General features: G+C 35.7%; 3 protein-coding genes and 1 long non-coding RNA gene across 16 annotated transcripts; 2 read left to right on the forward strand and 2 right to left on the reverse strand.

Annotated features, from left to right (window-relative positions):
* Positions 1–16,467: 16,467 nt before the first annotated feature.
* Positions 16,468–113,186, reverse strand: LOC132679222 (uncharacterized). 4 transcript variants are annotated; one of them, XR_013553581.2, is made up of 6 exons: positions 113,096–113,177; positions 92,396–92,521; positions 69,768–69,935; positions 21,860–21,950; positions 18,092–18,213; positions 16,468–16,876 (listed from the first exon to the last, which is right to left on the reverse strand). It is a non-coding gene; the product is annotated as an uncharacterized LOC132679222 (long non-coding RNA). The 4 variants fall into 4 exon arrangements; XR_009610018.2 differs by having other exon boundaries at positions 16,469–16,876; positions 18,092–18,216; positions 92,396–92,541; positions 113,096–113,179; XR_009610017.3 differs by having other exon boundaries at positions 16,470–16,876; positions 18,092–18,216.
* Positions 38,999–65,104, forward strand: LOC144613761 (uncharacterized). The gene is made up of 5 exons (XM_078435083.2): positions 38,999–39,091; positions 59,405–59,459; positions 60,031–60,213; positions 60,318–60,758; positions 64,693–65,104. Exons 1-5 carry the CDS (start codon positions 38,999–39,001, stop codon positions 65,034–65,036), a joined length of 1,116 nt encoding a protein of 371 aa, XP_078291209.1. The 3' UTR covers positions 65,037–65,104.
* Positions 113,187–113,326: 140 nt separating the features above from the next.
* TMEM106B (transmembrane protein 106B) lies at positions 113,327–140,377 on the forward strand. Of its 6 annotated transcripts, XM_078441869.2 has the most exons (10): positions 113,327–113,440; positions 114,875–114,976; positions 115,924–116,017; positions 116,460–116,681; positions 120,183–120,246; positions 126,793–126,952; positions 130,284–130,424; positions 130,675–130,724; positions 136,812–136,865; positions 137,639–140,377. In XM_078441869.2, exons 4-10 carry the CDS (start codon positions 116,462–116,464, stop codon positions 137,775–137,777), a joined length of 828 nt encoding a protein of 275 aa, XP_078297995.1. In that variant the 5' UTR covers positions 113,327–113,440; positions 114,875–114,976; positions 115,924–116,017; positions 116,460–116,461; the 3' UTR covers positions 137,778–140,377. The 6 variants fall into 6 exon arrangements, with proteins under 6 accessions (XP_078297995.1, XP_078297996.1, XP_078298000.1 ...); XM_078441870.2 differs by lacking the exon at positions 115,924–116,017; XM_078441874.2 differs by lacking the exon at positions 114,875–114,976.
* A 45,868-nt stretch (positions 140,378–186,245) lies between these two features.
* On the reverse strand, positions 186,246–264,406 carry VWDE (von Willebrand factor D and EGF domains). 5 transcript variants are annotated; one of them, XM_078441858.2, is made up of 31 exons: positions 263,781–264,406; positions 254,464–254,648; positions 251,660–251,891; positions 242,364–242,429; positions 238,358–238,605; positions 237,712–237,801; positions 234,672–234,816; positions 231,864–232,081; positions 231,542–231,615; positions 229,853–230,123; positions 229,120–229,328; positions 227,738–228,699; positions 225,355–225,491; positions 221,509–221,664; positions 221,280–221,384; positions 219,347–219,461; positions 212,778–213,028; positions 211,482–211,701; positions 209,825–209,962; positions 205,837–205,974; positions 203,005–203,574; positions 201,527–201,622; positions 201,350–201,445; positions 200,257–200,352; positions 199,372–199,467; positions 198,031–198,126; positions 194,557–194,652; positions 194,357–194,452; positions 192,809–192,904; positions 190,423–190,526; positions 186,246–186,550 (listed from the first exon to the last, which is right to left on the reverse strand). In XM_078441858.2, exons 1-31 carry the CDS (start codon positions 263,845–263,847, stop codon positions 186,536–186,538), a joined length of 5,484 nt encoding a protein of 1,827 aa, XP_078297984.2. In that variant the 5' UTR covers positions 263,848–264,406; the 3' UTR covers positions 186,246–186,535. The 5 variants fall into 5 exon arrangements, 4 of the variants coding, with proteins under 4 accessions (XP_078297984.2, XP_078297968.2, XP_078297966.2 ...); XM_078441842.2 differs by lacking the exons at positions 205,837–205,974; positions 263,781–264,406 and adding an exon at positions 193,553–193,597 and having other exon boundaries at positions 254,464–254,584; XM_078441840.2 differs by lacking the exons at positions 194,557–194,652; positions 263,781–264,406 and adding an exon at positions 193,553–193,597 and having other exon boundaries at positions 254,464–254,584.
* Positions 264,407–288,358: the final 23,952 nt, after the last annotated feature.

The following is a 288,358-nucleotide window of genomic DNA, read 5'->3' on the forward strand; positions in this document are numbered from 1 at the left end:
TATCTCTAGAGATACAGTGATATTGAGTATAAAGGGGCATGTAAAGATTCTAGAGGTGGTGGAAATGTTCTCCATTTTGATCTAGATGGTAGTGGCATGGTTTTATGCATATTTGTATTAATTGAGCTACATACTATATGTAAATTATACCTTCATAAATAAAGATTACTGTTTTAAAATAAGTTTGTGGAAAAGATGAAGATTACATAAAGCCAAGGCAATTTTGAGAAAGGTGACCCAAAAACCAGGTATATGTCCTATTGGTTATTAAAATATGTTGTAGGGGTGCCTGGGTGGTTCATTCAGTTAGGCCTGGGGACTCTTGATTTTGGCTCAGGCCATGATCTCATGGTTCATGAGATTGAACCCCACAAGGGGCAGAATCGAGCCTGCATGGAATTCTCTTTCCCTCTCTGCCCCTTCTCAGCTTGTGTATGCATATCCATGGTCTCTCACTCTCTCTCAAAATAAATAAACTTAAATATCATAACGGTAGTAACAAAAGCATACAGAATAAGCACAACAGAGAAATAACCCAATGGAAAGAATACAGAGCTTAGAAAGACATAAACAGAATTTTGATATATGATAAATAAGGTTATCTTATTTATAACTCACAAAGCAATGAGTTATAAAGAGATTATTTAATAGATTATGGATGGAAAACTCTATATGATTACAGAGAGGAAAACAAGACTGAATCATTTAACTGATACTATAAGGAAAAAAAAATGTGGGAGAATATCTTTGTGACCTTAGCAAGGGAAAATATGTATTAAATAAAACGCTAAAGCTAAAAACCATAAGTCAAAAATTTAATGTGTTTGAATAGATCAAAAGTGAAGGTTTCTGTTGAATGACGAAGACCACAGAGAAAGGTAGGAGACAGATAGGAGCCAGAAAGAAGCTAACTGAAGTCTGCAACATTGCCAAGGGAGCAATGTCAGGAGCTGCATTCTTTCGCACAGTAGACACTAGCCATCAGTGACTAATTAAATGTAAATTAAGGGGAATTACATAAAATTCAAAATTTACTTCCTCATTGCCACCAGCCATATTCTAAGTGCACAAGAGTCATATGTGGCTAGTACTATTACATGGCACAGATATAGAACGTTTCCATCACTGCAGAAAGTTCTATAGAACATTATTCTAGAATATAGCAGCTTCTGCAAGTAAACTGCAAATGAACAGCAAATGTGATAGAAAAATTGACTAAAAAAATTAAAAGACAAGTCACAGAAAGAGAAACCCATGTAGTTTACATGTAAATGAGTTGCTCACATTTACTAGCAATCTGAGAAATGCAAATTAAAAAGATATTATACTTGTACATCTATTGAAGTGAAAAAAATTGGATGTGGTATAACACCGTGTGTTGTCAAGGATGTAAAGAACTAAGAAACCTCTTGCACAACTGGTTGGAATATAAATTTTTCTGGTTTTACAGGGAAATGGTTGCTCAGTATATAGTCAAATGGAGTATGTATATAAATTCTGTCCCAGTGGCCCCACACGTAGAGAAATCCTCTCAGAGTTTCACAAAGGTGCTTCTAAAAGGATATTCATTGTAGTGTGTTATGTAGTTCCAGAAAGTTGAAGACATATGCATCCTAGATATCCATTCTTCTGGGAATAGATAAGCAGAATGTAATGAATGTTCACTGTCAGATATTCTGAGCAATTAGACACAATTCATTAGATAAATTTACTAAGAGAAATATGAGTGAGAATAGAAATATTTTTGAATATATTACAAAAATTATAAAAAGTATCAAATAGAATAAAGGTATATACAAAATATTTATGTAAATTAAAACATGTTATACAAAATAACTATATATTTTAAGATATGGTACAAATATGTGTGTACATATACATGTATGTATATGTTATACACACTCATACACACAATAAGAAGTCTATATCAGATTGAAGAAAATAGGAGTGGAGATATGACAAAAGGGGAAACAAATAAAAGAACAATCTAAAAAAAAATTTTAAAGAAATGGTGGATCAATGGAGTAGAATAGAATGTACAAAGTCCAGAAATTCACCTACACATATATGGGTAATTGATATTCAACAAAGATGGAAAGTCAGCTCAATGGAAAATTATAGTCTTTCAACAAATGGGCATTGCTATTCAAAAAAAAAAAGAAAGAAAGAAAGAAGAAAGAAAAGAAATAAAAAGAACCTCAACTCACACATTGTATCACATATAAAAATTAATTCAAAATAGATTATAACCCTAAATGTAAAACCTAAAAGTATAAAACATCTAGAATAAAATAATAGGAAACCTCTATGACCTTGAGTTAAGCAAAGATTTCTGAAACATAACACCAAAAGTACTATCCACACACACACACAAAAGATAAACTGGACTTAATTAAAATAAGGAGATTTTGCTTTCCTAAGACACTGTGTCATAAATAGAAAGACCTACTCCAGAGTGAGAGAAAATATTTTCAAAACATGTATCTGGTAAAAAAAAAACATGCATCTAGAATATACAAAGAACTTTTAAAACTCAATAATAAGAAAATCCAGTAGAAAATGGGGAAATGGCTTAAACAGACACCTCGCCAAAGAAGGTATTCATTTGGCAAAAAAAAACATGAAAAAACACTCAATATCATTAGTCATTAGGAAATGCAAATTAAAGCCACAATGGGGAACCACTAAACATGTATTACAATAATGACAACTAAAAAATTGGCTGGGCTAAGTATCAGTGAGAATATGGGACTCTTGCACAAAGCTAGTGATGCTGTAAAAGGGCATATCCACTTTGCAAAACCAGTTTGATGCTCTCTTTAAAAAGTTCCCATATGACCCAGCCTTTCCACACCTATTTATACAAGAAAAATGAAACCTATGTCCACACAAAGATATATGTTATTGCTTATAACAACTTTATTTGTAACAGACAAAAACTGGAAATGACTCAAATGTCTATTAACAGATGAACTGATAAACAAATTCTGTACAGTGGCATACTACTCAGTAATAAAAGGAAGGAACTGAGGTACCTGGGTGGCTCAGTCCTTTAAGCCACCAACTCTTGATTGCGGCTCAGGTAATGATCTTATGATTTGTGAGGTCCAGCCCCGCATAGGGCTCCACGCTGTTAGCGCAGAGCCTGTTGGGATTCTCTCTCCCCCCTCTCTCTCTCTGCCCCTCCCCTGCTCACTCATGCTCTCTCTCACTCTCAAAGTAAGTAAATAAAATTTTTTTAAGAAAGGAACTACTGATACACACTATATCATGGATAGATTTCAAAATAATTTCTTTGCATGAAAGAAGCCAGACAAAAATGAATGCACACTATATCATTCCATTTATAGAAAACTCTAGAAACTGCAAGCTAATCTATAGCCATAGAAAATAGATCTGTGGTTGGGAGAGTAGAGACAAGGAGAGATCACAGAAAAGGCAAAAGGAAACTTTTGGGGCTGATAGAGATGTTTATTATCTTCATTGTAATGTTGGGTTTATAGATGTATTCATATGTGAGAATTCATCAAATTGTACACTTTACATAGGTGCAGTTTGTCTTACATAAATTATGCCACAATAAAGTTGTGAAAAACAAGAAGGAGAAATAGTGGAAATAAGAGAGGAGTTTGGCATGGAGCAGTATTAATGAACAATATGCCATAAATTGCAAAAGATGAGTTTAACTTATCCATCTGCATTTCAGGTGCTCTAAATATATTTTAAATGAAAAATCATGCTTGACTGGAAGATTTGCTCAATGCTTTCAGTTATGGCTGCTCAGAGCCAGAGATAATCTATTCCACAGCCATTCAGTGCTAGCTAACCTTACTATGGTCATAGGAGAAACAACCAGCCTTTGATATATTAGCATTAAAAAACTACTAATCCAAAAAAAAAGAAATTGGAAGCAATCACTGGTGTCATGAACAACTAAGGTTTGGGAAAGATGTTAATAGTGTTTTAAAAACAAGATGTAGATTAGGCAAATTTGAATTTTGTTTGTTTATTTCCTATGAACACAGTGAATGACGCTGTTACAGTTAGTCTGGGCACCATAATGAGAATGTCTTCTCATTAGCTACTTCAAAGGATTTTTACAACAATAAGATGTCAACATAGTTGGTAAAGTCCCCTTGGACTTTAAAAAAAAAAAAAAAGCATCTCTTATCCAGGCCTCTGTTATTTATTGAATGGTCTGTTACAAACTCATGTCTAAAAGAACCATATTGCTTTAAGGATATTCACCAAAGAATGATATTTAGACACAGGGATCCTTAATGAATGAACCACCGTATTAGAAAATTCTCCTAATACTCTTAGGATGGGGAAGACTTTGGAAAATAGAAAATTCATGAACAAAGATGATCTATTTCCACTCTTTTCATCAAATCTGAAACTAAAATACCATGCTAAGGATAATCAAGCTTAGGAGCTAACACTGTGAAAGAAAGTAGCACCTGAATTACCCTGCACATATTGAAGCATGTTCAGACGATGCCCCTAAAGAATGAAAGGGGAAATATAGCTCAATTTATGGCAGCACTCAAAATTACTCAGTAAAGCTCTTCCGAGACCCTTTCTTTGAAAGAGAAGGTTATTAATTTCAAGGTAACAATGAGTCTGGGCCAAACAGAAAAATGTCACTATTGCATGGCAGAATATCCTCCTAGAATGTTCTGAGTGATCATAGAATACCTATATTCTTTATAGAGAAGCACAAAATATCTTGCAGACCGTGGAGTATGTGCAATGATACTTTTCTTCCTGGAGCAAAAACAATAATCCATCACTCCCACTCTGATACCTAATAAATACTGGCGTTTCAAAGAGAATTGCTTTTCATTTCAGCTTTGCAATTACCTTTATATACAACTTAGCTCAAACATCAGGTCTTCTATATCTCTTGCTTTTTATAAAACTGCCAAAGTCTATGTTTGAAGATTAATGCAAGTGTAAGCCATTTTCTACAAAAATATGTTTAAAAGAATTTTAAGCATATAAAAAAGCAAATATGTCACTAACTTTTAAATGATATTGCTAAAAAGATGTGACTCTTCCGATATATTAAATGATGTATTTTTAGTATTTGTTTGATTGAGGCTGTTTGAAATGTATAACTTGGTGTAATAAAAGAATCATGAGTCACTGCAGTCTTACCCTGATTGACATGTCCAAAGCTCCGCTGAGGAGAGCCTTGTATAGTTGTCATCAAGAGATTGGAAAGTGACATGCTTTTCAAAGATGAGATCAAGCAGTCACACTGAGTATTATATTATGTATATAATACACTGTATGTTCTATTATGTGGCATTACAGCATCAGTTTATGAAGTGCCATGTGAAAAATATCATGCCTTGAGGTAAGAGCAGCCCAAGATTTCCTAACAACTGTACTAAATATAAGTGGATTTTATTGAACAGTAATCCTAATTATCTGTTATTCATTCAAGAAAAAAAAAAGATTGATTCTACAACAGGCCTTTTAAATTTACAGTTAGCTGACTGAAGTGCATGCAAATGGAAATAAAACTGCAGCCCTGGGACATTCTAAAACATGACACATGAGGTTGCCAAGGTAACCCACCAGGAGACTGCCTTGGCATCTTCTGGAATAAAATGGGAAGAAAACATTACAGTGAAAAGATGGGGGATGGGGATCTTCTGGGCCTGGTTATATAATAAAAGTGTTGCAAAAGACTACAACTCCATGAAATTGGTTCCAAACAAAAAAGGAAAGCATATTTCTCACAATTCGATGTTTAAATTGGGCAAGGCTTACGAGCCACGAGAGTGTAATTTTAAAAGTTATTTTAAATATTATTTTAACAGTATAATTATCTTAAAGCCACTGCGCAACAACATTTATTAAATTTTGCACTTACAAATAATTCACCTGTGGTCTACAGCTGACATTCAAGGTGCAAAAGTGATGTTAACTTTGTAATATTTTACTGTTTGGGCAGGTCTTGGGGAAGCAACAAAACTTGCCTAATATTCTCAAAATATAACATCCCAAGAGAACAATAAAACACATGACACTAAAAATCCTTTCACTTTAGCTCACTGTTAAAATTTTACACTTGTCCCCTATATTCTTCTTTTAGAATTGCAAAGTATTCCTTTGATTTAGGAGTTGTCTCCTTATTTTTCACAATGCTGCTGTTTCTGTTAAACACACACACACAAAGCTTTAGCTCCCTCTCTTTGAAGAGCTGATTCTCTCCAACAGAAGGTTATTCTATAAATAGTCAGTGAATCTCCTTGGCCTGTCCTTAGGCTTTTTTCATTTCTCCTCTGTCCCTGAAGATTGAACAAGAACTCCGAGATGATGAAGGACAAACACGGGACTAGGCCACTTTGGTGTCTTGTGTGACATCACTTGTGGCTGTCACAGCTCCGCTGCATTTAAGAATCCCATGTACACGCAGAAAATTCAAATCGAAAAAAGGAGAATTTAAAAATAATGCCATTTCTTCAAATGTTTATGTACCGAATACCTGCATTTTTTTAAGTCTATATAAAAACAGAATTTGTGTCAGTTGGAACGTTACCAATAGCAAGATCACTGGAATATTTGATTGGGTATCCCGGAGAGCATTTATCCAATCAATTCCATTTAAAAAATCAAAGCCAATTATTTTACATTGTATAATTCATTCGCAAAAACCGATGTTATTTTGTTGTTTTGGTGCAGTGGAGATATTAAGGCAGACTTCCTTTCAAAAGATTACTTTCCTTTTCACACATAAGCAGCTACAGACCTCCATCTGGTCATATCACTACTTTCCTCAAAATCTTTCAGTATTGGGGCACCTGAGCAACTCAGTCGGTTAAGTGTCCGACTTCGGCTCAGGTCATGACCTCACCATTCGGTTTGTGAGTTCGAGCCCCCATGTCGGGCCCTGGGCTGACAGCTCAGAGCCTGGAGCCTGCTTGGGATTCCGTGTCTCCCTCTGTCTGCCCCTCCACTGCTAGCACTCTGTCTCTCACATTGTCTCAAAAATAAATAAACATTAAAAAAAAATTTTTTTTAATCTTTCAGTATTAAAAAAAAAAATCTTGGGGCGCCTGGGTGGCTCAGTCGGTTGAGCGTCCGACTTCAGCTCGGGTCACGATCTCACGGACCGTGAGTTCGAGCCCCGCGTCGGGCTCTGGGCTGATGGCTCAGAGCCTGGAGCCTGCTTCCAGTTCTGTGTCTCCCTCTCTCTCTGCCCCTCCCCCGTTCATGCTCTGCCTCTCTCTGTCTCAAAAATAAATAAACGTTAAAAAAAAAAATTAAAAAAAAAAATCTTTCAGTATTTCTCATCACCTATAGGTATGAAAGTATCCTTACCATAATTCACAAAGCCCTTTTCAATTAAGACCCAGGATTTCCGCTTATACATGGTAGGCTCCAGCCACCAGAACTTCTCATTCTTTGTGAGTGCACAGGGATATTTATTTTTCTTTAAGACAATTGTCTACTTCTCTGAGAACTTGCTTCAACACAGCTCACATGCCACATCTTCTGTGACTAACATACCCTCCTCTTCTCTCCTGAGGGAAGTGACTATTTTTTTCCCTTTGTTCCTGTTGCATTTTGTATTTATCTGGTGGACTATATATCACATTGTTATGTGCTTTAGAGCTCTATCTCCCATGTATTGTACACATTTTTTTAAGTTTATTTTATTTTTGAGAGACAGAAAGAGCAGGGAAGGGTCAGACAGACATAGGGAGAGAGAGGATCCCAAACAGGCTCTGCACTGTCAGCACAGAGCCCCACATGGGGCTCAAACCCACAAATTATGAGATCACGACCTGAGCTGAAATCAACAGTTGGAGGCTTAACTAACTGAACCACCCCGGTGCCCCTGTATGATATACTTCTTAAAGACAAAATATGTCTTATTCATTTTGGATCACTGGTACCTAATAGACTCTCTAGCACACAGTAGACAATAAATGCTTGCTGAATATTGACTGCACATATCTATATTCAACTGTAAAGTAAAGAACTGCTGGGGTGAGGAATGGATCCACAACTAGCTGATTCCTAAACTTTACATTAGAGCAGAGTCACCTAGTGAAATAGGTCTAGGGTTCAACAAAGGCATCAGTTTTTTAAAGAAACATTGCAGGTGATTCTGACACCAGAGTTTGGGAATTGAGACATAGACTACTGAAGAGTATGTTACATGTACCACAGAAGTTTTCTAACATTGAAAAAGTGGGAAAGTGGAGGGATAGCCTAAAACTGGAGATAATTTCCATTAAATAATTGATCTAATTCATTTTAACAAAGTACAGTGTAATGCGGTATAAATGTTTACTGTAGAGTCTAAAATGTCATCTGTCTGCAAATTTAAGCGGAAGCAAGTTACAAACAAGGTGATAAACCTATAATCTCAATTAAACCGCACACATCATCTTCTCAAGCTCAGAAGCTCACCCACATTATCATCTGAATAGTCTCTAAACATGTCAGATCAAGGAAGCCTAGAGTTTCTGCAGTGAGAATCTTAGTCTTCTTTGTATTTGAAGGAAGAGAGAAGATTTTACAAAATGAGTGTCAAGTATAGAAAACCACTGAAGCAGCTCATATCATGAACTGCTCTGCTGCTTACAAAACAAATTGGGCACCAATAGGTTAGGACACTTTTTGGCTGTATTTTTTTAAGTTATTTATTTATTTTGAGAGAGAGAGCAAGGGGGCAGACAGAGAGGGAGGAGAGATCCCAAGCAGGCTCTGCAATGTCAGCACAGAGCCCAAGGTGGGGCTTGAGCTCATGAAATGTGAGATCATGACCTGAGCCCAAACCAAGAGTTGGACACTTAAACCGACTGAGCCACCCAGGTGCCCGTGTTGGCTGGATTTCTAATGTAAAATAACTTGATTAAATCAAGCTTATTTGAAGAGCTATAAAATTGATGCTTACATATTCTAGCTATCTTTTCCTAAAATTACTCATCTTGCTACTGTGTTCCAAGGGTCCGTAAGGATCTCATGGAAGCATGGCCATGAGTGGTGTGAAAAAGACTTGTCTCCAGTCTCCTCTGCCTACAATTCTATGAGAATCATAACTGATTTCTCAGAGTACACACAGTATATGACGTCAGTCCAGTACAGCCACAGACTACACCAACTTCTCAGCAGGAATGAGCTAATATACACAAACCCGTGATCCTACCTCCAATTCTGCTTTCAATACCACCTCTCAAATAGCGAAGGAATATTCACCTGAACACCTTCTTTGCTTGGTACTGATATCTTGTTTTCCTTAACCTTTGCTGTCACCTTAAGATGCTGAATGGCACCACTGTACAGCCTCACCCCAAACCCAAACAATGGCCAGAATTCTTCCACAGTGGGCAGATCACCTGGACCAGGACACCGCTGGTGGCAGCTAGACTTATCATGTTGCTGAACCTGGGTGAAGCATAAGGCTCTATCATTTAGCCACAATTTCCATATCCATAACTTTACCGGGCCATTCAGATAATATGCAGATAATTACTGCAAGACTTAGCTCTGTAACTGTATTCATATTTCTGCCCCCATCAAGGCTGGATATTTACTTCCTCCTTTTTTCACCCAGCCTGAGATGCTAAGGCCTCAGTATATATTACTATTAAGCCTGCATTCACTAGCACGTGATTAAGTCCTGATTAAGTCCTGAACTCACTGGGAAGGTAATGCATTATCTGTTACTAAACATCTAAATGCCCTAACTCTTGCTGGGAAATAAACTGTCATATCATGTAAGCACAGATTCATTGAAAAGAGTTGCCCCTGTTGATCTCCTGGCACATTTCCTTTTAAAAGCAATTTTTAAAAACATTTATTCTCCCCTATTGAAATTCATAGATTATTTAAAAAAAAAAAAAGTATCGTAGAGAAGAGTTTTTACTCCCAGGGAAAGAAGCATCCTTTATAAAACACATTTAGGTACTGATAGAATATAACAGGAGAATTGGGTTCATTTGGGTTGATGATTATTGTCATACTTTTCTAAAACTTTGTTTATGCCATCCCCATGGGTTTTTCTAAATTGAACTGGTTGGTTGAAGTAAGTTCTAATACTATCAGACTAAATTAGAAATAAGAAGAGCTCATGGGCAAAAGAAACGGCAGAAATGGAAGAGAAACAAGAAACAATGTCATAACGAAAAATAAAATTCTTCTAACAACTTTCTCCTAAACTCTCTAAAATCTTAAAAATAAGATTGCCTAGGGTCAGAGGACCTGCAGATACTCAAAAGTGTGATATTTCTTTATTTTATGGATTCAGGAAGTCATAGGAGAAAAGCAGCCCTGAAAAAAAAACAGAGCAACTTTATTTGCTTCCCTTCCTTGCTCTACTTCTATAGTCCTCTGAAGACTAATAATGCAAAATGCTTTCACCTCCCCGTCTGCTTTGCTTCAAGAACTATGACACTAAAGGGTAAGTGTGTATATAAATTAATGCTATAGAACATCAATTTCTATTTACAAATTTCACTAAACTTTGACAATTATTTCAGTAATGTGCTGAAGACAGAAAAAAGATCTTAAGCAACTTCACCTGAGTGGAGACACAGAATTAAGTCCAGTGCTATAAAATAAACATAGTTTTGATATTATAACCTAATTATTTCTCCATAATAGCTACTTACATATATACCTAAGTGTCCATTTAGTAATAAAAATAGAAATAAAGGAAAAATCAAGTATTTTTTTATATTTATTTATTTTGGGGAGACAGAGAGCATGCAGGGGAAAGGCAGAGAGAGAGGGAGAAAGGGAGGCAAAGAATCCAAAGCAGGCTCCAGGCTCCGAGCTGTCAGCACAGAGCCCGACGCAGGGCTTGAACCCACGAAGTGTGGAATCATGACCTGAGCCGAAGTCGGACGCAATTGACTGAGCCACCCAGGCACTCTGAAAATCAAGTGTCTTGATTAGAAAGTGCTGAAAAATTTTCTTCCAAATGTAATTACTAAAGGAAAAATTAAAAAGTGTGTGTGTTCAGTAGTAATGGTGGTGGTAGCAGTACTGATAACCCAGTGATGTAGATTTCATATCCGGAACAGAACCTGGTGAGATAAAACCTTAGAACTAAGTACCAATCTTATATGTCGAGCCTTACTAATAAGGATAATCGTTAACTGATATTTATTCCCACTCTGTGTCATACACTGTGCTACGCATTAAAATTATAGAACTTCATTAAACCCTCATGCAATCCATATGGTAACACTGGAAGGGAAAAGTTAAGAGCCATATCTGTGGCTTTATCTTTAGGGGTGCCTGAGAATGTGACCCTTGGGCAAGTCTCCTAGTAATAGAGTTCACAAAATTAATACAAAAATAGGACACCAGATAGAAGGTGAGAATCCAGCCAAGAACTATGTATCAAACGAAGTACTTGTTTTATTGTCCAGAGCAAATAATGAATAATCTATATTGATAAAAAGCAACTTTTTTGAAGATTGGGGTCAATTATGAGCACCTGAGGCAACTGCTTGCCTAATTAGGAAAAAAGCGAAAGGGATTGCAGTGCTGATTACTCCCCTAAACCTAGGTTGTCTAGCATCTTATCTCATGATTACATTGTCCCAAGTATGGAATGACTGGCATATCATGCAGAATGCAGAATGCAGAATACATGGTCTATGCTATGGTGTTGCTTTGTGTGCTGTGCTATTTCCTTCCTCTCCCTTCCTTAAATCCAAAGGAAAAAAATATTGGTGCTGGTTAAAAGATATTTGTCTCGTGAACTTGATGGTCAATCCAAAACCATAAGCCATTACTGCTGGCATAACAGAAAGGGTTTACTATCTGTATTTTACAGAAAAGAAAATGTAAGCTTAGAGATTAAGTTACAATAAGTAGGCAAACCAGTACTAGAATTGTCTGACATAAAAGAAATATCTTTTAAATAATACCAGATACTTTGTCCATATTGCTTCCTGCCATCTTACCAGTCCTGTTATGAAGCTATTATTGCTTACTAATGACTTCATCATATAACTGTATTTTCATAGTTGATATGTAATCTAATTATATTCCTGATGGATAAAACTCATCACTGTACTGCCAGAAATCTCTCTGATATCAAGCGTATCTACCCCTTGGCTCTCTCTGATTTATTTCCTTTCACTATTCAAGTTATCACTATGGTCTTATATTTTCCTTTAATTTCTCCCCAGGAACATAAGTAACAATTTTTTAAACCTATTTAAATATACACCTGTAATTATTTTGCTGATTTTTTCCAAAATGCACCAAAATATCAGTTTATTATTTTTAAGTTTCTTATTAGATGTTGGCATTATTTTCCCCAATACTCTTTATGTGGCTCTTCTCATCCATGTTATCATAAACTACAACTACCTTAAGGGTAGGGACTGTGTCTGTCAACATGTTCCTCTGTGTATCCAGATATCATAATTGTTGGACAGTAATAAATATTATAATAAAAGATAATTAATGCACATGTCTGGTATGTACAGCTTTTTATGTAAATAAATAGACATTTACTAAACTCAACTTGAATGATCATTTTTATAGAATGCCAAAACAAAAAGCTGAAATTTATGAACCTGGATTTATATTAGAGGGTACATGAAAGAGAAATTTCATCTGAGTTGCAATTTTGTATTAGCCCTAGGTATAGAAACCTTTATTTCCTTTTTGCCATTACTTTTAAGAAAGGAATAAATTTTACTACAAAACCTACACAAGCGTATTCATGAGAAGAAAAAGAGTTGGTTTATCTTCCAACCTAATCTTAAAAACTGAATGATCTGGCTCTGCTTTTATAAGGTCATATAAGAAAACCACTTTTCATTTTTTTGTGGTCCCAATTTAGAAGTGCTGTCTACATTGTACTGCATTAACCTTTTAGAGTTCTTCTATTCTACGAATTCCGGAAGCACAACTATCCCTTGAACATCTCAATGGATCACATCTGGTTTCTATAGGATACATAAGCATGTTGTCAATGATGACAGGATATCTTCTGGAAATACTTAACACAGAAAATTTTCAAAGGATATATATTCTGGATAACAAAGATTTGCTCTTAACAAAAATTACTATTTTTATTCTAAAAATATAAGGCAATACAGACTCACTAATGTTATATATTATACCCACTAGCTTAACCAATAATTCTATTCACTAAAAATTCTATTGCCTTTCCCTAGTTTATTGCATTGTTGTTCTGTTTATATACTGAACTGAATATATATCTCTTATAAGTATAATTAAAAATATATTTATATATGATAATATATATAAAATAAAAATAAATATTATATACCAAAGTCCAAGTGACTTACAAACAAAAAAAAAAAATATTTCCCATAGTTCTGGAGGCTGTGAAGTCCAAGATCAAGATGCCAGAAGATCTGGTGTCTAGTGAGATCCTACTTCCTACACAGAAACTCATATTCTTGCTGGGTCCTCATATAGTACAATGGGCCAGGAATTTTCTGAAGGCACTTATCTAATTCATGAGGGTTCTACCCTCGTGACTTAATTACCTTCCCAAAACCCCACACTCAAATACCATCACACTGGGGATTAGGTTTCAGCATATGAATTTGAGAGAGACACAAACATTCAGTCTGTAGCAATAAATTATTGAAAGTATAATTATGTTTTAAAGTGTTAAAGTTTTCATACATTGTCAACATGATCTTCTTACACACCTTATAAGGAATCTATTATAATTCCAGTTGGAGAGAAGTTAGTGAATAGCAGGACATAGATTTGAACCCAAGTCTATGTAATTTTAGAGCTTATTATACTTTATTTACAATGTGTGATTTTTAAATTGTTATTAGAAAAGTAATTTATTGTAAAAATATTAATGTAAATGAAACTATCACACAGAGATAACACCTGTTTATATTTATGTAACTCCTGTTTATATTCAATGAATATAAACTCTTGCAGTTATATTTATATATATAAACATGTATTGACATAATATATTATTATTACAACCAATATTGACACATCTATTTATATATATTCATAGGGAGATGTGTTATCATCACATATATTTTTTATATATCCAATTTTTTGTATATCCAATATTATCTCCTACTTTTCAATTTATAAGTTAGTGAGCTTTTTCATATATCATTAAATATTATTCTCACATCACTTTTATTTATTTTCCTTTCAATATATGAAATTTATTGTCAAATTGGTTTCCATACAACACCCAGTGCTCATCCCAAAACTCATCACTTTTAATGGTTGTGTAATACTCCCTTATAATAATTTACAATGTAATATTGTTATTAACTTACAATTGGGGTTGTCAAGTATTTCAATCATCCAACAACATGAAATTGGCTAAATAAATTGTTTTTGGTATTTGCTGTGTTCATGGCTTTCCTTTCCCTACTATCAACCTTCATTCATTACTCAATTCTGAGAAATCTGAATTTTGTTCTCTTCTACTCATTGGAAACTGCTTTTGCCAAAACAACTTGGTAACTTTTTGTTATCAAACCTAATAACTATGTGTCATGGTTCTTAACTGACTGATCTGCAAGGGTGGCACTGTAGACAATGTCATTCCTCTTCCTTATACGGATTCATTTAAGCCATATGCAGTTGTTTTCACCTAGTGATTTCTCCATCAGATCTTCCAGATCTCAGCTTAAGTCACCTTCCCAAGAAGGCCCTCCAATAACATCCTCTCTAAATAAGTCTCCTGCTGTTCTACATCCTGAACACTGTTCATTCACAGACACAGCACTATTTGTTAAAAAAAAAAAAAAAAAAGATTAATTTTTTGGGTGGGGTCTTTGGGGTTTTCTGTATACAGTATCATGTAATCTGCAAATAAAGTTTGACGTCTTTCTTGCCAGTTTGTATACCTTTTATTTCTTTATGTTGTCTGATTGCTGTGGCTAGGACTTCCAACACTGTGTTGAATAACAGTGGCGAGAATGGACATCCCTGTCTTATTCCTGACCATTGTTTATTCAATAGATGGAAAACACCAAACTGCAAGAAAACTTTCTATTTTATTTAGCAATGTAAATCTATCGCACATCATAGTTCCTTGCCCTGGGTACTGTGCTGAATAGTGAATGAAACCTTCCTTCCCCCCATTCCTCCTGGGAGAGAAGGACTTTCGTTGTAAATTTATCACTGAAGGGCATACGAGCCCTGTGACTCAAAGTAATGCTGTAAACTTTGTATAATTCATCAAAAAAAAAAATATTTTAAGGTGGCAACATCAAAAGGAAATGAATGTGAAAAGAATATACTCATGAAGTCGCTGTTGATAAAAACCATTAAAACTCCTTGTCACTAACTGTGGGATCATAAGCTATTTAGTCAGCTTGCCTCAAGACAGATTTTGATCAGTTATTATAGATTTCTCACCTAGATTAATAGTTTGAGACTCTTCTTTAAAAAAATAAAATTATGCTAAGGAAATGTCATAAATTCACACGTTCTTTGTTTTCACCTTTAAAAGTAGATGATTCTATGATTCTATGATTCTCAAAATTCAGTTATATGTCTCAAAAAGGACAATTGCTATTATAACACTTTCCCTCTTGAAGATTAATTACCTTCCTCTAGCTTTGCTTCTTCAGTGAAGAATTTCTGGTACCAGACATTAACCAGAGATTCCATTGTCAGCGTTTTTAAAGTTTGAACTTAATTATATAGAATTTTTTTACATATTTCTTTTAAGCTATCACGTTTCAAGGTATTGAATGTTTCTATGAATCCTTGCATATTTAAGTGTACTTCTGTAAGTTCAAGTTTCAGTCTTCTGATGAAAAGAGAGATAGATATAGATATATAGATATAGATATAGATATAGATATAGATATAGATATAGATAGATATGCTTGATTTTTCAATCAAATCTTAAAGAATTTATTGAAGCTCATTTCTTGGCTTAAAAATATTTTAAACTACAACTTTTCAATGTTGAATAGCTCCCACATTAAATTCAAAAAAAAAAAAAAAAATGCTGCTCTGTGCAACCCAACATGCATCCAGTTCCTCTCCAGATCTCTAGCTTCTCCAATCCATACTGCCAGTGGTATAGATTGTACTCCCAACACAAACCAGCTTCTTTATCAAGCTCATCACCCAGCAGTACCGCACAACCTAGAAGCTGTCCCAGAACATGTTTACTAAATCAAGGTGCTTTTTTTGTCTTTTCATAGAGTCATCATGTTCTTTTCAAAGATAATAATAGACTCCTAAAATCACTAAAATTCCTGAGATATTTGTATTAAATCACACATTGATAGTCTTAATCTTAAACTAACGTTGTCATGCATGGGTTTCTTTAGGAAGATAAGTAGATTGCAGCTGCAATAGGTTTTTTCATTATTTTTTCTGGGAATACACAACCATTTACATCGTCGGAAATCTATTTAGTTAGTAACAGTATCACTTGTAAAAAAAAAAATCTTGTTAATCAATAAATAAGGGGAAATAGTTAGTCCATGATTACAGCTCTGTGAAGAGTCATTATATCCTGACAAGGGACCAATACATATTCAGCATCAGAAATCACATCCTCAAAGAATGAGGTTTCGTGGTGGTTACTGAAGAATTACAAGTCACGGTACTCGTTAAGATTTTGACAATCTTTATTTGTCAATCTGTATTGACAAATTGTATTTGTCAGATTGTACAATTGTCAATCTGTATTTGTATAAATATATCAAACCAAACAGATTAAATCCAGCTTGCCCACCTAGTTTCCAGTGAAGTATTGTCTTCCTTTTGCTGCTTCCTCACCCAGTCAATCATATATCTTGAACATCATTTTACTTGTTGTACACACATTTGCTTGTCTATTCTTCTAAATGGTAAGCTTCTTGAGGGTAGGAGCCATTTATTTATTTTATAAGCAAAGCTGAAGGTCAAAAAGCATAGTAATTACTAAGAATCCTATATTTCTATAGGCTTTAATTTCACTCACTCCATCTAAGTTTGAGCACATTTTGCTTTGCCACAAATTTCAATCTTTTTATATCCACCAAAACTCATGTATAAATTTGATGTACTTTTCAACAATAGACATAAAATGGTAAAGCAAATCTCTCTTCACATCTATTGGTTTAATATTTGCCCCTCCCTCTCCTTTATTAAAATGAGAGCAACCTCATGATGAGTAGGTAAGGGGAAATAAAGACACCAAAAGTAAGCTGAAGTCATTTTTAACAAACTCCCTATAGATTTGGACAAAGGTTTCACTGCATCCTATCAGGCAATATAATTCATCACAAATTAATGTTTGCATTTAAATGTTTTTATCTTGTCATGTAAAAGCAGTTATAATTATAGATTAGACTCTTATTATTACTTTTATAATGAAAGCTTCCAAAAGAGAATTTGTCAAACAGTAAGAGTTGGCATCATAGTTGATTTACTGTAACACATGTTTTTATTCACTTGTATATTATGTAGATTTTTATACTATCTTTAAGCAAGTTTTCCATAAAAAGGTAACAAAGGTAATTTGAATATCTATAATTTAACACCTTAGGTTATTTAATATACATGGAATTTGAAAATGGCTAATAGCGTGATATAATTTCTTTTAGAGTAGTTTAGTACTTCATATGTTCTAATTCCAACTGTGACTAATCAGTACCTTGCAAAAGATATGAACACTATAATTGTTACAGTAAAGGAGACTTTAAAATGAATAGTAAAGTAAAAATAATATTTCTTAGTCATTTAAAAGTAGCTTCCTTTTTTTTATACTCATTTCCTAACATCCAATAGTCATTGCATCTCTATTTTTGTTTAACATCGGGAATCATTTCAAAGAATAAAATTTTCTATTTTTATAAATCAAAGAAGTTAGATAATATCACACATCAAATTCTCTTTATCCTTAGAATGAGGAGGAAATAAAAGGCAACAGAAGGAATATTTATTGAGCATCTCCTCTTTAAAAGACATTCCACTCTAAGTATAAATAACAGATTTTCATTCTCTTGCTTGAATCATTCCCACTCAGTGTTCTATAACATATCTGAGATGGCTATGCCCTCTAAATTTTTCCTGCTTGGTGGCCTCATCCTACTTGATTACCCCCTCCGTCTAGCTCAGATTCCATTACCTATTATTTCAAATAATCTCATCAGTATCTTTCCTTGCAGTCCTTGGCTTTTCCTCCCATACCTCTGCCAAAATCCCAACAGGTATCTATCATCCTTGAGTTTGCTTCTAGGTTACTGAGATCTGCTAGAAAAAAAATAACCAACAATAGGAGACAGATTAGAATTTACCAACTCCATTGATTTTAATAATGCCTAACCAATTTCTGAAGGTATAACAAGTAAAAAAAAAAGGGGGGGGGGGTGGAGTAGAGAAAAAAAGAAAACTAAGCTGCTACTTAATATATTTAGCTCTATGGAGGTTATCAGATTGCTAAATGTTGAGGGCAAAATTTAATTTTATCATGAAAAGCTGATGCGCTTACTGGAGCTGTAGAAATCAATCTATCAAGTGGCAAGATAATGATAGCACAGATAGACTCTATGATGACTCACTCTGTTTGAAATGATAACCATTTGCAGAGACTACTCTTAAGCAACCCTCAATTTATTTTATTGGTATAAATTGAATGTGCTTTTCCCCTATGAACCTAATCTGCCAAAAACTAAACCTACAATTTCTCTCACTGTTTTCTTATTTAACCCAATGGCACTTAATGTCATCAGTCTGACCCTACACATATGTTATATGGTTGAATGTAGGACTCCGCCAATTTTTTTCTCATTAACCACTTAGTGTTTCATTCACCCTAGCCTTATCTGTGAAGCAGTGATAAGATTTAGCTCATCTGTCAGATCCTTGTGCAATAATTCTTTCCTACTTTTACGTTAGAAAACTGGAGTTTTAAAAATTTATCCCTTCATGATTATAATGAATTCTTAAGTTCTTTCAACAGTTGTGTCTAAATCGCAACTTCTAAGTACATGTTTTTATCATTTAGAATGATTATTTGTTTGAAATATACGGTTAAAGAATATTATTCTGTTTTCAATACATATTTTTTTATTTTTAAACAATTTTTAATGTTTATTTGTGTGTGTGTGTGTGTGTGTGTGTGTGTGTGTGTGTGTAACAGAGAGAGAGAGAGAGAGAGAGACAGACAGACAGACAGACAGAGGGCATGAGCAGGGGAGGGGCAGAGAGAGAAGGAGACACAGAATTTGAAGCAGGTTCCAGGCTCTGAGCTGTCAGCACAGAGCCCGATGTGGGACTCAAACTCACCAACTGTGAGATCATGACCTGAGCCAAAGACGGACACTTAACTGACTGAGCCACCCAGGCACCCCTCAATACATATTTTAAAATTTATTTAGTATGTAGACAACCAAGTAGAAAATAAAAGGATGTATTTTTATTAGAAAAGAACAAATGACTAGGATGAAAATTGGTCTTCTCCCTGTCATACCCATACCCATTGAATGCTTATGGGAAAAACATAAAGAGCCTGGATTGATGATTGACTTTTCTTTCTCATAACTTAAAAAAAAAATAGACATTTATTTCTATGTATCTAATTTAGAAATTTATTTCTATATATCTAATTGTCAAAGTCGAGGTTTAAATGCTTAAATTAATACCTTTTCCATACCTCATTCATCTTGATCATTTTCCTCTTAACCACATGTCCATTCTTTTCATTCTCTCCCCTTTTAGTTCAAGTTATATTTTTATATCCTTTCCCCACTCCTCTCTCTCCCTTTTTCTCTTGTCAGCCACCACCTCTCCCTCTCTCTGTCTCTCTTTCATTCTCTCTCTACACGCCCCCCCCCCCACACACACACCTCTACCCGCCCTCTAACAACACCTTAGTCCACCCACAAATATTTTTACCATCAGTCATCTCTTTTCCACGTCAACTACCACAAACAGGGTTTGGATGTTCAGTAACTCTTGAGTAGCAAAGTGTAATAACCATTAACTAATTTCCTTCTCTAATCTAGTTATCTTTAGCTTCTGGAGAGTTTCAGATTCCTCTCAAAATATGATAGCTTTATATCCTCTTGCCTGTAAAATCCCATACACATAAAATTCACCATGTAGTTTCTGATGAATAGCAGTTACAGAAGCCAGACCACAGGTATTGGTTTAAAATTATGCTCTTGCTTCCCCCACTTCCAATCTAGCCCTACCCCACTGCCACTTTAATTCTCCTGATGTGTTGACAAATCACATTAATTTCCTCAAAAAACTTGTTATACCTCACTATTTGTTGATTCTTAATCTAAATCTTTATTCTGGACTCAAAATTCTATAAGGTACAGCTTTACTTCCAGTAAGACTCACCATTCTTGTATTCTGTGAAGCCTACAGTCTAGCTCAAATTAATATGCACCAAATGTGTTCCCTATTGTCCTTCCTTTACTGATTTTCTCTGCCTAAATGCTCTCTACACCAATTAAAATATACCACTTACTAGGTTCCAAAGAAATTCTGAATTCATTTGGGTATAGCATGGACATTAGGGGTTTTAAAGCTTTCCATGGGTCTCTAATGTGTAATTAATTTTGAAAAACACTGATGCAGATAATCTAATACCCTCAGTTCTTTCTCCATTCTAATAATTTTAGAAGACACAAAACTAGATGAAGATATTTATAATATATTGATCTGGCAAAGTACTCAAATTCATAATATATGAAAAATCCCCCAAATTAATGGGGAAGTGGCAGGAAAATTTTAAAATATGCAAAAGATTTGAACAAGCATTTCATTTATGAGAATACATTTATTTAAGTGATCATTGATAAAATCAAGGTGTAGTCAAAATCATGAGTCATAGGGGCACAAATACAAAGTACAATAAGATACTACTACACATTTAATATTGGATAAATAGTTTGACCACACAAAGTGGTGGTGGGCTGATATAGAACCGGAATTCTCTTTTACTACTCATACACGTGTAAAACCATTTTAGAAAACTATCTGGCAGTGTCTATTAAAGCTGGACAGAGCTGAATATATATACATCCTTATGATGTTAGCAATTCTACCCTTATGCATCACCCCCAAAATGATATTCATGCACACAAGACAGGTAAATACAGAATTATTCAAAACAGCCAAAAAGCGGTAAACATATCAAATTTCATTGTACATATGTGCAACAACATGGACAAGTCGCAGACATAATGCTGAGTGACAGAAGCCAGAGAAAAGAATGCACTCTGGGTGGTCTTATTTATATAAATTTAAACTGGCCAAATTAAACCATGGAAGTGGAAGCCAGCAGAGTAGTGACTTTGGGACAGAGAGAGAGAGGTAATGCCTGAGAGGAACATAAGAAAATTTTCTGGAATATGAGGTAGTTCTATAACTTGATTTGAATAATGGCTACATAAGGTTCACTTTCTAAACAGTTCATTGAGCTATACATTTAACTAGATGTATGTTATACAATATACTTCAATTTGACATTTTTAAAAGGGAAAGATCTATATGTATTTACATGTCATGAAGGTAGAACTTTAAGATGTATTACTAATGAAGAAAGAGCACATTTTTGCATAAAAAAGGGACTATCATTTGGAAAATCATGGGTCATACTAAAGTAGTGAACAATTAAAAATATTCAACAGTGATACATATAGAGCTCACATTTCATTTGCTACTAATGACACCCATGCCACATTGATTCTGGCATAATGAATAATGGAAACCACAGACATGAGTTGCTCAGGCAGGACCTGAAATAAGACAATGTAAACCCTTTCTACAGAGTAAAGATACATAAGTATTGCCCATCCTCCCAAAGTTAAAGGTAGTAGTAGCCTGTAATAAATGACTTCCTCTCATACATGAGATTTCACTTTGAGGGCAACATACTTACCTAATGAACTACCTAATATCCAGGAAGTAATTTTTTTTTCTCAAAACAGCATCTGAATCTTCCAAATAATTTTACATTTCTTTTTCACTTTCTAGAAAGTATGAATGCACCACTATTAAGAGGAAAAATCTGACTCTACTAGTTACACAAGTTATTCAGTATTTTTCAAATAGAGACAAAGCTAGATTAGATCACCAAACATCATTTATGTTAAAATAAAGTTTAAATATTGATTAGATAGCAAATGCTATAGTTACTATGAATTAAAATGACCAATTCTATGTAAGTTACTAAGAGAAATTAATATTGCCTATTAACAATTTATTGTGACATATTTAAAAACTATACTTTCACTCACCAGCAAGCTATTCTCTTTTGTAGACAATCTATATTAAGGCACATTGGATATCAGATATCCTATTATTTATATACTTTCATAAAATACTTGTTAGCTCTTTATATTTTAGCAACAAAGAGAAATACAAAATCTACTTTTACTCCCCACCTCCCTCTTTCTTTCTAATAACATGCTTTTAACTGCCAGAAGAAACCTGGCCAAAATATCATCATATAATTCATACATTAAGGTGCAAAAAATTCCAAAATCCTCAGGCTTATGTACAACATTCATATTTTTAGCACCTAAAACTATATTGTTTAATTGTGAACTATAATAATTTTTGTAGCTGAAAGTAGATATTTTCAAAATTAATAAAAATTAAAATATGTAAGTATCTTTCTACTAACTATATTAGAATGCATTTAAAATAGCCATAAAGTACATCCAATTGGCTAATATTATATTTAATGGCAAAAAGGCATTCATGTTTAGAATTTTACATTTCCACTAAAAAAATTTTTTAATGAAAAGATTGGATATATCTTAAAATCAATTTAAGTGGCCGATGACCTTAAGGACATCTCACCAAAAATGGTAAACAGATGCTAAATAAGCATCTGTGAAAAAATGCTCCATATGTCATCAGGGAAATGCAAATTAAAACAACAATGAAATACAACTACAAATCTCTTAGAATGGTTAAAATTCAAAACACTGATAACACCAAATGCTGGAGAGCATGTGGCGTAACAACAACACTCATACATTGCTGGTGGGAATGCAAAGCAGTACCCTTTGAAAGACAGCTTGGCAGTTTCTTACAAAACAAAACATATTCATAGCATATGATCCAACCATCATGCTTCTTGGTATTTACCCCAAAGAGCTGGAAACTTCTTTCCACACAAAAATCCACATACGGATGCTTATAACAGCTTTGTTCATAATTGCCAAAAGTTGGCTGCAACCAAAATGTCCTTCAGGAGCTGAATGGATAAATAAACTGTGGTACAGACAATGGAATATAATTCAGTGCTAAAAAGAAATGACCTATCAAGCCGTGAAAAGACATAGAGGAAACTTAAATGTTTATTACTAAGTAAAATATGCCAATCTGAAAAGGCTGCCTACTGTATAATTCCAACTGTGCCACATTCTGAAAAGGCAAAACTACAGAGACAAGAAGATCAATGGTTGCTAGGGGTTGGGGTCAGAGTGATGAATATGATTTTTAGGGAGTGAAAATACTCTTATGCACACATGTTACTATACGTTTGTATTATGTAAATAAACACATTTGTATATTTGTAGCAAGTACAATACCAAGATTGAACCTCAATGTAAAGTATGAACTGTAGGTGATGATGTGTCAGTGTAGGTTCCTTAATTGTAACAAATGTACTGCTCTGGGTGGGGGTGATGTTGATAATGGGGGAGGCTGTACATTTGTGGGAACAAGCGGTATATGGGAAATTTCTGTACCTTCCTCTCAATTTTGGTGTGTATCTAAAAATCCTCTTAAGGTCTTAAAGCAATCAATTTATGCTGGAAAAATGCCTCTACATTTCACTTTTCCAAAGCATTTCAACAAATACTTGCTATGAAAGACATGTGTTTCATTGACTTTTGTGTGTGTGTGTGTGTGTGTGTGTGCTGACATGCTTTGATTCCTGTCACATATTCTTTTATGTGTGTTGTCATGCTTTGATTCCTGTCACATTTTCTTTCATGTATCTTCTGTAGATATTTTCTTTATGGTTACCATGGGGCTTATATAAAATATCTTATAGCTATAACAATCTATTTTAACCTGATAACAACTTCAAACATATATAAAAATTACTCATTATACATACCCCACTGCCACTTTGTAATATTGATGTCACAAATCACATATTTATATATGGTGTATCTATTAACATAATTTTGCACCTATAGTTATTTTTATGCTTTTGCCTTTTATTATTTTTTTACTTTTTGATATTTATTTTTGAGAGAGAGAGAGAGAGAGAGAGAGAGAGAGAGAGAGTATGAGTGAGGGAGGAGCAGAGAGAGAAGGAGACAGAGGATTTGAAGCAGGCTCTGAGCTGACAGCAGACAGCCCCATGCAGGACTCATTCTCACAAACCATGAGATCATGACCTGACCCAAAGTCGGACACTTAACCGAATGAGCCACCCAGGCACCCTATATGCTTTTGTCTTTTAAATTTTATCCAAAAACAAAAGTGCTTTAATTACCACCAATACAGTATTGCAGTAATCTGTACTTGCTTATATATTTACCCTTACCAGCAAGCTGTATATTTTCATATGCTCTCTGCATGTTTTCTGTATAGCATCCTTTCATTTCAACTTGTAGGATTCCCTTTATCATTTCTCAAAGGGCATATCTAAAGGTGATGAACTCCCTCAGCTTTTGTTTACCTGGGAAAGTTTTTATTTCTCCTTCATCTTTGAAGGACACTTTTACCAGGTTAGTATTCTTGGTTAGCAGGTTTTCTCCCCCTTTGGGCACTTCGAATATGTCATCCCATTCCCTTCCAGTCTGAAAGGTTTCTACTAAGAAATACACTAATAATCTTATGGGAGCTCCCTTGTACATGACAAGTTGCTTTTCTCTTGCTGATTTCAAGATTTTCTCTTTGTCTTTGACTTTTGACAGCTTAATTACAATGTGTCTTTTGGTGTGGGCCTCTTTGGATCCATAGTGGTTGAATTTCTTTGAGCTTCCTGAACTTAAGTGCTCATTTCCTTCCTTATATTTGAAAAACATTCAGCCATTATTTCCTCACATATTCTCCCCCTCCCCTTCTCTTCTTTCTCAAACTTCCATATGCATGTAGTAGCTGGTTTTGAGTTCCTTAAGTTTTCTTCACTTTTCTGTATTATTATTATTTTTTGCTCCTATGACTTAATAATATCAAATGATCTGTCATTGAGTTCACTGATTTTTTTTTCTTCTGTTTAATCAAATTCAACATTAAATTCCTCTAGTGAATTTTTTAATTCAGTCATTGAATTTGTTTGGTTTTTCTTTATACTTTGTTTCTTTGTTGATATTTTCATTTTGTTCATGTATTTTCTTGACTTTGTTGTTATTCTGTGTTCTTTTGTAGATCATTTACCTCCTTGAAGGCAATTATTTTGAATTGGTTTTTAGGTAATACATCAATCTCAATTTCTTTAGGTTTATTTTGTTCCTTTTATTGGACAATGTTTCTGTTTCATTGTGTCCTTGTGATTTTTTTTCCTCCCAATTTTTGGATTTGAGAAAACGGCACTTCTGTCAGTCCTTATGGCTGGCTTTGGACAGCCCAAGACCTTCGTCAGCTAACCCAGCTACGATTCTGGGGGCCTTTGAAAACGTTTGAAGGGTAGGGATGTGACTTCTCTGGGCTTGAAAATTTCCCAATTAGAGACTTACCGGTTTCTTTTTCAGGAGCTCATAATCTTTTGTTCCCTCTGGTGACTGCACAATACTGCAAGTTCTATAGTGCTGCAACAGCAAGTTCAGCTCCCTTTTGTTCTCAGCAATGCCTAGGCATCCAAAGTATCCTGATTCCCTGTCAGCGATCCAAGTCAGGCCATACAGAAACCAGTTTCTCAGGCAGCCCTCTGTAAATCCAGATGAATGCTTCTCTCTTCTCCCTCCCTCCCAAGAAACCACGAGCTGGGTGCATTTTCCCAATAGCACCCAGTCACATTAGCCTCTGTGCCACTGTAGGTCCTCCAGTGCAAGATTAAGCTATCCCCTTTTTCTCTTACTTTCAGTGACCCCCAAGCAAATTAGGCTGGCTCCAACTATGCCAGCCTGAGCTAGAGTTCTCTCCAATGACGCTGAACTGTGCTGGCTTGAGGGTGAGGCAATTGAGAGTAAAGTTAAATTATTCTTCCCATTCATTTCTATGTAGCTGTTCTCAACTTTTCACCTGCCTGTGTAACTGCAACTTCTGAAGATGTTCCTGGAGTTCCCATAAAGATATTTTGGTCCATATATTGCTAGGTTACTGTCTTTGTAGGAAGACAAGGCCTGGGTCTTCCTGTTCTGCCATCTTGCTCTTATTCTCATTGATCTCTGCTCTGGTCATGATTATTTATTTTCCCACTTATTTTGGTTTTATTTTGCTCTTTTTTTATTATTATTACAGTAGACACTGAACCCATTGATTTGAGATCTTTCTTCTTTCCTTATATGGGCTTTATAGTGCTATAAATTTCCCCCTCACACTGCTTTAGTAGCATTACACAATTCTGATACATCACATTTTCTTTTTCATTCAATTCAAAATACCTTCTAATTTCTCCTTTGATTTTTTTTTTCCTTTGACTCATGTTATTTAAAAGTATATTATTTAATTTCTAAATTTTGGAGGATTTTTCAAGAGAGCAACCTATTAGTGATTTCTAATTTAATTCCACTGTGGTCACTAACATACACTGAATGACTTAGATCCCTTTCAATCTTTTGAGACTCGTTTTATGGCCCAATGCACTCTGTCTTGGTAATGTTTGTTTGTGAGTACATGAAAAGAATGTTTGGTTTTGGGTAGAATGTTTAGTTTTGGGTAGAGAATTTTATAAATGCCAATGACATGAAGTCATTGTGGTTCAAATCTTCTACTACCTTACTAATTTTTCTTTCTCCTGTTCTATCCATTGTTGGGAAGATCTGTTACTATACTTGTGAGTTAGTCTGTTTCTTCTCATGGTTTAAGCAATGCTTACCTTATGTATTTTCAGTCATGGTTATAGGTGCATAAGTTTGTTTTTTTTTTCTTTTGAGAGACAGAAAACTCATGAATGTGAGCAGGGGAGGGGCAGAAGAAGAGAAAGAGAGAAAATCTAAAGCAGGCTCCACACCCAGTGCAAAGTCCCACAGAGGGCTCAATCTCACAAATGTGAGATCATGACCTGAACTGAAATCAAGAGTCGATGCCCACTGAGTCACCCAGGTGCCCCTATACATTCATAAGTATTGATAATTCACCTCTTTATTGGTACAAAATAAATTTATTTATCTCTGGATGAAATTCTTTGCTCTGAAAGTTACTTTGTCTGATATTAATATGATCATTCAGATTTTGTTTTATAAAGTGTTATGATCATATAAATTCTTCCATTCTGTTACTTTTAGGTTACTTATATCTATATACTTGAAATTTGTTTCACACAGGTAACTGTTGTTTCTTACCCAATCTGACAATCTCTACATTTTATTTGAAATTTCTACACCATTTAAATTTATCTGTTATTAATATGTTTAGCTTGAAATCTATTATCTTGTCATTTGTTTCTTATCTGTCCCATCTTTTCTTTGCTTCTATTTTCCTAATACTGCAGTTTTTTAGATCAGCGAATATTTCTATCATTTTATCTCCGTTGTGGACTTTTTAGCTATAACTCTTTGTCATTTTATATGGTTGCCTCAGGATTTAGAGGATAATGTTTAACTTTTCACAATTTTTTAACTAATACCACTACACATAAAGCATAAAAACCTTAAAACAGTATAGTACAGTAAAAAACCTTGGATTGTGTGTAACTTACTGTGTGAGTGTTCTGCAAGATGAGCAGACATTTCTAATATGTAAATCTTAAGTTGATAAACAAGGATGTCTTGCAATATGATGCCAAATTTCACATGATCACAACTGAGCCAATAGTTCTTGAAATTCACTTTGACATACAAGTGCTTTGGAGTGCAAGCATGTTTCTGGATGAATTATGCTTGCAAACCAAGGTTTTACTCTACTTCTATTTTCCAATCTCAATATGTATGCTAATGCCCATTTTAATTTTATATATATCATAAATCTCACTTGACATTATTTTTGTTTAAAGTCTCTTATCTTTAAGAGAGTTACATAATATGAAAAAAAATCTTAAATATTTACTTATCTAGTTACCATTTCCTGTGCCCTTCATGTCTTTTGTGGATTCATATTTCCCCCTGGTATCATTGTCTTTCTGCCTAAAAAAACTCCTTTAACATATCTTGTAGTGTGAGCATACAGTTCACAGATTCTTTCCACTTTGTAACAAAGTTTTTAAATTTTTTTTTTTTTAATTTTTGTTTTTTTTTTTTGAGAGACAGAGTGTGAGCAGGGGAGGAGCTGAGGGGAGGGACACACAGAATCAGAAGCAGGCTCCAGGCCCTGAGCTGTCAGCACAGAGCCTGAGGCGGGGACCGAACTCATGAACTGTGAGATCATGACAGAAGACAGACACTTAACCGACTGAGCCACCCAGGCACCCTTGTAACAAAATTTTTATTTAGCCTTTGTTTGGAAGGAATGTTTGATAGGTACAGAATTCTAGGCTAACCTTTTTCTTTTAGTTCTTTAAAATTTTTTTCCACTGAATTGTTTAGGATATGAAATATACTATTATCCTTGTTTTTGTACTCTGTAATATGTCTCTTAATTCTTTTTATTTTTAACATTTTTTTATTTAACGCTACCACTGAGCAATTTGATTATGATGTGCCTTTGTGTAGTTTTCTTCATCATTCTTACTTAGAGGGCTTATTAAGTTTATTGAATTTGTGTCATCAAACTGGTAAAAAAAATTTTTTTAAGTTCATTTATTTTGAGAGAAACAGAAACAGCATGAGTCGGGGAGGAGCAGAGAGGGACGGAGAGAGAGAGAATCGCAAGCAGGCATGGCACTGCCAGGGCAGAGCCTGAAGCAGGGCATGAACCCACAAAGCCACAAGATCATGACCTGAGCTGAAACCAAGAGGCAGACTCTTAACTAGCTGAGCCACCCAGGAGCCACAAAGTTGTAAAATTTATGACCATTATTTGGTTAAATATTTTCCCCCATTCTGTCTTCTGTCCTCTGGGCTAATTTCATTAAATTAAGTATATTAGGTTGTTTAAAGTTGTCCCACAACTCACTGATACACTGTTTGCTTTTCTTTTCCTCTTTTATAATTTTCTTTTTCATGAATACAAAAAGAGAAAAAATTCATTTTTATTTCCAATTTTTATTAAATATATTTTTCTTTAATTTTTATTACTATATTTTTTACTTTTGTGTAATTTTTTTCAAATTCTACTTTACTTCCATCATTTTATTTTAATCTTTTTCAGTGTATTCACCTTTTCAAATTTTCAAACAATTTCCTTTCTTTTCTTTTTTTCTCTTTTTTGTTTCTTTTTTGTTTTCTTGAATGCAGAAAGAGAAAAACTTCATTTTTACTTTCAATTTCTATTAAAAATATTTTTATTTAATTTTTGTTACTATATTTTTGCTTTTATGCAAATTTTTTCAAATACTATTTTAATTCCATCATTTTATTTTAGTCTACTACAGTGTATTCAATTTTTCAAATTTTCAAATTATTTCTTTTTTCTTTTTTTTATCTTTTTTCAGTTTTTAATTTCTTCTTTTTTCTTAAATACAGAAAAAAGAAAAAAATTCATATTTATTTTTAATTTTCATTAAAAATGTTTTTCTTAATTTTTATACTATATTCTTACTTTTGTGTATATTTTTTCAAATTCTATTTTATACCCATCATCTCATTTTAGTCTACTTCAGTGTATTCATTTTTTTCAAATTCTTAATTTCCTTTTTTTTTCTCCCCCCCTTTTTTTTCTCTAATCTGTCAAACCACTTTCAACACCCAGACCAAAACACACCTAGGATCTAGCGTTATCTATTTGATTTTCGTGTGTGTGTGTGTGTGTGTGTGTATTTTTAATTTTTTAATTTTAGTATTTTTTTATTTTAATTTTTTTTAATTTCAATTTTTCTACCTCATTAATTCCTTTTCTCCCTTCAAAATGACAAAATGAAGGAATTCACCCCAAAAGAAACAGCATGAAGAAACGACAGTCAGGGATTTAACCAACACAGATACAAGCAAGATGTCTGAACCAGAATTTAGAATCATGATAATAAGAATACTGGTTAGAGTCAAAAATAGATTAGAATCTCTTTCTGCAGATATAAAAGAAGTAAAAAATAGCCAGAATGAAATTAAAAATGCTGTAACTAAGCTGCAATCACGGATGGATGCAGCAGCGGCAAGGATGGACGAGGCAGAACAGAGAATCAGCAATACAGAGGACAAACTTATAGAGAATAACGAAGCAGAAAAAAAGAGGGAGATTAAGGCAAAAGAACATGATTTAAGAATTAGAGAAATCAGTGACTCATTAAAAAGGAACAACATCAGAATCATAGGGGTCCCAGAAGAGGAAGAGAGAGAAATAGGAGTAGAAGCGTTATGTGAGCAAATCATAGTGGAAAACTTTTCTAACCTGGGGAAAGACACAGACAACAAAAACCAGGCAGCACAGAGGACCCCCGCTAGATTCAACAAAAACTGACCATCAATAAGGCATATCATAATCAAATTCACAGAATACTCAGGCAAGGAGAGAATCATGAAAGCAGCAAGGGAAAAAAGAGTCCCTAACCTATAAGGGAAGACAGACCAGGTGTGCAGCAGACCTATCCACAGAAACTTGACAGGCCAGAAAGGGGTGGCAGGATATATTCAGTGTGCTGAATCAGAAAAATATGCAGCCAAGAATTCTTTATCCAGCAAGGCTGTCATTCAAAACAGAAGGAGATTAAAAAGTTTCCTAGATGAACAAAAATTAAAGGAGTTTGTGACCACTAAACCAGCCCTGCAAGAAATTTTAAGGGGGACCCTTTGAGGGGAGAAAAGATGAAAAAAATATATATATATATCCATATATATATCCATATATATATCAAAAGCAACAAATATTAGACAAATATATATATCAAAATATATATATATATCAAAAGCAACAAATATAAGGACCAGAGATCACCACCAGAAGCTCCAACTCTACAAGCATCATAATGGTAAAAAATTCATATCTTTCAGTACTCACTCTAAACATCAATGGACTCAATGCTCCAATCAAAAGACATAGGGTAACAGAATGGATAAGAAAACAAGATCCATCTATATGCTGTTTACAAGGGACCCACTTTAGACTTAAAGACACCTTCAGATTGAAAATAAGGGGATGGAGAACCATCTATCATGCTAATGACCAACAAAAGAAAGCCAGAGTAGCCACACTTATATCAGACAATCTAGACTTTAAAATAAAAACTGTATCAAGAGATGTAGAAGGGCATTATATCATTATCAAGGGGTCTATCCACCAAGAAGACCTAACAATTGTAAGCATTTATGCGCCAAATGTGGGAGAACCCAAACATATAAATCAATTAATCACAAACATAAGGAAATTCATCGATAGTAATACCATCATAGTAGGAGACTTCAACACCCCAGCTACAACAATTGACAGTTCATCTAATCAAAAAATCAACAAGGAAACAATGGCTTTGAATGACACTCTGGACCCGATGGACTTAACAGATATATTCAGAACATTTCATCCTAAAGCAGCAGAATATACATTCTTCTCTAGTGCACACGGAATGTTCTCCAGAATAGACCATATACTGAGACACAAATCAGCCCTAAGTAAGTACAAAAAGATCGAGATCACATCATGCACATTTTCAGACCACAATGCTATGAAACTTGAAATCAACCACCAGAAAAAATTTGGAAAGGTAACAAATACTTGGAGACTGAAGAAAATCCTACTAAAGAATGAATGGGCTAACCAAGCAGTTAAAGGGGAAATTAAAAAGTATATGGGGAGCACCTGGGTGGCTCAGTCGGTTATGTGGCCGACTTCGGCTCAGGTCATGATCTCGCGGTCCGTGGGTTCGAGCTCCGCATTGGGCTCTGTGCTGACAGCACAGAGCCTGGAGCCTATTTCAGATTCTGAGTCTCCCTCTCTCTGACCCTCCCCTGTTCATGCTCTGTCTCTCCCTGTCTCAAAAATAAATAAAACGTTAAAATAAAATTAAAAAAAAAAAAAGTATATGGAAGTCAAGGAAAATGATAACACCACAACCAAAAACCTCTGGGACGCAGCAAAGGCGGTCATAAGAGTTAAGTATACAGCAATCCAGGCCTTCCTAAAGAAGGAAGAAAGATCTCGGATACACAACCTAACCTTACGCCTTAAGGAGCTGGAAAAAGAACAGCAAATAAAACCCCAAACCAGCAGAAGACAGGAAATAATAAAGGTTAGAACAGAAATTAATGCTATTGAAACCAAAAAAACAGTGGAACAGATCAATGAAACCAGAAGCCGGTTCTTTGAAAGAATTAACAAAATTGATAAACCACTAGCCAGTTTGATCAAAAAGAAAAAGGAAAGGACCCAAATAAATAAAATAAAATAAATAAAATAAATAAAATAATGAAAGAGGAGAGATCACAACCAACACAACAGAAATAAAAACAGTAAGAAGAGAATATTATGAGCAATTATATGCCAATAAAATGGGTAATCTGGAAGTATGGACAAATTCCTAGAAACATATACAGTACCAAAACTGAAACAGGAAGAAATAGAAAATTTGAACAGACCCATAACCAGTAAGGAAATCGAATTAGTAATCAAAAATCTGCCAAAAAACAAGAGTCCAGGGCCAGATGGCTTTCTGGGGGAATTCTACCAAACATTTAAGGAAGAGTTAACAACTATTCTCTTGAAACTGTTCCAAAAAATAGAAATGGAAGGAAAACTTCCAAATTCTTTCTATGAAGCCAGCATTACCTTGATTCCAAAACCAGACAGAGACCACACTAAAAAAGGACAACTATAGACCAATTTCCCTGATGAATATGGAAGCAAAAATTCTCAACAAGATATTAGCCAACCAGATCCAACAATACATTAAAAAAATTATTCACCACGACCAAGTGGGATTTATACCTGGGATGCAGGGCTGTTTCAATATACACAAAACAATTAATGTGATTCATCACATCAATAAAAGAAAGGACAAGAACCATATGATCTGCTCAATAGATGCAGAGAAAGCATTTGACAAAATACTGCATCCTTTCTTGAAAAAAACCCTCAAGAAAGTAGGGATAGAAGGATCACACCTTGAGATGATAAAAGTCATATATGAGCAACCCAACACTAATATCATCTTCAATGGGGAAAACCTGAGAGCTTTTCCCCTAAGGTCAGGAACAAGACAGGGATGTCCACTCTAGCCACTGTTATTCAACATAGTATGGGAAGTCTTAGCCTCTGCAATCAGACAACACAAAGAAGTAAAAGGCATCCAAATTGGCCAGGAGGAAGTCAAACTTTCACTCTTCGCAGATGACATGATACTCTATATGGAAAACCCAAAAGATTTCACAAAAAAACTGCTAGAACTGATTCATGAATTCAGCGAAGTTGCAGGATATAAAATCAATGCAAAAAAAAATCGGTGGCATTCCTACACACCAACAATGAAGCAACAGAAAGATATCAAGGAATTGATCCCATTTACAATTGCACAAAAAACCGTAAAATACCTAGGAATAAATCTAACCAAAGAGGTGAAAAATCTATACACTGAAAACTATAGAAAGCTTATGAAAAAACTGAAGAAGACACAAAAAAATGGAAAAAAGATTCCATGCTTCTGGATAGGAAGAACAAATATTGTTAAAATGTCAATACTATCGAAAGCAATCTACATATTCAATGCAATCCCTATCAAAGTAACACCAGCATTCTTCACAGAGCTAGAACAAACAATCCTAAAATTTGTATGGAACCAGAAAAGACCCCGAATAGCCAAAGCAATCTGGAAAAAGAAATCCAAAGCAGGAGGCATCACAATCGCAGACTTCAAGCTATACTACAAAGCTGTAATCATCAAGACAGTATGGTACTAGCACAAGAACAGACACTCAGATCAATGAAACAGAATAGAGAACCCAGAAATGGACCCAGAAACGTATGACCAACTAACCTTTGACAAAGCAGGAAAGAATATCCAATGGAATAAAGACAGTCTCTTTGGCAAGTGGTGCTGGGAAAACTGGACAGCAACATGCAGAAGAATGAACCTGGGCCACTTTCTTACACCATACACAAAAATAAACTCAAAATGGATGAAAGACCTAAATGTAAGACAGGAAGCCATCAAAATCCTTGAGAAAGCAGGCAAAAACCTTTGATTTTGGCTGCAGCAACTTCTTACTCAACACATCTCTGGAGGCAAGGGAAACAAAAGCAAAAATGAACTACTGGGACCTCATCAAAAGAAAAACCTTCTGCACAGTGAAGGAAACAATCAGCAAAACTAAAAGGCAACTGACAGAATGGGAGAAGATATCTGCAAATGACATATCAGATAAAGGATTAGTATCCAAAAATCTATACAGAACTTATCCAACTCAACACCCAAAAAACAAATAATCCAGTGAAGAAATGGGCAAAAGACATGAATAGACACTTCTCCACAGAAGACATCCAGATGGCCAACTGACACATGAAAAAATGCTCCACATCACTCATCATCAGAGAAATACAAATCAAAACCACAATGAGATACCACCTTACATCTGTCAGAATGGCTAACATGAACAACTCAGGCAACAAAAGATGCTAGCAAGGATACAGAGAAAGAGGATCTCTTTTGCATTGTTGGTGGCAATGCAAGCTGGTGCAGCCACTCTGGAAAACAGTATGGAGGTTCCTCAAAAAACTAAAAATAGAACTACCCTACGACCCAGCAATTGCTCTACTAGGCATTTATCCACAGGATACAGGTGTGCTGTTTCAAAGGGACACATGCACCCCCATGTTTATAGCAGCACTATCAACAACAGCCAAAGTATGGAAAGAGCCCAAATGTCCATCGATGGATGAATGGATAAAGAAGATGTGGTATATATATACAATGGAGTATTACTCAGCAATCAAAAAGAATGAAATCTTGCCATTTGCAACTACATGGATGGAACTAGAGGGTATTATGCTAAGTGAAATTAGTCAGAGAAAGACAAAAATCATATGACTTCACTCATGAGGACTTTAAGAGACAAAACAGCTGAACATAAGGGAAGGGAAACAAAAATAATATAAAAACAAGGAGGGGGACAAAACAGAAGAGACTCATAAATATGGAGAACAAACTGAGGGTTACGGGAGGGCTTGTGGAAGGGGCGATGGGTTAAATGGGTAAGGGGCATTAAGGAATCTACTCCTGAAATCATTGTTTCACTATATGCTCACTAATTTGGATGTAAATTTTAAAAAAATAAAATTAAAAAAAAAAGAATTATTTCTCAGCATCTTCCTTATGCTTACAAAGATCTTATCCAGGTAAAAAGTATGTATTCACAATTACATTATGATTAAATGAAATAATGGGAGGGTTTACAAATAAAAGATAACATCTTTAAGACCTCAGATACAAGTTGAAAACAATAAGAGTACATTTGCTAAAATATAAAAAAAAAACTAATTTAAATCTGTTTATTATGATGATCAGCCAATACTGGTCTCTCTAAGCAGTGTTACAGAGCTTTAATGGTTAAATGGCCTATAGAACTTTCTCTTTTATTGTATGATTTGACATTGAAATTCTACTAAAAATATTCCTATTGACTTTAAGCTATAATGTTTTTTTCTCTATATTTCATGCTTTTCCAAATAATGTGTTGAAAATAAATATAGAGTAAATATATTTCTGATGTCTAATGGAGAATCTTTCTGAAATGTTATGTTTTGCCTCACACATGATTTTTAAAAATATTTTATAAAAAAATTATATTCTTTGACATTTCCCTTGCTCAGCTTACAAATATATTTTCTTACTTGCAAGATATCAATGCCCAAATTTAAAAGCTATTAGTAGACTTCCTTTTTAAATTTAATATCTTAATTCAAAAAACAGTTATGAAATATACAACTAAATGACTTCAGGCAATATTTGTGCCCTAAGATTTTCTTTAATGTTTATTTATTTATTTTGAGAGATAGCACAGTGGGGTAGGGGCAGAAAGAGAGAGAGAGACAGAGAATCTGAAGCAGTCTCCAGGCTCCACACTATCAGCACAGAGCCCCACACAGGACTCAAATCTACAAAATGTGAGATCATGACTTGAGCCGAAGTTGGCTGCCCAAAAAACTGAGCAACCCAGATCCCTCTTGTGTCCTAAGATTTTAATGTGCACAATATTTTTCAGACCTTTCAGCTTGTGTGTGTGTGTGTGTGTGTGTGTTGCATGTGCATTACATAATTTGGATGAAAGTACATATGAAAATTTTGTAGATGCACATTGGGGAAACTGCCTGGATTAACAGTAATATCTCCATTCTGTACTACACTCTCTTTTTTCAAATACCTGGGAATGGGCAGGAAATGAAAGCAGGGCCAGTCATAATGAAACCACTCTTTGTCATGAAGACCATGGATATTAATCCAGGTCATATTAACAAGAATCTCTTCCCAATATTTGGAAAAGAGAGGTTCTTGCTTTTCTTTCTTGCAAATCTATAAGAACAGGAGATGAGTGTTATCATTTGCCATGGCTTTGGTTTTGTGAAGAAAGCAATGTGTGAAAAATGAAATGATACCAGCAAGCAAACTGAGAGAATCCTGGGCTCATCACAGCTTCCAACTGGCAGGCACCTTCATATACATCCATTTCCTTAGCAATTCAGTTTTATCAGCCAAATGAATCCTCTCTCATGCTTACAGGAGTTTGAGTAGGGTATCTATCACTTGCAGTCAAAAATTGTCCTTAAATGTTGATATAAAAATTTGAGATATATTTTTAGAAGAAAATCTAACAAGAATTTTATGAATTCTTTTGATTTTATTTTAATGATGGATAAGAAAATAGAATATATGACTGCTGGTATCAGCTTATCTACCTATGAGACTCTAAGTTGATTTGTCAGTTAATGATAATAACAATTATTATTAATAATTCTAATGTAAAATTTTATCATCATAAGTTTTATTTCTGTTGGTAATATTTAGGTAAGGAGAATGATTCACATTTTCTTCCATTATTTTCCATGTTTATGTACTGAAAAGAAAAATGTTTACATGGGTTCAATATTCAGCTAAAATTTCTAGACTCAAAATGAGTGTTAATTAGGTAATAAAATTTTGGAAAGTAACAGAAATCTTCATGGTCCACAAACAAAAGGACTTTTCTTGGATAAAACAGACAGGAATGATGCAAAAGGAAATAGAAAATTGGGACACAATAGCATAACTGAGAGCTGAGATCAAACATAAAATGTAAAGAGATCCTGGGAAATATGGTTAATCCTGGATTTAATACTATATCAGGAGCTCAAAACATCTTCACCAAGTAAAAATATTTTCTTTCTGTTTTCATTTTTTCTAAGGTAACCAGTAATTAATACAATTCGTAGTGCCTGTCTCTTCTATATTTTATCATTCTCTTTCATAATATAGTCACCTGCTTTCTGTGAATAAATGTAAAACAAATCAATCTATATATATATTAATTGATTTCAAGGCATTGTGCAGGTTCTGCAAGCAATATTGTACACTAGTGATTTTAACAGTCTAAAATTTGCTTTAAAGTATTTATACTATGAATTGTATGGCTTAAACATTTTATACCCTCCAATTGGCAGAATTTTTGTTAAAGCATATTTTTAGGAAATATGGGGGGCTGAAGGAAAAAAAGAAGGCTCACACTCTCAATGTAGCCCACAATTTCCACCTCGAAATAGTTCCCATATATAAAACCCTTTAAATTATATTGTAACCCTTCCCCCTGGAGTCTTGACCCGCAGTTTGAGAAATACTGGCATTGATATATGAAATACACAGATAATGCAAAAAAACTCATTTTACCACATAGTTTCACCTTCTGCCCCCATCAATCATATTACAAAATCTGTCAACAGGAAGCAAATTGCCTCCATTCCCATGGTCACTTTAGAGGAAGTGTTAATGACCAAAATAAATGCCAAAAGTGAACAGGAATAAAGATATAGAGATAATATTCTACTTAATTAGCTTCTAAATAGTAATATTAACCTACATGGCAATGCTTGTATTGAAAGGAAAAACTAGAAAAGCCTTCTGGATCTTGTTTTGTTATGTTTGGAGAAGACAATAGTATTCTCTGATATCAGTGTTTCTCTCTTACCTTCTCTTTGCTTTCCCACTTTGCAATTCTTTATCCAATCTCTTCCTCCAACCTTCTCCCTTCTTTACCTCACCTATTACTCTGACATAGCTCAACATGGTAAGGGATGCAAATAAACTTGGAAGAAAATATTGTAGGTATATAAAACTATACATTAAATTCCAAATTACTTTATCTGTCACTTGGCTAATGAATATTTATTGTATGCCTACTACCTACCTGACAACATCATGTATTCAGATGATGGACATGGTTAACAAAATAGCTCCTGTCCTTATGGACTTTACTCTCAATATTTAACAGAGAAGAAAACCTGCACCAGTATTTACTAGCTACTGAGAAACTGTTATGTACAAAATGCTGAGAGTAGATTTTCATAGCTCTAGAGAAATGTATAATTTGGGGACTCAACTTATTTAAGTGCATTAGGAAAGGTTTACTGGCATAGTAATAGTCATACTGGGATTTGGAGGGGGGCGATCATTTAGATAAGGTAAAGAGAAGGGGTAGAACATTCCAGGAAGAGGGAACAGTATGCACAGAAGCAGTGAAATAGGAGAAAGCATTGCCTGCCAAACAGAAAACCAGAGTGGCTGGCATGAATTAAGCAAATAGTAGATTTGTGCATGTGAGATTGGAAAGGCAACTAAAGGTCAGGTTTGGGGGTTTTAGCAGGATTATTCGAAGGCCCACTGGAAGCTGTTGAAAGATTTCAAGAGACAAATGACGTATTCAAATCTGTATTTTAAAAGAGGTATATCCTGGCTGCTGTGTGGAGAATGGAGAAGAGGAGGCAGGGTAACTACGGCCATGACATCTTCCGCCTGGTTCAGGATACAGACAATGAACACAGAAGTGAATGCATTCAAGAGGTACTTCGGTGGTGGAATGAATTGAATTGGGGAGAAGGATAAGAAGAGAGTCTAGAAATATGCTTATACTGTTGGATTAAATATATAACAGATAGTAGGGAGTTTTACTGAGAGACAACTAGAAGGCAAAATTTTTAGATGAAAAAAACTACATATATTAGGATCACAAAGGTGACCTAAAACTGAACAGCTAACTGAATACTAAGTATTTAATTATCAATAATTTTACTTGCCCTTCATAGGATTATAAGAGTTCTGGGTAGATGATTCAGATGGCCCATTTCTTACAAAAACTTTCCCAATTTTTCATGAATATCTAAGGCATCTGAAATAAAAGAGAATTATTTTTAAATCTGGATGTGCTCAGGAATTTATTTCTCATGAAGAAAAAAAGAAAAGCCATGTTTAAGGGAAAGGCTGAACTAGTCTATCTTATATCTTGTTGAATTCATAATTATAACCAGAATTTCTAGTGGTGGAAATAATACCATCAGGAAACAGTAAGAGCTTTAGGCCTTTTCTTCTCATCTATCCCTTTTGCCACTAACTCTGCCACTGTAATTTTCAGTTTTGGCTTAAAATTCTGTGTTCTCTGCACAATAGGCTACGGCATTATGTCTTTCCCAGACTCATAAACCCCTAAGCTGCCATCTGCTCACCCAAAACTGCTTTGAATATCCATTCTCTAAACTAAAGCCCACATTTATTACCTCCAAAGATTTTTTCCATACTACGACCACATATTTGGGTTCAATAATCCAAAAATCAATCATTCATTCAAGTTTAGTATAATACTTACTTGAGGAAAGCAGTCCGCCTAAGTGCTGAGCTGAAACAGACAAACATTAACTTACTATATCTCACAATGGTTGAAATCTTACTGGATTGATAGCAGAGTGCTTTGCACAATTTTGGGAAAACTAAACAAGTGTAAAATTTTTAGGACCAAGTTTTAAAGTAACTTACCAATATGTTACCATTTAACATTTCTAATATAGGCCTATAAGAGTCTTACTGGCTTGCACAATTGTCTTTTCTATTAATAAAGGGGCAAACAATAAGATAAAATCTAACAGATCTTAGCCTCTTAATTTAGTAGTAACATTGAAAGCTTACATTAACAAATTAAAATATAGAGCCTGATCTCAAGACTTTTATAAATTCAAATGCTTAAAAGTTAATCAATTAATCTTTCCGTTACACTTGGAGTATCTCTTCACCCCATCACTTTCACCCCCTCCTAGCCCTGAAGGATCATTAGAGACAAGATGCATGTTAAGATTAGTAACTGTAAAAATGAGATATGTTATTAACATTTCTCCTAAATGGCAACGCCATTCTGTCTTGCCTAACCTTTGAAAGTTGTTTTCAAGTGATTATGCAATTCTATTCAGATTTGGGGAGAATTACACAAAATCTTATATATTATATGTGACAAATATACAAATATTATAAATATTTGTCACCTTTTCAGAGGTGAATAAAAACTGGATAAAATCTGGGGCGCCTGGGTGGCTCAGTCAGTTAAGCATCGGACCCTTGATTTCAGCTCAGGTCATGATCTCACAGTTCATAAGTTGGAACCCTGCATTGGGCGTCATGCTAGCAGTTTTGAGACTGCTTGGGATTCTCTCTCTCTCTCTCTATCTCCCTCTCTCTCTCTCTCTCTCTCTCTCTCTCCCTCTCTCTGCCCTTCCCTGACTTGCCCTTTCTTTCTCTCTCTCAAAATAAGTAAAGTTATAAAAAAAATAAGATAAAATCTTAGGAGGCATCCATGGATCATATTTATTTATCATATTTATTGCTTCTGTGATATATTTCCTGGCCTGGTGCCAATTAATTTGCAATTAATTTGAATTGTGTAAAATTTATAATGCTAACAGGTGCTTCTGGTTTAGGATGGCAAATTTGGCACAAATATTCACCTCTTCTTACTCATAAGTTCAGAAAATCTTGCAGATTTTACAAAAGCATACACTGTCAGAACAAATAAAACCAGAATTGTGAGGAAAAATTTGTAAAAGCTATCCAGGAAAGTCATGGTCCAAGTATGATGTGAAGTGTTCAAATCAGAATAAAAAGTCAGCAGGTGTAAGAAAGACGAATGCAATGGATACCAAGAAACAGAATAAGTGAATGAGATGCTGAAATAATAGATACAGTGAAAAGAAAAAAAATAAAAGATAATAAGAAATTACAGGGGGAAAAAGCTATATAAAAAAAGCACAAAAAGAAATGTAGAAAATTAAAACATGCTATGATTTTGAGAAGTCAACAAATGGTGTGTATTGCTTTTTCCTCCATTTCATTGGCCACAACTCAACGGTGGCAAGCTGTAGTAGTAACTAGAAACTTTGATTAGTTTACTAGAAATAAAAGCTTGATGAGCACTTAGGCCTATTTTACAGTTTCTGTGAAATGGTTAACAGTTTAAACTCTTATTTTTTTATTCCATCATTCTCAGATATGATCTTTTGACTCCTTTGCAAGATGATAGTATTATCATTTTCCTACCTCTCATCACCCTATCATCCAGTTTCTGCCATAAGTACGTTATATTTTTCATTGCATGGTTGGTAATATTTACCTTACATTCAATAACAATCAAGTTTGCTGTCTTCTGAATATTGGTTAATTATAAAAGTTTATAGTCCATAAGAGCATTTATGTCATTATAACTATAAAATATTGTTCATTACAGAGCCACATTTTGTTCTATTATTGTATTCTTTTTCAGACCTATTTGCATGCTCATAGGAGAGTATATTTAATGGATTTTTCCTTTCTAATACCCTTTAAGCAATCTGAACAACAAAGAGGATAGATAGATAGATAGATAGATAGACAGACAGAATGTTTGGAACTATAACAAAAGATTTGATATCCTTGCCATCAGAGACCCAAGAGCAGAGAAAGTGATGAGGCTGGAAAAGCACTAAAAGAACTCATGGCTAAACACTTCCCAAATGTGGCAAGGAACATAAATTTTCATATTCATGTTCTTAAGTGAACCCTAAACAGGATAAACCCAAAGAAATCAGTGCCAAGGCATATCATAATGAAAGCTTAAAAACTAAAGACAAAAAAAAATCTGGAAATGGCTAGAGAAAAAGAATGTCTTACCATAGAGGGCAAAAGGGAGTGGCACAGTATTTTTCAAGTGCAAAAACAACAGTAAGAAATCCTGTCTACCTAGAGTCCTATACACAATTAAAATATTCTTTTTTTTTTTTTTAAGAAAAATTCAAGATATAATCAGATGAAGGAAAACTAAGAAAATGTGTTGCTAAAGAACACAGTATGCAAAATTACGGGTAAATAAAATAGACTTCCCTTCTCTTTAGTTTTTAAAATTATGTTTGGTTGAATCAAAAATTCTAACATTGTCACATTGATATGGTTTTAATTATACGTAGAGGAAATACTTTCAAAAATTATAAATGGGGGGAGAATAAAAGGAGATAAAAGGAGCTAAGTCTTCTGTATTTCACTTAAACTACTGAAGAAATGACATCAGTGGACTGTGAGACATATACAGTACAGCCATAGATTTAACACAAACACACGTACACATATACACATACTTAAGGTAATAGAACAACCACTAAAGAACCATACAGAAAGACAGGATTATCAAAAACAATATAGGGGCACCTGGGTGGCTCTGTAGGTTAAGTGTCAGACTTCATCTCAGGTCACGATCTTGCGGTTTGTGAGTTCAAGACCTGCGTGGGGCTCTATGCTGACAGCTCAGAGTCTGGAGCCTGCTTTGGATTTGGTGTCTCCTTCTATTTCTGCCCCTCCGTCACTCGCATTCTCTATCTCTCAAAAATTAATAAACATTAAAAAAATTAAAAAACAAAAACAATATAGATAAATTCAAATGGTCATCTAAAAATGTAAATAAAACATATCAAAATTTGAAGGACACAGCTAAATCAGTACTGAAAGAAAAATTCCTAGCATTAAATAAGTATGCGTATGTAAGTACATATATATTTGCTTTAAAAATAGTGGATTGGGGTGCCTGGGTGTCTCAGACGGTTAAGTATCCGACTTCAGCTCAGGTCATGATCTCACAGTTCGTGAGTTGGAGCCCCACATCGGACTCTCTCCTGTCAGCACAGAGCCTGCTTGAGATCCTCTGTTCCCCTCTCTCCCTGCCCTTCCTCCATCAAGAATAATAAATAAACATTTAACAAATAAATAAAAATTTAAAAAATAAAAAAGTTAATGGATTAAAACTCTTAAGGGTTGGGGCACCTGGGTGGCTCAGTCAGTTAAATGTCCAACTCTTGATTTTGGCTCAGGTCATGGTCTCATGCACAGTTCGTGGGATGGAGCCCTACATGGATGGAGCATGGGGCTCCATGATGACAACATGGAGCTTGCTTGAGATTCTCTTCTCTCTTTCTATGTCCCACCTCCAACCCCCCTCTCAAAATAAATAAGCTTAAAAAATCTTCAGGGTTATACATAAAGTTATCATGTAAGTATACATGATACATTGTATATGTGTTATGTATATATGTATATGTATTATGTATATACTTACATATACATACATATAACCTAAATACATTAAAAAATATGTTAAAGTATAACCTTTAAGATTTTTATTCCACTAACTTTATAAACAACATATTTTATATAAAAGTCACCTTAGTGTTTGACTGGTGAGGGAAACTAAACCTGATACTTTTGGTTCCAAAGCCTGAGTGTGTTGCATTAATTGATGTCCTGGCTCTTGTCCCCTTGGGAATGTTTCAAATATCCTAGGTCTTTTCACTGCACTGCAATAATGGACACACATTGTAAACTGAGATTTCATACATGAAAAGGATTTGTCTACCTAAAACAACTTAACTAAACCTCTTTTTCTATACCCTTTTTTGCTATCATCATCTCCCTTCCATGATCATTATAGTCACTGATGGCTATGAATTCCATAAAAGAATATCAATTTAACAATTTGGACACAGAAGGTACTAAGACCAAAAATTTCAAATGAGGGTGTGACTGATGAGAGAAGGAGGAACACAAAGATCTTCTCAGGATCATCAGGTAAACCCAGTGAGAGCTTAATGGAGGAAGGTAATGGATTAAAACCCCAGTGCTTTTAAATTAACATTGACTACATTCACTGGGTATGCTGGAATAGAAATTTCATCCTGGAACAGAAAAGAGATATTCATGGAAAATACTGAAGAATCTCAACAAAACCTAGTTTGTTGGTTTTTTTTAATCCTAAAGTACCAATGCTAATTGCTTATTTTAACCAAGTGTGCCTTGGTTATGTAGGATGTCAACATAAAGGAAAAATGGATGAAGGGTGTTCAGGAACTCTCTGCACATTCTCTGTAACTCTTTTACAAATCTAAAAATATTTCACAATGTAAAGTTTTATTAATATATTGAAATAATTTATTGAAATAATTTATTGAATTTATTGAATAATTTATTTATTCAAATAATTGAATAATTTATTGAAATTTTGTATACAAAGACAGACTTCACAGTAAGGGCTTTGAAGCATGAAATGTCATTCTAGCAAAACCCCAATACATTGGTGAAGAGCAAAACAGACTTAAAAAAGATAGGCCAGAACATACTGGAATCACACTTTCAGTCATATTACTTAAAGATCATCATTACTTTCTTCCTAACTGGTAAATCTAGAATTAAATAAGAACATACCACATATTTTAAATAATTTCACATAGATAATAATGTGCATTAATTTAGTGTCAGAATAGTTACACTTGGGAGTTGCCTGTGCTTGCTGTATGCATTAGAAATGGCATAAAGAAGGGGCACCTGGGTGGCTCAGTCAGTTACGTGTCCAACTTCAGGTCAGGTCATGATCTCACGGTCCATGAGTTCAAGACTGGTGTCGGGTTCTGTACTGACAGTTCAGAGGCTGGAGCCTGCTTTGGATTCTGTGTCTCCCTCTCTCTCTGCCCCTGCCCCACTCATGCTCAGTCTCTCAAAAATGATAAATTTTAAAAAACAAAAAAAGAAATGGCATAAAGAACCTCCAAAGTTCCCAGAAAAAGGACATTTATATGCAAATATGAAGGTTAAGGAAAACACTGTAAAATACTTAGACTAAATGAAGGTGTCTAATCTCTGAAGTAAAGCATAAAAAGTGAGAAGCCATTGTGGCAGGCTAAGCAGCTTGGCTTCTTAAGTTTCACCTGCAATATAAATTCAATTTTTCCTCCACACTAAAGAATTAAAGTCCCATAAGGGTGAAATCTCTTCAAGCCACTTACCACAGTTTTTTCCTTTGAACAGATTATAATTCTTTTTAAGAAAGAAAGAAAGAAAAAAATAAAGAAAGAAGAAAGAAAGAAAGAAAGGAAAGAAGAAAAAAGAGAAAGGAAGAAAGAAAGAAGGAGAAAAAGAAACAAACTCGGGAAAAAATTAAAAAAAAAAAAATCCAGAAATGTAGGCCTGGATTCTTTCCCCTGATATTTTTCTACAAAGTACAGAAAGGGGAGATGGCGGTCACTGTCCAGTCACTGTTAATAAACCCGTTATTGCTTCTATGCTTTCAGTACATCATTAGAAAGTATATACAATTTGATTCAAAAGTTAGAAAACATGAGTGTGGCCAGTGGTATTTAGTGTCATTCTGCTCCTTCAAAGGATTGGAAGAAAAATTGTGAGAAAATTAGTATCGGCCTGCAACATCCTTGCCCAAATACAGTGTGAATCTGGGGAAGATTGTTCCCTGTGTTTTTTGAGGGGCTAGCTCTCAAATGCATAATTCTGAAAAATGAGTTAACTTTCTTTTTCTTTTTTAAGATTCTGGAACAGTATTGGAAGCAAAAATAATGAGAAAAATATGACTATAATTTAAAAAACAGAAGCATTCAATCCCATTTTCTTCATAGAGCACATACGAAAATATAAAAGAAATTCCAGGGTAAATGCCCTAAGTAATAGAACTAGTTAATACCATACAAACTGAGATAACTTAGGGGTGCCTGGGTGGCTCAGTCGGTTAAGCATCTGACTTCAGCTGAGATCACGATCTTACAGTTTGTGAGTTGGAGCCCCCATCAGGCTCTGAGCTGTCTGCTGTCAGCTGACAGCTCAGAGCCTGGAGCCTGCTTCAGATTTAGTGTCTCCCTCTCTCTCTGTCCCTCCCCCACTTGCTCTCTGTCTCTCTCTCTCTCTCAAAACTGAATAAACATTAAAAAAAAAAAAAAACCGAGATGGGTATTGAAGAGGGCATCTTTTGGGATGAGCACTGGGTGTCATATGGAAACCAATTTGACAATAAATTTCATATTTTCATTAAAAAAATAATAAAATAAAATCCAAAAAAAACTGAGATAACTTATATTTAGAGATGATAATTTCTCTCCCCTTCATTATAGCAGATTCTACTGCATAAAGGTTGAATAACATATCTCAACTACATTGAGATATCACCTCATACCTGTCAGAATGGCTAGAATCAACAACACAAGGAACAACAGGTGTTGGTGAGGATGTGGACAAAAACAGACACTTGTGTACTGTTGGTAGGAAAGCAAACTGGTGCAGCCACTGTGGAAAACAGTATGGAGTTTCCTCAAAAAGTTAAAAATAGAACTTCCTTATAATCCAGCAATTACACTCCTAGGTATTGACCCAAAGAATATATGAATACTAATTCAAAGAGATACATGCACCTCTATGTTTCTAATAGCATTATTTACAATAGCTGAGCTACAGAAGCAGCCCATCAATAAATGAATGGATAAAGAAGATGTGGTATCTATATGATGGAATATTATTCAGCCATAAATAAGATAGAAATCTTGCCATTTGCAATGGCATGGATGGAGCTAGAGTATACCACTGAGCGCAACAAGTAAGAGAAAGACAAATACCATATGATTTTACTCACGTGTGGCATTTAAGAAACAAAACAAACACACAGAGGGAAAAAAATAGCAGAGAAAGAGACAAATCAAGAAATAGACTCTTAACTATAGAGAACAAACTAATGGTTACCAGAGGGGAGGTGGGTGGGAGGATAGAGGAAACAGGTGATGGGGATTAAAGAGGGCACTTGTGATGAGCACTAGGTGTCATAGAGAAGTATTGAATCACTATATCGTATACCTGAAACTAATATAGCACTGTATGTTAACTAACTGAAATTAAAATAAAAACTTAAAAAACGACAAAAATGAGTGACATAAACAACTGGTCTTGTTGGGCAGAAACGCATCCCCTCAATAACACTTTGTTGGTAGTAAGCTTGCTACTTCGAAGTCTTCTGAGGACCACTCATTTCTCCCGGTTATATCTATGCCTTTAAATCAGGCTACTATGATAAACAAGCTCAAGAGAGCTTAATAATTAATGTATATATGACTTATTCCATTAAAAAATTAAATTTTAGTCATAAAATTTTATATAGGCATGTACTCTATAATTGATATTAAAATGATGTACATATATCTAGAATCATTCAAAGATATATTCTTCAAAACATTAGAAGATTGAGACCAATGAATTTGAACTTTCAGTATAAAACACTGTTGGTATCTATAAACTTCACTATTCTTCGGATAATTCATAATTAAAAAAACATTAAAATTAAAATATTTTAGAGTAATTCATTATCTCATGCTACTGAATTAAGGCAATTTGTAAATTAATAGTCTAAATAACTAGTCAATTTCTAGTCTGACACAAGAAAAGTGAACTTTCTTATTACAAACTCATAATTTTGCATCAAAATGCAAAAATAGCCAAGTGATTCAAAACTGTAGAAGCAATGTAATGCAATGAATGGATACCACACACATACAAAAAAAGAGTTTTTACAGATTTAAGAGGTTGGCACAACTCTTCTCTCACTAGGATATAATTAATTACATGGTCAGGAATCTTTATATGTTTTAGTCACTACCTTACACAAAGATCCAAGGCAGAGCTCAAAATACATGCTTTAATCTCCATTTTATGACTAAAATCTAAAAATCAACTAAGGTAAACATTGGCCAAGAAGAATTAGCTAATTTTTTTTAAAATAAGGCCTCAATTTCTACTTCTTTCGTCAAAAGACAAACCATATTAGATTTAAAATAATAATTATCAAGGAAAATGGCAACCAAAAAGCATGATGAGTCATAATTTCACATGGATTATTTGTAATACTCTGTCATAACTGTAATTATTAGATGGCCTCCGAATTCAGACCATCTAGTTTCTAATCCCAGATTTAACAAATTGCTGTGTGACCTTGGGCAAGTCACTTAATCTTTCTGTGCCTCCTTTTCCTTACCTGTATTTTTCAGACAGTAATAAAACCTACCTCATGGTGTTGTCAGGACAATTAAGTGAAAGATAAAACTGCTATCTAAGCGTTAGTAGTAGTAGTAAATAGTGATAGTAGCAGGTGCAGTGGCAGCATGTCCCTAACAAGTGTTCAAAGTCATTCTGCAGGGACACCTCTAATCGAGGCAGAATGTACTAAGACAGAATTTTGCTTCACAGATGAAATGCATACTTAATAACAACTCATCCAATTTCTACGAGTTTTTATAGTTATAAACATTAATAATTTGTTTCTAAACTACTGTATAAATATAAAAACATAAAATAGACTTGGAGTCTGGGAATTACCTTTTTAACTTTATAATTAGCTTTTTAAACTTATGCCTATAGCTAAACTCACATGTAAACTAATCCTAACCAGAGGTGATTTACTTTAATATGTATTTTAATATAAATTAATGTCTAGTATTGCTCATAATTCTGGATCTTCATTTCATTGTTACAGTTCTGTGACAAATATTTGTTGCTTACTGCTTATGGCATCTTTTCTCTAGATTATTGTTGAGATAATACCATTAATTTCTCTTTGAGTCTATGTTCTGTCATGTTGAATTATATGAAAGAAATGAAAAAGAAATGTATTTCAATAATATATAGGAATCTGGAACAGTTCAATTAAAAGTAAGTTAAATAATGTGGTGAGTCTGCATGAAGTAGTAAACATGAGGGCATGAATTTCAATGGCAGTCTGCATTCAATATTTCAGCACAAATGTTTTAAACTATGATTTTAAATGTGCAACTTTATACATACGTTAGGTGTTGAGTTGCATACCCACAAAAAGATAGGTTGAAATTCTAACGCTCAATACCTCCAAATGTAAGCTTACTTAGAAATAAAAGTCTTTACAAGGTCAACAAGATTAAATACGGTCATCATACTCAGCCTTGTGAGCATGACTGGTGCCCTTGTGAAAAGGGGAAATTTGGACACAAAGACAGACACAAATAGAAGGAAGAGGATGCAAAGATACACAGGGATCATGTCACGTGAAGACCAAAGATCAGAGCGATGTATCTACTACAAGCCTGCGAACAGCGCAGGCTACAAGAAGAGAGCTTCCTAAGAACGGCAGGGGAAGTTACTTTCCGCGCACCCTCAGAGAGAGCATGGCCTTGCCAACACCTTGCTTGACTGCAGATTTCTGCACATCCCCCCCCCCCCACCCCCCACCCGCGCAACACTCTCGCCCCTCCCAGGCCCCCGCTTCGAGGCAAGAAACTGCTTGTTGTTTTGAGCCATCCAGTTTGTGGTCCTTAGTGACAGCAGTCCTAGGTGTACAAGACATTTTACTCAAGGTGCTGTTGCATTTCTGGTGTTTAGCTGCCAATCTTCCATAATCGTAATTATATACTTCTTTGAAACTGAAACTGTTCTACAAAGATGTCACACCCCTGTGGAAATAATCCTGAATCTGAAGGTATGACACCACAGGCATAAGGCAGATTTTTTTCATCAGATTTTATTGTGTTCTCGTATATTCTATAAAATGTGTATTTTATTTATGCAGAAAAACTGGATTAGGGTTTTCCACAGGAAAATCGGTGTAAATTTCTTTTAAAACTAGAATAATTTTGTTTTACCTTATACTGCTTTTTAGTGAGAAAAAAAAATTGTGTTCTTGTACACCTTGATTTGAATATTCAATAGAAACATTTTTATGCTAATATTGAGTCAAGGTAAAAGAGATATACTAAACCACATCCTACATATGATTTGAACCACAGAAACGAAGGCATTATATAATATGTATTAGTTATAACCATTCACCAGGAGCAAGTGCAAAATAAAAAATAAAGGAATCAACTAAAATTTCCACCATAAAACATTCCACTATAATTGAGAAACACATTTTGTATCACTTTTTTTTTGTACTAAGAAAGTAAATTCATTCTTCAAGACACAATTCCTTGGTTATTCTTTCATATAAAGAATATAACCTACTTCCATAATAATTATAAGAACAATGAGTATGTTTACTTCTTTCTTTGCTTCTCAAAAATACTTCTTTCTCCTGGGATTTCCTTTTCTTCTTCAGATTCAAAATAATAGATTTTTCTCTGAGTCCTTCTTGTGTACTAACTTCATTCAGTTTCGAATTCCTCAGATATTTTAGTATTTAATGAAAAGGCTAATGTTTACAAAAGATCATGTCTATTATGCAATTTTAGAGCAGTTGTGGCCTACTAAGACATCAGGTGACAGCTCCCAAAGGGAAGGAGGGAGTCAGTTGAGATGATCTGGATGGAGGACAAGAGAAAACAAATCAAGGAGAATAGCAAACCTACGTAGACATAAAGAATACCAATCGGTGATCAGAAGAGGATCTTATCCAGGCAAGTTGGACACAAAGCAAAACATTACAAAGGATGTGGTTAAGTGTATAGATTATGGAGTCACACCACATTCATTGACTGTATCTTTAATGGCTGCGTGATCTAGAGCATTAGTTTTCTCATCGTCTAAAAAGATGTAATATTAATTATCTCATTAGTTTATTGTAGGGATAAAGGGAGATGACCTTTTTTAGAGTTCAGTGTTTGTGTGGTACCTTCTAAACATCTGGTAATAGCCAAGGGCAGGAACCCTAATAAGGCAGGCAAGAACTAATCCATTAAGTAATAAAACTGTCCAAGAATTTTTTCTGAATCCCCCCCTTTTTTTTAATCTAGCTGATTGGAATGCTCTATATGTCTATTAAAATAAAATATCTATCATGTCATTATAGATTGTATTTTCATCCAGACCCAAAGCTTTACATCAATACCTTGATAACTCAAATTTATATCTCCAGGTCTGCTGCTCCTTCCCCTTGAGTATGGGCAGGATCTGTGACTTGAATATGGCAAAGATATTGGGATATCACTGTTGTAATTATGTTACATAATATAAGTCTCCATCCTGCTAGTTGACTTGTTCTAGAATCTTGCTTCCCTTGCTGATTTTATGGAGTTTTTTCAAGTTTTAATTTAAATTCTAGTAATTTAACATATGTGGTAAAATTGGTTTCAGGTGCAGAATATAGTGATTCATCATGTACATATAACATCCAGTGCTTATCACAAGTGCCCTCATTAATACCCATAAACAACTTAGCCTACCCCCCCACCCACCTCCCTCCATCACCCTCAATTTGTTCTCTATCTTTATCTCTTATGGTTTGCTTCCCTCTTTTTTTTCCTTCCCATATGTTCATCTATTTAATTTCTTAAATTCCACATGAGTGAAATCATATGATATTTGTTTTTCTGACTTATTTTGCTTAGCATAATACACTCTAGCTCCATCCACATTGTTGCATATGGCATGATTTCATTCTTTTTGATGGCTAAACAATATTCCATTGTATATAACTTTGCTATTTTTTTAAAAGTTTATTTATTTGCTTTGAGAGAGAGAGGGAGCAGGGAAGGAGCAGAGGGAGGGAGGGAGAGAATCCCAAGCAGGCTTTCCTCCCTGAGAGTCATACACAGCGCTCAATTTCATGAACTGCAAGATCATGACCTGAGCCAAAATCAAGAGTTGGACATGTTAACCAACTGAGCTACCCAGGTGCCCCTAACCTTGCTAATTTTAAAAAAGCAGGATCCCATAAGTCATTAGGCTGCAAGAAAATGAAGTCTGCCAAAAACCTGAGTGAGCTTGGAGGCAGAGAGAGTTCTCCCCAGATCATGTCAAGATGAGAACCCAGCTGGCTGATACCTGTTTGCAGGCCTGTGGAGGACCCAGCTAAGCCATGTCCAGATTCCAACCTCACAAAAATTGTGAAATAGTAATTTGTGTGGTTTTTAAAATTGTTTTATTTATTTATTTATTTATTTATTTATTTATTTATTTATGAGAGAGAAAGAGAGAACGTGTGAGCAGAGAAGGGGTGAGAGAGAGGGACAGAGGATGCAAAGTGGGCTTTGGGCTGACAGGAGAGCCCAGGCACTCTAATTTATGTTGTTTTAAGTCACTAAATTTGTGGCGATTTTTTATGTACCATAGAAAATAAATATAGGGATTTAATAAGCATCTTCTCACAAATTTAGACTGTCCAAGAGAGTAGTGATCCCCCTAACATTCAAATATGCGTCTTCTAGTATTCCTTATCTAAGTTGATGACCCCACCATTCACCCCAGCTGATCAGCTGAAATATTGTAGAACCAAAACAGATTAAAAACAAAAAAAATCGGAGAACCATTCTTGATGGCTTTGTGCCTCTCAGACTGAAAAATCCTATCAGCCTTATACTTATGTCCAGAAAAGTAATACTGGTTATAATCATTTGGTTCTAATCATTTGCCTGTGCTCCTGTAATAACTTCTTTTCTTCAATTCTTGACCCTCTAGAGGCCAGAGAGATCCTTTAGCAGGTAAATCACTGATCAATATCCTGCTCTCAAGTCTTTCAAACATTACCATGAGACTTGAAACAAAATCCAAATCATTTAGATGATTTGGAGTCCCAAGTGATCTGGCCCATTATACCATATCCTACTTCTTCTTCCCTTATTCATTTTGCTCCAGCCATACTGATCTTCTTGCCAGTTCTTGAACACTCCAAGCAAATTCTCTACTATTGTCCTCCATTTTGGTATCCTTTCTGTCTTAAATAGTCTCCCCTTATTCTCACAACTTGCATTCTTTTTTTTTTCCCCTAAACTTCTACTCACATGTTATCTCTTCATAAAACCCCTTTTATGAATGACCCATCTAAGTTAGAAAACTGTATGACTCCTATTTCACCTGCCTTAGGTTTTATTTTTTTTATAGTACTTATTAAAACTATCATTATCTGGATGCCAGTTGAGCATTCAACTCTTGATTTCAGCTCAGGTCATGAGATTAGAGCCCAGTTTTGGGCTCTATGCTGACAGTGCAGAGCCTGCTTGGGATTCTCTCCTCTCTCTGCCCCTCCCTCCCTCACTCTCGCTTGTGCTCTCTCTTTCTAAAAACAAATAAACATTTAAAAACACAAAAACAGGGGAGCCTGGGTGGTTCAGTTGGCTAAGTGTCTGACTTTTGGTTTTGGCTCAGGTCATTATCTCACAGTTCATGAGTCTGAGCCCCACATTGGACTCTACTAACAGCACAGAGCCTGCTTGGGATTCTTTCTCTCTTCCCCTTCCCTGCTCACTCTCTATCTCAAAATAAATAAGTAAACTTAAGAACCAACCCCCCCCCCCCAAAAAAAATATCATTATTATTGAAATAGGGAATCTGAATGAACCTTATGAAGTTCTGTTGTTTTCCTGCCTCTATTCATTCCAGGACCTGTACCCTTGCCTTCCACATGTCTCATAGTACCAATAATGTATGCCCTCTTTGTAAGGATCAGGAGTTAATGATTTCTTTGGAGACTTCCAGCACATTGATAACATCTAAGGAATGACCAGTTGAGAATAACTAGGTTAGGCCATCCTGTGTGTATTCCAGACCACTGGGACTAGATATCTAGACACCCAAGACACCCTGGCTGCAAGGAATAAGCGACTTATGGAGGACACCTGGACTCTAGTTTTTGTTCTGACCAGTTCCTTGATGCCTGAGAAGACATGTACACCAAATCACAATCCTGAATAAAAACCCCAGACCCCAAACAAAAATTAGACTCTCTCTCCTTTCCTTTCCACGTCTCCCAGATGCTCTGTCTATATCTACACTATCTAAATATCTTCAATAAACTTTGATCTCACTTCCTTTTGGCTTGCATTTGATTTCTATCATGCGTGAAATCAAGGGTACTCTTCGCTGGTCCTGCAGGCGCCCCTCTGGGTCCTAGAACCCAGTCTGTCTAAATCATTATCACCTATTACCCATGTATATTGTCTTTTAGGTAGAATACAAGTCACATAAATACTGGTAATTTGGTTTTGTTCATTTCCATAATCTAGAATACTACATGGTAAAAAGTAAGCAGTTGACCAATTTGGCATAAAACTGTAGTTGAAATCATTTTGGAATCCTTTCAGGAAAAAAATATTCTGCCATAGTACTTTGAGAACTTCCAAGTATCTCACAGAAAAACACGAGTACATTTCAAACTTTTATTGAAAATTTAATGCTAACTAATCACAAAACCATATTCTGTCTTCATCTTTTTGTATTCTGTTTTAAGAAATTTTTAAAGTGAATTATCCCATGAATTAACAAGTATTCCAAACTATAGCTTGTGACTTCTCTGTCAGCTACATCTCAACCATCATTTTTTACTCTCCAATGTATATTTAATACAAAGAAATAGAAAATAGTGTGGCAGAAAAGTAAAATAACTTGTTCCCCAAGTATGTTAACAGTGAGTATAAAAGTCAGGCTTGTAATGTTATCCGACAGAGACCAGAGACTATGTGCATGGGAGATCTGCTTATGGTGACACAATCCATCATACTGTCATTGTTTGACAGTCACAGACAAGAGGAGATACCTAGGAATTACAAATGAATTTTCTCACTAACAATTTATAGCAATTCGCAGAACATTGTAACTGGCACATTTTCTCCACATAAGTTCCTTATGTTACAATAAAAAAAGGATGTTGTTTTTTATACTATTCTTATTTTATTCAGGAAGATATTTGCCAACAGAGTAGTATCATGTGTTAATGAATTGAGTCAAATAATTCTCCCTCTCTTGTCTGAGCCAGTGCTTTTCTGCTTGAGGAATGAGTAGCTTAGATGATTGATAACAGAATCCATAACCTTTCTCCTCCAAGTCACCAGCTTGAACCCAACCTAGTTGAGCAATGAGAGACATTTGTTTCCACAGGCAGCTTATGAGAGGTTTGCATGAAATGAATGGGTAGTCTCTATTTGCTTACTGGACCTGAAATGATAGTTACTTGAATTAGAAATATATTCTGCTGTGAGTAAAGACCTAGATTATCATTACACCAATATCCTTTTTTTCAAGGTCCTAAAGTTAATGTATGATATTGGTTGGCATTCAGTTTCTGACTAGAATTTTACTCTGTGAGGCAAGTTTATATTCAGTATTTTCAATGTTTTCAATATTACATAAGTTTTATTTTAGATTTTTAATAATTAAAACCTAAACATGGTATAGTAATAAAGGGTAGCAGAATTCACTACCCCAAAATATGTCTCTTTGACATAAGGATTATTTTAAGCTTATTTTTTTTTAAACTGCAGACAAAGGAAAAGCTCTGTAAACCAAGTAAACCCTTTTGTAAGAGACATTTACATTTATAAGGGAAATCTCCATTTGCCAGGGTGTCTGTCTCTCTGTACCAGGAAGAGAAGGATGACTGTAAATCTGCAGAAACTGTTATCAGTGGAGAAGGCAAAAGCCTAAATCTGCATAACAACATTACCTTGGCTTACAGTGCTTTACTTGGTAACCTGTCATGACTGACTCTCCCTTCTTCCCAACATCCTGGTTTTTTGTTTGTTTTTGTTTTATTTTGTTTTGTTTTTAGTTGAAGATATTATTTAAGGTGGTGACTTGGGCCATTTCACAAAGTTACTTAGTTTTACTGGGTTTTTTCCATGTATACAGGAGGTATATGTGTTATTAAAATTGTTTTTATCCTGTTAATCTATCACTTATTTGAGGGGGTAGGGTTGGGGGGTGTCTCAGCCAAGAGTCTAAAAGGGTAAGGGAAAATTATTTTTCTTCCCCCACAAAAAACCAACTATATGTATAATAATTAATGTTTTTGTCTTAAATTTATATTCAGGTCTCAAAAGTTAGAATATCACCTTTTGTAAGATTTAAATCGTTTTTTTAGTATTTTTAAATCATTTATTAATTAAAGAATTTAAAGTAAACTGATAAAAGGATATATGTTTTTTAAGTTTATTTATTTATTCTGAGAGACACAGAGAGCACTTGGGGGAAGGGCAGAGAGAGAAGGAGGGAGGGGATCCCGAGCAGGGTCTGCACTGTCAGTGTGGAGCCTAACATGGGGCTTGATCCCACCAACCATGAGATCATAACTTGAGCAGAGATCAAGAGAAGGACGCTTAACTGACTGAGCCACCCAGGCATTCCATAAAAGGATATTTTCTGAAGACATTTCAAAATGAAGGAAATAATATCTTCCAATTGGTGAGTTAGTCAGAAGTGACTCAGGTTATGTGGGCCCTCCTCTTTCCTAGAAGCTTCCCAAATGTATGTAATGGAAGAAAAAAGTTGTTTTCACAGATAATTTTTTTAAAAACATATGTTATTTATAAGAGCTCCTTGGTTCTCAATGTAGCATCTCTATATTCACTATAGTGGTTAAGGCTGTCATCTGTCCTTCCTGGCACAGGGTAGGGTAAGTACTACACTTCCTTGCCGCTATGGAAGCTATGTGTGGATATGTGATTTGTCTTTTCTAAGAAAATGGGAGCAGAAATGATGTGTCACCTTTCTTGCGGTTGCAGTGATCATGGAAATATGGATCCACCTGATGCAGCTACCCCCTCCCAACTTCGACTCAGGTCACGATCTCATGTTCCGTGAGTTCAAGCCCCGCGTCAGGCTCTGGGCTGATGGCTGGGAGCCTGGAGCCTGCTTCCGATTCTGTGTCTCCCTCTCTCTCTGACCCTCCCCCGTTCATGCTCTGTCTCAAAAATAAATAAACGTTAAAAAAAAAAAAAACACATGTACCATACACAAGAAATTTGTTTTTAAATATTAAGTACCTGATATTTAGGGGTTATTCATCACCAGAGAATAACATAGCCTACCCTAACTGACACAAAGCTACTTCACAGACATGACATTGATGTTATATTTTGTTTCTAAGGATGCAAAGGCAGAGAAGTCTGAAGAGGACTAAAATATATAGCATAAGAAAGGATTAAGGTAAAAGCAAAAAATGGGAGAATTAGAGGGAGTTCTATGCACAGAGAACTACATAAATTATTAGGAGGGAGGCAAAACAGAGAGATCTTTACTGTTTGGCAACTGAGAAAAAAGACATGAGAACTGATTTTTAGAGAGGTAAAAATATTGTGTGGTATATAGTACATGACCTATGCCCTTTTAAAGCCTTCTCTCCTATAGGGGCCAGGGGTAGGACACCCTAAGATGGAGACTGTGGCGTGAGCATTATTTTGAGTTAAAACCAATCCAAACCCATCAAATTCAGAAAAGTCTCTTTACCTCTCCCTCAACTGTCTGCTTTACCAGGAAAAGAGCTATTAACAGAGATTCCTCTTTACCTAAGAAACCTATCTGCATAATAGGGCATCTTTGTTTTTCAAACCTCCCCTTTTTACCTTCCTGCTAATGGTCTTTTGCCCCTTTGTATCCTGAGATCCTTCTGCTTCTCCTTAGATCTTATAAACATCACATTGCTTGGGAATTTCCATTTATATGTGGATTCCCCACACATACACTATTAAATTTGATTTTCTCCTGTTAATCTGTCTCATGTCAATTTGATTCTAAGTCGAGCCAGGACCTTGAAAGCCAGAGGAAATTCTTCCTCCCCAACACCACTAATGGGTTTTTAGTAAAATCTGTTTTTCTCACTACTTCTCTCTGAATATATTCTTTGAGGAAATGGAAAAACATCTTTTAAGGTTACCACAGGAAGAAACCAAAGTGACCAACGGAAGGCAATCAACACAATCTCTTTCCCAGAAGATAAACCAAACTAATATTTTATGTGGCAAGAAAATCTATAGCCTTTTGTTGTGATTGATATTTAGGTATTCCTAAATACTGCCAATGCTAATGTTGATTCAACCAATGATTGTGAATATGTGTATTGGAACCATGGGAATAGGAAAAATTTGTGTGACGGGAAGGGAGGAGCCAAAGAGAAAAAATAAAACCTCGTCTAAGGAGGGATTCAATAGATATCTGCACTAAAAATCGGGAAATATCACCATGTACTTGTTACTTAGAAATGTAGACTAAAGAACTAGGAAAAGCAGTGAGGTGAGTTAAAGTGCTTGTCTCTGGGTAATAAGACTTGGGGGTAAGGAGAGTTGAGAAGTGTATAGAAGAGTCAATCAAAAAGCTGTATTATTGGACAAAAATTAAGTTGTATAAATAAAATTAAAGAAACAAAACTTACACTTTCTCATTTTTAATCATCTAAATTTGTTTTGATGCCTTTAATTTTTTTAGCGTTTACTATTACAGTAATTATCAAAGAAAATATGTGTTCGTTTTATAAAACTTAGATATGACAGAAAATTATCATTCTAAGTTGGCTACATTTCCCTAGCCAATGTCTGGAGCAGTTCTACCTGGTATAGGAAATGATGATCACAAATGAATTAAGGAACCACTCACCAAAACATCACTGTTTTGCTTGTGAGAGACTAAGAGAAAAATTACCAGGTGTACTCACAACTGCAAACAAAAGACCCCCCCCCCCCCCCCCCAGCCGTTCCCAGAACCAGCCAGGGCGTGCCCGGTTGTGGTCTGACCTAAAGGCGGGAACCAATCAAGTTCTGCTGAGTGGTTTGAAAAAAAGGCAAGAACCAATCAAGTTCTGCTGAGTGTTCAAATTTATTATTATTTTTTTTTTAATTTTTTTTTCAACGTTTTTAATTTATTTTTGGGACAGAGAGAGACAGAGCACGAACGGGGGAGGGGCAGAGAGAGAGGGAGACACAGAATCTGAAACAGGCTCCAGGCTCCGAGCCATCAGACCAGAGCCTGACGCGGGGCTCGAACTCACGGACCGCGAGATCGTGACCTGGCTGAAGTCAGATGCTTAACCGACTGCGCCACCCAGGCGCCCCGAGTGTTCAAATTTAAATGTCAACCAATAACAGCTCTGTAACTGCAAAAAATCCCTAACTTGTTTGTGCCTGTCTATAAAAGAAGCTGTAAGATCCTCGCTCGGGGCCTCAGCGTCACCGGCAACCAGTGCTCGGAGGACTGGGTTCGAACCTGCAGGACCGGGTTCGAGCCTGCAATAAATGACTCTTGCCGCTTGGCTTTGACTCTGGACTCTGGTGGATTGTTTTCGGGGGGTCTCTCGAATCGGGGCATATCATTTGGGGGCTCGTCCAGGATCCCCCCAAACCCACCAGACCCCAAGTCAACGGGTCGTCCCTGAGACCGATCGGTAAGTGAGCCGGCTCTGTCCATTTCTGTTTGTTCGTTTCTGGCTCTCCCATGCGGGATCTGTATCGGTGACTGACACAGCCCTGGCGGACGCGCTATAGGGCAGCCGATCGGGTCCAGTAGGAGACGTCCACTGGCACCCGTCTGGGGCACCTTTTTGGGCCCATCAGAATTTTTCTGTTCGGGTGGCAGACACCCGAAACGTGCTAGCGATCTAAGTGTTGTGTTCTCTATTCTATAACCTTTAAGTGTTAAACTCCTTCTCTTTCACAGGTAACCTGGCCTGGCCCAGCCAGAAATCCTCATAACTTTACTATTTCTCCTTTTAATCCTTTCCTCCACCTCCAGGATACAGATGGGCCAATCTCAAAGCACTCCTCTTTCTCTCCTCGTTGCTAACTTCAGGGATGTTAGAACCAGAGGACAGAATTTAAGTTTAGACATCCGGCAGGGAAAATTAATAGCCCTCTGCCGCTCCAAATGGCCAACCTTCGGCGTTGGATGGCCAACCGAAGGAACTTTCTGCCTCCCTATAATTGCTAAGGTGAAATCAAAGATTTTTCTACTATCAGGTCACAAGGGACACCCGGATCAGATTCCCTACATTCTTGTATGGCGGAATTTAGTGGAAAATCCACCCCCTTGGTTGGCCCCCTTCCTATCCTCGGGAACGTGTAAGGTCCTTGCCACGCGGCCTGCAGATCCCCCAAAATCAAGGACGCCAGCCACGCCCTTGTATACCACATTGCCCGATAGTCAGGACCTGCTATCCCTGGACCCTCCACCCTATCATCCCCCTCCCCTCGTACCCCAGGCCCTGCCTGCAGCAGCCGTCCCACTAGTTGCCCCCCCCCCCCAGGGGAACTGGGAGGATGGGAAGCGGCAGCTGCTCCAGAACCAGGAGGACGGGAGGCAGCAGCCGCACGGGGCCCCATTGAAAACGAAACCAACCGCGAGGGGCCAGCCAGCCGAACCCGCGGGCGCACCCAGCGTGAGCCAAACCCTCGCCTCCCTGACTCCACTGTGGCCCTACCCCTGCGGGAAATAGGACCCCCCGATGAAACAGGCAACCCCCGACTCCAGTATTGGCCCTTTTCCACCAGTGACCTTTACAACTGGAAAACACAGAACGCTCGATTCTCTGATAACCCTAAAGACCTAATAGCTCTTTTAGACAGTGTCATGTTCACCCACCAGCCCACCTGGGACGACTGTCAGCAGCTCCTCCGCATCCTGTTCACTACAGAGGAGCGAGAGAGGATCCAATTAGAAGCAAGAAAGCTGGTTCCCGGAGACGACGGTTGGCCGACATCTAACCCTGACCTCATTAATGCGGCTTTCCCCCTAACCAGACCTCCACAGGACGAATGGGACTACAACACGGCAGAAAGTAGGGGAAGGCTACTCATTTATCGCCAGACTCTGATGGCAGGTCTCCGGGCTGCAGCTCGCAAGCCCACCAATTTGGCTAAGGTATATTCGGTCGTACAGGGAAAGGCAGAGTCCAGCTGCTTACTTAGATTAATGGAAGCCTTTAGGCAGTTTACCCCCATGGATCCAGAAGTCCCTGAGAACCAGGCTGCTGTCGTTATGTCCTTTGTAAATCAAACAGCTCCTGACATTAAGAAAAAAACTCCAAAGGCTAGAGGATTTAGAAGGTAAACAGATCCAGGATCTGCTCCGTATAGCACAATGGGTCTACAACAACAGGGACGCCCCAGAAGAGAGACAGATCAAGGCCACAGAGAAAATGACTAAAGTCCTGGCCGCTATAGTCCAGAAAGAACAGCCACCCCCAGAAGGCACTCAAACAACACGCCTGGGGCGGCACTTAGATAAAGATCAATGCGCCTATTGTAAAGAAAAAGGCCATTGGATACGAGAATGCCCCAAGAAGAAACAACCCCGCCCCAGCCAAGGGCAATGGCAGCCTAAAATAGCCCCCATACTGTTTACCCAAGATACATAATAGGGAGGACGGAGTTCGGATCCCCTCCCCGAACCTAGGGTAACGTTGCAAGTGGAGGGGACCCCGGTCCAGTTCCTAGTTGATACCGGGGCACAGCACTCAGTTCTGGTCAAGCCCCATGGAAAAGTATCTGAAAAATCATCCTGGGTACAAGGGGCCACCAGAATAAAGAAGTACCCCTGGACAACTCAGAGGACTGTGGACTTAGGAACTGGGAAGGTAATCTACTCCTTTCTGGTCATTCCCGACAGCCCCTGCCCCCTGTTGGGGAGGGATTTGCTTACCAAAATAGGGGCCCAAATTCATTTCCAACCGGGGGACCCACAGTGACTGACTTCCACAACCAACCCATATCTGTACTCACTGTGAAACTAGAAGATGAATATAGGCTCCATCAGGAACCCACTCCTCTGGATCAGGGCATCGAGCCCTGGCTTCAACTCTTCCCAGACGCGTGGGCAGAAACCGGTGGTATGGGGTTAGCAAAACATCGCCCAGCCCTATTTATAGAGGTCAAGCCCGGGACGGACCCCGTCCGCATGCGCCAATACCCTATGCCCGCGGAAGCCAAAAATGGCATCACACCGCACATCCGCCGCCTCCTTGACTTCGGGGTCCTACGCACCTGCCACTCAGCATGGAATACCCCCCTGCTGCCCGTGCACAAACCCAACAGCGGGGAATACAGACCAGTGCAGGACCTGAGAGAAGTCAATAAGCGGGTGATGGACATACATCCAACCGTTCCTAACCCTTATACTCTCCTGAGCGCCCTCAGCCCAGAAAAACAATGGTATACTGTTCTGGATCTAAAAGATGCTTTTTTCAGCCTACCACTAGTGCCTAAAAGTCAAGAGCTATTTGCATTCGAGTGGACAGATCCAGACAGGGGCATAAATGGCCAGCTCACTTGGACCAGACTGCCACAAAGATTCAAGAACTCTCCGACCCTGTTTGACGAGGCTCTACACGAAGATTTAAGTGAGTACAGACAACAACACCCTAATATAACTCTCCTACAGTATGTTGATGATCTCTTAATAGCTGCCGAGACACCCGAAGCCTGCATCCAGGGAACCGAAGGTCTCCTGCGAACTCTGGGAACCTTAGGCTACCGCGCCTCAGCAAAGAAGGCTCGGATCTGCAAGTCAGAGGTAACTTACCTGGGTTACTTACTGAGAGGGGAGCAACGCTGGCTAACGGATGCCTGGAAGGAGACTGTCCTTCGTATTCCCAGACCGCAGACACCACGACAGGTGAGGGAATTCCTAGGGTCGGCTGGGTTCTGCAGACTATGGATACCAGGGTTTGCTGAATTAGCAAAACCTTTATACCAGGCAACAAAAGATCAACAGCCCTTTAGTTGGACGGAAGAAGATGAACAGGCCTTCCAACAAATTAAAACTGCTCTGCTATCAGCACCTGCCCTGGGACTCCCCGATGTTTCCAAACCCTTCCACCTATATGTAGATGAGAACCGGGGCATAGCCAAGGCGGTGCTAACCCAGCATTTGGGCCCTTGGCGCAGGCCAGTAGCCTATCTGTCTAAAAAGCTAGGTCCAGTGGCCGCCGGATGGCCACCCTGTCTCCGGATGATTGCAGCCACTGCCCTAATGGTAAAGGACGCTGATAAGCTGACCATGGGCCAAGAGCTACAAGTCACCACCCCGCATGCCATGGAGGGCATCCTCAAGCAGCCGCCTGACCGATGGCTGAGCAATGCCCGACTCACTCATTACCAGGGACTGCTGTTGAACCCCCTCAGGGTCATCTTCACCCCCCACAATGGCCCTGAACCCAGCATCACTGCTGCCAGACCCAGACATGGGAACCCCACTTCATGACTGCACCGACATACTGGCTCAAGTTTATGGGGTCCGGGAGGACTTGCAGGACCAACCATTATCGGATGCGGACGCCATCTGGTTTACCGACGGAAGCAGCTTCGTTCACCAAGGACAAAGGTATGCGGGGGCGGCCGTAACTTCAGAAACCGAGGTGATTTGGGCAGAAGCCCTACCCCCCGGAACCTCGGCCCAGAAGGCTGAACTAATAGCCTTAACCCAGGCCCTAAAATTAGGGAGAGACCGCAAGATAACCGTGTACACTCACAACTGATATGCCTTTGCCACTGCTCATGTACATGGGGCGATATACAGAGAACGGGGGCTCCTCACAGCTGAAGGGAAAGACATCAAAAATAAAGAAGAGATTCTAGCCCTGCTAGCAGCCTTATGGGAACCCAAAAAGCTAGCTATTGTGCATTGCCCAGGACACCAGAAGACAACCGACCCAGTTTCCCGGGGCAACAATTTGGCCGATCAGACTGCAAAAAAACATAGCTCGGCCCCCAGTGCAATTGCTGACCCTACAGCTGCCAGACCCCGGACCCCGGGAATTTCCCCCCAGCCCTGAGTATTCAGAAAGCGACATTCAATGGATGAGTAAACTTCCTATGACCCGAATCAAAGATGGCTGGTGGAGAGACTCCAAAAGCAGCATTATACTCCCAGATAAACTAGGATGGGAAGTTCTAGAGCGGATCCATCGCAGCACCCACTTAGGTTCCCGGCGAATGTTGGACTTACTGAGACAGACTGGACTAAAAATCAGAAATGTCTCTGATAAGGTCGATCAAGTAGTCACTAAATGTACAGTGTGCCAACTCAACAATGCGAGTAGCAATCCTCAGACAACAAGGGTAAGACAAAGAGGGAGCAGACCGGGGACCTATTGGGAAGTAGATTTCACTGAGGTAAAACCAGGAAAATATGGATATAAGTATTTGCTAGTTTTTGTAGATACCTTTTCAGGATGGACTGAAGCCTTTCCAATCAAGAATGAAACGGCGCAGATTGTAGCCAAAAAGATCCTAGAAGAAATCCTGCCCAGGTATGGTTTTCCAGTAATGATAGGGTCAGACAATGGACCTGCATTCATCTCTAAGGTAAGTCAGGACTGGCTTCCATACTTGGGGCTGATTGGAAATTACATTGTGCATACCGACCCCAAAGCTCAGGACAGGTAGAGAGAATGAACAGAACATTAAAGGAGACCCTAACGAAATTGACCATGGAGACTGGCGCTAATTGGGTGGTCCTTCTCCCCTACGCTCTGTTCAGGGTGCGTAATTCCCCATACAAACTGGGACTCACACCCTATGAAATAATACATGGTAGACCACCCCCCATCATCCCTAACCTAAAAGATAACCTTGTCAAAGCTGAGAACGATAATAGTCTTGAATTCTTGTTCTCCCTACAAGCCTTGCAGAGGGTCCATGAAGATGTATGGCCCAAATTAAAGGAACTCTATGAGACTGGACCCCCGCCTATTCCACATCAATTCCGGCCAGGGGATTGGGTCCTCATCAAACGTCATCGGCAGGGAACTCTGGAGCCCAGGTGGAAAGGACCCTTCCAGGTCATCGTGACAACTCCTACTGCCATCAAAGTAGACAGAATCGCCACCTGGATCCATTTCGCCCACGCCAAACCAGTGGACCCATTCTCAGACCTCATCGGACCTTCAAAGACAACCTGGACTGTTGATCGGACTAAGGACAATCCTTTAAAATTGACCCTACGCCGCCAACGGACTGAGCCGTAACTATGGTACTTGCCCTCCTCTTGATTGTTCTGCAAATTCTGTCTGTAAATCCAAACCCCCACAACCCCTATAATTTTACATGGGAAATTACTAATTTAGAGACTCATGAAGTCTACAACAAAACCCTAGGAACTGCCCCATTAAATACCTGGTGGCCAGATTTATATTTTAATTTAGAAAAAATTAGTCCATTAGATGAAATGGAAGGAGGTAAATGGATGCAACTGCAAAGGAGGGTATCAGTAAATAGAAATGGATTTTATGCATGTCCGGGATTTAGGACGGGGGCGATGAGGTGCACATATGGAGGGTTTGAAACCCTCTATTGCGCAGCCTGGAGTTGTGTCACCTCCAATGATGGGGAATGGAAGTGGGAAGTAAAACCCCAATTTATTGAAATGTCCTATGTCCGACCATGTACCCGCACCAGGTATGATGAAAACTGTAACCTTATTCGTGTAAGATTTACAGAGGAGGGGAAAAAGGACAGGCAGTGAGTCTCAGGACTCACTTGGCAACTCTACTTATATCAATATCCCCTCTATGGGATTGCCATTCAAATAAAATTAAAAGTCTCCCCTCTTGTACAACCGGTGGGGCCAAATCAGGTATTAGAAAAAAGAAAAAAAAAAAAAGAGACGAGCCTATCCCCAGGCAGATCCCCTCTATTCCCTCCAGCAGGACCCCCATCCTTACCCCAGGAGTAAAAGCACAAGCTGTCCAAGAAAATCAGAACCCAGAAGGCATAGACTCCCTATGGAAATTGCTAACAACAGCGTATGAGGCCTTAAGCCGATCGGACCCTGAGGCAACAAGGGCCTGCTGGCTATGTTATGACATAAAACCCCCCTTCTACGAAGCCATAGGTCTAGCTGCCCCTTTTTCACAGTCAGGAGAAGAGTCGCCAGCAGCTTGCAAGTGGAATCGAAAGGGCCCCGGCCTCACACTGCAAGCAGTCACTGGCAATGGGACTTGTATAGGGAAGGTCCCCTCTAGCCATATCCAGCTCTGTGCCCCGACTAATTACTCTATGGATGAATCTAAATGGATAATTCCAGCTCCTGACAGTTGGTGGATTTGTTCTAAGACAGGGCTCACCCCATGTGTTACCAGAGATGTTTTTAATTTGTCACCTGAATATTGTATCATGGTATTAATAGTTCCAAAGGTTATTTACCACCGAGAAAATGTTGTATATGATCTGTGGACAGAAGGGACAAAAGCAAGAGAGTCAATAAGAACAAAACGTGAACCCTTTACGGCCATTACCTTGGCCACCTTATTTGGCCTCAGTACCATAGGGGCAGGAACAGGGATCTCATCACTAGCCATCCAGCACCGAGGGTTCAATAGCCTAAGGGCAGCCATTGATGAGGATATAGCCAGACTTGAGGACTCAATCTCGCACCTCGAAAAATCTCTGACCTCCCTTTCTGAAGTAGTCCTACAGAACCGAAGGGGGCTAGATCTAGTCTTCCTCCAACAGGGAGGTTTATGTGCAGCCTTAAGAGAAGAATGTTGTTTTTATGCTGACCACACTGGAGTAGTCCGAGAGTCCATGGCTAAAGTTAGAGAAGGCCTGGCCAAACGGAGGCGTGAACAAGAACAACAACAAGGCTGGTTTGAGTCTTGGTTCAATCAGTCCCCATGGCTAGCTACCCTGCTTTTTGCTCTAGCAGGGCCCCTTATACTCCTCCTTCTCCTCCTCACCTTCGGGCCTTATATTATTAATAAACTAGTTGCCTTTATCAAAGACCGAGTTAACATGATCCAACTGATGGTCCTTAGGACCCAATACAAACCTATCATTACTGAAACATTTGAGTCAGACACATAAGATCCAAGATTGGCTCTTAAGGCACCAAAGAAAGGGGGGAATGAGAGACTAAGAGAAAAATTACCAGGTGTACTCACAACTGCAAAGAAAACTCCCCCCCCCCCCCCCCCCCCCCCCCCCGCTGTTCCCAGAACCAGCCAGGGCGTGCCTGGTTGTGGTCTGACCTAAAGGCGGGAACCAATCAAGTTCTGCTGAGTGTTCAAATTTAAATGTCGACCAATAACAGCTCTGTAACCGCAAAAAATCCCTAACTTGTTTGTGCCTGTCTATAAAAGAAGCTGTAAGATCCTTGCTCGGGGCCTCTTAGCATCACCGGCAACGAGTGCGTGGAGGACCCGGTTCGAACCTACAATAAACGACCCTTGCTGCTTGGCTTTGACTCTGGACTCTGGTGGATTGTTTTCGGGGGTCTCTCGAATCGGGGCATATCACTTGAACACTGAGACTGTCTTCCATCTCAGTCTCCAGTGCCAGCAGAACAGGCTGAATAGGCACAGTGAAGCGTCAGCTAAATAACCAATTATAAATTGAAATTTTATTTATTTTAACTTGTTTTTTTATTTTATTTTTTTAAATTTACATCCAAATTAGTTAGCATATAGTGCAACAGTGATTTCAGGAATAGATTCCTTAATGCCCCTTACCCATTTAGCCCATCCCCCCTCCCACAACCCCTCCAGCAACCCTCAGTTTGTTCTCCATATTTATGAGTCTCTTCTGTTTTGTCCCCCTTCCTGTTTTTATATTATTTTTGTTTCCCTTCCCTTATGTTCATCTGTTTTGTCTCTTAAAGTCCTCATATGAGTGAAGTCATATGATTTGTGTCTTTCTCTGACTGACTAATTTCACTTAGCATAATACCCTCCAGTTCCAGTTCCAGCCACGTAGTTGCAAATTGGCAGTTGAATGCAAGAAGAGTTGATGCAGATTATCAGAACACAGAGCAATGCATACTATTCAGAAAAGACTTGAAATGATCAAGAAAATCATTACCTGTGATGATTTACACAATCATATTCTTGTGAAAAGCAAGAATACACAATTAATCTATTCCATTGAAGGGTTTTTGATCAACCAATCTAGCAAAGAAAGTAAGCAAAGAAGGAAATGGACAGTGGTAGACTTATTTTTCTTTTCTTTTTTCCCCTTTGCTGCATTTCTTCTTTCTTCTTTCCCTCCCACTCTTTCTTCATCTTTCCCTCCTTCCCTTCCTCCCTCCTCTCTTCCCTCCTTTTCTGCAAGAAGCAAGTAAAGAAAAAGTAAATCATAGTAAATAAAAAGGTTTCTCCTTAGGAAACAGTTGTTTCAGGCTCAGGATTGAGCATAGAATCAATCTTGGCTGAGGAGCAGGGGGAGGGAAACAGGATTTACCAGGCACTTTCTCGATGGCTGTGACCTCCAGGGCTTACCGTTCTTGTTGATGTTGTTTTTTGACTTGTAGTTTTCTAGTGTTTCCCACTAAATCGATTATTGCCTTTAGAAGTAATTTCATGGCTTTTAGAGTACTATAGCTTTATCTTTCTAACCTTGATGGCGCTGTGAAAGATTGGTCTCATTTCTTGTTAATTCTGATTCTTCTTTGAGGTTATTCTTTCCTTCTCCAAGGGAATCATCAGGTATCGTTTTATTAGTCTTACACATCATGCCACCTCTGGGGAATCTGTGCTGGCTAATTCATCTTTCCTGACAATTGCCAAAATAAATGGTAGCCAGAGCACTTGTTTTATTTCTGTGAACTTATTTTATTTATTGCTCGCCACCTATAACAGCAGTGAGCAGTCATAAAGACCAAATAGACAAGGATTTTCTCTTTTCAATATTATACATAATGGTCAGTTTTAAATCATTTTAGTTGCAAAACATTTTAAAGAATAGTTTAACCCTACATTTTTTATACGACATATTCATTTCTTCTTGTATTTGGCAACAAAAGGTAATGGAAGAAACAACTCACAAGTATCAGAGTCTGGTCCCAGCCCTACATATGACCTCACACAATTTACTTAAGCCCTTCAAGCCTTGGTTTTATAATCTGTAAAATATAAGAAACAACGTCTGAAGTTAGCTGAAGTTTTAAGAGATTGTGTTTCCAGTAAGAAAAAATATCACATGGGGCGCCTGGGTAGCTCAGTCGGTTGAGTGTCCGACTTTGGCTCAGGTCATGATCTCACAGCTTGTGAGTTCGAGCCCAGCGTCGGGCTCTGTGCTGACAGCTCAGAGCCTGGAGCCTGCTTCGGATTCTGTGTCTCTCTCTCTCTCTGCCCCTAACCCACTTGCATCCTGTCTCTGTCTCTCAAAAATACATAAACATTAAAAAAAAAATTTAAAAAAAAAGAAACAATATCACAGAATTATCAAATCTTTAAATACCAACAAGTTAACCTAAGAGTATATTTTACCTTCCATTCATTAAAAGATACCAGGAAGATAATATCTAAATGCCTCAGTTTTTTCAAAGATATGCCTTATTACTAAATACTCCTTTAAATATACATAATTAAGAGTAGACTAACAGATACCAGAATGACAATAGGTTATAAAGTTTGGAACATGGTCCTAGAATAAGTTAGTAATTGGATACTTTTTCATTTTTCCTACAAAATCCAGCTTTTAGAGCCTAAAATATCTACTTTCTGGCCCTTATCAGAAAAAGTTTTCTACCTCTACAATTAAATAAACAAATGAGAGAGAAATGGGGGAGAATACATTATCCCAAAAGGTGTGTAGATTGCTTGGAGCCAAAGGTAACTAGCACCCAGTGGACTCAGGAAAGGGTTCTTATGTTTTTTGTTTTGTTTTAAAACCTCTCCCTTAACTACCTAAAAGAATTTACACAGAAGGCCTACGAGAAAGAGGTATTGCCATAGATAACTTTTTGTATCAGAAAGACTTACCTGCAGGACACGTGGGTGGCTCAGTCCATTGAACTTCTGACCTTGGCTCAGAGGTCATGACCTCAGGGTTCGTGACTTCCACCCCCACATAATGCTCACTGCTGTTAGCACAGAGCCTACTTCAGAGTCTCTGTCCCCCTTTCTCTCTGTCCCTCCCTTGCTTGCGGTCTGCCAAAAATAAATAAATAAATATTAAAAAAAAAAAAGAAGACTTCTTTGCATGACAATCATTTGTTTACCATACATTTGCATTTCTATTTTCCTGTGAATTTTCTTCCTCCCCTTTGAAGCCCCAGATTCCGACCACCCCCTTCTCCTTAGCTAATTGAGGATAATATATAAGCCTCAATTGTCCTGACTATCTATCAGGGAGCCTCTCATGTCTTTGACACTTTTATACTACATATACAAAATTAAATTTTTTCTTCTGTTAATTTGTTTTCTGTCAATCTAATTATCAGACTAGCCAAAGAACCTAAAGGGAAGATGATAAAAGTTTTCTATCAGTACAGGATAAATCTTCCTTACAGAAGAATTCCAAAGAATACATATAAAAGTGTGAGAAAGAGAAAATCACCGTTAGAAAACAACAGTAATAATTTCTGCAAACACGATTCTCTATTGAAGGCAAAATTTTAAGATAAAACAGGATGGTTGCATAGTGTCAAAGTACCCCCCCCCCATGCATATTAATTATTATGGTCTTTTTAACACATACACAAAATTTTTGATACTCCTCCCTCCAGAGAATTGAGTTCAATTCTCCTACTCTTAGTGTGGGCAGGATTTAATGACTCAGTTTAAAGATAGGAAAAGAATATATAAAGGGATAAACAGTGACTTCAGAGTGGAGAAACCTGGTAGATACAATGTCCAACAAGTAATAAGATTAAGTCTACTAGTCATAGTGCATATTGTTATCAGGTGCCTTTGGTAGGATGCATCAATGTCATATTCTCCAAGACCCACAATCTCCAAAATAAATAAATATTTGTGTAATATCAGCTGTGCCCAAACTGAGGAACATTCTACAAAATATCTAACCAGTAATCTTCAAAACTCTCAAGGTCTTAAAAAAAAATAATACTGAGAAAATGCCATAAACTGGTGGAAACTAAGAAATATGCTTCCTTTGAATGATTCTAAGTTATTAGGGCCATTTAAACATGTTTTCTGCAAGGCACCCAGAGTGTATATCAGACATTCGTGGATATCTTAATGCTTATGACCATGGAAGAATTTATTTAATAGCTGACATGAGACTATGTCTTTATAATATTACAGGATTATAAAGGTGTCAGGTTATAATGTGATTCTGAAGAATAGAATGCTGAAGCTAATATATATTAATATATAAGACAATGTAGATATGACCATTCCTTTCTAATGTGACATAAATTATGAGAATTAAGAGAGTGAAAAGAAACACTGAATTGAATTCCACTAAGAAAAAGAGATAGCTATAAAGACTGGAGCATTGTTGTTTTGTTTGTTTTTTATTATTTTCTTTTTTAAGTAATCTCTCCACCCAACATGGGGCTTGTACTTACAACCTCAAGATCAAGAGTCACATGCTCTAACGACTGAGTCAGCCAGGTGCCCCTGGAACTTTGATCCTAATTTTGCTGATTTTTGTTGTTGTTGTTGTTGTTGTTGTTGTTGTTGTTGTTAATATCAATTATAGGGGCACCTGGGTGGGTCAGTCAGTTGAGCATCTGACTTGGGCTCAGGGCATGATTTCGCAGTTCATGAGTTTGAGCCCCGCATTGAGCTCTGCTATCAGTATAGAGCCCTCTTTGGATCCTCTCACCCTCCCTCTCTCTCTCTGCCCCTCCCCTGTTCTCTCTCAAAAATTAACATTTGAAAAAAATAGGTTTAAAAATATCTATTATAAGGAAATGAAAGACAAAATGTGGATAAAATGTTTTACAATAACCTACTGTTACAGGATAATAATTCTTGATAAAGCGAAGACGTGCCTCAATGCTAAAAATCTTGTGAAGTTAAAAAATAAGCCCTTGAAATATACATTTATTTCATTATAATTGCATCTAAGAGTAAAATAATTTTTCCTAACAGCAGAATATGAGGAGCTGCCTCTCTTCTTTCTGTTCCCTCTTAAAGAGAAAGGAGCCCAAACACTACTAAAACATATTCAAATTTTTATTAATCATTTCTTATTGAATTTGAATCATACAAGAACAAAGGATGCCTTATGCTCTGGACAAAGATATTTAAGTATGAATTGTGCACTTACACTTCAACGGAGAAAAGAAGTCTCTGGTTACTAGGGCAAAATATGTTTCTTTTAGGAAATTTACCCCAAAGCCCCCACTCAAAAAGCTATAATGACTATCTGAAGACCACCCCAGAATGCTTGCTTTGTTTACAGAATTTCATGTTCACTAAGAAGTTAACATCGACATTCAACAAGAACTTGGCACCAGGCTAACTTGATCTCCATGAGCACTCCTGACCAGTCAAGCTAATTGCTGCTCCCTCCATACTGTGATCGCCTTAAGAACAGGACACTTGAATACAGGATCCCTCTATTCCAAGAGCCTAGCTCATTTTCTTCCTTTCTTTCTTCCTTCCTTTATTGTTTTGTTTTGTTTTGTTTGTTTGTTTGTTTGTTTTGATAAAAATATTTAAGTTCTATTCTCAACGAATTTCAATCATATAATACATTGTTATCAAATACAGTTGCCATGTTTTACATTAGGTCCTCAGACTTTACTCATCTTAAAGTTGAAAGTTTGTACCCTTTTACCAGCTTCTCCCCATTTTCCTCACTCTTCAACCCCTGGCAACCACTTTTCTACAAACAACCTGATGGAAAAAATGGGCAGAGGATCTGATTAGACATTTTTCCAAAGAAGACATACAAATGTCCAACAGGTACATGAGAAGGTGTTCAACATCACTAATAATCAGAGGAATGCAAATTAAACCCCCAATGAGATTTCACCTCACACATGTTAGAAGAGCTATCATCAAAAATACAAGAGATAACAAGTGTTGGCAAAGATAAGGAAAAAAGGGAACCATTGTGCACTGTTGTTGGGAATGTACATTGGTGCAGCCACCATGGAAAACAGTATGGGGGTTCCTCAAAATATTAAAAAATAGAACTACCATATGATCCAGCAATGAAATTGCTGGACATTTGTCCAGACAAAATGGAAGCATTAGCTTTAAAACATACATGCACCTCCATGTTCACTGCAGCATTATTTACACAAGCCAAAATATGGAAACAACCTAAGTATTCACCAATAAATGAATGGATAAAGAAAATGTGATGTATTTATACAATGTAATATTACTCATCCATAAAAAGAATGAAATCTTGCCATGAACAACAACATAAATGGACCTTGAGGGTATTATGCTAAATGAAATAAGTCAGAGAAAGACAAATAACATATATATCATTTATATGTGGAATTAAAAAAGAAAAGGTCACAAAAACAGAAACAGATTGGTGGTTTGGTTGTCAAGGTGGGGCTGAGGGATGGATGAAATAGGTAAAAGGAGTCAAAAGGTACAAACTTCCAGTTATAAAATAAATAAGTCAGGGGATATAAGGTATGGCATGACAACTACAGTTAATAATACTTGTTGCATATTTGAAAGTTGCTAAGCATGAATCTTAAAAGTCATCATCCCAAGAAAAATAAATTCTGTAGCTATGTATGATGACAGACATTAACTAAACTTAATTACGGTTATCGTTTTGCAATATGTGCAAATATTAAATCATTATGTTGTAGACCTAAAACTAACATGATATTGTATGTCAGTTATGCCTCAATTTAAAAAAGCTTTAAAAAGAACGAAATATGATAATATTGTATAAATTTGCCATTTTTAAATATTTAAGAAAAGGTTCAGAAACATTTATACTTCAAACATAAAAACCTACTTTGATTGCATCAAAATATAAACTAATATATTTATCATCAAGTATTTTAAAATTCTAGTTCAGAATAAGGAAGCAAATTTTGACGCCAGAGTGACCTCGTGTTTTGGTTTTTTGTTGTTGTTGCCTGTTAAAAATCTTTAATTAAAAAAAAAAATCACAACCCTCCTCAAAAAAGGCTAAAAACAGGACAGAGATTGAATTTCATTGTTGACAAAAAAACTGAACAGATTAAGGGACCGCCCAGGTCAAACAGAATGCAGGAAAATGTGGAGAAAGGATGCCCCCAGCTGTATATCCCTGACACTGCTGACAGAATACACTTCTCCAAATAAAAGGTCTCATTTTGAGATAGAAAACCAAAAGTTATTTCTTTACCCTAAGGGAGAAAGGATAAGTAAGTGGGCAAGCCTTCCTATACTTCACTTGGTAGAAGGCAAGGATAAAGTGGGGGGATGGGGAGGACACTGATAAATTATTTTTGAATATTGCTTCTTTTCCTGAATGTTGGTTACTTAGCTGTTCATTTGTGATAATTCACTGATCTGTATATTTATGTTTGGTGCATTTTTCTAATGGTAAGCCTCCATAAAAAATAATTGAAAAGGAGAATCCAAATTGTATTTACTGATTTCTACAGCCCAAAGAGAGAGAATGCACTTTCTATTCCAATTATTATAGTTATGTAACAAATTATTCAAAACAGCTATTTATTTATTGTCTTCAGAGATTCTGTGGATCAGGAATTCAGGCAGAGCATAGCCGGGATGGCTGTTTTCTGCTCCCCATCAGTGAGAAGGCTCCAAATCTAGGGGTGGGAATAATGTTGACATGTTCACTCACATGTCTGGCAGCTGATGCTGGTTCACAACCAGTTAGAAGATACTATAATGGATGTACGAGCTCCACTTAAACGAGGAACAAAACACAAAAAAATAACAAGGAGCATGAAGATATCCATGAAGAAAAATTTAAAGTCCTACTGTGAACATCAATCAATAGAAAATATTACATTTCTGAGTTTAAAAAAATTTTGAAGAATACAAACGTGTTCATTCTCCTTATGTTAACTTGTAATCTTACTGTGATGTCAACTAAAACCAGGACTTTTGTTTTCTGGCAAAGCAAGCTGATTCTAAGGCAAATTGCCTTAGCTGTTCCACAAGTTTTGACTGGATTCAAATCACATCTGCCACCTCATACAACTGGCCCAAGCCACCACCATGTTTCATTGGGGCTACTGAAATAGCCTACCAGGACTGCCTGCTTTCACCCTTGCCCTCCTCTCCCTCATTCCTCAGCTACACATTAATCAAGTTCTCTAAAACAGTGTTTCTTTGATAGTATCAATCATATCCCAACCTTTTATTTCTTACCCACTTAGAATGTAATCCAAAATTCTTAACATGGTCTACAAAGCATCCCAGGACCTGGGTCTTTTTCTGACCACATTTCCTATCAGTATCCTATTTCTTTATACTTCTATTCTTTCTACTGTTTCACTTTTCTCATGTTTCACAAAGCTTTTCAAGCTCCTGCCTATCAGCCTTTGTACTCTGTTCCATCCGCCAGCCATGATCTACCGAATCGTATTCATTCCACTCTCATCTTGAATGTCACCTCTTGGAGAAACTGTCATTGAAACTCCTATAAAAACATAAGTATTTATACTGCTTTATTTTCTTCATATCACAGATTGATTTGTTTTGAGGTTGTTCGTTTTCTCCACTAGGAGGTGCATTTCCACATAAATAGAAACTCTTTCTTAACTATTTAAAATCTGAAGAGCAAGTGCTTAACAAATATTGAAATGAATCAGAGTCAGAATCATGCTGAAAATTAGGATACCATAAGAACAACAATGTAACCCTAAGCTACCATAACACAGATAAAAAGCTCAATCAATGGAACATACAATAAGGACTAGAAATTGATCAAATGTAATGTAATTCAGTATAAAAGAGGAAAAAATTTCATATTAGGAGAAAGGTCATTACATTAGGAGAAAGTCTTACCTTGCAACCTAAACTCCAGATGAATTACGTATTTAAATATAAAAAAAGGAAACCCAGAAATACTAAAACATCCATGGTAGAGTTACAAAAGTCATCTTAGAAATGGGATGAGTTTTATAACTATGGCTTGAAGCCCAGAAACCATTTTTAAATGTTGAAGACTTTGACTACCAAAAACAAAATTGTAATGTTTTTATTTTAAAAATCACTTTATAAAAAACAAAGGAGGGAAAAACATTTGTAACGGGTATCACATGCAAATTGCACTTTTTCAATGTGTGATCAGCTCCTATAAATAAATAAGAAAACAACAAACAACTCAGTAGAAAAATGAGCAAAATATGTGAATAGATATCATATTGAATTAATTCTTAAATGTATGAAAATATGCTCAACAGCACTCAGAGAATATAATTCAGGCGACAATGACATGTTATTTACCTATTTCATTGGCAAGCATTTAAAAAAAAAAAACGATACCACGCCCTGACAGAGAGGATAGGTAAAAGACATCAGGCACTCTCCACCACTGCTATTGGAAGTATAAGTTGGAATACTGTCCATGAAGAATATATTAGTTATCTATTGCCACATAACAAGTGGCTCTAAAACCTAGAGGTTTAAGACATCAATTACCATTTCTTTTCTTTTTTTTTTTTAATTTTTTAATGTTAATTTATTTTTGAGACAGAGAGAGGAAGAGCAGGAGAACATGAGTGGGCAAGGGGAAGAGAGAGACGGAGACACAGAATCTGAAGCAGGCTCCAGGTTTTGAGCTGTCAGTGATGCAGGGCTCGAATCCACAAACTGTGAGATCGTGATCTGAGCCGAAGTCGGATGCTTAACCGACTGAGCCACCCAGGCACCCTGAACATTTATTTTCTTGACAATTTCTCTGGGTCAGAAATTTGAGAGCAGCTCTGGCTGGTTGGGCTAGAGGTTGGGCAGTTCTGGCTCAGAGTCCCTTGTGAGGTTAGTCAGGGCTGAATTATTTTAAGGCTGGATTAGGGCTAGAATGATCCGCTCTTAAAAGTTGTTCACATAGCTACCTAGCAAGTTGGTGCTGGTTGTTAGTGAGAACCCTCAGTTCCTCTATATGTAATACCTGAATGCTCTCATGACATGACAACTGGTTTCTCCTAGAGCCAGAGATCCAAAAAGAAAAAAAAAAAAAAAAAAAAAAGGCAGGGTGGTAACTGCTATGTCTTTTATGTCCTGGACTCTGTAGTCACATATCCTATTGGTCACATAGGTCAGTATTGTTCAATGTGGGAGGGGGCTACGCAGGAGTATATATTTCAAGAGAAAAAGATAACTGGGGATCATTTTGGAAGCTCGCTACCAAAGGGAACAATTTGAAAAATATTTTTAAAATGAAAATTTCACAAAAATTCTGAAACCGAAGTCCCACGTCTAGTTAACCTTCAGATATGCACTCAGATGCATAAAAGAATATATTCATCTCAGCACTGTTAGAAATCATAGAAAATTGAAATAACTTAAATGCTTATCAATAGGGATCTGATTAAATAAGTTGTAATGCATCCATATGACATGATATACATGTACTTTAAAGGAATGGGATGCCTTGGAAAGGATCCACAAGAAGGAAGAGGAAAAGAGAGTGATGACTAGGGGGACAAGAGAGAGAAATTTATTTTTCAATGAGTACTCTTCTTCACCTTTAATATTTTGTAACCAGGTACAAGAATTATTTACTTTGAGAAAGTGGGAAAAAAACATATAACTGTCACAGTTTTTGTAAAACTACTTATTCCCCAAACAAATGTGAATTGGGCTCCACTGAGCCTTCATGGCTTTTTATTTTGTCTTTGTGTGATATATTAATCAATTTGTTATCACCATCATCTTTATTTGGACTTTCAACTCAATTCTTCCCCGAGATTTCAAGCTTGAGTGTACTGATTACCTGGCTTATTTTTTACTCCCCAGGGTTCTTAAGCACAATATTAAACACAGAGAAAGCACTCAATGCATATTTGTTTAAATCAAAGTTTCTGAAACCTCAGCATTACTAATATTTTAGGCTACATGATTCTTTGCTATAAAGGGCTGTCCTGTACACTGTAGGAAATTTAGCAGCATCCCTGGCCTCTTTTTACTAGGTGCCACTAGCATACTCTAAATCATGACAAACAAAAATGTCTCCAAACATTATGAAATGACCCCTGAAAGGGAAGAATCATTCCTAGTTGAAGACCATTGGTTGCAAGTAATGACGTATTCAACCTTGAAGTATAGCTACAGAATTTTAAAACGGTTTTTCAAGCAAGATTTAGTATATATTTTCTACTACAACATAAAACTTTGGTATACACTATTGGTGTTAAGTGAATGAAGAGAAGGAATATAATACATTATATCCTAGAAACTAAACAAAGACTAATATTTAATACTTTTGTTATTATTCATTTATTATTCTTAATTATTCCTTATTTTATATCCAGAATTGACCTTGCATAGGAAGGTAAGAATTCACAACTCCTCATTTAGTGAGGCAGTATAATTTGCAACATGATAAATGATGGCCTATATGTGAAATATATCATTTTCTTCACCCTTTCTTCTAGATGACCATAATGATAGAAAAAATTGATTATCAGTATACCAAGGGTATGATTTGAAGTAAATACTCCACTCTTTGATGCAGATCACTTCATCAAATAGGGATTAAACTATATAAAGATTAATTATTCTGGCCAAAGACTTAGTTCTGGATGATTTCTTTTCATTGATAACCAATGGTTTACAAACTAGAAATTATCATCTGTGAAATTGGATAAAGAGCCTCACAGTGAGAATGATAGACAGAGTAACACTGAGAATATCTAAGACAGATCACTGTCATCTCACAAACAGCATTATTGGAGATAAAAGACCTCCATAACACATGAGTGAAGAAGTTAACAAATCTTTCCCTATCTTTAAGATTGCCATTTTGTCATTAAAAGTCTTTGTGGCATTTTAGGATATTTCCCATTTTACTACTCAACTCATTTTTTCCCTCTTTTGTGTTAATTCTACCAAAAGTAGAAGAAGAAGAAGAAGAAGAAGAAGAAGAAGAAGAAGAAAAGGAAGAAGGGAAAAGGGAAGAAAGGGGGAGCAAAAGAAGAATGGAAAGAAATTTTTCTGTGATAAAATGAAATTGCCCAGATCTCTAGGCCACAAACTAAAAATTAAACTGGGGGCTTAGTTTTGTATGTTCTTTTCCTTTAATTCCACCAAAACACAATTTAGCCAACATTTGTAAAGCCCATTTTTGGAAAATACTTAAGAAATTTAGTTTTCTGATGCTACTATTTCCATATTGTAATTTTTAAAAAATGTGTTTAACAAGATCACTATGGACAGGATCCCTGGTGTTCTTCAGCATCACTTCAAACAGTATTGGCTTCAAAACTAAAACTTCCTGCTACCTTTAATTCTAAAACTTTTGCATTGCTTCATCTCATCTATCTTGATACCTGAATATCTGCCACCAGATCCCAAATGGTATACCTACCAACAGTTCCGGCATTTAAAAAAAAGAGTTAAAGATATTTCAAACTTTTAAATATTTAAAAAAATATTTCAAACATTAGGTACAGTTTTTAATTTTGACTATATCTTATGTATACCATTATTGAATAATAGTCTAATCTAGTTAAAACAAAACATAAGTAAAGAGCAAGAAATCTGGTTATTTGTTATTTTATATGAACATAGAAATTACAGCATATTATTATATATTATTTATATAAAAGGCTATCAATTTTGCACCTTGACTATTTATAGAGCAAGACAAAGGCATTATAGAACTACCCTATCAATGTAGGCCATTTGTATAATAACTAGAAATTTACACGGAATCCACAGTTCAGTAATATGAATGGTCATTTATCAAGCTTTTAAAGACAAAATAATTAATCAAGAAGGAATATGCTTTGTGTGCTTTCAGGTGGAAATATTACATCTTTTTTGTAAGATAAATGTTATTGCACAGTAAACAATACTGTCTACAATATGATTAACCTCAGATGAATCGATCTTAGAATCTTGATGGACTTAAGTATGTTTACATTGATGAAGCTAAATCTAAGGTTTGTCTAGTAATTTCAATTTATGTTTTTAAGTTTATTTATTCTGAGACAGAGAGAGAGAGAGCACAAGTGGGACAGGGGCAGAAAGACCAGGAGAGAGAAAATCCCAAGCAGCCTCCACACCATCAGTGCAAAGCCCAATACGGGGCCTCAAACCAACAAACCATGATATTATGACCTGAGCCAAAGGCAGATACTAAACCAACCAAACCACCAGGCACCATTCAATTTATTTTTTTAATAAAAAAGTTGACATATAGTATTATTCATTGGATCTTCAAAGACGAATATTCTTGGTATGATAAACATTTATCCGTTTTCCATTATAACTTCTCTTCTATTAATTTGAGCCAAATGAAAGAAATTGCAGAAATTGCAGTTTCATATGGTTCAACTTAATTGTATGAGCAAGAAAACTAAGGATTGAAATAAGAGACAGAAAGAAAGAAAATGTAAAGGAGAAAGCTGGTTTAATAAAGAAAGAATCCTTTTTAATTGTGTCACATTCAAATTATTCTAAAAACAGCTAAGGAAAATCACAAAAAATATTAGCATCCAAATGGTGCTTGCACTTTGAAAAACTTACATAAAACATTATGAGGTTTAAACAACCAATTCACATGTGACATATAAATTTTATATTTTAATGTAGTGTCATATAATGGATGAGAGATTAATAAATTAAAACATGATACTCAACACTGAATAGTTAGGCATAATGAATATATAATTCTGATTACGTTTATAGAAATTAATGCATTTGCAAGAAAATATTTTTCTTTAAAAGTTGACAATGGCAAGACTTTTTCACCTTTTCTTGGCTTAAATTTTAAAATCATATTGTAGCGGGGCGCCTGGGTGGCTCAGTCAGTTAAGCGTCCGACTTCGGCTCAGGTCATGCTTTCACAGTTCGTGAGTTCGAGCCCCGCGTCGGGCTCTAGTGCTGACAGCTCAGAGCCTGGAGCCTGCTTCACATTCTGTGTCTCCCTCTCTCTCTGCCCCTTCCCTGCTCATGCTGTGTCTCTCTCTGTCTCAAAAATAAATAAACATTAAAAAAAAAAATCATATTGTAGGGACTAATGGATGGTCTGTGATCCTTCACACCTGAAAATGCTTTAAGTAAAAACCCAAGGAGCAATTCAGCATAAGTTATCAACAATGTGAATATTTATAATGAATTCAAAGTTATGAATCAACCACATAATTGACATAATTTGAGGGTCAACTATTTATAGTAATTTAGGATATTAATACTAATCTGAAAATAAAAATGATGAAAACACTATTGACCTAAGCTTCAGTTTGATAACTTATAAAATTGGCATAATATCCAAACCAAGTGAAATATAATCAGGAATTTGGCAAACACTGTCTAGGTTAAAACACTCAAAATACAAAAGTTTAAAGTATTCAAGGCCCTCGGTGTAGGGTATAAGACGTTATTGCTAGTAAGCCTCACAGTAATCCTCAAAGAGATGGACCTGTGATATCAGCCAGTCCTACTGCTAAATAGATTATCCTTTCTTTGACCCCATAATTGGTTCAGAGTGCTATTGTATTTTATTAATTCTCATCATTTTGGAAGATTAAATGTATTTTATTAAGGGAACCTGATAATTTTCTACAAGTCAAGGAGGAAGAAACATGGACAGCTCCCCTCCTGGTATGTACACTTAAGCAATATAAAAAATACTACACGTCAGAGAACATCAGGTTCTGATACAGATTTTAAGACATGAATGCAAAGCATCTCTAGTATCTGGTATTATGGCAAATATGGTTTGCTCATTTTATGAATCTGAGTTATTAAAAAAATATGTCATGTAGCAGAAAAACTGCTATCTAGTATTCTGGTTGGTGCAGACCCTAAGAAAATTAGCCAAAAAAAAAAATTTAATCTTAAAAAAAAGAGAGAGAAAAAACACATCTTTCTACATTCTTTCAGGTGGACAGATCCCCCTGAAAAATGTGAGGGTGTTTGCCAAGCCAATGACTTTCTTCTCTGATCACTACATTCCCCTTCCTCTCGCCCACACAGATGTAGCCCTTGTTAATATGATTCTTCTAGGCATCCTGAATTCTTCCAGGCTACATTTATTTAGTTTAGAGGTAGACATTTCATCTAAGCTTGTCAAACAAGAATTTCTTTCCTGAAAACTTGGATTTAGCCTTAGAGGCTGCAGTTTTAGATATATAATATTTTTTTCACTAAAAAAGTGATCTATAACTAGTGTTGGATTGTTAGTTGTTGGACATTACAGTCTAAGTGATTTCACCCAGTTCCATGTACTAAATACCATCTACAGTTGATGACCACTGTGTTAGTTATCTGTTGATGCCTAACAAATTGCCACAAACTTAGCCTCTTGGCAGTTTCTGTTTCAGCACTTTACCTGTGTCTCACAAGGCTGCAATCAACTTGTCTGCCAGGCTGGCTGTGTTCTCAACTGTGTTCTTGAGCTACAATTCAAATAGGCAAGTGTCTGTTTCTAAAACTTCTCCAGGTTTTTGGTAGAATCTCCATGCAACTGTGTGACTTACGGCCCAGCTTCTTAACTGGCTGTTGGGTCAAGACTGCCCTCAGGTCCTAGAGGCTACCTTCAGTTGCCTATCTTGTGGCTCCTATTTGCAGGCAGTTCACCACATGACTTTGCTTATTCAAGGCCAGCAAGAGAATCCTTTCAGTCTGCTAAGACATTTATATAACATAATCATGGGAGTGACATTCCATCATTCTTGTCATAGTGTTTGTCAGAAGTCATAGGTTGACAGGTTCTGCTTACAGTCCAGAGGAAGGAATTTTACAAGAGCATAACTCATCGGGAGCCTCCCTAGGGTAGGTTTGGCAGAACAACTCAATGAGTATAGCTAGCTTTGATCTCTCCCATGGGCCCTAGACTACCCTACATCTCCACTTGATGTTGAGCAGGTAATGCCAAAAATAAAATGTTAAAAAAAAAAAAATTTGCCTTGTCCCTATACATAACCCCCAGCCAAACTTGCTTCTCCATTTCAGTTGATGATACTACAATTTATACTTTCCTCGGGGCAAAATCATCACAGTCATCTATGATTTACCTTCTCACCCCACCTACCATATTTAATTCATCAGTAAGTGTTGTTCAACCTTCAAGTCCCAAATCTAACCACATATCAAATGGGTTGCTCATCATCCTAATCATGAAAAGTCTTCCTACAGGTCTCCCAACTTTAGCTCCCTACAATGAATTTATGGCACAGAAAACATGATTATATTTAAGGTAAGAATGAGAGAGCACAAAAAGAGGGAAAAAAGGACAGAAAAGGAAAGACAAGGTGGGAGACAGAGAAGAGCAGAAGAGAAGGTAAGTGAAGGAGAGAAGAGAAAGTTAAGGATAATGAGGTGTATATGAGAAAAAGACAAAAGAGGAGAAGAAAGGAGAGACGGGGAGCTGAGAAGAGGATAGACAAGGAAAGGGGAGAGTTGACAGAGAACAAGACAAAGACACAATGGAGTTATCCTCCTTTCTCCCTTTCCTACCATTCATACATGATCTATCACCAAATCCTATGGATTCATCTTCATAATATACCTGAAATCTGTCCATTTATCACTACCTCCACCACCACTACTCTAATACAAGCTATCACCTCTTGCCCAGACTAGTTTCAAAGCCTCTTAACTGGACAACCTACTTCTGTTCTAGCTGCATCTCACAATCTATTTGTCACATAGCCAAAATGATTCTTTTAAAATGTAAATCACATGATATCATTTCCCTACTAAATCCTCCCATGGCTTCCCATCATATGGACCAGTAATAACAATTCTTGATGAGCTGAACCTAGGCTAGATCTCTGACCTTGGCTCTGATTACTATCCTCTTGCTCACTCTTCTCTAGGCACACTGGATAACCTCCAGGCTGAAGTATGCCTCACAGTTTCCTACTTCAGAGTCATTGCTATTCCTCTGTGAGATGTTCTTCCTACAGATAATCACACAGCTGGCTCCCTCCCTTTGATCAGATTCCTGCTGGAACACCAAACTTTCAGAAAGGACTACATTAAACATCAGCCCTTTCATCATTCTTTTATCCTAATTTATATTTCTCCATTGCACTTACCAGTATTTGACATTTTATAATTTTTTAATTTAATGTTTGTTTGTTTGTTTGAGAAATACAGAGCATGAGCAGGGGAGGGGCAGAGCGAGACAGAGATACAGAATCTGAGGCAGGCTCCAGACTCTGAGCTGTCAGCACAGAGCCCAACATGGGGCTCGAACTCACCAGCCATGAGATCACAACCTGAGCTGAAGTCAGACGCTCAACCAATTGAGCCACCCAGGTGGCCCAAGTATTTGGCAGTTTTGATCCATATTGGGTTTTTTATCAGTGTTCCACTACTTCCCCACGGGTAAGTTCCCTGAAGACAAACAAGGACTTATTTTGTTTACTTTTGTATGCCTATAATTTAGAACAGTGTCTAGCACACAGAAGGCATTCAGTGACTGTTGAATGAATACAAGGAAACTATAAATCTAGACTTATTCTAAAATCTCCACCTGTTAGCATGAGAAAATATGAGCTAAATGTCCCTACTATGCAATTTAATTTAAATTGAGTCTGATTCAATACTTTTTTTTTTTTTTTTTTTTTTAATTTATTTTTGGGACAGAGAGAGACATAGCATGAACGGGGGAGGGGCAGAGAGAGAGGCAGACACGGAATCGGAAACAGGCTCCAGGCTCCGAGCCATCAGCCCAGAGCCCGACGCGGGGCTCGAACTCACGGACCGTGAGATCGTGACCTAGCTGAAGTCGGACGCTTAACCGACTGCGCCACCCAGGTGCCCCTGATTCAATACTTTTGAAAGTCCCTTCAAGTTATAGTTGATCATTTGACAAAACACTAGATCCTTCAAATCCTTCAATGACTGTCCCCATCACCACTTCTCTCCCTAAAATAGCGATTACGGACATGGGTGACTAAGGAATGAGGCTCCTTGCAGCAACAAGAGATAGGTGACCCTTAGCTAATAAATTTATCATGTATTTTGTCTGGGATATTTTCTGCAATTACTACCTCTTGTTTGATGTTTGCTTTTTTATGATACCTGTATTTGGCTTGTTTTCATTACAGAAAATATCAGAATTATAAATGTTTTTATTTGTATAGATAATAAGCAATTTTTAATACTTTTGAATTTCTGCTCAGAGTTGGCTGAGTGTTGTATACCATTTGTTATAAAATATTCAATAGAAATCTGATACTAATTCCTGATCTAAAAAAAAGCATATACTTGAATTGAATATGATCAAAGACACTGATTCCACAGAAACCATTCCTTACACTTTTACTTGTGAATGTCTAAACTTGTTTAAGAAAAAGAACAAGAGTCAGCCTGTATTTTGAAGATTATCAACTGATGAATATTACTGTTTGAATTTTCTTCTCTAAAAATGCATAGAATATGATAGCATTGATATTTAGATCATGAACTTGTTTTATGATCAAAATTATACAGAAAATTTTGTTCTGACCAGTACTGTCTGCCTAAGTAAATGTTTTTATTTTTAATATATGAAATGTTTCCTTCTTGAGAAAAACTAATGTATTCTTTGAAGATGGACTCTCTCCGTTATATATTAAAAAAAATCCAGCTTTGCTTTAATGATTAGAGCTGGGTTATTATGTGTTCTGACTCAGAAACAAGGCATGAGTTTGCTGCAATCCATCCCATATTTGCTTATATGGTGTTTTGAGAACAAACTCAAACCATATCTTTTCCTTCATAACAGCCAGCAAAGCTATAGAAATGGGGGCTCAACACCAACTAAATCTTGATCCAACAAAGGTAATTGATGGCCTTGTCCATTCCAAATTTCAAGATTCTTCTACCCTGCCCCAAAGGTGATAGGTACGATTTCCATTTTTTTTTTTTTTTTTTTTTGGCCTTGTTTCTACTATACCTAATAAATGGATTTTTGTACTTTCCTTCTACATAGTGTTGAGTTCTTAATTCACATGAAAGATGTTGTTGACCTAAGAAGAACTGGAATAGACTTTCTGTAATTAACTGCTACAAGTTTCCCACAACAGATGGATATATAAAATTAATCCAAGAACCATGAGAAGTTTTATAGAGTAGAGGAGAAAAGAAGAGGAGGGAGCAAACTGTGATTAAAGAAATGGAATTCAAGGGGGTATACTTCGGTTTCCAAACCTACAAAAGAAGTTGTAATATCTTTTAGCAAAACAAAAGAACCTAGCAAAATAGCAGAAACTACAAAGATAATTTAAGACAGGTGACACCAAAGAACAGCGGCTACCTAAAAATATTAGGGACACCTGGGTGTCTCAGTCTGTTGAACAACCAACTCTTGATTTCAGCTCAGGTCATGATCCTGCGGTTGTGGGCTCCAGCCCTGCGTTAGGCTCCCGCTGAGCATGGAGACTGCTTGGGATATTCTCTCTCTCCCTCTGCTCCTCCTCCCTGCTTGTTGTCTCTCTCTCTCTCTCAAATTAAAAAAAAAGTAAATTAAAAATATTAATATTTCTATTTTTTTGTCAATGTCTAAGATAACGTATTAAAAGTATGTGTGAGTTTTTCACCTTTGTTCTCAACACTAATTCCTGAAATTGTTAGCCACAATGTTTCAATAGTTTATGAAATTGTATTTATTACTTGACAGTTATTGAATTCCAGAAAATGTTTCATACATAATTCTGTTGTCTAAGTAAAGCTGAATTTTTTTTTAAGTTAAGGCTGAATTTAAAACAAGTCATATTACATATAGTTTCCCTTTACATGAATGCTCTAAACTTTCTTATGCATATAAAAATTAAAAATAGCCAATAATTCTTAAAATAAACATTTTGATTAATGACCCAAGTATATGATTTTCTACCAAATCTATTCATCATTATCTTATTAGTAAGTCAGTTCTCTAATAATTTGGAATTTAAATTTTTTTTAAATTCTGGTTGTTTAGCAGATTTACAACCTTCAACTATTCAAGTTAGCACAGAATTTATTAGGTCAGTTCCCATAAATACCAGTTCCATGTGTGTTTTCACATGTCAGACACAAACATATCTCAGATTCTCAGTTTTACACTAGATGTCTTTTACATATACCACATACACCCAGAATTCAGCTTTTACTTGCAGAGTTTTTCCACATTGACCTGAACAGATAATTCCAGATAAACAAGCACTTTAAAAGCAGAGGAAACACTAAAAAAATATAGGAAAATAAATTTCTTTAACATGTATTTCACTTTAAATACATGAGTTTAAGAACTTCTAGTAGTTCTCCAAATAACAATAATATGCTTCCTAATATCAGAGAAAAAAATTTGTGTAATACATATAAATTCATGCACTGCATTTCCAGAAATTTAAAGAAATATTCTTAAATACAATTTTATATATCTTTAGTTTAACAATTTCCTTTTTTCCAATTACAAAGAATTCTTTGAAGTGTACTTTATCTTCAGATAAAAAATTTGGCATATCAGTTGCATATTTAATTATTCTTCAATCTCATCCTTATGTTTTTAATACTGAATGCTAACTACTAATCTTAAGGGAGAATGATTTAACTAAAAGTTTCAATTGATGGGTCTTTACTGTCAAACATAACTAACATTTTTAGGTTGAGAAACCATATTCCATTCCACAGTCAAATAATTATAATGAAAAATGCAAGTTATATAATAATACATGACTAAAAATTATCATGTGAAAACTATCAGTATGCTGACTTGACAAATTTTATGTGGTCTCCTTCAGCTTAAATGTGCATATAAATCATTTAAAAGAATGGGTCAAAATGCACATTCTGACTCTGCAGGTCTAGATGTAGTCTGAGATTCTAACAAGTTCCAGTGTTGCTGACGCTTACAGACCATGAAACATACCGAGTAGCAAGAGAAGATTTTAGAAAATTCCTTACACACTATATTTTAACTATTATGAATATTATCCTGTCACAGATCATGCTAACCTCCTAAATATGAATATAAATTAGTATTTGTGCTGGACACAACTGAAGTGACTATCCAACTCACAGATTCTTGTAGTGGCTTTAGTACTAATAACCATTTCCCATCCACCTCCACCCTGATGAAATGATATTGATCCAATTAGAAACATTTGACATGAAGACAATAATATTCTCTCTGGATGATTGTTAAAGCTTACTCACTTTAATGGAAGCCCCTCAAAAAAATCTCAGTTTTCTGATAATGAAGTCCTTGGAGCTGCCTTTCTGAAATTTAGTTGATGAATTCATTTTTAATCTGAGTTAACTTTAATACCTATCCAATAAATCCTCCTCTTAATTTAAGTTAGTTAAAGGCGACAAGTGTCTCTTGCAACCCAATAAACCTCAATAACACAATTACTTACTTTATCAAAGTAAGAATCAAAATATAATTATTATAAACATCCCCTGTACTGAACGCCATACAAAATAAATGCCGGTGTGCTGTTCTATAGAGGAGCTACCGGCCATATGTGACTATGTAAATCAATTAAAATTTAACAAAAAACCTAAAATTCAATTCCACTGTCATATTAGTCACATTTTAAGTGTTTTATACCAATATGTGTCTAATGGCTAGCATATTAGTGCAGATAAAGGACCACTTCTCTCATTGCAGAAAGTTTCATAAGAAAGCACTGTCCAGAATAAATTAATTGGGGTTTGTGAGTATAGCTAGGTCTGGAAAAAGATTACTTAAACATGCTAAGAAATTCCTCCACTGGCCATTGTGCTAAGAACAAATTTTATAAACTATATCTCTAAGTCCTAATTTCTTTTACAGAAGGAAACTTCATAAACTGCCCATTCCTCTAAGAATGCTATGATATTCTTGACCCTATTTCTATGACTCTAGTCAGTATGCTTATAGTCATTAGTACAGTACATAGAGTTATTATTTGATAAAATGAATTTTCATTAACATAATAAAATTAAGTCTAAAATGAGAATTATAAATGTAGAAAAAGGCATTAAAGTATTGGATCACTAATTAAGTCATGATATCTATTATATTAAATAAAATATGCTAAAATATTCATATAAGTTAAATATGCTAAAATGAGGTCATTCTCAAAGAATTTACAATAAATCAGACTCATAGATTCATTGCAGACTGATGAGGAGGGGTTCAAAGGCCATTCACTTTCCATTGGTTGGGCAATGATGCCTTTCCTTGACAGTACAAGATATCACCTTGGTATTTTATTTAATCTAAATCTAAAGTCGTATGTCATACTTTATTTCCACATTACTTACACAGAAAAAGTAAAATATTACTTTTAAGATGTTAATGTCAGGGACTAAATATTTACCATACAGCCCCCCTAATAGGCACATATTCATTAAAGTGTAACATCAATCTTTAAAAAAAAAATCTTAATGCTTATTTATTTTTGAGAGAGACAGAGCTTGAGTCGGGGAGGGGCAGAGAGTGAGACAGAATCAGAAGCAGGCACCTAACGTGGGGCTTGAACTCGTGAACTGCAAGATCATGACATGAGCTAAAGTCAGACGTTTAGCCAATTGAGCCACCCAGGCATTCCAAATCTTTTAAAGGGAAGAGGAGCTATATGCAAACATACATACATATACCCACAAATCTGAATTCAACACTTACTTGTCTGAATTTTGAGCCCTGTGCCTTCCAGTCATTGTTTTCTCCCTGTATGAAAAGATGTAAGCAGGAAAGCAGCCCCCCACCCTTTTTTTTTTTTGTTTTTTGTTTTCAAACAACACTGAATCTAAGGGGCAATAATCAATTCTAAAAAATCCCCTTATTAATGAAAGTAATAACCAAGGTATAATCTGTATCCATGTATAAAAGTGTCTTTGTAGGAAAACAGCATATTCTGAAGGAAATTTACTTTGAAGCCAACACTTAAAAACTGATGTGTTCTCTAAAGTAACTCTTTTTCTGAATGATGTGTTTTTTTTACATTTATTTATTTTTGAGAGAAAGAGAGTGACAGAGCACAATGGGGGAGGGGCGGGAAGACAGAGAGAGAGGGAGACACAAAATCCAAAGCAGGTTCCAGGCTCTGAGCTGTCAGCACAGAGCCCGACACGGGGCTTGAACTCAGGAGCCATGAGATCATGACCTGAGCCAAAGCCAGATGCTTAACTGACTGAGCCACCCAGGCGCCCCTCCTGCATGACATTTTAAATTCAACATGGTACCTTTAATCTGAGTGTTATGATGAAAATATATTGACCATTTAATAGGTTTTTAAATAGACCATTTAATATCCATACCAAAGTATGGATAATACTTAGAACATAAAAAATTCTGACATTGCAATTTAATTATTTAGGCTTTTGAACAATGCAGAAAGTTTTGAGTATAGATGATGAATTAACTACTTGATAAAAGCAGTATGCTAATAAGACTTTGGTTCTGTATACATCAATTAATTTCAGTCTTTTTCATACCTCTTAAATCTCAAAATGGTGTCTGTGGGTGTAAATAATACATGTGTGTATGTGTGTATAAAAGAGAGAGGAAAAGAGAGACTGAATTAATGCAAGTGATCCTACATCAGGAAGAACTGCTGTGAGTACATGTGCTACTTACATTGGATCAATATTATTATTTGAAAATGACTCTTAATCATATTGCTTGTTAATTAAGTTACAATATCCTCTAAATCTGGAGACTATTATGGTCTCCATTATATCAAAAGCTATTCTATAATTGACAAAATAATTTTGGTGGGGTTTCCCAGCAGATTTACCAGTACTGATTCCAGGAATTAAATCAACCTATTCAATTGAATGAATGTGGTTCAATTCCATATAACTGGCCTGTGTTCTCCTAACTCAAAAAACAACAGTCATTAAATTGTAATACATCTGATTACTCTGTACAAAAGCAACATACATCTAAGTGAGAGCAGCTGTGGTGAAACAAAATACTCTCTTCCCTTTTGGAGACCATTAGAAAACTAAAGCTGATAGATGAATCAAATCCACAGCAAGGGGAGGGGGGGGAGGGGGGGGGAAGCTCTAATAGAACAGTAAAACATATGGATAGTGCTCCACTGCAGAATTATGATCCTGTTAAAGGAAATTTCTCTCTAGAAACGTCCTCAATGACTCCTATGCTTGTTCACATTAGAATACCTATATTGTATGACAAATGGAAAATAAATCTGATTCAAGTATGCATTGTCATATTAAAAGACTCTGATGCTTTGCCATTACTCAAGTGTCCCATTTCTCTCTTCAATGTTAAAACAGATGTCATGATGTTACTATTAGCATTTCATGTTTATACTTTTCTGCATTTTCCTAATAAAATTATTTTTCACTGACTCTGTATGCTTTCTACTTACCACTGATACAAATTTTATTTCATATTTACATTAACATGACTAAGGAAATATTATCTTGCTTTACTATCATTACTGCTGATTACAGTGTTTGCAAATATCCAAGGTAAGTCAGTGAAAGAAAGACACGTTCAAGGCATTTCTACTGCAACAAAATGTGAGTTTTGTTCATGTAGTTTTTAAATTTTTGATGTACATTAACATGTGAATATAAATGTGAATGATTTACAAGAACATTCCAGTTGATTTAAAGTTGGTGAGCTACATAAGAAGAAGAGGGTTTAGGGGCACCTGGGTGGGTGAGTCGGTTAAGCATCCGACTTCGGCTCAGGTCACGATCTCGCGGTTCGTGAGTTCAAGCCCCGCATCAGGCTCTGTGCTGATGGCTCAGAGCCTGGAGCCTGTTTCAGATTCTGTGTCTCCCTCACTCTCTGACCCTCCCCCATTCATGCTCTGTCTCACTCTGTCTCAAAAATAAATAAACGTTAAAAAAATTAAAAAATAAATTTAAAAAAAGAAGAGGGTTTAGAATGGAGAGGCTTGTAGGATTCAAGTACATGGAGAGAACAGTAGAAAACTAAGAAATTTAAACTACAATGTCATGAATCTTTAATTGTAAGATCAATGTTTTGTAACAAATACTTTTCCACTGGGAGGTGGAGGAAGCAAAGGAGAAAAAATGTTTACCAGATGTTGGGCATTCCAAATAAGAAAAAGAAGACATTACTCCTATCACTGCTTCTGTAGCACAGATGCTATCTATCACTACAGTACTATAGTCAGACCATGTGGTCCACTTTAATGAGTGTCCTCCTAAGTGGCTATTAATTAGCATGTTCTTATATACTAAGTCTCAATATCATTCCAAAGTTTATAGTTGGTTCCTTACTTTCTTCTTTCTTTAGAGTATGCTTTATGAGTTTTATGAAGAAGTTCCAGTGATTACAAGAGCTCAGAGCATTTACATGGTTTTGGAGGCGGGGTGGGGGAACAAAGTATTGACAACTGGCAGAGAGGGAGTAGACAATAAATGAGCCAACCCCAATGAGGATAATAAGTAATAATGAAAGACTAAATAATAATGATGAGTGGAGCCAGTTCATTAGTTTTCCATAGCTCAGGCTTTTGCCTCACTTAACTGAATAAAATATATATGGTTCAAGTTGTAGTGAAAAAATATTCCTCTTTCTGATATGCATTTATTCATACAACAACTATTTATTGTTTACCTACCATATTTCTGGCAATGTGGTCTGGGATAAAATTACTTTTCAAACTTCCTGATAAACATGAATTTAGCGTCCTTGCCTTCTGCTCTTATATAAGATAGTACCTTCTGACTTCATCCTGTGAAAAACTCTTAAGAGGTGAATGAAATACTGTAATAAAAGAAAAACATTGACATAACTTAAAAACACATGAATAAATCTTGAATTCAAACACTGTAATTTGAAAAACAGCCTGTATACCTGACAAGGCTTATATTTTCACTTTGAAACAACACATGGTCTACCCATTTGTCACACCTAAGAGATGTCTAGGCTACTTCTATATCTTGTGAACAGTTTCATGGATCTACAACCACCATGGCGATCAAAAATTCTTTCCTGAGGTGTTTTGTCAAAATGAAATTAATTTTTACTATTATGTGAGAAAATATTAATTTGGGGTATACCTGAAAGCATTATTTTTTCACATCTAGGTTGTATGTGAGGTTCCAACATGGAAAACAGGTCAGTGGAACTTTGGAATGATTTGTTCCAAGAAGGGAAAAATATAATCTTATATAATATCAATCATATAATTAAGTATACAGGCAATTATTCTAAGCCATATGATTTATTGGCGCCTGGGTCTTAATATTTAAAAATAAATCCTTCAGTTTCTTAAAAGACTATGTTTAACCCACCCACTTTCAGATAACTGTGAACAAAAATTTTGAGGTTTAATAATCTATATGTTTAGAATTATTTGTAGGTATTCTAACTGATATCAGCATAAAATAGTTAAGATAAATACTTCAGGGGTTATTTTTTATTACACAAAGTTATCATGGTTAACATATTTCTGCAATTTTCAGCTCCATTCTTTCATTCAAAATCAGTAGAATTCTGTACTCCACTTATGAGTAAACCACTTAGGCAGTTACCTGGAGAACACAGAATATCCATAAAAGAAAGAGATAGGTACAGTGAATATTCTCCAAAAAGAAAACTAAGCTATATCTGGAAATATAAAATTGGCACTAAGCATTTTATTTAAAACATATGAAAAATGTCAAACTTCATAAAAATGATAACTAATACACACAACGCTTAAAACAGATTTTGAAGAGTTGGAGTAAGAATTTAAAGAAATATATAAACCAATAGGGACCATAAGCATCAAGGGACACAGCAGAATATCTAACATACTAGGAAATCACACACACACACACAATGTATCCAGACTTGATTGAAAAGAAGGCAACATTCTGACAAACACCAGGGTAAATTTTATTGCCATTTCTTAGTGAAAAAGGAACACGGAAATCCACTGCCTGTTGCATATTATTATGTTTCCAGTTGATTGCATACTAAATTTTACATAGTTCTCATTCTATATAGTGAGTTTGGTGATTCTAAATATAAAGTGTTCATAGAGTCCTAATAAAGGAATCCTCCCAGGCATATTTGCAACAATGACCTCTATGTAATTAGCCAAGTTCTGGTGCCAGGAGTACAAAGAAACTAGTAAGAACATTCTCACAGATGATTGTTTTTAACAAGCTTATTTTTGTTTGGGTGTTCTACTTATTACATATGCATGTCTGATCTCTTGCAAAACTAAAGCCATATAAGAATGTCAAGGTTACAAGTGAGGTTCTTTAATTTTCCATTAGTCATCAGGTACTAGATTTAAACAGCAGACTGTTTCAATTGGTTTAGTTGGCTAGTGCCAAAGCCTATTCAAATGTTCTCTGTCTGTTGTTTACTTTTGTATTTGTAACTCAAAGTCTTGCTGCCAAGTATTCTATGAGCTCTCCAAAATATTTTAATGCAAATAGGTTGGAAATGTCATCAGGACAATTACATTAAGGAACAAGCTCAAGTAAATCCACAAGCAAATGGGGTTGGGGGGGGGGGGGCACTTCCACATAGATCATTAATTCTTAATGATGAGGATAATAAAAGTAAGGCACTGATGATATACTATGTATATTAACATTAGCTGGGAAATAATGATTAAGCAGTAAAAACATAAAACTGATTGGAAGGTGATGAGCACATTCCAAGCAGAAAGCAGAAAAGAAACCAGTGGCAGGAAGAATAAGACAGGAAAGGCAAGAGAACAAGGACTGCAGAGTCCTGGCAGTGTTTGTACTTGGATTCTTTTGCGGAAGCCATCAGTATCCTGTTAAATAGCCACCCAGTCAACAGTCAAGCCCATACGCCCAAGGTCAGATACTGAGGGGCTAAATTTTGCAACAAATGTGACCAGACGAAAAAAAAGGGCACAATTGTGTGGAATTAATCAGCCAGCTCAGCAGGACCCAATTCTCATTTCTTTTTCTGGTATCTAACAATATTCTCTAACTCCTTCTCTAGATTAAAGTGCAAATGGCATGTTGCTATTATCACCTGATATTAACTACTTTAAGCCACCATCAACATTGCCTTTTGGTTTACAGGATTCAATCCATATCTACTATCTGTTTCAAAATTCTGAGTATCACATGCCTATTTTATAACTCATCGTAGTCTTTTCATCCAACCAAATCTTTTTTTTTTTTTTTTAAGTTTATTTATTCTGAGATAGAGAGGGAGAGAGCACATGCCCAGTGAGCAGGGGAGGGACAGAGAGAGGGAGAAAGAGAATCCTAAGCAGGCTCTGCACTCTCAGTGCGGGGCTCAAATTCACGAACCATGAGACCATGACCTGAGCCGAAATCAAGTCAGATGCTTAACTGGCTGAGCCACCCACGTGCCCCTTTGTCGAACCATACCTTAAAAATAAATCAGAACACAACTAACAGTAAACATGTAAAAGAATTTAAGATGTGTAATATACAATTGTTTTCATGACATTTACTATACATACTGAATTTAAAAGTTTTATCCAAATTATTTATGATCAAATCAGGCCAGGTGTATAGGAGACAATGCACCTATTCAAATACAGTCAAAGCATCAATTCCCATTTATTATCTACCCTCATTATTTTATTTTTACAAAATTAATTTCTTTCAAAATTATAGTATGCCATGTTAACATGTATTTCAAAAACAACATATGGTTCCTCTATTCCATGGTGTTGCATCATGGAGATGGTACAGTGAATGATAAAGATACATAGACACAAGAAGGAACTTTAAAGTTCACGCAGGTACAGAAGGTCAAATGGGTTCAACATCCTAGAAAACAATTTGGGCAACAGAGACACAAAATGAAACAAAAGACTGGGCAACACAGACCAGACAAAGGCAAACCTTCACAGAATAGGAATTTAGAGTCCAACCCTGAACATTAATGGGAATCATAGGATACCCACATCAAATAGGGCACCAAACTTATCAAGTAGATTTATGACCTTACTTGTGTGAGGGTAAAAATAACATGTATGGAGTCTCAGTAATGAAAAGACAAGACAAATAGGAACCTCCAGGCTGGAAGATGAAGCGAGGTGAAGAGAAGGAAAAGTGTACCTAATACTTTGACTTTTTATTAAGCATGAATTTTAAATTTTTATTGAAGTATAATTTACATACTTTAAGATGAAGATCCTAAGTATTCAGTTCAATGAGCTTGGGTAATTGCATGCAACCCTTCAACTATCCCTCAAAACAAGAACATTTATATAATCAACAGAAAGTTTCTTTATATCCCATTTCCTGTCCATTTCTACCTCCACCTCAGGCAATTACTTTGAGATTTCTGTAACAATTTCTAAAACAATAAGTTTTACCTTTTCTTGGAATTTATGTAAATGAATTACAATGTATGCATTTCTTTTTTTTGCATGTAGATTTTTTATATCACAAAATATTCTAGAAATTCATCCATGCTGCTTGTATCAGTAGTCTGTGCCTTTTCTCTGAGTAGTATTCCATTATATGAATGTACAAATGTGTATCATTTGGTTTACCTGTTGATGGATATTTGTTGGGGGTTTTTTCTTTGTTTTAATTTTTTCTACTATTATCTATTATTATATTATTATTTTAAGAGAGAGAGAGAGCACGAGGAAGAGGTGTGTGTGTATGTGGGAGGGAGGGAGAGAGGGAGAGAGAGAGAGAATCTTAAGCAGGCTCCACACTCAGCACAGAGCCTGATGCAGAGTTTGATTCCACGACTCTGGAATCATGACCTGAGCCAAAATCAAGAGGAGTGCTCAACCGACTGAGCCTTCCAGGCACCCCTGTTAGGAGGGTTTTAATTCAAATATTGGCTTAATAAGAGTAGGCTGCTATGAATATTTATGTGCAAGTCTTTGGGTGTATGTTTTATGTTTCCGTACATAGCTGGGTCACAAGAGAGATGTATGTTTAACTTTATTAAGAAAGTGCCAGATAGTCCAAATAATTTATTTTTACATTCCCATTAACAACTTATGAGCATTTTAGTTTCTCTACATACTCACCAATAGAGTTCCTATGTACCCTACAATATTGATACTTTATATTAGTATGGTAACTTTGTAATAAATAATAAAACAATATTGATACATTTGGTATTGTCAAATTTTTTGTTTTTGTTTTTAGCCCTTTAAATGGATAGCAGGCAGTGTATCATTATGCTTTTTATTTGCATTTCCTGATGATTAATGATATTCATTACTTTTTCATTTTCCAATTGTCCATTACTATGTATTCTTTTGCGAGGTTTCTGCTATGTCTTTTGCCCATTTTAATTGGATGCTTTATATTTTTAGTGTTGATTTGTAAAAATAAAGGTCTTTTGTCACATAATTGTATTTCCCCATCCTTAACTTGCTTATTTGATGGTGTACTTGATAAGAAGAAATCCTTAGTTTTGACAAAGACCAACAAATACATCAATATTTCCTTTTGTAGTCCTAATAAATCTTTTTAATAAATAATCTATTTAATAAATAATTTAATAAACAAATCATCTAATAAATATTTTCCTGCCCTAAGTTAGTAAGAAAATAGTACTGAGAATTCCTGTGTACCTTACACCCAATATCCCATGGTATATTTCTTATAATTAATGAATCAATATTGATAAATTTACCAAACTTTATTCTCATTTCCAGAGTCTTTACCTAAGGTTCTTTTTCTGTTTCAGTGTCTCATCCAGGACACAACATTGCATTTAGTTGTCATGTTTCCTTAGGTTCCTCTTGGTTTGTTACAGTTTCTCAGACTTCCATTGTTAATAATGAAAGTTTTGAGGAGTGTTAGTTAGGTATTTTATAAAATGTCTCTCAGTTAAGATCTTTTGTTTTTCTCACGATTCGATTGAGTGTGATGGTTAATTTTATAAGCCAACCTGGCCAGGCCATAGTATCAACATTTGGTCAAACATACTCTGGATATCTCTGTCAGGGCATTTGTGAATGAAATTTACACTTAAATCAGTGGACTTTGAGGAAAGCAGATTGTTTTCCATAATGGAGGTACGCCTCATTCAATCAGATGAAGGCCTGAATAGAATAAAAGATTGATCTTCCCAGGGCTAGAGAAAATTTGGCCAGCAGATAGCCCTCAGACTTGAACTGTAACATTGGCTCTTCCTGGGTTTCCAACTTTCTCTCTCTCTCTCTCTCTCTCTCTCTCTCTCTCTCTCTCTCTGTCTATATATATCTCGATATCAGTATACATATAGACAGAGAGATACATCCAGTTGGTTTTGTTTCTCTGGAGGATCCTGACCAATACAGTGGAGTTACAGGTTTGGGGGACAAAGACTTTATAAAGAAGTAAAGTGCCATTCTCATTGCATTATACCAAAGGTACATAGTATCAGCGTGACTTATCACCTTGATTGCCCATCTGAGGTATGTGGATCAGATTTCTCAACTGCAAAGTTACTATTTTTCCCCCTTCTATACTGTGCTCTTTGGAAGGAAATCACCATATGCAGTCCACAGTTAAGGAGTAGGGAGTTATGCTCCACTCCCTTGAGAGAAGAATATCTACATAAATTATTTCAAATTTCTCTACATACATCATTTGTCTATTTATCCCCATTTATTTATTCAGTCTTTTATATATATATATATATATATATATATATATATATATATATATGTATGAACTCATGGATGTATATTTTATAATTTGGATTACCATCTACCACCACCTTATTTATATTGTTGCTTAAAGTGTAAAAGCTTTGGCCATTGGAAACTCTTTCCTTTGGCTGTTGTGTCCCTTTGATATATCCCCCTCATTGTGAGTTCCTATGACTTGTGTGTGTTTGTTTCCTTAAGCAATTTCTTATTTTCTGACACTACAAGTTTCTCCAGGCTCATCTTGTATAATTCCTGATTCAGTTCTAGAATAATCCATTTCTCCCAGGAGCTCTAGCTCCTATTATTAAAGAATGATATTAGAAATTAAGTTCTGGCTACTAGGTGTGGTCATTGGTACTGAGGTGTTATTGCTTCCACACCCTCTCAACTGATAGAGAAAGGAAATCTGTGTGTATACTAATGTGTATATACAAGAATCTGTAAACATTCCTGTATGTAATTATCCATATCCCTATTAAGCTAAATATGAGTTTATACTGGCATATACAAATGTAACCCATACTACATTTATTATTGTAGCCTCTTCCCCGTGCTTATCTGTAACTTCCCAGTCCAATAACAAAAACCTGTCTACCATCCAATTACTTACTGGTTCAATTCCCATATATACGTATGGTGGTATCAGAATTCGTATTCTGTAGCTCAACATGGGACAATTTTATGAACTATAGTACAGTGTCTATATACATTTTCTTTTGCCTTTAGACTTAAAGACTCTATTCATTTCTGAAGTTACTTAGGTCAGTATCTTTTTCTCCTAATACCTTCAGCAAAGTCATTTCATATATTTATAATAGATTTTGTCTACATCACTGCTGGGATCTCACACCTGGTAAATCTTTTTTTTTTTTTTTTTTTTTTTTTTTTAAATTTACTTACACTTAGGCTCATTCTTTGTATTGTAAAGTTCTATGGGTTTTGACAATCCATAGTGTCATGTGCCCACCATTACAGTATTATACAAAATAGTTTCACCATCCTAAAAAAATACCTTGTGCTTTTCCTCTTCAACCCTCTTTCGCTTCTGCTGAAAGCCTGGCAACCACTGATCTTTTTTACCTCATGTAACACCTATTTCACTACTACCTCATGTAGTTTTGCCTTTTCCAGAAGGTCATGTAATTGGAATCACAGTAAGCCTTTTCAGATTGGCATATATATATAATATATATATATATATATATATATTATATATATATATATGTTATAATGTTTACTTATTTTTGAGAGACAGAGCATGAGCAGGGGAGGGGCAGAGAGAGAGGGAGACACAGAATCTAAAACGGGCTCCAGGCTCTTAGCTGTCGGCCTTGACGCTCCGACCCAGGACTCAAACTCACGGACCACGAGATCATGACCTGAGCCAAAGTCAGATGCTTAACTGACTCGAGCCACCCAGGTGCCCCACACATTGGCTTATATTTTTCTATAGAAGCATCTAGTGATTCCAAATTAAAAGACTGGTCCTTTCACTATTGAGCTGACTTTGTAGGAAGTTAATTGATCATGGGTCAATTAATGCATGAGTCTACTTCTGAACTCTGTTATGTTCTATTGATTCTATTCGGCTATTCTAATAACAATGATACATTATCTTAATTACATTAACTTTATAGCTTGAAATCTGGAATTGCAAGTCATTCAATTTTGTTGTTCTTTGGCAAGATTATTTTGGTTCTTCTAAGTTCTTCCATTTGCATATAAATTATAGAATCTAATTGTTGATTTTATCAAAAAAGACTTCGAGGATTTTGATTTATATTGAATTGAATCTATAGACCAATTTGAAGAGAAAGGAACACCTTAATACTGAACCTTCTAATTTGTGAAAATAGTATCTCTGTTTATTTCAGTCTTCATTAATTTCTCTCAAATAGATTATAGTTTTTAATATAGGTATCTTGCATGAGTTTTATTAGGTTTATTCCTAGGTATTTAATTTTTTTAATGCAATTATAAATGGTATTTTTAGATTTTTATTTGAAAATTATCATTACAATTGATTTTTGTATATTTACTTTGTGTCCTATGAACTAAAATAATATATTACTTCTGGAATATTTTTCTGGGACCCATAAAATATTTTACATACAAAATCCTGTTTCTTTACAATTTTGTTTATAAACTTCATGCATTTCAATCTTTTTCATGCTTTATTGCACTGGCTAAGAATTACGATGAAATTATGACACAAAGTCATTTACCAATTTATCATCATATATGATTCTATCCTCTATGATGAAATTTTTATAATCAATGAGAATTGAAAAACTAGTCAATTTACTTTTTTCTGCATTTATTTAGATGATCACATGATTTCTTCTTCTATATTGTTATTTTGTGAATTACATAGATTGAGTTTCAATGTTAGCCACTAGTATTATTCATTAATGTATTCCTGTATTGAATCTGCTAATATATATTTTTAAACATTTATTTTTGAGAGACAGATAGAGACAGAACATGAGCAGGGGAGGAATGGAAAGAGAGGGAGACACAGACTCCAAAGCAGGCTCCAGGCTCTGTGCTGTCAGCATAGAGCCCCATGCAGGGCTCGAGCTCACATACTGGGAGATCATGACTTGAGCCGAAATTGAGTTGGACGCTTAACAGACTGAGCCACCCAGGAGCCCCTGAATCTGCTAATATTAACAAATTTTGAATCTTTGATCATGAGAAGGTGTATGGGTCTATAACTTTCCTTTCAGGTATTGTATTTACCAAGTTTTTATATCAAGGTTATGCTGCTTCATAAAAATGAGTTGGGAAGTGTTCCTTCCTGTGTTTTTTTAAAATTTATTTAATATTAGTTTTCCTTTTTATTTAACATTTGATGTAATTTAATGGTAAAGTCACCTGAAATTTGAGTTTTCTTTGTGAGGTTTTGATAACAATTTAATTTCCTTAATACATGTGAGTCTACATAGATTTTTCTATTCCTTTATGTGTCAATTTGGTAAGCTGTATTTTTTAAGAAATTCACTCAATTATTTAAGTTACTGAATTTACTAACACAATGGAGAGATTCTCAACTTCAATATTATGGGTATTTGAGGCTTTGCTATGGGAGGATGCTCTATGTTTTGTAGGATATTTAGCAGCATCCGTGGCCTATATCCATAAGATTCCAGTAGCACCTCTTCCCTTCGGTTGTGACAACCAAATTATTTCCAGATACTGTGAAATATCCCCTCTGGGCAAAACTGTCCCCACCTGAGAAACATGGGCATGAAGTTATTCATAATATCCCTTTATTGTGTCTTTAATGTTTGTAAGATATGTAATGATGTCCCCTATTTTTTTAATGATACTGGTAATTTATAATTTCTTCATTTTTTTTTTTTTAATTTTTTTTTTTTTTTAATGTTTATTTATTTTTGAGACAGAGGGAGACAGAGCATGAACAGGGGAGGGTCAGAGAGAGAGGGAGACACAGAATCTGAAACAGGCTCCGGGCTCCGAGCTGTCAGCACAGAGCCCCACGCGGGGCTCGAACTCACGGAACGCGAGATCATGACCTGGGCTGAAGTCGGACGCTCAACCGACTGAGCCACCCAGGCGCCCCATTTCTTCATTTTTTTTTTTAGGGTTTTATCAAATTTATTAATCACTTCAAAGAATAAACTTTGACTTTATTTTCTCAGTTTATCTTTTAGTTCACTAATTTCTACTTTTACATGTAATATTTCATTTCTTCTTCTTAAGTTGGGTTTAATTTTATCTTCTCTTTTGTTTTCTAATGTAGAAGCTGTGCCTTCCTTCAACTTTTTTTTTAAGTTTATATTTTAAAAAGGGAGAGACAGAGGGAGGGGCAGAGAGAGAAAGAGACAGAAAATCCCAAGCAGGCTCCACACTGTCAGTACAGAGTCTGGCACAGGGCTTGAACCCATGAACTGTGAGATCATGACCTGAGCTGAAATCAAGAGTCTGACACTTAACTAACTGAGCCACCCAGGCACCTCTCTTCTTTCCTAATATAGGCAATTAATGTGATAAATTTCCATTTTACACCAGTTTTGGATGCATTCTATAAATTTTGATATATTATGTTCTCATTATAGAGTTTAAAATATTTCTCACTTTTCCCCATGTGATTTCTTCTTTGATTCATGGATTATTCAGAAAAGAATTACTTAATTTCTAAGTATTTTGCCATTTTCCAGATATTTTTATGTTACTGATTTCTAATCTGTGGTCACAAAACATGTATTATATGTTTCTGATTTTTTTGAAATTTATTGAGACTTTTTTTATATGCTAGCAAATAATTGGTTTATCTTAACTTCAGTGGATCAAGTTTGTACACAGTGTTATTCAAATTTTCTATACTTTTGTTGATTTTTCTGTCTATTTGATCAATTATTTATTATAGTTTTGTCTATTTCTCCATTTAATTGTGCCAATTATTGTTTTGTGGCTTTAAGACTCTGTTAGTAGCTGCATACATGTTGAGAACTGTTATATCTTCTTAAACAATGACTTTTACCACATGAATTTTCCCCTGTATCTCTGGTAATACTCTTTTTCTTGAAGTTTTATTTTTCTTATATTACTATGGTGGTACATTCTTTCTTATGCTTACTGTTTTCATAGTATATTCTCCCCTACATTTTTTACTTTATCTATCTTCAAATCTTAGTTTACCTTCAAATAATAAAGAAAAATATAAGAACACTGCAATACTATAATTCTGTTTACATTTCTTTCTACATTTTGAGCCCTTTTTGGCATATATTTTACTTCTATGTATGTTATAAACCCAAACTATATCATAACTATATTTACTCAAGATATACAGCTATAGATAGATATAATGGATGAAATACATAAAATAAAGATAATAAAAATTACTGCTATATGTTTATTCATATAGCAGGACTTCTACCTGGTATTATTTCACATTAGCCTAAAGAACTTCTAAAATTTCTGCTAGAAATGTTCTGGTGATCAGAACATCTCCTTGTATTCCAAGTATTCCACATATAGTGTGGTAGGTCATTTGATACTGTCCTGGAGATATCAGATATTTTCTTCCATTTGTCCTTTTTTCTGCTCTTTATATTTGGTTTGTATAATCTCTATTAATCTGTCTTAAATTTATTGAGTTTTTTCTCTGCTACTTCCAGTTAGCTGGTAATACTATGAAGATTTTTTTATGACTGATATTTTATTAATTTTTCTAGTATTTCAATTTTTTAACAGTTCCCATGTTATCCACTTTCTCCACAGACCCTGCAACGTATTTATAATAGTGATTTTAAAGTCCCTTTCAGATAATTTCAACAAATGAGCCATTTTTGTGTTTACCTCTATTAACAGTTCACTCTTGACCAAGCTCACATTTTCTTTTGCCTTCACACATCTCATAAGTTTTATTAAATGCTAGATATAAAAAAGAGAGAGACAGAGAGACAGAGAGACAGAGAGACAGAGAGAGAGAAGGCTAAATAATATTTGCCCTAAAAAATATCTTGCCAGTTTTTCTATTGGACTTCTTTGTTTGGAAGTTTGAGTGTATTAATACTTTAGATTTGCTAAGTCTGGATTCTTTTGAAGCTTTAATTACAGTGTTTAGTTGCTTAAAACATGCTTAGGTTCTCAGCACTGGAAAAACTCTAGAGATTACTTGTACCTGATAGCTCATCCACTAAAGTGCTACTCTTTTAGCTCAAAAGCCCAGCTTCCAGCATGTCTGAGGGTTGTCTTTATTCCTCAGTCTTGCCTGTCTTACTGTGCCTGAGTGTAACCCTCTCCATCCCATTGCCTTGCCCCAGCCTTCCAAGGGCTGCTGCAGTACAACTTAATGAAGCTTGGAATCCTCAAAGGGACTGCTCCCAGCAATCCTGCTTCACTCCTGCCTTTCACATACTACTTCTGAGCACTCAGTTAAGACCTTTGGAATAGAGTTAAAGGGTGGATGCACACTTACTCTGACTGGAGCTCCATGAGATTGTCATCTATCATTCCAACCCACACACAACCATTAAACATTGGCTGGTCTCTCTTTATGTCTGTTTATGGTGCATTTATGTAGTATAAAGGCAATGTATGCACCATAAACTGTTCTGTAAAAAATGAAAGCAGCTGTGATTCTCTCCTCTGTTAGGAAATTCTCATTACCTTTTGGATTTAAATTCATTAAAGTTTGTGTCCTCAGGTCTGATAAGTTCACCACCCCCCACCCACCCCCCACCCCCCGCCAATTTTTAAAATCCTTTCTTGCTTGTGCTTGTGAACTGGAGCAAAAGTCTCTTATCACTTCAAAATTTCTGATTGGGCTCTGTATTTTTCCTATATTATAATCCTTTCAGAACATCTCCTCAAGGGTTTCTGGACCCAGTTCTCCACTTTGCCAAAGTGGTGATAACTCCTACTAAAAAACTGAAAATACTTCTTTTCTCCCCTAACCACTTAATTTTGCTGATTGTTCTCCCTTGCATTCATGTCATAAAAAGCTACTTGATCCCTTGTGACTCATATCTGGCCTTGTTTCTTATTCCCTGAGTTTCTCATACCAGTCATGTCTTCCTTCTTTTCTTCCTGTGCATACTTGGGTTTCCCTGTACTTTGAAAACAAGTCTGACCTTTGTGCAGACATATATATATACATATAAGTAGAACTTACCTTAAGGCTTTTGGTTATCATTAACCTCAATTATTGGATTAGTACCTGCCAAAAATGTATTACTCATTTTTGTTGGCTGAACTTGTATTATGTTGGCTTTTTTGTTCAGGGTTTCTTATTCTATTTTAAGGATTGCTTCTTCCTGAAACTTTTTGTTTCTTTAATACTAACCATCTTATCTAACCCTAAAATCTGAAAACACTGCTTCTCAGCTGGACTCACCTTTTGAACTTGACTAGTTATCTAACTGAGCACATAAAACTTGTTATCATGCTCTGACTTCATCTATATCTATGGCCACTGAAGAAGAAAAATTATTTTTGTCATTACTCCTTCCCTTTAAGTACAAGAACTCCAACTTGCATAGTCCCAGTGTCTTTCAAATAACATACTGGATTTGTTGTCTCACCTGGATTGCTGTTCTGATTATTTAACACATAACCTCAAAATATAAACATAGGCGATAGTAATTAACATACTATAATGCTATAAGAATATATTATTCTCTATAGTATCTCTATATGATCTTTATAGAGTCTCTAATAATCTTCAGTTTTGAAAACATATGTATATATATTTTTACTATGGTGGGCTTCAACTAATTCTTGACTCCCAGTAGCTATTACAAATCTAATGGCCATCTTGGTCTATCAGCCATCTCATTGATCTCATTACAACAGTTTGTCAGGAAATAAAATATATTAAACAAGTTCATGAAATTTCAAATTATGTAGCTCTATTCCTCAGCTACATCATTGATTTTGTTTAGGTTTAAAAATTTCTTTCTCCAAATTCTATATTTAACTCCTCCCACAGTCTTTCAGGAAATACTCAGTACTAACCACATCCTGTTGATTCTATTTCCCAATTATCCCTACCTATTCATCTTCTCTGTTCCCCAGGCATCATTAACTTTGTTCTGGATCCTTCTCATATTTCTTATCTGGTCAGCCTCCACATCCCATCTACCCACTCCTCATTCATTTTCGGTAACAATTCCAGAATAATCTTTCCAAAATGCATATATGGCCATAACGATTAGCATTAAGTCATAACTCCTTAACGCACAGGATCCTTCATGACTAATTTGTTTTCTCAGTTTTAGCCTAATTTCATTTTGCATTTTTGTCCTCATATGTAGACCATGTTCTAGTCATACAGATGTTTATAGTTAAATATATCATATTCTTTTATAGCTCCAGGCTTGTGCACACCTTCTTTTCTTGCCGGTAACTCCATTTCCAGCCTTATTCAGCTAACTCCTTCACAAATATCTCCTCCTTTAGGAAGTCTTTATTAATCCCTAAGTCAGAACCAAATGCCATTCTCTATACCTGCTGTGCAAATTCTTATCATAGTACTTATCACATTATGTTGTAATTGTTGATTTACTTAACTCTCTTCCCCACTAGGCTCTAAGTCATATTAATGAATGTGATGCAATCAAAATTAAGAACTTCTGCTCTTTCAGAGATAGTTAAGAGAATGAAAGCACCACCACAAACTGGGGTAAAATTTTTGCACATCATGTCTGATAGAGTCCAGCCTTATTCAGAATTAAAAACTCTCACAACCATAAAAAGAAAAGAAAATAATAACAATAAAAAATGGACAAAATTTTGAACACTTCACCAAAAATGTTAAAAAGATGGCAAATAAGCACGTGAAAACATGTTCATCAATAACCCTTAAAACCCTTAATATATATATTATATATATAAAATATATATACATATATATTTTATATATATAATATATATACATATATATATATACATATACATACATATATATTTTATATATATTATATGTATATATGTATATATGTATATATATATAATGGACTATTACTCAAGAATCAAAAAGAATGAAATCTTGCCTTTTGCAACAATGTAGATAGAAGTAGAGTGTATTATGCTAAGCAAAATTAATCAGAGAAAGACAAATATCATATGACTTCAACTCATATGTGGAATTTAAGACACAAAACAGATGAACATAAGGGAAGGGAAGCAAAAATAACATAAAAACAGGGAGGGGGACATAAGAGACTGTTAAATACAGAGAACAAACTGAGGGTTGCTGGTGCGGGGCGGGGGGTTATGGGTGGGGGGATGGGCTAAATGTGTGAGGGGCATTAAGGGGACACTTGTTGGGATGAGCACTGGGTAGTATATGTAGGGGATGAATCACTGGATTCTACTCCTGAAATCATTATTGCACTATATGCTAAGTAACTTGGATGTAAATTAAAAAAAAAAAAAACAATAATAATAAAATAAAACAAAATAAAGAAAAAAAGGGGGGGCACTAGCATTCCCCCCTACCCCCTGCAAAGAAAAGAACACAAGGAAATTTTTGTGGGTGTGAATAGATTCATTATTTTGATGAAGGTTATGGTTTCACAAGTATATACGTATGTTTACACAGCATTCTTCTATCATTCACATGCCTTACCATATTTCATTGTTTTGTTGAGTTACCTAGTTAGCTTACTAGATTTTTATCAATATAGATGGACAGATATTATTTTTGAGATTGATTTCTTAGAGATTAAAAAAGGTCCTTTCAGAAACACACATTGTTTCTGTTGAAAGTAGAACACTGACTTGAATGGACATTGTCCTGTACTGATACCCAATGCCTACTTCTGTATACTAATATTTACTAATATTACTAGTATTTCTTACTAATTTACTAATATTACTAATATAATGTTACTAATATTTTTACTAATATTTTTTAAGGTCATCATTATTAATTACTAGTGTTTGAAATCTGAAGAGTAATTTGGATATCAGCAGACCTGAACATGCGATATGTCACAGTGATATTTAAGAACTTTGAAAAGTTGAAATTAGCATGTCAAAGACACACATGCTGACATATCTCTTACAGATGTGCTAGCTTCTATTTGCCTCCTCTGTCTTAAATCTAAACCTAACTGACTCATCCTATGCATTTCTGTGACTCATGAAAATTCCCAGAAATCTTTTCTAGGGATCCCATGTTAGAAAATATAACAAATAATAAGATTAACAGACCAAGCTGTACCAAACTGTCATAATTTAGAAGTCAAGGCATGGAGGAGCTTTAGAAGCAGTGTTTAGGAAGAGACAACAAGCACAATGAAAATTAAAGGACAGTTTGAGGTTAGCACAAAAATCTTAGCACACATTAAGATGAAAATGTAAATAAGGGGAACCTGGGTGGTTCAGTCAGTTAAGCCACCGACTTCGGCTCAGGTCATGATCTCACGGCTCCTGAGTTCAAGCCCCGCATCGGGCTCTGTGCTGACAGCCTAGAGCCTGGAGCCTGCTTCGGATTCTGTGTCTCCCTCTCTCTCTGCCCCTCCCCTGCTCGTGCTCCTTCTCTATCTCTCTCAAAAATAAATAAACATTAAAAAAATTTTTTTAAGTAAATGTAAATGATATTTTCTCTCTTAAATTAAAACTTTTTAGCTCTATGTAATCAGAAAATCCTAGGAACTCTATGGGTGTTTTGTATTATTGTATGGAGCTGTGTTGTCTAAAAGAATATGTCCCAGCCACATGTGGCTATTGAGAACTTGACATGTGGCTACTCAGAACTGAATCACAAAATTTTTTACTTCATATGAAACAAAATGTAAAATATCTCATTACTTTTTATGAAACAATAATGTCTTACGCATATTGGGTTATTATAATTAAACCTACAAATTTCCTTTTATTTTTTCTAACATGGCTACTAGAAAAGCTAAAATTACATGTATGTCTTAAATTTATTGCTCAATTACATTTTTGTGGGACAGCACTGGTATAAACACTTTCCTCCAGTGCTTGAACTGATAATTGGCATCTCAGAGGAAGAATTTCCATATTTATAGTTAGCTCTTTTAAGTTCTAGTCATTCTATTTTGAATAGAGGAACAAAAGAAGAAAGAATTCTAAAATTTTGATAACAGTGTCATTGTATTCTTTTTTTTTTTTTTTTTTTAATGTTTATTTATTTTGAGAGAAAGACAGTGAACAGGCGACAGGTAGAGCGAGAGGGAGAGAATCCCAAGCAGGCTCTGAGATGTCAGTGCAGAGCCTGGATGTAGGGCTCAAACTCACAGACTGTGAGATCATGACCTGAGCTGAAATCAAGTGTCAGACTTTTAACCTATTGAGCCACCTAGGCGCCCCAATGTCACTGCATTCTGAAAGCACTGGAAGGATATCGCTGTGTTGGTGAACAAATGTTAATTGGTCGTTTTGTTATAAAAAGAAGTCTCTAGTCTAGTCTCATAAGAGAGAGGTTGAGATAAAGGTAGCCCCAAACTGGTCTGTGCAAGAGAAACTCCCCATTTTCATCTCTAGCAGCTTGAGAAAAAGGGGTTCTGGGCTTCAGAACTTATAGAAAAGCATTTGGGAAAAAGCTCAATGGAGAGTGAGGGTGGGCTGCTGGGGAAGGAGAGATGGAAGAGACTGGGCTTAGGAAGAAGGGGAATCATTACAACATGACTCTTGGCAGAAAATGAACTTCGAACTTTAGTGAAAAATCAGTGTCTGATATTGTTTTAAGTTGTTTCGTTGGTTTTTGGGTTTTTTTTGTTTTTTATACTTAAACCACTTTTTAATTTCTACAAGTCTTTGGTAAACTGTTGCACATACAGCTTTTTGTTCATGGTGACTTGTGATATGATGGAAAAGAACTGTGTTTAAACGTGTGGCAAAGGGATATAGAGAGAACAAAGAAGCATCCAGAAGCAGTGACGAGACAGCACACAGTGACCAAGACTTGAGCCAGGAGCTAAGCACATCGAATAATGACAGTAAATTATCAGCAGAACTGTAAGCCCTTCTTCTCAGAAATATTTAGAAAAACTGGGGAATGCACTCCATTGAGGAAGTGTAATGTAAGTAACTAGAGTCCTTTCTTCGGTGCCTCACAGGTGGAGACAACACCAGGTGAAGTTGTCACACAAAGGAAACTTTGTTTACAGCAAGGACAGTAGATCACTGTGACTAACTTCCAAAGCCATGATTCCCTGAGTGGCATTAAGTGGGTTTCTTTTATTTAGGGTTAGGATGACTATTCAGAAACGGGAGCTTTGACATCACAAGGAAAGGTGCGTATAACACTGCACAGGCACACTTAGAAAACATGCTGATACACGCATCTTAGGCTAAATAAAGCTTGTACTCCTCCATGGGTGGAGACTTTAACATAATGAAGCAGAGGTAACTGTCGGACAAGGAGAAGGAGCTAATGGGCATGCTCACAGAGCAGTTATAAACTAGATGATGTCTGGAGCTCCTGGTCTCAGGTAAGGCATGCTGGGCCTGGCTCACTTTTGAAATGGCACTGGGAGTTTTATCACTAATTTATTGTCTCTGTTATAGTTAGGCTCTGTCCTGGCCTCTTAGAGATGTTAGTTTTTGCATTTCCTTAAAATTTCCTTAAATCATTAAGATTTCCTTAAAATCATTAACTACTGAGGTTTCTGCTTTTATTTGTAATTCTGACACCTTCTAGGGAGTTCCGCAAGTATGTTAGGGCAAGGAGAGCCAGTAAGATCATGGAAAATAGCTGGGGGCCTAAAAATGACTTCCTTTTCTGAGGACCCCTACCTCTTTCTACTTACAGAAGGTTCAGGTTATTTCATTTGCATATTGCTAGAAAGGGTGATTCAGGAAGACTGGAGAACTAGAGAGTTACACTGGGTAATTATGTATGCAGAATTGCTACTCAATTTTCAGTTTCTCACCTACTTCCAGTTCCTATTTCAGATTTCATATGTAATGAAAAAATATAAATTTATTTATGGGCTCTAACTCGGTTTTTAATTATTATTTTTATTTGAGAGAGAGAGAGAGAACACACATGCAAAGTGGTAAGGGAGCAAGAGGAGAGAGAGAGACAATCCTAGTTGAGCCCAGTACTAGTCAAGCTCCAGGCTCAGTGCAGAGCCCCACCTGGGGCTCGATCCTACGAACTTGGGATCTTGACCTGAGGCAAAATCAAGAGTCAGATGCTCAACCAAGTGAACCACCCAGGCACCCCTCTAACTAGATCTTTTAAAACATTTTGAGTCAAAGGATACTAGATGTGGAAATAATAAGCTCTCTTACTATAGAAGCTCCCTTAAGACTTACACTTTAAATTTTTAATTAATTTGATTTTTTTATTCATTCTTACCTCAAATTTATTGCATTATATTAAAGGATTACTTATATGGTTAAGGCATTTGTATTTTTTAAAATGATGACCCATAAAACACTGAATCTATTTGGACATCTTTCCACAATTCATCACCTTAGGTGCCACTGAAGAACTCTGAAGAACCCCTGTAGCCAGAATCATGGGTGTCCCATTTCATAAATAAAAATTAAAACTCATTCCTTTAAATGTTAAACCCAATTTAAATAATGATGATACTTTTTTAATTGAGGAAATTTTTAAAAAGTTGTGAAAAGAGGATGAATCTATTCAGAGTTTTCTGAAATGTGGGTCACCTAGTATTAATATACCATGATTGAATCCTCTATCTCTAATTCATAATTATAATTTCCTAAAACAACTTTTGCGAACGAGAAAATGTAACACCATTATTGTACTGATTTAGGTCTACATACAACCATTTTTATCTAAATGGGTTTTATAACCCATTTTCTTGCCACATTAATACTTTGTCATTTTACAACCAGGGTTTTTCCAGTGGTCTTAATGGACGGACTTCATGAAAATCTGTGAACCCTTTGAAAATGTATACAAAATACTGTTGTGTATCTCTGTTTGCCACTAGAAGAGGGGGTCTCCAAGATTCTGATTTGTGTAGTCAAGCTACTTACTTTGAAAAGTCAAACAATGTTAGTGGAAGATGCCAGCCCCTCCCCCTTCCTCCACCTTTGAGAAAGATTTGGCTAAACAAGAGAGGCTGAATGATTTAATCAATGCCCCATTATTGGGCATTTAAGTTAAATGAACACAGTTTGTACAGAAATCTTTTGAGAGTTCTCATTAGCTTTAGGATAAATTCCAAAGGGTGGGCTTGCTGGGCGAAAGAATGTGAAAATTAAAAGTTTTAATACTCTTTTTTAAAAAGTCTTTTTTTGTTTTTTGTTTTTTTAGTAATCCCTACACCCAGCAAGGTGCTGGAACTCACCACCTCACCACCTGGAGCTAAAGAGTCAACAGGCTCCTCCGACTGAGCCACCCAGGTGTCCCCAAATTAATTCTCTTGATATGTATTGCTAAAATGCCTGTCAGAAAGTTATGAAACTACATTTTCCCCAATATTGGGTGAGAAGGCTTATTGGCTCACATGTGTATGTAATAACTTTAAATCTTAAGTTGCATATTATTTTGACTTATATTTCTTATTTTTACATCTTAGTATTCCACCAGTTAAACACACTGATCCCGTCAGAAGAGAAATAAAACACTGTCACTTCCTTTCTTGGTTACTATGTATGCTGTGACCGTGATTGTAACAATAGGTAACATTCATTAAACGTTAAATTCTCTGAAGGCAGCGAGTCTAGTCTGCAATTGTATTGTTATTCTCATCTTCCAAAGGAGATAACCTAGCCTTTGAGACGTTGGGGACAGTAGCCCCAAAACCACAGCGATAAGTTGAAGCACAGGGACTTGGGCTGGCATCTTACCCTGCTGTAACTACGGACTTAAGGAGGAGGGGGCAGGAGGGGGAGTGGAGGGCGGTGAACCATGTGCAAAACACAAGCAAAACCAAAACAAACAAAACTAGGGCTCCTGCCAAGCTTGGTTTCCTTCTACTGGGTTAGTTTCTAAATTTTAAATGATGTGATTTTTCGGCTGTCAGACGCGTGTCTACCAACCAGTTTATCCTACTCCCAGCGTCGCCGAGTGTCAATCAGGGACGACTCGCAAGGCGTGGATAGAAAGCTTCTTAGCTGAGGGTTTGAAGTAGATAGTGTATGTTTTTTTCCCCCCTTTGCAAAAGGAAAAGGCCTGACAGGAAAAAAAAAGAAAAAAAAGGAAAGAAAGAAAAAGGAAGTACTATTATTTTTAAATTTTCCAGGGCGAGAGCGGCCAATTTTTACCTTCAAGACTTGAGAGAGACCAAGGTAACATAACCTGGAGGGTGCACAATCATAGTTGCCCTTCCGGACGTTAGCAGGGCGGAGGAAAAACGCATGCGTCGTGCGCACTGCTGGGTCACACACCTCCTAGGAGAGAGCTCTGCGCAGGCGCGGACGCAGGTTGCAGCAGCGCCAGGCCTCAGCCAAAGCCGTCGTTCTGCTGCCCCTCCCCCGCTCCGAATCCGCGGCTGCCGCTTGTAGGCCAGTAGTCCCAGCCCCAGCGATCGGGACTGCAGACCCCGTGACCCTATCCCCTGGCCAGTGCGCGCCGGAGCAGCTCGGGACTGCGCAGCGCTCTGCGTGCCGGTGAGTAATCTGAACGCGCAGGCCCTCGGTCCCTTTTTCGGAGTAGAGCCCAGCGGAGGCGTCCTGGGAAGAGTCAAGCGGGAGGAAAGAGGTAGAACAGGGGAGGCCGCAGGGGAGCCAGCCCAGCCCAGCGACCCAGGGGGCGCTCAGGGTTGGATAATGGCGGTGTTGTGTCACCACCTATCCGGACCCAGTCTCCTGCCTAGGGTTGATTCCAGGTTCCCACACCTTGTGCGGCCAGGTGCCCCCTGCTTTTGCTCTTCTTTAGTTTTTTTTTTGCACGGTTGCTTTGATCTTATCTTTAACCTTTCCAGAGTAGGCTGTGTGCTGTGTTTTGTTCATGCAGCTTACAAAAGGTGCCGGCTTTCGTTATCATAGAAGAAAACGACCCATTTAGATTGGATGGAATGCTGTACTTTTTCCCCCCTCTCTCTGCTAAGTCTTAGATTCATGTTGGGTTTTCAGTAAGAGATTGCGATGAAAACATTGCATATAGGGAAAAGAAAGGGGGGTGTAGCACCTCTTTATAAACCAATGGGTTTTTAGGAATAAAAGTGGCTAAATACTGTTTGATGTGAGGAATATCCAGTAGGGAGGGCGGGGATACCTAGTGCCTAAGTCTGGTGCTTGTCAGTTAGCGTTGCTGAAATAAACACCTGTCAGAGGCAGACTCATCAAGACAACTGTTAGATACAGAAAGAAAACAGGTCCAGACTGAGAGCCACTTGATCTTGCCCTCTGTGTCTCCCTGCCCGCCCACCCCCCTTCCCCCAAAGGATTCTTTGGGATACATCTTAACACTCCTGTTGTGCTAAGATCCCAGAAAGGATGGCTCGGTGGCCACACTGCTGAGGCCCCTGATCCCTGCCTAACTGATATTCCAGACAGGTCCCAAGGTCAGTGTGTGGAGATAGTGATGTTAATTCACCCCTGAACCACCTGTGACTGGCAAATTGGTTTGGCCTGGTTTTAATGTCACTGAGACAAGCCAAGAGAAGATGATCCATTTGTGGACGTTATAGATCATTTATGTTTTTCAGCTTACATGGTTAATGTGTACATAGATTTTTTAAAATAGTAAAATAGTGAAAATAAGCACCTTCATCTTTCTACAATTTTAAATTGATCTGGTTGTGAATATTTTTTATCCTGCTGTATATACTATGTTTGAATGATCCCAGGATGTGGGTGGCATGCCAGTATTAAAAAGTAAACTTTTCTCCATATTATACTATAACTTGAATTACTGAGTGTCAGTTTTCCTTACTCAAATCAATGAGAATTTCTAAAAGACATGCTTATCTCTTTGTATGAATGTCTATAATAATACATTTTTAGGAACTGATAAAAGATAAATGGTCAAATTTGGAAAGAGCAGAAACGTTATTTGTAATTCTGCTTTCCCTTTTTGTTAATTTCCCCTGAGAATATCAGCAGATTGGATTATATGACTTTTAAGTTCATTTCATCCTGAAAATTGTATGACTCAACTGCAGTCCTCTTGCATTACGTACCTGCGGAGGTGATTTTGTATAGGTATGGTATATATGTAGGTACTACCACTTATTCTTACTTGGTTTTAAGTTTATGTTAAATGTAAATTTAAATTTTACCCATGTTATTTTTGATACTGTCACCCTAAAGTTTTGAAATTAATTGTTCTAAATGTTGCTTTGTATTGGTGAATTCTGTTAAATATCTTGGGATATTAGTTTCAACGTAATTTTGAAATTTCAACTCTGTCAACTGTTGAATGAAAGACAAATCTGCGGGATTTGGTTTTGAGTTGTTTTTGTTGAAAGTTTAAAAGTTTCAAGCTAGAAATGTGAGAATGAGAAGGATTGTGGATTTTATTTATCACAAAGCGCATGAATTTTAAAAGGCTGAAAAGTACTACTTCTACTTTTTAAAAAATTAAAAAAAAATTTTTTTAAACATTTATTCATTATTTGAGAGACAGAGCGTGAGTGAGGGAGGGGCAGAGAGCGAGGGAGACACAGAATCCCATGCAGGCTCCAGGCTCTGAACTGACAGCACAAAGCCCGACTTGGGGCTCGAACTCAAGGACCATGAGATCTTGACCTGAGCCGAAGTCAGATGCTTAACCGACTGAGCCACCCAGGAGCCCCAGAAAAGTACTACTTTTGACTTGGAACCACGGTTTAGGGGTACAAGAGCACCTGGTTCCGAGGGTCCCAAATTGATGAGGTTCAACCACTCACCACTAACAATATCCAAAGGCAGAGAGACAAATGGTAGCAAAACAAGAGAAGAATTTATTTCAGTGAGGCCAGCATGGGAAGACCGTGACTAATGTCACAAAGGTTGTCTCCAAAGTGCTAAAAATACTTCTGAGTTTATATAAGGAAAATGGGCAAAGGTGGATGGGTACGTGCAGGTAGCCAGTAAGTTCAGATCGATAATTGTCTTGGGGTCTGGAAAGCCCTTATTGCTTGAAGGGCGTGTTTTGCTTACCATCACAGGATGCTTGGCCCTCAGGGTCTTTTGCCTGAGAAGAGATAAGCTGGAAAGAAGAATTTAAGCACCTAGAAAGTACAGACTGAGGAGGAACAAGAGGTAGTTAAAGTCTTCTTTCAAACTTACCTGGTGATCCAATATAATAACAGTCATAATCTGCCTAAAGCAACTTTAGCCTTTAGTGCTAATTGGTTTAAAGGTACAATATGTTTTTGTTGTATTCCAGTGAAGACCGCTTTCTTTTCAGAGAACCCTAGAAAGTACAAACTTATGTGCAATTTTAATGTTTGAGAGCCCATTCTCATCATGAGTCTGATATGATACCATTTTATAATAATTTGTTAGAAAAAAACACTTTGGATTCTTGGCTCCCTTGTTTCAACTGTTACCCTGATTAAATATAATTCTAATCCAAAAAGTAATTTGAATATTCCCTTGAAGTTTGCTCTATGTTAATTATATTGGTATAAAAATCCCATAATGTTCTTGAGTGTACGTACTTTTACCCTGATTTTATCGTAAGATATTTCTTTTTCTTTAGACATGGGAAAGTCTTTTTCTCAGTTGCCTTTGCATTCAAATAAAGAAGATGCTTATGATGGAGTCACATCAACTGAAAATATGAGGAATGGACTGGTTAATAATGAAGTCCATAATGAAGATGGAAGAGGTGGCGATGTCTCTCAGTTTCCGTATGTGGAATTTACAGGAAGAGATAGTGTCACTTGTCCCACTTGTCAAGGAACAGGAAGAATTCCTAGGGGTATGTGTTACTGTGTTATTTTTCCTTTAAAGAGTTATTCCAGGCATTTGCACTGGATTTGTAGTGAATTTGTAATGATAGCAAACCCATAGATCAAAGCACAGCCCTTTGTGTTTTAAAAACTTGTAGGATTAAAGTTAAAACCGTGTATCAGTTATCTTCAGTTAAACGGACACAAAGAGACAAACATAAACATTTAAAAAAAACCATAAACACATTCAGGTTTACAAAGCAATAATGAAAACCACCCCTCTACGGCTAGTATTGTTTTCTTTCCCCCTTGTGATACTAGATATGCAGTGTCTTTTGACTGAAAATTTTTAGTCCTATTTGGTCATAATCACGTTGGGCACTAGGAACAATTTAAGTAATTTGGTGACCTAATATTTTTAGTTCACGATGTAAAGAATAATAGCAAGCCAGTCATGCCCTAATTAGTTATTTTTAAGAGGAACTACATGAAAAGGGTTGGTAAATGAAGATGGGTCATACGGGGGGGGGGGGGGGGGGGGGGAGGGGGGTGTCAGTTTGTGGCATATCATAGGGAAATTCAGAAGGGAGTAATCTTCATGTGTTGTTTGTAGCCTACACAAACTTTAGTAGAAGTGGCGACAGTAGAAATCATGAAAATACTTTGTGCCATCCTCATTTTCTGCCTGGTTGAAGTTGATAGGTAACCCTGGAGAAACCATGAGGGAAGGGCAGTGTCCACATAAGATATACCAGAGTTTCTAAGCAATGCATTAGGTTGGGGAAGTTTATATATGAGTTGGCCTTTCAATGTGATGGCTTTATCATTGCAGGGATAAGTACCTGATACAGAATAAAAGGATTTTTGTAGGTGAAGGGATTAGTGCCTTAGGCTAAGACAGGAAAAAAAAAAAAAAAAAAAAGGACCATTCTGGCAATCGGGTTATGATTTTGAGGTATAACCACTTGGCATTTTTGGCAGCCTGGAAGTGGATTGTGGATAGTAGAAAGTCAAGGATGACTCTGAAGGTATTTTTGTCTGAATAGCTGGAAGAATGGAGTAGCCGTTAATTAAAATGGTGAAAAGAAGGTTTGAATGTGTATATTCAGGGAGAGATCAGGAGTTCTGTTTTAGAGATGTAAGTGTGGAGATGCATATTTGACATCTAAGTGGACCTATTTAGTAGGGACTTGGTTATAATTGTCTGGAATTCAAATGCAAGGCCTTGGCTGGAGTCATCATAATACAGGTGGTACTTAAAGCTGAGTTGGATGAGAGCACCAAGCTTATCAGCGTGAATGGAAAAAAAAGAGACCCTAATGCTGAACCTTGGGACAGTTCAACATTTCAAACTCAGTGACAGGAGGAAGATTTAGCAAAGACAATGAAAAAGCAGCTAGAGTAGAAGGAGGAAATTCCGTTGTATCTGTGGTGTCCTGGAAATAAATGTGGAAAGTGTACCAAGGAAGAGAGAGTGTACAACTGTTAGATGTTACTGATAGATCGGGTAATGTAAGGAGTGAGAACTGACCATTGGATTTGGTGATGTGGATAGAGACCACTGGATACCTTTAAAAGGGCAGCTGTGGCAGGTTGCATATAGCATGTATAGCGTGGGATCAATAGTGCATAGGAGGAGTGAAGTTATGTAGTAAGAAAGTAGTATTTTTGAGGAGTTTTACTATATATAAGCAAAGAATAGAGACGGTAGCTGGAGGGGGGCTCTGAGTCAGGAAAGGGAGTTTTTAAAAGATGGAGTGAATAATTTGTATGCTGATGAGAATGATACATAGAGGAAAAAAGGTGATAGTGCAGGAGATGGGAGAATTATTAGATGTAGCACACAAGAGCAGGGGGCTGCTCTTACAGAGGAGCGCCTGTAGTTTACTCTTTGTAATAGGAGAGATTGTAGAGTGTATGGACACAGAGACAGGTAGGTGCATAGACGTGGTGGTGGGAGCTTGTGGAAGTTCTGTTTTGTCACATGATGAGCTAAGAGTGAGGATAGGGAAGGAGCTATTGGAGATTTGAAGACAAAGTTGAAGTCTGAAATTGTGGTTTTGGAGAGTCAGATTAAGAGTGTGACCTGGGTAATGTATGATGACTGACATTAAAGGCCACTTGAGATTAGTGATCTAAATGAAGCCAGTGAGCATAGTTGTATGTTTTTCTCTGTTAATATTTAGCTGTATGGATATCACCGTAGGAGCTAAAAGGTTACTTTTAAGCAGGATTGTAGTTTAGCCAAATGAACACCACCAAACAAGACGGGATATGTGTACACACAGAAAAAGACATGTGTATAATATATATTTAAATGTGGTGTGAGGAGGTAGTGTAAATGAGGAGAGAGTTGTGGAAGGGGCAGGGAGGAATAATGGAAGCATTGCAGGAAGCTTTAAAAGAGAATTTGAGGGGCGCCTGGGTGGCTCAGTCGGTTAAGCGACCGACTTCGGCTCATGATCTCGCGGTCCGTGAGTTCGAGCCCCGCGTCGGGCTCTGTGCTGACAGCTCAGGGCCTGGAGCCTGTTTCGGATTCTGTGTCTCCCTCTCTCTGACCCTCCCCCGTTTGTGCTCTGTCTCTCTCTGTCTCAAAAATAAAATAAACGTTAAAAAAAAATAATAAAAAAATAAAAGAGAATTTGACTATGGGGCTCCTGGGTGGCTCAGCTAGTTAAGCGTCCGACTTCGGCTCAGGTCGTGATCTCATGGCTCCTGAGTTCAAGCCCTGCGTCGGGCTCTGTGCTGACAGCTCAGAGCCTGGAGCCTGCTTTGGATTCTGTGTCTCCGTCTCTCTCTGCCCCTCCCCTGCTCACACTCTGTCTTTTTCTGTCTCTCAAAAATAAATAGTCATTAAAAAAAAAAAAGAGAATGTGACTCTAGTGCTTTAAGAGTTATTACAAAGAGCCTAGTTCTGATGAGATTGGAAAAATTGGCGTATTAAAGATCTACTTATCTGTTAAATCTGGATATAGCCCAACCCAGGAAACAAAGGATGGATTTTGGAGTCACATAATGCAGACAATGTGTGGCCTAAATGAGTTGTGGAAGGCTCATTTTGTATAAGCTCTTGAAGCATGAGACTTTCTGTGTGTCACTTTTGATTTTCAAGAATATAGTGTAGGAACCTCTGTAGTTATAGTGATTTCAGGACAGCAAGGTAGCGCTATTTCTTCTGCCCTTATCCAGATACCCAAATCAGAATCTAAGTGGAAAATACACAGTTGGAGGAAGTCTTGGTGAATTCAGATCTTCTGAAAGCTGGGACTTTTTAGATTTTTTTCAGTAAAAAGATTACTCTTTCTCATTCTTTGTATTATTTTGTCTGGACATCAAGCTCTGAAAGATAAATTACCTCTTTTAGAACTCAATGTCTACTTGATAATTTTTGAAGATTTGAGAGCAGTTTACTGAAGTAATGAGATGAGAGCTGGGTTGTAGTCTGATCTTTCTAAACCACCCTTAGATAGAAATCTACTATATTTTCATTAATAGTGTTAATAAATTTCTAATTGTACTTTTACTTTTAGGGCAAGAAAACCAGCTTGTGGCATTAATTCCATATAGTGATCAGAGATTAAGGCCAAGAAGGACGTAAGTGATAAGAAAATAGCAAATTTTTTTGTATTCTTTGCTTTTTGAATTATGTGTAATTACTCTAGTTTAACACTATTAAAATGAAAAATGTCATCAGGTTGTTAAATTATGCCATCAGATGCTTTGTATTATTTAAAAAAAAAAAAAAAAAAAAGGATTCCTGGTTGGGGTAAGGTCTTCAAAGCAGCATAGCATCTGAATTTTCTCAAAAATCTATTTACTAAAACAGACAAACCTAGAATAGCAGTAGGAAACACAAACATTTTCATCAAAAATGAGTGTTAAGGTTCTCCTATGCACCCTAGAATGAAGACAGAGCAAGGATCAGAAAGTGTTAGCAGCTGTGGGGAATTTGTGAAGAGAAACAAAAAGAATTGCAGAAGGTCCTAAGAGCCCTGATATACCAAGCAAATGCTCTGATACATAGTACCCAAAAAGAAGAGGATCCCACTTCCAGCAAATACTTATGGGAGTAACCTGTCAAAAAATAACCTGGGAGGCCTCCACTTCCTGTACCTTGGAGAGAGGGCAGAAAAGGTACACAGAGGCCACAGAGATTCACTAAGGGGATTTGAGAAGATCAGAAGGAACTAGACCACCTTGAGCCCTCAAAGACCTTAGGAAAACTCACCAAAAACTCTTGCAAAAGGACAGACATATCCTAAGGAAAAGCCTATTGGGGATTAGATCCATTTTTTACAAGGAAAGAATAGGGGAAAAGGAGGAAAGTTTCAAAAACTAGAGAGAGAATCTCAGAACCATAGAAGTGGACATATATACAGGCCATCTTAAAAAAAAAAAAAAAACAAAACAAAAAAACAACTTTACTACAACAGAGGATGGAGTTTAGGAAAGCCACCCTGGCCCATCCTCACGGAAATGGAAAGCTTCTGTGAAATGTACAAAAACATCTCATTTAAACACGAGCAACAAAAAATATTGCAGTGAAGTGTCACACAAAGTCAGTTAAAAAGAAAGAAGAAGAAAGTGAACTGAAATAAAATGTTAACAGATCATGGAAACATATCAGAAAAACAGATGAAAACTGTAACTTAAGAAACCTATAGAAGCTCTGACAGAACAGCATGAGTCAGAAATTGAAAAGCTCAGAAATGAGATGACTAAACAATATGAGGATGTGAAATAAGACTATGAACCCCTGAAAGAATTAGAAAAAAATAATTTCAGATATAAAGAGAAGACTGAAAGAACATAGTGCAAACAGATACCATGGAAAGTATGGCAAAGGATATAGAACGTACAAAGGAGTAAATGAAAACACAGACACATTAATGAAAAGTATTTAAGGTAAAATGGTATAGAACACAAGGAAAGAAGATTGAACAAACATGTAATTGAAGCCCCTGTAGAAAAACCAAAGGAATCAAACTGAACAAATACTAAATACTCAATTCGAGAACACTTCCCTGAGGTAAAACAAGACATGAACCTGCATACTGAAAAGACACGCCATGATTTTAAATTGTGTGCTACCCATCCTAGTGAAAGTACTGGACTTTGATGGTAAAAAAACAAAACAAAACAGAAAAACCCTTTGAAAAATCCCAGGCAAAAGGATCAATTTATAAGGGACAGAAAATCAGATTGGCATGCTTCTTGACCACTGTGCTCCAAACAAGTAATCAGTAGAGCAGCATATTTAAATATGTATCATTGGAAAGAAAATGAACCAAAAATTTAAAAAAGTCAATGTGACCCTTTATTATAAATTATGTAGGTGGTTATGCATATTCAAGAAATTAGGCTTAATTCCTTTATAATCTTAGGATGAAAAAAAACTCTCTATGATTCAAAATCCAGTGAGGAAAGAAAAGATTAATTAATTTGACAAAGTATAGGTTAACTTTTACAGGTTGAAAACAAAACCTTAGTTGAAGCCAGAATATAAATGGCAAACTGGGAAGCGATGTCTGCACGTTACTACAAACATATGGCCAATATCCTTACACTATAAGGAGTTTCACAATTTGAGAGGAAAAGGCCACCACCAGACAAAAAGTAAGATATGAACAGCTCATCCACAAGAAAGAAATGCAGATGTCCTTTAAACATGTGAAAAGATGTTCAGTCTTGATCATAAGAGAAATACAGATTAAAACATTGAAAGACCATTTTTTATCAGATCAGCCAGGCTCCAAATTTTGACAGTGTATTTTGTTGGCAACACTGTGTGAAATGAGCACATCCATACCTCGGTGAAAGGGAATTTGATGTTATCTAGCAAAATTACATAACACATTTACCCTTTCCCTCAGGAATTCTACTTTGAAAATGTTTTCCTGAGGATAATTGTCAAATAAAGTATGGTTTTTATCCACCGTGCCAGTGTTTTATAATAGCAAAGGACTAGAAGTAATATAAATGTCCAGTAATAGGATTCGGGTAGAATAAGTCATGCTACATCTATACAATGATAACATGGAAAAGGAAGAACTCTGTATTTCACTACAGTTCATATCTAGAGTACGTGTGTGTGTGAAACACACACATGCATACAGAGAAGGAGAGAGAAACAATGGAATGATAAACCTAAGACTAATACAATTGATTACTCTCAGAATTTGGGAGGGAACTTGGAAGAGGGAACAGGTAAGCATGTGAGATCTCTGTGTGTATGTGTATATATTTATATTGTTTGAACTTTACAACCATGTACATTTTTTTTTAAATAGAATTTAAAAGTTTGGAAATTGGAAGTCAAATTTAAAAAATGCTAAAAATTGAAACAAACTGAAACAAATGATTCTAACTGTATATCCGGTTGTTGGCATGACTGCAGATGAAAGAATCACTTTAAGTGACTTGAAAACATTGCACTTTGACTGTCAGTGTCTAGGAAGATGTGTTCTAAATGACAAAGATAACTACCAACAAAAGCTTAAACTGTACTCAGTAGCTGCATTGTTAGGAGTAATGTTAGTGTAATTTTGAAACTTCTTTATGTAAAGCAGATAAGTAATTATGTACTAATGTCATTAGGGAATAAGATTCTTAGCCTAAAAACAAAGTGATACAAGTACAAAATCAAATAAATTTGTTTTTTTCACTTCCAACCAAAGATGGAATCATAGGGACTAGGTTTATTCTTATGTCTGAAACAACTAAAAAACTGGACAGATAAATGAAACAATATTTTTAGACAGTGGACATCAGCCAGTACAGGCCAGTGATATCTGAGAAAGGGAAAGCTAATGACGTAAACCCTATGATTGTACCACTTTACTGTCTAGGAAAATATATCAGATCACAGTACAATGCAGGCAGAGCTTAGCAGTACCCCTAAACTGAGGAGATAGATGGTCCTGGGAATCTCGGAGGCCAAGACCACAGTTAGTAGGGCAAAGTATGAGAGGATAGAGAGTTACCACTGGGTACTCTGTGAGTGTCTAGCTGAGTACTGATCAGTGTATATGTGTGAAGAAAGCCCCTGAGGCTGAAGGAAGAACCATACAAAACAAAACAGAGGGAGCAGTCCCTAACGCTTATATAGGACCGGGGATAGTTTCCACCAATCAGTGTGGAAAATCTCATAATTCAGAGGGAATCGGGTGGAGTACTCAGAAGGTTATTCCACAGAAAGAATTACCCCTAGATTAAAAGCTGCAGTACTCATGCTTAACAAGACCTAAAAGCAAACGTCAAAAGGTTTAAATTCTTTTCAAGAAACTCAACTATATCCCAATACAGAGCTCAAGAATATATGTAGGAATTCCAAACTATCCTGCATTCAACATGGTAAAGTATATGAGTCTGTCATCCAATTAAAAATTACCAAGCGTGAAAAGAAGATGAAAAATATAGCCCATAATGGGAAAGACCATTTATAGAAACAGACCAATAAATGGCATAGAAGAAAGCATTTGACAAGGACAGTGAAATACTTACTTTAACTATATTCTGTAGTTTCAAGAGATGGGGCTTAAGAATAGACATGGAAGATATTTTAAAAATATCCAAATAGAATGTTTAGAAATGAAAACTACAATATCTGAATAAGATGAAAACTACATGGGAAGAGTTAACAGCAAATTAGACACTTCAGGAAAAAGGAGTGAATTTAAATACATAGCAATAGTAAGTATTCAGAATGAAATATGAAGAGAAGAATGCTGTTGGACGGCAACCTAGACACCTATTGAGTACCTGTGAAATCAGTCACTGTTCTAAGGCCTGGGATACAAATTTTTCAAAAGTATCTTTGGTATAAGGGAATTATGAATTTATCGAGGAGATAGACATGTAAGCTAGTGATTATAGTACCTTTGTCTTACCTGTTAGAGGTATTTCCAGAGTACTATGAGAGCAGAATATGGTAGAATCTAAATTATTTTGTGGAATTAGGGAAGGCTCCAAAGAAGATGAAGCATTAGCTGAATCTTAGCAAAGTAGAAAAAGTTGAGGTAGACCGTTTCGACAGAAGGAACAGTATGTGCATAGATGAGAGTAACAGGCTGGCATTCAGATGTTTGCCTAAAGTAAATGCTGCTGTTGGAAAGTGGTAGAGATGAAGCTTGAGAAAATAGCAAGGTCCACACCATTAGTAAGCTAAGAAATCTGAAAACCGTAGGAAGCCCCTTAAGAATTTTTAGGAGTTTCAGATGTGCAATGAAAAAACAATGACTCATTTTTTAGTGAAACTATAATATTTTACAAACAGCTGTGGTTCTTTAAGTTGGGGGAGTTGTGATGAGGTAGTTAGGAAATTATATTTATGTATTGCTTTTGTCTGCATATTTTAGCTGTATCATTTAATCCTGAAAACAAATCTACACATTTTAGAGTGGAGAAAAAAAGTAAATTGCCGAAAGTGTTGCAAGTAGGAAATGGCAAAAGTAGAAATGTAACTTGAGTCCAAATAAGCCACATGATCTTTATAGCTTTATCAGTTCTATACCTCCTAGGATTCATTACTGTCCCTAGAGCCATAAGAAAAATGATGACTGGTGAATTTTATAATAGACATCTATAGTCTTCATCAGTGTACTAGCCAGTTTTTCAATTTGGTAGAAAATACTATGTGGAATGTTTATCCCATCAGATTCATGGCTGTAAACTTGGGGTGCAGAGTAATTTAGGACATTGATCATATATTAACACCTGGAGCTGATTTATAGGCCCTAAACCCTAAATAGATTACGGCGGGCTCACCTAGCACTGATTAAAAATAACAACACTAAAATAGAAGAAAATTCAACAAAGTTCAGATTTTTTTAGTCATGATTTTTGAACTCTTTTTTTATACCTTTTTTAGGGGTTTGGTGTAGAGTAGGTACTATAAATGTGTGCTAAACTATTCAGTAGGTGATCTAGTAGTGATCATCACCCTACTCAGGTTTCGAGGAAATCTAGAGTGAGTGAGTGGGAACGTCTTTGTTTGCTCAAAACAGTAGTGTGGGCCTAGTAGTAGTGAGTTAGCGAATCTTTGTTTTATTTTTTTTTTTAAACCATTTTGTTCTCTTTTCTTAGACAAAATACTCAGAAACATAAAACATGTGCAAGACTCATTTGAAATAGCAGTTGTGGGGCAGGCAAAGATTACGTCTGTTAAGGCATTTGGGAATTGGTGGGGAAGAGAAAGTAGGAGAAAGGATAAAATGAGAATTTATTTAATGACTAGAACATAAAGAAATGATTAAGTAATATAAAAGACCTAGTTTTAAAAAAAAAATAAAAGGTGCTGTGGGCTTTGAGCTGAGAGGTGTTTATTGGAGAAACCAGGAAGATTTTACTTTGAAACCCTATTTTGAGGATAAAATTGAAGATAGAGGCAATTTTTATCTCTGGAGATTGGAAATAAAGAGCGGGAGATGGAAGAGATACCTGTCAAGGAGAGTTAGAAGACTAGGAAAGGCATGGAAGGTTTTTTGTTTTGTTTTGTTTTTTTCTTGTCTTATATCTGCATATTATTATCCCCTTTCTTGATTTTCAAGAAACAGCTTAATAGCATCATCAAAACAGAGTTGATTAATGTAAACAATATTTTAAAAACTGAGTACATAAATACTTTGGGATGAGGAGACTCAAAAAGTCTTAGTGAGACTTAGTGAGATTGATGAGGCATGTGGTTATGTCATTATGCTTTTAAGGGCTTCACAGGTGGTTCTGATGAGCAATCACTTTGGGAATCATATAATGGCAAAACTCACGTGAAAATTCTGCTCTGCTAAATTCAGAAGGGAGAGAAGGGACTTTTGAAATCCCTGTTTTTATAAAGTTCTCCAGCTTAATTAATTCTAGTGTGCAGCCTGGTTTAGGAATCACTGTAGTTAATATTGTGCCTTCAGTAATCCTGAAATCCCAGTCTCCAAAAAGGTACATACATCTTTTAAGGAGAACATTTTAACACTTTATAGACCAGACCCAACACTACTAATTACTTTTATAATATAAAAAAATGGTAAAATTATACTTTTCCTGCTGGTATAATAGGGGAAAAATTCAAGTTGAAAATATCTTCTCTAAATGTTTCATTATGTAATTTTTGATGCACATGTATTTTCATACTCTCATTTTTGTTTTCAGAAAGCTGTATGTGATGGCTTCTGTGTTTGTCTGTCTGCTCCTTTCTGGATTGGCTGTGTTTTTCCTTTTCCCTCGCTCTATTGACGTGAAATACATTGGCGTAAAATCAGCATACGTCAGTTATGATGTTCAAAAGCGTACAGTATATTTAAATATCACGGTAAGTACAAAATTACATTAAAATATTTGACTACATTCCTTTATTATATTAAGTACACTTTTGTCCCTCTGAGAGAATATTAAATGTGACACTGGTCAGTTTGCTTTCTGTATATCTGCTGTTGATCTTTTCTATCATTTCTGGTTGTGCCGAAAATGGCAAATAGTAAGTACTGGTGATTGTGTATACAGAATCATTTAGCATTTGAAGTTGCCTCTAAAATGGTAAATAAACTAAACTGTTATTGACAAAAGAATATTTATAGTCCGTTTACTTTTCAGCCTTTGAATAGCTTCTTGCAAAGTGTTAAAAGTAGGTTGATTCTATAAATGTTATAAAGGTAACATTTTCTTTTCCTTATATATGGTGAAATACAATTTTTACCGTTTTAACAGATTATTCCTGTATTGTGTCTAAAGATAAGGTACAGGGGCGCCTGGGTGGCTCAGTCGGTTAAGCGGCCGACTTCGGCTCAGGTCATGATCTCGCAGTCCGTTGAGTTCGAGCCCCACGTTGGGCTCTGTGCTGACAGCTCAGAGCCTGGAGCCTGTTTCAGATTCTGTGTCTCCCTCTCTCTCTGCCCCTCCGCTGTTCATGCTCTGTCTCTCTCTGTCTCAAAAATAAATAAATGTTAAAAAAAAAATTTTTTTTTTTAAATAAAGATAAGGTACAAGTAAGTGCCTGTTTGATTTCTCTTATAAATTAGTATATGGGGAAATATCCATAGTGTTTTACTGTCCAGGAAAACACTGCTGTCTGTGCTGACAGCTCAGAGCTGGGAGCCTGCTTCCAATTCTGTGTGTATCTCTCTCTCTCTCTGCCTCTCCACTGCTCACACTCTGTCTCTCTCAAAAAATAAACAAACATTAAAAAAAATTTTTTTTTAAAAATCATTATTTGAAAGCTTATGCTTGTGCTCTCTTGACTTACAAATTAAGTGGATTCTCACTGCTCTCAGTAACAATATGTCTGATAGTACTAAATTGTCCTTTTTTTTTGTCTTTCTTAATGTTTATCTTTGTTATCTTTCTAGCTTTCAATATATGATTGATCCTTTTAATATTGGATCAATATTAATTTAATATGCGGCACTTCAGAAAAAGACCTATACCAACATTATTTTGCATGTATAAAGGATTCCAAGATTCTTCTGAATCCCATTCTTTGGCCTGTATCAGAAGGTCCATTGACCTCAAATTAACAATCTCTTTCCTGCAGTGTCTAGAAATTAAATTGACATGGGTATTAAGAGCCAAGTAGATAAAAACGTTTGTATATTTAGGTAAAGATTATTTCTACTGTATTAGGAAATTAAAAAAAAAAAACTCTACATTTATAACTATGATTTAAATTAATACATAAATGTGATCATGTAATTGCTGGTCACTAGTACATTCTTTTTTTAATCCTTTTTTACTAAGATTCTTCTTTCCACTTATCCCTTATTGCATCTTTTCATCTTTCTCCATATTTATATTAATTTATAAGCTCACATTGTCAGCTTTTCTTAAAGTAATATTTATTTTAAAAAGAATATTTTGTACATATTTTATGCATGTTGGTTTTCTCACTTGTTAATACCTTGTAGAAATCTATCCTCAATTTCTGGCTTAGAGTTCTACATTCTTTTTAATGGGCTGTGTAATATTCCATGCAATAATTTAATACTAATCATTTTTGTGGATGGTCATTCACTTTCTTTTCTTTTTGTTTTTGCCACTATTCTCATTCACATCCTGATGTTTTTATTTCTTTGGAATAAATGCTCAAAAGTAGGATTGCTAGGTCAAAGGATATATGTATTTTTATTTTAATGGATATTGCTAGATTACTTACCAGAATGGCTGCAATGCTTCACGTTTCCCAGTAATGTAAAAATTGACCCTTCTGCTCAAATCCCTACCAAGAATAGAATTTGTTGCTTTCTACAAGCTCTACTAGTTTAATGAATATTAAGTTTACTAGCTTATCCCTAACTCTAAATGAATTTGAGGGTTTTTAAGTGTTTCTTGGCCAATTGTATTTGTACTCTTTTGATTTGTTTATTCATATGCTTTACTTTTTTTGTTTGTTTTTACCTCTAAAGATTTTGTCGTTTTCTTTTCAGTTTGTGAGGGCTCTTTGTATATAAATGGTAACCATTACAATCTGCCTTATGAATATTTAAGATTCATCATTTAGTTACTGTTGATTTTCATTTGTGATGACTGTTTTAGATGTTTTGTTATCTGTTATTTCTTGATTTAACATTTTTTTCCCACTGCTCATTTTCTAAAATAATTTGACATAACTGTGAATTAGAATTATGGAAATTGCCCCTGCTGTTAAGTACAGAAATGATATAGCTCCATTTCTTTCCAACAAATAGACTTGAATCTATCCCATTTCTTCTCCAAAGTGACCCAGTAGAAATCTCTACTCATGTATAAGTTAAAATACCAATTTCTTTTAGACAAAAAAGTTTATATGAAGTAGTTTAAAATTTTAAATGGTCATTTTTGTACCTGATAGAATAGGAAATACATTACTAATATAGTCTGTGAAGATATTTATATATTAACATTTAGTAGAAATTCAGATGAAATTTAAAAATTATTTTTATAGAATTTTTCTAAGGCCATAAATACATTTTCTAACATTCATTTTTTATATTCCTGTAATGTACATTTTCTGGGCCTGTTGTTTATTTTTTAATTTTTTTTCACATTTATTTATTTTTGAGAGAGAGAGCACAAGCAGGGGAGAAGGAGAGAGAGAGGGAGACACAGAATCTGAAGCAGGCTCCAGGCTTCAAGCTGTCAGTACAGAGCTTGATGTGGGGCTTGAACTCAGGAACCGTGAGATCATGACCTAAGCCTAAGTCGGATGCTTAACTGACTGAGCCACCCAGGCACCCCGTAAACCTGTTAATTTTTAATTGTGTGCTTATTGTCGGCATATTATGTACATAGTATTCATCATAAAACCAAATAATTAGCTTATTTAATATCCTTTGATATTTTTGGCAATATTTTTCTTCCTCCTAATAACTGAAGTGTGGCCACAGCTGAAGTCATTTTTTTAATGTTTATTTTTGAGAGAGAGACACAGAGCATGAGTGGGGGAGGGGCAGAGAGAGAGGGAGACACAGAATCCGAAGCAAGCCCCAGGCTTTGAGCTGTCCTCACAGAGCCTGATGTGGGGCCCAAACCCACAAACTGAGATGGTGACCTGAGCTGAAGTTGGATGCTTAATGGACCAAGCCACCCAGGCACCTCTGAAGTCATTTTTTTAAATTGATTTTGGATACATATTTGTTATGCTTATACACTTTTTGCCTTTTCTTTTACAGAACACACTAAATATAACAAACAATAACTATTATTCTGTTGAAGTTGAAAATATCACTGCACAAGTTCAGTTTTCAAAAACTGTTATTGGAAAGGCTCGCTTAAACAACATAACCAATATTGGCCCACTGGATATGAAACAAGTAAGTTTCCATCATAAGATACTTTGGAGGAGTTCAATGACTTTTGACTTTCTATATCATATTAATCTGAGGGAGGGGGAGGATTTCCTCACAAACTTGACATGTGTTCTTTGCACGTATAAGAGAAAGTCTTAGACTCAGCCATGCAAAAGGAGAGATTTCTAACTCTTTGAAATTGTGAAACATGTCTGAAATCTTTGATGCTTTGCTCCTCTTTCTAGTTGGCTTATTTTCACTTTTTGTCTTTCAGATTGATTATACAGTACCTACTATCATAGCAGAAGAAATGAGTTATATGTAGTAAGTTTTAATATTTGAATAATGTTCTCTCCTTAAATTATAAAATATCAAGAATAGAGTTTACAGATATCTTTTTAATTTCCCACAATCTTAGCAGTCAGGAAATCACATTTGGAATACTTCTGGCCTCTGATCATCTCTATTGTCTTCTCTCTTGTCAACATGCATAATATTTATGTGTAGTATGTGTCTATACCCTTAATATTCATTTTTTCTTATTTTTCATAATTAAGGTCAAATACACCTTGTCACCTTTTTAAAAAGTATTTATTTTTATTTAAACTCAAGTTAGTTAACATATAGTGTAATATTGGTTTCAGGGGTAGAATCCAGCGATTGACCACTTACTTATAACACCCACTGCTTATTCCAACAGGTGCCTTCCTTAATGCCTATCACCTGTTTAGCCCATCCCTCCCACTGACCTCCCCTCCAGCAACCCTCAGTTTGTTTTCTTTAAGAGTCTGTTATGGTTTGCTTCCTTCTCTGTTACCTTATTTTTCCTTCCCTTCCCCTATCTTCATCTGTTTCTTGTAATCCACATATGAGTGAAATCATGTTTGTCTTTCTCTGACTTATTTCATTTAGCATAATACATGGCAAGATTTCATTCTTTCTTGATCACTGAGTAATATTCCATTGTATGTATGTGTACATTATATATATGTGTGTGTGTGTATGTGTGTGTACAGATGTATACACACACACCACACACCCCTCCCCCCCCCCCCCCCCCCCCCCCACACACACACATCTTCTTCATCCATTTATCAATTGATGGACATTTGGGCTCTTTCCATAATTTGGCTATTGTTGATAGCACTGCTCTAAACATTGTGGTGCATGTGTCTCTTTGAATCAGCATTTTTGTATCCTTTGGATAAATACTGAGTAGTGCCAATTACTGAGTCGTAGGGTAGTTCTATTTTTAATTTTTGGAGGAACCTCTGTACTATTTTCCAGATAGGCTGCACCAGTTTGCATTCCCACCAATGGTGCAGAAGTATTCCCCTTTCTCCACATCTCACCAACATCTGTTGTTTCTGGAGTTGTTCATTTAGCTAATCTGACAGGTGTGACGTGATATGGTGGTTTTGATTTGTATTTCCCTGATGATGAGTGATGTTGAGCATTTTTTCATGTGTCTCTTAGCCATCTGTATGTCTTCTTTGGAAAAGTGTCTATTCATGTCTTTTGCCCATTTCCTCAGTGGATTATTTATTATTTGGATGTTGAGTTTGATAAATTCTTTATAGATTTTGGATACTAATCCTTTATCTGATACGTCATTTGCATATATCTTCTCCCATTCTGTAGGCTGCCTTTTAGTTTTGTGGATTGTTTCTTTTGCCACGCAGAAGCCTTTTATCTTGATGAGGTCCCAATAGTTCATTTTTGCTTTTGTTTCCCTTGCTTCCAAAGACATGTCTAGTAGGAAGTTGCTCTGGCCAAGATCAGAGAGGTTGCTGTCTGTTTTCTCCTGAACGATTCTAATGGTTTCCTGTCTTACATTTAGGTCTTTCATCCATTTTGAGTTTATTTTTGTATACAGGGTAAGAACGTGCTCCAATTTCATCCTTTTGCATGTCCCTGTCCAGTTTTCTCAACACCATTTGCTGAAGAGACTGTCTTTTTTCCATTGGATATTCTTTCCTGCTTTGTTGAAGATTATGGCCATACATTTTGGGGTCCATTTCTGGGTTCTCTATTCTGTTCCATTGACCTATGTGTTTCTTTGCCAGTGCCATACTGTCATGATGATTACAGCTTTGTGATACAGCTTAAAGTCCAGAATTGTGATGCCTCCAGCTTTGGTTTTCTTTTTCAGGATTGCTTTGACTATTCAGGGCCTTTTCTGGTTTCATAAAAATTTTAGAATTGTTGGCTCTAGCTCTGTGAAGAATGCTGGTGTTATTTTGATAGGGATTGCATTGAATGTGTAGATCGCTTTGGGTAGTATTGACATTTTAACAATGTTTGTTCTTCTAGTTCATGAACATGGAATGTTTTTCCTTTTCCCTGTGATGTCTACAATTGCTTCCATAATTTTCAGCATACAGATCTTTTACCTCTTTGGTTATGTTTATTCTTGTGTATCTTACTGATTTTGGTGCAGTTGTTAATGGGATCAATTCCTTGATTTCTCCTTCTGCAAAGGATTATTGGTGTATAGAAATGCAACCAATTTCTCTATGTTGGTTTTATATCCCGTGACTTTGCTGAAATCATGTATGAAATCTAGCAGTGTTTGTTTTTTTTTTAGTTTAGTTTTTTTTTTTTTGTTTGTTTATTAATGTTTATTCATTTTTGAGAGACAGAGAGAGACAGAGCATGAGCGGGGAAGGGGCAGAGAGAAGGAGACCCAGAGCCTGAAACAGGCTCCAGGCTCTGAGCTGTCAGCACAGAGCCCTATGCGGGGCTCGAACTCACAAACTGTGAGATCCTGACCTGAGCCAAAGTCAGATGCTCAACCGACTGAGCCACCCAGGCACCCTGAAATCTAGTAGTGTTTTGATGGACTCTTTCAAATTTTCCACGTAGAGTGTCATGTCATCTGCCAAGAGTGAAAATTTGACTTCTTTCTTGCCATTTGTATGGCTTCTATTTATTTTTGTTTTCTGATTGCTGAGGCTAGGACTTTCAGTACTATGTTGAACAACAGTGGTGAGAGTGGACATCCCTGTCGTCTTCCTGACCTTAGGGGTAAAGATCTCAGTTTTTTCCCATTGAGGATGATATTAGCTGTAGCTCTTTCATATATGGCCTTTATTATGATGGAGTATGTTCCTACTATCCCTATTTTCTTGAGGGTTTTTATCAAGAAAGGATGCTGTATTTTGTCAAATATTTTTTCTGCATCTATTGAGAGGATATATGGTTCTTATTCTTTTATTAATGTGTATCATATTGATTGATTTGCGAATATTGAACCAGCCCTGAAGCCCAGGAATAAATTCCACGTGATCATGGTGAATAATTCTTCTAATGTATATTCTGTTGGATTCTATTTGCTAGGATCTTGTTGAGAAGTTTTACATCCAGTTTCATCAAGGATATTGGCCTGTAATTCTCCTTTTTAGTGGGGTCTTTGTCTGGTTTTAGAATCAAGGTAATATTGTCTTCATAGAATGAGTTTGGAAGCTTTCCTTCCATCCTATTTTTTGGAACAATTTGGAAAGAAGAGGTGTCAACTCTTCTTTAAATGTCTGATAGAATTCCCCTGAGAAGCCATCTGGCCCATGACTCTTATTTGTTGGGAGATTAAAAAAAAAAATTTTTTTTTATTGTTTTTTTATTTTTGAGAGAGAAGGAGAGACAGTGTCAATGGGGGAGGGGCAGAGAGAGGGAGACACAGAATCTGAAGCAAGCTCCAGGTTCTGAGCTGTCAGCACAGAGAGCTATGAGATCATGACCTGTGCCAAAGACTGATGCTTAACCGACTGAGCTACCAAAGCGCCCCTATTGGGAAATTTTTGATAGCTGATTCATTTTCTTTGCTGATTACGCATCTCTTCAAATTTCCTATTTCTTCCTGTTTCAGTTTTGGTAGTTTGTGAATTTTTAGGAATTTGTCCATTTCTTCTAGATTGCCCAGTTTGTTGGCATATAATTTTACATAGTATTCTCTTATAATTGTTTGTATTTCTCTGGTATTGGTTGTAATTTCTCCTCTTGCATTTGTGAGTTTTTTCTATTTGGGTCCTCTCTTTTCTTTTTGATAAGTGCAGCTAGGAGGTTATCAATTTTGTTTATTCTTTCAAAGAACCATTATTTAGTTTCATTGATCTGTTACACGTTTTTTGTTGCTGTTTCTATATTGTTTTTTGTCTGTATTATGTCCTTTCTTGTGCTAGGCCTTATTTGCTGGTTCTTCTCTAGCTCCTTTAGGTGTAAGGTTAGGTTGTGTATTTGGAGACTTTTCTTCTTGAAGTAGACCCTTTTTTGTTTTAATTTTTTTTAACGTTTATTTATTATTGAGAGACAGAGACAGAGCATGAGCATGGGAGGGACAGAGAGAGGGGGAGACACAGAATCTGAAGCAGGCTCCAGGCTCTGAGCTATGAGCACGGAGCCCAACACGGGGCTCAAACTCACAAACCGTGAGATCGTGACCTGAGCCGAAGTCAGATGCTTAACCGACTGAGCCACCCAGGCACCCCGTTGAAATAGTTCTTTATTGCAATATACTTCCCTCTTAGGACTGCCTTTGCTGCATCCCAAAGGTTCTGGTCTGTCATGTTTTCATTTTCATTTGCTTCCATGTATTTTTTTATTTCTTCTTTAATTTCATGGTTAATGCATTCATTCTTTGGTAGGATGTTCTTTAACCACCACATATTTGAGGACTTTCTAAATTTTTTCTTGTGGTTGACTTCAAGTTTCAAAGTGTTGTGATCTGAAAATATGCGTGGCATGGTCTTGATCTTTTTGGACCTGACTGATTTGTGACATGGTATATGATCTATTCTGGAGAATGTTCCATGAGCACTCGAGAAGAATGTCTGTTCTGTTGCTTTAAGATGAAATATTCTGAATATATCTGTTAAGTTCGTCCTGTCCATTGTATCATTCTAAGACATTGTTTCCTTGTTGATTTGCTGTATGCGGAGTATTAAACTCTTTTATTATTATGGTTTTATTATCAGTAGGTTTCTTCATGTTTATCATTATTGGTTTATATATTTGGGTGTTTCAGGTTGGGGGCATAAATATTTACAGTCGTTAGATCTTCTTGATGGATAGACCTCTGAATTATGATAAAATGCCTTCTTCATCTTTTGTTATAGTCTTTGTTTTAAAATCTTGTCTGTCTGATATAAGTATGGCTACTCTGGCTTTCTTTTGATGTCCATTAGCATGACAGATAGTTCTCCATCCCCTCACTTTCTTTTTTTTTTTTTTTAATTTTTTTTTTTTTTAACGTTTATTTATTTTTGAGACAGAGAGAGACAGAATATGAATGGGGGAGGGACAGAGAGAGGGAAACACAGAATGGGAAGCAGGCTCCAGGCTCTGAGCCATCAGCCCAGAGCCCGACACGGGGCTCGAACTCATGGACTGCGAGATCGTGACCTGAGCCGAAGTCGGACGCTTAACCAACTGAGCCACCCAGGCGCCCCTCCATCCCCTCACTTTCAATCTACAGGTGTCTTAGGTCTAAAATGAGTCTTGTGTAGGCAGCATGTAGATGGGTCTTGTTTTTGTGTGTGGGTTGTTTGTTTGTTTTTTTAAACCCGTTCTGATACCCTATGTCTTTTGATTGGAGCATTTAGACCATTTACATTCAGAGTGATTATTGAAACATAAATTTAGTGCCATTGTGTTACCTGTAGAGTTGGTGTTTCTGGTGATGTTCTCTGGTCCTTTTTATTCTTCATTGCCTTGGTCTTTTCTGCTACCCCCCCCCCCCCCCCCCCCCCCCCCCCCCCGTCCCTCTTCCTTGCAGGGCTGGTTTAGTAGTCACAAACTTCTTTACTTTTGTTTGTCTGGGAAACTCTTTTTTTCTCCTTGTATTCTGAATGACAGCCTTGCTGGATAAAGAATTCTTGGCTGCATAATTTTCCCATTCAGCACACCATGTCACTTTATTTACTATAAGAACCATAGTCTCACACATTTTAGTATTTGTTGACTTTAGTATAGCAGAACTAAAAATGCTAGTATTGTGTAATGTTCTCTTATTGAATTTCTAAAGCTTTTACATTGGGTCTAAGTGATTATTAACTCTTAAGTAAAAAAAAAAAAAGATATTTTTTTTATCATCTTTTATGGTATCAGGCTGATACAGAATTTCTAACAAACTGTTTACTACAATTTCAAAAGATGAATAAAAAGTAGCAGTAATTTGTAGCCAGTGTGCAACAACTCTACAATTGCTGTAGTAAAACATGTCTGTTTTTAGAATAAAAAGTCATGAAAATCTTTATCATTATTAGGTGTAGAAAACGTTCCATCAATAAATGCTTACTTATGTCTTCTGTATCATATCTCTTTTAGTTTTAACATAGGGAAAGGAATCATAATTAAGTGATTTTAAATTATAATATCATAGCCATGTTTACTCACATTGTTTTTTCTTTTTAACAGTGATTTTTGTACACTGATATCAATCAAAGTACATAATATCGTACTCATGATGCAGTAAGTATGAATTTTTTTTGAAAGAAATATTTCTTTTTTGAACTTTAGATTTATAACTTTGGTTTATAGCATACACAACACCTTTATAAGTATCAGTTCAGTCGGGTTTGAAGCCTTAAAAGAGTGCGATGAGATGAGTAAATATTATCCCACTTTAAGAATGAGGAAATCAGAGCTCGGAGAAGTAGTGAAGGATCACATGGCTGCTGAAGAGTGAATCTAGACCTTGCAAGAACACAGGAAAATGGCAGGTGTTGGGATGAAAAAGAGGACAGAGCTCAGCATCCATTGTTCTGTTATCTATGGTAAATAGTCCTTCACAGTAATAAGAAGTACTGTTACTAATGTGCAAATTGGGTGTTACTCTAGGCCATTAAAACATTGTAGGTTATAGGTTTGGTGTTTGGACCTTCAGCTAATGGTCCAAAATGTGATGAAAGAATGAAAGAATTTTCCTGTGATGAGAGAATTTTGTTTTTAAAAGTGAAATGAACTTACATATTTTTAAGTAATGATAAATGTTCTGAAAACATGGTATTTCTTGTGTATAATTATTGGAGTAGGGCTTGCTAAATCAGCATTTATGCTATCTGTTGGGCAAATATTCCCTGAGTGGCCCATGTCCACAATATTATCATTAATCAGTCTCTCCCTGGAGAAAATTTTGCTATATGAAAGTATTCTCAGTTCACAAAACTTCTATGTAAATAATAATGTGTCTCCCTATTTGAGTTTTTTTGTTGTTGTTGTGTCTCCCAATTTTTCTTTTTTAGAGTTACTGTGACAACAACATACTTTGGACACTCTGAACAGATATCCCAGGAAAGATACCAGTATGTTGATTGTGGAAGGAACACAACTTATCAGTTGGGGCAGTCTGAATATCTAAATGTACTTCAGCCACAACAGTAAAAATTAAATGATATGCCCGTGGAGAAGAAGAAATCCCTATCGATATTTTCTAGAACTCTGAAGAATGAGGTACTTACTTCCTGATAGGAGATCTTAAATTGAAGAAACCTAAAGTTTACACCTTCCATTTTAGGGGTACAAGTAAAAGTATGTGGACTCGAACATTACTGCAGCGATCCACTCTGTGTTCATGTTGTCTGTACCAGGATCTTTTACTTGAATCTAAATTTGCCAGTTGATTTTCTTCTCCCCCTCTCCCTAGCGGGGGAAATTGAGACTTCCCATGTAGGACAGTAAATAATTTACAATTCACAGCTTCGGCCACTACTGAAAACCTAACTTTGATGATGGACATAATTTGAGAAACTTTATTTCTGAATGTTTTTATAGAATATTACTGAGAGCCTGTTATTCATGAAAGACTTTTTAAAAATAACCTTTTTTTTTTCTGTTTTATAAATTCCCATTGCTACATAGTAGGATTTCAAGATATTTTACCTTTTAGCTAAACATTTGTAGTTTTTCATTTGTTGAAATTCTACTCATTTGCACGTTTTTGTCAGTCTTATTTCAAGCCAGTGCTTGCAGAACAGTAGAAAGCAAAATAATCTTTGCAAAATTCTGAATCTAAAATTTTTGAAAGCTCCCTGTTTCACATGTCTTTCCATCTAAGTAAGTTTTGTGAAATTTTTGTGTAGTCTTCAAACATCGTTAATGTATAATATTGTAAATAAACTGTGCATGGCTTTTATACAGCTTAAATAAATGTCAAATAAAGTACAGATTCAAAATAAAGTAAGTTGCTCATAAAAATAAATAAAACGGGAAATTGAAATTCAGAAACTTATAGAATGTGAATATGGTTCCAGTTACATACAGGATCAGGCATCAAGTGATTTTGAAATAAAGTGTTTTGATGCTCCACTTTTTTTTAATGTTGCTTTTCAGACTAACAAGTTGTGGAGACACTTTTCACAGCTCTTTGGTACCCGAGTCACCCAATGTTTCCCATTTTATGCCTGTTTTCAAGGAGGAAATTGTGTCTTTGGTAGAAATTCTCCAAGAAATCTTATTAAATGATGGTGGCTATATAAAAATTAAACCTATATTATGCCTTTTAAAAATTTAATCACTTTGCACATCACATGGATATCAAGCCTCTAGCAGTTAACGTTTTTAAATTTTCAACTTTTTGTTTGGATTTTATTTAAAATTGTTTTCAAGTGGAAATTATTGACTTTTGCATTTTGTCATCTTATATTTTTAATACCATTTTCTGTTTGGGCTTTGTGCCTTTTCACTTACCAAGTTCAAATTACCTTGTAAATATATACCACTGAGGGTAGGGACCAACTGTGATACCAAAAAAATAAATAAATAAATAAGTGGCTTGAGATTAATTTCTTTCTGTTCCCTAGAGACAGAAGTCAGGTTCCCTTTCCCTCAAAGTGCCTAACTTAGGTCTGAAACATACCTGTTTATCAGTCGGACTCTCTCAGCTGTTACACACAAGCTTTGTTTAATTATTTAGAGCTAATGAAGTCTCCTTTCTGCCTTTAAAGACACTCAGGTCTCCCCTTAGTGTTGTTATAATTTTCCCCAAGTTTTCCTGAGTGAACATTTTAAATGGGTAGAATACACTTTTTTTTTTTTTGACTGTTGTTTTACCTTAATCGTTGCTAACTCACCCATCGTTGCTATTAAAGTCACCCCATTACATTTGTTATAGACTCACTAGTCAAACCCAGCCTTCATGTTTTTTTTCTTCTATGATTTTTGACTACTCCTATTCTCCTTGAAACTGAACACTCCTCTAATGTTTCGATTCTATTTGTATTTTTCAAATCATTCTCATTTCATTTTCCCTCATTCTGTCTTTTGATCTTTCAGTGACTATTATCTAGACCCTCTTTTGCTTCAAAATTTCTACTCCTGTAACTTTAACCAACAATCATCTATATTAGGGCTTCCAAATCTTTCTGTATACCTGACCAGTCACCTGTCAGGCTTCTTCTCATTTAGTGAGTTACCTAGAGATGATAGTATTTCACTGACTGTGTAAATCAAAGTGTTTCAAAAATGTTTATCATATTCTGTTCTCTCCTTGTCCTTACTTCAAAATCACCCTTCATTTTTTCATAATCATCCTTCAGATATGCCTCCTTCAGAAATCAATCCGGGTTTATTTTTTGCTCTGTATCTTTTAACTTCACAAGAGTATGTAGTGTAAGTTGAATGGATTTTTCTATTGATTTGTGGTCTGATATCCTTTTGGAGTGCATGCATAGTATTTGCTGAAGATACAGGAAAGTGAAGGAACATTTGCTTTTAGTGACTTGGTTTTGAATATTTTTTCTTCATTTTTAAAAATTAAAACTTTATTGTACCTACTTTCCATGAAGCATAAGGTAGAAAAACCTAGAATTTAAGATAAGTGCAAGCCTGTAGTAGAAAAAAAGATCACCTGTGACTACTTTCAGAGAAGTTTTAAATAACTTGCCAGAATAAGCTTGGAACAGAGCAGGTATAAGTTAATAAAATTACAAAAATACATTCAGGTGAAACAGAATTACAGCCATTAAAAAAAGAAAAAAACACAGGGAAGGCGAATGAGCATTGCCCAGTGTATTTTTTCTTACATAGTAATAGGATAGATAGCAATATATTTTTTAAAACTGCTTTCAGATCTTATTCAAAGGATATGGTAAAGATGTTATAATTTTTTCCCCCTGATACTCTCAAGAATAACTTTTTCTTAAATTACACTTTTAATAGACTGGTCATCCTAACCAAATCCAATACTATAACAAGTCTCTGTATGTTGATATTATATGTATCTAACATATGCCCTTGTAAAAGCTTTCATGTTTCTCTTATATAATTTACCTGGCCCTGTGAGTCAGACAAAGGAGAGGGGCAGGATCCTTATCTTTTAGAAGAGGAGACGTGGCATGGAGAAAAGTTAAGGGACTTTGCTGAAGATCACATATTCAGTAAATAATCTTAGGGGGCCATACCTAATTTTTCTGTCTCCTATGTATGTGCTCTGTCATTTAAAATAGAGTCCATTGAGAAGCCCTGTTGACTCAGGTTAGTATGATTAAAAATCAGAGAAAACATTCACATAGTTCCTAGTGACAATCAAAATAATACTGATGGACTAAGATTTGCGTATCTTTAAGTTGGTACCTGAAATATTTTAAATGGAAAATGAGCATTTGTGAAATACTTTGGAGCATAATCTATAGCTGAATTTTTCTGTTAAAATTTAGTATTTCTTGATCATTCCAATAAAGATATGACTGATAGGTTGTCACACAAGGCTATATATAAATAATAGAGGTTAATGTATTTGAGATTTGAAATAAGAACAGTGTGAAAATATTAGATACCAGATAAATTGCTTGAAATTGCCAAATAACCGTCTTTACTATGGTACATAATATGTAAATAACTGGTTTTATTTGTGAACAGTTTTTCTGTGCCTTTTTCATTTATTTAGGCCAATGAGGTAATTATTTTCTCTAAGATTTGTGACAAAAAAATTCAGTTTAGATCTTCTGAATTGTATTTTGGAAGTGATATAGTAAGTGTTACAATAGAGAGAAAGTGATTGCCAAAATACAATAAAGGTATCATTATTGCAATATAGGGGTGTTTTGTTGTACAGAATGTCTCCAACCCCCTTCCACACCATTTTTTTTTTAATTCTTAGATAAATAATTCTTTATATAATGATTACATTTTATTTAAGAAAATAGTTTGTTGGGTACTTGACCCCAAAGGAAGTCACTGCTCAGTCTAGCTAATATCTATTAGTTACTTTGTCAGATACTGCAGCAATGTCTTATGTGCATTATCTGATTATTCCTCAGAAAGCCCTCTAAGGTAGCTACTGACGTTGCTCCCCATTTTAAATCTGAGGAAATAGAGTTTTAGAGAAGTTAAGAAATATGCATAAGCTTGGAAGTGGCAGATTTCAGATTGAAAACATGTCTGATTGACTCAAACATCATTGCTCTTAAAAATAGCATATTTCCTTTTCAGCCTTTGAAGATGTTTTCTTTCTAAAAATATATTGGTTGTTGTACTTAATATATATAAGATTTTGAAGTTTTTGATAGTATTTTCAAAAATACTATTAGGAGACTTTATTATAATTTTATAGATCTTTGGTGTGTTAAAAAATGGCTTATCACTGATTTTTAAAATAATTCATACTTATCTGTTTGGGTTTTTTTCTTTTTAAAAGATGTAAAATTTTAAATTTACAAATATACATCAGACTTCTTTGGTAGGCAGTGTGAATTGAATTTCGAGTTATTACGTTGGAAGCCAAAGGTTACTTACCATAGTGTCATAAATCGATTTGTAGCTCATAACATCTGGAAGCAGCAACTACCTGGCTCAAATACATCTAAGAATAATTAATTTTATTTCTTTTTTGTAAAATCAGATTTTAAATGAAATGTTTATCTGAAACTATTTTATTTTAAAAGAAAAATATGTGTTTGAAAAGATGGGATTAAAAGACTGTTAAACATTATTTCTTTAAAAAAATTATTTTTACATGAAAACAGAATATATTTGTGATCTGCTTCGATCAAAACTTTTACTTCTTTATCCCAGGTCTACTTATTTCAGAGTAAAAATTTTCACTTAGCTTAAATTTCTGATTAGAACTAATATTTGTGTATTTTTGTGCTTAGTGAGAATGTAAATTTCACAGTGGATTTTTGAAATTTATCCTTAATTTGGATAAAAGCAAGTGATATATTTATAAAATTACTATAGGGATAAAAATGGTAATTTCCAGTTTAAAAAAAAAAAAACGAATGTGATTATGTTTGTAGTTCTTTTTACACATGTTTAGCATAGGCTCTAAATTAAATATCTGTATTGACCCTAAAAATATTCCGTAAATTAATTTAACAAATATATGGCAAGTTTTTCATAGCTAAATAACTCTTATAGAAGGAAATTGTTGCCTTCTGTTTAATTACATTAATTGAAATGTGTTTAAGGAAATGTTTTCAGCATATTTTGTATACTAAAAAACAAAAAGGACTAGTATTGGGCCAATGGCCAAGAGGTAATATTACTACCGTGTAGACTATTACTGTTCAAATTGTCCCACTTCCCCCAGAATTTTAGAAACTAGAAGTCTGGGAGATACTGTATCAGCTGTGGTGGAGTGACTCTCAGTGCTGTAGGTACTATTCATCTTTTAGTTCTTGTGTGAGATGGAACACATGCCAAGTTGCAAAAGATTCATAACTTCATAATGTAACAGTTTGTTTTAGGCATCAGATATCAGCAAGCTATGCCTTGTGTGTTTTGTCTTAGATTCACTTGTAGAACTAAATTAAGTAAGAGTTTGGAAAATGCTGAGTTGACCTAACTGGTCAGATATTTGAATGATGGCATTACTGGGTAGATTCTAATTATGGAATAAAGAAGAATATAGAATGAAAGACTATGTTTGGGCACTTACTCTTTGCTTGTTTCATGGATTAGCCTCCATCCTAACACTAAATTCCCAAGTTAAACAATTCTGTAATTGTAATTATTGTTGCTGTTCATGTAACAAAACATGCTTATGTTAGCAAAAGGAATAGAAGTGCCCCCAAATGCTATTTTTTTAGTTACTTGTAACTGTTGCTCTTGTAATTGTGTATGAAAAAATAAAATTTGTAAACATTTTGGCATGAAAAATAAAGTTTGTATCAGTCAAGTATATTGGTTGTACTTTTGAAATTCTCTTCATATAAACAATCCTGGTAGATACTGAAAGTCCATTACTTCAAAGCTCTCAGGTCCTGTTAGTTCTTACCCAAATTCCACTTCTGCATCATCTTTGATTTTCCTTTCCTCCACATAGCTTCCATTCTGTTGTCAATTCTGTCTGTTCTACCTCTGTAGTATCTCAACTCTGTAACTCAAAAAAAAAAAAAAAAGCCCAGGCAGGCCCTTACTGTTGGTGTTGAGAACTTTTCATTGTCTGGCCCCACCTAAATTCATATTCCTTTTTCCTGTCATTGCCTTTCACCTGTGTTCAGGCCAAATTGAGATGTTTGCCATTCTTTGGAAATAGTTATTTCCATTTTCTATACTTTGCTCATTCTCTTCCCTTTTTCTGTGAAATTTATTTGGACATTTCTTTTAAATCCCTCAATCTTGTCTGTTTTTCAGTTTTCATCCCAAGTGGCCCACCCACCTATCCTCTCTTCCTGAGTATTCACCCAAGTATTTGGTGACTTCTTTTCCCTGAATGTGTACTTTTAAAATAATTGCCCAATCACAAAGAAGATTTTGGTTTTGTTTTTGAATCTAAAACTTTTTGTTTGAACTGAACGTAAAACTTGCTTTAAACTTTTGTTTTAATTGATATTTACTCAAGCATTTTTTGCCAGCTTACAGTTAAATGTTCTAATTACAGTTAAAAAAAACTTGTATCAAGTAGCATGATCTGAAGTTAGATGCGATGTAACCAAAACTAACTTGATAGAATAATGGGGGTGGGGGGTGGGGGGGAAAGATTAGCTGGATGTGTTCTCCCTAGCCAGTTTCTCAAGGGAGAAAGAAGAATCACCAGCAAATTCATGAGGGTTTTTTTTTTTTTTTTTGCTTGTTTGTTTTTGTTTTTTTTGTTGTTTTTTATGGTAGATTCTGTTCCTTTAATCAGTGGTTTTCAGAATTTTTTTTTTACTATTTTAGTTGTGAGCCTATTTCTTTAAGCAACATCGTCCATAGAACTCCAGTATTTTCCAGGATGTTTTTAAATTTTGTTAACCTTAATGCCTAGGGCTCATTGTCTCCCTGCTTCAAAGAATGAAGAGGTGGACACATCAGATCAGAAAGTAAGAATAGTACGAAAGCCCTCTTTACAGAGAGGAGACCCTTGAAGGTGAATGCCGGTAACAGTAGGCAAAGGTCCTTATTTTATAAGGTTGTGGTCAGGCTACCTTCCCTTCCCCCTCATTCCTTCTCAGGTTCTGCCCTTATTGGCTGGATAACTCTAGGTTCTGGGTTGTCCATTCCTGATTGGCTTGTTTTCCATTGTATAAGGGGTGGTCTATGGCCATACTGCTCTTTGTGGGTCGTAAGTTTTATAGTCTACTGATTTTTAGTCAGGTCTTTTGTCAGGTTCCTGAGGGGAGTAGGTGGATCTGTTAGATTCTTAAGAGGAACCTTAAGCTCAAAGGGGTTTGCTGTGGTCAGATCCTCCCAGCATTGTTACAAAATTTGTTTTTCCCCACCCAGAGACCTCAGCTCCTATCCTTCCCCTCTCTGCCTACTGAAGCCTATCTTTTTCCTATCTTTTTTCCTATCTTTTTCCTATAATAACAAAACATAACCACTTGGACTTAGTTGAGAACAGAATCCCTGGAGTCCATGCCTGCTTTTTCCCCAGTGGCCCCTGAAGCCAGCATACAACCACTTGTTTAGTGATGATAACAATTTTGTTATGTTGCTTTGGTGTATGACTAGAACGTATTTCCTACGTGAGCAAATATAAGCTTAAATTTATGTTTTAAGTTTATATTTTATGGATAGCTTTAAAAATGACAATAAAGGGAAAATGGAATTGCTAACTTTCTAGTTAGTGATTTCCATTTTTACATATATTTCAAATGATTAGTCTTCAAAGGGAACTAAAAAAAAAAAGATTTAAGACTACTAGCACTTTTTTTAAGAAAATTACCAGAAGAGACTAGAACAAGAAAGAATTCTAAACCCATATCTGTTTCAGATATTTATTTATTTGCTTTTTAAATTTTATTTAAATCCAAGTTATTTAACATGCTGCAAATATTTAATTCTTAAATTTTAAAGGGTACACTTCTCAAAACTGAGTTTTCTGCCCTGTTGATAATTTGTGAACAATTATTTCTACTGTTGAGAACAAATACAAAAGGAGATACTGGGTATATGTGACAACCTATGTAAAGTTAAGAATAAGGTTAAAGTTAAACTTTTTTATAGAAAGTGTTTACTCAGATGTAAACTTTCATGTATCTGAAATTGTCTAATTTGAGTGAAAAGCCTTTTAGCCCAAAAGTTACTTGTTCACATTATAAATTGTAACTTTTCAAAATTACATCCCCACTTGTTTATGTGTTAATTTGTGTACTTACTAGATAACATTGCTTATATAAGCAATATGGAATTTTCTAAAAGTACATTACTTGAATATTCATATTATCACACTTACTTTAAAACCAGCACCTTCTTGGGACGCCTGGGTGGCTCAGTTGGTTAAGCATCTGACTTCGGCTCAGGTCATGATCTCACCGTTAGTGAGTTTGAGTTCCATGTCGGTCTCTGTGTTGACAGCTCAGAGCCTGGAGCCTGCTTCGGATTCTGTGTCTCCCTCTCTCTCTGCCCCTCCCCTGCTTGTACTCTGTCTCTGTCTCTGAAAAATGAACAAATGTTAAAAAAAGTTTTTTAAACATGTTTTAATATTTTCAAGGTCTTTTATTTGTAATAGCCAATACAAAACACATGGTTTAGTTTTTTATATATATATAGCTATATATGTAGTTATATAGTCATATATATACATATATAGTTATATATAATGTTTCATCATTACTTTGCCATTATTGATTTTAGTGGTGGCTTCTGTAATATGATGCAGAAAGGAGGCCAAAACATTGCTGTTGTGTTAAAAATCAGCTCATTCTTTGTGTGTACTTCTGTAAGTCCAACTGACATTTTACTGTATGAAGAAGATTGTATGTAAGACCACACTGATTCATTTAAATACTCTGTATTTTGATACTATTTAAGTTACCAGTAATTTACATGACACCTACTGTGATGTTGTGATTTATAATAAGAAATCAGTGTTTGGTCTTCATTGCATTCCTTGCACTGAAGTCCTAAAACCCTTGGAGTTTCTAAGTGATAAGAGTGATAAAATTGCCTTTTGTTATTCATAACAAATCCTTTTTGAACCACACCTGAATTTATGCTAATGAGGTGGTATTTGGAAAGTCCCTAAGAATGGGGGGTGGTTGCCCTTGAACCAACTTTGTGATTAGAGGTTGGAACTTTCAACACCGCCTTTGAGATTTTTGTGGAGGAGAGACTAGAGATAGGAGTTCAATTACCAATGGCCAATGATGTAATCAGCCATGTTTTGTGTAATGAAACCTCCATAAAAACCCAAAATGATGTGGTTTGGAGAGCTTTCAGGTGGAAGGTATCCAGATGCTGGGGGCAGGGGTGGGGGTTAGGGGGTGGTGACAAATCTCAGTTCCAGGGACACAGAAGCACCCGTACTGAGGACCTTCTGCTCCAGGCTCCAGGCTCGCCCAATGTACCCGTTCATCTATATCCTGTATAAAAAACAGGTAAACATAAGTAAATGTTTGCCTGAGCTCTGTGAGGATCCTAAGAAATTATTCAATTCAAGGAAGGGGTCATGGAATCCCCGGGTTTTAGCCAGTGGGTCCGAAGTCTGATCATCTAGACTTGAAATTGGTGTCTGAACTAGGGGCAGTGTTATGAGGCTGAGGCCTTAACCCACAGGATCTGATGCTGTGTTCAGGTAGATTGTGTCAGAATTGAGTTAAAATTGTGGAATATCCAGTTGGTGTTCACTGAAAATTGGAGAATTGCTTGGTTGTGTGGGAAGCAAACCACCCACCAGTGATTACTTTTTATCCCTCAAGTGTTTTTCCTTTTCTCCATATCTCTGATAGGAAACAAAATGCCCTTTTAACTCGAAGGCTTTCTAAAAGCTTGGTGAGCACCTGAAGTGGATGATGGCTGCTGGTAACTCACAAGAGAAAGAAAAATGAGCTAATTTTATAAGCCTGAAATGTGATTCTCAGATGCAGAATATTAAAAAGCCAACACTTTCTGCAAGAGCCATTCAGCACTCCAGGGGAAACTTGATCTGTAGGAATAATAATAAGCTATAATGATAATAACCAAGTGCACCTCACAGGGGTACTAAGCTTTAATGACTCAATATTTGTGGAACTCTTTGAGCACCTCTGAAGTTATATAAGCATAAATGAATAAGTAGGGATATCATATACCATAATTATTTCTACATTAAATCTCTCCTGATTTCTTATCTTATAATATCTTATAAGGTAGGCACTGTATGAGTCTAATATATGAACAAAGTTATGGAAGAAATAAAGTATAAAATAATACATAGTAGTGATTTCCAATGAAATAATTATATTCATATTAGTGAAAGAGAATGGAGTCATTAATTGTGCCTCTAAAAATTCATTCCTAGGTTATAAAGTAGGAAAATAAAAATCTGGAATAGACAGTGTATAAATGACTATAAAGAATTTGAAAAAAAGAAACACTACTAGTTTTTAATGGAGAAGACAGCAAAGATTTTGAATTTTTTTTACACTGAAGAGATTGAAATGATGTTTTGTCTGTTTAATTGATTACTTAATAGAAACTGTATACATTATGTTTATACATCTTCTATTCTGCCTTTCCACGCTCCCCTCATCACTATTTATACAATACAATAGTATTTTTGATGTTACTAAGTTTGAAAAAAATCCTCACAACCCTATATATCTTTATCATATTTTCCAAAATACCACTGATTGTGGTATTTCCCTCATTTCAACTTAGGTAGCTAAAGATAGAAAACATCGGCCCAAACAATCTCTTCAACAAGTTTTGCTGTACTATTGCGATCTTCACCAATGAAAGATTCCTGCCAGTGAGTATCATCTTTTAAAATGAAAAATCCTCTGAGACTTTTCTGTTGAGGAGACTGCTCTTCTCATCCTTGGTTTCTGCCATTCTCTTAAGGTGACATCACTTTCCTTAAGGTAAAGGGAATTTCTAGAAGAAAAGAGAAAATAATAGGGTCACATCCTAATGTGGAGGTAATTCTGGGTGGGATAAGTCTGTACCAAGTTTTGAGCAGGTTCCTTATTCCTTCTTTAATTTTTTAACATTTTTATTCACTTTGAGAGACAGAGAGAGACAAAGCACTAGCGGGGGAAGGACAAAGAAAGGCAGACACAGAATCTGAATCAGGCTCTAGGCTCTGAGCTGTCCGCACACCTGAGCCGAAGTTGGATGCTTAACTGACTGAACCACCCAGGAGCCCCAAGCAGGTTCCTTATCTAGAGAGGGCAGAGAGGACATAGGTGGGAGGACAGCAATACAAAACCTACATGCTTTATGTTTTGCCTGGCAGCAGATATGATTGCCAATGAGTATCAGAGTCCTATGCCTCTGGTCATATTTTCTATTCACTGGATATTCTTGATAGCATTCTATTTATTTACAGCATTGATATTTGAACACAGCTGTTGTACATGGTGAACATCGCTATGGTCACCATTGTGATCACTACATCCCTTAGACTTGGACAACAGGGGCCTCTACCCCAGCAGGTGCTGGAGTTGTCCTTCACCACGTCACTCTCTTTAGGGCTAAGGGCATGTGACCATCCAAAAGATCATGTTCCCCCATCTAGACCATGGGTGCCTAGGACTCTGGATGTCTGTTCCACAAACTCTGAGCTCACTTTTCAGCCCAGTGTATTCATGCCTATATCCCAGCAGTGGTCAAGAGACAGCTGTTAGCAGGGATGTCCATGGATCTTGGATGTGAGGGTGTCCTTTGGGAATAGGAAGCTGGTGAGTGATGCTGGGGATGGAAGGGTTGGGGAGAAAGAGTGGGTGGTAGAGTGGAGAGAGTTGGAGATGGGACTGGACCAATTCCTGCCATCACTACATTTAGTTGTAGAACAAAGAAGACTCTGAAAAGTCTCAAATAGAGCATGGCCTTTTAGCCTCAGGCTTCTTGCAGGATTTTTAAGGAAGAGCCCAGGAAGCGGGGCCTGAGATCACCAAGTGGTCAGAGGATCCTAGGCCTGGACTGGGTCAGATAAAAAGAAACTTTAAATCCGTCCAGAAAATTCCCCTTTGCTGCCTAGGCTGCCTTGTCCCACAATGTTTTTGTCAAAAAATGAAATTAATTTTGAAATTATGCTATCCATTTTACTGTCCTTTTACCCACATTAAAAAAAAAATTGTAAGGCTGTATTTGTTTTTACCAAAGTAGAATATATTTTACTTAACAGTTTGTTGGCTTGCTTATTGTATGTCTTTTTGGACACCTGGACCTGATTGTGTAACAGGGCATAGTGGCTTTACTGGGTACAACTTTTGGTGTAGGACTCAGAGGAAATGACTGATTTCGATGAGTATTTTTATGATACTTTCATGCTGCAGTGCAAGAGGGGAAAGAGAATGGAGGAGTCCTGTGCATACTATGAAGTTTTCTTAAAATTGTATTGCCACACATAACAAAATGACTCTCTTTTTCGAGGAGGTCGAAAGTTAGCAAAGCACTGATTTAAATATAAAAGTTACCAAAGCACTGATTTAAATATAAAATGGAGAAATGATTAAATTCCTAATAAGCCTTCATATATAAATGACTATTGATGTAGAAAATCATGATACAGTATATTAAAAATTATTATAGAACTTTCTCTTAGCCAATAGGAGAACTTTAGAAATAACCCTTCATTTTATATGTATGTATAAGGAAGTTGAGACCCAGAGCCTTAGCCAAGGCTCCGTAATTAAATAGGGTTGGTGCAAGATTTCTAATCTCAGGATCTTTGTGTTAAAATCCTCCCAAATGGCTGATCTACCATTAATACAAAATGCCCCCAAAGCTATTTAATACTACACATGGACTGTATTTCTGTTTACACTAATTTAACTTATACATGGACCCTGTTTCTGTAAACATTCCCTTGTCTGACATGTAGATTCTTGGTTTGTTACATTTTTGCTTACTGGTTTAAGTGGAACTGACTGACTGTTACTAAGCAAATATTGTGCAAACCTAAGGAAAACTATATATAAAAAGTTAACTGGATAGTTATGGTTCTTAGTTCTTAATTTAATGACTCCTCAGTAGACAATGAAGGGACCACTGAAGGAAGCATTTCTTATAGGGGCAATATCCAACAGAAACTTTTGTTGAACCCTAAAAATATGTTTGCTTTAGATCTGATTAGTATCACACTCCCACTTCTCAGTATTTGAACAAAACATTAGGATAGATGGTTCTGTAAATACTTGTCAATGGGCTGCTTCAGTATTTTATAGCATGAACAATTAAAAGGAAGCTTAACATTATTATAAAAATACATTACCAGTTAAATTGTAAAGGAAAATTTGTACTATAATTTTGGAAGATAATGTCTCCATTTTTTCTGTGCAGCAGAACTAAAAAATTGATTGTGTGGGGAGGAAAGATTTCTACCTTATATTGATTTCATTTGCCTGGGAAAGGAGAATGTGTTACATAAGATAAAGCGCTCAAGTTTTAAATACACAGGTTAAGTTTTGCCATGCTGATTCAGTCACAGAACTACTATCCTATTCAAGATATAGAATGTTCTAGACCTCCCTGAAGATTCCCTCCTGCCTGACCCACCAGTACTCCTCCCTGCTCCCCATCACCACACACAGCAGTACTCTGACCTTAATCACTACATTACTTTTTGTTACTGCATTTTGTTACTTTTTCAACCTCCTATAAACAGGGGCAAGTTCTCTTTTGCATCCCCATCCTTCACTCAACATTAAGGCTGTCAGATGTATACATGCCATGCGTATCAGCAGTAAATGCGTATCAGCAGTAAATTCCTTTTCATTACTGTCCAATAGTTGGTAGATCAGGGAGTATGGTTAGCATTTGCAGGAAAAGAAAGATAGTTTTCCAAATTGGTGAAAACAGTAAAAGTTCCAGTTGTTCCACATCGTCAGCCATCGTCTTTTGGTTTTGTTTTGTTTTTTTTTTTCATTTAAGCTACTCTGGTGGATGTGGAGTAGTTCTAACTTGCATTTCTCTGATAACTAGTATTTTGGGATCTTTTTATACATTTATTGGTTATTTTGATACTCTCTCTTAAGATACTACTCTCATTAATAATTGAATGTTCTTTTTCTCATTTAATAGTAGGAGTCTTTAGGAGGTCTGGATGTGAGCCTGTTCATATAAATATGTTGAGAATATTTTCCTTCAGTTTTGGCTCACTTTTCATTTTCTTAATAATTTATTTTAATAAACAGAAGTTCTTAATTTTAACAAATGACAATAGTTTTATGGTTTGATGCATGCAAATATTTTACTTTGTATCTTGTAAAGGTTTGATCACTTTAGCTTTTACATTTAAATCTGTGAGCAATCTTGAAATCATTTGTATGTGGTATAAAATAAGGGTCTAGGTTCTTTTATAAAAAAATATACAACACTATTTTTTTTTTTTTTAATTTTTTTTTTTTCAACGTTTTTTATTTATTTTTGGGACAGAGAGAGAGACAGAGCATGAACGGGGGAGGGGCAGAGAGAGAGGGAGACACAGAATCGGAAATAGGCTCCAGGCTCCGAGCCATCAGCCCAGAGCCTGACGCGGGGCTCGAACTCACAGACCGCGAGATCGTGACCTGGCTGAAGTCGGACGCTTAACCGACTGCGCCACCCAGGCGCCCCAACACTATTAATGAAGACGGTCATCTCTCTCCCAAATTGCATTTGAGATACTTGCAAACATGCAAGAAACAAGTATAGATACAGTGTTTCATTTGGAGGAAACAGACTAATTCTGTAGAAACAAAAACAAAAACAAAGGAAGAAAGAAAGAAAGAAAGAAAGAAAGAGAGAAAAGAGGGAGGGGGGAGAAGAGAAAACCAAAAAGAGACCTTCAGAAAAATGTCTCTTTGATATTGGGGCATGGTTTAGTTTTGAATTAACAGATAAACTTTGAAAACTCTATGTAAGTATTGTAAAATAAAAAGTGTATTTTATTAAAAAAAATTTTTTTAATGTTTATTTATTTTTGAGACAGAGAGAGACAGAGCATGAACAGGGGAGGGGCAGAGAGAGAGGGAGACACAGAATCCGAAGCAGCTCCAGGCTCTGAGCTGTCAGCACAGAGCCTGACACGGGGCTCAAACCCACAGACCGCAAGATCGTGACCTGAGCCGAAGTCAGAAGCTCAACCGACTGAGCTACCTAGGCGCCCCTAAAAAGTGTATTTTAAAATGTATGCAAACTTCCAGTTTCAACTCTGATATGTAAAGAACTTAGAAGTCATCACCCAGATTCTTGCAACAAGAAAAATGCTGAAAAACATTGCAAATCAGTGATTTATCTTGGGCTTATTGGAGAATTGAGGTTGCAAGGCAAACCACCATGCAAATCTGAAGAGATCAGCAATCACAAAGAATCACAGATGAAATCAGCTTCCCTGGAGCAGAAGCTGCTGGAGCTGCAAACTGGTAGGAACACTTTTTTTTCTTTTTTTTTGGAAATTTATTACCAACCCATGAAAAAGGACATAATGACATAATTATTTCATTTTTATAGTTGATTATTAAATTTTTAAACTCATTAAAGACAAATGAGCAACTAAGAACCACTTATGAATGTTTTGAAGATGTAAGTAGAATTAAACCAAATTACTTGAGGAAAAAAATCATGTTGCCTCTGTGAATTTGAATAGTTTCATATAAATTATTAGACCTAGTGCACTTATTTGGAGTTTTTTACTTATTTATATTAAATGCATTTACAGAAAAACATGCCAGTAATTATATTCCAAAATAACTTATGTTCAATACAACCATGGTGAAGAACATTTATTCTTCATATAAAACAATCCAAAATAGGCAAAATTCAGGATAATACAAGTTAAATTGTTAGTTTGGATAGTATTTTTTCCCCTTTACTTTTTATTTTTTTATTTTTTAAAATGTTTTTTAAAATTTAAATCCAAGTTAGTTAACGTATAGTGTAATGATGAGTTCAGATATAGAATTTAGTGATTTATCACTTACATGTAACACCTAGTGCTCATCCCAACAAGTGCTCTCCTAATGCCCCTTTCCCATTTAGCCCATGACCCAACACCCTGCCAGCAACCCTCAGTTTGTTCTCTGTATTTAAGAGTCTCTTATGGTTTGTCTCCCTCTCTGTTTTTATATTATTTTTGCTTCCCTTCCCTAATGTTCATCTGTTTTGTTTCTTTAATTCCACGTATGAGTGAAGTCATGTGATATTTGTCTTTCTCTGACTTATTTCGCTTAGCATAATACACTCTAGTTCCATCCACATTCTTGCAAATGGCAAGATTTCATTCTTTTGATCGCCGAGTAATATGCCGTTAAACATACCACATCTTCTTTATCCATTCATCAGTCGATGGACATTTGGGCTCTTTTCATATTTTAACTATTGTCAGTAGTGCTGCTATAAACATTAGGGTGCATGTGTCCCTTTGAATCAGTACTCCGGTATCCTTTCGGTAAATACCTAGTAGTGCAATTGCTGGGTCACAGACTAGTTCTATTTTGAATTTTTTGAGGAATCTCCATACTATTTTCCAGAGTGGCTGCACAAGTTGGCATTCCCACCAGCAGTGCAAAAGCGTTCCTCTTTCTCTGCATTCTTGCCAACATCTGTTGTTCCCTGAGTTGTAAATTTTAGTCATTCTGACTTCTGTGAGGTGGTATCTCATTGCTATTTTGATTTGTATTTCCCTGATGATAAGTGATATTGAGCATTTTCTCATGTATCTGTTGGCCATCTGGATGTCTTCTTTGGAGAAGTGTCTATTCATGTCTTCTTCCCATTTCTTCACTGGATTATTTGTTTTTTGGGTGTTGAGTTGGATAGTTCTTGATAGAGTTTGGATACTAACCCTTTATCTGATATGTCATTTGTAAATATCTTCTCCCATTCCGTTGGTTACCTTTAAGCTTGTTGATTGTTTTCTTCACTGTGCAGAAGCTTTTTATCTTGATGAGCTCCCAATAGTTCATTCTTCCTTTTGTTTCCCCTGCCTGCGGAGACAGTCAAGTAAGAATTTGCTGTGGCTGCGATTAAAGAGGTTGTTGCCTGTTTTCTCCTCGAGGATTTTGATGGCTTCCTGTCTTACATTTAGGTTTTTCATCCATTTTATTTTTTGTGTATGGTGTAAGAAAGTGGTCCAGGTTCATTTTTCTGCATGTTGCTGTCCAATTTTCCCAACACCATTTGCTGAAGAGACTGTCTTGTTTCCATTGGATATTCTTTCCTGCTTTGTCAAAGATTAGTTGGCCATATGTTTGTGGGTCCATTTCTGGGTTCTCTATTCTGTTCCATTGATCTGAGTGTCTGTTTCTGTGCCAGTACCATACTGTCTTGATGATTACAGCTTTGTATCACATCTTCAAGCCTGGAATTGTGATGCCTCCAGCTTTGGTTTTCTTTTTCAGGATTGCTTTGGTTATTTGGGGTCTTTTCTGGTTCCATACAAATTTTAGGACTGTTTCTTCTAACTCTGTGAAGAATTCTGGTATTATTTTGATAGGGATTGCAAATTGGTAGGAACACTTAAATGTCACTTTGAAGAAATGTGGGATGCAGGCACGAACTAGTGTGAAAATCAGAAACTTTGGGGTGCCACAGTCTTGGAGAAGGTGCCCATACTTTTCTTGGATTTTATGTCAAGTTTTATCCCCATGTTTGCTAATTTTGTCTTCTCTGCTTAGTATGCTGCTAAGACCATTGAATGTTATTAATTTCAAATACTATATTTTGCTGTTCTGTTGTCCTAAAATGTCCATTAAATTGTTTATAGATTCTAAAGTTCTATAGAAATCATTTTCCATTCATTTCCTCATTTTCCTCTGTTATCTTTAGTATATTAATCACAGTAATTTTAAGTATTTTTCTTCAAATTCATTTCCTTAGTTATCTCTAGGTCTGAATCTATTGACTATTACATTTTAAATATCATTGGCTACCTGCTGTTGTTGTTTTGCTTGTTTGGTAATTTTTAATTTTATGTCAAACATTGTGAATTCTTTTATGTGGTAATTCTTAATTATAATCTTCTAGCTTCTGTCATGTTTTCCTCTAGCAAGCAATAAATTAACAGCGCCCACTTCAAAAGGGCTAATATATGGATTTGTAGACCTGGTCTATGTTTCTATATTCTTCTTCCTTGTTTTTTGTCCTTGTAAGGCACAGTTGTGTACAGCTTCCAACATCTCTGCTCAGCCCTTCAGTATCCCAACAGCTAGTCCCTGCTAGACCTCCCAGTGGTTCTTACTAAACCTACAAAGCTTAGGAGTTGGCCAAAGACCAGGGAAATTTTTATGCAGATTTTGGGGGTTTATGTTATTGGCCTTCTTCTCTTCAGTGCTTTCATACTCAAATCCCAACTGACTATGTAACTCTGAGCTCTGATCTTTATTTTCTTTTCAACCAGTGAGAATACACTCTCTGATTAGGCTCTGTTTTCCTGGATTGTTGTTTGGACAATGCCTCAGTGAGAAACCAGTGAATGTGGGCTCACCTTATCTTCTTCCCTTTGCTCAAGGATCATAGGTAACCATGGGTGATAGCTTTTCATTGCCTACAAATTATTGTTTTTAAAATTTAGAAGTTTTTTGGGAACCTTCTTGCACTGTTGGTGGGAATGCAAACTGGTACAGCCACTCTGGAAAACAGTGTGGAGGTTCCTCAAAAAATTAAAAATAGAACTATCCTATGACCCAACAATAGCACTACTAGGAATTTACCCAAGGGATACAGGGTGCTGATGCATAGGGGCACACGTACTCCAATGTTTATAGCAGCACTTTCAACAATAGCCAAATTATGGAAAGAGCCTAAATGTCCATCAACTGACGAGTGGATAAAGAAGATATGGTTTATGTATATATAATGGAATACTATTTGGCAATGAAAAAGAATGGAATATGGCCATTTGTAGTAACATGGATGGAACTGGAAGGTATTAAGCTAAGTGAAATAAGTCAGGTAAGAAAGACAAATACCCTATGTTTTCACTCAGTTGTGGATCTTGAGAAATTTAACAGAAGACCATGGGGGAGGGGAAGGGGGAAAAAGAAACAAGTTACAGAGAGGGAGGGAGGCAAACCATAAGAGACTCTTGAATATTGAGAACAAACTGAGGGTTGATGGGGGGTGGGGGGGAGGGGAAAGTGGGTGATGGGCATTGAGAAGGGCACTTGTTGGGATGAACACTGGGCATTGTATGGAAACCAATTTGCCAATAAATTATATTTAAAAAATAATAAATAAATGAAATAAAATTTAGAATTTTTTTCCAGTTTTTTTTATATTCACAAGGGAGTTTAAGCTTGTTCCTAGCTACTCTATGGTAGCCAGAACCAGTCATTAAATTTTGAAAACTAATTTATAACAAGAAAAACAATTATTTTGATATGTGTTTACAATAGGAGATTTTAGCTATTTTTGAAATTTTGTGTTTTATTTCTGAAACTTTTTGCCCTCTTTAAATAAAGATATAACAGAATAGAGAACAAGGACCCAGATTTTTAATGATAGTGTGGAGTGTTTTCTCTGAAATATAAAACAATTATGGTAAAATGCCATTTAAAATTAGGTCTCCTTATGAAAGATTAATTGTATGTGCTGAATACTTGGTCCCAAACCACTGAAGTTTTTCAGAAGATAAATGACTGAGCTAGTCAGGGGCCTAGCAGGGGAAAAAAAATTTATACATTCAAATTGGATAATTTGAGGAATGTTTAATAAAATGATTGTTCTTTTTTTTAAGTGTGTGGACAAAGTATAGGGAAACAACAAGAAATAGTGCTGTACTATGGGACGAGTGAATCATGGCACTAATATCACCCTTAGGAGAGAAGAGGAAGGGATAAAAAGGATGGTTTTGACAGGAATTCTTGACAGGTGCTGAGATCTAGTTGAGGGACTCCATCAACCCATGTCACTCTACAGGAAGGAAGCCAGGGGAAAAAACATACTCAGACTTCATTTTCCTCCCTTCGTCTACCCAATTGAATAGGATGTCATATGACAAGGGTGCTTGGTGATGTAATCCATACAAGTCCAGTCCTCCAGAATACAGAGTAGGGGGAAAACAAATAGTGTTCTAGTTGAGCAAATAAAAACTATCCAGCACACCAATGACAGGATTTGTTTTTCCCTTAATAATAACTTCAGCTTAAAGTTATTTTTTTCGCAAATGAGATTAATAAATTCACAACACACACAGAAAACATACACGTGGCAAGCATTATCCAAGTGACAATGAATAAAGTTTCCAAAAAATGGACATAATTTGTTTTTGTTATCTGTTGAATTCTCAAGTCTTTGAACAAAATGTGATACATAGTAGATAATCAATAAATATTTGTTGTGTGACTGAACCTTTAATTGGAATTTATGACAGAACAGCAAGCTGGAGTGTCTTTGGAGACATACCCTCAAATTCTATCAGATAGGCCAACCCTTGTTTTGTCTGCTCAAGAGGCTGAGCCTACTGTTACAGATTGTGTTACTTAACTCTCAAATTCTGCCTCATTGTATAACAAAATTTTGTTGAAATATAGCAATTTTGAAATCTGACCTAAGTTCTGACTGCTAAGAACTTTTTGAATACTTTCTAAAGTTTAAGAAGTAACGTCTTAACTATTTGTTTTTTCAAAGTAACAAAAATGAATTACTTTATCCTAAAAAACTATGTCTTAATTATTTTAATGGACTTGATTTTGATTAATTTACAGCTAAATCACTACATATTTTCATTACATCTAAGCTTTTATTACTAAACCACAAAAATTAGCAGGCTGTTGACTACAAAATTCAATTTTATTTCATATAGTCATAAAATGATATGAAAATTCACCACATGAGAGATGCTTATTTTATTTTTAATTAGGCATAAAACATGTTTAAACTAGGAAGACAAATGCCTTTATAGGTCATTAAAGGGTAATAATTTTCAGGGCTTCATTCAAATTTAATAAGTTAGGTAAGGGATTTTTTTTAAGGAAAAAAATGGCAAAATAGAGCCTACATTGTAAAAATCTATTTTACTAAGGATGCTATCAATGGAAGGGTGGTCAAAGCAAATCTGTTTTTCCCTTTATTCTCTGTATGATACAGTTAACATTTCACCGGTGGCTTGTCAAGTTGATTTTTTTCTAGTAAATGATAGTAAATATATTTCTCACGACACTCATAAGAAATTAACTTTTGACTGTGTTAGGCTGCTGAGATTTTACTATGGCTTATTCCAATGGCATTACCAAGTCTATCTTGACTAACATAGTATATGTAATATAACCTACTATAACAGTTGTAGTAAAAGGCTTGGACTAAAAAAATCCCATTCGCATTAGCAGTCACTTCCCATTTTCTCCTTCCTGTGACCCGTAGCAAACACTAATCTATTTTCTGATTCTATGGATTTGCTGATGCCAGACACTTTAGATAAACAGAATCATGCAATATGTGTCCTCTTGTGAATGGCTTATTTTATTTACAATGATGTTTTTAAGGTTCATCCATATTGTACCTCATTCCTTCTATGGCTGAAATATTCCTTTGCATGAATATATCACATTGTGTTTACCCATTCATTAATTGATGGCCATTTGGGTTGTTTCTATTTTTGACTATCATGAATAATGCTGCTATGAACATTATGTACAGTTTTTGTGCAAACATATTTTCAGTTCTCTTGGGTGTATACTGAGAAGTATAATTGCTGGGTATTATGTAACTCTAGGGTTAATTTTTTGAGAATATGACAGACTATCTCCAGAGCAACTGTACCATTTTATATTCCCACCAGTAATGTATGAAGAGTCCAGTATTTCCACATTATTGCTAACACTTGTTTTTGTCCATCCTTTAGAATATAGTCATCTTAGTGGTTGTGAAGTGATATCTCATTGTGGTTTTGATTTGCGTATCCCCAATAAATTAGTGATATTGATTTGTTTTTAAGTGCTTATTGGACATTTTTATGTCATGTTCAGAGAAAAGTCTCTTCAGATTTTATTTCCAGGATGTAATTGGATCATTTGTCTTTTAATTAGTTGCAAGGGTTCTTTCATATTTTGGATAGTAGCCCCTTATTAGATGTATGTTTTACAAATATTCCTTCCCTGTAATTGGATTTTGACTATAGAAAAACCCTTCAGAAAATAGTGTAAGTGGTGAGTTGGGAGAAATGAAGAAGAAAAAAGGAAGAACAATTACTAACTTATTGGGTAACTCAAGAAAAGGAATGGTGAGACAGCAGTCATAGAAATAGGAAATAGGAACAATTTAAAGAGTTATTTCCTATATTTAATAACAGAATAGATGAAGGAGCTGGGCTATGCTGTGAGACTGTGGTAGTCATAATCGTTGTTCCTCTTTTTGCTAGCTGGATAACAAAGTATTGGTATTTTTAGAACATAAATTGTATGCACAATTTTTATTTAAAAATAGTCCATAAATATTTTTTTATACTGATTTTCTCAAATACTGAGGTTTGGGGGATATTTTAGAAGAAATATTTTCTGAGGACACCTGGGTGGCTCAGTCATTTAAGTGCCTGGCTTCAGCTTAGGTCATGATCTCACGGTTCGTGGGTTCAAGCCCTGCATTGGGCTCTGTGCAGACAGCTCAGAACCTGCAGCCTGCTTCAGATTCTTTGTCTCCCTCTCTCTCTCTGCCCCTGCCCTGCTCATGCTCTGTCTCTCTCTGTCTCTCAAAAATAAATAAATGTTAAAAAAGAAAAAAGAAATATTTTCTGGAGAACTTATGAGCAAATTCTAATGAGAATTATGTTTCTGGAAATTTTGAAAGAAAAATCCTGTGTTGTACCTATGTTCACATCTGACTGGCTATATAATCTTGGACAAGTTTATTAAGCACTTTGAAAATCAGCTCTCTCATCTGTGAAATTGGGATAATAATTCTCCCATATCTACAGATTGGGGTGGGGGGAAGTAGTGGGTAATAGCATGCTTTTTTAACTCAAGCTACCTGCATTCGATCATGCTAGTTATGATCTGTGTAACACTGAGAAATTATATAACTAACTGTGCTTTAGTATGATCTGGGAAAATGAAGATAATATTTAACTTCAAAGTAATGTTATGAAGATTGAGCGAATACAAATTAAACTCAGCATGATATCTGAAAAATGTAATTTCCTAATAAATATTAGCTTTTATTGTAAATGTTACATAAAATTATTTATGTGAAGTACTCATTTTAGAGCTTGGACACATAGGGTAATTAATTCATGCTTGGTGCTATCATTACAATAACCATTATTACTTGATGTCAGAGAAAGAAAGAAAAAATGAAAAGTTGAGGATGAACAACACAGTTTATAGCTTGGTAAGGATGATGCTACCATTTATTATACAAGAAAAATAGCAAACCAGGTGGAAAATCAAGACAATATTTGAGCATATTAAGTCAGAGATACTAGATAACTTGGTAGAAATGTCCAGTAGATAACTGATTGTATTCATTTGGACATTGGTTAAAGGTAGAACTTGAAAACTGCTTAAGATGTTTCCAAAGTGAGAGAGTTATTCTAGGCTTTGGTTGGAGAGGAGGCTGATGTAATGGAAAAACATAGTATAGATCTTTGGTTCACTAGGAGGAAGCTGAGAATAGGAGGAGAGAAGCACAAGAAAGGAGCTGAAGGTAAACTGATCATAAAACTGATTTGAGAAAATAGGAAGAAAGGTGTTCTGTCTGTAAAGGAAGAACTTAAGGCATCCAGATTGGGTTTACAAGCTCAGGAGTGTGTGTCTAAGGAAATGAAGTATTGCAGGTACAAGTCATGAATTCTAAAGAAATTATTGCCTGTTATAACTTTTCTGGCTTTTTATTGTAGTGAAGAAAAATATAGAGTAATTATATCAGTCACAAGTAAGAAACACATGTGCACTCAGGTTTGGTCATGAAGAAGGTTTCCAGTAAAAGGACTTTACAATGGTGAAAGCATAGTTTAGAAAAAGCATTGAGGAGATGCATTGAGCCTATGTAACTAACAACACGGGACCTTTACCAACCTTAGGCCGAAAGAGGCTGATGCCTGCTGAATTCAGCATCCCGAGGCACAAAACAGGGTGGGAAAAGATGGAGAAGGTATCGGGGATGCTGGCAGGTAGTCAGCACAGCAGTGGAAACAAAACAAAAAATGAGAAGCTCAAAAAAATTACTCCCTCACAAGAAGCAAATTGGTTAAACATGTTAAAATATCAGATAGTGATTTAAACAAGGTTTCAACTTGGGCTCCATTTACTGTATCATACATCTCTGATGTGTCCCACAACTTTTTAAATAAATCCATGTAAAGGTTTAATCAGAAATATGAAAATTACTTTAGAAAAAGAAATTAATGTTCTTAATGACTACATGATAAGCTTTAAAATGTTGCTGCACAATAGTTGGTTTGCTGTGACTGTGCCAGCCCCGTGGGGTCAATACGAGTGCTATGAAGTGGAATAAGAAGATGGAGGCAAAACAGAGTTTCTCCATTGATTTTAATAATCTTTGAAATTAGAAATAGATGTTCTCTGTCAAACGGCTTAACCTCCTCAGTTCTCAGTTGAAGTCTTATTACACTGTAGCGTTTCAAACAAGCTCTGGTATTAAATTAGATTTTGTATATACCACATCATCTCTTTTTATTGTACATTATCCATAACTCATTTTCTAATTAAAAAAATTATTCTATAAGGATAAGGGATACTGAAAAATAATAACAATTAAGTTTTTTTCAATTTCAATTGAATTTAGAGATTTTTTTTTCTCAGTATCTTGACATTCTTTATATCAATCTGGCATCAAAATGTTGTTTTCTCCTCACCAGTGTGATAACTGGTTGTGTACGGATAATTGTCTGTTCATGGTTATCGCTGGGGATGACAAAGCAGCAAGAGACATTCAAGAGAACCATTTCAACTTCAGACTTACTCTTTCCTGCCTTGATTACTAGCCACAACTTTATCCCTTCATTATAATCAGTTCCCATGACCCCTCCCACTATAGTAACTATTTGCTCACTTGTCTTTTGGTATCAGGAATCCAAAATATCCAGGTGGCACCCACAGCTATAGGTTTAGTAGGAAAACCTTGCCTTGTCCCCTGATAGAAGCATTCCATTCTATACTCCTCCCTAAACCACTATCTCTAATGCCACAGGGCCTACTAAAGTTGTGGCAGAGTTAAGCACACATTCCTTAAATGGGCCAGTAGGAGTAATGATAAGAGAGCCTACCTGTGCTCCCATGCCTGAGACTCAGCCTCTTGTATTCTGAATTTTTTTTTTTACATTTTTTTTAATGTTTATTTACGTTTGAAAGAGAGAGAGAGAGAGAGAGAGAGAGAGAGAGAGAGAGACAGAAGGAGACACAGAATCTGAAGCAGGCTCCAGGCTTGGAGCTGTTAGCACAGAGTGTGACATGGGGCTCGAACTCATGGACCATGAGATCATGACCTGAGCCAAAGTCGGATGCCCAACTGACTAAGCCACCCAGGTGCCCCTCATGTGTTCTGATTTTTGAGAAACTATCACCAAATAATGGCTTTTGGTTTAAAATATATATTGCATCTTGGGTGCCTGGGTGGCTCAGTCAGTTAAGTGTCTGACTCTTGATTTCAGCTTAGGCCATGATCTCACCTTAGTGAGATTCAGCCCCGCCTTGGACTCCATCCTGGGTGTGGAGCCTGCTTACGATTTCCCAGCCCCCCCACCCCTGCCCCTCCCCTCCTCTCTCTCTCAAATAAACTTAAAATACGCACGCACGTGCACACACACACTGCATCTTAAAGAACAGTATCCCAACCCCCCAACCACAAGGTGTCATCCTCAGAATGAAGCCTCAGCTGGGCATTTAAGAGGCCATTCCAAAATTTTATCAGCCTGGCATCTTTTGGGTGGTAAGTTATATAGTAGAATCAGTGGGGTCCATGGTCATATGCTGTCTATCGTACCTCCTATGCCATAAAATGAGCCATCAGTATCAGTCACAACTCAACTCTGTATCCAACAGTCTTGAAGACTTTCAGTATTCTTCTTCCTTGCATATATGGATATGGACACATATCACGGATCCCTCTGGGGACAGATTAGGAATACCTACTAAGCCTGTTGTGGTGTTATAGGGTCCTTCCTTAACAGCACCCAACCTCCCTTTGAACTGGGAATGAGAAATGGCTTACATCTAGAAACGGGGTAACAGATCAATGATTTTTCCATTGTAGTAGCCTCCTCCTCATCTGCTCTTGATATTTTGGGGTTATATAAAGTGAGAAGTGATTTTGTTGGTTGCTCCTCAGTCTTGCTCCTAGAATAACCAGGATATGTAACACTTACTTCTAATAGTCAACATGTGTATTTCTTAGCCAGAGGAATTTTTCTAGCTGCTCCACTTTGCCCATGCCAACTGCAATAGCGCATAATTTATATCTGCCTTCTAGTCTCCCTTAACATCTTTCAAACAATGGCTGGCGTTAGGATGTCCCTGGAAGGGGACGGCCCTCTCGCCAGCGCTCCGGAAGAAACTGAAGGGCAACCAATCACCGAGCGCCAGCACAACCCAGCGGAAAGCCCCGAGGGGCTCTCCAGAACGAACTGAAGGTCAACCAATTACTGAGCAACAGCACAACGTGGCACGAGAGAAAGACCCACCCGAGCCTAAACCCAGAACTACTACAGCTTAAAAACCCAACCCCACCATACCCGGGAGCGACTTCCCGGACTCCCTCCTTGAGTCACGGAACCTCGCCCAGAACCTTAGTTCCCAATAAAGCCTTAAACTGCAAAAATTCTTTTTGACTCTAACTCCTATCTTTGCCCCGCACAACGCCTGACACTAACAGCTGGTATCTACAAATTTATAGGTAAATACTACTGCCACCTCAGAGTTTCGTTGAACGAGTGTGAAACGTGAGGCTATCACTCTGTGTGAAACCAGGTTCAGCTGACCACAATAATCTTAGTCAACTTTCTTTCCTTCTTAGTCTCATTTTTCCACGACCCTACAAATGCTACCTAGAATCCACCTTCCAATAAACTACTTGAACTCAAATCCTTGTTTTAGACTATACTTGGGGGTGGGGAGAAGTGAAATTAATACAGTACCAAAAGTAAATCCTTGGGACACAATAGTGGGATTGGATCACTCACCATGTAAATGCCAACAGGGTTCCATTGCTGGTGGCAAATAGGATGTGACTGTCCCTGGGATGTTGTAGTATCAGTGAGATCTTCACCTATATGAACTGGGGTGACATAAGGTGGAAAGTGATGTGTGGGCTTATATAATATCACTGGCACTTGAGAGATATGGGATATGATACAAGGATTGTGTCATTGGTTGGCTGGTGATAATTGCCATTAAGGTATGGAAAGAAGAAAATCATGGCCTTACAACATCCAATTCTTAAATCAGTCCATACTGAAGAAGCCCAAAAGTATTTAAAGAAGCCTTCAACCCCTATAAATCCAGAATGTTGCCATCTCTTTCCCTCTTGGCACTGGAAAAGCTTTAAAAACTGCCAATGGAAAACCACAATAAAACGTAAAAGTTATGGTGGTTACATGCACAAACCAGAGTAATTTGAAGGAAAAAAATCATGTGTCAATAAATACGGCTGGAATAACACTCTTAATTCTTTATCCTCTATTATGAAGATAGAAAATAATCAGTTTCTCTTCAAATACAGACTAAACTTTGCACACACAAAAATCTTTGTAGTTTCTCATTGCACTTGTCCACTCCTGGGTCACTCAGAGCCTAAAAACAACATTCAGTTTCCTTTAATTGAAAAGTAACACTTTGTAGCTAAAAAATTGTTCAAATTTAAGCTACGTTTCTTCTAAGAAATATTTTCTTTTTTTTCTTTAAAAAAAATTTTTTTTTTTTAATGTTTATTTATTTTTGAGACGGAGACAGAGTGTGAACAGGGGAGGGGCAGAGAGAGAGGGAGACACAGAATCTGAAACAGGCTCCAGGCTCTGAGCTGTCAGCACAGAGCCTGATGCGGGGCTTGAACCCACAATCCAGGAAATCATGACCTGAGCCGAAGTCGGATGCTTAACCGACTGAGCCACCCAAGTGCCCCTCTAACAAATATTTTCAATCACAGTGAGAATACAGTTCTTGTAAAATGACTTGTAATTTGACTTTAGAGCCTCTTCAGAACAACAATTCTACACTGTTATTAAATTTCAGTATGGTGAAAACTGATGGCCTGACCATTTGCACTGGGTAACTGAGGATTAGGCCTCTTTTTAAATTGTATAACAGCATTTCAATCAAATAAAAGCTAATATTGGAATCACTTATAAAAATCACAGCTCATTTTTATAAGTTTTAAAATGTTTTCTAATAAAGAACATGATCTCCTTAAGAGAGTATCAATTTATCATAGTAACCAAGTGTTTATTAACCACATGCTAATTGAATTTTTAAAATCTTGTGTCAATGTATGTTTAACTAGAACTAACATGCTCTGTTGACTCCTTCATGAATCCACCAGGCATTTCTGATCATCTCCTATACGCAAGGAATGATGATTGGTGTTCAGAGTTTATAATAAAGTATGAAAGCAGAGACAGCTAAAATGTGCACAAGGTTCTAGGAATGGAGATACACAAGCCAGGAAATAACTATAAAGGGAATAAAACGCGAGCTGGGACTAAAAGGGTTAACAAAAATTGGTCTGTGATTTTAAAGCAGTTCAACTGCCAAGTAGTTCCGCCTCTTGTCATGGGGGAAGGAGGAAAGAGCCTGGAGGGTAAAGAGGGCACTGACTACTAGGACAAGATCCTGGAGGATGGCACACTGTGGCAGGGTGGTTGTGCAATGGGAGAGTCTTCATTATTCTCTTGTACTTGCTGATGTACCCTGGACAGTCCTTCCTGCCAGTGCAAGAGTCCAGACATTAGCCTCCCATCAACTTCTAGGGAATACCTGAAGACGTTTTCCTTTCCTCCATATTTGGATATTAAGACGTGGGAGGTATGGCTTCTGTAAAGTCCTGACTTTGATCCCAGTGATCCTATAACTGGTCTGAGAAATTCTTTTCTACCATCCTATTTTGTAGGCTACTTGTGGACAAGACCTGGTTTCTTTTCTACCATAGTTGGCCAATATTTTTGTTTTCCTCAAATGAAACAATGGATTTGTGAGTAACTCTGGGTCATGTAATTACAAATGTATGCACATTAGGGAGAACATTGGATCCCAACAGTTGCCAATTGAATCCTTAGTAGGAAGGAACTGCCACCATCAAGGAAAAGACCTTTTTGAGCTATTTAGGATAGAAAGGGATACTCAGCAGGGGCCAAGTCAACACAAAGAGAAGGCTCACTACTCTGCGTAAGAGAAAGAGAGGACATTTTTTTCCCTATGCTTGCAAGTAAAACAAAAACAAAAACAAAAACAGAAGGAAAGGCCAAAGACTAGAACAAAAGGTGGCAATGAGAGCGTGGAAGACTGAATTCTGTGTAGTGTATACATTGATGAATAAGCAAACCTTAGTGGTATGGGTGGCTCTAGAAATGTCCAAGAACAAGTATGTCCAATTAAAGGTTCTTATTTACTATATGCACTGTCATTGTTGAGCAAAATTTCTGTTCCTTGCAAATCTTGCATTATTGGTTTAGTTGGAGAGGGAGAGAGAAATAGTGCAATTATTGGGTAAATGCCATGTGTACAGGAAGGAATGACCTGTACAAGAGCAACAACAATTCCACTCTTCCTCTAGGATTTTGCCCAGATTATATGACATTGGTTTGAATTGATATGTGCATCTCAAGGAACTGAGACACACTAACTGACCTAGAGCTTATACAGAGTTATGATGACATTTGCTTTGAAACTGAATTTTCTGTGTTCCCTAAGTTAAAGAATATTTCATGCTAATTCTTACAGAATACTAACATTTAATATCTTTTTTAATATAATGTATTAAATTCATGTTTAATAAATGTTTAAAAATAAAAGGTAAATAAGTATTAATTTTGTACTGTGCCCCTTAGATTGTTGTGAGTAATAAATTTTGGTTGTTACCTTAATTTAGTGCACATTTAGGTGTTTGAACAATGATTAGTTCTAGTGTTAGATTTAACAACATTTATTATTTAGCTTTGGGCACTAATTAACTTTTTTTCTTACATAATTTCATGTAACTCTGAAGATCTTTCTATGGTTTGTATAGAAAAATCATATTGTAATAAAAATAATACTATAATTAAAGAGTAGTAAATATTTCATAATCTTTGCTGTGCCAGTATTTATTTCACCCCATAAATTTGATATGTAAAATACCTCATTCTTTGTTTGGGATACCTCATTCTTTATCTGTGACTAGAAGTGCTCCTGGGTCTACTATTAAATATCCAAATTGAGACAAGTTTTAAATAATTTTGAATCTGGGTGCATTCATAGAAAATGAGATCCTGTCATATTAGATATGTATCATGTATAAAAAATTATTCTGAATTTGTTATCTTTATTTGCCTTTTTCCTATTTATCTTTTACATTTATTTTATATATAGTGTACATATATATGATAACATTAAATATTTACTATGCACTACATAAGGTACATATAATATTGACTATATTTACCTTTATTAATCTGTGTTTAGTTCAATCAAGAAATCCCTTATTTCTGTTCCTCAGTATAACTGTAATTCCAATGATCAAAGTAGTATATCTCTTTATTTAATTTTTTACTGAGATATAATTGACATATTAGTTTCAGAGGTACAACATAATGACTCCATATTTATATATGTTGCAAAATAATCACCACAATAAAGCAGTTTATTGATACATCAATTTAAGACTTGTGTTTATTTAAATTCTAAAAGCCCATTTTGAGATAACATAAAAGGATCTTGGAAAAGTTTTTTCTAAATTTAGTTCATTAATGTTTCTTAATCTGTGAACTTAGCTTTATACCAAATTTTTGAGATTTTTGGTATAAGCCTAAGAGTATTTTTTGACAAATTGCTTTGCCTGTTTGAGAAGTTCTTACATATTGCCTTTCAAGGAACAAGGAACATCCAGACATTAGGAGACTAAATGATACTGGAAAAGTTGCTTTTTTCTTACGATCAACATAAAAATAGGTCAAAAATATATCATGCGTGGGAGATAGAATGTTCCTTTTAGTTTTATTTTATTTTGAGGTCCTTATTAAATATATACTTTAACTACACTGATTTTGATTTAGCTTGGAATTATTTAGTGAAATTTTGATGAAAATTGCCTTTTTAAAAAATGTTAATTTATTTATTTTTGAGAGAGAGAGAGCACACACGAGCAACCAAGGGAGGGGCAGAGAGAAAGGGAGACAGAAAATACCAAGCAGGCTATGCACTGTCAGCACAGAGCCCGAACATCAGGCTTGAACTCAGAACAGTGAAATCATGACCTGAGCCTAAATCAAGAGACAGCCGCTTGCCAACTGAGCCACCCAGGTGCTCCTGATTAAAATTGTTTTTAATAATGATGCTGAAAGATTAGGTTTTATTTTTTCCGCCTGACTTACACGCATAATTATACATGTATATTCATCATTTACTCAGCTCACTGTGATATTTAATTCATATTTATATATGGTTTTTTGCATTTATTAATTGAATATAATCAGAAAGAAACTACTAAAACTTCCAACCATAGTAATAATCGATGGAAACAAAAAGTAAAAATAAAACTATTAACACATTTAAATTTTTTTCTTTTAATCGAGAGAGAGAGAGAGAGAGAGTAAGTGTGAGCAGGGGAGATGGGCAGAGGAGAGAGAGAGAATTTAAAAAAATTTTTTTTTAATGTTTTTATTTATCTTTGAGACAGAGAGAAAGAGCATGAGCAGGGGAGGGGCAGAGAGAAGGGGAGACACAATCTGAAGCAGGCTCCAGGCTCCGAGCTGTCAGCACATAGCCCAACGTGGGGCTCTAACTCACAGAGTGTGAGATCATGACCTGAAGCCGGACGCTTAACTGACTGAGCCACCCAGGCGCCTCGGAGAGAGAATCTTAAGCAGGCTCCGTACTCAGCACAGAGCCCAATGTGGGGCTTGATCCTGATCCCATGACCCTAGGATCATGACCTGAACTGAAATCAAGAGTTGGACACTCAGCCCTGAACCACCCAGGCGCCCTCCTATTAACACATCTTAAAGCTGAATATTCAGGTTACAGTTTTTAACATAAAGATGCTGTTTTGAAATGTAAAACTATACTGATTGATAAAATGTGATAAAACTTTCAAAGCTCAATACAACAACAAAAAAACCGACAAAATTTCTTTTTAAATTAGAAAACAAAATGTAGAGTCAAAGAAAAAAAAGTTTCTGAAACTTATTAGGACTTTGAAACCTAACTCATCAGATAGGGCTTATAAATACAGAATTTTGATTGTGAAGTAGAAATTTTTCCTGTAAATGGAAGGAACATCTGGGCAGACTCAGATGAAAACAGAATGCCACAATCAGCTTATAATACAAGCCAATTCAAATGGAAAGAGATGATTCTCAAAAAAGAAAAACCATTTTGAGAATAAAGGAAACATATTCAAAACCTACAATTTATTCTTAATGATGCTTCATTTTTCATTTGCTTTATGGCAGCCTTCTAACCAAAGGGCAAAGATTGGCAGACTATTCCTTAGTCCCTTAATTTTAGCTGTCCCCTTAACTATGACTTTGGGGCTGGAATGCACAAAGAGGACAATAAATCAGAAGGAACAAAGAACCTTTAAAACTATATGGCAGAGGGGAGAAGAAACGTATGCTGAATAATTCCTTTTATATGTATCCTTAATAATTGATAAACAGTACTGAGTTTGCAGAGTTCAGTTATATATTTTTCAAGACAGGTACATTTTTTCATATTTTTCCCCATCTAACTTGAAGCAACACAGAGTGCTGTTTCACATTTCTTCCTTCATGTCATTCTCTAGTCAATTTGTTTAAAATTAGAATAAATTCTAGGTTTGGCTTTAGAAATATTCATACTTGCCCTGTCCTCAGCTCTTTCAAAACACCCATTGTATGCCTTCCTTGATTTGAAGCAAATCTCCATTTAAGTGTCATATTATCAAAGGTAGTACACTGTTGCATTAGTCAATAATACTCTGCATTTAAGGTTTCTGTTTAGATAAATCTAGCGTTTCTGAAACAAGCTTAATTTGCCAACTCTAAAACAAGAATACTAGTACTTTCTAAACTTTGTCATGGAGCAGATCTCAATAGATTTTTTTCTTTCCTGATTTAAATGTTTTATAATTTAATAATTGAACTGTTATTATATGTTGAACATCGTACATGTGCTGAAATATTACAGGTAATTTTCTTTATGTAAGTAATAAGACATCTTTGACCTAACAACTAAAAACATGCATATCAAGGTCAACAGCTGTCACACTAGATTTCATTACTATGTTACTTCTGTCATTGTATGGTGGTTAAAAGCACAGGTAGGTCAAAAGGAAAGTTCAAGGATGGAGGGCTGGTTAGAGGGGCTTTGGACAAACTGAATTGGTTATTTCTGGTCTCAAGGACTTTGGCGACATTATTACAGGTAAGGATTTGTAAGATGATCATTGGGCAGGACAGGGGAGTTGGTTAAGCTTTCCAGCTACTAACTCAAACTAGGAGTGTGGAGAGAGTAAAGAAGTTCTGGAGATGATGTACACATGCTTCAGTTTTACTGAGTTTGGTAGGGAAACTAAAAATGAGCCTGGACTATGGCCATGCCTGTTCTCACACTTATTAAATTTAGATGGTCAGGGAAAGTTTGTAAAATAGATATGGGGGGATGAAGTTTTGTGCTGATGCAGCAGTTTCCTTTACAGTATATAATTAGTTTCTTCAGTTTTTAAAATTCTGTTGTTTCATGGGGCACCTGGGTGGCTCAGTCGGTTGGGCATCCGACTTCGGCTCAGGTTATGATCTCATGGTCTGTGAGTTCAAGCCCCGCGTCGGGCTCTGTGCTGACAGCTCAGAGCCTGGAGCCTGTTTCAGAATCTGTGTCTCCCTCTCTCTCTGCCCCTCCCCTGTTCATGCTCTGTCTCTCTCTGTCTCAAAAATAAATAAATGTTAAAAAAAATAAATAAATAAAATAAAATTCTGTTGTTTCTTAAATCTAAAAGTTAACTTACAGTCTTTCTACCTTACATGTGTCCTTAATATTGTAGTAACTGCCTGCAGATAAGTCATAGAAGTATATAGAAAAGTAGCAAAGTATTTTTATCATTAGCATCTGCTTTTTATGTCAGCAAGGAAAAAAAAAAAACATTTCAGCTTAGAAATTCACTTTTCAGCAGTCTTTATTTGTTCCTTTCCTAAACCTTTTGGATGCATTATGCCAAATCTCTAAGCATTTAAAATTTTTTTTTTTTTTTTTTAATCATATTCCCTGTCTTCATTCAACAATGCCTATTCTGTTACCAGATGTGCTACATCTAAAGAGAATTGCTCTGCTTCTCTAATTTGGAGTGGAAAAGGATCTGCTTATTTATCTTTAACATTGTTGAAGTAATCTCACATAAAACACCCAGTGATGACGGGCATGGCAATATTCAGGTGAAGCAAAAATGTTTTGTTTTTCCTGGTTTATTTGGGAGTCGGTCATGATTCTGAAGAATTCAATTCACTCTTGTTTGAGGAAAAACAGCCTTTGCGTTTTTGTGTCTTTCGTATATCAAAGAATAAATCCCAGCTTCAGAAAGAAGTAAAATATAAACCCCATTAAAATGTGAGTGTTATGATAACACGGGGGGCGGGGGGGGGGCAGGTTGCGGAGACTGAGTACCCTGAGGTCTCTTTCCTCCTAATGTTAGACGTACTGCTTCCAACTTCCACTGTCCTGGCCCCATCAGAAGCTACAGGGCAGGGAGCCAAGGTGAGGCAATCTAAAGATCAATAACAGGGCACACAGTCAGGCAGATAATGACTAAGCACCAGAACAGATGGGTTAAAAGTCGGATTAGATAAAATTTAAAAGATAAGTAGTGATTTAGTGATAGGTTGGTAGAATTATCTGCTAGCACAGAGAGATAAGGATTTGGAAAATAAGAAATATTAGGTAATTGACATGAGGAATGTAATAGACAAATGTCTTATATTTCTAATGGGTATTCTAGAGGAAAGAATACAAATAATGGGGGGAGACAATATTAAAGGAGATGATAATAAAAGTAGTCATTTTCCAGTACTAATAGAAAACACACATATAGCATTTTCTCTGTGCTGGGCATTTGGCATTCATTTGTTAACTAATTTAATCATTGTAACAATCTTCTGAGTAGGTACAGCATGAATCCATAGACAGGGGAAACAATATTATCAATCAGTATAAATAAAAAATAAGCTGACATTCTGACACCTTGTAGTCAGACTACTGAATACCAACTAAAAAGAGAAAAAAAGGGAAAAGAGCCACAATAAAATAAAGTAACAACAATTAGATCAATAACAAATTTTAAGAACACTGGAATCCTAGTTCAATGTATAGAAAGAAAATAACTATGAACGTAGAATAAAGTATCCAGAAAAATTATTTTCAAGTATGAGGGAATCACAATAGTACTTTGAGATAAAAACAATGTTTACCATCAAGACTGTCACTAAAAGAGCTTCAAAATGAATGTACTTCAGGAGGAAGAAAATTGATTGCAAAAAGAAGGTCACGAGGCAAGACAGAATAGCGAGTAAATTGATAAACATTTAACTAAATTTAAGCAAATAACTGTCTTTATAAAGTAACAGTAATAACTTCTAATTTAGGATATAAAAGAGGATAACATTAAAATACAACAATAACATGTAACTTGGAATAAGAAAAGGTCTCTTATGTTTTTTGAAATGAGAGTGAAGAGTGATTTTTATTTTGTTCATCAATTGAGAATTTCAAAGGCAATAATCAAAAGGATCAAAATATAACATATATTACTCCCAAGCCAGTTGAAGGGAAAAGATGAACCAAGAATCAAATAAATATAATATCTCAGTCAATTTAAAATAAAAAAAGAAAGGGGGGGAATAGTAAAAATGGGACAACTAGCAAAAAACAAAATGATAGAAATGTCAGAGTACTTCTTTCCAGTTGAAAGACTAACTGTATTTTAAAAAAGAAATCCAGCTACACATTGAATTCAATTAGGCATAAAACCTAAGGAGAAAGAAAGGTTGAAAATATAGTAGAAAAAGATTAATCAGGAGGATTCCCCCCCCCCCCCCCAGGAACATCCTTCTTTTAAAAAAAGATAGAGTAGCTATCAAAATAACATATAAGTAACCTTTAATAACCATTAAGCAAAAAGCATTATTAGGAATAAAGAAGTCAGAACATTTACTGTGTGTCAACTTCTGTTATGGGCTTGTAAGTATTCACTTATTTAAACCTCATTTCAATCCTGCCATGTAGGCATTATTTCTATTTCCATTTTTCAAGTGAGGAAATTAAGGGATACAGGTTAAGTCATTTGTTCAAGGTCACTCAGCTAATAAGAAGTAAGGTTAGGATTCAAATCCAGAGGGCAGTATGTCTCCAGAGTCCATGCACTTACCACCATAACATGCTGCCTGATCAAAGGCTTACTATACTAGAACCTTAAGCATCTAATTTAATGGCTTCGAGAATATAAAGTCGAATTGATAAAGTTACAGGGAGAAAGAGACAACTACAAAAATGATAAAAAGAAATTTCAGTACTTTTCTAAATTAGAAAATTAAGCAGCTAAAAAACTTGTAAGGTGAAGACCTGAACAACACAAATTAAGAGTTTGCTTGAGCAGAAATTAATATACTTTGTGCTCTTTATTAAAACTTTATACAAGGCAAGAATAATATACGGGTTCTTTACTGCTGACTAACAAATCACTCTAAAGCATAGTATCTCAAAATAGCACACATTTATTATATTTTATTTCCTGTGGGTCACGAATTTGAGTTTGGTTTACCTGAGTGCCTGTGTCTCCGGGTCTCTCTGAGGTTGCAATCAGGGTGATGCCTGGGGCTGTGGTCTCATCTCAAGGCTTGACTTGGGGATGATCCACTTCAAAATCACAGGTGATTGTCTGGGTTGTTGGACTGAAGGACTCCGTGCTGCCTGGCCTTTCTCATTCTTTACTACCTTTTCATAGGTAAACTGACCGCATGGCAATTGGCTTTCCTCAGAGCAAGCCACAGAACAAGGGGGGTGGGGTGGGTGAGAGGAGAGGGGGAAAGGGGAGAGAAAAGGAGGTAGGGAGAGAAGAGAAGCTATAGTTATTCTATAACCTAAGAAGTGACAGCCATTACTTCTCTCATATTGTGTTTGTAAAAAAGTGAATCATTAAGTGTAGCCCACCCTCAAAAGAAGGGGATTACATGAGGGTATGAATACGAGAAAGTGGTAGCTACTGGCAGGCATCTTACAGGCTGCCTGGTACAGATAACAAATGAAATTCAGGGCAGTAGTTTGGGGCGGGGAGGAAGCAGGGTCACAAGAGGAGCATAGAAGTAGTTGCAATCATATTGACGTTGCATATTTCTGGACTGGATGATTGAGTTGCAGGTGTCCATTTTGGAACGTTTTATAACTTCAGACATATAATACTGTTTTCTTTTGCATGCATGAAATATAACATTTTTTTCAAAAAGAAAGGTACTGGTCATCTTTTGAAACAAAACAAATCTCTGCCTAGCTTATAGACTGACCTCTGACAACTTTAGTTTCTACTGAAAAGTAACTATTGTGTTTCATTTGATTTATCAGTCTTTGGGAAGGTTGCTCCATCTCTGCCTGCCTCATACTATATATATAAAATAAAAGAGCATTTTAATTCTACCTGTAAAGCAAAATGTTCATGAATTCATTTTAAAGTATCATTAAGTCATTCCTTTGAAGGTTCTAAAATTTTTACATGATAGGCACTCTACAACTTATAGGTATAAAACATTATTTTGTGGTGTATTTGCTCCCATAAACTTAGGCAAATGGGAGCTCTTTGGTTGCATTATTCAGGTAATAAGCTCAACTCTTAGCTGTAAATGTGACCTCTAAATATTAGAACTAATGCAAACAAAAGAACTTGGTTTCATCATTTTGATATGTAGCATATTTCTCTCCTGCCTACCCCTTGCTTGATAGTATTAGAAATACAGTTTGATACATGAATCAAGCTAATAACATTAGCCTGTGACTGATTACCTGTCCAGTTTGGCCTCATATGAAAATTCTGAGCAATTAATTTTAATCTTATGATAAGACTCCTGGGACTGTAAACCATTCTCCCTAATTTAAATACAATGGTTTCCAAGTTAAATACATACGCAATAATGAATTAGCAAAATCTTTTCTCTGAAAAGAGTATAAGTACTATGGCTAAAATTTTATACAAAAAAACATTACATTTTTAATTAATTTTTATTTACCCTTTTCAGTTGAAGAAAACTATATATTGGTTCTTTGATTTTCAATTCCTATTTCAAGAAAGCTGCATTGTTTGGGGCTAACTGGAGATTCTACAAAAATATAAATTACAAAAATAAGATCACTTATTTAATACGATCACAAATAAGATAAAAATTTGGAGCAGTATAAATATATATGAAATAGTAAGTAAAATCTCACCCTCAAGCTTCTAATCCTATCTAAGAGGCAGCCAATTTTAAACATTTAATATTTGTCTTTTTAGAAATTTTCTGTTATTAAAAATATACATGTGTGTTTACACAGATGCAAACATATATGCATCTTAAATAAGAATGTACTATAATCACTGCCTGGAAATTTGCCTCCTCACCTTTTTCACTTGATATAACATAGCCACAAAATACAAGACACAGTTCTTCATGAATCAGTTTCATTGGGTGTATAGAAATTGTATAGATGAGTGTGTAATAATTTAACTTTTCATATTGATAGTCACTTAAAATAGTATTTATTAATTTTTATTTTTTCATATTGGGAACTGTCCCACAATAAACATTTGGCAGTAGAATTATACTAATAATTAAAATAAATTATCAGAAGAGTAAAGTATGAGAGGGTATTATTTTAAACCTCCATGCAGTTTCTTAAATGGCCGTATTTCTCAAAATTTTCACTGACTGTTCCCCATTTCATAGGACTACTCTTAAAATAGATGTGATAATCCTTAAATTTGATCCTCAACGAAAAGTTCACATCTTGATTTTAATTTTCATTTGTTAATTGTTATGATACATTAGCTAAGGTATCCATGATAGCATGCCAATTTCAACTACATGCACAGCTTAACAATAATAAAGCTAGTCTTAAATATTTTATCTGCTTTCGCATAAGAACTATAATATGGTAGTATAAGACTGTTTGCTCTTTTCTGACAGTTTTATGCCTATAATAAAGAATTTACTTTGCTTTTTAAAAAAATAATGAGTAGCAATCAAATTAATTAATTGCAATGCGGCTTTTACAAAAAGCTTGGAGCCTCATTAGTTAAAATCTCTCATGTATTATTTCCGGCATGAGTATTCTATCAGAAGTTACAAGCTGATTATTCATTTTGGTTTCAACCACTCTTGTCTTCTTAATATTCCCCAAGGGGTGGGGAGCCTACCAATTTGCTCTTTCTAGCAAGTTGTATCACTGGCGCTTAGTAATGGGGACTGACCAAGCCTGTAATCTGCCTGCCTGCATGTGTTGGTAAAGGATTTGTCAGTTTTAGTGGAAACTCAATATTTATTCACTTGGAAGAATATAATGGTGTTCAAAACAATTAGAAATAGGAATTTTCTCCTAATTGCTTGGCTTAACAGTGATAGGAAGGTTAGGTCATCTAAACAAAGCTCACAGGTAATGTTCTGTTTGGGATCTTTGTTTTCTCAATTCAGGTGGAAAAAAACACCAACGTATTCCTTGGCAGGCTCCCCCTTTTTAATGTGAATCTGACGTTGGAAGCTTTTTAGAATACATTATGCATCAGGACTTTATCATTAACTGTAAACTGCCTTCTGTCCGCTCTAGCCCGCTGCCCTTCTTGATTCAACCATATGGCTCTAGAAAAATCCCACTCTTGCTCGGCAGAGCCAGGCACACAGCCATATGCCAACACTCAAAATGAGCAATTCAGGCTTTATGTTCTGGTAATGCAAATTTCCATTTCCTATAGCTATTTCTTCTTTTATGGGGAGACAGATGAAACTAAAATATTCTTTCAAAATACTTGTCTGTGACTCATGTGACACATGATGGATTTTCTCTATAAAGGTGCCCACATTTTCCACCAAGCTCTGCTGCTGTCTTGTGACTTTTTTTTTTCCCTGGATTGAACCATTCTTTTCTTCTATGTAGGCCACTGTGTAGGAAATGAAGTGGTCAGACTAAATATATCATCATTAATGCTTTATTCATTTCACTTGTAACGCTGCAGCAGGATACGTTTGTGACATGGCTTCACTCTGATATGGAGAGATAAGTCAACTCCAAAGAAAGAGTTGACAATTACCACAAGAAGGGATTTGAAATAAAATCCTGTCCCCTTTTACAGTGCTCAGAAATTGTCAATCAACAGTAAGAATGTATCAGCACTGAACACTGACATGACAAAAAGCAGTCAGCGTAGAGGGATGAGGCATCCTTCAGCTGCCAACTCTATTAACCAACATCAAGGCAGCCTCAAGGCCTTCGCTAGAAATGAGTGACAGGTCTTGATAGCTAAAAATACAACTTGGGGCCATAGAATATGCAAACCCTACGAATCTCCTTTGGTTTGTAATCAGAGCCCTCAACCAAAAAAGGAACATCTCAGTTTAGGTAGCACTGAGCCAAAGCAGTCAAGGAACACAGATGACGATCGCGGGAACCTAGAATGAGAATTGAAATTAGATAATAACAGTATTTCTTGGCCACATTAACAAGGATTACCACCAATTCCATGCTGAGGAAGATTGAAGTCTGATATCCGAAGCCACTCTATATATTTTGAGTATATATCTGAGGGAACTGAAAAATAAATTGGGATTATTCTCACTACAATATTTGCATCCAGTAAGGCTTATTACTTTTCTCAGATTCATAGTATGTCAGCTCAAAGATTCTTCAGGTGTTGTCATGTACAAGACACATAGCTGTGGGGACCCTACTGAATTCAGGCAAAATGATGATGCCAAGTAGGAGCCTTTTCAGCAAAGCACGCTTTAGAAAGATTATTTTTTTTCTCTCAGGGTGTGCTATATATTGACTTATGATTCTTTGTTAATGACAAGGGGAAAAGGGGATAATTTTTAAATACTTGAAATCTGAATTGCTAGAATTTTCCAACTTCAATGTATATATGAAAATAAAAGGTTCTCTTCTTACACTAATACTACTCACAACCATTTTAATTCTAGTATAGATTGGGTAAACCACCAAGTCTTTGGATGAATTGTTAACTGCACTCAGGCAAGGGGCTATTATTATTGATTACCCACCAGGTGTAATGAAGACTTCAAGGCTCACATGAAAGGCTGATGTTGTGTTACTAAAAAATTTCCATTTTGGAGAATGCCATGTTTACATTAAATATTTAATATGCTCTCTTACTGAAGTGGTCCTTCTGCATGTCTGGTGTGTTTCCTGGGAACTGAGGATCTGGCACCACCTGCAGGCAAAAATCTATGAAAGTTTTACAAAAGCCTTCTAACTGAGGTTCAAAGTGTTTCTCCAATGAAGAAGGAAGGTGGTCCTTACAGTAAAAATGTAAAGTGAAAATTCCATCTAGTTTGTCTTCCTTTTCTTTTATTCGCCCAGAGCATCCGCAGTGGTTATTTTAGAAGTACTCTGGTCTCAGACTTGGTATGCCACAGGCGACCACACCGTGGCAGGCAGGGCCACATTTCTGATCGGGCACAAGAGGCACAGTGATAGCGTTCACAGTACTTTTAAAGGCTCAAGAAAATGTTTTAATTTCTTTTAAAATCAGAAGAAAAAATAAACTTCTAGGTCAAAGAAAATGTTTTAAAAAATAACATTAATATATTGGCCTTTTTAGCAACCCACCTGTAGAATATCATTTTAAATATATTTAAGTGGAGGAAGGGGCCGGGAAGACACAAGGGCTTAGGGCCCACAGAGGTTTCCCTGGAAGACTGTTGCTCAGGGCTGGAGAACTGTTGAGTGAGGAGTAACTGCTCACAGACGAGCCAGCAGGAGCAATCAACTGAACCCTTGTCCACCACTTAGAACAGAGCCTGGCTCACACATGGCTCACAAATTTTAGTCATTATGTGCCTGATTTTAAAAACTTGTTAGTCTGGTTCTTACTAATTGTATGCCAGACTTGATTTAAAAATTCACAGGCTCTTATTGTATCTTGTGTGCAACACACATACTGTTCCATCAATGCTTTTTTTTTTTTAAAGTAAATTCTTTAATGAGGGAACAAGAAACACTAATATACAGTAATCCCTAGAAAACCGAAAACCTAAATAACGGAGTCTACTTATCGTCCTTTTCTCAGCTGGTTCCGCTGATTTATTTTTAGCAACAAAAATAATAAATAAGAAATATGAATAGAAGAAATATAAATAAAAATAATAAAACCCATATATTTGCCATTTAGTAGATGAGAGTCATTGTGAAAAATCATTTCTAAAAATTTTACTTTTGATTTAAAATCCCATGAAATAAATATTATTTACCTCTTATAAATGAAAGAATTAAATATAGAAGGAGGTGAGGCTCTCTGTGCAAGTCCATATCACTGGGGAGAGGTGGAGTGAGGATTTGGGGCTGAAGTTAAAGTCAGTCTCCCCCAATTCGAAAGTCTCAGCTCAATGTCCTGTGGCTTCTCTGCCTTTAGTCTTATCTCTGCAAAGAGCTCTTTCTTTTCAGACACCTTTCTAGATAAGGATGCATATTCCACAGCTAAAATAAAACAGGCTGCTAATTTAGAAAGTCTTCTTGAAATATGTTCCTTTCAAAAATATTTTTGCTAGATGGGGCACCTGGGTGGCTCAGTTGGTTGAGTGTACAACTTTGGCTCAGGTCATGATCTCACAGTTTGTGGGTTTGAGCCCCACATCAGGCTCCCTACTGTCAGTACAAAGCCACAGAGCCCATTTCAGATCCTCTGTCCCCTTCTCTCTCTGCCCCTCCCCCTCTCGTGCACTCTCTCTCTCAAAAATAAATAACCATTAAAAAAAATATACCTATTTTTGGTGGATAAGTGAATAAATTAAAACGTCTTATTTTAACATGCACAGTTTTCTGTTATCAGACCATACTGTGAATTGAAAAGATACAGGGAAAGAGACACCCAAATAGACTACTTTATTGAAATTATCAGGTGGTCTTGGGCCATTAGAAGCCATTGAAAAATCTTGTTGTTGTTGTTGTTGTTGTTTTTTAAATAAGTGGTACTATGAAGTTAAATAATAGGCCTTGGTTTCGGATAGATATGCATTCGAATAAAATCACTGCAATATGTGAGCAGCAAGATCATGGACTATTCTGGTCTTTAGGATCTTCATCTGTAAAATGGGAAGAATCTTCCTATCTCAAAAGCTTTGTGAGGTCTAAATAATTAATATGGGTTAAAATCCCGTTAAAAACACGTTAAAATTGATGTGTTCAATACATTTTAGGTTTTTTTTCTCTCCATTTGCCTGATAATTTGATAATCACATAATTGATCTACTTCAAATCAAGAAAACACTTCTAATTCTCATAGTGTGCTACTGAATAATTTACGAAAATAAAGTGGATGTTGACTGGAGATAATATCATACATAGCACTGTCCTTTAGCAGATATATTTGTTCACACGGGCTTTAGTTTACCTGCCTTAAATACATGAATTAAAAAAAAACAGAAACAAATATAAGAAATCTTCCTTGACAACAATTTTTTGCCTAGAATTACCATAACTTCTCAAGAATAGGGGCCTATTCTGTCCTATTTACCTCAATTAATTTCAGCATCACAAAGATCAAATTCTGAAAACTCTGGCATACTGGGATCTTCCTGTACTCAGAAGTTATATGTCCACCTCAGAACATGAACTTCCTCATAGCCTAAACACAGGCAGCTCCACCCACAATATGACTTTTCTGGCTGTAATCATGCCTGTTTGCCCAGGGATGGACACTGGCTCAAGCCCACCCAATCCTCTGACTGTTCATTACTTTCTGAGGTCTTTCTCACTCAAGATTTTTGAACTAAACAACACGGTTTCTAACCAATGGGTGGCTGCTATGGGAACTGAAAGATTGTCATGTAGATTTGGTGGCCATGTTGGATCCTGAGGTGGATCAATAAAGGACAGACAGCAATGGGTAGAGAGAAGTAGAGGTTGACAAAAAAGCCAAGAGGAGATAATCTATACAGCTTCAGTAAAAGAGTGGATCTCTTTTCTTAATTGCTTTCTGGTTCCCATTAAATCCAACTTCATGTCTTGCCTCACAGAAAGCTCTGTGAGATTTCTCTATATCCTTTTACTAAGTCACCATTTTCATTGAGTTCAATCAAACTTAAACCTCAACTTGATGATTCATACCTTAGAGAGGAGAGGCAGTTTTCACCAAAGTGAGACAAGATAGAAAATGAAGGAAACTGAAAGCCGTTGTCCAATTTTCAACACCAGGGGTGGGTGGCAGTCCAGCATACTTGTCCACAGCAAACTCCAGAGCATTCCAGGCCATTGTGAACAGATGATTAGAAGACACAGTGTCAATGATGCAGTCCATTGTTTTCAAGATCAAGAAAGAGTTATATGAGGAGGTCCTTGGGAGGCAAATTGAAAGCTAGGGGAAAAAACTGACAAAGTAATCAACAGGGTCAGTTCTTGCAGCCCATTTTCAGGATTAAAGGGCTGAGTTTTATGAAAAATGGAAGGTATTTAGGAAAAGGCTTTATGTTTCTTTTCTTTTTACATTTTTTGGTAATGTTTATTTATTTTTGAGAGAGAGAGAGTGAGAGTGGGGCAGGACAGGGAGAGAGGAAGATACAGAATCTGAATCAAGCTCCAGGCTCTGAGCTGTCAGGACAGAGCCAATGAGGGGCTTGAATCCATCAACCGTGAGATCATGACCTGAGCTGAAGTCAGATGCTTAACCGATTGAGCCACCCAGGCGTCCCATGTTTCTTATTCAGTATTAAATATTAGTGGCTTTGGCACAACTCTATTTTGCTGCTGTTTACAAATATACCATTTCATCTACTTCATCAGATGAATAAAAGTGTTGAGGATTTATGCAATGTTAAGACTGTCAGGCTTTTCTTTTTCTAAAAACAAGAATTGACTTGATGTTTTCTGTATCATTGGCAAACAGCGACTGAGAAAATATCAGCTACAGGGCTATTCAAAGTCAATTACAGAAGAATTAATTAACACATTCCACGGAGATCATCTACTAAGCTTTATATGAACAAATGGCTATTCCTCTTTTTTTAAAAAATACAATCTTATAACTGCCTAGTATTTACTTCTTATAGTTTATAACATTGTAGATACAATACAGTGTTTCTTTTTTAAGTTTTTTGTATTTATTTATTTTTCCCTATTTAACATGTTTATTAATTTAGGTCACTCGATCTCATTTTAGAAATAACTGGCATACATACCCTAAGGAATGAATTATTAAAGTTGCACAAAGAAAAGCAAAATATTACATTCACTTAACTAATATAAATATACCTGGTTTAAACTCTAACACATAAATATTTTAAAAACAATTACATAGTTTCAATGATATTTGTAAAATGTGTGTAATATATATATGTTCCATTATAGGCTCCAAATATTTCCAAATAGTTTGTCCTTGAAATCTAAAATTTTATTATCTATGCTGCAATTTGGATAAATGTTATAATTTGTGAATGTGAAAAATAAGATGTATTTAAAATTCTACCAAAAAGATTATGATACTTTAATATTTTAGAATAAAGGGCTGGTAGACATATTTTAAAATTTAGACAGAGAAGTTCATATTTTAAATACTGGACCAAAGAAAGGATAAGAATACTGGACAACTCAAAAATTTCATTTAAATGTTAACATGAATAAACACAAAAAAGCCGAGCATACTAAATAAGGTCTACAATCTGAATTCTTTTTGGAGAATGATTTATAAGGCAAAAATTGAAAGGTACACATTTTAAAGTACTTTTGCTTAAATTGTCTAACAGTCATTATCTTCAAAGTATTATCCAAATGGATTTTGAATGAAACACTTTAAAGTTAATAAATGTAAAAATATCAACAAAAAGTAAGGAAAAATTAAATGTCTTCTCCATAAATTTATCAAATTACTTGCTTTTCTAAACTCAGATTATATTTCTAAAACATTATTTTCATTTGCATGAGTCATTAGCTTTCATAAGAAGTGCTCTTATATAAAATCTGTAAACCATAACATTTCTTCATTATTAGCATGTACAGGCCCATTAAATCTATTATAAATGGATAGTCTACTGATTAATATTGTAATTGTAGCATGGGGTTCTTGGTGTGGATCTAGAAAATATTTATGAAAGATTTAAAAGTGTTAGTTTAGACATTTCAGAATAGATCCTTGAGTGATTATAACTTCTAGCCTTAAAAAGTATACACTGAAATTTAATTTAATAAGGCTATTGATAAAGTTGCTATGCTGTTACAGAGCAAAGGTGACAAAGAGACAAATATTAAAATTATATCTATTTTTATTACATCTATTTTTGTAGGAATTTCAATTCTAATTATTAAATTTTAAAAAGTATTTTTATCTAGAGTGCATTTTTCTTTATATATATATATATGTATATATATATATGTATATATATATACATATGTATATATATATTTAATGTTTCTTTTGAGAGAGAGAGAGACAGACAGACAGCATGGGCAGGGGAGGGGCAGAGAGAAACAGAATCTGAAGCAGGCTCTAGGCTCTGAGCTGTCAGCACAAAGCCCGATGCCGGGCTCGAACTCACAAACTCTGAGATCATGACCTGAGTGGAAGTTAGATGCTTAACCGACTGACTGAGCCACCCAGGACCCCTTCTAGTACTTACATTTTCATAAGAGTGTAAACATATAAGTACACACTAAGTGTCAAAGGTTTATTTTGCATTTATAATCATCTGTATTTTTAGTAATGAAATAAAATATAGTGAAACATTGTTTTCTTCAATAATTCTTTAAACTACCTTTCAGCAAATATGAAATAAATTAAAATCTCTTTAATTCTGACATTGGATGCTATTACTTAAAAGGTTCTTCTCAACATTAGCATAATTTTATTCTAATAATGTCTTACTTGGTCTTATAGTTTAAACATGGCTTAGGAACACTCAGTATTTCCACTTAAAATAACAAAATGAGTTCTGTAAACTTGTATGATTTAAAATAAATATGTTCAAAGTAAAATAAAAGTATTTTTGGAAAAGATAGTATGAGGTCAAATCTGAGATAGGAAAGATTTATAACTGTAGATAACCTATAATTATTTTTATCTCAAAGACAAATGTTTCAATTATATGTATATACCTTGTTGACTTTACCCACTTCCCCAACAGTTAATGCCATTAAATTTTGCTTTCATCAAGGATTCACTTCTTTTTTTTAAATTTTTTTTTTAACATTTATTTATTATTGAGAGACAGAGAGAGAGACAGAGCATGAGCATGGGAGGGGCAGAGAGAGGGGGAGACAGAATCTGAACCAGGCTCCAGGCTCTGAGCTGTCAGCACAGAGCCTGGCGTAGGGCTTGAACCCATGAACCGTGAGATCATGATCTGAGCTGAAGTTGGAGGCTTAATTGACTGAGCCACCCAGGGACCCCTCTTTCATTATTTATAGAAAGACTTGATTTTGTGATCTTTTGTCTCTTGCTTCTACACCCAAATAGATCATGGTACCAAAAGAATGGAAAGTCAAACAGACATCTTCATGTCCTTTTTACATCTAAACACAATGAGCAAGTAAATCTTCTAAAACCAGGATTTCATTATTCCTTTCAACTTGTCCAGAAATGGTACAGGTCAGAGAAGTAGAAAGACTGGAGGGGGAAAATAGGCAAAACTAAATACGGTGTTTTTATCACAGAAAAATGATGGCTTGATCTCTGGAATATGGTCCAAAGCCACAAGATGCAGGGTATATCTTTTGTTAGCTCACTGTGGTCTCCCTGGTACTACTGTCAGTTACTTCTAAGGCTAGGACTACATTTTCCAGAACCCCCCTCTCTGTGTGTTTCTGGGTTAGGGTTTGCCAGTGAGAAAAGCTTTCCAGAGAGAGAGAAGATGGAAGTGGGAAGTCATTTTTTTCAGAGGTGTTTGCAGCTAGATATTTGGATAGATAAAAGATTCACAGTGGCTTCCCAGCAAATTTTCTGTAATGACAGCTTGAGACAGTCAGTGGAGTTTTTGAAGACTGTCAAGTATTGCAGCAGCTCCAAGAAAGCTGAAATCTGCTTGGTGCTTTAGGCTAACATCTTCAAGAACAACCTCTCTGACCTTCAGCAGTTGCTTTCCCGACCTCTACCTCCTCCTGTCCCCACCCTTACCCCCAACCCTTCCAACAATCCTGAGATTTCCTAATTCTGCTTTAAATACTTTATATCTGGGTACATCACATGGTTTCTGTTATGCTGACTGATCCCTAATGATAAAGACACCAACCATCACGGTAAGAATTGGGAGATACTCAGTTTATTAGATAATGTGAATGTCTTGAATATCAGATGCATCATCTCAATATGTAAATATCAAATCACATTTCAAAGTCAATTCAAATGACCTGGATTTCTTCTTTGCTTTTCTCTAACAATGACCAGATAACAGCATTCTACATTTGATTAGTTTCTTCAGTCTTCAAACTAATTTTAAAAATGATGTTCAAATAAACTTCAAGTAGTTATCTTCAACTTTTTCTGAATAAAATTTCCATTCTTAAGACAGGCTTGTGATATACTTGATATTAATGGCGTTTTGTCTGTAGTAAGAAGTGGGAAACCAAGTTTGAATGAATACAGGAAAACCACTTGACCTTTATTCATTGTTTGCTACCTCTTCCTCGCTGACGTGATACATAAAGCTTTTGGTTCTACATTTGCTACTAGAGACTAAATACTGCTTTCATAAAACTGAGGTCTAATCCAGATCTTACTTATTTATTTAATTCTTTTAATGTTTATTTATTTTTGAGAAAGAGAAAGAACACAAGCAGGGGAGAGGCAGAGAGGGAGACACACAATCCACAGCAGGCTCCAAGCTCTGAGCTGACAGCACAGAGCCTGACACAGAGCTCAAACCCACGAACCGTGAGATTATGACCTGAGCCGAAGTTGGACACTTAACCGACTGAGCCACCCAGGTGCGCCCAGATTATATTTAAGTATCAAAATAGTTGTGACTAAATGGAGCTTGGATATTACATGACTCCACCTTGAAGAAAAATTACATTCAAGAAACATCCCTGCTCAATAAAACCAAGCACGTTTTTTCCTGATATCCTTCAGGAAAAGACTGTTTTCAATGCGTTGCAACATTTCTCTCCAGTCTTTTTCCTCATCCTTTTCCTTCTCCATGGCTCTCTATTCCTCTATTCAATGTAATAACCAGTAACAAACTGACATAGTGTTTTCTACACACCAGGCACATATGTTAACATAGTTAGTCCTTTAACAACCCTATGATTAGGTGTTATTAGCACCATATGACAGATGAAGAAGCTGAGACTTAGAGGGGTTCAATATCTTGCTGAAGGTCACAGAGTGAACAAGTGGCAGGTCCAATGCTAAATGTAATTAGCAGCTGGGCAGCAAGTTCTGAGGCCTCTCAAAGCTACCTACCCCTCTTTAGCCCTCTTTTGCCCATTTCTCCTTTCTTTGTATTCTTTGTTTCTGGCTAGTAATTCTCTGCTGTTGTTTTCATTGAAATTCTAGCAACCCAACCTAATCACTATCTTCCATTTCTTTTTTCCCCTCACTACCTCAGGATGCTTGAAGAAGGGCCAGGAAGGTAAGCCTGAAGGGAGCTGGGAGGAGCCAGGGAGGGTTCTGAATACCCAAAACGGTAGTTGTTTTATTATTTTTTTCCTGCCTAAAAATTTGTTTTTTAACCTATGTTTTGGAGCCCAAGGAAAAATAAATAAGTAAGTAAGTAAGTAAGTAAATAAATAAATAAATAAAAGCAATGACACCAATGAACAACAGAATAAAGCTCAAGTGAGAATTGAAGTCAAGAATTTGGACGAACAGGTTATAGTATTCAGGACATGTGGTCCCTGAGCTAGTCTCATTTTGTTTTCCTATTCCTTCTCCATGACTCTCTGTTCTTTCCTTCCTTAAAATGGCTCCAGGTGCACTCTGAGAAGCGTGCCCATTAGAGGAAATGATTATCTGAGGAAGGATTCAGGTAGTAAAGAAATAGATAAAAATATATTACAGAGAAATCACCTAATTTAGTATGTCAAAGTGGAGTTGAAAGCTTTTGAGCTCATGGAACTTTCTGTGCCATAAAAATCTCAAATAAAATGAAATAATACATGTGTAAAAGCTGCCTTTGAACCAGGGAATTCACATTTTTATTGTTTTTATTGTTCTCAACAACAGCTGATCAAACAGGCACTCAATAGCTTTCAAACCACAGTACTGTTATGAACTTGTTTTTGTTTTTGTTTGTGTTTTCAAAATGGAGGCCATATCCAACCAGGATGGATACCAGTGCAAAGAGAAACACATGTGCACGTCCACTTTGCCTCTAAGCTAGACTGATCCAGTATCACACTTCAAAAAGAAAATTCCTTATCATTTTTCAAATTACAGTACTCCAGGATACGTTGATACTCACAACCCTTGGGCTTTCTGAAGTGCTAAATAGCATACAATTGCTTTTAAAATTAAAACCAATACAGATTAGGGGTGCCTGGGTGGCTCAGTTGGTTAAGCATCTGGCTCTGGATTTTGGCCCCATGTCGGGACTGTGCTGACAGCGTGGAGTCTGCTTAGGATTCTCTCTTTCCCTCTCTCTCTCTGCCTCTCTTTTTCTCAAAATAAATAAGTAAACATTAAACAAAAACCTAATACAGATTAACATTAAGAGATTTTTGAGAGCTCTGCTGCATTTGTGTGTGTGTGTGTGTGTGTGTGTGTGTGTGTGTGTGTGTGAGAGAGAGAGAGAGAGAGAGAGAGATTAGCACTACCCTTGTACATGTAGGAATTAGGACTGAAAAATTCCTTGGCTGTTGATATTTAGAAATTTAAGATTGGAGACAAAATAAAATACAGTTTAATCTTAGCACAGATTTGATCACAGAAACTTTTTAAAAAGATGTTTATGTAGCACTAGCCTTCTAAGGAAGTGTGGGGCAATTTCAGGAACTCTAAGAAAGTGTCTATTTTTCCTTTGCTTTCTTGATTTCTTAAGTAAAAATAAATCCTAATCCTAATGATATGAAGAGTTTTTTATTGCTTTCCCTGAAACAGATTTTAACAGGGAGCAAATAAAGAGCAAGAACTACTATCTAGGAAAAGAGTGAGGACAGATAAGGCTTTTGTGGCACACAACACATCCTCAAATCAGTGAAGCAGTGGATTTAAAAGTGGTCGATTTAAATAAACTAGAGGGAGGGGTGAGGGCAGTCTTTTTATCTAGTATGTGACCAAATTTGTGGTGTCAAATAGTGTGGTGTCAAATATTTGTGGTGTCTTCTTTCCTAAAGAAGACATCCAGATGGCCACAGGCACATGAAAAGATGCTCAACGTCACTCCTCATCAGGGAAATACAAATCAAAACCACACTCAGATACCACCTCACGCCAGTCAGAGTGGCCAAAATGAACAAATCAGGAGACTATAGATGCTGGAGAGGATGTGGAGAAATGGGAACCCTCTTGCACTGTTGGTGGGAATGCAAACTGGTGCAGCCGCTCTGGAAAGCAGTGTGGAAGTTCCTCAGAAAATTAAAAATAGACCTACCCTATGACCCAGCAATAGCACTGCTAGGAATTTACCCAAGGGATACAAGAGTACTGATGCATAGGGGCACTTGTATCCCAATGTTTATAGCAGCACTTTCAACAATAGCCAAGTTATGGAAAGAGCCTAAATGTCCATCAACTGACGAATGGATAAAGAAGATATGGTTTATATATACAATGGAATACTACTTGGCAATGAGAAAGAATGAAATATGGCCCTTTGTAGCAACGTGGATGGAGCCGGAGAGTGTTATGCTAAGTGAAATAAGTCACACAGAGAAAGACAGATACCATATGGTTTCACTCATATGTAGATCCTGAGAAACTTAACAGAAGATCAGGGGGGAAGGGAAGGGGGAAAAAAAAACAAGTTACAGAGAGGGAAGGAGGCAAACCATAAGAGACTCTTAAATACTGAGAACAAACTGAGGGTTGATGGGGGTGGGGGGGGAGGGGAAAGTGGGTGATGGGGATTGAGGAGGGCACCTGTTCGGATGAGCACTGGGTGTTGTATGGAACCAATTTGACAATAAATTATATATAAAAAAATATTTGTGGTGTCTTAAGTCCATTTTGAGGAATATTATTCTCTTTCAGTTCCAGTGCCATAAAATAGAATAGTATTACACTTGAAAGTCATATCTACACATTGAAATCCTTTAAGTGAACATCAGAATTTTGAATAATAAGGTAACTCTACAATGACACAAAAACGATACTGTTTTTAGTTTCAGAGGCAAATAGTAAATCTGTGCATGTTTTTTATTTGGAAATCAATGAAAATCAAACAATAACACATAGATGTCAATTGCTAAGCAAAATATCTGAGTAGATAGCAGATAGCAATATCTAATATTTATTTTCCATTTAAAATTTAAAATACCTGTACTTTCTTTTCACATTTGGGTCCAGAATATCCATTGCGACAAGAACACACATTAGGAAATACACATCTGCCTCCATAAAGACACTTTTGTTTGCAAATTGCTGGAATATAAAAAAAATTACAATGACCATTCTTTGACACAAATGCTTGTGACATATTCTCTTCTGGTGGTCTGAAGCATGGTCATTAAGATTTTATGAATGACCAAGGGTACTCCCATTCTTGTGCAGCCAAAACACACAGACACACGTACTCATACACATCAAAAAACAAAACACCCAAAACTCAACAGTTTCACAATTCTATAAAGATATTATTAAAGCAAACAAAATTTTCATTGGCTACCTTTTAAACAGTGGCTATATGTTTTTGTTTTCTTTAGAGAGGAGATTCAAATCAGTAATATAAGCATTCATAATTTGCTTAATAATTTAGCAAAGATTTAAAAGACACAATGCAGTACTGGCCAGTGTATAGAAAACTGACAATTTAATATGCTATCATTGGAAGTTTAATGTGAAACAACTGTATTAGAAACTTCCTAAAGATTTTTACACCAGCAATTTCTTCCTCAGAATCTCTCATGAAATTTAAAAATACCTATCATCTATATCTCAATATAATTCAATATCAGTCTAGTTATCTATCATCTACCTAATGTATCCACCTATATTATCATCTATCTACCTACCTACTTATAGAAAGAAAATGCTTATTATAGTAATAACTTGTAAATGACTACAATGTTCAACATAAGGGAAAAAGTCAAGTGAATTATCTATCTATATATTATATATATAGAATAGATATACATACAGTGGCATAGATTATATAATATTTCATTCAAAGTTATGTGTTGAAGGACACAGAAAATGCTTTTAAGTCATATTAAGTGAAAATACGTATAATATAAAATTACATACAATACAGTTATTTTTCACGAGAGAGGTATCTGCTTCCAGAGTTCATATTGAAAGCTTGCAAAATTCAAGAACAATATTCTCTTTGGTGGAAGTGCAGCATTAAAAGATTACGTTTTTATCAGTGATGCCATGTGTAGCTGGGCAGGCTGTGCAATACACAAAGCCCCACAGCTGAGGGAGTACTTTTCACACCACAGACATCATAGATTTGCATATTTGTTACAATAGCTCTCCAGCAGACGGCAGTCAGACATCTTGGTCAAATAATGTCAATATATAGAGTTTCTGGAAGTTGGAAATTAAGTATTTTGAGGAAAAGGACTTTGAAAAATTCACACAGAAGTGCTGCAAGGTGCAAAAATAAAGTGCACATCTTCAGGCTGTACTCAGAGTACCTCAATCCACACTTACTGGAGCACGTTTCCACATTAACGTGCTTCTAATATCTCATCATTCTCTTTCATGGTCCACAAAGACCTGTCTCCAGAATAAGCAGCCCAAATTAAGGGTGATGGCTCTTTTTTCTACCATTTAATCGCATATAACTCCCAATGAGAATTAGTGATTTTTGAGCACATATTTCTTAAGTATTAGAAGTGAATTCTTTGATAATATTTTCCTAAGATGAAAAATGTATAAATTGTAATAGCACTTACTAATAAAATACACTCTAAAAGTCATGAAAATTATATGCGAAATCTGTGATATATGGAAACAAGTGTGGTTCATAAGACATCAAAAAGCAGGGCAGGTATTTTTTGTAAAAACACATGGTCATTTTGCAACTATATAATTTCAGTTTACAATACACTTGGATCACCAGTTTTAAGATGATATAATTATTGATCAATTGAAAATATTTGGAGGGGGAGACTTCCAGATTTTCTCATGAAGCTAATCTTTGTTAATATTTTAACATGTTATTTCAAGTTTTCATAAATTTCAATATTAGATCATTGATCTTCCTCAATACCCTGAGGCCCCATGAATGTAAAATTTTTAACTAAAACAAAAGGGAAATATATTAAAATACTAAAATCACAACAGGAATTTCTTTTGGATGGTAGAATGTGGGACAATTTAGTTTTTGGAACTTTTTCATATTTTCCATGATTTTCATGAGTGGTATGTATTTTTCTCATAATCTGAAAAAATATTTAAAGTTTATGATAAAAACCTTCTTCACACCTGAGAGAACTTCCAAGGCAGCCCAGAGACCATAATTTGGAGTTATCTGTGTCACACAAAATATTAACATATTTTACCAAATTTTCTTCTTTTAAATGGATATAACAATGAATGAAGATTTCCTTTTATTTCCAAAACCCTTTTTTTTTAGTGTATAAGCATTATGGGATTTTTTTTTTCTCTATGATTTCTCCTCACATTACACTTTGTTTAATAACTGTAACAGATTCAGGTTCAGAACATAGAGTAAAAAACAAATTTTGTAGGCTTACGTATTTGACACTGCACTCCTTCCCATGCGGTAGGACAGTGGCATATACTGGGAGCTATACATTCACCACCATTTTTACATTTCTGAAAGCAGATAGCTGCAAATAGAAATACAAACAAGTTAACAATTTAATTTGCCAGTCAAGTACTCACATAAAACACAAAACATTTCACTGAAGAAAAAAAAGAGAAACAGTTAAAAGTTAATGACTTAAAGGAGCTTTTCCCTTAACATTTTATCAAGAACATTTTCCAATGTCACTGCTGATTCTTGAATAAGGTGATTTTATTTTATTTTATTTTTTTAACGTTTATTTATTTTTGAGACAGAGAGAGACAGAGCATGAACGGGGGAGGGGCAGAGAGAGGGAGGCACAGAATCGGAAACAGGCTCCAGGCTCTGAGCCATCAGCCCAGAGCCTGACGCGGGGCTCGAACTCACGGACCGCGAGATCGTGACCTGAGCTGAAGTCGGACGCTTAACCGACTGAGCCACCCAGGCGCCCCCTGAATAAGGTGATTTTAATGGTTGTATAATGTTCCACTGATTGAATGCATCGTGATTTAACTTTTCCTCAATTTGTGGGACGTTGGTGTTAGGTCTTATTTTTCACCTTGACCAGCACATTATAATAGCTGCTAATTTTATAGAGTAATTTATAAAAAGGGGAAAAAACGAAACGTTTGAATGAGGAGAGCTGTTACCAACTCTAAAACCAGCCAGAGTTGAAAGTAGTGTGACCCACCTTGGAAGGTTCTGAATTGGTTGGTCTGAGATGCAGTCATGGAATCTGTAATTTTTTTTTTAACGATTTATTTTTATTTTTGAGAGAGAGCACGTGAGTGGGGGAGGGGCAGAGAGAGAGAGGGGAACAGAAGATCTGAAGTTGGCCCTGTGCTGACAGTGGAGAGCCCGAGGTAGGGCTCGAACTCACAAACCGTGAGATCATGACCTCAGTCAAAGCTGGACGCTCAACCCAGCCACCCAGGTGCCCCGGAATCAGGAATTTTTTACACCTTCCCCTGACCCTTCCTTAGAGAGGGAGACAGGACTTAAAGAACTTGTCATTTATCGTGGCAAGCACAGTGGACAGACTGGAAAATACAGCATATCCTCTTTCTCTGCTAGCCTGAAGAAATGAATTCAGAGCAGTTGGCATTTCACTCCAGTTCACAAAAAAATCCCCTAAAGTAGGAACAAAGAATCAAAAATAAAAACAAAACAAAACAAAAAAACAAAGAAAATGCCCTGTGTAGTAAATTCTGCTTGATGTTCTCATGTGGCTGTAGCATTTAAGAGTATTCCTCTTGGGGCTCCTGGGTGGCTCAGATGGTTAAGTGTCCGACTTCGGCTCAGGTCATGATCTCACGGGTTTGTGAAGTTTGGGTTCCGTTTTGGGCTCTGTGCTGACAGCTCAGAGCCTGGAGCCTACTTCAGATTCTATGTGTCCCTCTCTCTCTGCACCTCCCTCCACTTATACTCTGTCTCTCTCTTTAATGTTTAAAGCAAATAAACATAAAAAAAATTTTTTTAAGAGTATTCTTCTTACGTGTGTTGCATTGTTTCCCTCTCCAACCAGAAGGACAAGAGCAAATGTTTGGTCCTACACATTTTCCTCCATTCATGCACATGGGATCACAGATACCTTAAGGTAAAAGCATGAAATATCAGCCCTCAAATGGCAATAGTTTAGCTATTTAATGTGTTTGCTTTACCTGTAGTTAAAAAACATATTTAGTGGTATCTTACTTTTTTGGCATCTCCTACCAGTGTATCCTTCACGACAGGCGCACACATTATTTCTCATGCAGCGGCCACCATTCTTACAGGGAGGGTGACAGATAGCTAAAAGAACACATGGCAGCAATCTGAGAATACTCCATATTCAATTATTATATATTACATATTGCATCATGTGCTTGTTATCTATGGGGCCATAAGGCAGAGAAATGTGCTATTAAAATAAAAGATCACATCTGCAAGTCATTAACACTATCCTTTCTAAATCATAAAATCCAATGCTTATAGCTTTAAGCAGCTAGTGGATTAGCACAACTTGAAAGGTATTGATGAAGTATTCATAACAAATGGCATCTTTGATATTATAGTGCTTAAATCACAAACCTTATCTTATGATTCACCTTTCTGAGAAGTAAAGAGTAAAATGATCCAGGCAGAACCAAGAAAGTGAGTCATAACCTAGCTCAAAATAAGAAATGTACCTATTCCTGTGGAAAATAGAAAAATCCCAACAATATATCATATGATTTTTAGAAAATAATTTTTAGTTGACTTTTGAATACCTAACTGAGGTCATAAAGGCAGAGCTTAGTATGTGACTTACTCCTATAAAAAGTTAGTGAAAAAATCCTTTTAACAATAAATCCCTGGCTTTGTTAGGAATATTTATCAGATAACCTTGACTACATTGTACTAGTATCTTCTATGTATATGCTTCTGCTTCATGGAATTCAGAAGTTAATATTTATCATCTTTTATGAGAAGATTTACATTGCTTCATGTTTCTTGCAGATATGACAATAAATGCCTTTATTTAAAAAAATAATACATAGGCAAACCTGCCTAAATAGAAATTTATTTTTTTTTCTAAATGATAATTAAATGGATTTTAGTTTGTATTTTAAAAACAAATGTCAAATTAACTGATTTTGGTAACAAGGCTATCGTAGACTAATTCCCAGTTTTGAATTAGATCCATCTTTAATAGCTACTTTATTTCCAGTCTAAGAAAAGAAATCAACTAATTTCAAATGGATTCAAAACTGAAAATAGTTTAGTACTTTATGTATAAAAACAAAATAACTGAATGATTTTAGCAAATGGATAATTTCCACTCTTTTAGTTTGAACCTTTTCTGATTAATGCTTCAGTCTACTTTCTCTGGTGTTTATTTGGTACTTTTTATAAAAAGTACATTTTCTGCTTCCTACAACTTACGATCATTTCTAGTATTAGAAAAAAAATGTATTTGTTCTATTGCAAAAACACAGTAGGAAATACTTATGGTTAGAAATTTAAAACTAAAACAAAAAGAAAAAACCAATATATAATGGGTAACCTTGCTATAATCAATACTCATTCATACCACAAAACTTGAGTGTAGAGATAAATACTACATTTACACAACAAAACATATGTAAATAAAGTAATATAAAGAGATTATATATTAATATAAAGGTTTGATCTTCTCCACATCTAGTCCCATTTTAGGAAAAGGAAGTTTAGGAGAAAATCCACCTACATATATACCTACATATTCTCTAGGCCTCACACAGATATTCCATGAGACTCCAAAGGGAGCTAAGTAATCCAGCCTCACCTATCATGTGGAATGGACTCATGACATTCAAGGATTTGAAGGATATAAAATGTATTTAAACAACTCTCCAGTGACACATTATAAGCCTTGATTATGAATGGAGTAGTTTAACTCTTTCGTTATGTCTCTAGTTCAATTTTTATCTTCCTCATTTGAAATCCTATAGAACACACAATATCTTGTGTGGATAAATATTTTATCCATTTTCTGCCTATTTTTATTCAGTGACTTTGAATGTGTATACCATTTTCCCTTCCCACCATTTGGGCTCACAGAGGCTCATGAGAGGATGTGATCTGATAAGAATAAAGCTAATGTTTTTTTATTTCTTCTGCATCTCCTGTAGCATTTCTTAAAAACAATTGTACTATTATTCATGGTAGCCAGCCATGCACTTACAGTATGTACGTCTCGCTCCTTATGGCAACTGTGTGGTTCAAATCTAAAAAGTCAGGAAGGCTGATGCTGGAGACTTTGATTTCAAAATCCATGCCAGCTAGGAGGTTTTAGAGGCTAGCTAATTCCAAAACCTTTTAACATATGTTCAACAGATACTTTTTAGTTCAATACTTAATAATTTAGAGATTTCCTCCTTTCTCAGTAATACTGCTGGCACATAAGTTTTAGAGACATTTTCTCACTATATCTTACATCTACTGCAAGGAGCATGAGAGATATCAGCTTTTATATCCCTTTTAAATTCTGAGTCAAAACTATACCTATAACTCAGAATATGGGGTTAGAATAGTCACTTGGTTTTCAAGGTTTGCTTTAACGTGGTTTTTACATCTTCCCATTTCACAAAGTGGTTCCTTGAAGGAAATCTTAACTAGAGGAACTCATTTGCTACGCCTGTACTTCAGTGGTAGTTTGTTCTCTACCTCGTCTGCAACCTAAGAATCCCAGTCAACCTCCAAATAAAAGAAATTAAATCACTTCAAAGTATAACATGCCCAAAAAAGAATACGTTTTAGGAATTAAATTAGGACAGCCTCTGACACGTTTTACTAAAAAATCTATTCTGCATTTTGCAAAAGTTCAAAGATACGAAGATGTGGAAAATACATTTTAAATTTCATTTATTGACATTAACTCATACCTACACTGTCAGCCTCAGGACATGCTCATTATTCTGAAAAAATCCATCACATTTCTATATCAGCGAAAGTATTGAAATAGCAGGCCATGAAGGGGGGAAACGATGCATCTGTATGACCTGATATCACCTTGCCCAATGCTGTGCATAGCTAACTTTTCACAAGTGTTTAATAAAACTAATGTTGAGAGATCGTGAGGTAATAGTGGGCATTAGTGGACCATAAATCAAACATTTTTGCTGTGAGGGCAGAAAAAATGACACCATTGCATGCAATAGACTCCAAGAGAATTTTGCTTATTTGGTTCACACCTTGATCCTACAAAACTGCATGGACAAGTGCCAAAATTGGGAGCCTAATGTATAGTGAATAAATGTAAGTATTTTATTTAAATTTTTTTTTAATGATTATTTATTTTTGAAAGAGACAGAGACAGAATGCGAGTGGGTTGGGGCAGAGGGAGAGGGAGGCACAGATTCTGAAGCAGGCTCCAGGCTCTGAGCTGTCAGCACAGAGCCTGAGGCGGGGCTCGAACTCACAAGCTGCGAGGTCATGACCTGAGCTGAAGTTGGATGCTCAACCGACTGAGACACCCAGGCACCCCAAATATAAATATTTTATATAATAACTCAAACATTTTCAGGATCTGGTCATTAAGCAGCCACAACTGTAACATCACAAGAAAGAGAGAAAAAAATAGCACTGTCCCCTTTGAGACTTGTCTTGTGTTTACTCAGAGTTCTGTTTATGCCTTTCTCTTTGTATTCATAAAGAAAGAATAATTACCATTCTGACACTGCGCACCAAAGAATCCATTTGGACAGAAGCAAGTGTTTGGCTTATCACAGGAACCACCATTGAGGCAAACAGGGTCACACAAAGCTAATGAACAGCAGGGGGAAGAGAGACCATAAAAGTTTTATTATTTAAAAAGTGAAAGCTGCACTGAAGTACAAAATGGTGCCTAATGAAATATTTTATTTTTACTGCAAGGAAAAGCCATAACCTATAATTAATTTGACTTTGCCAAACATAAGAGGAATAAAATAAGTGGATAATAGCTTTGAAAGTGTGTTCATTAAGTTTACAAACATTACCAAGCTAAGAATATGGAGGTTATGATTAGAATTCAGAATGCCCTCTGCAAGCTGAAAACAATGATGGGAAATTAGAAGACATTTCAGCAGCACTAACTGGACAGTCTGTAATCCACTCAAATACACTTCTTTAGGCCTCCATCTCAATTCAAATAGGAACACTGTGCTCAAGTCCTAGCACACTCAAAAGCATTCTGCTTAGCTTCTTTACCTTTGTTCCCCTTTGAGAGGCACCCTTAATTCCATTTTCCAACTCAGACTTTACCCATTCTCCAAAGTCTACCTCAATACTATCTTCTTCCAAACTGCACTTGCCAGAATGAATTTCTGTCTTCTCTGCTTCCAAGGAACTGTGCATTAATTACATTACTTATTATAATCCAACTTGTACCACAGTCATTTAAAATTATTGTATCCTGTGTCTTCTTCACTAATGACATGCTACTTGAAGTCAAAGCAAAAATCAAATTGATCTTTGTTTCCCCTTGGATCATGCTTCACACATAGTTCGCAAGCTATAAACATTAAGTTAAACTTATGTTGAGAAAAGTCATTAGATCACAATGGATTAAATTAAACACAGATAACTGCAAACATTGCTGGCAAAAAATTAAGCCTGATACTCTGATAAAGAAATGGAATAGAGTGATGGTGTCATTTAACTCAACTGCTTGAATGTTTCTTGAAACAGAATGTCTGTGTTGTGATAAAAAAAAAACTTGAAAGAGATTGAAGATTGAGATGTAACACATATTTGTTTCTCTCCATTATAAGGCAAGTGGATGATGAGAATATAAAGGCATAAAAAACAAAAAAAGAAGTACTGGTTGGGCTAGATAACACTAAAGCTGAAATATACTCTATGGCCTGATACAGGAAGAAAAAGAATAAAAATAAAAGATACTTTTATTAAAACTTCATACTAATCTTGTCAGATTAGTTTAATGCTTTTGGGTGCTGGTTTAGGACATTGGTGCATTTAACATTTTTTTTTAACTGACTTATTCATTGAAAAAAATTCTGATTTTACCTGTACCACAAGTAGGTCCCGACCAGCCAGGCTTGCACTGGCAAATATCTGGTGTAAGACATTCACCTCCATTTTCACAGTGCCTGTTACAAATCACTAAGATCATAGAATAAAAATAAAAGCAAGCTAAATTAGGCTTGGAATTGGTCATGTTATTGGGTATTATCTAGGTAGCTCATAACTGCCAATCATATCCTCTAATAAATAAATTCAGAGAGAAAAATAAAAGTAACCTATTCTTTGGCTTTAAATGTCTCCAATTGTCACATTCAGTTACTTTTTGGTAATAGAGTTGGGGAAAGAAGAAAATCATTGAGCTGAATGGTAAATAAGAGTTGGCTATTTAAGAAAATTATTAGTTACTAATGAAAATAGTTTTAGGTATAAATAAACAAGATAAACTTATAGGCAAATCAACAAACTGGAATTCTTATTATCTCAAAGAAATGGTCATGGATAGGGTAAGGAGAGAGTTGTTTACAAGAACAAACTTTATCTTACTACTGGAATCCACTGTTCCCAGTGGCATACAGAATAACAACTGTCATAATAAATCATGAATGTATGTTTGTTTGTTTTTTTAATGTTTATTTATTTTTGAGAGAGAGACAGAACGTGAGTGGTGGAGGGGCAGAGAAAGAGGGAGACACAGAATCCAAAGCAGGCTCCAGGCTCGGAGCTGTGAGCACGGAGCCTGACACGAGGCTTGAACTCATGAACTACAAGATCATGACCTGAGCTGAAGTCGAATGCTTAATTGACTGAGCCACCCAGGTGCCCCAGGAATGTATATTTTTTAGTGTTTGGGTTTATCTTAGTATTAAAGGCATCAACTATTAAAGGGAGCAGTTTCAGTACATTAGGCTGCAAGAGAGTTTTGCTTACTTGTTTCACACCTTGCTCCTACAAAACCATAAGGACAAGTGCAGAGATTTCCAGCCAAGCAGGTGCCACCATGTCGACAAGGTGGACTACAATGTTCTACAGACAAAAATTATGTTATTAAGTCAGATCCTAATTAAGAATATGTCTGTTTATATTTATGAATCATAGCCACAATAAACTGTGTTGTAAAAGCAATTTATGATAAACTCGGCTTGCTTTTACTATGAAATTTAGTTCTGTGGGATTGACTATACAAGTTGATACTCTCAAAACACCAACAAATCATCATCATGTTTTGGTTTATAAAACTGTTGGTTAGCTGAATGGAAATATACCATCTTAGGTTTCTTCTGCAAAGTGAGACACACACTCCTCCCCTAAAAACAGAATACTTCTATATTTCCATAATTATTTTCCTATGTCATCGATATTACGTGTTTCTATTAGTTCACTCTGGATTTACTTTAATTTGTTATTTTGTACCTTGCCTTGCCATGGAAGTATTTAGTGTGGATCTTAGATTATTAATAATTATTTGTACTGTCTATCAAAGTATATTCTTTAAAATATTAAAAATAACAAATGTGTTTCTTTAAAATATTTAAAAAATGTCATTTAATAAACTCCCCTCTTAAGATTTCAACCAAAGTAATAACATTATTTGCCTATAGATATGTTTTTAAAAACCACTTTTTAGGATTCTTTTTACTATCTAATATCTTCTAATTATTTGGTATTTAGCACTTTCTTGGAGTCATGTTTGACAAGTCATTCAATAATCAGGTGTCCTTTACTTGAAGCTAAAATATATGTAGGGATATGGCACCTTAAAACCAAATATCCAAGATATTTCCGAAGACAATTTTACCAAGGACAAATAAGCTATTACTCTTTGGATTTCTAATGAAATTGAAGTTTTTAAAATCTTCAAATAAATTATTTTTAGAAAACATTAAAAATCTTAGACATCCTCCCCAACATTAATGAATATATATCAGTAAAGACACAGTAAAACAGAATTATCTTTTTAAAAAAGCTTTAAAAAAGTGTTTTATCTTGGCTCTATTATTTGATTTTTAATTTGAATTATCACCTTCATCACAGGTTGCTCCAGCACGCCCTGGGGGACATTCACAAATGTTAGGCTTAATACATTTTCCGTGGTTTTTGCAATCAGGATGACATAGAGCTGTATAAAATAAAGCTCAGGTTTTAGAAATATCAATTATCAATTAAATTCATTATGCAAACTAACGAGTTCTATACCTACCAGTTTGGCAGTTAGAGCCAGCATAACCAGGTTTACATTTGCATATGTTTGGGGCAACACATTCCCTGCTTTTCCCACATGGGTGTCTACAAATGGCTGCAAAAATCAAAGGAAAAAGGATGAATTGTTGATACATGTTGCCCATAGACTTACTTGTAAGAAAAGTAAAAATCTCTGAAATTTGAAAATTTTGATGCTGCTTATTAAAGCAATAACCATTGCATTTATCCATAAAGTTATTTTCCCCCTTATATTTGTTTTACTATTAGAGTGACTGAAGAACATGATTAATATAGTCAGAAATAAGTGTCATAGGTGGTAATTACTCCCTTTGCGAGGCCTGATGTTGAAGATGGCTGCTAACCAGAAATGGGATTCCAGTCCTTTCACAGAGGTCAATAAAGTTCCAGATACTGATCAGATAAATGCTGGTAAATGTCAGAAATAATCAGAATTTCAAAGAGCAAGATACTAGGACCACATCTTAAGTTTACAGGTTTGTATTCCTTAAGCTTCTTTAAGTGCTTGATATATTCTAACTATTAGGCATTTAATGTTTTTCTGAGGTGACCAAAAAGTATGTGGTTATTAATATGGAGTTTTATATTATGAACATATAAGTCCTGAAAGTCATTATTATCACTATTCCTACAAACAAACAAACAAACACACAAACAAACGTACCTCTCAGTAATACCGACAACAAGGGAATATCCCAACAGCTCTATTGCTTAAGTTGGTCTCAAACAAATCAAAACACAAGCAACACAAAACAATAATAACAAAATAACAACACAAAATAGCTTCAACAGTGTTAAAGCTAAAAATTTGAGTTGCATCTAGGAAAACAATACTGATAATTATGAAAAGAAGTAAACGCTCCTTTCAAAATTAAAGTGATGCCCAACTTGTTTTTTCCTCAAGAGCTGGAAGAAATACAGAGAAACATAGTTTATGCAAATAAGCAAATATGCCAGAATTAGTAATTTAAAGTACTAAATGCCCACTGTGAGATGAAAAGAACCCAGACAACAATGTTATTCACATCCTTATTTTATCTCTTTAGCTGCTTAATGCTAGGAAAGTCAGTTAGCCCTCTAAGGCTCTGTGTTCTCATCTGGATGATGGGAAAAATAACACTCCATACATGGAGTCTTTATGGATTATAAGACATAATTGATACAGAATGTTTCTATAGACCTTGGAACACAGTAGATACCCAAAAACATATTTATACTATATTATATAGTTTATAGTACTATATAATAGAAACGTTCTTTCTAAAAATAATGCAGGAACACCCATGTTAATTTTTTTGAAATGTGAAGAGGGGATACACAAACAATAAATAAATAAATAGAAATTGGTGAAATAAATGGAGTAAATAGAAATTAATACATAAAAAAGAATCTCTTCTTAATTACTTAAATGTGAACTAATTAGTTTTCTTTCTATCTTCTAAAGAATTTTCATACTACCTCTGCAATTGATACCATCTCCGTAATATCCAAAGGGGCATCGTCCACATCGGAAATGACCATCTGCGGTTGGCACACAGGAAACACCAAGAAAACAAGGTGATTCAGCACAAGTTGATATTTTGGTCCATCCAGGCTTTTCCGGCAAAACAGTGATGGCTCTAGTAACTGATGATGTAAACTCATCCTTAAATTGCATGTAACCTTGGGCAGACCTGTTGATTTGAGAATTATGCCCCCCTGCCTCTGTTTGGATGGTACTCTGTATAACATCCTTTGCTTTACCATGGGAACTGTTTGGGTTAATGCTTAAGGAACTTGGGTGTTTCACAGAAACTACCAGTTCCTCCAGACTGAGATTTGTAGTGATAGTATGATCCGCATGTTCAAAACCTGATATCTGATGGGAAATAACTTTCTCTGAATTATTCATCTGAGAGGTAACTGATTTTAATGAGAAGCGTGAGATGTCACTGGTTGTGTCCAAGAACTTTTTGACAGTAGGAGGACCGTGGGTAAAGTTCACACCAATCAGTGAATGATCTGTTGATGGTGGCGGAAATTTTATACCTAACAACCAAAAAAGAAAAGGAAATGTAAGTAACATTTATTAATGTTCTGCCCTTCCCACTATATTTAACGTTAAGTAATTTAATGTCTGGTGCATGTATACCATTACACTAGGAGCAATGTGGTAATAAGAAGTCATCATACAGTCCCTGCCTTCAAGGGATTTGTAATCTTTTTGGATACACAAGGAACATAGAATATTAAACATTATAAAAGTTAAAGAACAATAAATAATAATTTTATTTAAGAGTTAGAAATAGCCAACAAACATTATTGACCACTTCATACACTGAGGCTCACAGCAAAGAAAGCATAGTGTTGTCAATAATGGACATGTGAGCAACTCATAATGATAATCTGAAGAAAATTTTTGTTATATTTTACTTATTTATTTTATGTTAGTAGGCTTCATGCCCAACATGGAGTCCAATGCGGGGCTTGAACTCATGACCCTGGGATTAAGACCTGAGCTGAGATCAAGAGTTAGATGCTTAACTAACTGAGCCACTCAGGTGCCCCAGAAAAATTTAACTTACACAAACATACTATGTATAATTTTAAACTAAGAAGTCTGAGATCTTGATGAGATAAACAATTTTTTTTTTTTTCAAAATACAAATGATTAAACTGGTGGAAGAAAAAATAGAGGAGTTGATAGAACAATTACCATGAAAGGAAAAAAAATAATCCAAAGTCGCCCCCAAAAATGATGCCAGGAAGGATGATCTAATGGAAAAAAATTACCAAATAATCAAGGAAAGACTGTTTTACAAAACTCTTGCAATGCAGAGAAAGAGATGAAAGTTTTAAAAACATTTGATGAAGTGGCATAATCGTCGAGTCAATATTATTTATTAAAATACATAAGCATTTAATGAAATACTAGCAAATCAAATGCAGCAGTGTGGTTACAGATTACTACATCAGGATAAATAAACTTGTATCTCTACTAATTGAATTATATTACATAATTATATGATTACATTACATAATAAAGAATGCAGTGTAAAATAATGTTAAAAAATGATCTGATCCCATTTTCTGTTGAAAACATTCTAAAAAAGTTAGCCTAAGGAAACATTAACAGAAACTGCAGCAAGTAATAAATGCTGAAAAACTGATAAAATTTAAAAACTACTTCTAATTTAAAACTAAAGAGAATTCTGAGAAATCAACAAATAAAAGGAAAATTCTTCAACTGGATGAAGGATTTCTAGCAGAAATCTACTGTGGTATCATACTTAATGGTGAAACATGAAAAGAATTTCCATTAAAACCTTTAAGAAATAATTCCCTGCCTAAACACTCTGCACTGGAGGTCCCAGCCATTACAATGAAGACCCAAGTTTGAGAACTGAGACTCTATAGTCAGACTGCTCAGGTTCAAATCTCTCTTCTTTTACAACGTCTATCAGCCTGAACAGATAACCCATCTATGGCTCTGTACAGATTAGTAACTTCCGCAAAATGGAAATAAGAACAGTTACTGTCTATAGCTATTGAAAGGACTGAATAATATATAAATAATATTTGTCTAGAGCTAATATGTTGTAAATACAGGCTAACTTGTAAATACTATTATAATGAGAAAGAGGAAGAGACAAATTGGCAAGAAGTATTGTCTATTTATAAAACCAATAAAGAGACCCAACTATAAAAATAGCATAATATGAGTGTTTAGTAAGGCAATTGGATGTATGAATAAATTAAAATCAAGACAGCTTTCCTATGTTGCAGTAATCTACAATGATATTCTGCAAAATAAACAAGTGCAATGATATCTCACAAGATGAATAGCTAATGTTACATAAGGCAAAGGCATAAAGAAAGCTAATGTAAAATCTGTAAGGCCTTTATAAAGACAATCAGAATATTAATCAAATAAAACAAGACTTATAAAGACAGCAGAATGGAAAAGGAAAGGCTGTATGAAATAATGAGCTTCTTAATATTTTTAGAGTTTGAGCAGATGTTGGACGACCAGGGAGTTATAAAATGTAACTTTAAAATGGTCACTTCCAACCATAAGCTTCTCTGACATCACCTTAAATATCATTTGTTCATTATACAACATGAATCATTTTTCTAGAATATAAACCAAAGAAGTCAATGGATTAGCAAGAAAAAGAATAATTTGTAAACCACATTATATAATCTTAGGTGACCTTTATAAAAAAAAAATTCCTGAAATAATGTTAGTGTTCTGGAAAATGAATGGGAGGTATTACTTGTCATTAGCTTTTAACTAAGACCATTACTTACTAGAGGCATTTCTGCTTGTTGACTTAACACGCCTCTCTCTCTGCATGGCATTTTTATCATTCTCCTTAGTTTCACTTTCATCAGAACTTGTAAGAACCACAATATGTGTTGTAGATTTGTGTAAAAGCTGTGTTTCAACTGTAAATGTATGCGTGAAAAACAGATCAAACTATTGTAAAACCGAAACACTGTGAATGAGAACATACGATAAAAATGTCACTTGGGGGGAGCACCTGGGTAGTTCAGTTGGTTGAACATCCAACTCTTGATTTCCGCTCAGGTCATTATCCGAAGTCCCGCATAAGGCTCTGTGTTGAGTGTGGGGCCTGCTTAAGATTCTCTCTCTCTCTCTCTCTCTCTCTCTCTGTCTGCCCCCTCCCCTCTTTGAGCTCTCCCTCTTTCTCTGTCTCTCTCTCAAAAAAAAAAAAGTCACCTGGATTGAACTCTTAGCAAATTAGATTACAGAACTAGCTTAAATTTCACCTCTTCAGCAAATCCTTGGGTTATGGATTGAATTGGGTACCCCCAAATTTATTTATGTTAAAGCCCTAACTCTAAATGTGACTATATTACCTTAAAGAAGGTAATTAAGCTTAAATGAAGTCATGAATGGGGCCCTAATCCACTAGGACTGGTGTCCTTTTAAGAAGAGCAGGAGCCACAAGGGGCATTGCACATGTGAGGACACAGTGAGAAGGTGGCCATATCTCAGCCAAGGAGAAAAGTCAGAAACCAACCTGATCTTGAATTTCCAGCCTCCAGAACACTGAGGAAACAAATTTCTGTTGTTGATGTCACCCTGCCTGTGCTATTCTGTTATGGCAGACTGATCTGACTATAGTTCCTATAGTACCGCACTCACCCAACCACCCAACTTCATCTATCTGTGTTCTCCCACAGAGCTTTGTCCTTCACGCTATTGATTTTTATGTGTCTCCTTCCTCTTCTCGTTAGCAACCTCAAGAATAAGAACTGTGCTGCATTTACTTTAATGGTCAGTGACTCTGTTGCCTACTTTAAAAGTAAGTAAACAATACCAACAATGAAAGAAATATTTTGCATTAACAAGCATCTTCCTAAAATACACAAATGCTTCTGACAGAGTTAAGAAACTTACTAGTCACTCATGTGTAATGGGATTTGGTTCAACTTGCTTTCCTCTTAAATTCCACTTGATACAGGTTTTATTCAGGGAATGAGTCTTTGTTTGCAAAAGGCAGATGTTAGATCACTTTAGTGTATGGAGTGAACGGTGTGATATGGTTGAGTATTTGGAACTGGATATTGAGGGGGCAATGTGAGTGGCTGAGCTACTAATGAATTCCCCTTACCATCCAGCACTATGCTCCTCAAGTCTGTTAGCTCCAGGGCTAGATAGTCCCACCTCCATCTGAAGCACAAAGTAACATTACATCACTAATATATGTTTTTCATCAAAATGGGGTCTTATTCACTGGTGCAGCCACTCTAGAAAACAGAGTGGAGGTTAGTAAAAAAGTTAAAAGTAGAACTACCCTATGATCCAGCAATTGCATTACTAGGTATTTACCCAAAGGATACAAACATACAGATTCAAAGTGGGTACATGCACCCCAAGGTTCACAGAAGCATTGTCAACAATAGCCAAACTATGGAAAGAGCCCAAATGTCCATCAACTGATGAATGGATAAAGAAGATGTGGTGTATAAACACACACACACACACCACACACACACACTGGAATATTATGCAGCCATCAAAACGAATAAAATATTGCCATTTGCAACAACATGGATGGAGCTATAGTATGTTATGCTAAGCGAAATAACTCAGAGAAAGATAAATACCATATGATTTCACTCATAAATGGAATTTAAGAAAAAAAACAGATGAAAATATGCGAGTGGGTAAGAAAAGAATAAAGAGAGAGGGAAACAAACCATAAGAGACTCTTAAAGATAGAGAACAAACTGAGGGTGGATGGAGGGATGTGGGTGGAGTATGGGCTAGATGGGTGATGGGTATAAGGAAGGCATTTGTTATGATGAGTACTGGGTGTTGTATGTTAAGTGATGAATCACTGAATTCTACTCCTGAAATGAATATTGCACTGTATGTTAACTAATTAGAATTTAAATAAAATTTTGAAAAAAAAAAAAAGAAAATAAAGAAAATAAAGAAAAAATTATGTGGAAAAAAATGGCGTCTTCTTCACTTAATGATACCAAAATATAGTTCTTTCATGCTGTCTTCTATAATTTGCTTTTCTCTTTTAAGCTTTTAAAATGTTGATATCCACCAATTTTTTGTCCTTCTTTCTCTTAGTGTTATCTTTGGGCAATTTTATCCATGACTGATGACCCTAAGACCTGTATCTTTAACTTAATCCTCCCTCCTAAACTCCACTTGGATATTCCATAGTCTTCTCAATCTCTATGTAGCCATACTGAACTCATTATCTTTTCCCTTGCAAATCACTTCTTCTTCATGTGTGTGTCTTAACTCAGCTGAGGCTGCCATTACAAAATACCATAGACTGGATGTCCTAAACAACAGGAATTTATTTTCTTACTATTCTGCAGGTAGCAAGTTCAAGATCAAGGTGAAGGGCCATTCAGTTCTTGGTGAGAGCTCTCTTCCTGGCTCCCAGACAGTCACTTTTTCCCTGTGTCCTCATAGGGCAGAGAGAGAGAGAGAGAGAGAGAGAGAGAGAGAGAGAGAGAGAGAGAGAATAAGCTCTCTGGTGTCTCCTCTTATGAGGATACTAATGCTATCGGATCCTAATCCTCCCTTATGACCTCATTATGACCTCAATTAATTCCTTACTTCAAATACAGCCACAGTGGGGGTTTGGAACACAACCTATGAATTCTGAGGCCACACAATTCAGCGCATAGCAAAGTGAATGCCAATTCTACATACTCATTCATGTAAACTGAGCTTTTGGAATTTAGTAACTCTTTACCTCACCATGCTAATCCCAATCATTGACCGTGGACAATCAGCTTGCTTCTTTGGTGTTTCTTTCAACCATGACCTCCTCACCCAAAGTCATAGTATCTTCCCATCTTTCCTATTTTTTTTTCTTTTTTCTTTTGGTGGGGGGGAAGAGGAGCAGAGAGAGAGAGAAAGAGAAAGAGAGAGAGAGAGAGAGAGAGAGAGAGAGAGAGAGAGAGACGGATAGATAGACAGAGATTAAGAATCCCAAGCAGTCTCCACACTCAGCGCAGAGCCCAATGTGGGGCATGATCCCAGGACTCTGGGATTGTGATCCAAGGCAAACTCAAGAGTCAGATGCTCAACTGACTGAGCCACCCAGGTGCCCTACATCTTTCCTATTTATTCGTAATATTCTCTTAGCTTTTCTTCCCACCTTCAGGCTTGCATAGTTTCTTACCCATAAGTGGTCCATCCACCATTATGCTCGAGTAGACTTCTCCGATATAAATCTTATTAAATTTCTCATAGTTTCTCAGTGATCTGGCCACTGGCTAGTTCTCTAGCTTCATTTCTTATAGCAGTTCCTCTTACCCTCTATATTTTAAGCACATTGAATTATTTATAGTGGCCAAGTGTGCTGTGATGTTACATATCTCTCCACCTTTGTTCATGATGTTTCTTCTGCCTAGAAAGCCTTTCTTTCTCTTGATTGGATACATCAGATTTAGCTGTAATGACACTCGCTTTTTAAAACTTTTCATTATCCCTCTAGGTAGACACGATTCTCTGTGTAGTATTCCTATTATTCTCTACAGACACTTCTCACGAAAGACACAGAACACAATATGAAACTATGTGATTACATGTCATACTGGTATTACACTCAAACCTATTAGGTCAGAGGACATGTTTTACCTATTTTTGCATCCTCTGCATCCAGCTTAATGCATGACACTTAGTGAATACATACTGAATGAACACATGAGTAAAAGAGGTAATAGAACTGAGTGATTTTGATTAAGTAAATGTAGCAACAAATATTTCATGGCAGAAAATAGGGACTTTTACCATGACATATCTTTCCATCACCATAAAATCCTTTTGGACATGAACCGCAATGATAGGAGCCAAAGGTATTGAAGCACTCTGCTCCTGGAAAGCAAGGTCTGGATTGACACTCATCAACATCTTCCTGGCAATTTTTACCTAAACAAAATACAGATTGAGAGTTCAATTTATTTTGAAAAACACTGTATATCCCATCAAGTGTTCCTTATTTTATTTCTTTTACTTAAGTACTTTACTTCTACTTTACTTAAAGTATAATTACTTCTTTTACATAAACTCCAGAAAAACTGTCATACATTAAGAGGAATGCATGTATAAAGTCACCAATTAGAGGGGCACCTGGGTGGCTCAGTCAGTTGAGCATCCAACTTTGGCTTAGGTCATGATCTTGCCGTTTGTGAGTTCAAGTCCTACATCGGGTTCTGTGCTGACAGCTCAGAGCACAGAGCCTGCTCTGGATTCTTTGTCTCCCTCTCTCTCTGTTCCTCCCCCCTCTCACACTCTGTCTCTCTCTCTCAAACATAAAATAAAACGTTAAAAAAATTTTTTTAAGTCACTAATTAGATTCTATTTAACATTAAATAAGACCCTTCAAGTGCATAAGATTTTCCTTATAAAAAAGATGACAGAAGGCCCTTGGTACTCTGAGGCAAAAAATTACCATATCATAGCAGCAATTCTCACTTTGTTAAAAAAAACTCAATGATTTTTTTTTAAAAAAGTTAGTAGAATGATTGCTTAATTAGCTTAAGGACAGCTTATTCAGTGCGGTGACTGCATTAGCTGTGAAAACCCATGAAAATTTTACAGCATGTGAGGAAAGTCAGTATGTCCTCAATAAAGTTTTTTGAGATGAAGTGTTGCTCCCATTACAGTAAGATCCATGAAGCACTCAACACGAATTGTTTCAAATGAAGTCTGTAGCACAACAGTCCCAACTGATAAAATTTTTATTTTAAAATGCTGAAGAAAATAATAAATGTCTTGCTTAGTTCAATTATAATGTTAAAGTAGATGCCTTCAAGTAAAATATAAGCTCAGTAACTGCATATTTACTTAACATTTATATCTGTTTAAATTAGAGGAAATATTGGTATGACTCTTAAAAAGCCTTGGAAAATTATAAGTCATTCATATACTTATTTGAGGTTTCTAGAATAAAATTTTTCAGGATAATTAACAAGTTAGCAAACATGCTAATATTTCCTTTCATTTCGCTTTAACATTGTATCATGATCTTTTTAAGTTAATGAATTATCAAGTTTTCTTAAATGATAATGTTTATATTTCTCATGGCAAATTTCTTGATTTTTCCATATTATATTTCCATAGTAATACACTTAAATATATTTCTACCTAGCAAATATAGACAGAAATGTTTAAGAACCTGCAAAGTACAATACAGACATAGAATACTGCCATGAAAATTATAAAAAATTGGCAAAATTGTAAGAGTAAATGTAAGCAATGTACAATAATAGAAGGATATGAGTAGCAAATGTATTTGTGATGACTTTTACTAGATTTTAAAACATATATTAAAATCTTTAGGACGATACACATGCTTGAATAACCTGTATATTACTTGGAAAGCCAAGGAACTTTCCTTTCTAATTTGTTCACACACTAATTTCGTTCATGAAGAACCAAAACTTACCTTTGAGTTCAGGCGGACACACGCAAGAATAACTGTGAAAACCACTAATACATCTGCCAAGGCCACAGGGGTTTGATTGGCACTCGGTGACGTCCACTTCACAAAGACTGCCCTGAAAGCCAGGCAAGCAGACACACAGGTGTACTCCACTTCCTGGAGGAAATTTAATATCTGACACACATGATCCACCATTCAAGCAATCACAAGACTTCACAGTCACCTCCAAAAGAAACAAAAAGTAAATGCTTTATTCTTCAGTAAAATAATCTTCAGTTTATGCCTTAGAAATTGTGTTAGGCATGTACATTTAGGTGGAAGTAGGACCAGATCACAAGTTTTGAAAAGAAAAAAAAAATATATATATATATATATTTAATGTAAAAGAGTATTTTAAAATATAGTTTAATAAGGTAACCTTGCCAACTTTCAAGAGCATAGTCAAAATATAAATGCTATGGATAATTTTTTAAAATGTTACAAGATACAGGTGCCTGGGTGGCTCGGTCCGTTAAGTGTCCAACTTCAGCTCAGGTCATGATCTCGTGGTTCATGGGTTTGGGCCCTGTGTCGGGCTCTGTGCTGACAGCTCAGAGCCTGGAGCCTGCTTCGTGGATTCTGTCTCCTTCTCTCTCTGTCCCACCCCTGCTCATACTCTGTCTCCCTCTCTCTCAAAAATAAATAAAACATTAAAAAAAACGTAAAATGTTACAAGATAATCAATTTCTATGATGCAAGTGGAACAACTGGAAAAAAATCCTTAAGGTGCAAAGCAGTTAGTCACATGACTTATCCCAGACTGTAGAGAGTAAACAGTCATTTGAATTATCTGGTTAGCATGACATAATACACAATTTCCCTTCATACCATTACTTCTCTGGGAGTGTGTCCCAAATTTCAAGTGAATACAGGGCACAAAAACAGTATTAATAGCTCGTGACTGATAATATCAAAAGAATAGCCAATAAAAAAATGACTTCACTTGAAGGAAAGGGTATAATTCTCAATCTTAGGTTTATCATAGATATTTCAGACAGGTGGACATGAATGCATTCTTTACTTAAGTAAACTTAAGTACAGGAGCAAATGGTCTAGGAATTCGTCACATAGATCCGTGCTCTGGACTTGAGACTCTACCGAAGATTTTAAATTCTGACAAAAATAGCATTTTGGCAGTTTAATTTTCCACAAAATGTTGAATAATTTAGTTCCTCTTCATGAAGAATTCTATTTTAAGTTTCAAATAGTTACTGATACTGTTAATTAATTCAGTGGCATTTACGTAATTATAAATATTACCATAATCGTGAGCCTCGTTTCAGCATTGCAGTCATCGGTAAAAAGTAGAGTGAATTGCTGTGGAGTTTGGGACTCTGCTTTCCACATAAGAAGTCCCGTAGAAGAAACATTTGCTCCCTCGGGACCTGAGTCCAAGGCAAAATGGATGTCAGAGCCTTCAGGATCGACAGCCGTGAACTGGAACACAAAGTTCTCCCCGAAAAATGTCTCTAATTTGTCTTGTGGCATTTGAATCAGTGGGGGTTGGTTGTCTGTCAAAGAGAAAGAGGTTATTTTGTACTTGTGTATAAAGAAAAAGGAAAAGGGAAAGTAAAGTATGATGCAAAGACCTCAGACTGAAACATTTTGATGAATTTCAAACTCCCCTAAAACTTCCATTACCTATGCTGGCTCTTTTTCTTTCTTTTCTTTTCTTTTCTTTTCTTTTCTTTTCTTTTCTCTTTTCTTTTCTTTTCTTTTCATATTCTGAATAAATTCAATTGCATTCTTAGAAAATGTAAAAGTAACTGACAGGTGCAAGACTTCAAACTTTGCTACAAGGGTGTAACAGCACTTTGAACACAGCATAAAATACATAAACATATCTGCATTTCCCAGACTGGATGCATCTCCTTTTCTGTCTGAAATTATTTCTTGGTGTTGACCAACTCATTGCTTGCTCTTTCACTCTCTCTTCTTCATCCTCTGCCCTTTTCAGCTTTTCTTTCCCCTCAACACCTCCTTTTATTTCCCCTTCACTCTCCATGACTGGATTGTTCATTTAACGCCCCCGCCCCACCCGACCTTATTTTCCTCACTGTACCTGCCTCTCCAGTAGGAACTGGAAGCCATATAAGTCACAGCCATCCTCTGCTCCTCAGAGGCATTTCCCACTGCCAAGCTCACATAATGGAACGGTGGTTATTTCAGAGGACAGAGAAAGCTCCCTTTGCACTCAAGTAATGCTTTAAAACACTTTTTTTATATTGTCATATTAAAAAATGTCCCCCTTCCTTGGCTTAACACATGGAAGGTATAGGATTTTTCATCACACTGGGCACAAACACTTTCTGCTTGCATCGACAAAGCACTGATGCCAAGAGAATGTGGTTCTGACTCCCATTCTGCCATCACATATCTTTATACAATTTACTGGTTTTAATTTCCTCACCCCTCAATATGAGAAATTGGGATAGATGATTTTTCCAGCCTCCTTAAATCCTTGAACATCGTAAATCTATTATGAGTCAGTCATACTCAAGCCATTAAAAACATACACACCAATTCAGAAGTTATATTGTGTTTCCCTTATCTTTTGCACTTAATTCTTCACCAAATTTGTACTGTCTTCCCATAACACCCCATGAGTCTTGCACCTGAACCATAAATTATCTGAAAAATGGTCTAATACAGTAATGAAATTTGTATACACAATAATATATATAGTGATGTTACAAAGCACTGTATAAATACAAGGTTCTAGGATTCCTTAGCTAAAATTACATGGGGATAGGAGGAGGGAGTAATTATATCTTGTATTTTATAATGCCTGCTTGGTCTTTGGGATGAGGAAAGAGAATGAAGAAACAATTATATGGAATTATGTATAGCTGTAGTTAAGAAAGTGAAGACATTACAGGCCAGAAAGGAATGGCAGGAGATCTTCAATGTGATGAACAGAAAAAAAATATGCAGCCGAGAATCCTTTATCCAACAAGTCTGTCATTTAGAATAGAAGGAGAGATAAAGGTCTTCCCAAAGAAACAAAAACTGAAGGAATTCGTCACCACTAAACCAGCCCTACAAGAGATCCTAGCGGGGATCCTGTGAGAAAAAGTACCAGAGATATCGCTACAAGCATGAAACCTACGGACATCACAATGCCTCTAAACCCGTATCTTTCTATAATAACACTGAATGTAAATGGACTAAATGCACCAACCAAAAGACATAGGCTATCAGAATGGATAAAAAAACAAGACCCATCTATTTTCTGTCTACAAGAGACTCATTTGAGACCTGAGGACACCTTCAGATTGAGAGTGAGGGGATGGAGAACTATTTATCATGCCACTGGAAGTCAAAAGAAAGCTGGAGTAGCCATACTTATATCAGACAAACTAGACTTTAAATTAAAGGCTGTAACAAGAGATGAAGAAGGGCATTATAAATAATTACAGGGTCTATCCATCAGGAAGAGCTAACAATTATAAATGTCTACATGCCGAATACAAGAGCCCCCAAATATATAAAACAATTACAAACATAAGCAACCTTATTGATAAGAATGTGGTCATTGCAGGGGACTTTAACACTCCACTTACAGAAATAAATAGATCATCTAGACACATGGTCAATAAAGAAACAAGGGCCCTGAATGATACATTGGATCAGATGGACTTGACAAACCTATTTAGAACTCTGCATCCCAAAGCCACAGAATATACTTTCTTCTCGAGTGCACATGGAACATTCTCCAAGATGGATCACATACTGGGTCACAAAACAGCCCTTCATAAGTATAAAAGAATTGAGATCATACCATGCATACTTTCAGACCACAATGCTATGAAGCTTGAAATCAACCACAGGAAAACGTCTGGAAGACCTCCAAAAGCATGGAGGTTGAAGAACACCCTACTAAAGAATGAATGGGCCAACCAGGCAATTAGAGGAGAAATTAAAAAATATATGGAAACAAACGAAAATGAAAATACAACAATCCAAACACTTTGGGACGCAGCGAAGGCAGTCCTGAGAGGAAAATACATTGCAATCCAGGCCTATCTCAAAAAATAAGAAAAATCCCAAATACAAAATCTAACAGCACACCTAAAGGAAATAGAAGCAGAACAGCAAAGACAGCCTAAATCCAGCAGAAGAAGAGAAATAATAAAGATCAGAGCAGACATAAACAATATAGAATCTAAAAAAACTGTAGAGCAGATCAAAGAAACCAAGAGTTGGTTTTTTGAAAAAATAAACAAAATTGATAAACCTCTAGCCAGGCTTCTCAAAAAGAAAAGGGAGATGACCCAAACAGATAAAATCATGAATGAAAATGGAATTATTATAACCAATCCCTCAGAGATACAAGCAATTATCAGGAAATACCATGAAAAATTATATGCCAACAAACTGGACAATCTGGAAGAAAGGGACAAATTCCTAAACACCCACACGCTTCCAAAACTCAATCAGGAGGAAATAGAAAGCTTGAACAGACCCATAACCAGCGAAGAAATTGAATCAGTCATCAAAAATCTCCCAACAAATAAGAGTCCAGGACCAGATGGCTTCCCAGAGGAGTTATACCAGATGTTTAAAGCAGAGATAATACCTACTTCTCAAGCTGTCCCAAAAAATAGAAAGGGAAGGAAAACTTCCAGACTCATTCTTTGAAGCCAGTATTACTTTGATTCCTAAATCAGAGACCCAGTAAAAAAAGAGAACTACAGGCCAATATCCCTGATGAATATGGATGCAAAAATTCTCACTAAGATACTAGCAAATAGAATTCAACAGCATATAAAAAGAATTATTCACCATGATCAAGTGGGATTCATTCCTGGGATGCAGGGCTGGTTCAACATTCGCAAATCAATCAATGTGATACAGCACATTAATAAAAGAAAAGATAAGAACCATATGATCCTGTCAATCGATGCAGAAAAGGCCTTTGACAAAATTCAGCAACCTTTCTTAATAAAAACCCTAGAGAAAGTCGGGATAGAAGGAACATACTTAAACATCATAAAAGCCATTTATGAAAAGCCCACAGTTCACATCATCCTCAATGGGGAAAAACTGAGAGCTTTTTCCCTGAGATCAGGAACACGACAGGGATGTCCACTCTCAATGCTGTTGTTTAACATAGTGTTGGAAGTTCTAGCATCACCAATCAGACAACAAAAGGAAATCAAAGGCATCAAAATTGGCAAGATGAAGTTAAGCTTTCACTTTTTGCAGATGACATGATATTATACATGGAAAATCCGATAGACTCCACCAGAAGTCTGCTAGAACTGATACATGAATTTAGCAAAGTTGCAGGATACAAAATCAATGTGCAGAAATCAGTTGCATTCTTATACACTAGCAATGAAGCAACAGAAAGACAAATAAAGAAACTGATCCCATTCACAATTGCACCAAGAAGCATAAAATACCTAGGAATAAACCTAACCAAAGATGTACAAGATCTGTATGCTGAAAACTATAGAAAGCTTATGAAGGAAATTGAAGAAGATATAAAGAAATGGAAAAACATTCCGTGCTCATGGATTGGAAGAATGAATATTGTCAAAATGTCAATACTACCCAAAGCTATCTACACATTCAATGCAATCCCAATCAAAATCGCACCAGCATTCTTCTCGAAACTAGAACAAGCAATCCTAAAATTCATATGGAACCACAAGAGTCCCCGAACAGCCAAAGTAATTTTGAAGAAGACCAAAGCAGGAGGCATCACAATCCCAGACTTTAGCCTCTACTACAAAGCTGTAATCACTAAGACAGCATGGTATTGGCACAAAAACAGACACATAGACCAATGGAATAGAATAGAAACCCCACAACTAGACCCACAAAAGTATGGCCAACTCATCTTTGACAAAGCAGGAAAGAATATCCAATGGAAAAAAGACAGTCTCTTTAACAAATGGTGCTGGGAGAATTGGACAGCAACATGCAGAAGATTGAAACTAGACCACTTTCTCACACCATTCATAAAAATAAACTCAAAATGGATAAAGGACCTGAATGTGAGACAGGAAACCATCAAAACCCTAGAGGAGAAAGCAGGAAAAGACCTCCCTGACCTCAGCTGTAGCAATTTCTTACTTGACACATCCCCAAAGGCAAGGGAATTAAAAGCAAAAATGAACTACTGGGACCTTATGAAGATAAAAAGCTTCTGTACAGCAAAGGAAACAACCAACAAAACTAAAAGGCAACCAACGGAATGGGAAAAGATATTTGCAAATGACATATGGGACAAAGGGCTAGTATCCAAAATCTATAGAGAGCTCACCAAACTCCACACCCGAAAAACAAATAACCCAGTGAAGAAATGGGCAGAAAACATGATTAGACACTTCTCTAAAGAAGATATCCGGATGGCCAACAGGCACATGAAAAGATGCTCAACATTGCTCCTCATCAGGGGAATACAAATCAAAACCACACTCAGATATCACCTCACACCAGTCAGAGTGGCCAAAATGAACAAATCAGGAGACTATAGATGCTGGAGAGGATGTGGAGAAATGGGAACCTCTTGCACTGTTGGTGGGAATGCAAACTGGTGCAGCCACTCTGGAAAACAGTGTGGAGGTTCCTCAAAAAATTAAAAATAGACCTACCCTATGACCCAGCACTAGCACTGCTAGGAATTTACCCAAGGGATACAGGAGTGCTGATGCATAGGGGCACTTGTACCCCAATGTTTATAGCGGCACTCTCAACAATAGCCAAATTATGGAAAGAGCCTAAATGTCCATCAACTGATGAATGGATAAAGAAATTGTGGTTTATATACACAATGGAGTACTATGTGGCAATGAGAAAGAATGAAATATGACCCTTTGTAGCAACATGGATGGAACTGGAGAGTGTCATGCTAAGTGAAATAAGCCATACAGAGAAAGACAGATACCATATGTTTTCACTCTTATGTGGATCCTGAGAAACTTAACAGGAACCCATGGGGGAGGGGAAGGAAAAAAAAAAAGAGGTTAAAGTGGGAGAGAGCCAAAGCATAAGAGACTCTTAAAAACTGAGAACAAACTGAGGGTTGATGGGGGGTGGGAGGTAGGGGAGGGTGGGTGATGGGTATTGAGGAGGGCACCTTTTGGGATGAGCACTGGGTGTTTTATGGAAACCAATTTGACAATAAACTTCATATATTGAAAAAAAAAAAAAAAGAAAGTGAAGACGTTATACGACACATAACTATGATTTGGGGTGTTTTTGGGGGTGGAACAAAGTATCCAGACATTATCTGTACCCACTATTATACTCATGAGGTCCCAGAATGGTAGGGCTGGAAGGCACTTAATAGATTATTGAATCCAGATAATCTCATTTAACAGGTGATGAATGCATAGCCTTTGGAATTTAAATAGCGAAATGCCTTGTCACAAAACAGAAAAGAAGGCTAAGAGCAGGATATAGAGCTTTGCTTTTGGCCTCAAAGTAATGTCTTCTTTCCACTAAACCCACCAACCTTCAGTGATGGACGTTTTATGTGTTTACATAGTGGCCATTCTGCTGGTAGCTGTATGACTTGTACAAACTGTGTGTAGCTGAATTAATCATTCTGATTTCTTCCATTAATAATTCACATTTGCTTTCAGGATCAAATACCGAAAGGAAAATCCCATACCCTATTATAGTATAATCACGGAAATTACATAAAATAACATGTCATCTTGTATTACGTTCAAGCAAAGTAAATCATGCAGTTAGGAAAGATGCTAAATAAAGCACAGTGTTCATCTTAAACACATTTATGTAACTCGTGTCTTAAAAATCACTTAAAAATTATCTTGTAGAGGAAATATTTGTATTAATAAAGAATAACTTACTTTCTAAAAATGACCAAGTAAATTTTGAAATTTTTGGTCTACAAATCAAACAAGGGCTGGTAGGATTTTTATCTCCTTCAATGTAGCAGAGCCCATCGATAATGCAAACATTTTCCTAATGGAAGTTTTAAAAAGAGGAAAGCAATTAGGATACCGTTAGAGTTAGTGTTTAGGAAAAAATGTACATAGAAAGATAGCATCATATATGTTGATCAATCCAGGGTAAGCATAAGTCTGTTTTGCTTAGGAAACATTTTTTCATGTGTCCTAATCATAAATGTATGTTAGAAAACAAATCATTTCCTTTTTGTTTAATTGCCCGTGGAACTGATCAATAGGGAAGGAATAAGAAAATACATATAGCTGTATCTCTGTGTAGAATTTTAGCTTATAAATAACATGGAAGACAATCTGTCTTTTCTTCTGGTCTTTCTTACTGCTAAGTCAGGCTGAAGTGCTCTATTTATAAAGAAATGAAACAATTTTTCCCCTTGCTCATCTTACAGAAACACATATGTTTATAGCTATTTTCCCTTCCTCTAGGATCCCACTATGTCCTCTGAACAGAGCAAAACTGAACCAGAACCTTGGCATAATGATCCACACTTGACAATGGATATCCTTATAGAAAATAGTGGAAAGAGAGGCTGATCTGCAAAAAAATAATTTTAAATGTAGCAATAATTTTCAACCTGGGAAGAAGACCAAATTTTGTTCAGCATATATAAGCTTTGCCCATTTAATGTAATCTCCTTTGATGTCACTTGGAATACTGCACAAAAATAAGAACAGAACATTCGCAACAATGTAAAACAATTTTGAATTACAAAATTTTAAAAGTACTTACTGTAAAACATGTGGAAACAGAATATTTAGGGGAAAATAAAAATCAAACAACTTTGTAAAAACAGAAACTTCTGGGGCACTTGGGTGGCTCAGTCTGTTGAGCATCTGAATTCAGCTCAGGTCATCTTGTGGTTTGAGTTCGAATCCCGCATTGGGCTTTGTGCTAGCAGCTCAGATCCTGGAGCCTGCTTCAGATTCTGTGTCTCCATCTCTTTCTGTCCCTCCCCTGCTTGTGCTCTGTCTGTCTGTCTGTCTCTCTCTCTCTCTCTCTCAAAAACTAAATAAAACATTAAAAAAATTAAAAAAGTAATTTAAAAACCCCAGAAACTTTTTACTGACATGATCTAATTGCTAATCTCAAGGGAAAAAAAAAAGATTTAAAATTCAAAATAATGATACTTTTCATTTTTATCTACATAAATATTATTTGATATGCTTCTCAATTTTGAATAGCCAAGTAATATTACTTCCATGGTATGTATTAAATCAGCAACTGGCATATGAGAAAGATATTGTGATAAACCCAACAGACTGCACATAGATTAAGAGGGTGTGGCTGTGAGGATTCAGCTCAGGCTGGGGTGTTCTGTAATCTCGTAAGTAGATAATTGCATGGCTCAATGAATTTATTTGCCACACACACACACACACACACACACACACACACACTCCCTATAAAAGTGGTAGCCTTACACATTTTACAAGCTCCATCAAAATGCATGTCATTTGCCACAAAGAAGATTAGGCACGAGCAGAGAGACATCTAACTGGAAAATCTTTATTACTTTTTAAAAGGAATGTAGTAGGAGTTAAAATTCAATCTGAACCTCCCCTTTTAATTTTTTTTTAAGAAATAAATAACCAGCCACTTGAAAACATTAGAGGTAGAAATCTCCTTGCCATTTCACCAAGAGTTACTGGCAGAGTAACAATTTCAGTTAACCTCATATAAACTTGAGGAAGGCTTTTCTCTATTAGTATTTCTGATATGAAGGTGAAAACAACTAATATGCCTTTAATATGCCAATAGCATGGGAAATGAAAATACTTACCATGTAAATGTGAAAATAAGTGAAAAACTGCTTACCTTTATAGTACATGAGTCTTTTTCATAGAGACCACAAAGTTGACAAGCCCCATCATAGATGATCATTATTTTGGGATTACTGAACCTGTAACCATCATTAGATACCTGTAAGATGCAGTTTTATAATAAGATAATTTGTTCTAAATGTGGCTTCATAAATTCATTATGAAATTTTAATACATAAATATTTACTTTATTAATAAATATGAGACTGTCTTTTCTTTTTTACCTTTAACTGCCACTTCGCAATTGGCTTCTCACCCATCAGATCTAAGGTATCAGACTGCTGAACATCAGGGGGCAGCTGACAATCAATAGTTCTGCTATTTTGAAAAACAATATGCGTGTAGACAGCTTTTCCAAGGACCCAATTACTGCTATTATACTAAAGGCATAATAAGAAAGCAATTAACTTCTGTTTAATTATGGAAATTCCTTGCTAATAAACTACATATAATCAAAATATAAATCTTAAAAAATGCATGGCTGGTATAATGGAATATATAATGAATGAAGTAATAAAACTGACATCAATAGTGAATTTTATCCAGAATAATATAAACCATATATACCTTAATTAGACGTAAACTGGTTCTAATGCCTCATGCATTTCTTATAGGTGTAAATCAAAGAAGTTATCAATATTGGTCATGTATAATGAATCGCCAAGTAATGAGTTTTGTAGCAAGAGGAAACACATTTGACTATGTAGCTGACACACAGTGGTTTGATTTTCTGCCCAGAAACTCATTTCTTCTGCAAAAGCTCTTAAACTTCTACTTTTACTTGAAATTGCTCTGTCGGTCCTCCATCCATATGGTTCCCAGGACCTTCTCATGTTTTTACATGACCCATCTTCCTGGCTATGCTTGATTGCTCTGGGGGTGTATCTAAGCTGAGTCAATGCTTTGATTATTTAGAATGTTTCAACTTTATACCAGAGGGGATACTGGGCCAGTATGCTTCTGGTAGCTTCACGTGCAAGATAAAAAGTAATGGAGATGTGGGTGGCTGTATTTTTCACTATGTGTAGGAGGCTAGTATATAGTAAAAGGGAAAAATAAAGCCCACAGAGAAAAGCAGAACTGAGACAGACAGATACATACACACACACACATACACACACACACACACACACACACACACACACACACACACACACAAATTCAGATATACTGAGTCTTCGTGGTGTTCAAGTCCCAAATTCAAGTTGTTCCTGAGAATTCAGCAATTACATTCTTACCCTGATTTTGTGAAAAACACACTACCTTAATAATAAATCCTATTTTTGATTAAGGTAATTCAAATGAATCTATATAACTTGAAACTAAATTCTAACTGGTTTACTCTATTTAATAACTCAGTGGCATATCATATTTAATCTACACTTAAAGTATAATTTTTTAGTATTAAAATGTATTGGTATTAAATGTATTAAATTACTAAATGTACTAAATACATTTAGTATTAAAATGTATTTAGTATTAAAATGATCTAAAGAGGAAAAGCCAGAAGAATTTTCTAGGTACTGGTAACTACATAGAAAGCTAAAAGGATATATTTTATTGCCAATATTTTGACTTAGATTTTTCTTTTAAGTTTATAACTGTATAATGTTTTCAATTGCTCAGAAATGGTCAAGGACCATGTTGATGCTTCAGTATTGTGAGTCTGCAGGAGAAGGAAAGGAAGGTAAGAACATGCTCATCTGTGGCTAGTGGGAAGTATCTTAAGATCTGAGGATTGAAGGAGTAGGCCACAGTACAAATCTCCATGTTTGAGGGGGTAATGTACAGTCTGGCCAAACAGATCAGTGGTTTCTCTCTAGCGGAGGGGGACTGACAACAGTGTTTCAGAGTAGTCATGATAAGGACACTTAGATGGAGACAGCGTTTTGTGTATTGAAACAAGGTTCCAGCCAAGTCCAGAAATCATTTCCCCTCCTGTTTGGAGAAGCCAACCCCAAATAAGGAATAAATGGAGTTATATTTATTTTCCATTCATCAATATTTTGAGAGTACCTACATGTGCTGAGAATTTCCTGATGAAGAAAGATCACAGAGGAAAGGACAGACAAAACAATTTTAATACTGCTATAACCAAGATTCAAGTTAAGTTCAGTGAGAGAGAAAGCATCCATTGTGTCTATCACGGTCAAGGGAGGCTTTTCTCCCTGAAAGTAGAAGAGGAGACTGCCGTTTGGACACCTGGAGCAGAATTGGAGAGACTACACTTCAGTGAGGCTGGAGGGAGGAGCAAGTGAAAAGGGAGGGATGCATGAGACAGCATGAGATTTTAGTATAGTGTATGCAGGCGGTTCAAGGTTACAAAAATAGACAGGAGCTGGATCACAAAGGACCATTCATTTCTAGGAAAGCTATTTGAATTTAATCTTACAAGTATTTAAAAACTGGATTCTGTAAAGTTCTGGCTGCTTTTCGTAGAGGCAGAAAGTGAAAGAAAGGATTGGGTGCTTGGATCTCCAGATAAAAACGTGTAAAATTACTATTGCAAAAGTAGAAAAGAGCAGCCATAATATGCTACCTTTCATGTAATAAAAGGAGGGATTCATCTGTTCCTTTGTGCAAAAGAAATGCAGTAAGGACAAACCAGAAAATAATGAGAGTGGATACCTCCAGGGATAGATGGGAATGGAATGGAAAGAAAGGGTAATGGACAGAGCAGTATAGATGAAAAGACAGTGATATTTTTTCTGTGTGAATCTTCCGTACGGCACCAACTCCCAGAACCATGATTTTTTTGCTTACTTTCCAAATAAATAAATAACTAAAATCAAGTAAACTGTGGAGGAAATTTAAAGCAGAATACAAATACTCAAAAATAAACTGAATGGTATTACAAATGAAATAAACATCCTGAACAGGGTGCAAAAATATAAGTAAGTTTGGCGCTGGCTAGTGAACATATATATTTTCTTTCTCTAGTTCTGTATAGTGTGTTAGAGAATTTCATAGTGTGCTCTTTATTTGTCAGATATTTAGAAAAAAGTCGTATGAGAATAATATCACAGCAAATAATACATCTGAAAGTAAGTACAAAATGTACTTTCCAAGAGAATACAGACCTATAAAACTTTTTGGCAAATAACTTAATTGTACTGTGATGTCATTTGATTTATTCTGCCACAAACAGTATAATGTCTAGTCTCTTGAGGAATACTGAAGTGAATAAAATTATGCATACATTCCATTTTCCATTGTGTGTCTTATTTTTTCATTGGGATTAAAATATTTCATGGCTCATTTAGAAAAGCTCTACTCAAAAAATCCTGAAATAAGAATATTTTTCTTGTATAATTCTTTGAAAAAGACAGACACAAAAGTTATTTCCTCCTTAAATTCTCAATCCCAGGATCACATTTAGCTTTAGCAACTTAGAGAAAAAGTATAAAGAATGCTAAAATGTGATTTTCTGTTTTAAGTTTTCAGCTTACCCCAGTATTTTCAAAGGGCTTTCCTTAAAATAAAAATCCACTTGAATAAAGAAAAGGAAGACCAATGATTGATGATAAATAATCATCAAAATAAGATATAGCTTGATATACCAATGTTCAAACTGAGTCATTACGTCTGTCGTTTGTAGCCCCAAGAAAGAAAAACACTATTTTTATTTTGAAATCCATAGTAAGGGAAATATAAAGGATGAGTGCAATTAATCTTCACTTTTTGTTTGGTAAAAGGGAATTGTTCATATCTCTACATCCCCTAAGTCATACAGATTTGTCTTGGGCAAAAATGATCTCTATTTGTTGTGGTTTTACATTTTAATAAATGCAGAAGCTTACATATCAAGCTTAATATTACTTTAATTTCTTATTATGACTGGAATAGTGAGCCAATACTGTAATAAAAATTATAGAAAATATTTTAATATGGTTAATGAATAGGAAAGAAACTTTAAGGTTAAGCAATGTAACCATATTCTTATTGAGCTCTCTGTGGATTTGACATCCTTTGGGATTATGTTGTTAACTGATAGACCAAATTAATCCAAGAAAAAATTAATCTGAATAACTCATAAACTTAATTGTTTTTCAACACTATAATTAACATACCTGCAGTTTAGTAACTTCACATTTAGTTGAAGGTAATTCTTTGAAGCCTTGACCAAACACTCTCACTGTCATACAATTATATTTTCGAATATTACAGAATCCAGCATTCCCAAGTCCTATAATTTCAGGAGCCTTGTCTTTGGACAAAAGTGATAAAACAAAATGGACAAAAATCCATAAAAATAAACTAATTATTTGCAAGGTCCAAATTAAAAGCATATGGAAAATAATATTTTGAAGTCTAACCAAATATAAGTACCTTAATTAAACTATTAAATATTAAGAGTAACCTGGTATTTAAAAAAGTGTCACTTACCATCAAGCCAATAACAACAGCATTAAAGATACTACCAGTGCCCAAATACACAGATTTAATTGATGTTTTAATAATGTTTAATACCAATTATTTACAAGTATTAGCAAATTACTACTACAATGGCCTGTGTTTTGTTTTTGCCATTTTGGTTTGTGCCATAGAGGTGGGTTATAGAAAAATACTTCTGCAATAAAATAGTGTAATTAGCAATGTAATATATTAATATTTTAAAAAAGTCTTAATTTAAAAAGAAGAATTATCAAAATTTTATGAAAATGTTATTAATGTTTTTATGTATTATTGCTATCTTACATGCCACCATAATCTTAAGTGTACTTTCAATCACAGGAGAAAAAAATTCTCCTAGTAGTCAGAGTTAACTGATTTTCACATAGTTATATCTTTGGTTCTGGTCTTGGTAAGATCACACATCATGTGTACCAGCAAGATCTGGTTGTCAAAATAGATAAATGCAGCATATGAAAGTAACTGAGTCCTCTAAGTACTGGCAAAATGTAAGTGAATATAACTTTACTAGCAGGAGAATATAAAATCATAAATTGTATACTCAGAACACTAAAAATGCTTATGGAAATTAAAAAAACATTTGTTTATTCTTTCATATTCAACAAATGTTTACTGAAGAATTTCTACTTTTCCAGATGTTATTCTAGGTACTGAATACTAGGTTTCTCTATGTAAAGAGAACAAGTTCCTGCCTTCATATAATTTACATTCTAATATGGGAGGACAAAAAAAAATGAAAAATAAATATAAAGTGTATCACACAAATGTTTTCAAGACTATGGAGAAAACATATGTACTAACTATATTAAGTGAGATAAGACTATGTGATTGTGTGAAGAAAACTACTTTATTTTGAAAGACTTTGGAAGAAGTCTGAAATAATACGATATTTGAACAGAGAAGAGAAGGAAGTTGATCAGGAATCTATGAATTGGAAGAATGCTCCCGTGAAAGGGAAAGTAATTCAAAGGTCCTGAGGTGGGAGCAGGCTTGGCCTCTTTGACAAACAGCAAAGCAACCACTTAAGAACACTGGGGAGCAGTGGACTATGGAGAGAATGGTAGATGAGTTCAGTGAGAGAGGAGGTTCAGACTGCATAGGGTCTTCTAGACCATGGAAGGGAATGTGGATTTTACTCGGAAGGAGAGAGAGAGAGAGCCATTAGAGACATTTAAGCAAGAGTTCTGTGATCTCACTATCATTTCAAAGGGATCTCTTTAGCTGTTATATGCAAAATAAACTTTGAGAGAATCTATAATAATCCAGGTGAGATATAATAGTAGCTTGGATTAAGTTATTGCAGGGAAAGAGATGATATTCTTCAAATCTAGAGCTGGATTTGCTACTAAAACATGAGGCATGAAAAAAAAAAATGAGAAGCCAAAATGACTACAAGTTTTTAACATGAACAATCAGAGGAGTGAAGTTTACATTTACTGAGATGGAAAAGGGCAGGATGGTGGGGGTAGAAGAAAATCAGGAGTTACTGGTTTAATAGCTAATGAAATCCAATTGACTTTTAGAAATTTCTTTCTCTTATATACTGAGATACAAAATAGTTTGTGCCACGTAGATGGGTTAGTGAAAATATTAAGCAAATTGGTATAATTAGTAAAATATTATAAACACAGTACTCAAAATACACTGAATGTGAGTTCTAGAGAAATAATGATTCTCTACCAGTAGAGGGATGAACTGTATGCAAAGGCCCTGAGGTCAAGAGAACCTAGTGTTACAGAAACCAAAGTGGGTGGAGTAAAATAAGTGAGGGTTTTAGTTGTAGGGGATGAGTTTGAAGATATATGGTGTGCCTGAACATATTGTGCTTTATAGGCTATTATCAGTACCCCAGCTTTCACTATAAGTAAGATGAGACACTTTGGAAGAATTATTACTAATAGTATTGCTTAATATAATTTACATTCTTTTCCCAACATAATCTGAAGGAACCCTGTCAAAATACAGAAGGTAAGAGAGAACAAATAAGTTTTCATAATCAAATGACATACACAATATCAAAGTTGGAGGGTACTTACTCACCATGGGAATCACTGCAATCATAGGAACTAAAGCCTGGGGAACATACACATCCCCATTCCATACACTGCCCATTGCCATTGCATAAATTGGGGCATTTTAGTACTGAGAGAACGACTTCAATTGACTTGCCATATTCTTCTGTGTTGTATTTCCCCTCTTCCAAAATTCTCCTTTCACATTCATTTTCTAAAAGAGCCACAGCTGCTTCTGTCCAGCTAAGGTCATCTTTTAGGAGAACATCCTTAATGCACATATCTATAGCAATGTCTAGGCTCTTGCCCAGAAAGGCAAGACAGTGTCTTCCTATGCTGGAGTTACCAAGAGTCTGCTGGCACAGTGCCAAGGTGCTGTATTCAGTGAGACCAGAGGGTGTGGGCCACGTAGGGACAAACTCTTGGTGGACATCCTCAGAATGGTCCTCAGGGAAGAAATAAGTGAATTCTTCTAGGTCACTTTGGCTGAGACTTCGTAAAGCAAACATAGGAAGAAACTCATAATTTATGTTTTGCCGTTTCCATCTGTTTTGTGGATCCCACCTCATCTCTTGGCTGCGGCTACCCTGGTCCTGGGTCCGTTTCCCATTGTCCGAAGTGTTTGGTGTGTGTTGTTTTTCATTTCCAGGATGTGTTTGTAAATCTAAGTCCAGTTTGGTTAGGTTCATGTGCTTTTTTTCTTGAGGAAAGAAATTCACATTATTTTCTTCAAATGCATACTCATTTATCCCTCTGGTAAGAGCTTCTGAATTAATATATTCAGAGGTGACATCTAGTTCTGGTATCAGGAAAGAGAATTTGACATGTTTGAGATCTCTGCAACCTGAAACGATCTCTGGTTGAGAAACACTGTCCAGGTGATCAGAAGGATATAATGACTTAGTCAGAGAGCAGCTACAATAGGATTGTTTTCCAGATGATGGCGGAGAAATTGGCATTGTGTCAAACATGCTTTTCCCTGGCAAAATCCTTCCAAGTGCAAAAGAGAAAAGAATAGTAATTTGGACAAGAACATTTTTTTCTCAGTAATGTGTTGAAAAACAAACAAACAAACAAAACAAAAACAAAAACCCACAGAATACTGTGTCACCATTCATTTATTTATTTTTTAATTTTTTTTTAATGTTTATTTCTTATTAAGAGACAGAGAGAAACAGAGCATGAGCATGGGAGGGGCACAGAGAGGGGGAGACACAGAATCCAAAGCAGGCCAGGCTCCGACCTGTCAGCACAGAGCCCAATGAGGGGCTAGAACTCACAAAACGCGAGATCATGACCTGAGATGAAATCAGATGCTTTAGTGACTGAGCCACCCAGGCGCCCCCATGTCACCCTCACTTAAACTCTAACATGAATACAATAACAAATGAAAATAATTTACTTTCTTACCTCCATTCATTAATAAAAGCAACACAATCATTAAAAGTTGAACTAATTTTGGTCCCATTTTTATTATGGAAATCATTTTCTGGGTTTTCATCAAAGGTGCCACAAAGTCCCAAAGTGTTTCTATAGTCTAAGCTAGGGGCTCGGATTGTTAAACTCATGCCCCATTCACTAAGATCAGCACGGATAAATGCTCCAGAAGAAAACCAGATCTGCAATACAGAAATAAATCAACTGCATTAAGAGTTGGTATAAAATAACACATTAAATACATTAAATACAAAACAGTGTGTTGAATTTATTTATATATGTTCAATATATCTTGATGCAAGAATGAAAACTCTATATTTCTAACTATTCCTGAATATTTATTCTTAACTATATATTTAATCCCTAATATATGATTTATTAGGCACTGTGAAAAATATTTTTTAGGAATAACTTACCAAGTTAGCATATTGAAATCTTAAAATAAGGCTGCTTAGATTTGACAAAGACTTAACTATGTTGTGTCTAAATGTGTACGGAAAACTGAAAAAAGGTATTATTCCTTCTTAGATCCTTCCCCTAAAGCTTTATTTAGGGGGAAAAAAACCCTAATGCAAAAAAAAAAAAAAAAAAAAAAAAAAAAAGATAACTCTTAATTTAATAGAGATGAAAACAAGTTCAGAAATCAATCCAAAATCTGTAGGAAAAAAAAAGAAAAATACTTTCAACCGTGAAGAATCATACATACTGTGACTTTTCTTCCTAAGTAAGATTCACTTATCTTGATATTGCTGGTTGCATCTTGGCTCTTTACAGATAAATATGGCTGTGATTCATGTAGCTGGCCACTGCACATATCAAAAGTAACTATATCACCTTCTTCTTTGGCAACAAACCCACAGTTACAGGACACAGGATAGTGAAGGCTTCCACAGTCCCACTGGCGTACATGGACTTCAAAATCACGTGACATACTCTTATAAAGCACAAATGTTCCAGTCTTGAAATTATCATATACCCTGGCATTAATAAAAATCAACTGCATTAAGAATTGGTATAAAATACCACAATAATACATTAAGCAAAAACAATGTGTGTTAAACTTATTTATAAGTTTACTTACTTATTATAAGTTTACTCAGATACACTATGTATTTTACTTATTAATCATGCATATCTCTCTTTTGCTTTATAGAAGTAAGCTGCATGAGAGAGGGCACGTTTGTTCTATGCCCCGCCACACCCCCAGCATTTAGAACAGGGATTGTCACTCCTTGCACAATTAATCTTGTTGAATTATAGCTGATTAAATCAATCCCGCTATTCTTGGAGGTTTTTCCACTAAAAGTTTTAAGTTTTCATCATAACCATAAAGGATTCTTTAAGGTGGGATCAATTTCTACTTTTTAATACTTGTTCAAACTTTCAGAGTATCACTTGCTATGGAGGATTTCTATCTCTATTTGTTCATATTGAATAATTTTACGGACAATGATGACATTAAAAATATCTTAAAAAGAAGGGTGCCTCGGTGGCTCAGTCATTTAAGCGTCTGACTGCAGCTTAGGTCTGAATGCACCGTTTATGAGTTCGAGGCCCACGTTGGGCTCTGTGCTGACAGGTCAGAGCCTGGAAACCGCTTCAGATTCTGTGTCTTCCACTCTCTCTGCCCCTCCACATTCACACTGTGTGTCTCTCTCTCTCAAAAATAAATAACCTCCCCCAAAAAAATTAAAAAAAAAAGATCTTAAAAAGAATAAATTACCTTATGTCATGAAGAAAATTTTGACTCACCAAAGAGGTGTTCTTAAAATTTTCTTAGGGACATCTTAAAATCACATATTCCCCAGAAGAGTATAAACTGAGTTTAAATCCTTATAGGCAGATATTAATAGCAAGATAGCTTAGATTACTTTTTGGCCATTTAGCCCATTTCATTTGCATTCTAGAAGAAGATATTTAGGTATTTATGATAGCCACAATAGTTTCCCCCCTGAGTATCATTGTCATGAATTAGAAGTGTTTAGTTTTTTAGAAGTGTTTAGCTTTTTAAATAATTTTGTGTTAGTTTAATCATCTTGCCTAAACCAAAAAGATTATTTCAGTATCTTGCAGAAATGCAATATAGTAAATATCTCTAGAGCAAATATTTTAATCATTATTAAAAATAACTGAATGATCAAATTAAAATGACTATTCATATTTGTAAGAATCTTCATTTTTACAAATACAGACTCACTACAAATCTGTATATTTACCAAAAGCTAAAGTTTAAGGCAAAAACATTTCACACAAATAAATCAGTATTTTGAAACAAGCCAGTGTTATCTATACATGCCTTCCTTTCTAATCTTTGTGAATAGGACTAGAAACAAAACAACAGCAAATTCCAAAAGAAGCAAAAACTATTAAAAGAAAAAAACTTTCAGGAAATTACCTGCCATCAAATGTAATTATATGTGGGTCAGTAAATGAATAGCAGTAAGCAGTTGGGACATCCTTTACTTTGATCTTAAAAGCAAAGATATTTTTGGTAAATATTATCATTAATTGTATTTAGTGACATACAATAAATAGCTTAGCAATCTCAATGAATTTTCAAATAATTGCTTTTATCATAGTTATAGAAAACTGAATCATTTAAAATGGAAAAAACTTATTAAGTAATTTTGAAATGAAACGTTTATGAGATGTATTGCTCAAATAAATATATCTTTTTTAAAGCTTCAATTGTGAAGATATTTTTGTAATTTGTCAACCTGGATGCTGTCTGGAATGTAGCTGTTCCACAGGAAATCCTCATTAACTATAGGTTCCACTACAATGTTTGTGATTCTATCTCCGTCTCGAGAAAAATCTGTTACAGCAGTGTAGGACACAAAAGCATGGTTACAGGATCCATTAGCACAGGATGATGTCTGGTGAAGGTCCACGTGACAGGAAGACAGTGCCAAGTTTAAACCTAGCTGTTCTGTACCTATTTTGTGAAAAAATACATTGAGAATTTTTGTAAGGAAATATACCAACAAAAGCATGTAATAACTTGATTAACATGGAAAATTGAATCGAGATATTATTCTCATTTTCTCTTATTTAAAAAATATGGTTGTAATTTTGTCTGAATGTGTAAATTTTGTCTAAAGGTATTGAACTCTATTTGATTTTTATAAGTAATTAATCAACTTCAATATATATGTATACATAGTACTATTTTCAATAAGGTTATAAATCCATATGCACCTTCATAAAATTCAAAGCAATATATAAAATTTATTGTTTGTGCAAAAAAATCATAATTTCACCACCAAAAAGCAAAGTTTGATGTCTTTCTGCATCAATTGTGCCTTGGGTCCAGATATATCTGTAATATTTCATAGGGTTTGTACTCATGTTCTATCCATCGTTGAGTGATAGCAATGGTTATTAGTACAGATGATTATTGGATCATCAACTTAAAAATAGAAAAATTAAAATAAATTAAGTAATTCCACACAAGTAATAAACTCTCTATTGCTTTTTATCTCCCAAATGTCTCAATATATTCAGAACCTTGAGAAGCTTCCTTTCCTATGGAAAAAAGGACAGAAAACAATAATTTAGAAAAAAAAATAGTAACAGAAGAGAGAAAGGAACTTCAGGAATTTGTGTAAGTAAACAAAAAGGATAGATTATTTCAAAAACCGGTAACAAGGGAAGTCTGCTATCATATCTTATTAGTAATTACAAAATCCTTCTGAGATCTAGAAAAAAGTGGCTGTTGTTGAAAACTTTTCTATCGTCTTTTCTTCCACACATGATTTTCAGGTGTAAAATTATATTGGTCTGATGTAGGACACTGCACTAGATTCAAAATTACTGAAAAAAAAAGTTCCTCTTTATGCATTTTTTTCCATGGAAATGCATACTGTTATTATGCACATAAAAAATAACAGAAACATCCAAATTTTTAGCTGGCTCCCTAAAGTCACTGTGGAATATATCTGGCTTGGATATAACCCGTGACATCATTTCCCCTGGTCCACGGTATGAGGGCCAAGTATTGCTCTCTATAAGCCTGTGAAAAAGTAGCATAGTAGTTGTGGAAATACACTAAGAGATACCCACTTGAGCTCTGTGGAAGTAGATATGCAATGAAAATACACTTAAAAAAGATAAGATGAAGCAAATCCAGAATGAAATCCAGAAATTCTCCTCCAGAAAAAAAGGGAAATTATTTTTAACTGACAAATAGCAGGGACATGCAAACTCCTAAAATGTAGATATATATTGCTTTTGTATTATTATAATAATGCCTTTCTTGCTGCAAGAATTGAGAGCACACAAATATAGTTTAAAGTATACTTGCAGCTGAAGAAAATCTCTGCCTGACACAAGTTTGAAAAGGGTCATATTAACATCATCCTCTTCCTATTCTCCCCCATAAGCTGTAGTAAAATTTACCAAATATACTTTTCACACGTAGTTTGAAGTAAAATTATGTCAAACAGTCTGAGAGAGAGGGTTTAATTGCATATTTCTGTGCTGAATTTCAAAACACAGTGTTGCTCACAATGCTCCTGAAATCTGAATGAGTGGCTGGGCATTTATTACCTAAGCCTGTTTACTGTCACCTGTCTTGAGACAGCATCTCCCAATGCTTCTCTCTATTTGTACATCCATCTCTTTTCTGGGTGTATCATTCCCATGGGACTCTCTCTTCAAACATTTTTATCCTTTGCTTCTCTGATTTAATTAGGTATAATAGAGACCTGAAGACCTAGACACATCGTATTTGGTATATTTATTACATAAAATTTTATGTCCTATGGTGAAAAGGTATGTAAACAGAATCTCTCTTAAAAGTCATATTCTAATTTATATATCTCTTATGTGCTTTGGTTTCTACCTCAAAGTCTTAGAGGGAGAAACAGAATTCAACTAAACCCAATCACCGCCATCCATGCTTTGTCCTCTCATAATCTATCGTGTCCTTTGGGAGAATTTCATCTCTCCCTATATGGCTGTGACAGTGACATATGTGCAGCCATGCATCACACAATCTATGTAATTTGTAATTTAAATACAATTTTATAACAAAAGGTCTCAAACACAAGCTTACATTAAGGAGAGAAGTATAAAGACTGTATTAGGAGACCCATGTTGCATAAGCTTGAATTTATGTTAATATAACATATCATACCTCCCTAGTTAGGGGTATTTGGAAAATCTTAAAGAGCAGTTTGTCTCTCCATCTCTGAAAACAAAGCAAAGAAAAAAGTAAGTGGGAGGATGAGAATGAAAAGGAGGAAGAAAAAGATGATGATGATGAGTTGTTCATCACTGTTTTTTTTTTTTTTTTTAATACATGCTATGAGCCCAGGAAGGATAAATGTGAATTGCAACATAGACTGTTTTGACAGTCAATAATATGGACCCATATCATTAATATGGCTGAGCTATAATTTGATGTAAACACACAACATAATTCATTATATGCATACTCTCCAGTGACTTTTTCTAGAAGAAAAAAAAAGCATTAATTATTATTTGAAATCCAGTAATAAAATTAAGTGAATTTAGTGTATTACCTTGATCAACAGTTTTCAGTTTTAATGAGATTTTGCATTCCTGGTCAAGCTCGCTGAATTCAGAACAAATGACAGGTACTGTGCTCTCTATCTTCAGGCGATATTCTTTCCCATCTTCTGATATAGTGCTTAATTCAGGGTGTAACTGGTATAAGAAAATATGTAGTCATATCAAAATAGAATTTATTCCTAAGATAAAATTTTACAAGAGCATTTTTCTTAACAGCTCCTATTTTGCTAAATAAGCTGGGAGTAATAACTTAAGCCCTGAAATTTTCAATTTAATAAGATTAAAACCAAATCTTTATTTTTTTTTTTTATTTTATTTTTTAATATATGAAATTTTCTGTCAAATTGGTTTCCATACAACACCCAGTGCTCATCCCAAAAGGTGCCCTCCTCAATACCCATCACCCACCCTGCCCTCCCTCCCACCCTGCCCTCCCTCCCACCCCCCATCAACCCTCAGTTTGTTCTCAGTTTTTAACAGTCTCTAATGCTTTGGCTCTCTCCCACTCTAACCTCTTTTTTTTTTTTTTTTTTTTTTTTTCCCTTCCCCTCCCCCATGGGTTTCTGTTATGTTTCTCAGGATCCACATAAGAGTGAAACCATATGGTATCTGTCTTTCTCTGTATGGCTTATTTCACTTAGCATCACACTCTCCAGTTCCATCCATGTTGCTACAAAAGGCCATATTTCATTTTTTCTCATTGCCACGTAGTATTCCATTGTGTATATAAACCACAATTTCTTTATCCATTCATCAGTTGATGGACATTTAGGCTCTTTCCATAATTTGGCTATTGTTGAGAGTGCCGCTATAAACATTGGGGTACAGGTGCCCCTATGCATCAGTACTCCTGTATCCCTTGGATAAATTCCTAGCAGTGCTATTGCTGGGTCATAGGGTAGGTCTATTTTTAATTTTCTGAGGAACCTCCACACTGCTTTCCAGAGCGGCTGCACCAATTTGCATTCCCACCAACAGTGCAAGAGGGTTCCTGTTTCTCCACATCCTCTCCAGCATCTATAGTCTCCTGATTTCTTCATTTTGGCCACTCTGACTGGCGTGAGGTGGTATCTGAGTGTGGTTTTGATTTGTATTTCCCTGATAAGGAGCGACGTTGAACATCTTTTCATGTGCCTGTTGGCCATCCGGATGTCTTCTTTAGAGAAGTGTCTATTCATGTTTTCTGCCCATTTCTTCACTGGGTTATTTGTTTTTCGGGTGTGGAGTTTGATGAGCTCTTTATAGATTTTGGATACTAGCCCTTTGTCCGATGTGTCATTTGCAAATATCTTTTCCCATTCCGTTGGTTGCCTTTTAGTTTTGTTGGTTGTTTCCTTTGCTGTGCAGAAGCTTTTTATCTTCATAAGGTCCCAGTAATTCACTTTTGCTTTTAATTCCCTTGCCTTTGGGGATGTGCCGAGTAAGAGATTGCTACGGCTGAGAAAACCAAATCTTTAAAAACATTAGCACATAGCAGAGTACACGGAGTCACTGTACTGCCCTGAACTGAGGGATAACTTGGTTCCCCAACATGGTAGGCAGTCTGGTAGGAGTCTGCCTTGATGATTCTGGTTCTGGGATGGGCACTGGGGAATGGGCACAGACAGAGAGAAGCCTATATTCTTTCATTTGTTTGTTAACATTTACTGACTCACAAATGAGTGTGTTTATTCTGAGAGATTAATATCACCCTTAACATAAGTTAGAAATCTAAGTATTTTTGCATATATAAATCAAAATATCATTGTCACCTCAAATATCTCAAGCTTATGTTGCAGCCTCTGTCTTCCTTAGTTGGATTACTAACTACTGAAGTCTAGGACTGGTCCCACCCCAGTTCATGGGCCAATCCTTTTTTGAGGCAGGAAGTTTTTACTCCGTCTGAATTCTTGGCTAGCTCCCTACTAGCCTAATTAGAAACATCTCCTGGGGGCTGACCAATGACCCGGATGTTTTTTGCTGAGTGTTCATCAATGGAGATCCAAAGGTTCTGCCTCCCTGAGGTATGAGCTCTTCTCTCCTCCTACTGTGATTATACTCTTCTGACAACATGGTTACTCTTCTCACTCCTTCCTTGGTCCCTACTGTGTATAAATGGACTTTCTCCAGACCAGTTTTTGTCTAGGCTCTCACAATCTATTATGAGTCCTATTCACACAATCTATTGATTGTCTCATCTTGTCCTTGAACTAGAGATGAGTCCAGGTCAAACTCCAGTCCTGTGGCTGAGACCACAGGGGGTGTACAGTGCCTGTCTGCCTAGACCTCATAATATTGCCCCATTCATTCCACCACTTCTGGATTCCCTGGATGACTGCTCATCTGCTGTAATAGCAGCAGATCCTGTTCTTGGACCTCCCATGATACCAGCAGTGACCACAGACATTGCCTTGTGTAGTTACCTCCATCTTCACAGTTCATAGAGCCCAGATTTCTGGGTCAATTTTACTCTAGTCAGAGGCTTCAGTACCTGACCTGGTACTCGTCTTCCGACCTGCATGCTAACTAAATATCAATAATCTAACTTTTAGACATGTGATAGAATGAATTATGGGAACAAAGCTTTCATTTTTAATTTTTTTAAGTTAATTATTTTGACAGAGAGAGAGAAAGAGAGAGAGAGCACAAATTCGGGAGGGACAGAGAGAAAGAGAGGGAGAGAGAATTCTAAGCAGGCTCCACAATGTCAGTGGAGAGCCCGATGCGGGGCTCCAGTTCATGAAGTGTAAGATCATGATCTGAGCCAAAGTCAGACATTTAACTGACGAGCTACCCAAGTGCCCCACTTTTATTCTAATTTGAGCTATTTCTCAAAAAATATGCAAGTATATTCCAATTTTAGTTCATTAACAGGGGCCCTCGAACAGTGCTGTGCATTAGAATTATTTGGGTAATTTTTCAAAAATATAGACTCTCGGATCTCAGTGTTCAGTCTGTGATGAGGTCTTGGAACCAGCATCCACAGATCACAGTATAGAAAACACAGTGATAGAGAAGTAATCTGTCTGATCCATCCCCGTGGCTACATACCTTAATGCCTGCAAAAAATTCTTGGCTTTCGATGGCTAAGCTTTGTACATGTGGATTCTCCAACAAAAAGATGGAAGCACTACAGAATATCTATGAACACAGTTATGAATAATCATTTAGCAATACAATTATGGGGAAAATATGTGTAAACTATTGTAATTAAGTACTTAACTTATAGTAGATTGTGCATAAAAGATAATAAGAAACTAAACAATTTGAAAACTTGCTTGAAAATCGAGAAAAATTCCACAATTTAAAAATATTACCTATTCAAACCTCAACATAAATCAAAGTGTTGTAGACTTTGTATTTAAGATATATTTAAAAGTGGATAAGTGACATCATCATTAAAAAAATGAAAATATTTTTCAAGAATAAAAACATATCATTTTAAAACCAGAAAGAGGCATCAAGTTATAAGGGTTCATTGATAATTCAGCAAATGGTAACAGCAGATATTCATATGTAGTCATTAAGATACTGACTCATCCAATATCATTTGAGTTGGCACAATTGCCAAGGAAAAAAGAAAAAGAAAAACATTAGTGCTTGGTATTCTGGGGATGAAGGTATTTTTAGGATATGTTAAAAAACTCATTTTTTAAAATCAATACATTCACGAAAAGAAAAAAAAATGTGAACATACCCTATCTCCGAGTCTGAGATTTATTCCATCCAGCTCTAAAAGAGAGAATGCCTGAACTGTGGTCTCTTGCTTCAGCTCCTCTTTGATTTCTTGAGAAGAAAGCCTAGACCAAGTTATGAGAAATCCCACCGAAGTGCTTGTAGGGGAAACATCAAAAGCACACCTACAGAAAAGCCTGGATTCAATCAGCTCCACCACAACTTCTGGCCTTCCTGGGGGCGGTGGTGGCACTGAGACAAACCGCTGACCTGAGGGGAAAAAATGTATAATCTGTCATCAATCAGGCATCTTAAAGAATGGATAATGACAAGCAGAAAGCTCATGGAGACTGCGGCTCAGGGATTTATATTAAGAAAAGTAAAATACATTCAGAAAGATAACTATTATCTAGCAATCAGCAAAGCAGCACATTTTTATTTTTGACCCAATAATCACAGAAATATTGATAGCAGAGAAACTTATCAGCTCATCAAGCTTATATTAATGTACTTTGGATGTGTCTACCCTTGAAAGAAGTCTAGCTCTTGAGCATAAAAGTAATTCACCTCCTTCGAAGTGATTTATGAAAGATTTCCCTTTCTAAAAGATTGAACAAAGAAATAAAATTAAGGTTTTTTTTACGTTATAATTTCTTGCTTAAAAAGTAGTCATTTATAGGGGTGTCTGGGTGGCTCAGTTGGTTGAATGTCCAGCTTCGTTCTGCTCAGGTCATGATCTTGCGGTTTGTGAGTTCCAGCCCCGCATCGGGTTCTGTGCTGACAGCTCGGAGCCTGGAGCCTGCTTCAGATTCTGTCTTCCTCTCTCTCTGCCCCTCCCCTGCTTCCTCTCTCTCTCTCTCTCTCAAAAATAAACATTTAAAAAAAAAAAAAAGTCATTATAATGTAAACTCAAAAGGCTTACTATTTTCCTCTTATAACTCAACCCATCATTACTCTGGGTTGAAAGAGCAGCTCATTACGGGACTGATTAAACTGTTGAGTGAAATACATCAGGTGTTAAACAACAGTCTTACTCTTTTCATTTTTCTGATGTTAAAAATGTTTGAAATTTTCTCTAGGAACTTGGGAAGATTTTGCAATTTTCATCTCTGGTCATTTGTAAGATTAAATTTAGGGATCTAAAATGTTTCTAAATGAGTTTTTTAAATTTCCTTTGTTTTAGAAAAGAGAAAAATATCCAAGTGATAAATTTTACAACATTTAAAACGTGTTAAAATGTACAAATTTTTTTTAGGATATACATGGTCATTTTACAATAGTTGCAAAAGTAATTTTTTTAGTCCTCTCATAAATTTTTGAAAACTCTGAGGGATTCTAACCTAAATATAAGGGAAAAAATAACCTTGTGTATTTTAAGATATTTTAACTTGCTATTTTGTTAGATATTCAATTACAAAATCCGAGTAGCAAATGAATTTTTTTCAAACTAATCTGAGTAATAAATATTGTTGTTTTTTTATTTTGAGAGAGAGAGAGAGAGAGAAAGAGAAAGAGAGAGAGAGAGAGAACACACAAGCAGGGAAGGGGCAGAGAGAGTACCAAGCAGGGTCCGTGTTGTTAGCACAGAGCCTAACTCGGGGCTCAATTTCACAAACTATGAGGCCATGACCTGAGCCAAAATCAAGAGTTGGATGATTAACTGAGCCACCCAGGCACTCCTAATCTAAGTAACAAATACCTTGCCAAACATCTTAAACATGAGGTCAAATCATTATGTTCACATTTGAAAGAAATAATAGACTACTCTTTAGTACATTGGTTTTTAAAAAAATTATATATGAGGGAAAATTTCCTCTTACATAAATTAGGAAAAAGAAGTTCAACTTATTTCCAAACAGGGAAGAACTATCTATGTAAATGATTATTTAGAGTAAGAGATGACCGATAACTGAAAAGAAAATAATTCATGAAAATTAAAATTTTGAATCACTATTTTAAATGGTATCAACTATCTGGGTGAAAAAACAGATCATTGCTCACAACAATGTAGAGGAAAGAAACTTTGTCAACATATATTTAAAACAAAAGTTTGCAAAAACAAGAGATAAATTATTTCTGCTTGTACCTTTTTGTCAATTCTGATATTAACAGTTGCTGGATATGTTAACATATTCTCTACTTTATCCTGAAGCTGTTGACTTTTGATTCAATATTTCCATTCAAGGGTTATCTCCCCAGATTGTGTATGATTTTGTATAGCATTTTTTTCCAATAATTGCATAAGCCTTCTGTACAACATACATACATAGCTTAAATTTATTGCTTATTCAGAAAAGAAAAGCGATTTCACTATAATATATGTATATGAGAAAGATAATCCAAACCTATTACGCAGGTTATATATAAAGTATAACAAATATACTTTATGTTTAATATTACTATTATTAGGGATATTGTTTTGTTCTCTTAAGAACTTAAATCACAGTGTTTAATTAAACTGAGACTTTCAGATAAAATAATAACTTGTTTAAAGAACAGTAGAAAAAGGAGCTGGAAAATCCATTTACAATTGGAATAGAACATAGAAAAACAATTCAGAGGGATTTACTTTGAGTGCTATTATTTTGTTTTTTGAGAGAGAGTGCAAGTGAGGAAGGGGCAGAGAGCAAGGGGGAAGAAGACTATTAAGCAGCTTCCACGCCCAGCATAGAGCCCATGTTGGGGTTTGACCTCCCAACTGTGAGATCATGATCTGAGCCAAAATCAAGAGTCAAATCCTTAACTGACAGAGCCACCCAGGCACCCCTTATTTTGAGCATTATTATAAGGGTAGTTTTCAAAGGCAAAACACATTAATTTTTAGAACTGGTATCTAAATATTATATAATCTATCCTGATTTGTTTTTTGTCATTATGGTTTATTTTATCAAACACCTTAGTTAATTATATGTCAACAATCCCATATTCATTTATTATATTCTCATATCATCATCAATATACTTGACCAATATATCCCGCAAAAACGCTAAGGTTTCAATAATAATTTTAATCTCTTCTCATCCTTTAAATAGATATCATAAATTTATTAGGCGATCTATTTAGAGTTATTTTAAGAAATACTGACATAGGATTTTTTTAGTTTGTAAACAACTTCTAAAAATTTAATTTAGAAAATAAAAAAAAATACAGATTTGAAGGAGGAGAAAAATTACGAGTACCATTAACATTTTTGGTGTTTATCTTTCAAGAGTTATTTGGTATAAATGCAATCGCTTTCAGAAAATAAAAATGAGATTGTGCTACATATTTTGATTTCTTAACTACAGTATGCTATTAATATTTACTAATATCAAAGAATGTATTCCTGAATTTTAATATTGTTTATAGAATATTTTATCATGGGTACACCGAAAATATTGAATCATCAGCAGTTATTGTATATTTGCAATTTAGTTTTTCATATTATTAGAAAAATGCTGTTTTAAAGAGAATACTTACATGCTTCTTTAAATATTTCTATAAGCTAGACTTTTGAAAATGGAATTGTTGAGGACAAATATATGTGCATTTTTAATACTGTTGCGATATACTGCCAAATATTTCCCCATAAAAGAATTCTACCAATATCTGTAGGGTATGACATGCCCAACTCCATATATTTGCTAATTCCAGGACTATTCCTTACAGGCAGGATAAAGTGATTTTTATTTTTGATAGTCATGAGACTGAGGTGAAGTCAAATAGCATAACTAACATCTAAGTAAGTTACAGAACATAAAAACCCATTGAAATGGGGGCACCTGGGTGGCTCAGTCAGTTAAGTGTCCAACTCTTGATTTCAGCTCAGGTCATGATCTCACAGTTTGTGAGACTGAGCCCTGAATCAGGTTCTCGGCTGACAGCACGGAGCTTGCTTGGGATTCTCTCTCTCCCTCTTTCTCTCTGCCCCTCCCCCTGCTCATGCTCGCTCTCTCTCTCTCTCTCTCTCTCAAGAGAAATGAATAAACAAAACAACTTTGAAATTGTAAGTTTATAAATTGTTAAAAAAAATAAAATTTGATACTTACGAACACAGTCACCACTAATTTCAATTTCATCAGGGTCACATGGGTGTAATTTTGCATCAGAAATAGCTGCAAAAGGTTAAGGTTTGTATATTTATTCAATTGAGCATAAAGATATAAATACATACATAAATATCTGAAATGACAATTCCTCGGAGAAGTATGTTTCAATAGACTAAGACTTACTTATTCTCATTTTTATTTATAATAAAATTTTCCCTTTTCAGGATGAGATCAAATAGAGATAATTTAGAATCATATTTTAAAACAACTACAGCTTTCATGTCTTGTTTCCTAAATTTTAGTCTACACTATTAAGTAATGAAACTAAAATTTACATAAATTTATACAACAATTGGTTTGAACCACTTCTGTGGAACTTGTTTCCCCTATAATCATGTGCAGGGTTACAGAAATGAGTTGACAGCTGTCATGGTAATAACTATAACCCAATGCCAAACTAGGTTCATTGGAACAAAGGTAACTACTCGAACAAAGACAGGCTCATCAGACTGCTTCTTGGAAGAATTTAGAATTTAAACTGAGAGACAAGGACTTGAGAGCAGAGTCAAGTCAATGATGAAGTTCTACAGGAATGTGTATAGACTCTTGTTGCTAACCTCATGGGAGGTGCTCTAATGCTCATATCTTCTGAGGCCTTCTTATTTAACTCTTTCTCAGATTCAATGACACATCCTAAAATCCTTAGAGTTCATGATTTTTAAACATTATTTCAACTTGTTTTCTGTTATTTGTAACTCAAACTAATGATTCATTGTGAGTTATACCTTTTTTAAATTTTTTTTTAACGTTTATTTATTATTGAGAGGCAGAGACAGAGCATGAGCATGGGAGGGACAGGGAGAGAGGAGGAGACACAGAATCAGAAGCAGGCTCCAGGTTCTGAGCTGTTAGCAAAGAGCCCGACACAGGGCTTGAACTCAAAAACCGTGAGATCCTGACCTGAGCTGAAGTCCAACACTTAACTGACTGAGCCACACAGGCACCCCTTTTGTGAGTTATATTTTTATACGCATTTTGATCACAGTTCATTTTTTAAAATTTGTGTATAAACGATTTGTTGAAACTACTGTCCTTTTTCTAAAGAATTGACTATATTTAGTGTTGAAAATCAGTTGATTATACGTGTGTTGATTTATTTCTGGGCTCTGTTCTTATCCACTGATCTATCTTGATGCAAACATAACACTTTACAGATTAACTTTAGGATAAATCTGAAAGTCACTATAAATTGCCCAACTCTTTTCCTGATCAAGGTAGTTTGGGGTATTGAAGATATTTTGAATTTCCATATAAATTTTAGGAAAATTTGTCAATCTCCAAAAAAAAAAAAAACTTGCTGAGATATTGATTAGGACTGTTTTAGAGCTATAAATTACCTTGAGAATTGGTTTCTTAACATTGATCTTTGTTCCATAAACATGGTTTATCTCTCCATTATTTTAAGTTTTCCAATTTTTCTCAGCAAAGTTTTACTGTTTTCACTTTATAGGTCTTGTGCATCTTTTTCCATATTTATTCCTAAGTATTTCATATAGTTGGTACTATAATTAGTATTTTTAGATAAAATTCCTGCTAGTACGTATATAAATAAATACAAATGATTTTTACATGTTGATCTTTTTTCTTTCAGTATTACTTCTTACTAGCTCCAATAGCTATTTTGTAGATTCCACTGGATTTTCTAAATATATGATCATACCATCTGCATTTATATGTATGAGGGATATAGTTTTCTTGAGTGTCTGTGTCTTGCTTTTACTTTGAGAGTATTGTTGGCTCTACAGAAGTTTTTTGGTCCCTACTATTCATTTTTCTGGAAAAGTTATGTAAAATTGGTATTATTTCCTCCTTTATTATTTGGAAGAATTCCCAAACCATCTGGGCCAGGGTTCTTGTTTGTTTGTTTTATTTTATCTGTGGAATGGATTTTAACTAAAAATACAATTTGTTTAACAATTATAGGGCCATTGAAATTATTTTTTCTTTTGAATGAGCTCTAGTATACGTGTATTTCAAGAAATTTGTCTACTTCATTTAAGTTGTCAAATGTATTGGCAGTTATTCATAATAATTCCTTATTCTTATAATTCTTTTAATATCTGGAGAGTCTGTATTTTATCACCTCTCTTATTCCTGATATTGGAAACCTCTGCCTTTACTTTTTTCATTTTGTGTATTATTCCATTGATTTTCACTCTGATCGTTATTTCCTTTCTGCTTACTTTGGGTCTCATTTGTGCTGCTTCTAGTTTCTTAACATATAAACTGAGTTGTTTTTTTTTTTTTTTACAGATCCCACAGATCTGTAAACTCTCTTGTTTTCACAGTATATTTAGGGGTTGTTTTTTTTTTTTTTTTTACTAACATCAAACTTTTTCTTATATTCTAATTTCCTTACTCTAGGGCCTAGCATGTAATCTATCTTGGTAAATGTTTCTGGTGCACTTGTAAAGAATGTGGGTTGTTCTGTCATCTGTGGAATCTTCTCTAAATGTCATTTAGATCAAGTTGATTGATAGAATCTTTCCACTCTCCTCCATTTTTTTTGTTTTTGTTTCTATGTGCTCAATTATTGACTGATGAGTGTTAATCTCCAACATGAACCATAAATTTGTCTATTTCTTCTTAAAGATCTGTAAGTTTTGCTTCCTGTATTTTGAATTCTGTTTTTAGGTACATAAGTATTTAGAACCATTTTATCCTGTTGTTCAATTGATCCTTTTATCTTTAGGAAATGACCCTTGTTCTTCTAGGTGATATTCTTTGCTCAATAATTTACTTTGTCTGATATGTACAATGCCACTCTAGATTTCTTGTCATTTGTGGTACCTAAGTCAATCCTTTTCTTTCCTCATATTTATAACCTCATTTTTCTTTATGTTTAACATGGGCTTCTCTGGGCAGCCTATAGTTATAGTTGGGTGTTGCTTTTATTATCCAATCTGAAAATTTCTGACTTTCAATTGGGGTGTTTAGATCACATATATTTAATATAATTATTGATATTCTAGGGTTTAAATCTATCATGTTGCTATTTTCTATTTGTCCTTTTGGCACTTTTCACTTGTTTCTGTATCTCTAAAAGGTGTATTTTGTGTATCTTATCTATTTTATTGGCTATTAGATACACACACATATTTTAGTGGGTGCTGTAGGGTATATAGTATATGTCCTCAATTTCTCATGGCCTACCTCCAATTGATATAATGCCTCTTTGTATAGCATAAGGACCTAATAACCACCTTGCTAAGTACAAACGTGGAAAATATGAAAAAACATTTTCCAATGAACTTTTCTCAGTAAATAACATATATAAATCTTTTGGCTTGAATGGCATTGATTATAAGTGTAATCTTGAATTAGTGTTTCTTGTCTTCTTTGCCTTATAGAAATTGTAGTAAATTGTATGAAAATTATATGTAAGTTATAAAAAACAAAAGTCATAAGAATATATTATTAAAATGGTGACAATTTTCTTTAATTTGTGCTGTTTTGATAATGTTCAAAATTTTTTTTTAATATTTGTTTATTTTTGACAGAGAGAGAGAGACACACACAGAGCATTAGCAGGGGGAGGGGCAGTGAGAAAGACACACACACAGAATCTGATGTAGGATCCAGGCTCCGAGCTGTCAGCACAGAGCCCAACACAGGGCTGTAAGAACTCATGAACTGTGAGATCATGACCTGAGCCAAAGGTGGACGTTTAACCAACTGAGCCACCCAGGCACCCCTGTTTTGATGATTTTTAAGTTAAATATACCTGATGGATTGTTGCCTATCCAATAGCCTATTAGCTGGTGACAGAAATATGTCCAAGTAAAAAAGGAGATTTCACAGATTGCCTCTGAAGACAGAGATAAGCCAAAGAATTCTTCTGAAGTAGTTGTGATAAGACTTCTTCCAAATAAGCTCCTTAAGGGGAGGTAAATTCCAGTTAGCACAAGCTCTCTTTTTATCCTTTGGGCTTCCCCTTTTATCCTGTCTAAAATGCACATAAAGAGCAAAAACTGGACCTTCATCTCGTCACTGTGAAGAAAAAGCCTAGAGACTCACAGAGACCTCAGCCTGACATTGTAAATGGCCAAGTCATCATCAGCCCGGAACATCTGCTTCAGATTCTTGGTAAGCAAGAGAAAGAGACACTTAAGAGGATTATATGATTCATTTCTGTTTGCTATCCAGGAATTCTAATTCAAGTTTAAATAGTATTTCAAGGTAAGCTTTTATTGGCACATCAGAGAAGATAATTCATGTGTATATCGATTAATAACTTATATACAAAAAGTAAAAAATAACAATCTTCTCCCAGAAATTCTCTTTACTTAAAACCAGTAGGAAGACATGAATATGAAGAATAAAAGAAATACTTTTGAATATTCAAACTTGAGAAAATGAATGGGCGGGAATGACATTAACAGGACATATTTTTTTAAGTATTAACAGCATGTCAAAAAATGCAAATTATATGTATTGAGTTTTTAAATTCAATGTAAACAATATTTTTGTCTAAGTGACTGCTTTTATGATATTCCCTGATATAAAAGTTCTGTTTTCATTTTTAATAGTAATCAATATTTCTTAAAAAATAATGTAGATATGTTGTTGGGTTTTTTCCCATTGAAATACCTATGCAATTTTCCACAAATACTTGGTAACATTATTAGAAATTTTGTAAAAATTAACTATTTTGATGACAAGAATATTGAAAAATACTAAAAAGACATTTTTCAAATCTCTCCCTTGGCCACTCAAGATGCATCTCTCTGGATTCTCTCCTTCCTAATGGATAACATTAGCTCTATTAACTGAGCAGTTGCTGTCCTTCCTGAACATACTGCTTTCAACCAGGTTTAGCTGGCTAGCAGCTGTGTAAGAAATGTGAAGACTTACTGGCTAAAGCTCTCAGGATAATTCTCTTAAGACTTCTCAAAGCACAGAATAAAATGAAGAGTTCCCTAACTAGCAGACCCTGCTGCCTTTCCAACCCATGTCTTGTAATACTCTGCTCACTCTTTGCGATCCAACATCTCTGTGCTACTTTCACTCTTGGGAGCAACACCACACTTATTGCCTTAAGGCCTTTTACATGCTGTTGTTGTTGTTGTCTGGGATGTTGTTCCCCACACTTTTTATCTGACCCAGGACTGTTTACCCTCAAACTCTCCATGTCAATGCCCTTTTCTCAGAAGAGGCTTTCTTCTGTGGTTCCTCATTATAAATTTCACCCTCCTTCACCTTTGGTATTCTCATCTACAGCAACTTTTTTTTTCTAATTTTCATTTTAGAGAGAGAAAACATGAGTGGGGGAGAGGAGCAGAAGGGGAGAGAGGGAGGGAGGGAGGGAGAGAGAGAACGTGCGAGAGAGAATCCCAAGCAGGATCCACACCCAGCACAGAGCCCAATGTGGGGCTTGATCCCATGATCGTGGGACCATGATCTGGGTGAAGACCAAGAATTGGACACTCAACCCACTGAGCCTCCCAGGCACACCTACAGCAACTTTTAATCTTCTCATTCACACCACTCATTGCAATTTGTGGTTCCATGTATATTCCTAGCCATTGTTTTGCCATATCTATTATTTGTAGGTTTTTTTGTTTTTTGTTTTTGGATAATCTAACAACCTCAAGATGAAAATATTCATAGGCATTACTAAAACGATTGTCATTGTTTGCTAAATCAAGTGTTTGGCCTAGTTTAAGAGCACTAATCCAGAACAGTATCTCCTAGCATTTTCAGTCTCCTACATATGGAGGAATCCAGATAACATAGTAGAGGGATATTGGTTTCCTCCCATAATTTGGTCACATATCAGCAAACTTTCTCCATCCCCAACCAAGAATAAATCCCTCAATTATCAGCTTCATTCCTGTCTAAGCAGTCCAAGTAAAAAATCACCATTATGTAGCTTCTTTCCATTTTGAGCTCCTTGTATCTGAGGAGGTGGGTCACTAGTTCTATTAAACACTTCTATTAATGTGCATTTGTTGTGTCCTTACTTGGTACTGGGCATGAGGTCATGAGACCTTGATATAAAGGGTACATTGCCTTCAAAAAGTTCACAGTCATAATTGAGCACAGAGAAAAAAAACCCAAAAAACTCATTAAGTTCAATTATCTATTGTGAGCTCCATGATGGTGTATTATGGGAACTACCCTCTTCTCCAACATCCTTAGTCAACAACATGGTCAGTGGCAGCCTCACGAATCCGCTGTGCATTTTATGTCTGTATATCTCATGTCCTCTCTTAGATAACAAGCCAAAACAGAACTGTCCATTCCTTTCTCTCCCCAACTAATGTGTTGCTTTCCTATCTCAGCTGCTCAAGCAACAAACCTAGGCCTTGTCCTTGGTTCCTTTCTTTCCACCTTCTCTCATATCTAATGCATGAGCTCTGCCTCCAAAAGACATTCCAACTCAATAACCTCTTCTCTTTGCCACTAGTCTAAACCATTTCCTCCTTCCCCAACCTTTGAGCCACCACTGTCTTTCCACAGCCTCTTCAATGGAGTCTTTTAAATACAATCCATAGATCATATTCACCTATTTTAAATCCCATTAAGGCTTTATACTGCAGTTATGACTAACTCTAAGTTCTTACCACAGTCAACATACCCTACAGATTCTGTCCCCTTCCTACTTCTCTGATCTCATCTCTGAAGTCTCATCCATTCAGTCTTCCTGCCATGTTGTTCCTCCTTCAGTTCACTGAACAGCCATCTTCATACCTGTCTAAGGACACTGGCATTTGTTGTTCTTTCTACCTAGAATGCTCTTTCCCCATATGTCTTCATGGATGGTTCATTCTCCTCATTCAGAGCTCAGCTCAAGTTCATCAACTGTCAGAGAGACCTTCTTCAGGTACTCTGGGTGAGACAGCATCCTTGTGCCAGTCAATCACTATTGCACTGACCAGTTTTCTCTAATTTATAACACATTTTGCTTCCAAAAACAATTTTATTTTTTATTTTCAGTTTGTGATAAAAAGTTTATTTAAAAGTAATTTTAAATGGACATAAAAGTTGCAAAAATAATATGGAGCTTTCCTGGTAATAATACCCTTTCACTAATGTTAACATATTACAAAACCATAATACATTTGTTAAAACTAAGAAATTGATCTTAGGACTCTATTCTTTTTTTTTTTTTAAGTTTATTTATTTTGGCGGGGCAAGGGGAGGGAGGGAGGGAGGGAGGGAGAGAGAGAGAGAGAGAGATAGAGACAGAGAGAAAGATAACCCTAAGTAGGCCCTGTGCTGTCAGCACAGAGCCCAATGTGGGGCTCAAACTCACAACCATGTGATCATGACCTGTGAGCTGAGATCAAGAGTCGGATGCTTAACCGACTGAGCCACCTAGGTGTCCCAGTTAGGACTCTATTCTTAAATAAACTGAAAAGTCTATTTGGATTTTACCAGTTTCTGCTAACATTCTTTTCTGTTCCAGTATTCAATCCAGGATATCATCATATTGCATTATTCATCATGTTTCCCTAATCTTTTCCAGTCTGTGACAGTTTTTTCACTCTCTCATGACTCTCCATGATTCTGACACTTTTGAAGAGTATTTTTCACAGGTGTTTTGTATAATATTTCTCACTTTGGATTTGTATGAATTTTCTCATGATTATACTGGGGTTATGGCTTTTAGGGAAGAATACCACAAAGGAGAAGTACATCTTATTGCATGTTATCAGCAGGTAACTGATATCAACATATATTATCACTCATGATATTAACCTTGATCACTTGGTTAATACAGTGTCTACTACGTTTCTCCCTTATAAAATCACTTTATTTTCCTTTCTATACACTATTATTTGGGAACAAGTCACTAAATACTGCTCACAATCAAAATGAAAGGAATTAGGCCCCATATTCTATGTGGGATAGTAACTGCAAATATTTGCAATTCTTCTTTAAGGAAGGTTTGTCTCCTTTCTTCCATCAATTTATTTCTCTAATCATGTCTTGATGTAGTAGGGACTCGTGGATATTTATTTTATTCTTTGAGTCATATCCAGTTTATTTTTCTATGTCTGAGGCACTCCACTAGAATGTGAGTTCCATGAGGGAAGATATCTCATTTGTCTTGTTCATTACCATAACCCTAAGGCCTAAAATAATTTCTGGCAAAGGATAAACATTCAATCAATATTAATGAATGAAAGATGAAATAACTTAAAACACATTTGCATGATATCTTTTTGTGTGGAATAAGCTTAGGAATTCCCTGAGCTTGCACCCATGGGTTAACAAGGCATAAAGAAATAGGAAGCCACAGAATGAAAGCATCAAAGATTAGGTAAACAGGGAAAAGGCCCCCAGTATAGGACAAAGGTATAGGAATAGGAAATTTCAGGATGAAAACATCCAAGATGAGGTAAACAAGATTAGGTATTCAGGGTGGAAGCAGCCCCCAACATAGTACAATAGCAGAAAGCTGCTTTCACAGGAAGGAAGGACCAAAATAGGTAAACAGGTAAAGAGGGCTATGGATGGCAGCAGGGCAAAGTTGCCCAGAGTGGAGCTAATTAGCAAAAGAAAGGTGCCTTGTTGACCCTGACGGTAGCATGCTCTTTCTGTCTTATTCCCTAGGCTAGCTAAGATAAACAGACTCATGCCTGCCGTAAACAACCATCTGCTTGGCACCAGGACTTTGTTTTGTATTGACCCAAACCCCTAATGCCAAATATATTCAAAAGCCCCTTTCCCTCACACCCATGAGTTAATGTTCACGGTTTCACAGTCTCTTTGTGCATGTCCATCATGCTTGTAAGCCTTCTGATCCTAATAAAAACGAGCAAGGACCCTTACTCGTGTCTCGTCTCTTCCTTGACATTAGCCTCTCTTGCATTTCAATCCTGCGTCCGCTCTCTTGCTGGACAAGAGAGAACTCCAGACCCAGAGTCTATGACATCTTTCACTCACCATCCTCATCCTTTAATTAAAAAGGGTGAAAGGGCATGAGGAAACCAAAGAAGTTTTAACAAGCTCAATCATTATGTTCAATGGGAGGAATGGCAAGAAATCTGCTTTGATACTTTCACATCAGCAAATATTTCTGAGGATCTTAAGATCTTGGTAAAGAATCCTAAACAGATTTGGCCAATTTAAACCAGAAATTTAGCTTCACTCTAGCAATAGTGGCAGACCAAGACTCAGTGAGATTTGTATTATCTCAACACAACCTATCCAGAGAATGGCCCAAACAGAGCAACACACACAGTTCTGTGACTAGTAGTTCATGGATATTACTCATGTTTTCTTACCTTCTGCACAATATCCCATACATCCTTGAGTGGGCTGTAGTAAGTACACAAAAAATTTTCCACAGTTTCTTACAGACACTGGGATTTGAAAAAGACAGCAGTCTTTTGTAGCGTTAAACAAAAAATGCCATGTGGCACAAGCTGTCAGTTGCTTGATCTCTCCAGGTGAAGGCAGTGTCTCTGAATCTCTCAGGGATAGCCAGATAGGGGCCTGTGTTCCACAGTGATTCATCTTTTGCAATAGAGAAAACAAAAGTTGAAAATCCAAGTTATTTTCACATGTGATAGATAAATCAACTTTGCATTTTTTTCTGAACCACCTTTAAAATATTAAGTTATCATTTAAAAAAATCTAATAACTTGTACCTGTACTATAAAAGTAACTTTATGGAATATTAAATTTAAGGTAGATTGCTCATAATTAATATAACCTTACTCAATTTAAATTTATTCTGTGTTACTTTTGTATTATGAACAAGAGAAATTCAGTATCAGATAACTTACTATCATAGCAATATATTTTAAGGTAAGATAGGTGAATCTGAAGTTATCTTAATACAGAGCAAAAAGATAAACTCACCTTGGAGATTTCTTCTGAAATTACTAAATATAGTATATGTAAGAAGTTAATGCATAGTTTAAGAGGTATCAAAAATCAGGGGAGAAGGAAAGGACTGTTCAGAATTTGGTGATGAAACAACTGGTTGGCGATTTGGGGAAAGAAAGGAAGTTAAAGCCTCACTTGAAGCCAATTAGCAAAATCACTTCCAGATGGAAAATGGAATTAAACAGAAAACTAATCCAGGAAAAATAAGAAGAAACTATATATGACTTGGGAAGGACCCAGGCACTTGTTAAATGCATGACCTTGGGACAGAACTCAACATCCATCTTTTCCTTTTGTTCTAGGTGGATTGCAGAATGTACCACACTGTACTATGGTGAGCTATAAACATAATTATGTACACAATATAATTTCTACATAGCAATGACTCAGTAATTATTAGCCAGATTATAGCGCTCAGTATTATTATTATCCCCATGCTTAATAGCAAAGGAAATCATAAAGGAAAAGACTAATAGTTGTGTTTAAATAATAATTTTAAAAATATAAGATAAATAAGAATTTAATAGGAAATATTATTTAATAGGATTATATTGTCACATTATTATACTTATTTTATTTTAATGATATATTATTATCCACTTAAAAACTAAGATCACAAGGGCACCGGGGTGGCTCAGTAGGTCAAGCATTTGACTCTTGGTTTTGGCTCAGTTCATGATCTTGCAGTTCATGAAACTGAGCCCCGTGTCGGGCTTTGCACTGACAGCACTGAGCCTGCTTGGGATTCTCTCCCTCTCTCTCTCCCCCTCCTCTGCGGTCTCCTTCTCTCTCCTCTCTCTCAAAACAAATAAATATTATTAGACAAGGTACTTTTATCTACTGCTACTGAAATGAAATATTAGCATTATATTTTCTAAAAACAATTATATGTATCAAAAAGATACTAACCTTCACTAATTTTACTTATAAAAATAATCTTACTAAAATACACTAGTGATAGAATATTATGTTCAAAATTAATTTTAAAGAATATTCAACAGCATAGGAAAATGTTAATGCTTTAATGGTACCTGAAAAAAGCATGTTATGCAATTTAACATGTAGCATGAACCTTAAAGAACAATATGAAAAGAGGGAATGACAGAAAAATGTGAATGGAGGTATGACTGTGTGGGTGGATGATGAATGAATGAATGTTATTCTATTAAATGTCTCTTATTTTCTAAGTTTTCTGTAGTGCACATAAATTACTTTAAACATTATAATAGACATTTATTTACACAGACATGTATTATCCTGTAGAGTTAAAAAAAAATCACTTCTCCAGTTCGATGCTGCAAAGCCTTGGTTCAAGTAGGAGATGAAAGAGTGGGGGCAGAGAACACTTCCTCATGGGGGCACAGACCCAGCGGAATCATCTCACCTTTACATTTGTGTCAGGTTCTAGATTCAATTATAGTTAGTTCAGCCAAAGAAAAAGAACACAAATATTTAAGGATGTAGTAAATTTCCTGTAATTTCTTCAAATTTTACTTTTAAATTCTGATTTTTTTTATCACAAACAAAATGCCACAAAAGTGACCAGCAAATAAACAAAAAGGAAAAAATAAGATAGCCACAATGTCACCACTTAAAATTAAATATCGTTAAAATTTGGATATTTTTACTGAGTTTTTTTACATTGCGTGTTTAAAAGGGAAAATAATTCCTGCTTCCGCATAATTCACAAAAGGTGAGTAACAATAAGGGGAATGAACCTTCTATTTAAGACTGACCAGAAATGAAGTACTTGGAATACACATGATTTTACTGTTAGCAGGTTACTTGTGTGTGGTTCAGGACATGAGCTCCAGAGACTGGTGGTCTGTGATCAAAACTTGGGTGTTTGGGTAGCTGGGTAACTCTAGTAGGAGTGTTCCGCCTAAGAATCTATGTTTCCTGTGCTATATGATGGAAATAATGATGACAGGTTACATTGTAGAGCCATTGTAAAAACTACATAAGATATTGTAGGTAAAAACCCTTGGTGGACTGCATGAGCATAACATTAACCATTGTTATTACTATTACCATGAGAACAGGGAACATGGAGATACCTCTTTGGATTAACTCAATCTCGATACACAAGCAAAAAAATATTTTGGAGTGAGAAATAAACTGGTTGTAACAAGATTCAACCCTCTGAAAACATACATAAGGAAAAGCACATGATGTAGTTCTTAGTGAGTTGAAATACCTCAACACATTTGGTTGGCATCTCAGCAGGTCTGTCAAAGATGAGAAACCGATACCATCCGGGAGACAGGGAACGGTCACACACCAGGTTTTGAAAGGGAGAATGCTGTAGTTGCAAAGAGTCAAAATGCACACTTCGGTACGGGCTCTGAAGAATCTGGTGTCCCCCAGGAGAGCACTCTTGAGCTAGGAGGGAAAGACAGTATCTTAAGTACGTGTTTCCTTCATTAACATGGGTTAGTCCTCAATTAAAATTGATTCTTTCCCCAAATTAAACAAATAATCCACAACTGCACATAAGGACCATCAGAAATGTCAGGGTCTCTTAGTAAGTCAAAGATGTATTCCACTTTTCATAAAGGCAATAATCCAGTCAGCAAACTGTAGGATGTGCTTTTGAGGTACTTGAGCTTCAAGAATTTTATTTTCATTTAATTTGGACACTCAATGTTGTTATCACTGTTGACATAGGTTTTTGTTGTTGTTGTTGTTTTTCATTCTTTCCGTCTGAAGTTACAGCCCCTATAAGCCTCCTCTTGAGGATGGCCTTCCAGGTTTGAATGCCATTACTGACCCTCCATGACCTGTTTTCCTTCCCAGTAACTATATGTCTCCCAATATCCATCTCTACCAAGTCCTGAAAGGCAACAAAGTAAATTAAGCTTTTAATGCTAATCTAATTTTTGCAAAATGCCCTCCTACTGAAGCTTCCTGCATTCTTCAGTACAGGAAAGAATATAAAGTTGTCAAGCTTTTTTCTTTCTTTCTTTTTTTTTTTAAGATAAAGTATTGGAATCCCTTTTTACTACCAAACACAGGAAAAGGAATGGGGTTCAGGGGTACAGTTTTGAAGGAGAAAAAGAAGAGTTCCGTAGTTTTTTGGGGAAGTTGTCTTAGCAGCACTTGGCCTGGGAGATACTTCTGTGAAACCCACAGAGGCAGAACATCACGCTCCTCTTCCCATCAAGAAGACAGAAGCAGGGGCGCCTGGGTGGCTCAGTCGGCTAAGCGGCCGACTTTGGCTCAGGTCATGATCTCGCGGTCTGTGAGTTCAAGCACAGAGCGTTGGGTTCTGTGCTGACTGCTCAGAGCCTGGAGCCTGTTTCAGATTCTGTGTCTCCCTCTCTCTCTGAACCTCCCCCGTTCATGCTCTGTCTCTCTCTGTCTCAAAAATAAATAAATGTTAAAAAAAATTTTTTTTAAAAAATAAAAAAAAGAGAGAAGCAGATGTCAGAAGAAGAGACGTCCTAGAAATATGACTCTTGTTTGAGCTTCCTGTACTCTCGAATGATAGGGAGCAGAGAACTGCCCTTATTTGGGTACCAGAGTTTCTTGTTGACACAGTAGGTAGAAAATCTCCAAATATTAGCTATTACATACACTGAAGGAAAGCACTATTATAAAGATAATATCCATGAAATTGAAACGGGAAAGAAAAATCCAATCATTACTAAGGTACCTCACTGTGGGACAAATTTATCTAACTGAACAAAACTCTCAAACATATATACATAATTTTAGGTTACAGAGGTGTTTTTCAATCAAAATCAATTTCTGAACTTAAGGGCATAAACTAGAAATACTAATTTGCAAGTAGATATCATAAATGTAGCTTATACAATTTTTATTATGATTTTTTGCTGTTCATTTTGTCATTTGTAGATATTACAATTAAATTGCACAAAATGTAGTGTTCTTAAAGAATTTTTAGAGTAAAAAAATTTAGGAATAAGCACAAAAGTTTCCTCTTCCTTTTATCTCTTGCTATACCAGTTTTAAATTTCCCAAGAAAAATGTAATCCAAAAAGCTCTATTGACTTTAATGATCTCAATCTGTCAACACTGGATAAATATTTCATAAAATGTGTATGGATGGAACTCAGGGGATGTGCTATCATTTCATCTAATTTTGAAATAACTCTAAGGTCCTATCAATACCAGAACACTATACCTGGTTAGAAACTAAGGAAATATTTAAAAAGAGATTCCTAGTGAGGTTTGCATGAATTATTGAGATGTTTTCTCTGTTCTCTTTCCTGCAGTAGAATTTTGTGTTCGGAAAAAAGTCACTAAGTCCATCTTTATTCTGTGTGGTATTTCTTCTTCCTAAGTGCTTCTGTAGCTCTCACATTTTCTCTAATTTTACACTCTCAATAACTGTTTTCTAGTCCAAAGCTGAAGATGTAATAAATATAGTAGCAATCACAGTGTAACATCAGCAATACCAAAGAACTATATAATATCTACACAGAAATTGTTAGACCTGTATTTATTTTTATTTAATATTTATTTTAGAGGAAAATTCTTAAATCATATAAATAATAACAGCCCATATTTTTTATATTGATCATTTCAGTTTTTTCTAAAAAATCTACTTGTCTTTTTAAAAATGTTCAAGGTCTCTGTAGAAAATTTTTAAATCTTATTAGTAATGAACAAGCCACACTCTTAAAAATCTCATGACAGCCTTAACTTTAGAATGCAGTACACAATTAACAAAGTGAGAATTATAAGGATAGTTTTGGTTTCCATTTGGAAATGTGGGGACTCAGCTCCCCAAATACTAATAGTTCTACAAGCCCATCTCACTTATTCATGACGTGAATGATGTGCTAAGCTTTCTAGCAAACTTCCAGCATAACTTTTCCCTCATAAAAAAGTACATACAAAATATTCGCTTAAATTTACATATCCATTTATTTGAATCACAATGGGATTCAAATAAGTGAGACAGCATATAATAGGATTTAATAGGATATAATACCTGGATTTCAAATACTGTAGGAGAATGTGTCAAGTTATAAAGGATACATAATGATACAGTATAAAAAAACTTTTCTAGTTTTATTTGTACATAAAAGGTAACCTGTACCAGATTGTTTTCTAGTTTAACACAATGGCCAGGATTCTTTAAGATTCATAATTGGTAGACAAAAAATTTGTTACGAAACTAGATAAATCACTGTATTTTTAAGAGATGAATAGGCTTAATGCCTGAAAACAGGGACTTCATAATATTTGAGTTTATAATTAAAAAACCTTTGGTATATTGCCCTATGGGAATTTCAAATATTTGTAAATTTTTGAAAATCTGCTAGCTTCCCTAAAGCTTCTGATATTCACAATAAAACTGAGCTCTGCAACAACACAAAAGGCTGAAAAACAAGGTCAGAGAGTGTCCAGTTTGCTAAATCTCTTTACCTTGCCCTGCTTTGTACGTCAACAGGCAAACTGAATGCTTCTTGTAAAGAATACAAATAGATTGAAAGTAAAAGTATGGGCAATATCATGCAAACAGCAACCACAAGAAAACTAGACTGTCTGTATTAATATCAGACAAAAAAACCTTTAAAAATATTACCAGAAATAAGGAGGGGCATTTTGTAATGATGAAAGGTTCAATCCATGTGGAAGATATTCAATTACAAATACACACACACACACACACACACACCCCTAATAAGAGAGCATGAAAATATATCAAGTTAAACCTGATAGAAATGGGAAAAAATACATACTTCAACAGTAGTAGTTGGGGACTTCAATATTCCACTTTCAATATGAATACAAAACTGGGCAGAAGATAACAAAGAAATAGAGCTAGAGCAGTACTATAAACCAACTTGACCTAAAAGACATCTATAGGACATACCTGTCAAAACCAGCAAATATAAGTTCTTCTGAAGTGCATATGGAACATTGTCCTGGATGGACAATAAACTACACCACAAGATAAACCTCAATAAATTAAAAATAAACCACACAAGTCATGCAAAATATGTTCTCTGACCATAATGGAATGAAATTGTGAAACAGCAAAAATAAATTTAATTAGCTTACAAATATGTGTAAATTAAACAACCCAGATAATTGATGACTCAAAAAAGAAATTAAGAAGGAAATGACAAAATACACTGAAAAGATTAAAACAGATACAGTATATTTATGAGATGCTGTCAAAGTAGTACTTAGAGGGAAATTTATAGACATATATCCTTACATTAGATAAGAATAAGATCTCAATGTAATAAACTAGCCATGTACCTTAAGACACTGGAAAAAGAAGAGCATACTACATCTAAAGAAAGCAGAATTAAGGAAATGTTAAAGATTAGAGAGGAAATTAATGAAATTGAGAATAGAAAAACAATGGAGAAAGTCAATGAAATCAAAAGCTGGTTCTCTGAAAAAAAAAATCAACACAACTGGCATATCTCTAACTAGACTGAGAACAAAAAGACTCAGTTACCAGAATCTGAAATGAAATAAGAGACAGCACTACAGATCTTATTAAGGAATATTATTATAGACAGGTATATGTCAATAAATTAGGTAACTTAGATGAGATTGGAAAGTTCCTAAAAAGACACAAACACCAAAACTTACTCAAGAGAAATATGCAATCCAAATAGATTTGTATCATGTAAAATACTGAGAAAAAAAAAAAACAAAAACACAACACACACAATAAAGACCAGATTCAGATGGCATCAATGCTGCATTCTACCAAACATTTAAGGAATAAACCATTTCTTCAGAAACACTTCTAAATAATATATAAGGATGGAATACTAGGGGCACCTGGGTGGCTCAGTCAGTTGAGCATCCAAGTCTTGAATTCGGCTCAAGTCATGATCACAGGGTCGTGGGACTGAGCCCTGAATCCTGTTCCATGCTGAGTGTGGAGCCTGCTTAGGATTCTCTCCCTCCCTCTCTCTCTCTCTCTCTCTCTCTCTTTCTCTCTCTCTCTCTCTCTCTTTCCCTCTCACCCTCTGCCTCTCTCCCCTGCTTGCACTCTCTCTATATATAATAAATAAAGTTTAAAAAAATTTAAAAAAATTAAAAGGATGGAACACTTCCAGACTCATTCTAGAGCCCAGTATTACTGACACCAAAACCAGAAAAAAGGTATCACAAGAAAAGACTACAGACCTATGTATCTTTTGAATATGGATGCAAATGTCCCCAGCAAAATATTGGCAACATGAATCTAGAAATTAGACAAAGAATTATAAACCATGACCAAGTGGAATTTCAACCAGGTGTGCAAGGTTGATTTAACATCCAAAAACTAATCAACATAATATTCCATATTGATATAATAAAAAAAATAAAAATCCATGTGATTTTCAATATCCAGAAAAACTCATTTGAGAAAAATCTAACACTCTTTATGTGTGTGTGTGTGTGTGTGTGTGTGTGTGTGTGTACACACATACATAAAAAGACTAGGAGTAGAATGCAACTTCTCCACCTGATAAAGAGAATCTACAAAAAACCCTACAGGTTACATCATACTTGAAGAAATACTGGATGCTTTCTCAAAAGATCAGGAATGCCTGCTCTCACTGCTTCTATTCAACATGGTATTTCAGGTTCTAACTCTGACAACTAGGAAAGGTAAATAAATAAAAGGTATCCAGATTGAAAAAGAAGAAGTAAAACTATCTCTATTCACATATGACATGATTTTTTATGTAAAAAGTCCTAACAAACCCACACATACAAAAATTATAATGAACACATTTAGGAAGATTTCAGGATACAAAATCAAGATACAAAATTTAATTATACTTCTACACATGTGCAAAGAATAGACTGAAAATGCAATTTAAAAAATGATTTGAGGGTGCCTGGGTGGCTCAGTCAGTTAAGCATCTGACTCCTGATTTTGGCTCAGGTCATGATCTCACAGTTTGCGAGATTGAGCCCTACACTGAGCCCCACTTTGGGCTCTGTGCTGACAGTGTGGAGCCTTCTTGGGATTCTCTCTCTCCCTCTCTATCTGTCCCTTCCCCTCTCACGTGCATGCATGTTCTCATTCTCTCAAAATAAATAAACTTTAAAATAATGATTCCACTTACATAGCTTCAAAAGAACAAATTACTTAGGGATAAATTTAATAAAAAAGTGTAAATTTAAATATCACAAAACATTGTTGAAATAAATTAGAAATCTATGTAAATGGAAATACATCCACATTCCTAGATCATAAGATTTAATGTTGTTAAGATTGCAATCTGCCCCAAATTAACAAGAAGGTTCATCCTATCAGAATCCCTATCAGAATACCATGTGACTCCTTTGTAGAAATTGGCAAACTAATTCGAAATTCATCTGGAATTCCAAGGGACCCAGAATAGCTAAACCAATCTTAAAAAAGAAAGACAAAATAGGAGGAATTATATTTTTCCTATTTTATAATTTACTACAAAACATCAGCAATCAAAATAGCATCATGGTGAATAAGGATAAGTATAGATCAGGCGCCTGGGTGGCCCAGTCCATTGAGCATCTGACCTCAGCTCAGGTCATGACCTCATGTTCTGTGGGTTCAAGCCCCGTGTCAGGCTCTGTGCTGACAGCTCAGAACCTGGAGCCTGCACCGGATTCTGTGTCTCCCTCTCTCACTGCTCCTCCCCTGCTCATGCTCTGACTCTCTTTCTCTCAAAAATAAATAAACATAAAAAAAAAAAAAAGGATAAGCACAGATCAGTGAATAATATGGAGAGTCCAGAAATAAACCCATGTATGTGTCTATGGCTTTCAACTGATTTTCAGCCTAGGTGCTAAGGTCATTTCATGGGAAAGAACAGTCTTTTTCAACAAATGGTGCTGGGAAAATTGGATATTCACATGTAAAATAATAAACTTGGACCCTTATGTTGTGCCATATATAAAAATCAACTCAAAATGTATAATCGAAGACCAAAATACAAGATATATACCTATAAAACTCTTAGAAAAAACATTGGGGTAAATCTCCATGACTTTAGATTTGGCAATAGATTCCAAGAAATAACAACAAAAAACAAGCAACAGAAGAAACGATAGATAAATTGGATTTCATTAAAATTAAAAACTCCCATGCTTCAAAAGACATTATCAAGAAAGTGAAAAGACAAGTCAGAGAATGGGGAAAAAATTGCAAATCACATATCTAGTAAGATAATTGTATTTATAATACATAAATAACTCATACAACTCACCAGCAAAGCATCTGAGTAGTATTTCTTCAAAGAAGATATACTGGTACCAATAAACACATGAAAAAATGCTTGCCATCATTAGCCACCAGGAAAACACAAATCAAACCACAAATAAATGTCACTTCATACGAAATAAGATGGCTAAAATCAAAATCTCAATGTCGACCGGGATGTGGATGCATTAGAACCCTCACACACTTCTATGAGACTATAAAACATGCAGCCACTTTGGAACTAGCTGTTCCTCAAAAGGTTAAACAGAATTACTCCATGATCCAGTAATTCCAGTAATAAATATGCTTCTAGGTATATCCATGCCTAAGAGAAATGAAAACAGGTGTTCACCCAAAAGCTTGTACCAGGATGTTCACAGTAGCATTACATATAATGGCCCAAAGGTGGGGGTGCCCAGGTGGCTCAGTCAGTTAAGCTACCGACTCTTGATTTTGGCTCAGGTCACGATCTCACAGTTCGAGAGTTTGAGTCCCCCTAGTCAGGCTCTATGCTGATGATGCAGAGCCTGCTTGGGATTCTCTCTCTCCCTCTCTCTCTCTGCTCCCCCCCACAAAATAAATAAATAAAAACTTAAAAACGTGGCCCAAAGGTGTAAACACCCCAAATGTTCATCAACTGATGAATGCACAATGTAAATACTTAGAGTGGAAAATTACTCCACCATAAAAAGAGATTAAGTACTAAATACAGTACAATATGAATGAACCTTGAAAACATAATGCTAGGTGAAAAAAGTCAATCACAAAAGGCAGGCTGCTATATGATTCCACTTATTAAAATGTCCAGAATAGGCAAATCCATAGAACAGAAAGTAGATCGGAGATTGCCTATGGTTGCAAAGGTGAGACGGTAATGGAGGGAAGAGGGGACAGAAAGCTGGAGTACAGTATTTCTTTTTCAGATGATAAAAATGTTCTATACCTGACAGTAGTGGTTGTACTTATCTGTGAATATACTAAAAAACAGACCACTGCATACTTCAGTAACTACTGCACACTGTAAATGAGTGACTTATATGGTACAATAAACTGTATTTCAATAAAGCTGTTTGAAAAAAATAATATTTTCTATTCCTCTCTCCTTCCATCTTTATTAGATATAAAAAACTTATCAACTTTACCAACATATGAACTTAGAACTTGGTAAGGGTTAATATTTGCCCTCAGTAGGGAAATTATAAAGCTATTATATAAAGGCAACAAGGGGTTTTGTGCTGTATGGCAAACATTGAAGCAGATAATCTCTATATATATTAGTCATTTTTCTGGAAATATTTTATCTAACTATAATAAATGCATATTTAATGCTTTTTATGTTTAACAGTTCTTCATGAAAATCTAGTGAATCTGTAAGCAAACGAAAGAAGGTACAGACTAATGATACCTTGTTAAAGTATCATTTCAGGAAATAATATATTGGGTTTTAATATTCTTTTTAAAATTTTACATGGGAAAATGCTTTCTCTCCCCCCTCCTCTTTTTACAAAGCAAATTCACCTTAGTACCATACATTGAGATCAACAAGATGATAAGACTAAATTATACCCTAAGCAATTATAAATGTATTTTTTTCAAGGGGCAGATATACACAGATCAGATTTATTTCTGAAAAAATATAAGGAAATTTACAATATAATAAGTCACTTTCATTTAATATTCCCATCTATCCGCCCACAAAAAGCAATCAGGAAGAGCTAACTAATGTTTTAACTTCCCTGTATTCTAAACTGTCCTCTTTTTAATGGATTAAAGATGCAGGAGTGGTGCTATTTTCTTCGTAGAGATCTCTTCTACAGCAGCAAGAGGGATTCTAACAGATATACTAAAATATCATACACAGAACTTAACGTATTGATTTATTGTAGAGATAAAATGTTCATCAATTACTTATTTCCTGCGGTGGGGTGGGAGTGCAGTAGATGTCCAGCAGTTTGGAAGTTAACTCTTTGCGGGTAATTCGGCACCACTTGCCACTAGGATGCTGGCAAATCCAGCAAAAGTTTCTTACAGTAAATCAGAGACCTTAAAGAGCAGGATATCAGCAGGAAACAGAACCGAGGAACACTAACAGGACTGAGGGTCCTAGAGCGGGAGAAGAGGAGGCTACAAACTCCTAAGCACGAAGAAATCACACGGAGCCGAAGGGCTGCAAACTGACCAAAGAGGGCAGAAGGGCAGGCCAGAGGTCGGTGAGGGTCAGGTATCAGATGCGGCCATAGGATGCACAAGGACGCTCCAGTGTCATCCAGGAAGTCAGCCCCCTTCTCCCTAAGGTCCGAGTGGCGCCCCAGCGCTCCCTTCCGCCTGAACCCTACCTCGCCAACCTTGTCCCGGGGCCAGGAGCATAAGCGCCAGCGCCAGAGCCCAGACTCGGCCAAGCATCGCTGCCGCCGCACTTGGGGTCCCAGGCGTCGCAGGGCCCGGGCCGTGGGTGTAAGCAGGCTGCGGACACCTCAGCCCTCCTATCACAGGACTTTCTCAATCCGTTCCTGCTCAGTCTTCAGGGACGCTGCATGTCCCCGCTCGGGGGAATCAGCTGTCCTTTCCTGGGACACAAGCGAGAGTCTTCCGCGCAGCCCCTCGGCGGCGACTCTCCTCCCACAGAAGCCCCGCCCGTCCATCGGAAAGCCACGCCCACCTTTTCCCGGGAGACCAGGTCCTGCAGGGTCCAGGCTGTAGCACACCCACCACCTTGGATCTCAAAGGCAGTCGTACATCCAGGGCAAGCTCACGGGATATAGCTTGGCACCTCGAGTCTCACTGTCTTAACAACGCTTTAAGAAAAACTGATAATCCTAGAAATTGTTCAGATGGATCTCCAATAAAAGCAGCTTTGTGAGGTTCTGTTGGAAGGGGCAGTGCCTGCGGTTATCCCTGTAGATGGATTCTTAACTTCGCAATTGCGGGTGCTGGTTTGCCCCCCAGAGGAGCATATGCTTTTCAGAAATTGCTCCTGTCACCTCAGGCCTCATTGATGAAGGATGGGAGGAGGGAGTAGAGATTAATGGCACAACACTGGTAGCTCTCTTCCTCTGCTTTTAAGACAGTTTTGAGAAGTGGGAGGGAGGACATGGAGACTTTCAAACACGTGGAGTTAGCCATTGTAATTGCTGGTGATCCCCAAATTTTTTTTCAGGTGCTCAGTGGTGACCCAGTGACTCAGGATATGGTCAACATATGGTCCCATGATTCCCAAGGTTGCCTTGTGGATGGTGTCCAATGTGAAGTTATCTTCACATGCCTGGTTGGTTCTGCAGAGGGAGCAGGCCCCCACCTTTAAAAAAAGGAACAACGGATATTTTTAGGAAGGCTCCACACGCAGTACTCACAATGCTGAGCTCAAGACCCAGCTGAGATCAACTGGACACTTAAATGACTGAGACACTCAGGCACCCTGATTCTGCATCCTTCTATGTCATTAAATGAAACCTCACTTTCCTAGGTTTTCTTTGGAAGTCTCCATTCTCTCAAGAACCTTATCTATCACCTGGCACTTTGTCTTCAGAGCTGGTATTTGAGAGGAAAGAAGACACTGGACAACAGAAGGTAGTTCCAAGGTCCTGATGGGCTCCAGGATTCAGGCCACAGTTCCACCTACAGATCTGGAGGACTGAGGCTTGGATGAGGCATGGTGGTAAAGGCAGAAGATGTCCAAATGCATAAAGAAGTTATTTTAAAAATAGTTTATATATATTTTTTATTTGAAAGAGAAATTACAATTAAAAATTTTTAATTTTGTATCCAAAAGTGTAAGTATTAACCCATTTGGGGAGAAAAAACATCTTTGTTGTGCAACGTGTAGCCCCCTTTTACATGCAATGAAGGCATCCAATGTAAAACAAAAATGAAATACAACTTTTTGGTGGGGTTGGACAGATGATTTTCATCTTTGGGCCTAATTATGGAAGAATAATTTAAGGTGAGCAGAATGAAAACCCTGAGATATTTTTAACGTATGTCTTTTTGCTTCAGCTTATAAAGCCCTAATAAAACTGAAACAGAAAAGTAAACATCAACTGTCTCAGACTATTTGTGAAATAACCAGGAATAAAGTAAAGGCTATAATCAAGATTTAATTACAATAGGCTTTTTATAATTTATTTTTGTCCAGCAATATGTGTAGAAATACAATCAACTTTTATACTTTCTTGGAGGACATTACTTACCTAATTTCCAACAAACCCTGATTATACAATTTAAAGTACAGTGGGTCCTATTTTTCCCTTCAGGTTTTGACTTATGAATACTATTTGATGAGTTTACAATAGACTTGTTAACAAAGAACCAATTTTCCTTGATGTATGTGAGTTAAAATGGGAAGAAAAGTGCTCTTAAATTGTTTTTCAAATCTCAATGGAACATTTACTTGAACTGGTGTGGTTCTGGAAAAATATACCAAATAAAAATTAGTTATAAGATTGTGGAAAAAACTAAAAAGTAATAAAAATAATGTTTTCATATGTATCTGGCAAAGTACATCAAAATTGGTATAAGATTCAAATATTTTTAACTTTATTTTTGAAAAGGAGAAAAAAACAATGGATATATGGTACCCTTACTGTAAATATCGATGGTGCTAGTAAAATGCAATAGATATCACCAAGAGACAGAAAGAATACAGAATGTCTGAGGAAAGATGAAATGAAGCCAAGGGTTAATAAGTACAATATAACCTGAATGAAGAAAAAAGCCCACCAACAGAAACTTTCAAATGATGATTTTTTTTTTTTAAAGAAAATAACTCTGCTCTTGTCAGATTCTTTTGCAAAATGATGATGGGCTTGTCTGGGTAAACCCCCCCAAATTCAGGGGGCAGAAAGACACAGCTATTAAGTGCACAAACCTTAGGGTCAGGACACCTGGATTGTAATCCTAGATCTGCTACCTATTTACTGGCTGTGTAACTTGGACATCACACTCAACCTCTTTTAACCTCATTTTTCTGTACAATGGGAATGATGATAATAATACCTACTCCACAGAGTTTAAGAAACTAAAGTGTATATATGTGTGAGGAATGGTCTGGAGGATGAGTCTGAAGAGAAAGCACTTAGGTTCTGGCACAGAGTAACTAAAATGAATGTACATTATAATTTATGGTTAATAAAACAAAGGTGCAATACCACATAATTATACTTTTTCTTATATCTTGTTATTATATAAAGGTGCATAGTTTCTCAGTGTTACCTTTTAACAGTGTACAGGATAATTTGGAGTAAACTTACTGAAAATACACATTTATAGCTCGTATGAATTCCTTGGTCAGTATGTATTTTATTTTACTAAATAAAAGAGTCTGGTTCTTTCCCAAATACATCTATCTATCTATCTATCTATCTATCTATCTATCTATCTATCTAGCCAGGGAGAGGGTTAACAGGAAATAGCATCAGGGGGAGATAATGGCATCCCCAAATCAATAGTTGAGCTTCATAAATTAATATCTTGGCTTTGGCTCTCAGTGTATATTCAGGAAGTTATTGCTCCCAAACAGACACACCAAATGGAATAGACATTTTGCTCCCAGCAACAGCAAATCCTTTCTTAATGAGGAATGAACTAGAGACTTGAAACAGTAAAGAAAATTTATTGAGAACATCCATTAACTGTGAATTTTATAATGTTTATTATGGCATGCCTCTAGGGAATAAGGTGGAAAGGCTGGGAGAGGGGAGCTGACTGCCTGGCATGAATGCTGGTTATAAGAATCAATCTTTTCACGTCTATGTTTGAAGCAGCATTACTCATAATAGCTAAAACACGGATGAAATCCAAGTATCCACTGATGGATAAATGGTAAGCAATGTATGGAATATGAATACAATGGAATATTATTCACTTTTAAAAAGGAAAGAAATTCTGATACAATATAAACATGGATGAACTTTGAAGACATTATGCTAAGAGAAATAAACCAGTTAAAAGGATAAATACTGTATGATTCCACATATGTGAAGTACCCAGAGCAGTGAAGTTCATAGAGACAGAAAATAGAATGGTGGTTCCCAAGGGCTGGGGGTGGGGGCAGGGGCAATGGGGAGTTATTATTTAATGATTACAGAGTATCAATTTGGAAAGATAAACTTCTAGAGATGGACGGTTATACCTGTTGCACAATACTGTGAATGTACTTATGCTACTGAACTGTATATTTAAAAATAGTTAAAATGACAACTTTATGTTATATATATTTTGCCACAATAGGGAATATTAAATAAAATGAATGAATCTTTCACCCATCAGCCAGAAAGCAAGCCCTTTATTTAAACAGATCTCAACATTACCAGCTCCAAGGACATTTCTTGAAATGTTCCGTAGAGTAGAAATGGCTTAACCTGTGATTAAGTTTACGGAACATAAACTCACAGATGTTAACAAATTGATTACACGTCAATCAGTCATGCAAAAACCACATAAATTGAGACATGGTAGCATAAGATTTACCAGCTAAGCAGTTTTCCTATCTTGTAGATCAGAAAACAGAATTCAGAGAAATTACTTTTCAAAGATTTTTCATTTTTATAAAATGAAAGCAACTTTTATGAATAGCTATTTTAATAAAGAAATTAACTTGTTTCAACATAATATGTTCCATAATGTGATTTACAAAATGAAATTGGAATACTAAAGTTCCTTTGAAGGGAGTTGGAAAAGGTGTGTATTATCCCTTTCAATAGCCATTCATATACATAAGTAATAGTTTGGATCAGAAGTATATATTATAAAATGCCTTTATAACCGAAATGTCTGCCTAGTAAACGTCATGATTATACTTGAATGTTATTTAGATTCTTCTATAAGACTTAAATAAAACGTTGTAGCAGGTGGGCAAGCTATGTAACATTTCTATTTTTGTTTATATGATTTATGATTACCATCCCTTTCTAAATCATGAAGCATTCTGGGCCTCACAATTATAACTTGTAACATGTAATTAAATTCTGTAACTACAGAGGAAACATTTGATAATACTGGAGAAGGAATTTCATTATTTAGGAAATGGATAGTTTGATTTATGAACAAAATCTAATAAATGTCAGTAAATTTAGTTTTTGCCCAACTGTCCCACTGACCCTAATCCAATCTGAAATAAGCCAGGATTTTATAAAATACAAAATGATTTTTTTTACCATAGCTCTATTGAGATGTACTTTACATAATATTCACCTGTTTTTACTGTATAAAACATAACTGCACAACATCACCACAGTCTAATTTCTGAACATTTCCATAGCTCTAAAGATAGACCTCATCTCAACTTGTGGTTGTTCTCCATTCAAACCTCAAATTTTAAGCAACAACAAATCTCCTTTCTGTTTCTATATATTTGCCTTTTTTTGGGACATTCTATAAAAATGGAGCATATGTGTACTTTTGTAACTGGGTTCTTTCACTTTTTGAGATTATCTATGTTGTAGTTTTATCAGCACTTTATTCCTTTTTATTGACAAATGATATTCCATTGTATGGATATAGTCTATTTTGGGTAGCCATCAATTGACATTTTGGGTTGTTTCCACTTTTGGTCATTGCAAATAATGCTGCCATGAACATCTGAGTGTAAGTCTGTGTGGGTACCTATATGCTCACTATTTTAGGTGGAGTTGTAGGAATGGAATTGCTGGGTCATATGATGAATCGATGTTTTATTTTAAAGAAATTTCCATATTGTTCTCCAGACAAGCTTGTTTTAAGAGCGAAAGCAAATTTGTAATCACATGTGTGTTCTCAGCTTATATTTGTTTTTCTCCAAAATAAAAATCCCTCAGAGATGGATCAAAAAATTAAGTCTCTTGGCTTTTTACATAACTTAATTTTGAAACTTTACTGGTAAAATTGTTATAATACCTTAAGTCATGATTTAAAAAACAAAACCAATTACTTAAAAAATGTCAAAGCATTTTATTTGATATTAGATGGGGTAAAGTAAAACCTCGTAAAGATTTATTCATATAAAATTGGGATGACAAGTTTCGAAGTCAATCTCCGAAAGGTTCTCAGGTTCTTATATTGCCAATATTTCTAAAATTTTTAGCAGTTTTTTTCATGAGTGATTTGTTTATCAGCAACCCTTTGAGATTTCAATTAGACTGAAATTTAGATTTCAATTTCAATTAGAATGCTGAAAATGTTAGAAGAAAAAAATTAAGTTTCTGGATTTCCTGACATTTTAGGTATTGGGAAATTAAATTTTATGCATACATATGAATTCTCATGACATGGGAAAAAAGAACAAATGTTATTATATTAGACCAAATTTGATTCAAAATTGGGATCTGATACTTTCTTTTTTTAATTTTTCTAAAATTTATTTATTGAGAGAGAGAGAGAGAGAGAGCATAAGAGAGGGGCAGAAAAAGAGGGAGAGAGAAAAATCTGAAGCAGGCTCTGCACTGTGAGCGTGGAGCCTGACATGGGGCTCAAACCCACGAACAGTGAGATCATGATATGAGCTGAAACCAAAAGTCAGATACTTAACCGACTGAGCCACCCATGTGCCCCAAGATCTGATACTTTAAAAGCTGTAGGACTTTGGACAAGTTTTTTGATAGCTCATAAAATGTATTTCTTGATTTGTGAAGTGAGGTTCATAACCCCAAGACTTCCTAGACAGAGAGGGCTCCAATAATTTCTAATTGACACCTACATTCGCCCCACAACTTCCTAATGTTTTGCATTTGGTGACTTGGTTGCAGCTGATTGGACCAGCGATCCCTGCTTAAGGGACCTGGCATCACAAGTCTGTCCAGTGAAAATCTCCATGTCACTGCCAATTCTCTGAACCCATCATGTCCACACCTTTAGAGAACTGAAATTCTCGACATTACCAGGACTCCATTGCTCAGAGAGCTAGTGCATCGTACTGAGAAGGCAGAACAAGGTGAGGCATGGTGAAGACCTCAGATTCTGGGATGAGAATGCCTCATTTGGAAAACTGTCTTGCCAATTCCCATCTAGGCAAGTCTGGATAAGATACTTATCTTTTCCTCTGTTTCTTTATCTATAAAATGGACTTAATAATAAGAGTATTTGCCAAATGAAGTTATTCTGTGGATTAAACCAAGCAATATACGAGGAATGTTAGCACATAAGGGGTATTGAACATGCTCTACAAATGGCTGAGGCTCTTGTTATTGTTAATATTGTCATTTCTCATGTAGTCTATCAATGCAACCCCATTACCTTAGCACATCTAGTCACTGCAGCCTGAAGAAGATAAAATTACAGGAAATTGTCAGGGAACTTAGAGACTGCCTATGGCCTTCATAAATCCTCACTCTCTCCATCCTATTTTGCTCCTATGCTACATTTTTATAATTTAGTCGAGACAAAACCTCTAGTAAATTTTTCTGAGCTTGAAGGCTGGGCAAGAGTCCCTTTCCTACCATATGCTCCTGTGACTACTTTGTTACAGTGATGCCTGGATTTAAATGTGACGTTAAGCGTGTTACTTAAACTATCTGGAAAATGGAAATAATATTGTTGTGTTTATCACTGTGATGGTATAAATATTAAATAAATTGTAAGTATATATTTACATATAATATTTAGCATAATTCCTGTCAAATACTAAATAATTGACAGAGCTACTCTGTGTATATTTCTAGGTTATTTATAAGCATGATTACTGAAACATCCTATCAGTATTTTGTGATGGAGTAAATGTACCAATCGGAATATGAAATCTAAGTGGAGAGGGACAATGTCTTGGCCATCACTTAATGTTAGCAAACTTTTGTAATGACTTAGTCCCAACTGACCTGGAACCACTCTGCTCTACGGGTGCTGCCCAGATTTTGCCTAGATCTGGCACACTTTTTCTGTAAAGGGACAGATAGTAAATATTTTCAGACAATATGGTCTCTGTTGACACTACTTTCCCATCACTGTAGAGTGAAAACAGTCATAGATGATACATAAATTGTCGGGTATGGCTGTGTAACAGTAAAACTTTATCCCCCAAAACACACTGCAATCAGATTTGAGCTGATTGCAGATAGTTCGCAGATTGCTCACAGTTGGAAGATTATATGTATTGTTATCTACTCGCCTTGCACACGGTGAATTTCTTTCTTCCTTAATTTTTAAATATATGATCTTGCTTTTTGTTTTCTTGGAGCATTTTAAGCCTACCTTAGAATTTCTATATTTTCTTACTTTATACTAATAAAAATAGTTAAAAAGAAAGATATTCTAGTTATATCTGAATAAAAGTTACCTATTTTAGAACTGGAAAAGTCATCAAGATCAATGATTTTTAAGCTTATTTTAAGACAATTTGTCAAAAAAAAAAAGTATGTATCAAAGGCTTTGATTAAAGATGGAATGGAAGTCTTGAAGCCCTACCCAGAAGCTCTCCAAGGATAGTTTGGGAAACATGGATTGAAGTCAGGGTACACACCCAGAATTCCACAGAGGCAGAGCAGGAGAGATAAATATGTGACAGTGGTTCAGTGCAAGACAAGTGGGGGAGGCAGGAGTAGGGCATGAAGTATGCATTGATTATAGAAGCAACAGCTGCTAACACCAGCTGATTGTTGTACTAACAGAATTTGGATCTGTTTTGCTGGATAAACTCTTTTTTCTAAAAAGTCAAATATTTTTTTGCTCAGGATCAAGGTTCTCATTTTATGGGTAAGAATATGGAAGATCTGAAATCATGACTCGGGTAAAGCTGGCATATATTCTTTGACTTCAGTGTCCAAATGCATTTTTCACTAACACTTTGTGATTTGGGAAGAGAACTGGGCTGATCATGTAGTAGGTAAGAGCAGACTTTGCAGCTGGGCAGATTTGTTCTAGAAAGCCCAGCTCTGGATCCTTTGATATCTCATTCTTCATTTGTAACATAAAGGGATAAGTGCATATTTCCCAGGGTCATAGTGAGGGTTAAATGGGATAGTGAGTACAAAGCACTGAGTCCCATTTCTGGCATACAGGAAGCACTTGATTAACGGTGCTAGTATTAAAATTTAGAAGGTAGTGAAATTTTTGATGAGTTAGTGTGAAAATATAGGTCTAATTCATTGGTTAAGTGTAACTATGCCCATATATGCATTTTTATCTTTCTGAGTCAATAGAATAAATGTCTCTAAAAATTATTACACAATCAGAATTGCTTAGTTATGTTAATTTTCTTTTTTTTTTTTAAGGCTTCTCACATTAAAATTTTTTAATGTTATTTTTATTTTTGAGAAAGAAAGAGACAGAGCATGAGCGGGTGAGGGGCAGAGAGAGAGGGAGACACAGATTCTGAAACAGGTTCCAGTCTCTGAGCTGTCAGCACAGAGCTGGATGCAGGGCTTGACCCTACGAACCACGAGATCATGACCTGAACCGAATTTGGACACTTAACTGACTGAGCCACCCAGGCTCCCCTAGCTACATTAGTTTTTAATAAAGAAAGCAACTGCAACAAGGTGAGTGCTTTTGGAAGTTCCCAAAGGGGGATGGAAAGAGACTCCAGGCCTCCACATATGTAACATTGACAATTCACGTGCAACCAAAGTGGTTCAGGGGAACTTATCTGTCAAGTGTCAGTGAAAAATGAAGTATCTCAGTTTCATGTTTAATGTTGTAATGCTTAATCTAGATGAGAAAGGGACTACACCTCAAAATAAGCAGACACATGACTATATTTCACCACAAAAGGAGACTGAAAAAAACTGTCATGTTGAGGGAACATATGGTTTCTTGTAAATTATGTCATGTTGAACAATGGTTTTAATGAGAGACTTCCAATAAAATAAATGCCTTTGAAAAGACCTCTTTCTTCCCCTTTAAGTACCAAAGAAAATCCCCAGTCTTGCTTCAGGGAACTGAATTTCCTGTTTGTTATTTCTTAGAGCTACAAGCTGTTTTTACTGAATGGCAATTCCAACTTCAGGCAGTAATGAAAAAGGCATATACCACCAAAGCACTGTAATAAAAGGATTTTGTAGATGATAGAGGACATTATTTGAATTAAATAAAGGTTTCAAAAAACAAATCACCATGTTCATGTTTCATTTCCTAAAATCAAATATATAGCTCACCATTAGAAGCAGGATATAAAACAAGAAGACCCCCAGGAGTCCTTGGCAGAACACTCTCTTTTTTTTTTTTTTTTTTTTTTTTTTTTAAATTTTTTTTTTTCAACGTTTTTTATTTATTTTTGGGACAGAGAGAGACACAGCATGAACGGGGGAGGGGCAGAGAGAGAGGGAGACACAGAATTGGAAACAGGCTCCAGGCTCCGGGCCATCAGCCCAGAGCCCGACGCGGGGCTCGAACTCACGGACCGCGAGATCGTGACCTGGCTGAAGTCGGACGCTTAACCGACTGCGCCACCCAGGCGCCCCAGAACACTCTCTTTTTATGGTACTCTTTAAACCTAATTATTTAAACAGTGATCAGCTCGCTTAAATAAATTATCATGACCTATTCGTAATGATAATCACTCGAAACAATACAATAGAGTAAGTATCAAACCAACAGCACAGTTGTGTTTTATAATCTAGTTGTATGAAAAATTCCTAAGAAATCAAAATAGTAATATTTATTACATTTTTCATTTAAATAAATTCTTACATTGGCTGTGATTTCTTGGGTACTGTAGCAGAAATGGGTATGAATAACACCTGGGCCACTTAAAAAGAGTGATAAAGCTGTGTCCATCAAGTAGCAGGGCTGGGAACAAATGACACTGTGATGTTGTTAGGTAAGGAAGGATTTAATGGAGGAACTGGATGCTCCTGAAATCATTTCAAAGGCTGAGAAAAAGACTCCAGTCTGGGTCCCAGGAATCTGGCAGCACAAAGATCTGCCCTGATAAGGTGGCTTGTACCTCTGCCATTGTCAGAAATGTGAGTAATCACGAGGATACCTTGGAAATACCAACTTTAAGGACCCACTGCCTTCTAAACAAAGGAGCACAAACACTCCTCCAAATAGCCAAAATGTTGACAAATGGAAAATGGAACTCTGACCACCAGGCTCACTATAATGCACCTAAACACTCAAGAAACTGAAGATGGGGCACCAGAATTAAGCACTGGTACAGAAAAGCTGTATGGGAGGTCCTTTGAAGGTAAAACTGTTTTTGAGACATGATGTTTTCCCCAGGGTTGGCTCAGCGCCTGAGACATCACAGGCAATACAAACACGGCTAATTAAATTAGTTCTAGCAAAACTATTAATTGTATTGATGTGGAATGGAAGGTCAAGATTCTTAGTGGACAAAATTATACAGCAGGCTTATGAGGAAAATTCAGAATAAAGCTCAAACCTGGGCTCCAGTGCTCAGAGCAGCCTGTTGAGAGGTTGAGAGGTCTGGCTTCAGATGTGTGACTACCTACCTACATACACACTAAACTTGGTTTGTCTTCTCAGTTAAGTTGTCCCCTTCAAATACTTAATAGAAAATCTACATTTATGTATGTGATCTTTGCAAACTGGCATTGTCTCTAGGCCCTGTTAGGCCTAGAAAATATTCAATAATTGAATATATTTTTAAGAATCTGTTATTTTTTTTAAGTTACAGTATAGTCACTTCCAAACCACACTTTCTGAGCATGAGACCATTCAGAATACAGATTTTTTTTTTTTTTACTGACTACCTAGTCATGTAAAATTTCAATTATAGTTATAAGTAAGTGGCAAATCAATAAATTAAATTAAAATACAATACTTGGAATGTCTATTTCTAGAGAGTTTAATTAGAGCTAGACTGCACATGAATATATGAAAAATGATTTAAGTGTATATAAAACTATGATCTTCTTTGTGGATATGAAGCAATATTTTTTAAAGTCAGCCCTCTAAAATAACCTAAAAATGTGTTCTGGATAGTTAAATATACTAAAATTATAAGGGAAATTCTTCAAAAGAATGGAGAGTGACTCTACTCATGAACTTGTGTTATGTAATTATACAGAATTACTTATAAATATATTATGAAGTAATAATTTTAAAAACAAAGGAGAAATAATATTAAACACATAAGAGAATTTGAGAAGCAAGAAGTAGGACATTTCAAATATTTGGGGAAATAGTTTTTAAGCTTATTTAAGATGAAGAGTAATTTATTCAAGGTTAATTGCTTGTGACAATGACTATGGTTGAAGGAGGTGTGGGAGTTCTGGAGTCCTACCCACTACCTATGCAGAGAGCAGTTTGGAAAACATGACATAAGGGCAGGATAGATACTCAGATGTCGACACAGGCAGTGAATGAAATGTAAATGAGTGACTTCTGTTCAGTGCAAGGTAATGAAAAGTGGTAGGAATTAGGAAGTCAAAAGTGCATTGCCAATTTAAAGGGAGCAGCGCATACCAACTGGCTGTTGCACTGAGGGAATGTGGCCCTATTTTGCAAGATGGCTTGTTTTTTTAAGAAAAACTAAAAATATTTTCTTTTTACTCTTTTCTTTTTGTTATTTATAGTATTTTAATTTTTGACCTGCAATTAATTTTAAAAATTAGACACAACAAAGAACAGCTTTTGAGTCAGCTGCCAGTTAGCAATTTGTACTCAAGAGGGTATAGATAACAGAATGGAGAGTCAGAAATCTTCATGACTTGGGGCCCCTGGGTGGCTCAGTTGGTTGAGTGTCTGACTCTTGATCTCAGATCAGGTCATGATCTCACGGTTCATGACATTGAGCTCTGCATCAGGCTCTGTGCTGACAGCATGGAGCCTGCTTGGGATTTTTTTTCTGTCTCCCTCTCTCTCTCTCTCCTCCCCCCTCTCTGCCTCTTCCCAATTCACTCACTCTCAGTCTCTAAATAAATAAACAAACAAACATTAAAAAAAGATAAATCTTCTTGACTTGAGTAAGTCTGGCATATAGTCCTATGACCTCAGGATCCAAATGATAGTTCAAGAACACATTATTTTTTATGAGAAGAGGTTTGAACTAATCCTGCAGTAGTTAAGAGCATGGATTTTGTAACTGGACAGAACTTTCCACAATTCCAGCTCTGGATTCTATTGTGCCTCAGTTTGCCTATTTCTAACATAATGTTTATAAATGCGTACTTCACAGGGCTGTGGTGACGACGAAATGGGATAGTAAGTGGAGAGCATTATCCCCACCCCTGTATACAGTAGTCACTTGATAAACTGAGCTATTACTAAATTCTAGATAGAAATAAAAAATTGAGTTTGATTCAGTGAGAAAAGAGAAACTACAGATCTAATCAGCTCCACTGGGTAAGCATGAACAGAAACATACCTGTTTTTCCCTTGGGTCTAAAGGATAAATTTCTCCAGAACTTACTGCATAGATCAGAAGTATATGATCGTGTATTCTTTTGCAATAAAACAAACACCTACCCATAGGTTTATGTGGATCTTTCTAAAAAGAGATGGGATGAGACTACAGTTCACCACACAGATAACATTGAACATGCAAGTACACCAAAGTCATACGTGAGAACCCATCTAGCAGGTAACAAATGACATATTGAATGGCTCAGCTTCACTCTTCCTATTCAACACCTGCTTAATGCAGAACAAGAGGAAACTGCAGTTCAAAATGAGCAAGCAAATGAATGTAATACTCTACAAGAGTATTAAAAAATATTGAGGAAACATGGTACTTATTATAAATAATGTCATTGAACTGGGCTTTAATTATAGATTTTCAATGAAATGAAGCATTTGAATAGACCTCTTTCTTCCCCTTTAACTACCAAAGAAAATTCCCAGAACTCCATAAAGGCACTAATACATAGGCTGACTATATGTCTTATATTAACTAGTATTAGTTTTTATTTATTATATTATATTAAGTACTATTAGTTCATATTAGTTGAATGTTCCATGTTCCATTATACTACATTATTTCATATTAATTTTTGAAAATTATCATCAAATAAATAAAAAATAAAATGTGTGATCTATTCTGTATGCTGAATTTTACATGAAGACTTTGTTTTGGGGGGTTTTATTTTAGATTTTATTTTTAAGTAATTTCTACACCCAATGTGTGGCTTGAACTCACAACCCTGAGATCAAGAGTCACAAGCTCTTCCAACTGAGCCAGCCAGGCGTCCCAGGAACCTTATATTTTATCAAACTTTTTTTACAAGAGTCTAAAACAGAGTACAGCAAGAAAGTCTCAAAGTGCCCTCCTGTTCTTTATCTAACTCTTTCCTGAAAGGTATCTTGCTATGCTGAGTCTTATTTGATGATGTTGTTAACTTCCTTCCTTGGCCCATTGTTCTTACTGTGTGTTGGTAATATTTTTGCATTATCCATCAATTCTCATGGTTTATCTATTTTTCTTGTGCACTGAATTACAAATGTGTTTCTCTAGTCCTGACTTTTTGCCTGAGCTTCGGTTTCATATAATCAGAATCTGCCTCCAACATGACCAAGACTTAGCTCATTTATAATGTATGCATTCGTCATGGTCTGGGCTGTGTGTAACTAAATCCTCAGCCTCAGCTCCTCATACTTCTTGCTTCTCACTTCGACACCTGGTTCAGTAAAACTGAACTCTGTTCTAATCTGAAGTACATTTGTTTTTATCTAGTGGCATTGAGACTTTACCCGTTTCGAGTTTCACCACCCACTAAGCTCTACGCTCCTTGAGGAGCAAAGCCTTATTATTCACCTTTGAAATCCCAATGCCTAACTTAGTATTTAATACTTATGATAAAAACATTGTCGAATTGAATAAGACCAACTAAAATTTATCTATTTCAAACCTACATCTGACATTCACAACTCTATTGCCTACTGGAAGTTTACTGGGGTATCCTAAAGGAAAAGTGTAATACTCTATTCTATCCATAGGTGGTATAATACTCTACTCATAAAACTAAGGAAACAAAAGGTGTAAATGGGCTTTAGGTACAATTGAGCACAAAGATTAAATTTATAATTTTTAAACTGAAAATTAAGTCTACCCTAAGACTTAATTATATAAAGACTTTTAAATTATATTTATATCTATTACATACATATAACTATAATTATATTTAAGACTTTATATATATAATTTAAGTCTATTTTATATATAAAATAGTAACTGTATAAACTTTCATTTGCCGCAAATTGTAAGCAAGGAGAAAAGAAGACAGTCTATTAAAGTGGGAGCTCTTTGAAGTGAAGTTTTTCTGTCTTAAATAGTCAAGATACCTAGGGTTACCTACAACATTTCATTGTCTTACATTTTCCAGCCTTTTCATTTTCATATAAACTTTGTGCTAGTTTTACCCAGACCATGTGATGGGAAGAGCTTTCCCCACAACTGTTAAGGAAAAATAAAAGTTCAGTACAGGCAGCTCAAATCCCTCTTTTTTAAAAAAATCACATTCTGTGGGTAATGTTTAATAAGGATACACAGCATTAGATGTGAAAAGTTGACTTTTTTTCATGCTGATATAATTATTTTAATGTAAACACAATTTCTCCCTAGATCTAATTTATAGGAATAAACTTTATTTATTTAGCTATGACCTTAAAGTAGCAAGTGGCTTATTAAATGAAATGTTATAGTACGAAATCATTAAAAACCAAAATTGTTTATTACTAAAGTTATCAAATAATATGGCATTCACATTTTATCTGGGTTTTCCAGTTTATCAAGGCTTACTGAAAATACCTGTTTTTGTAAAAATCTTCCTACATGGTTAAACGAAATTTTTTCTAGTCCTCAAAATTATTATTTCCCAAATAAGAAAATTTTTTGTCACAGCCTGGAGCCTGCTTCGGATTCTCTGTCTCCCTTTCTCTCTGGCCCTTTCCCCTTGTGCTGTCTTTCCCTCTGTCTCAAAAATAATAAACATTAAAAATTTTAAAAAAATCACAACCAAAAGTTCCACAAGATTTCACCTTTGCTTTCTTTCTTAGGTAAACCAATTTTACCATTTTTTATATGTCATTCTATATACTCACATACACTTAAAATCACACAGACACAGACACACACACACACACACACACACACACACACACATTTATAGGCACAAGGGAGGCTTGGGGGTTACTGGTTTTGTTTTTACAAACTGAGGTTATGCTGTTTCAGCTATGCAACTTGTGTTCTTCCTGAAAACATATGCTGTGCATTCCTCCATGTCCATATGTATAGATCTAACTCTAATTTTAATAGCCACATGGTGAACACATCACAGTATATTCAACATTCCTCTTTCCATGAATAATCAAGTTGATTTCAGCATTTTGACGCTCCCTACCCAAAATGTTGCCATAAAAATCTCTTCCAGATACACTTAATGTGGACTTTTTATATCTCTGGAATTTATATTTAAATGAGGAAGTGTTCACTCAAGGGTATATTTACAATTTTTGTCTCATTTTGTCAATGAATTCCTCAGAAAGCAATAATAATTTGTACTTCAAACAATGCATGAGAGTTGCCCTTCTTCACATTCATGGCAGCATCAGACAGTATACTTTTTAACTTTTGTCAACTTTTTAACTTTTACATTATCAATTAATGATAATATCCCATTGTTGCTTAAATTCGTACATTCTCAATCACTGGAAAGGATGAGCATCTTTTCATATTTATGCATCATTTAGATTTATTAATCTATTATTTCTTTAATGTTAACTCTTTTTTATAATGGGTTGTCTTTTCTTATCAATTTTAATACCTATAGGAATATTACTGATATTCAATTTTTTTGTATTGTCCTTCTATTTTCCACATATGAGGCAATTTTTTTCCTTCCTTCTCTCATTTGTTCTTTGAATACTAAAACTTTAAATATCAGGGGACACAAGACTGACACAATTCAGGCTATTATGGTGGAAAATATTACTACCTTTCTGAGTATACTTCATTTACACCTTGTAGGTAGTTCATTTAGTCCAGGATATGCAGTCAACTCCATTTATACTCTATGAGGGAAAAAGGAGGTTTAGGAGAGAAAATAGACAAAGTGGGTATAACAACTCACAAAGAATACTCTAGACTACTAATTTATATTTCCATATTTTTGTTGATTTATACATATATTAAAGTGTATAAATCTTAAATGTACAGTTTGATAAACTTTTACAAATAAAACATGCCTGTGGAACTGCCACTAAGTTTCAAATGTAGAACATTATCACATCCCAGGAGCCTCCCTCATGCCTCCTCTCAATCACTACCCTGCCAAAATAAAGTACTATTCTGATTTCTCTAAATATAGATTAGTTTTGGCCTGTTTTGAATTTTATTCAAATGGAATCATTCAGTATGTACTCTCTTCAGTCTTGCTACTCTCATTTAACATCATATTGGTGAGATTTACCAATGTATTGACAGAAGTTCATTAGATTAGAAATCCATGTGTGACTAAACCACAACTTAATTAGAATTCTTCCGATGACTGGAATTTGGGTTGTTTCTCACAATCTTTGCTTAATTAAAGTATTATGTCATTTACACTGAATGAAATTTCTTATCTTTTTTTTTAAATCTCCCAAATTACTATTTGTTTTATGGTGTTCCTCATCTCTTTGTTGTCCCTTTTTTCCCTCCTTTTCTTTCTTTTGGAATAATGAAGTTATTTTTCAATACGACATCTCCTTTGTTTATAGTTATATATTCTTTTACTATTACTTTATAGGTTATCCTAGAGATAAAACGTTCTCTTTTCTTTTTTTTCTTTCCTTCCCTTCCTTCCTTCCTTGCTTCCTGTCTCTCTCTCTCTCTCTCTCTCTCTCTCTCTCTCTGACAAAATATGAATACATTGTTATTTTTTAATGTGGCTTAAATACAGATTTTCCTCTCTCCTGGGTAAAAGATTAGCTGTGTGCTAAAATAACAGAACTACCACATATGTGACTATGACAAATAAAACCAGCTACAAAAATTAGAAAGACAGACATCTGCTTTCCTTAAAATGTCTAAAATGATATAAGATAGTTTAAATAACAAACAACTTTGAAAAAGATAAAATATTTTCAAGTCCACTGATACAGATGAAATACACTTTACTTGGAATCCACCATTTTCAATGATGGCAGAATAGGACATTATTTGTTCCACTCTATTATTACAATAGGGCATCTTTTTAAATAATAGCTTGTATTTGTAACTTATCAGCAATAATACAGTCAATATTTTTGGCTATATGCCAATGGAAGGAAGAAGAAGTAAAAAAAAAAAATCCTCTAAGACAGTAACCTAGAAATCACAAATAACTCCTGTGGAATGCACTGTATTATTCTGACTTTACAATTTAGCAGAAAATGTACCTACCTAAAAAAAAAAAAAAAAATCTGCAACTGATGAAATCATAGAAATATGTGTCCTCTAATACAACATGGCAGAAAGCTCCCTAACTTTATATGGGATGTACTATCCCTTAATCAGAACTGGAAAAGTTAAGTGTCCTTTACCTAGTCAACTTAAAGGAGAGGGGTCCTCACTTTAAACTATGCTGACACAGTGCTCTCCCCAGCAGCCATGTCTACTCTGTTCAAAAATATTATCAAGTTTGTGATTTCTGGTCTCCAGGAAAGACAAGGATGATTGTGAAAATCAATTACCATTATAGGAGACGCCTGGCATAGCAATAAAAACCAGGTCACAAACTGTCTCTGCCAAAAACCACTTGCAGAAACCTGGTTAAAATCACTAAGTGGATCACCTTTATTCAAAAGCAAAACTATTATACCTTTAAAAAACATACAGTTGGATTAAGCCTGAACTTCCAGCCTGTGAAAAGAGGCTATCAAGGTAGTGTGAAATGCAGAGAATGCCACTGACCTCAACAGAGGACCCTGAGGAAAAGAAACATTGTTAAACAAGTGGGAAGCCTCTCAGGCTCTCAAGGCTTCTGAAGCCCAGCACAAGAGGGTTACACTTGAAATTCTAATACAACAATGGTGCTGGTGGACATGGGGTTCTCCTAAAGAATAATATGAAACTAGATGAAAGTAGATACCAGAATTGCATCTATTCTTATGCTTTCATGTAGCAGATAAGACAAGGAAAAGGTCACAGTCTAAGTGGAGCCTAGTTCTAGCTCCACTTACTTTAAAAGAATATCTGCACTGAAATAAGAAAGCAGATGTAAAAGAAGTAACAAAGCACCAGGAATTCTGGTGCTACAGAGAAGAGGATGGGAGAACAGGAAGCTTCATGACTTGAGTAAGGCACAGTTGGGTAGCATAAGTTCTGTGACTTCTTGCCCTGGAGTCACAGTTTTGGGTTCTGTTTGGGTCTCAGCTTCCTTATTCATAAGAGAAGGAAGTAAACTGTTTCATAGTCTTGTGATGAGAATTAGGTGAGGTGACTAATGGGATGCACTGAGCCCCATTTCTTACATACGTTAATCACAATAAATAAAGGTATTAATAAATTTTAGATACAATGAAAATTGGATGTAAGTTAGTGAATACAGAGGAAGTACAGGCCACACTACCTCACTGGGTAAGTATGACTGTGGACATATATATTTTTTTTTTTTTTTACCAGCACTTAAAAGGCAATATTACTTAATTATATAAACCATATTAACTAATATTAATTATATTTGCTATATTAACTACTATTAGTCAATATTGAATGCACATCCTATTAAAATACATTATTATATATTAATTTTGCATTCTGAAGTTATCTTCAAATAAATAAAAGTATAATCCACGATTTATTTTTTATGCAGCTTTTTGCATAAAGATTTTCTGGAAAGAAACCTTACATTTTTTTTCTATCTTCTTAAAAGGATTCTGTAACACAAGATCCTCTGGAAATGCCCTTGGTGTATTCTATTTTTTCCTTACCAAAACTATTTCCCAAAAGATTTCTTGCTTCTCTCCTGACTATTAATCAGTGGTGTGGTTAACTTCCTCCCTTGGCCCATTTTTCTTCTCACTTCGCCTGTTTGCCATTCTTTTTTTAAATGTTTATTTATTTTTGAGAGAGAGTGGGGCAGGGGAGGGGCAGAGAGAGAGGGAGAGGATCCCAAGTAGGCTCCACGCTGTCAGCATGTTGGCTCTATCCCATCAACCATGAGATCATGACCTGAGCTAAAATCAAGAGTCGGATGCTCGACCAACTGATCTCCCCAAGGTGCCCTGACTGTTTACTGTTCTTACATGACCCATATACAGTCCTAGCTTATCTACTGTTCTCATCCACTGACTCACAAATGTGTTTCTCTAATCCTGACATTTTGCCTGAGCTTCAGACTGATATAATTGACATCTCCTCCCAAAATGACCAAGACAAAACTCAGCTATAACACACATCTCTTAGTGTCCATCACTCACACTTCCTGCTTCACACACATTATGAAAACTGATCTCTGCTCTTGTCACAAGCACATTTGCTTTTGTCTCATGGAGTTGAAATTTTCTCTCTCGAGATTTATCTTACACACTAGGCTACAAGCTCCTGGTGATCAGAGCCTTTTTAAATTAATCTTTGAAAGTCCAGTACTTAACTCAGTATTTAATATCAATAACAGAATCATTGTTGACCTGAATTACAATATCCTGGTAAAAACTGTAATTCTTTATTCTTCTCAATCTAAGGAAGCAAGCTGCTAAAATGAGGGAGGAATGGTTTAAATGTGCCTTAGATATAACTTACCACACAGGTTAAAATAATTTTTTATATAAAACTTAGTCTTTATGTGAACAGAAGCTGCATAAGCTTTTATTTACCACAAGTATTAAGCAAAAAGAAGAGCTCAAACTCAGAGCTCTCTAAAGTGTGTTTCTCTTATTACTCAGGATCCCAAAATCACCTACAAAACCTCATTATCTCGCTCTTTCCAAGGTTGCCTTTTAGTATAAACTCAGAGCCAGTATCAGTGCCCATACCAAGTGATCAGAAGAGGTTTCCCAAACTTTTAGTTCATTGGAGAGTTAAAATCCCTGCTTTTACCACACTATCTAGATAATCTATAATAAGAATACACAGCATTTGGATAGGTAAAAAGCTGACTTTTTTCCCTGACGTTGAGCAAATATAATTAATATAACTATTAATTATATTTATAATTATATTATATTTAATATAAATATTAATTATAATTCTACTATAATTAAATATAAATATAATATAAATATATAATCAAATATACTCATTATATTTAATATAAATACTGCATTTACATTAAATTTATTTGAATAGTTAACTTATTATTAATAAATAGTTAATTAATTTAATAATTTATATTAAATATAATTAATATAAATGTAATATTTTTGGCCTAAGAATCCATTTTAACACAATGAATCAGTGTCTACATAGATATGATCATAAAGTAGTAAAGTGATTCACGAAATGAAATGTCATATCACCAACTTCTTAAAGACCACAGTTGTTCTTCACTAAAGTTATCAAAGACAATATTACATCCACATTACATCTGGGTTTCCTAATTTACCAACTTCCTGAAAACACCATTTGTTTTGTGAAACAAAACAAAACCAATTCTTACATCATTTAAAATGATCTGGTCTTTAAAATGATTGCTTACCAAATAAGAAATTTCTGTTACCCTGCAAACAGTTAAGCTCAGGGGATTAGTGTGTCATGGGCAGTGGATATTTCCTTATAAAAAAAAATCTATGTGTAGGCTTTCTTCTTTGATGGTACCTGAGCAAAATTGTGAATCTGGTTAAATTTATTTTGGTAACTGATCTCTATCCCCTGACAGACGAAACAAAACGGAAAACCTTCTCTTTGGCCAGCCCTGAAGGCTTTATCTTCATTGCAAATAGTTTTTTCTTGAGTATTCATCAATTAATTTCTAACAAAATATACAAATACAGATGATGTACTCTGAAATATTTGTATCATAAGATGTCTCTATAAAAACAAAAATACCACAGGATTTTATCTTTCTTTTATTTCTTAGGTAATCCATTAGTACCATGTCTTCTACATATTCATACACTCTCATAGAAACCACACACACACACAGGCACATGAGAAAAACTTTTGGGAGTTTCTATTTTTGTTTCTCCAAAATTGACATTACACTATAGTTATCTATGCAAACTGTTTTCTCCACTAAAACATATAATATCCATTCCTCCATGTGCTTACACAATAGTCCACATTGTGGACCTATCACAGCCTATTCAATATTCCTTTCTCAATGGATAATGAAATTGATTTCAGTTTTTAGATGCTCCCTCACGCAAAATGCTGCCATATAGATCTCTTACAAATACCATTTTATGGGCATTTTAGTCTGTGCTACTATATATACACACACATGCAGAAAGATTAGAAAGAGATTCATACGAAGGATTGGCTCACTCAGTTATGAGTCTGGGAAGTTGCACAATCTGTAGGCTACAAGACGAAGGCCTAGAAAAGCTGGTGGTATAGTTTCAGTCCATAGCCAAGGGTGGGAGAACCAGGAGGACCCATGTCCCAGGGCAAAAGATACAGTGGTATCATTAGGTATATATTACTCATTTTACAGATGCAGATACTGAAACTCTGGGAGGGTATGACATACCCAAGGAATAACATTTTGTAAGTGCCAGACCTAACAACAGAACACAGAACTTCTGGCTCCTAACTCAGCACTTTCCACAATACCACATTGTGCTACCATTTAAAATAAAACCAAACCAACTTGTTGGCCTACACTAATAATTTATATTTTTATCAACATTTCTATTAAGTATACATAAACAATACAAATTTTAAATGTACAGCTGGATGATTTTTTTCAAGGTAAACATACCTGTATTACCACCACCTGGTTCAAATTTATAACATGATCACCTCCCAGAAGCCTCCCTTATGATCCTGCCAAAGCTAAATCGCTCTTCTGATTTCTTTCCCTGTTTGTTATTTATTTTGTGACTTTGAACACTATACACATGAAATAGTTCATTATGTACGTACTTATGCATTGTTTCTCTCAACATTATATTGGTAAACTTTATCCATTATAATGCATTACAGCATAGAATTTCATCATGTGAACTGACCATAATTTAAGTGTATATTATTTTATTGACAGGTAAGTAGGCGGCTGTCTGACAATCTTTTTCTCATAATTGTAATATTTATACCACTTACATATAATGAAACTACTGACACTTTTTTATTTAAATCTATCAAATTGGTATTTGTTTGCTAATTTTTCATCTTGTATTTTTTCCTAATTTTTCTTTCCACCATCAGAACCAGGAAGCTATCCTTCAAGACATTTTCCCCTGAGTTACTATTCTAAAGTAAGTTCTCACTTCTCATTGATTTATTAACACCTCAGTTATATGTAATATGAGCCTAATTGTTATTGTCAAATCTAATTTATATTCAAAGTAATGTTTGGAAGTAGATTCTTGTATTAACCAAGTCACAAATAACCATATTCTTACTTTTGATTTATTTTCATTACAATTGTAGGCCATAAAGAATCTTGATGCTTATTCTTTTCGTTAAACCCACAAACCAACGTTTAAAGAAAACTCACTATAAGAAATCCACACAACCTAGAGAGTAAGACAGCTAAGTAGAAAAACAACACTTACTAAAGGTGAAGATCAAGGATAATGGTGGAGTTTTAGAATAACAGTAATAAGATGGTGATAAGAATTCTTTTTGTCTAAAGGTAGACTGGCTAACCTAATTTAGCCTGCAAAAACTCCATATATATCATTTGTTTTGCTCAAATTGGATTGGGCACATCCTGGATAGTTACAAGATTTGGTAAATTAACCATTTTAATCATTTAATCAGTCAACAACCATTTACTGAAACTACTGGGTTCCTATGATTCTAGCCCCTCCCCATCATCAACACACTATATGAATTTGAGATGTTTCTTATATCTAAAATTGTCCCAGTTTCTTTCCAGTTCCTATTCCATTTAAATCTCTAAATAGGCTCTATCATGATATAATGCTAGCAGCAGCAACAACAGCAACACAAATTAAAACTCCAAAACCATCAATATCAAAAGTTTCAATAGTCACATGTATCATTTTGCTTTCTTCACTTAGATATACACTGGCCTGAAAACAGAGTACTTGGAGAATTTGCATTGCTTTGCTTTTTCCCAATTCATGTAAAATTTCCTCCGGAACTAACATACAACAGGTGCTTATACACAGGTTGAATTAATAAATGCATTTTGTTGATTCAGTTATTCATGAAGACATGAATGCAAACTCTGAATGTACAAAACAGAATACCATGAAGAATCATAAAGAAAAAAGTGTATCAAACATAGCGCTACCTACAAAAACAAGTAAGTTCAAAACCAAAACCACTGTCACTTTGTTCTGATAAGACCAGTTAAGATTCTTCAGTTAAGTTTGAGAAAAACTTACATATCAAAAACTTCATGATATATAATGTAAATTTAAGAAGTTCAAAGTCTGCTTTAAGTTTTAGGAAACTCTATTTAAAATGATATAAATAAATGAATGCCAAAGTAAAATTCCTTTGCAGCATTAAATATACTCCACTTTTCATCATATAATACAGTACAAAGTACAACTCTTTTTGATAACTGTAGTTATCAAAAAAAATCCCAATATGGAATACAACAAAAATAGCTCTTTAAATGTATATTCTATTACCAATGGCACCCAAGTGTAAACATAAGAGATTGGAAATGAAAGAAAACGCTTTTGTTGTTGATAGTACAAAATCATCTAGAATATTTTTTTTAAGATGAACAAAAAGACTCATTTGCCACATAATATTTTGTGCTAATTCCACTCATTTTCTGATGTAAAGCATCAGATCTTGGATATTTTCACTTCACCTTTGCTGTGGTGGGTGTGTATAAGAGAGGAGAAAAACAGATGAAGATTACTTTCAAATCTCTGTTAGTTCTGCCTATGTTTGAATAAATTCCAAAGTAGTATTGGTTCGTAAACTAAGAGACTGTGATGATTGCAAATACTTAATAATGTCATATATTCTTGTTGGGCTATCTGTTCAAAAACCCCATAA

The sequence above is a fragment of the Panthera onca genome, chromosome A2 (assembly GCF_046562875.1).
Source record: "Panthera onca isolate mPanOnc1 chromosome A2, mPanOnc1 haplotype 2, whole genome shotgun sequence".
Classification (NCBI taxonomy): domain Eukaryota; kingdom Metazoa; phylum Chordata; class Mammalia; order Carnivora; family Felidae; genus Panthera; species Panthera onca.

Bases quoted from the DNA above. Each gene is read 5' to 3' on its own strand.
- LOC144613761 (XM_078435083.2), top strand. From the start codon at position 38,999: ATGGAGAAGAGGAGGCAGGGTAACTACGGCCATGACATCTTCCGCCTG. The intron at 39,092-59,404 runs GTACTTCGGTGG...GGGCTCGTCCAG, and splicing joins GAAGTGAATGCATTCAAGAG to GATCCCCCCAAACCCACCAG. The intron at 60,759-64,692 runs GTTGGCCGACAT...TCTCCCTACAAG, and splicing joins GCTGGTTCCCGGAGACGACG to CCTTGCAGAGGGTCCATGAA.
- TMEM106B (XM_078441869.2), top strand. From the start codon at position 116,462: ATGGGAAAGTCTTTTTCTCAGTTGCCTTTGCATTCAAATAAAGAAGAT. The intron at 116,682-120,182 runs GTATGTGTTACT...TTTTACTTTTAG, and splicing joins AACAGGAAGAATTCCTAGGG to GGCAAGAAAACCAGCTTGTG. The intron at 130,425-130,674 runs GTAAGTTTCCAT...TTTGTCTTTCAG, and splicing joins GCCCACTGGATATGAAACAA to ATTGATTATACAGTACCTAC.
- VWDE (XM_078441858.2), bottom strand. From the start codon at position 263,847: ATGCTTGGCCGAGTCTGGGCTCTGGCGCTGGCGCTTATGCTCCTGGCC. The intron at 221,665-225,354 runs GTATGTTAATTA...TTATGCCTTTAG, and splicing joins GTGAAGTTACTAAACTGCAG to TATAATAGCAGTAATTGGGT. The intron at 221,385-221,508 runs GTAAAAAAGAAA...TGCATCTTACAG, and splicing joins TTGCGAAGTGGCAGTTAAAG to GTATCTAATGATGGTTACAG.